This window comes from Scyliorhinus torazame, chromosome 20 (genome assembly GCF_047496885.1).
Source record: "Scyliorhinus torazame isolate Kashiwa2021f chromosome 20, sScyTor2.1, whole genome shotgun sequence".
NCBI classification, from domain to species: domain Eukaryota; kingdom Metazoa; phylum Chordata; class Chondrichthyes; order Carcharhiniformes; family Scyliorhinidae; genus Scyliorhinus; species Scyliorhinus torazame.
The window spans coordinates 9,220,192-9,456,972 of NC_092726.1; the positions used below are offsets into that span (position 1 = coordinate 9,220,192).

General features: G+C 47.4%; 1 protein-coding gene and 1 long non-coding RNA gene across 7 annotated transcripts; one reads left to right on the forward strand and one right to left on the reverse strand.

The window, feature by feature from the left end:
* Nucleotides 1-49,487: 49,487 nt before the first annotated feature.
* On the reverse strand, nt 49,488-59,607 carry LOC140396858 (pituitary homeobox 3-like). Of its 6 annotated transcripts, XM_072485646.1 has the most exons (5): nt 59,194-59,607; nt 58,261-58,346; nt 57,472-57,592; nt 51,281-51,489; nt 49,488-50,515 (listed from the first exon to the last, which is right to left on the reverse strand). In XM_072485646.1, the coding sequence occupies exons 3-5, from the start codon at nt 57,575-57,577 to the stop codon at nt 49,979-49,981; spliced, it is 852 nt and encodes a 283-aa protein (XP_072341747.1). In that variant the 5' UTR covers nt 57,578-57,592; nt 58,261-58,346; nt 59,194-59,607; the 3' UTR covers nt 49,488-49,978. The 6 variants fall into 6 exon arrangements, with proteins under 6 accessions (XP_072341747.1, XP_072341746.1, XP_072341745.1 ...); XM_072485645.1 differs by lacking the exon at nt 58,261-58,346 and having other exon boundaries at nt 59,194-59,606; XM_072485644.1 differs by lacking the exons at nt 58,261-58,346; nt 59,194-59,607 and adding an exon at nt 58,416-58,701.
* LOC140396860 (uncharacterized) lies at nt 51,363-179,146 on the forward strand. The gene is made up of 3 exons (XR_011936644.1): nt 51,363-51,520; nt 104,660-104,819; nt 178,962-179,146. It is a non-coding gene; the product is annotated as an uncharacterized lncRNA (long non-coding RNA).
* Nucleotides 179,147-236,781: the final 57,635 nt, after the last annotated feature.

Here is a 236,781-nt window from a genome sequence, read left to right on the forward strand (position 1 = left end):
CAGGTAGCATCCTGGTAAATCTCCTCTGTACCCTCTCCGAAGCATTCACATCCTCCCTGTAATGAGCGACCAGAACTGGATACAATATTCCAAGTGTGGTCGAACTAGAGTTTTATAAAGCTGCAGCAAAACCTCGCGGCTCTTAAACTCAATCCCCCTGTTAATGAAAGCCAACACACCATATGCCTTCTTAACATCCCTATCAATCTGGGTGGCAACTTTGAGGGATGTACGTGGACCCCAAGATCCCTCTGTTCCTCCACACTTCCAGGAATCCTGCCTTTAACCCGGTATTCAGCATTCAAATTTCACCTTCCAAAATTAATCACTTCACATTTATCAAGGTTTAAATCTATCTGCCACTTCTCAGCCCAGCTCCGCATCCTGTCAATGTCTAGTTGTAACCTGCAACAACTCTCAACACTATCTACAACTCCCCCAACCTTCGTGTCATCGGCAAACTTATTAACCCACCCTTCCACTCCCTCATCCAAGTCATTTATAAAAGCCACAAAGAGCAGAGGTCCCAGAACAGATCCTTGCCGTACACCACTGGTCACCGACCTCCAGGCGGAATACTTTCCATCCACTACCACTCGCTGTCTTTCGGCCTGCCAATTCTGTATTCAGAAAGCCAAATTTCCCTGTATCCCATGCCCCTAACTTTCTGAATGAGCCTACCATGAGGAACCTTATCAAATGCCTTACTGAAATCCATATACAACACATCCACTGCCCGACCTTCATCAATGTGTCTCGTCACATCCTCAAAGAATTCAATGAGGCTTGTGAGGCATGACCTGCCCTCACAAAGCCATGTTGGCTATCTTTAATCATACTATGTTTTTCTAAATAATCATAAATCCTATCTCTCAGAATCCATTCCAATATTTTGCTCACCACGGACGTAAGACTGATGGGTCTGTAATTCCCAGGGATTTCCTATTCCCTTTCTTGAACAGGGGAACAACATTCGCCTCCCTCCAATCATCTGGTACTACTCCAGTGGAGAGTGAGGATGCAAAGATCATCGCCAACGACGCAACAATCTCCTCCCTCGTTAGGCCCAGGGGACTTATCTTTCCTGATGCTTTTCAAAATTTCCAGCACATCCTCCTTTTTAAAAAAAAATATTTTATTGAAAATTTTTGGTCAACCATCACAGTACATTGTGTATCCTTTACACAATAATATAACAGTATAAATAACAATGACCTGTTTTATAAACAAAGAATAAATAATATATAACAAAAACGAAAACGAAAACTAAATGGCAACTGCCTTGTCTCAGATAAACACTCCAAAAATATGATTCAACAGTCCAATATACAATTATTTATAGCAACGACCTATACATATTATACATATATATTAACAACCCTGAGAGTCCTTCTGGTTCCTCCCCCCCCCTCCCCCTCCCCCCCCCCCCCCCCCCCCGCCCCCCTCCCTGGGCTGCTGCTGCTACCTTCTTCTTTTCCATTCCCTCTATCTTTCTGTAAGGTATTCGACGAACGGTTGCCACCGCCTGGTGAACCCTTGAGCCGATCCCCTTAGGACGAACTTAATCCGTTCCAGCTTTATAAACCCTGCCATGTCATTTATCCAGGTCTCCACCCCCGGGGGCTTGGCTTCCTTCCACATCAACAGTATACTGCGCCGGGCTACTAGGGACGCAAAGGCCAAAACATCGGCCTCTCTTGCCTCCTGTACTCCCGGCTCTTGTGCAACCCCAAATATAGCCAACCCCCAGCTTGGTTCGACTTGGACCCCCACTACTTTCGAAAGCACCTTTGTCACCCCCATCCAGAACCCCTGTAGTGCCGGACATGACCAGAACATGTGGGTGTGATTCGCTGGGCTTCTCGAGCATCTCGCACACCTATCCTCTACCCCAAAAAATTTACTGAGCCGTGCTCCAGTCATATGTGCCCTGTGTAACACATTAAATTGAATCAGGCTTAGCCTGGCACACGAGGACGATGAGTTTACCCTACTTAGGGCATCCGCCCACAGCCCCTCCTCAATCTCCTCCCCCAGCTCTTCTTCCCATTTCCCTTTCAGCTCATCTATCATAATCTCCCCCTCGTCCCTCATTTCCCTATATATATCTGACACCTTACCGTCCCCCACCCATGTCTTTGAGATCACTCTGTCCTGCACCTCATGTGTCGGGAGCTGCGGGAATTCCCTCACCTGTTGCCTCGCAAAAGCCCTCAGTTGCATATACCGGAATGCATTCCCTTGGGGCATCCCATATTTCTCGGTCAGCGCGCCCAGACTTGCGAACTTCCCATCCACAAACAGATCTTTCAGTTGCGTTACTCCTGCTCTTTGCCATATTCCAAATCCCCCATCCATTCTCCCCGGGGCAAACCTATGGTTATTTCTTATCGGGGACCCCACCAAGGCTCCCGTCTTTCCCCTATGCCGTCTCCACTGTCCCCAAATTTTCAAAGTCGCCACCACCACCGGGCTTGTGGTGTATTTCTTCAGTGAGAACGGCAATGGGGCCGTTACCATAGCTTGTAGGCTAGTCCCCCGACAGGACGCTCTCTCCAATCTCTTCCACGCCGCTCCCTCCTCTTCTCCCATCCACTTACTCACCATTGAGATATTGGCGGCCCAGTAGTACTCACTTAGGCTCGGTAATGCCAGCCCCCCCTATCCCTACTACGCTGTAAGAATCCCTTCCTCACTCTCGGGGTCTTCCCGGCCCACACAAAACTCATGATACTCTTTTCGATCCTTTTGAAGAAAGCCTTCGTGATCACCACCGGGAGGCACTGAAACACAAAGAGGAATCTCGGGAGGACTACCATTTTAACCGCCTGCACCCTCCCTGCCAGTGACAGGGATACCATGTCCCATCTCTTGAAGTCCTCCTCCATTTGTTCCACCAATCGCGTTAAATTTAACCTATGCAATGTACCCCAATTCTTGGCTATCTGGATCCCCAAGTAACGAAAGTCCCTTGTTAGCTTCCTCAGCGGAAAGTCCTCTATTTCTCTGCTCTGCTCCCCTGGATGCACCACAAACAACTCACTTTTCCCCATGTTCAGTTTATATCCTGAGAATTCTCCAAACTCCCGAAGTGTCCGCATTATCTCTGGTATCCCCTCCGCCGGGTCCGCTACATATAACAACAAATCATCCGCATATAGAGATACCCGGTGTTCTTCTCCTCCTCTAAGTACTCCCCTCCACTTCTTGGAACCCCTCAATGCTATTGCCAGGGGCTCAAATCGCCAGTGCAAACAATAACGGGGACAGAGGGCATCCCTGCCTTGTCCCTCTATGGAGCCGAAAGTATGCAGATCCCCGTCCATTCGTGACCACACTCGCCACTGGGGCCCTATACAACAGCTGCACCCATCCAACATACTCATCTCCAAAACCAAATCTCCTCAGCACCTCCCACAGATAATCCCACTCCACTCTATCAAATGCTTTCTCGGCATCCATCGCCACCATTATCTCCGCTTCCCCCTCTGGTGGGGGCATCATCATTACCCCTAGCAGCCTCCGTATATTCGTATTCAGCTGTCTCCCCTTCACAAACCAAGTTTGGTCCTCATGGACCACCCTCGGGACACAGTCCTCTATCCTCATTACCTTGGCCAGAATCTTAGCGTCTACATTTAGGAGGGAAATAGGTCTATAGGACCCGCATTGCAGCCGGTGCTTTTCCTTCTTTAGGAGAAGCGATATCGTTGCCTCAGACATAGTCGGGGGCAGCTGTCCCCTTTCCTTTGCCTCATTAAAGGTCCTCATCAGTAGCGGGGCCAGCAAGTCCACATATTTCCTGTAATATTCAACTGGGAATCCATCCGGTCCTGGAGCCTTCCCTGCCTGCATGCTCCTAATTCCTTTCACTACTTCCTCTATTTCAATCTGTGCTCCCAGTCCCACCCTTTCCTGCTCCTCCACCTTGGGAAATTCCAGCCAGTCCAGAAAGCCCATCATTCTCTCCCTCCCATCCGGGGGTTGAGCTTCGTATAATTTTTTATAAAATGCCTTGAACACTCTATTCACTCTCTCCACTCCCCGCTCCATCTCTCCTTCCTCATCCCTCACTCCCCCTATTTCCCTCACTGCTCCCCTTTTCCTCAATTGGTGGGCCAGCAACCTGCTCGCCTTCTCTCCATATTTGTACTGTACACCCTGTGCCTTCCTCCACTGTGCCTCTGCAGTACCCATTGTCAGCAAGTCAAATTCTACGTGTAGCCTTTGCCTTTCCCTGTACAGTCCCTCCTCCGGTGCCTCCGCATATTGCCTGTCCACCCTCAGAAGTTCTTGCAGCAACCGCTCCCGTTCCCTACTCTCCTGCTTTCCTTTATGTGCCCTTATTGATATCAGCTCCCCTCTAACCACTGCCTTCAGCGCCTCCCAGACCACTCCCACCTGGACCTCCCCATTATCATTGAGTTCCAAGTACCTTTCAATGCACCCCCTCACCCTTAGACACACCCACTCATCTGCCCTTAGTCCCATGTCCATTCTCACATCCTCCTTCTTGATATCAACCTGTTCGAGTCTCTTAACCTGGTTCACACTGTTCACATGAGCAACAAGGTCCCTCTCTCTAGTGAATACTGAAGCAAAATATTAATTTCGGGACTTCCCTACTTCCTCAGACTCTAGGCACAAGTTCCCTCCACTATCCCTGATCGGCCCTACTCTCACTCTGATCATGCTCTTATTTCTCACATAAGTGTAGAACGCCTTGGGGTTTTCACTAATCCTTCCCGCCAGGGCTTTTTTATGCCCCTTTCTCGGTCTCCTCAGTCCATTTTTGATTTCCTTCCTGGCTACCTTGTAACCCTCGAGAACCGTGCCAGATCCTTGCTTCCTCAACCTTACTTAAGCTTCCTCCTTCCTCTTGACGAGAAGCTCCACGTCTCTTGTCATCCAAGGCTCCTTCCACTTACCATTCCTTCCTCTTCTCAGTGGCACAAAACTATCCAGCCCTCGCAGCAAGTGCTCCTTAAACAACCCCCACATTACGGTTGTGCATTTCCCCAAGAACAATTGTTCCCACTTTATGCTCCTCAGCTCCTGTTTAATGGCAGTATAATTTCCCCTCCCCCAATTAATTACCTTCCCATACTGTCTGTTCCTATCCCTCTCCATGACTCTGGTAAAGGTCAAGGAGTTGTGGTCACTGTCACTGAAATGCTTTCCCTCCGAGACATCTGACACCTGGCCTGGTTCGTTGCCGAGCACCAAGTCCAATATGGCCTCCCCTCTAGTCGGCCTATCTACATTTTGAGTCAGGAACCCTTCCTGTACACACCTGACAAAATCTGCTTCATCCAAAGGGGGTTCCAGTCAATATTAGGGAAGTTGAAGTCAACCATGACAACAACTCTGTTACTTCTGCACCTTTCCGAGATCTGCCGCCCAATCTGTTCCTCTAACTGTCTGCTACTATTGGGGGGTCTATAGAAACTCCCAGTAAAGTGACTGCTCCTGTCTTGTTTCTGACTTCCACCCATACTGACTCGGTAGACAAACCCTCCTCAACTACTTCCTTTTCTGCAGCTGTGATGCACTCCCTAATTAACAGTGCCACTCCCCCCCTCTTTTACCTCCCTCCCTGTTCTTCTGAAAACATCTAAACCCCGGAACATCAAACAACCATTCCTGCCCCTGTGAAATCCATATCTCCGTAATGGCCACAACATCATAGTTCCAAGTACTGATCCATGCTCTTAAGTTCATCTCCCTTATTCGTGACACTCCTTGCATTGAAACAGATGCACTTTAACTGAGTGAAACTTTGCCCTATCCACTGTCTGTCCTTCCTCACAGACTTGCTGCATACTATTTCTGCCTGTTCAACAGCTACCCTATCCTCTGATCCATAGCTCTGATTCCCACCCCCCTGCCAAACTAGTTTAAACCCTCCCAAAGAGCTCCAGCAAACCTCCCACCCAGGATATTGGTGCCCCTCCAGTTTAGGTGCAATCCGTCCTTCAATGTACAGGTCCCATCTTCCCCAGAAGATATCCCAATGATCCACATACCTGAAGCCTTCCCTCCTGCACCAGCCCTGTAGCCACGTGTTCAGCTGCACTCGCTCTCTGTTCAGTGCCTCACTTGCACGTAGCACCGGTAGCAATTCTGAGATAACTACTTGGCTTGTCCTGCTCTTTACCTTCCAACCTAACTCCATCAAATCACTTTTTAGATCCTCATCCCTTTTCTTAGCTATTTTGTTGGTGCCTATGTGCACCACAACTTCTGGTTGCTCCCCCTCCCCCTTAAGAATCCTGTAGACTCGATCCAAGACATCCCTGGCCCTGGAACCCGGGAGGCAACACCTTCTGGACCTTCTGGGAGTCTCGTTCGCGACCACAGAATCTCCTATCCATTCCCCTAACCATTGAGTCTCCTATCACTATTGCTTTGCTATTCTATTGGGGCAGCACGGTAGCATTGTGGATAGCACAATTGCTTCACAGCTCCAGGGTCCCAGGTTCGATTCCGGCTTGGGTCACTGTCTGTGCGGAGTCTGCACATCCTCTCCGTGTGTGCGTGAGTTTCTTCCGGGTGCTCTGGTTTCCTCCCACAATCCAAAGATGTGCAGGTTAGGTGGATTGGCCATGATAAATTGCCCTTAGTGTCCAAAATTGCCCTTAGTGTTGGGTGGGGTTACTGGGTTATAGGGATTGGGTGGAGGTGTTGACTTGGGTATGGTGCTCTTACCAAGAGCCGGTGCAGACTCGATGGGCCGAATGGCCTCCTTCTGCACTGTAAATTCTATGATAATTCTCCCCCTTCCCTTCTGAGCCACAGAGCCAGGTTCAGTGCCAGAGACCTGGCCGCTAGGGCCTTCCCCCGGTTGGTCATCCCCCCCCAACAGCATCCAAAATGGTATACTTGTTTTGAAGGGGAACGGCCACGAGGGATCCCTGCACTGTCTGCCCCTTCATTTCCCTTCCCCTGACTGAAACCCAGCTACTCTGTTCCTACCTTGGGTGTGGCTATCTCCCTGTAACTCTTCTCTATCACCCCCTCTGCCTCCTGGATGATCTGAAGTTCATCCAGCTCCAGTTCCCTAACGCGGTCTCTGAGGAGCTGGGGTTAGGTGCACTCCCCGCAGGTGTAGTCAGCAGGGACACCGGTGGTAACCCTCACCACCCACATCCTACAGGGGGAGCATGCAACTGCCCTAGCCTCCATCCCATCTGATCTTACAGAATGTAGCTGCGCTGTGAACCAACTGGAACTCCGCCCTCCGACTCTACTCCCAGTCAGCTGCACTCTCTGTAAACCCCTGGCTTCCTTCACGCTCTTTGAGGAAGTGTAGGAAATGAAATGAAAGAAGCACCTTGCTCCCTCCTCACCTAACTCCCTCAGTCACCAAACTCTCACTGTGGCACTTAAATGCACCCAAATTCAGCACTCCGTGCAAACAGTCAGCCCAAGGCAGCTCAACACCATCTTCTGAAGGAAAACTAGGGGTGGGCAATAAATACTGGCCGAGCCAGCAACTCCCACACCCCACAAATAAATTTTAAAAAACTTTTCATAACCTCAATGTGGTAGCACAGCCCCTTTAAGGGGATGGGCCTGGCAGCCCATGTGACCAGCTCGGGGTCAATCGCACAAGAGCATGCGAACCTTGGCCAATTGTGAGTTAGCGAGGGTCCCTGGGCAATGTGCAACCTGGAGCCAGAGAGCGAAGACCCATCCTTTTGTGTTCCATGCCTGCATATATACTTGCCTTTGCCGTTCGTTCGTAAACTACTTCATTATTACTGGAAGCTCCAAAGTGTTGTCTTCAACTCCCAAATTGGCGATGAGGTACAAAGTTTGATTGCAGCCTGCAGTACTTTGTGATTCGAGGAGGCAAGGAAGTAATATTTGCAAAAAAAAGACCAATGAGTGTCGAGAGCCATCAGATGTCTATTATTGGTAAACTCGGCCTGTTAGACCAAGGGGCTGAAGATTGGAGCCAGTACATCGAGCAGCTCCGCTATTTTTTCAATGCTGGCCCCAAACCGAGATTTGATGAGGAACCTCGCGTCCCAGGAGGACGCAACTCAAAGACGTTTGACCAGTTATCAATTTGGTCAAGGAACATTTTAACCCCAGACCCTTGATCATCCTCCAGTGGTACAAATTCAGTTCCACTGTCAGGGACCCTGAAGAGGTCCATCACAGCCTTCAGAGCCAGGCTTCACCAGCTCGCTGAACATTGCAAGTTTCGGACTGCACTTTGCGACATCTGTGCGATCACTTAGTTTGTGGAATCCATGATATCAACATCCAAAAGAAACTCCTGGCTGAATCCATTTCATCAGAAAAAAAAGCTGGGGAAGCAGTGGCATAGTGGTATTGTCACTAGTCCCACCCTGGGACAGGGTTCAAATCCCGCCACAGCAGACGGTGGAAAGTGAAGGCAATAAATATCTGGAATTAAAAGTCTTAATGGTGACCATAAAACCATTGTCGATTGTCGTAAAAACACATCAGGTTCAATGATGTCCTTCAGGAAGGAAATCTGCCATCCTCACCTCGTCTGGCCTACGTGTGACTCCAGATCCACAGCAATACCTGAGCAAGTATCAGTTGTATCAAATCACATCAAAGTCAAGAAAAGGAAAGAAACTGGACGGACCTCCCGGCATTGGCCTCAGCACTGGAAACGACAACGGCAAACCCAGCCCTGTCCGGCCTCGGCACCGGAAACGACATCGGCAAACCCAGCCCTGTCCGGCCTCGGCACCGGAAACAACATCGGCAAACCCAGCCCTGTCCGGCCTCGGCACCGGAAACAACATAGGCAAACCCAGCCCTGTCCGGCTTCGGCACCGGAAACGACAACGGCAAACTCAGCCCTGTCCGGCCTCGGCACCGGAAACGACATCGGCAAACCCAGCCCTGTCCGGCCTCGGCACCGGAAACAACATCGGCAAACCCAGCCCTGTCCGGCCTCGGCACCGGAAACAACATAGGCAAACCCAGCCCTGTCCGGCTTCGGCACCGGAAACGACAACGGCAAACCCAGCCCTGTCCGGCTTCGGCACCGGAAACGACAACGGCAAACCCAGCCCTGTCCGGCCTCGGCACCGGAAACGACATCGGCAAACCCAGCCCTGTCCGGCCTCGGCACCGGAAACGACATCGGCAAACCCAGCCCTGTCCGGCCTCGGCACCGGAAACGACATCGGCAAACCCAGCCCTGTCCAGCCTCGGCACTGGAAACGACAACGGCAAACCCAGCCCTGTCCGGCCTCGGCACCGGTAACGACATCGGCAAACCCAGCCCTGTCCGGCCTCGGCACCGGAAACGACATCGGCAAACCCAGCCCTGTCCGGCCTCGGCACCGGAAACGACATCGGCAAACCCAGCCCTGTCCAGCCTCGGCACCGGAAACTACATCGGCTAACCCAGCCCTGTCCGGCCTCGGCACCGGAAACAACATCGGCAAACCCAGCCCTGTCCGGCCTCGGCACTGGAAACAACATCGGCAAACCCAGCCCTGTCCGGCCTCGGCACCGGAAACGACATCGGCAAACCCAGCCCTGTCCAGCCTTGGCACCGGAAACAACATCAGCAAACCCAGCCCTGTCCAGCCTTGGCACCAGAAACGACATCAGCAAACCCAGCCCTGTCTGGCCTCGGCACCGGAAACGACAATGGCAAACTCAGCCCTGTCTGGCCTCGGCACCGGAAACAACATCAGCAAACCCAGCCCTGTCCAGCCTTGGCACCAGAAACGACATCGGCAAACCCAGCCCTGTCTGGCCTCAGCACCGGAAACAACATCAGCAAACCCAGCCCTGTCTGGCCTCGGCACCGGAAACGACATCGGCAAACCCAGCCCTGTCCGGCCTCGGCACCGGAAACGACAATGGCAAACTCAGCCCTGTCCGGCCTCGGCACCGGAAACGACAACGGCAAACCCAGCCCTGTCCGGCTTCGGCACCGGAAACGACAATGGCAAACTCAGCCCTGTCCGGCCTCGGCACCGGAAACAACATAGGCAAACCCAGCCCTGTCTGGCCTCAGCACCGGAAACTACATTGCCAAACCCAGCCCTGTCTGGCCTCGGCACCGGAAACTACATCAGCAAACCCAGCCCTGTCCGGCCTCGGCACCGGAAACGACATCGGCAAACCCAGCCCTGTCTGGCCTCAGCACCGGAAACTACATTGCCAAACCCAGCCCTGTCTGGCCTCGGCACCGGAAACTACATCAGCAAACCCAGCCCTGTCCGGCCTCGGCACCGGAAACGACAACGGCAAACCCAGCCCTGTCCGGCTTCGGCACCGGAAACGACAACGGCAAACTCAGACCTGTCCGGCCTCGGCACCGGAAACAACATAGGCAAACCCAGCCCTGTCCGGCCTCAGCACCGGAAACTACATCGGCAAACCCAGCCCTGTCTGGCCTCGGCACCGGAAACGACATCGGCAAACCCAGCCCTGTCCGGCCTCAGCACCGGAAACGACATCGGCAAACCCAGCCCTGTCCGGCCTCGGCACCGGAAACTACATCGGCAAACCCAGCCCTGTCTGGCCTCAGCACCGGAAACTACATCGGCAAACCCAGCCCTGTCCGGCCTCGGCACCGGAAACGACATCAGCAAACCCAGCCCTGTCCGGCCTCGGCACCGGAAACGACAACGGCAAACCCAGCCCTGTCCGGCCTCGGCACCGGAAACGACATCGGCAAACCCAGCCCTGTCCGGCCTCGGCACCGGAAACGACATCGGCAAACCCAGCCCTGTCCGGCTTCGGCACCGGAAACGACAACGGCAAACTCAGCCCTGTCCAGCCTCGGCACCAGAAACGACAACGGCAAACCCAGCCCTGTCCGGCCTCAGCACCGGAAACTACATCGGCAAACCCAGCCCTGTCTGGCCTCGGCACCGGAAACGACATCGGCAAACTCAGCCCTGTCTGGCCTCGGCACCGGAAACGACAATGGCAAACTCAGCCCTGTCTGGCCTCGGCACCGGAAACGACATAGGCAAACTCAGCCCTGTCTGGCCTCGGCACCGGAAACGACAATGGCAAACCCAGCCCTGTCCAGCCTCGGCACCGGAAACGACAACGGCAAACTCAGCCCTGTCCAGCCTCGGCACCGGAAACGACATCGGCAAACCCAGCCCTGTCCGGCCTCGGCACCGGAAACAACATAGGCAAACCCAGTCCTGTCCAGCCTCGGCACCGGAAACGACAACGGCAAACTCAGCCCTGTCCGGCCTCGGCACCAGAAACGACATAGGCAAACCCAGCCCTGTCTGGCCTCAGCACCGGAAACTACATCGGCAAACCCAGCCCTGTCCAGCCTCGGCACCGGAAACGACATCGGCAAACCCAGCCCTGTCCGGCCTCGGCACCGGAAACGACATCGGCAAACCCAGCCCTGTCCGGCCTCGGCACCGGAAACGACATCGGCAAACCCAGCCCTGTCCGGCCTCGGCACCGGAAACGACATCGGCAAACCCAGCCCTGTCCGGCCTCGGCACCGGAAACGACATCGGCAAACCCAGCCCTGTCCGGCCTCGGCACCGGAAACAACATCGGCAAACCCAGCCCTGTCCAGCCTCGGCACCGGAAACGACAACGGCAAACCCAGCCCTGTCCGGCCTCGGCACCGGAAACGACATCGGCAAACCCAGCCCTGTCCGGCCTCTGCACCGGAAACGACATTGGCAAACCCAGCCCTGTCCGGCCTCGGCACCGGAAACGACATTGGCAAACCCAGTCCTGTCCACCCTGCAAAGTCCTCCTCATTAACATCTGAGAGCTTGTGCTAAACTTGGGAGAGCTGTCTCACAGACTAGTCAAGTAGCACCCTGACATAGTCATACTCACGGAATCATACATTACAGATGAAGTCTCAGACACCACAAATCACCACCCCTGGATGCGTCCTGTCCCATCGGCAGGACAGACCCTGTAGAAGTAGTATACAGTCGTGGGAGTTGCCCTGGGTGTCCTCAACATTGACTCCGGATCCCATAAAGTCATTCACTCTTTCCACCACCGATGCACAATGACAACCGTGTATACCATGTGCAAGATGCACTGCAAAAACTCACCAAGGCTCCTTCGACAGCACCTTCCAAGCCCACGACCATTACCATCCCGAAGGATAAGAGCAGCACATACCTGGGAACGCCATCACCTGGAATTTCCCCTCCAAGTCACTCACCATCCTGACTTGGAAATATATCAATCGGTCGGTCAAAATTCTGGAAACTCCCCCTCTAATAGCCCTGTGGGTGTACCTACATAGACTGCATTGATTCAGGAAAGCAGCTCACCACCTTGTCGAGGGCAATTAGTGATGGGCAATAAATGCTGGTCTCGCCTGCGAAGCCCACATCCCGTAAAAATGAATTTCAAAAGTAGACTGTCTCTGAACAAGGCCCACGCAATTCTTTCTCGTCTCTTTTCATCCTGTCATCTTATAAGTACGTTGGGGAATGTGGTCTAAATTTCTGTCTGGAGTTGAGCACTTCTCAATGATTTCCACAACCATGACACAGCTGAAAAAAATGTTTTAGTAATACGGAAACACCATTGAGAGTGAATGTCCACCTTCCGGATGAGCTGCTTCTTTGTTCCCAATTATAGATTGAGGGTGGGATTCTCTGTCCTGCCGCACCCGTTTTCTCATACGGTGTCCCCCCCGCTGTCAGCGGGATCCTCCGTCTGCCAGCCAGCCAATGGGGTTTCCCCATTGTGGGCACCCCCATGCCGCCGGGAAATCCATGGGTGCGAGTGCGCTGCCGGCCAAGTGGAGAATCCCGCCGATGGAGAATCCAGCCCCGAATCTTTCAGATTGCACAGATCTGTGAGAAAGTTGACTCAGCGCGGAAGTAATCAACTCACATGAACCAATAATTAAACGTGAGAATAAAGGATGTGGCTCAATGTTTTTAATGAGTATTTGGGAACTAAATCTTGCAGTCTGTCGCAGGTTAGCATCGTGAGTCGCAAGATTGGGAAGCAAGGGCCAAGGAAGCAAATGCCCGCTTGCAACCTGGGTAAAAAAAAAACTAGTGAGTTATGAAGAAGCCAAGGAAACACAAGCAGGATGCACAATGTTCTGGTGAAGATGAGAGACGATATTTCCTTGCTGCAGCCAAGTGTGGCCCGTCACCCTAATCTGGGGCAAAATATCAGTGGAACGTCAATGTGACGCAGGGGGACGAATTTTCCACGTCCTCACGCTGGCGGGGTCATCCGGTCCCACCGGAGTCAATGGATTTTGGACGCCTTGCTGCATTTTCCGGCCCCGCCCCTGCTATAACGATACCCGAGAATTCTACCCGGGAATTCAGTTCTCAAACCATTAAGGACCGAGTAAGCTGGAGCATTTTGTTTGAGTTTTGGGGTCAGCCAAATGGGCTGCAGCAGCTTCCTTAAGTTCTGGGTGTTCCTGTCTTTTTTTAGAAAATATTTTATTGAAGCATTTGTAATTTTCACAGTTTAACACATTAACATCTCAAACAATAGCACGGGCTGACACACGTAAAGAAAACAAAAAGGTGTGTTCCTGTCTTACAGACTGATGCCCTGGGAGCCCCATGTCAGCTCGTCAGCACGCCCAGGGTGACATCCGCCTGGGTACAACCATGCCATGCCATGAAACCCGTACTCCGAAGAATTCTTCCAGAAAAGAGCACACGAGCACAAGTGAAATGATTTCAGTTAAAGGCTGTTTCCCATGTCAAAGATTTAGAAAGCAAGATTAAAAATAGACAATACGTAAAAGCAACCATAACTTGAGCAGCGTTTAGCGCAACTCAGGCTTAAATCTTGTGTGATTTCAATCATCTTATTGCCGAAAAGATTTAAAAATATTTATCCTTTATTGTGCAGCCTGTGTTAATGTGATTTTTGTGGAAGAACCATGAACATATTAGTGATACAGAGGGGGCGACCTCGGGCCAGAATGCTGCCAACACAACTCACGCTATTTTGGGAGAATTCCGGGAGAGGACCGAAGCGGGATTTGCGCCAGGCACCAAACAGTGTCCTTTGGAAAGGATACCCCGATCTCTGGAGGTGCGAGTCCTGCCGGCATCTTAAAAGCCTTGCGCACCTCATTCAGAGTGCAGCTCACCCCAACCTCCAGAAAAATGTCAACGTGTGTGGGGATTGCAATCTGGATCGCACCAAACCATCCGGCGGGAATAATTGCACCTCTTTTTCCCTTCGGAGACCACACATGGAAATGTTTTTGGTGCATTGCGCCCAGAAAGTAAATAGGAGTCATCTTCTAAATTACAAACAAATTATTAAAATAGTTCAGTGTAGAATTTGCAGATTACAAGTTTATTTGTTTTATGCTTCCCAAGACATTTGGGTTTATAAATCTGCTGAGTTATGTCCAGATTGTATTCAATGCATGCAAACATCATCATACCGCATCAGAATATTGAGTTGACGCAATTTGTACTGCTCAACACATTTCAAATCACCACCTCTGTGTGTCACCTTGCAAGACACGAGAAACATTTTGCAATCTCAGCACTGCAGAAGTAACATTTTATTTTTAGTCGAGTGTCGGAGGCAAAAACCTTGGAACCATATTGAAAAAACTAAAATAATGATTGGTGATGTGATGGGGAAGGAACTGCAGATTCTTTCTGGGTTCTTTATTTTAGAACAGTGGAGTGGAATTCTTCACTGGTATCCCGCTCTTCACCACCATGTCTTCCAACCCCACCACTGTTCAGGACATTGTCAGACTGCTCATCTGACATCCAGTGCTCGATGAGCAAATATTCCCACACCAAAATGCCTCAAAGACCAAAGCCTTTGTCTTCAATTCCCACTTCAAACTCCAGGCCCTTAGCACTGATTCTAGTCGAACCCCAAAACACTCTCAAATTGTCTGGCCACTCAACATTGTTGTCATGCAGGCTGAGATGAACCTCTCAGCCCATCTTCGTGCCATGGCTGGGACTACCTACTTCCAACCTTCACACTGTATTCCTACTTCAACCCTGTCTCAACTCATCCACTGAAGGAACAAGGTCAATGTACTGATCTCTGGTTTGTGTGGGCGGGGAAGACCCCGCGGGTCTGGAGCGTGGGGTGGGGAGGGCTGGCATTGCCGAACATGATGAACTATTACTGGACTGCGAACATTGCCACGGTTAGGAAATGGGTAGTGGGGGAGGGGTCGGCATGGGGGCAGATGGAGGCAGCTTTGTGTAGGGGAACGAGCTTAAGGGCATTGTTGACAGTGCCTCTGCCGTTCTCACCGGCCAGACACTCAGTGAGCCCAGTGGTTGTGCTAACCTTAAGCACAGTGGAGGCAGCACTTGGGATTGGAGTTGGGACTGATCTGTGACAATTATAGATTTGCGCCGGGGGACTGGATGAGAGGTTTCGGGGGTGGCGGCAGGCAGGGACTGAGCGATTTGACGATCTGTTTATAGGGGGCAGATTCACAAAGCTGGAGGAAGAATTCGAGTTGCCCGGGGGAACGGCTTTAGGTACCTGTAGATCGGGATTTTGTGAGGAGAGAGCTGCCCCTGGGGTTGCAGGATAAGGTAGTCAAAGGAGATGGGGTGGGAGAAGGTGTCCGAGGTCTACAAGGAGTTGATGGACTGGGAGGGGCCCTGGTGGGCAATATAAAGCATAAGTGGGATGAGGTGCTGGGAGGGGAGGTCGAGGCCGGGACGTGGGCTGAGGCCCTGTGGAGAGTGAATGCGTTCTCGTCGTGTGCGAGGCTAAAGTCATTCATAGAGCACAGATGATGGTAACAGGGATGAGTAAGTTTTTTGAGGGGGTAGAGGATAGGTGTGGGAGGCCCGCGAATCAGGTTCACATGATTTGGGCATGTCCAAAGCTGAAGGGGTTCTGGCAGGGGTTTGCGGACGTAATTATCGAGGTGCTGAAGGTGAAGGTGGCCCCGAGCCCAGAGACGGATCTCGCTCGGACGGAGGGACTCGGAGCCGCCAAAAGTGGAGTTGTGGGTGAGCGACCTGGTGGAATTCCTGAGGCTGGAGAAGGTCAAGTTCATCCGGAGGGGGTCTGTTGATGAGTTCACTCGGAGGTGGAAGCCATTTATTAATTCTTTAAGAAGGATTGAGGGATCAGCAAAGGCGCGGGGTGGGATGTGATGTAGGGGGGGCATTGGTTGTATACAATGTTGGATCATTTTTCTTCTGCTTTTGTTTGTGAAATGAATAAAATATTTTTCAAAAAGGCAGCCAATCTTGCAGCTGCCAGGACCCTAAACTCTAGAATTCGCTCTCTACACCTCTCTCTTCCTTTACGATGCTCTTTAAAACCGACCACCTGTACAAACCTTTTGCTCATCTATCTTGATATCACCATTTGTATTTCATCACATTCCTGTAAAGCTCCTATGGACATTTACTCGTTTGAAGGTGCAGTATAAAAGGTAAGTTTTTGTGAATTTGTTTGTGATTTAATTGAGAATTTACTTATCTTGGTGGAGGAATAAATGCTCACAATGCTGTTTGGGAGGGAGTCCCAGGATTCTGACCCAGCGCAGTGAAGGGACAGCAAGATACTTCCAAGTCAGGATGGTGTGGCTTGGAGGGGAACTTGAAAGTCGTGGTGTTCCCATGCATCTGCTGCCCTTGCCCTTCGAAATGATAGCATGATGTTTGAAGGTGTTGCAAAAGGAGCCTTGGAGTGTTCTGCAGTGCCACTTGTAGATGGTACATACTAGTGCCACTGTGTGCTGGTGGTGGAGTGAGTGAATGTAGATGGGGTGCCAGTCAAGAGGGCTGTGCTTTACTGGATGCTGTTGACTTCCTGTTGTTGGAGCTGCACTCATCCAGACCAGGGGTAGTATTCCATCATAGTTCTCACTTACATCTGGTGGACAGGCTTTGGGGAGTCAGATGCGCAGAAGAAAGAGGATGAAGATAGTGGACCTAAATTCCCACAATCTGAAGCTCAGTTCAGGACAAGGGTTCCTCGGTACACATTGTAGAATTCCCAGCCTCTGATCTGCTCTTTGTAGTCACAACATTTATATGGCTGGTCCAGTTCAGCTTCTGATCAGTGGTAACCCCCAGGATGTTGATGGTGGGCAAATCAGCAGTGGTGATTCCAATGAATGTCATGGGGAGATGATGGGATTTTATTTTGTTGAAGACAGTCACTCATCCCAAGGACTTGTGTGACACGAATGGAACTTGCCAGTTGTTAGTCCAAGCCTCGATGTTGTGTAGGTAATGGTCATAGGAGGATGAGCATCAGCTGTGAAATTACAAAAGCACAAAAATATATATATTATATGCATTTTTTTCTTTCTAACATTGTGGCTGGCTATGCAAGAATGCCATCCTGATGGTTGAAAGATAAAGGACTGCTGAACGTGCATATATTTGCAATTAATGCAAAAGACATAAATCATGCTTGGGACTCATGACTAACTTGAACTAAAGAAAATCTCCCCATCTCCCCATGACACTCATTGGCTTTACCACAGCTGATTATCCCACAATTAACATTGTAGGGGGTTACCACTGACCAGCTACTCACCTTGGGCTTCCGAGTTATTCCCCTGGAGAGGGGAAGGAAATTATAGATGCGGCCAATCCATAGTTAGGCTGAAGTGCATCTTGCGACCCATGAACATGAACTTTGTTGTAGTTTGAGGAAGGATTTATTGGACGTTTAGATCTAAAAGATCCTTGGGGTGAAAACGAGAATGGGGATGGACAAAGATCAAATGTACCAAAACAATGTTTATGGCAAAGTGGAAATGGAAGGAAGCAATTATATGGATATAGTTTTCTTACCAGCTGCTCAAGGTGCCCTAAAGCAATGTCACAAAACTCTGAGCTAGTGCGTCATCAATTCCAGTCCCACTTGACCCCACGCTGCAACACAGGTGAAATTAGATTTTATTTAAAATCCCAAGGTCCTGGGTTGAGCCCAATAAGCGACAGTCAACAGGTTTGTAGCTTTAAAACACAAGTAAACTTTTATTATATACAGTATTATAATTAAACGGGCAAAGAATGTAACTGACTATCTCCCACCCCTTTCCAATCCCCCCCCCCCCCCCCCCCCGCTTTTTAACCTCGCCCCACTCTTTACATTCACAGACAAACAACAGGTGGTGGAAAAGGAAATAAAGTATTAATGAAAATAAGATGATAAGGATCCTTGATGCACTGCGATGACTTCCAGTCAATGTCTTTCTGAAGTTCAGGCTTTTGATTTGATACCTCTTCATTCTAGGCTTGAGGTGGTTTTCTGTGGCACGGTTATTTACCTTCCGTTGTGACCCAAGGTAAGGACTCCACACGTAGCCAGACAGACAGGATACAACTAGGTTTATTCTATTACTCCTCAACACAATACTCTCTCACTCTCCACTCACCTTCAGGGTCCTCTTCCCTGTCCTGCTCCCACGCTACGGTTTATATCATGTGGGGGATCCTCCAATTGGGAGGAAGCTCCGCTCTCTAATCACCGAGGGAATTTGAGGCCACTGAATCTGTGTCCACTGCCCTTTCGGGCAAGGCATCCCAAATCCTAACCACCTGGCTGCAGAAAAGGATTTTCATGCTGCCTATGGCTACTCACGGCTCAAGTTAAATTTGTGTCCTCTGGTTATTGGCCCTTTCGCCACTGAAAATACTCATCTATTTTCCCTCAACCCTTTGGTATTTTGAACGCGTCCTTCAAATTTCTTCTTCATCTCTACTCTGAGGAGAATAATCATTATGCTTCATTTGGCCTCTGGTTTTAGCTGCCGAACAAATTTAGTAAGCAGCAAGGGAATAAATATACAGCAGAAACAAGATTGATTGAGCAGAGCAAGCACTTGTAACAGAAAATAATGAGCTTAGAACCACTGTGCTAAACTGATTTAATTCATTTTCTATTTTCTTTCATCGGTCAGCCAGGAGAGATATCTGCAAAGTTCCAGATAGTTTCCATGAATAATAGGCCGATAAATTCCTTCATTTGACCGATGGGAGTTTAAACGTTTCTTAAACTCAAAACACCTATTTGAACACATTCTCCAAACGATGTACATTTGAATTAATTTGCTTGCCTTCTCCCTTGGGTCACTGGCCAACAACAGCTTGACGAACAACTGCATCAGTTAAAACTGGATGAGAGTTTCTCCTGAGTAGGGCTGGTTTTTTAAACCCCTTTGGATAATGGAAGTTTTAACGGTACCAAAGCAACCTAAATCACAGACATAAACACTTTAGACATCAAAACATATTCTGCCTTGAGGTTGATCCCTCCTGCTGTTGTTAACGGGCCATGTGTTCCAGCCATTAATTTGTTGCGCAAATATGTTCACGCTGTCAGGATTTAGACGGAATCGGGGCAGAAACCACAGTAATTGTGTGTCAAGAGGTGCTGTAGGTATCGTGATTTTATTATGATCCTGGAACAGACCCTAGCAGTTGCTGGAATCCTGGGCAGAAACCCCAATATTTTATTTTAGTTTTGTAAGACTGTGAGGGAAGGATACTTTGCTCCAGGACTGATTCCACGCACAAACAGGGATATGGTATGTTAAAACAAACTTTATTATTAACATAAGACTAAAATATCTTTAACATCACACAAGAATATAACTTACAATTACCCATTTAAAAAATGCTGAACAATAACATGAAACACTAACTCCAAACTGCTACCTTTATCTCCACTGAACAAACCCATCTCAGATCACAATCCACTTTTCAATACAGTTAGAAGACTTGGGAATACTTGCTGTAAAAAGATGTCTTGGAGAAACCACTTTGAGAAAGAGAGATCCTTCAGGATCCAGCCTGAAGAATCTTGCCCGTCTCAAAATACTGTCTAAACTGTCAGCCTTTCCAGAAACTGCTGTTCTATTCACAGGCAAAATTTGTTTAACTAAACTGCTTTGAGAAAAGCTGCTTGTCTGTCCACAGTCAAAGCTTTAATATGACTGGCTGCTCAGAGACAGATCTTTAACTGAGCTGTATTGAGAGCACAGTTTCTTATCTCTTCCAATCCCAATCCAAAACTAAACTGCAAGTCCAGAAACTGCTTCAGCCCATGGCTCCTCCCGCTAGCTACACCATCTGACTCAGCTGAACACAATATCTCTAATTATCTACTCCCCAGGAAACCCACTTAATATAAACAAAAGTCCATGAAACAAACTTTTACAATGCTTTAGTTGCACCTCTGTCTCCAAAAGGTCTACTATCTTTTAAACTAGGATTTTTAAAAACATGACTGCAGCAGTCACACAATAACCCAGGCTTTTGAACCCTTACTGCACCAATTACATATGCAACAATACATCTGCAATTTCTACATTCTTCAGAAGTTCCTCTGATTAATCAATGCAAATAGGCTCAAACAAAGTCCTCTGAGGAACTAGAGGTAATTTCTTGGGTGTGTCGATCAAAGTCACTAAGTTGTTGAGAAGAAATAACTTCAATCATTGTTGCAACAAAACCATCATTTTATCCTTGTTCATCCCACAAAGCTGTAATTATGGCCGATTCCTACTTGCTGCGCTAAATTTAACCATTCATGGATGAACATACAAGTCACTCAAACGCAAGTCAAATCAAACTCCTCGTTAAGTGGTGCAAAACAAGTCAAGCTGCCTTTTTACACATTTCTTATGTCTCCAAATGAACATTTGGAAATGGAATTTAATGTTTAAGCCCAATTTATCTTCAAATATCTCTTTTTTTTTTTAAATCTGGCTGTGGGAAACTGCTGTTATTCTCCCAACTATGACCAGTAATTAACACAGTTTGCAATACAGTCAGAGTAATGCCTAGACTTGAAAGTCATGCATGCCATTTCAAAGCTGCGAACAAGTCCTGCAGTGTATTCTGGAGTCTGTTGAGAAGGCAGGACCAACAATAACAAGAATGGTTCCGAACAGACTTCTGGTTGCGGCGATGCATTGCTAAGCCGCACGTTTCGGCACCTCCCGTTTCAACTGACTTTTGGGCTCCTATCGGGAGCTCCAACGGGAACTTTTTTCGGCCAAACCCACTGTGAGGTGACAAAGGAAGGAGTCCCCCCGGCGGTGCATGGAAAGGAGCGGCAGTAGTGGCCAGATTGCGGAGGATCCTTTGGAGCAGAGAAGAGAAGGGAGAAGCAAGATGGCGGCCGAGGGAGCCCAGATGGTATGGGGCCCGGAACAGCAGGAGTTCCTCCGACGATGTGTGGAGGAGCTCAAGAAAGAGGTGCTGGCGCCGATGTTACTGGCAATCGAGGGACTAAAGGAAACACAAAAGGTCCAGGCGATGGAGCTCCGTGGAGTGAAGGCAAAGGCAGCCGAGAACGAAGATGAGATACAGGGCCTGGTGGTAACAACGGAGACGCACGAGGCACTACATAAGAGGTGCATCGAAAGGCTGGAAGCCCTGGAGAACAGCTCGAGGAGGAAGAACTTAAGGATTTTAAGTCTCCCCAAAGGAACAGAGGGAGCTGATGCTGGGGCGTATGTGAGTACGATACTCCATACTCTAATGGGAGCGGAGGCCCCAACGGGCCCCCTGGAAGTGGAGGGAGCGTACCGGGTCCTGATGAGAAGACCAAAGGCAGGGGAAACACCAAAAGCAATGGTGGTGAAGTTCCACCGCTACAGGGACAGAGAGATGGTCCTGAGCTGGGCTAAGAAGACACGGAGTAGCAAATGGGAGAACGCGGTGATACGCGTGTATCAAGATTGGAGTGCGGAGGTGGCGAGAAGGAGGGCGATTTTCAACCGGGCCAAGGCAGTGCTCCATAGGAAGAAAGTTAAATTTGGGATGCTGCAGCCGGCGAGACTGTGGGTCACGCATCAGGGCAAACACCAATACTTCGAGACGGCGGAGGAGGCATGGACATTTATTCAGGATGAGAAATTGGACTACACTTGAGAAATTGATGTCCGGAGGGAGGTAACGAGGTGGTGGCACAGAAATGTAAAGTGGGGAGAGCTACTGTATAATAATGTTGGAAGGGAAATTTTTCTCCCCCCGATGGGGGGGGGACATGAAGAAATGCGGGCGCCGGTGGAAAAGGGGACAGGGAAGGGGAATGAGGGAACTGCGCCATTAGGGGAGGGGCCGAGAGGAAAGCGCGGGTATTTTCCCGCGCTATGGAAATTATAGCGGGAAAACGGGCGCAGGAAGGAAGGGAGCCTCACACGCAGGGAGGTCAAAGAATGAACGGGGGAAGCCGAGGTCAGCCAGAGTTAGACGACTTCCGGAAGCAATATGGGGGGAGCAATCAAGCTAGAGGGGGATCTAGCGGGGGGGGGGGGGGGGATTAATGGGGTTGCTGCTGCTGAGGGTAAGGGGGAGCTGATACGAGACGAGGTGGTCGGGACGGGAGGGCGCCGTCTGGGGGACAGACGGTTGCATGAGACCTGGGTGAGGAGATGGCTTAAAAAAGGGGATGGCTAGTCGACGAGGGGGGGCGGGTAAATGGCCCCCCAATTCGGCTGATCACGTGGAATGTGAGAGGTTTAAATAGGGCGATTAAGAGGGCAAGGGTGTTTGCGCACTTAGGTGGACGTAGTTATGCTCCAGGAGACGCACCTGAAGTTGGCGGATCAGGTGAGACGAAGGAAAGGATGGGTGGGACAGGTATTCCACTCAGGGTTGGACGCGAAAAACAGAGGGGTGGCAATACTGGTGGGGAAACGTGTATCGTTCGAAGCTAAGACCACAGTGGTGGATAGTGGGGGCAAATATGTGATGGTGAGTGGCAGATTGCAGGGTGAGGCGGTTGTGCTGGTGAATGTATATGCCCCGAACTGGGATGATGCGGGATTCATGAAGCGAATGCTGGGAAGTATCCCGGACCTGGAAGTGGGAAACTTGTTAATGGGGGGGGACCCAGTGCTGGACCCAGGGCTGGACCGGTCCAGATCCAGGACCGGGAGAAGGCCGGCAGTGGCCAAGGTGCTTAAGGGATTTATGGAACAAATGGGGGGAGCAGATCCGTGGAGATTCGCCAGACCGATGGGTAAAGAGTTTTCCTTCTTCTCCACATTCATAAGGTATACTCCCGGATAGACTTTTTTGTTTTGGGAAGGGCACTGATCCGGAAGGTGGCAGGAACGGAGTACTTGGCTATAGCCGTGTCAGATCACGCCCCGCATTGGGTGGATTAGGAGAGGAAGGGGAGCAGCGCCCACTCTGGCGATTAGACATGGGATTACTGGCGGACGAGGGGGTATGCGGAAGGGTGAGGGGATGTGTCGAAAGATACCTGGAGGTCAACGACGATGGGGAGGTCCAGGTGGGGGTAGTATGGGAAGCGCTGAAGGCGGTGGTTAGAGGAGAGCTGATTTCCATCAGAGCCCACAAGGGGAAACAAGAGGGTAAAGAAAGAGAGAGATTAGTGGGGGAAATTTTGAGGGTGGAGAAGAAGTATGCGGAGGCCCCAGACGAAGGGCTATACAGGGAAAGACGAAGATTACAGACGGAGTTTGACCTGCTGACCACGGGAAAGGCAGAGACACAGTGGAGGAAGGCACAGGGGATACAGTATGAATATGGGGGAAAGGTGAGCCGGCTGCTGGCCCAACAACTTCGGAAGAGGGGGGCGGCGAGAGAGATCGGAGGAGTTAGGGACAAAACGGGAAAGATGGAGCAGAGAGTAGGGAAAGTAAACGAGGTGTTAAAGACATTTTATGAGAGGCTGTACAAGTACCAACCCCCGGAGGGGAAAGAAGGAATGATACACTTTTTGGATCAGCTGGAGTTCCCGAGGGTGGAGGGGCAGGCGGTGGCAGATCTGGGCGCGCAGATTGAGGTGGATGAGGTGATCAAAGGAATAGGGAACATGCAAGCAGGGAAGGCCCCGGGACCAGACGGGTTCCCGGTGGAATTTTATAGGAAGTATATGGACCTGCTGGCCCCGCTCTTGGCGAGAACCTTTAATGAGGCTAAGGACCGACAATGTCGGAGGCGACGATATCGCTAATTCTGAAACGAGACAAAGACCCGCTGCAGTGCGGGTCATACAGGCCCATCTCCCTCCTAAACGTTGACGCCAAACTGCTGGCCAAAGTGATGGCGACAAGGATAGAGGATTGTGTCCCAGGGGTGGTACATGACGACCAGACAGGGTTTGTAAAGGGGAGACAATTGAATGCCAATGTACGAAGGCTGCTGGGGGTGATGATGATGCCCCCGCCGGAGGGGGAGGCAGAGATAGTGGTGGCGATGGATGCAGAGAAGGCATTCGACAGGGTGGAGTGGGACTATCTGTGGTAGGTGCTGAAGAGATTTGGGTTCGGGGAGGGGTTCATTAGATGGGTTAGACTCTTGTATGGGGCCCCGGTGGCAAGCGTCGTTACAAACAGGCAAAGATCGGGATACTTCCGATTACATAGGGGTACAAGACAGGGGTGCCCCCTGTCGCCGTTACTGTTCGTGTTGGCAATTGAACCATTGGCCATAGCGCTGAGGGACTCTAAGAGGTGGAGGGGGGTGCTTAGAGGGGGAGAGGAACATCGAGTGTCACTATATGCAGATGATTTACTGCTATATGTGGCGGACCCGGTAGAGGGGATGCTAGAGGTAATGCAGATACTCAGGGAGTTTGGAGAGTTTTCGGGATACAAATTAAATATGGGAAAGAGTGAGCTTTTTGTGATGCACCCCGGGAAACAAGGCAGGGGGATAGATGCTCTGCCGCTGAGGAGAGTGGCAAGGAACTTTCGATACCTGGGGATTCAGGTGGCCAGGAACTGGGGAACCCTACATAAACTTAACCTGACGCGACTGGTAGAGCAGATGGAGGAGGACTTTAAGAGGTGGGATATGGTGCCCCTGTCATTGGCGGGCAGAGTACAGGCGGTTAAAATGGTGGTCCTCCCGAGGTTTCTTTTCGTGTTTCAGTGCCTCCCCATCCTGATTACAAAGGCCTTTTTCAAAAAAATAGACAGGAGTATTATGGGCTTTGTGTGGGCGGGAAAGAACCTGAGAGTAAAGAGGGGGTTCCTGCAGCGCAGTAGGAACTGAGGGGGATTGGCACTGCCGAGTCTGAGTGACTACTATTGGGCCGCTAATGTGTCGATGGTCTGTAAGTGGATGAGGGAGGAAGAGGGAACAGCGTGGAAGAGGCTGGAGATGGCGTCCTGTAAGGGAACGAGTCTAAAAGCGCTGGTGACGGCGCCGCTACCGTTCTCCCCGAAAAGGTACACCACAAACTCAGTGGTGGTGGCGACCTTGAAGATCTGGGGGCAGTGGAGACGACACAGGGGAATGACGGGTGCCTCGGTGTGGTCCCCGATAAGGAATAACCACAGGTTCGTCCCGGGGAGGATAGATGGGGGATTTCAATGTTGGCAGCGAGCAGGGATTAGGAAGCTGAAGGACCTGTTTTTGGACGGGATGTTTGCGAGTCTGGGAGCATTGGAAGAAAAATATAAGTTGCCACCAGGGAATGCTTTCCGATACATGCAAGTGAGGGCATTTACGAGGCAACAGGTGAGGGAATTTCCGCAGCTCCCGATGCAAGGGATCCAGATTATAGAGTGATTTCGGGGGCATGGGTAAAGTGTCCGAAATATACAGGGAGATGAGAGACGAGGGGGAGGCGATGGTAGAGGAGCTGAAGGGAAAATGGGAAGAGGAGCTGGAGGAAGAGATCGAGGAGGAGCTGTGGGCAGATGTCCTAAGTAGGGTAAATTCTTCGTCCTCGTGTGCCAGGCTTAGCCTGATTCAATTTAAGGTTCTACACAGAGCGCATATGACGTTAGCAAGTCTGAGCAGGTTTTTTGGGGTGGAGGATAGATGTGGAAGGTGTTCAGGAAGCTCGGCGAACCACACTCATGTTCTGGTCGTGTCCGACACTGCACGAGTTCTGGGAGGGTGTGGCAAGAGTGATTTCAAAGGTGGTGGGGGTCCGGGTCAAACCAGGCTGGGGGTTAGCTATATTTGGGGTTGCAGAAGAACCGGGAGTGCAGGAGGCGAAAGAGGCCGACGTCTTGGCCTTTGCGCCCCGAGTAGCCCGGCGAAGGATTCTACTTCTGTGGAAGGAAGCGAAGCCCCCGGGCGTGGAGGCCTGGATAAATGACATGGCAGGGTTCATAAGACTGGAACGAATAAAATATGCGTCAAGAGGATCGGCTCAGGGGTTCACCAGGCGGTGGCAACCGTTCCTTGACTATCTCGCGGAACGATAATGGAAAAACAGAAAGGACAGCAGCAGCAACCCGGGGGGGGTGGGGGGGGGGGGGGGGGAGTATTATCCCGTGTTTTTGTTTTTTTGCCAGTTGTTGATATTTGCTTTTTGCTTATCTCTTTCTTCATTTGTTGTTAGTTTAATATATTATTTAAATAACGTTTAATGCATATTCCTTTATTAAGTTGTAAAAACGGAAAATTTCTGTTTGAAAAATTTCCATAAAATATACTTTTAAAAAAAGAATGGTTCCGAACAGGACTTAGAAGGTGCTTAAGACAAGACCCATTTTGGATACAGTTAAGCCATGAGCACCCAGCGTCCCTGGTTGCCAACCCTCCAGCCCTGCAGTCTCCAGAAATTAAAGATAAATCTCCAGGATACTGCTCTGTGCAACCCTGGTGAAACATCAACATGAAAAAAAAAATGTTGTTGGTCATTTCCTTTGAAATTTCATTTTCCTTGATGTAAAAAGGTATTGCAAATGGGTGGAAAGGGCTGTTAGGCTGACAGCCTATATTATCCAAGTGGTTACGGATTCCTTCTTGCTTTCCAATTGGCGTAAGAAGGTGGTGCGTGACAAGGATGGCTGTGTTGGCCGACTCATGGCTGGAGCAACGGGGGGGCTCCAGAAAGATGTATTCACCATTCAAAATATCCCAAGAGGTATTCCATATGTTGTGGGGTCTTCATGAATAGGCAGTGATGATATTAAGAGTAATGACTTGGGATGTACATGTAGTAAAAATTACATGGCAGCAATCCCATCAAGAGTTTCAATGAAAGCAAAATACTCCGGGTGCCGGAAATTGGACATAAAAACAGAAACGTTTGGGTAAACTCAGCAGGTCTGGCAGCATCTGGGGGGGGGGGGGGGGGGGGCGGCACATCACATGGTGAAACCTCCAGGAATACATTTAATCATAGTTAGCGACCCGACACTTAGCAGATAACTTCAGAGAGCCACCTTTGCAGCAAGGACTCCCCATTTCCTCTTTAAGTCGCTCAACAATTTCTCAGCAGAAAGTCCAATGATGCAGAAGTGATGGGAACAATTTTGTTCAACAAGTGCTTCATACAAAGTTGCTCCTATTTCGTTATATGTTTTTGATTGATTAAAAAGTCCGCTTCTACAAGGGCCAGACGTACTCGACATGTTCAGTCTGTTTCTCTCTAGGCACCCCCCCCCCCCCCCCCCCCCCCCCAGATGCTGCCAGACCTGCTGAGTTTACCCAAACGTTTCTGTTTTTATGTCCAATTTCCGGCACCCGGAGTATTTTGCTTTCATTGAAACTCTTGATGGGATTGCTGCCATGTAATTTTTACTACATGTACATCCCAAGTCATTACTCTTAATATCATCACTGCCTATTCATGAAGACCCCACAACATATGGAATACCTCTTGGGATATTTTGAATGGTGAATACATCTTTCTTCAGCAAACGTTCATCCCCACTTCCACTCAATGGAGTACAATTTCTTTGCATTTTCACCTATTTCGCTTTTCATGCCATGCCATTTAGCACACGCTGCTCCCATTATTTGTGATCTGCTGAACGACACTGCCGCAAACACGACACACCCTCCTCCAGAAGGAGCTCGCTGGAATTGCTTTGTCGCACATTCAGCAAATTAAATTTGTGCGGGTATGTCAGGAGGAATTTTACATTTCAACAAGAGAACTCCAGAAAGGAATCAATTTCATCCACCGCTTGGGAGTGATTCATTACAATTTAGATTAGAGTGTAATTTCAAGGTTCAAACTAATCCCATCAATTTTGACCCAAAAGCATTTGTGGGTGCAGAGGACAATTCCGCCAGCAGGGGGCTCTCACCGATAGCATTTTGCTTCAATTTGCCATGACCGAATCTTCACCCTCTTGCATTATATAGAAAAACAGAGCACAGAAACAGGCCATTTGATCCAATCTCTGCCCTATTAGCGAGTCTCCTTCTACCTTGCTTTGCCTCAACCCTTATGTCTTTCTCCCTCATTACTTCCCTGCCTTTCCCTTCCCTTTTGTGCTGTTGCCGGTTCCTGGATTTGTTCTTGACTGGACACCCTCAAAATTGGAAAGATCATCTCTGCATTGACCCTGTCGCATCCCTTCATAACATTATCAAGTCCCAATACCGCCATTTTCTGGTGTCCTTTTCCAATTCCATCATTTATCATTGGTGGCTGTGCCATCAGTCATCTCAGCCACACACTAACAGTGCATCCTCAAACCTCGTGTTCCCCTTTCCTCATTTTTGTGTCATGACGAAGACTGCCCATTTCCAACTCCACAACGGAGCCTGACTTCATCCTCGATTCAGTCTACTTGCTGCTAGAGTGCTCATTCATGCCTGTTATATCTAGCCTTGACTATTCCAATGGCTGGTATCCCCTGTTCTGCCCCACCTGAACTTAATAATAATAATCTTTATTGTCACAAGAGGGCTTATATTAACACCGCAATGAAGTCACCGTGAAAATCCCCGAGTCACCACACTTCGGTGCCTGCTTGGGTACACGGAGGGAGAATTCAGAATGTCCAATTCACCTAACAAGCACGTCTTTTGGGACTTGTGGGAGGAAACTGGAGCACCCGGAGGAAACCCACGCAGACACGGGGAGAACGTGCAGACTCCGCACAGACAGTGACCCAAGCTGAGAATCGAACCTGGGACCCTGGAGCTGTGAAGCAACAGTGCTAACCACTGTGCTACTGTGTCCAGAACTCTGCTGCTCCCGTCTTAACCCACAGCAGATCCCATTCATTATCACCCCTTGGCTTGCTGATCTACCTTCACTCCTGGTTGAATTTAAATTCTCTTTCTTGGCTGGAATTCTCCATTTCATTGTCCAAGTCCAGTGGCACTATTCCCACTCTCTGGAAGGTGTGAACCCATGTCCATTTCTGCGTTTGGAGCCTCATTAATTGCATGAGTGTGTATCTCTCCAAATCACATGGTGGGTCTGGAGCGGATTCGTTCCCCCCTCCTCCAGATGGGGGGTTTGATATTCCCAGCCCTATTTAAACACCAGTGTAACACAACTTCAGTCACCCTCTGCAGCCCACCTGTCGCCAGGAGACCGATCAACATGGCATCCAACCACAAGAAAAAGACCACCTCTCTCAATAAGGCAACACCCTGTTTCAGCCACCACTCGACACCTTGATTCCAGGTGTCGAGGCATGTCGCCTAAATGTGTAGGCTCCAGGAAGCAGCCGGATGTCACCTCTCCGGCCTGGGAGACCATTGCCCTGGAGGTCAGCACAGCTGGCAACCGCGCCAGAGGCACAGCACAGTGCAGGAAGCGGACGAATGATCTCATCCACTCGGCAAGGGCAGGTCATCTTTCAACTCCCATCAATATCGAACCCTCTTCATGGCATCATGTTGTCAAACGGCTATTCATAGAATCATAGAAGGAGGCAATTCGGCCCATCGAATCCACACCAACCCTCTGAAAGAACACTCTACCCAAGCCCAATAACCCCTTCACCTAATACTTGGTTCAGGAGGTAATCAGCAATGGCCACCTGCTGTAAATGAATTTTTAAAAAAAGAGTACACCTCCCACCTCTTCCTTCCTTCATGATATTGGAGCACTCATACTGTCCCTCCGCAACACCCTTGGCTTCCTACATCTCCTCATCTTCATCTTCCGATAAGCTCTCTTACTCCAGTTCACCCATGGAAAGGGCTCACTTCTTTGCAAAGCCAGATTGTGAAGGGCACAGCACACTGCGGCCATACAGGAAACCCTCATGCGTGTGCATTGCAGAGAGTCATCTGACAGTCCAGGCATTTCAAGTGTATCTTGGAAATCATATGGTCTGCTGTATGAGGGAGCCTGTGGAGCTGTCAGCAGCATTGTACCTCTCCTCAGCATGAGTTGGAGGATGACGTAACATGAGCATCAGCTCGTGATAAGGCAGCCCATATCATCCAACAACCATCACTGCAGACGTTCTGGCCCCTCAAAAGTCCCAAGCACCTGGACGCAACTCAGGATATTGGAGTCATGGCAACTTCTAGGGTATCATGCACACACGTACAGGATGTGCAATTGTCAAACACGATTTGCCCATTGATGGAATCGTAATCGTAGCCTTGCAGGTTATAAACATGATAAACACTGCTGCCTCACAGCGCCAGGGACCCGGGTTCAATTCCAGCCTTGGGTGACTGTGTGGGGTTTGTATGTTCTCTCCGTGCCTGTGTGGGTTTCCCCTAGGTGCTCCTGTTTCCTCCCCCAGTCCAAAGATGTTACAGGTCAGATGGATTGGCCATGCTAAATTGTCCCTTAGTGTCCAAAAGGTAAGATGGGGTTACGGGGATGAGGTGTGGGTATGGGCCTAGATGGGGTGTTCTTTCAGGGGCTAGGTGCAGATTCGCTGGGCCAAATGGCCTCCTTCTGCGCTGTAGGGATTCTCTGATTCTATGATTAGGGGTTGCTGCCAGGGAGTCCTACAGCCACAGGGGTGCAGTTTATTGAACTCTTGGAAAACTTGAGATGGCAGCGAAGCCGGTGAATTTTTGAGCCTAGCTATCCTCGTCCAGAGCAAACCTGGGATAATGATGGGCCTTCCTATAAAGGGCACCTCCTTTGCGTAGCGATGTGTTGTGGAGTGAGACATGCTCCTGTTGATCCCTGGAAAGACTCAAAGGCAATTAACTTGAGTGCTGTCGTCACTTTCAAAAGCCACTGGCAGGGAGAAGCCTCCAACCCCATGTGGCATCAGGTCTTCATGAAGAATGTGGCATATGTGACGTTTGAGGTCTCTGGACAATGCAGGCTGCCCGGCACTGTCTCTCACCCATTTGCAAGTCTGTGATTTTTTTTGTTGATAAACTTTTGGTGTGTCGAGTTGCCTCTGCTGCCTGGGTCTCTCTTCTTCACCCTCCTGTTCACGTTCAGGCTTCCCTTGGCCATTTCCACTGGGCTGTGCCTCCTGCTGGAGCTGCATGCGCCAACACCTCTCCCTCCATTGAATGAGGACTATAACAAACGCAGCGTTGAGCCCTGGATCCATTAGTCCTTTTGCCTTCTCTCTAAAATTTTACATCAAAGACACCAATGGTTGAAGGGTGCAGAAAGAGAAATCCTGACTGAGAGACCTATGTGAGATTTGGGTGCCTTGATTGCATTGTGCCTGTTGCAGCCTTACCCCTGAGATACGAGCATACACATAGAGGTGAGCAACATTCCGTTCCATTCCAAAGAAGGTGTGTCACCTGAAGCCCTATGCAGGGAGTGGGGAAAGGTGTGAATGAAATGATTAAAGCAAAGTAGCTCTGCACTCCATTCTTTGAAGCGGCATACAAATGACCTTTCCGTTCCTCATGCTCAATGAACAGAATCCATTTGGCCAAAGATGAATGGCATTCATTCTTAACCCGTGCCTGCCCTTAATTGATGGGATGGCAGATATGATGCACCTGTGCCCCTTCACTACTGCCTTTAGTCTCCAAGACTGCATTCTTACCTTACACTCTGTCACTGTTGAGACTTTGATGTGAGGCTATTTTGATGTGTATCCCTTTAACAGCACTGAATGAAATGATTAACTATCAGTTGCTTAATGGGCAACGCGGTCTCTCATCATTGTAAATGACCTGGATCTTGTCCACTGTTGTGGCACCAACAAGAGGTATGCATCCCAACAAGGAGCTCCTTGATAAGTATTTTAATGTCCTTGATAAGTATGCACCTGTCAGGCAGGGAGGAAGTGGTCGAGCAAGGGAACCGTGGTTTACTAAAGCAGTCAAAACACTTGTCAAGAGGAAGAAGGAGGCTTATGTAAAGATGAGACAGGAAGGTTCAGTTAGGGCGCTCGAGAGTTACAAGTTAGCTAGGAAGGACCTAAAGAGAGAGCTAAGAAGAGCCAGGAGGGGACATGAGAAGTCTTTGGCAGGTAGGATCAAGGATAACCCTAAAGCTTTCTATAGATATGTCAGGAATAAAAGAATGACTAGGGAAAGAGTAGGGCCAGTCAAGGACAGCAGTGGGAAGTTGTGCGTGGAGTCCGAGGAGATAGGAGAGGTGCTAAATGAATATTTTTCGTCAGTATTCACACAGGAAAAAGACAATGTTGTCGAGGAGAATACTGAGATTCAGGCTACTAGACTAGAAGGGCTTGAGGTTCATGAGGAGGAGGTGTTAGCAATTCTAGAAAGTGTGAAAATAGATAAGTCCCCTGGGCCGGATGGGATTTATCCTAGGATTCTCTGGGAAGCTAGGGAGGAGATTGCTGAGCCTTTGGCTTTGATCTTTAAGTCATCTTTGTCTACAGGAATAGTGCCAGAAGACTGGAGGATAGCAAATGTTGTCCCCTTGTTCAAGAAGGGGAGTAGAGACAACACCGGTAACTATAGACCAGTGAGCCTTACTTCTGTTGTGGGCAAAATCTTGGAAAGGTTTATATAAGATAGGATGTATAATCATCTGGAAAGGATTAATTTGATTAGAGATAGTCAAAACGGTTTTGTGAAGGGTAGGTCGTGCCTCACAAACCTTATTGAGTTATTTGAGAAGGTGACCAAACAGGTGGATGAGGGTAAAGCAGTTGATGTGTATATGGATTTCAGTAAAGCATTTGATAAGGTTCCCCATGGTAGGCTACTGCAGAAAATACGGAGGCATGGGATTCAGGGTGATTTAGCAGTTTGGATCAGAAATTGGCTAGCTGGAAGAAGACAAAGGGTGGTGGTTGATGGGAAATGTTCAGACTGGAGTCCAGTTACTAATGGTGTACCACAAGGATCTGTTTTGGGGCCACTGCTGTTTGTCATTTTTATAAATGACCTGGAGGAGGGTGTAGAAGGATGGGTGAGTAAATGTGCAGATGACACTAAAGTCGGTGGAGTTGTGGACAGTGCAGAAGGATGTTATAAGTTACAGAGGGACATAGATAAGCTGCAGCGCTGGGCTGAGAGTTGGCAAATGGAGTTTAATGCAGAAAAGTGTGAGGTGATTCATTTTGGAAGGAATAAAAGGAAGACAGAGTACTGGGCTAATGGTAAGATTCTTGGCAGTGTGGATGAGCAGAGCGATCTCGGTGTCCATGAACATAGATCCCTGAAAGTTGCCACCCAGGTTGATAGAGTTGTTAAGAAGGTGTACGGTGTGTTAGCTTTTACTGGTAGAGGGATTGAGTTTCGGAGCCATGAGGTCATGTTGCAGCTGTACAAAACTCTGGTGCGGCCGCATTTGGGAGTATTGCGTGCAGTTCTGGTCACCGCATTATAGGAAGGATGTGGAAGCATTGGAAAGGGTGCAGAAGAGGTTTACCAGAATGTTGCCTGGTGTGGAGGGAAGATCTTATGAGGGAAGGCTGAGGGACTTGAGGCTGTTTTTGTTAGAGAGAAGAAGGTTAAGAGGTGACTTAATTGAGGCATACAAGATGATCAGAGGATTAGGTAGGGTGGACAGTGAGAGCCTTTTTCCTCGGATGATGATGTCCAGCACGAGGGGACATAGCTTTAAATTGAGGGGAGATAGATATGGGACAGATGTCAGAGGTAGGTTCTTTACTCAGAGACTAGTAAGGGTGTGGAATGCCCTGCCTGCAACAGCAGTGGACTCGCTAACACGAAGGGCATTCAAATGGTCATTAGATAGACATATGGACGATACGGGAATAGTGTAGATGGGCTTTAGAGTGGTCGCCGCAACATCGAGGGCCAAAGGGCCTGTACTGCGCTGTAATGTTCTACCTATCTATCCATAGCCCAGCTGACCATCCTCCCTCACTCCTTGTAGCCCTCCAAGACAGGACTGATCTTACATTTGTTTTTGCATGACGCATTTTTCTGGGACCTCAAGATGGTGCAGCTGCATCTGCACTTCAAGACAGAGTTCAACCCTCCCTCCTTCACTGTCCACATGCCTCCAATTTACCTGGAGTCTCACAATGTGCAGGTAGTGCTATCTCCAGTTACTCTCAAGCCTTCCCCACCGATACTGAATTCCATCATTATGTTCTGGACATTCTGACCCTCCTCTCCAAGCCCATCACCTGCAAAGTGCCCATGCCCACATGGTTCGGACACCCCGTCCACCACCACCATCACCATGAGAGCTATCTCTCAATGTTAACTAATCCTTCAAAAAAAATTCCAGCATCATGCGCAAGGATGAGCTTGATTCAGTTCAAGGTGGTACACAGGGTACATATGACCCGGGTGAAGATGAGTGGGTTCTCCCAGGGGGTGGCCAATGAGTGCGAAAAGTGTGGGCAAGGACCAGCAAATCATGCGCACATGTTCTGGGCTTGCGAGAAGCTGGAGAGATACTGGGAGGTGGCGTTTGGGTCGTTATCTAAGATTGTGGGGTGGAAGTCAGGCCGGAGATTTGAAATATGTCAAAGTTTGGCTCTTGTGTGAATTTGAAAGGAATACGGGTTTGATGGTGTTCTTGTGCATCTGCTGCCTTCGTACTTTGAGGAAGTGTAACTCAGGAGTTTGGGAGGTGTTTCTGACAAAGCCTAGACAATGTGCATTCTATAGTCAGCACACTCTGTCACCATTGCATGCCAATGAAGGAGAGACAAAATGTTTCAGGTGCTGGACGGTGTGTCAGTCGTGTAGAGTGTTTTGCCTTGGATACCTTTGCGTTTCTGGCAACTGCAGCCAGCCAGATGCAGCATATTCCATTTTGCTCCTAAGTTACACTGAGTAGTAGGGAAAAGCTTTGGGAAGGAAGGAGGTAAATCAACCCCCCCAAAATACCCAATGTCTAACCTCCTCCAGTAGTTTTAGCATTTATGCGGCTGGTCCAGTTGGGCTCAAATGTTCATGATGCCAGGCATGACAAAGATAATGGGGCAAGAAGTTCCACCCGTGACTTTTGCGGCAGCGGAGGTTCTTCTGGTCCCGCCAGGGTCAAAGGGATTTCCCGTTACTTGCACCTTCCACCTCCAGGGAACCCATGGCAGGAGGTTGCCGTCAGTGGGACCAGAAAATCCCACTGGTGGGAACGGACAGAAAATCCTGCTGATCATCTTAGAATGTTGACTGGAGGTGTTCCAACCCTTTCTTCTTGGAAATGGTCCACGTGCCACAAATATTACTTTCCACCCAGAGCACAAACCTGCAAGTTGCCCAGACTTTGGTGCATGTGAGCATGGACTGCTTCATTATTTGAGTAATTGCGAATGTTGGAGGCAAGGTTCGTGCTGAAAATAATTTGCCCTGAGAAACTACACTGAGGAAAACCAGCATCAATATCCTCGCGCTGAAAAGACCTTCCTTTGTGCCAGGTGTGACTCGAGCCATTGGAGAGTTTTCTCCCTGAACCCATCAATCTAGTTTTACTTGTGCTCCCTTGATGCCACTCTTGGTCAAATGCTGCATGGATGTGCAGCATTTGATTAAATGTTCATGATGCCAGGCATGACAAAGGTAATGGGGTAAGATGTTCCACCCGTGTCTTTTGCGGTCAAATGCTGCATGGATGGCAAACTCAGTCATTCTGACCTCATATCTGGACCAAAGTTATCATGAGGTCGGAAGCCCGGTGCAATCCAAACTATTTATTGTTGAGCTAGGTTATACTTTTCTGATACTTGACCAAATTTGATTTATCCTGATTTTTATAGACGGGGAGTAGCGAGGCAATTTTCCACATTGTCACGTAGATGTCAATTTTGTGGATGTACAGAACAGTTTGGTATCGATCTTTCGCACCACGCTGGTATGTTTTCGGGGTCCGTAACGTTTGATGGACCCGGTGTTTTGAAACATTTTTGATTTCATGTGCAGTGAATTGAATTGGCATCTTCACGAGTGGGACCTTCAGGGGGCGGCTAAAAAGATAATCAAACCTAGCTGAATTTTCAAGGGCTTCATGTGCTGTGCTCCATCCTTGTCAGCATGATCATGACTCCCCTTCCTTCTGTTAGATGCTTCATTATCTATCACCCTTTCATGACTGTGGAAAGGAGTGCAGAGCTTTGGGTTAATCTGTCAGTTGTGAGACTGCTCAGTTCTCTCTGACACTGCGACTTCTGACATAAGGTCTATTTTTCCACGGCTGTGGCCAAACTGTTGAGTATTTCTACCTTTTATATTCTTATATCTGCTTATTCTGTTTAATTTGGTGTTGCACTTCAGCAGGTTGGCACTTCAGTTTTTAAGTGTGTCTGGTCCTGCTCCCGGCTTTATTTTCTGCACTCCTTTTTAAATCGGATTTGCTCATCCACCAGGATGGTGTTGGGAGAGTGAGCGACAGAACAGGCTACACGTTTGAGGATAGTGATGTTGGTGCTGATGTCTGTTGGAATTTGCCTTGAAAGGAGAGCAGCATGCCATCACTTGAAGGGGAGTGTGTCATCAGATCCAGCATCAGCCTCACTTCAGACCCATAACTCTATTGTCCTCAAGCTTTCTATCCTCGTAAAGATGTTCGCAGGTGCCTAGAATGAATAAATTAACCCACAACCAGTTTGCACAATCCTTTATGAATGATTTCTGTCTTTATATCACGTGCCATGGCAATGCACCATTTTTACTTGCTAGTGGGCAGCACGGTAGCACAAGTGATTAGCACTGTGGCTTCACAGCGCCAGGGTCCCAGGTTCGATTCCCCGCTGGGTCACTGTCTGTGCGGAGTTTGCACGTTCTCCCCGTGTCCGCGTGGGTTTCCTCCGGGTGCTCCGGTTTCCTCCCACAGTCCAAAGACGTGCAGGTTAGGTGGATTGGCCATGCTAAATTACCCGTAGTGTCCATAAGGGTTGGGAGGGGTTATTGGGTGGAAGTGAGGGATTAATGTGGGTCGGTGCAGACTCGATGGGCCGAATGGCCTCCTTCTGCACTGTATGTTCTATGTAATCTATGTAATCTATGTAGATCCTCTCGTAATCTATCTCATTTAGCAAGTTAGTTAGTGATACATAAAATGGCTGACCATGGATAGAAGATGGTACTTGGTGTCCATGAGGACTGTGTGGTGGTCTGCAACAGGTTGCGACATCTTTCAGGACTTGGTGGGTGTATGTGACTAATTTGTCTAAGTTACAAGAATTGAAGAACCTCATCCGAAGTTTGTTTGGTACCTTCAACACTTGTTCCAAGTGGAGGAATTTTGACCTATCAACTGATGGAGACTGGCAGATAAAACTATGATTTATCTTAGTTTGGAATTTGGAGTCAACGTGCAGAACTCGCAAAGCCTCTCCCAATTGACTGGACAGCATTATATTACTGCGCCACCCATTTTGCCTGGGTCAGTTCTGTCAGTATGATAGGATAGACATACCATGAGATGGTGATGGGATATTAGCTGATTGATGTGATTCGTTTTGTTTGACCTTGTCAGACTACTGAGTCAACCGGGAAAATTTCCAAACTGGCCACATTCACACACTCCAAGAGTGGAGGACTTTGCAGGGTCCACCACTCTGCTCCTTATCATGCCATGATGTGATGCCGTAAACTCAAGCTGAGGCCAATTCAGGGCAAAAAAATTGTTTTTGACTTTTTCAGACAACGAAGTCAATCTCCAGTAATGCACTGTAACAACTAAACAGCAACTTGCCCCAGAGAACTAAAAATGTCCTTTCTTTACACAGACGTTTGTCAAATTCTCTTATAATCACTCTCGTTAATAGTTTTCAGATAATTTGGGGGCTGAGGTGATGTTACAGCACCATGATGTGAACTCATGTTCAGGGCTCTCTGCTGCCATGTATAATTATGTGACTTGTATGACACCTCTTGTAACAGGCAGCACCTGGTCACACATTGCAAACAAAGCTGCAACGGGAAAGAAGTGGTGAAACCTTGGATTTATTGTAAATTTAACTTTGTTAAAAAAACTCTTTCACACTTACAAAACAACGATATACTGCAGTAATTTTAGGGCATTAAAGGAACCCAAGATATATTCGTTTTTTTTAAAACTTATTTTATTACAAACATGTATCAAAGCAGGTTACAGCAAATAAACAGCCCGGGAAACATACTTCCCAACAATCAACTATAGTCTGTAGAGATTTTTCCCCTTTTTGACCCCCCGCCCCCCCCTCTCCACACATCAACCCCCCCCACCCTCCCGGCGGTAAATAGCTCCTCAAACACGGTCGCAAACATCCCCCATCTTTTCTCAAACTCCCCCGCTGAGCCCCTTAACTCATACTTTATCTTCTCTAACCGCAGGAAGTCGTACAGGTCACCCAACCAAGCTGCTACCCCCCGGTGACGATGCCGACCGCCTCGCCAGCAAAATTTGCCGCCGTGCAATCAGAGAGGCGAATCAGCCAGGACATCGGCCTTCCTCCTCTCCATGAGCTCCGTCTTCTCTGAAACCCCAAATATCGCCACCAAAGGGTCCTTATCTTACCATATTTTTTCAAAGTTTCAGTTCCGGTGTGAAAACCGGTGAGAATCGCACCGATGCTGAAGGCAGGAAAACACACCAAATATTTGACCTCTTCAACAATTGCTTTCCCCCATGATTCACGTCACGTTCATGGTGTTTGTCTTCTGATTCGCTTGCCCCAGGAAAACCTAATCTCTGGAACTAGTGGGGCGCTCCTTTTATACTTCTCCCCAGCACTCCCCCTGCACGTGTTCCAAGTCCAGTCGGGGGATGGCTGCCGGAAAGACAGCACCAAGGTTTTCAGAAGGAGCCCTCACCAAACTCCTGCATGTGTGTGGAGCACATCCTCTACCCGCGATTGCGCAGTCGTCCATCAAGCAAGGTCACCATCCCAGCCTGGGAGGCAGTGGCCATGATAGTGAGTGCCAGCTCACTCCATAAGAAGATGGGGCAACAGTGCTGGAAGAAAATGTGCAGACAGGGTAAGTCTGCCTCCTAATGTCTTTCAGTGCACCCCTTCACACGCTCTTCACACCTCCATTGTGATCTATCACCCAACCACCTCACGGTCTCCCAACATTTGTCATGCCGTCCTCCCTACCCACCCGTCTCTGCCCCACTCCCCATAGTCCACTCTCCATAGTCTGCCCTGTAGATAATCTGCTCCTCACATCCTTGCTCCTGGTCATACCCCACATATGCCAGCCTTTATCACCATCTGACCCGGCATGACTCTCCTCATCTGTCTCACTGCAAGACAAACAGCTGAAGATCCACAGCAGGGAGAGGAAGGAATGTCCCAGGGCTCCGGCACTTACGAGAAATGGCAAAGCCTAGGACTCTGATGAGCCCCCAGCTGATGACGTGCTCTTGGGTCCAGTCATCCCAGAGTTGCTGTCACTATAAAGGCAGAGTTGCGAGCATCAAGTAGGGGTGGCAGAAACATAGGAATTAGGAGCAGAAGTAGGCAATTCAGCCCATCCAGCCTGCCCCGCCATTCAATCAGATCATGACTGATCTCTTTCAAATCCACCTCCCTGCCTGTTCCCCATATTCCTTTAACCCATTTTTAAAATCAGAAATGTATCTTATCTCCTTCTTGAAACCATTTAATGAATCAGATTCCAACGTAAGATGGGGCAGCGAGTTCCACACATTCACCACCCTCTGCGAGAAGTAGTTCCTCCTCATCTCAGTTCCAAATCTACCGCCTCTCAACCTGTATCTGTGACCTCTCACTCTAGATTTCCATGATCTACATTTACTTTATTAATCCATTTTAGTATTTTATATACCTCGATCAGATCCCCTCTCATCCTTCAACTCCAGTGATTAAACCCAAACTGTTTAATCTCTCCTCTCACATCAAGCCTTTCATCCCTGGAATCAATCTGGTGAACCTTCTCTGAACTGCCTCCAATACCACCACATCCTTCCTCAAATAAGGAGATCAAAACTGGACACAACACTCCAGATGTGGTCTCACCAACACCCGATACAATTGCAGCAACACTTCTCTACTTTTACAGTCTTTTCGCAATAAATGCGAACATTCCATTCGCCTTTTTAATTACATGCTGTATCTGTATATGGACTTCCTACGATTCGTGAACAAAGATGCCCATATCTGCTCAGACACATTTTTAATCTGCTTTCCATTTAGATAATAACTTTTTCCGGCCAAAATGGATAATCTCACACTTATCTGCATTAAACTCCATCTGCCAAATTTTGGCCCAATCCCCTCGCCTATCTATATCTTTCTGTAAAATCTTTATCTTCTCTTCACTGCCTGCTTTCCCGCCTATTTTAGAGTCATCCGCAATTTCTGCTATATTACACTTTGTCCCTGCTTGCAGATCATTTATATGGATTGTAAACATATTCAGATTGAGATCTGAAGACTGACCACCACGGTATCCTACTAGTTCCAGTTCGCCAGCTACAGAAGGACCCATTTATCCTGACCCTATGCTTTCTGTCAGTCAGCCCATCCTCAATCTAATGTAGTACTCTACCCACAATCCCCTGCAATCTCACCTTCTGGATCAGTGATTTATGTGGCACCTTGTCAAACGCCATCTGGTTGTTTAGATATACCACATCCACAGGTTCCCCATTATCCATGTTGTTGGTTACATCCTCAAAGAACTCAAGTCAGTTTGTCAAGCATGATTTATTCTTCATAAGACCATGCTGACAATGGTGGATTGAGCTTTGTCTTTCCAAATGTTCAGTCATCTCCTCCTTAATGATTAATTCCAGCAACTTCCCCACCACAGAGGTCAAGCTGATCTGTTAGACAGAGGCAAAATATTTGTTTGGTGCCTCCGCCATCTCTGTGCTCCCTATTATTATGTCACCAGTACCATCCTCCCTATTATTATGTCACCAGTACCATCCTCTAAAGGGCAACATTTACTTTAGCTATTCTCTTCCTCTTTATATATTTTTAGAAGTTTTGGGTATCAGTGTTTTATGTTTTCTGCTAGTTTACTGTTGAAGTTCATCTTCGCTCTTCTGATTTTATTTTTGTCGCCTTTTGCTGAACCTTATATTTCTCCCAACCCTCCAGCTTACCACTAGTTTGCAGTATGGTATGCCCTAGTTTTTGCCTTTATGTCTTCCTTGTTTAGCCATGGAATGTTTTTCTCCCTTTTGCAATTCCTCTTCCTCTCAGGAATATACTTTAATTGAGAGTTTTTTTAATACATCCCTGAACATCGGCCATTGTTCCTCAACTGTCCTACCCTCAATTATTTCCGCCCAGTCTACTTGAGCCAAATCTTTCCTCATGCCTGTGTAATTAACTCTTCCCAATGCGAAAACTCTAGTTTGGCACTCTGTCTTCTCTCGCTCAATCTGAATTTGAAATTCTGGCATGCTGTGATCACTCCTTCCAAGTGGATCCTGAATGACAAAACTATTTATCTCCCCTTCTTTGTTACATAATACTAAATCTGAAATAGCCTGTTTGGTCTGCACTTTCTCCCCGTGTCCGTGTGGGTTTCCTCCGAGTGCTCCCAATTCGTCCCACAAATCCCGAAAGACGTGCTGTTAGGTAATTTGGACATTCTGAATTCTCCCTCCGTGTACCCAAACAGGCGCCGGAATGTGGCGACGAGGGGCTTTTTACAGTAACTTCATTGCAGTGTAAATGTAAGCCGACTTGTGACAATAATAATGATTATTATTATTCCCTGGTTGGCTCCACAACATATTGCTCAAAGAAACAATCCCCCATCCACTCTATGAAATCTCCCTTGAGGCTACCCTTTCCAATTTGTTTAGTCCAGTCAATATGCATATTAAAATCACCCACATTGTGCCCTTCTCACAAGCCCTCATTGTTTCTTGGTTTATACAATGCCCCACTTTCAAAGTGTTGCTCGGGGGCCTGTAAATTACTCTTACCAAAGATTTTTTTCCCTTGTTTTTTATTTCCACCCAGATCATAGAATCCCGACAGTACATAAGTAGGCCATATAGCCCATCGAGTCTGCACTGACCTTCTGACAGAGCACTTCACTCAAGCCCACTTCCCCGCCCTATCCCAGTAACTCCTGAACCTAACCTGCACATCCCTGGACACGAATGAGTAATTTATCATGGGTGCATAGATGATTGAAGGTGGCAAGTCAGGTGGAGAGAGCAGTTAATAAAGATTATGGTTTATTAAAAGGGCATAGAGTACTAGAGCAAGGAGGTTATGCTGTACTTATACAAGACACTAATTAATCCTCAGCTGGAATATTGTGCACAGTTCTGGACACAACACTATAGCAAGGATGTGAAGGCAATGCAGAGGGTGCAGAAGACGTTTGCAAGAATCCAGGGATGAGAAACTTCAGTTATGAGGCCAGATTGGAGAGGTTGAGAATGTTCTGCTTGGAGAGAAGAAGGCTAAGAGGAGATTTGATAGTGATATTCAAGATCATGAAGGGACTGGACAGAGTAAATGGGATGAAATAGTTACCACTCGTAAAAGATTCAGGAATGAGAGAGGGCACAGATTTAAAGTGATTTGCAAAATAAGCAAATATGATGTGAGAAAAAACCTACTTACTCAATGAATGATCCAGATCTGGAATGCGCTGCCTGGACGTATGGTGTAGGTTGGTTCCATTGAGGCATTCAAGAAGGCATTAGATAATTAATTGAACAGAAACAATGTGCAGAAGCATGGGGAAAAGGCAGGGGAATAGCACTCAGCCATGATGCTCGCTTGGAGAGTCAGAGCAAACATGATGGGCCAAATGACCTCCTTCTGTGTAACAATGTTGTGATTCCGTCTTGTATAATTCAATGAAGGTTAAAAGAACCAAGACTTCCCTCCAACTAACATGCTTATTTTTCAGAAACATGCCTTACTTAGGACAAAGTGGCAGCCATTTTTCCTCATAAACCCACCAGTATCGGTGAGATAATAACCATTTGTTCCCAGTGGTAATGGACAACTTGCAAAGCTCCCTGCACTTCAAACAGGAATGATACCTTGAATGTTCCCCTGAACTGGCAGATGAACAAACAAAGAACAAAGAAAAGTACAGCCAAGCCTGGGCCATGCTGCCCGTCTAAACTAAAATCTTCTCCACTTCCGGGGTCCGTATCCCTCTATTCCCATCCTATTCATGGATTTGTCAAGATACTCCTTAAACATCACCATCGTCCCTGCTTCCACCTCCTCCTCCAGCAGCGAGTTCCAGGCCCCACTACCCTCTGTGTAAAAAAACTTGCCTCGCACATCTCCGCTAAACCTTGCCCCTCGCACCTTAAACCTATGCCCCCTAGTAATTGACCCCTCTACCCTGGGGAAAAGCCTCTGACGATCCACTCTGTCTATGCCTCTCATAATTTTGTAGACCTCTATCAGGTCGCCCCTCAACCTCCGTTGTTCCAGTGAGAACAAACCGAGTTTATTCAACCTCTCCTCATAGCTAATGCCCTCCATACCAGGCAACATCTTGGTAAATCTCTTCTGCACCCTCTCTAAAGCCTCCACATCCTTCTGGTAGTGTGGCGACCAGAATTGAACACTATACTCCAAGTGTGGCCTAACTAAGGTTCTATACAGCTGCAACATGACTTACCAATTTTTATACTCAATGCCGCGGCCAATGAAGGCAAGCATGCCGTATGCCTTCTTGACTACCTTCTCCACCTGTGTTGCCCCTTTCAGTGACCTGTGGACCCGTACACCTAGATCTCTCTGACTGTCAATACTCTTGAGGGTTCTACCATTCACTGTATATTCCCTACCAGCATTTATCAAATGCCGCCACTCTGGAAGGTACCCATGTCGGTTCAAAAGATTTCAGTATGTTATGGGATGACTGTGGTCTTTGGGAGTGGAGTCCAACGCCCCCAAAGCAAGTGCGAAGGCTGCTAGTGGTTGAGGTGGGTTGGATGAAAGGTCTGCCTCTGTATCCTCGTTTTGTGTCCAAGATTTAGAGAAAACAATACAGGCACTACGTGACTAAGATGTTTGAGTTATGATGAATGGCCACCTACGATGATTATGAATTGATACTGTTTGGACTTTACGCCGATTTCAACTTTATGATGCCACACCAATGAACAGTTGATCTTTACCAACTATTACATTCCTTCATGTTCCGTTTTTCACAACCTCAGGAACGGCAAATTGCTTCCCAGGTACAGTATAGAAATGCCTTTGAGAGTGTAGGCAAAATTATATCATTGGGAAATAAGTGAAGCAAGATCCCACCAATCTTTGAGGCAAAACGGAGGCAAAATATTAATTTACCATCTCTGCCATTTCTGTGTTCCCCGCTATTCTCTCCCCAATCTCATCTGCCAAAGGACCAACATTCACTTTAGTTACTCTCTTCCCTTTTTATATAAAATTCTAATATGCTATGATCACTCTTCCCTGGAGGATCCTTAACTATGAGGTCATTAATTACTCCTGCATTGAATAGTACCAAATCCAGATTAGCCTGCTTGCTGATTGGAGCAATATGTTTCGAATCCAATCTCTAAAACATTCAATGAACTATAGGGGCAGCACGGTAGCACAGTGGTTAGCACGGTTGCTTCACAGCACAGGGTCCCAGGTTCGATTCCCGGGTTGGGTCACTTGTCTGTGCAGAGTCTGCACTTTCTCCCCGTGTTTGCATGGGTTTCCTCCGGGTGCTCCGGTTTCCTCCCACAATCCAAAGATGTGCAGGTTAGCTGGATTGGCCATGATAAATTGCCCTTAAGTGTCCAATAAGGTTAAGTGGAGTTGCGGGGACAGGGTGGAGGTGTGGGGCTTAAGTGGGGTGCTCTTTCCAAGGGCAGGTTCAGACTCGATGGGCCAAATGGCCTCCTTCTGCATTGTAAATTCTATGTATATGTCCTTGGCGGCTCCCCTTACCAATTTGATGAATCCAGTCGACATGCATATTAAAATCGCCCCATGAGTAGTGTACCTTTCTTACAAGCCACCAACATTTCCTGGTTTCAGTTGTGCCCCACTGTGCAACTACTGTTTGGGGACCTCCAGATTACGCAGGGATTCCTTTCCTTTGCTATTTCTGTGCGATCATAACCTGAAATTTGAAAAACAAATTCTGATCAATCCTCGCGCACACAGTGCCACTGTGTGTTTTGGACGCGCCCTCTAACTGGAAGAAGCAAAACTTGCACCGACTTGTGACTTGCAGTTGAAAAACTATTTGCGTTAAAGTCTTGTGGAAAATCCTGATTTGTCAGCAGTAACCATGGAATGCATTTCTGATTGGAAATTACCCTTTGTGTTTTCTATTGACAACACTTGTTTCTTGAGCGAAGCCAAACTTTTTTTTTTTAAACGCGGAGGTACTCACCGTTGTGTGAAAGTCTTGGAGACATTGAACGTGATGAGTTGGCCCGTTATGATTATGCATGTCAGCGCCATTAGCAGACAACATAATTCACCTTTCATCGACAGAGAACAAACCTATTTACCCTTCTTGTCTCAACTCAATTATCATCACGGGGAATAGATTCCAATTTGCCGCCGGTTTTCGGAATAAAAGATGGACTCACTTCGGGAGGGAGGGATTTTAGAAGTGATCTTTGGCGGTATTTAAAATGCAGCATGGAACAGAAGTGATTCCCCCCTCCCCCGCCGTTTCTCCTCAAAGTCTCAACGCGGGTTGAGGGGACGCAAAGTGGGACGGGGCGAGTTCGGGACTGGTGTTCCGGAAGCTTTTCTTAACTTGAAGTTTGTGTCACTTCAAGTTATCTTTTGGGTCAGACGGTGAAACGCGGCTGTGTGCAGAGTGACCAGTGGCTTATCGGTTTTGACAGATCAATGGGAGGCCCTCGTGTGTACATCTTATTTTCTTCCTTCCCTCCCATTTATATCGTTTGCCCCACAGGGTATTTTATGCCTCTTGTATGCCAGGATACATTGCATTTCTCTGCCTGCCGGTAGGCATGGAGCCCAATTCGCAGCCGCCAACACCCGCCATATTGTGTGGTTTCAAATGGCCGTTTGCCTCTGCCCTCTTGCTTTACCCAACATTTCTCCTTCAGTTCATTAAATGCCAGCAGGGAGTATTTTTCAGGCCGTGCTGTATTCCGTGCTGTGCCCCTTGCACCGTATTTGCCCCATTTTGCAGCCAAGTCATGACTCCACTCTGGAGTCGCATCTTCACATTTTGCATCACTGTGGGGGTGGGTGGCTGGAGGTGGCAATGGAGCCGCATTTCTGTCCCTCGGACAACCGATTGTGCAGTCGGGTGAAGACCCAACTCTGGCAGTCAACAACAGTCTGCATTTCAGACCGTTCCCTGTCAGCGGGGGAGTAGAATGGCAAACAGCAACGGTCGAGGACTGAGGCCTGGGTGGGTGATGAAATGTCACTGTGGGAAGCGGGAGAGTCAGGGGCGCTCAGTAAGAGACATCTTGGCGATCCCGGCCATGCTGAGTGCTGCAAGGTGGAATATAACCACAGGAGTATGTGCGGCCTTTAAAAGCGGACATGACTGGCATCAATCCTATCAGAAATAGAACACACAGTGCAGAAGGGGGCCATTCGGCCCATCGAGTCTGCACCGACCCACTTAAGCCCTCACTTCCACCCTATCCCCATTAACCCCTCCTAACCTTTTTGGACACTAAAGGGCAATTGATCACGGCCAATCCACCTAACCTGCACGTCTTTGGACTGTGGGAGGAAACCGGAGCACCCGGAGGAAACCCACGCAGACACGGGGAGAACGTGCAGACTCCGCACAGACAGTGGCCCAAGCCGGGAATCGAACCTGGGACCCCGGCGCTGTGAAGCCACAGTGCTATCCACTTGTGCTGCCTCTTCTGAGGCCATCACCTTTCCCAATGAAATGAATGATTGGAGATCGTTTGTCATCTGCCCTATGTTTAAAAGAGCCGCGATCTTCACCAATGGTCCTTTGCTCCTCTTTTGCAGGCGAGCTTGGGAGAGGGGAACGGATAGACCGTGCGTCACAACCACCTCGAAGGGAGCCCACAGGCCCGCGCTGCTGCGGTGAAGGTGAGTGATTCGGCGCGGCTGATTCATCTATCAGCCCTCCATCCCAACTCATCACACCTACTCGCTGAAAGTCCTTCTGCACTCACTCCGAGTGCCAATTTTAATTGAAACCCATCAGACTAAATCAAATAAACGGAGGGACACATGAGAGAGGGGCAACCCCTTAAAGGGAGCAGTGCCTCAAAGGGAAAATGAAATCACCAACTAAACTTTAAAACATCAAACTGGAAATGTGATCCGGAGGGTCCATAAAGCTCCCCGGTCCCCGCTTCTCTGGCTGGCTGAAGTCCCTTCAGCCCGGGGTTCGGCGGGAGGAATTTCAGCCTCATTCCGTGATGTTTAATCAGGGTTAAGTTACTTGTGAGAATGGTCTGGGCGCAAGAGAGAAGGGAACTCGCCTAAGTGTTTGACGCAGTCTGTCTCCGAGGACCCTTTGGATTTTGGACAATGGGATTTGGCGCGCAGGCTTCTAATTGGGGTCTCGATATTTGTGCTCAGGATTAAAGCAGGGATCGGAAACAAAAAATACTCGGCCTGCAGGAAATCTGAAGTCAAAACAGGTTGGCAATCCAAACGTCCAACGTCTGCGGAGAGAATTGGGAGAATTTTAACCTCCGGTGTCTCGACTGCGTTTGAAGTGCTGGCGCAGACAGGATGGGCCGAACGGTTCAGCTTGGCGGGCTGCGGGCTCTCTCTCTCACACACACACCCTGGCTGACCCTAGGAGTGGCGGTGCTTTTTGTGTGGGTGGTTGAGGAGGGAGCTGGAGCTGTCTCCAAATGAGCGAGACGAGTTCCATTCCCAGCTCCAGGAGACGGTCTGTGCCGGGTGCGAATGGAAGGTTCCCCGCAAGATTCATTCAGAGGAATTGGCCGATTATCAGTTCAATGGAAACCCGACCGGCGCCTGATCAACACTCGCCCTGAAATTGAAAATAGATGTGACTCCCTCCCTGGATTCGGCAGCAAACCCGTTGTACAGACCTGATCGTTAATGAGTATCTTCCAGCAGAACAGACTAACTATCTGCCCCCAACTTAATGCTCAATGTCCTTGGGAAAGAGGGACTAAATCAAATAAACGGAGGGACAAATGAGAGAGGGGCAACCCATTAAAGGGAACAGTGCCTCAAAAGGAAAATGAAATCACCAACTAAACTTTAAAACATCAAACTGGAAATGTGAGAGAGGGAACGACAATTTACATTTCAGCGTCCGTCTCCTTTCAACGAGCAAATCGTCCCACTGATATTTTCAAAAACGATATCAGTTAGCAAATAACATTGACAGTAACGGAAGGAAAAGGGGGCAGTGAGGAACGAGGCGCTCTCTCCGTCTGCAACACCGAGTTTTATTTCAGTCGGTGCCTCTTCTCCTGCCGCCTGGGAAATGCGTGCGTGTGAGAGAGAGGGAAGGGAGAGGGAAGAGAGATGGAGAGAGGGAGTGTGGCATTGATCAGGTCGGGCAGCGGTCACTCACACCACCTTGCCTTCAACACGGAGCCCCAGAGCGGGTCTTCCCAGGAGGGGGGAAAAAAAACTCTGCGTTTCGAACGAAATCTCCACCGGATGGAAATCAAAGATCCCGGGCGACGAACGTCGGGAATTCCCGCGATTGCATTTAATCGAATATTCAAGCGGCCGGACGCCCTGGTTTCCAGAGCCGCGGCTCGGAACGAATTGGTAGGTGTCTCGCAGCCAATGTATTCATGCAATAATTCCCGACAGACCGGGGCAGGGTGGGGCTGAAATAAACACTTCTCCACATTTCTATCTGTTACACAATCCCGTCAGAATTTCGGTCAGTGTATAAACCTTTTATATAAAAAAGAGAAAACATGAACACGCTTGCTATCTCAGCCAATCCCTCACATCCCGGGATTATTTCAGTGGAAATATCTTGACGCGAGCCCGCCCTCAAAATGTTTCTGTTTTGTTGTGGGGGTTTTTTTTTGAGGGGGACAAGCTGGAAATACTAAAAACAAAACCCCTGTGCCGGGTTGGGGTGGAACAGGAATGCGAATCAATCGTTGCAAATAGCTGACCAAGACTTCCTCAATTCCACGCTGAAATCAGGCGGAGGAGGTGGTCCACCTCGCCCCGAAGGGATTTTAAATTCTCCCCAATCCCCCGTAAAAAAACAAAGTGGAATTAACCTGCTAAAAAATAAATAAAAGAGTCCGTTTCATTTTCGCTCTGTCCTCTTTATAGGGAAATAATCAAATTCTACAAGATTATGAATATTTTAAAATATATTCCAGGCTGTCAATACTGAAAAGATTTTATCCTAAAATGTTACCTCCGTTTCCCCATCAGTCAGGATTCTCATAGAGAGAGAAACCCCTTCACTGCCATCCACATCCTGCGCTAAAAGGCACCGCCGATCTGAGATCGAGAAGCGGGCACAGGCACCCCCCCCCCCCCCCCCCCCAATCAAGGTGATCACCTCGGCGGAGAGGATCTCTTATTGCCTCGGTGCCAATTCTTAAATTAAAAATACTTGTTGGGGAGAAGGGGTGAGCAAGTGTGGGGGGGGGGGGGGGGGGTCGCGCCTCCCACCCGACGGGATTCACCCCCCCCCCCCCCACCCCTGCTGTGGCTGAAATCAAATCCCATTCATTTCCAGTTCTCTTTGTGAAATTGGACGGGGGGGGTGGGGGCGGGGGGACCGACAATTCCCCGGGTGTTGTTCAAACGTTGGAAATGTGTGTCCTTTAAAAGCGTGTTTGGTTGGGATTCCTAACCACTGCCCCCCCCCCCCCCCCCCCGTTTCCTGTCCACGACTATTCCTGCACGGGCCAAGGTGCACAGGGACTGGTTGTACCGGATAATGTGAGGGTAATGACGCTGTGGCTCCAGAGGTACAATTTACAACCAGTAGCTGACATATTAACAACTTAGAGACTGGTGAGGGGCGGGGGGGGGGGGGGTGGGTAGAGCCCTGTGGTGGTTTGTTGTGTGTGTTGGGGAGGACAACCCCCCCCTTCCCACCTCTCCAAACAGTTGGGCTGAAATGAGACGTACACAATACCAAGTCCATCTTTACACCGGCCGATCCACCGCGTATTGACAGGGGCTGAGGTTGGAGGCTGGGCTCTGCATGCCGGGCCCGTAGCTGAAGGTAGACGAGTGGTGCTTGGCCCGGAGCCGCAGGCTGGCCAGGCTGCTGTTGCAGTTGTCCCGGTAGACGTAGGGGCTGGGGCCGCTTCCGTACGGGCACGGGGCGGCGGCCACCGCCGAGTTCAGCGCGGGGCCGCCCAGATTATTGAGACTGGAGCCGCCGGGCAAGGCGGAGGCGGGCACCATAGTCATGGAAGGCAGCGAGCTGGGCGTGGAGAACATGCCCGGCGACGATAGAGTGTTGACGTTCATGGAATTGAAGAAAGAGAAGCCCTTGGCCGAGATGGGGTTGGTGGCGAGTCCTTTGGCGGCCCAGTTATTGTAGGTATAGCCGGGGTACGCGTCCTCGTAGGGCTGCACAAGCCCATTGAAGGGAGCAGCGAAACCCCCCTTGCAGATCTCAGCTTGCTGATGGCGCTCCCGCTTCCTCCACTTCGCTCGGCGATTCTTGAACCACACCTGAACAGACCCAAAAGCAAAACAGGTTAATTCCCATCTTTAATTCTCAAGCGCGCGTGGGGCGGATTTTAATATATATATATATGAATGAAATGAAATGAAAATCACTTATTGTCACGAGTAGACTTCAATGAAGTTACTGTGAAAAGCCCCTAGTCGCCACATTACAGCGCCTGTTCGGGGAGGTACGGGAATTAAACCGTGCTGCTGGCCTGCCTTGGTCTGATTTCAAAGCCAGTGATTTAGCCCAGGGAGCTAAACCAGCCCCTGATATACATCTATCCATATGAAGATATATCCATCCATATCTTAGATATCACTTCCAGCCTATTCGGGAATCAGACCAAATTGTTTGTAGCCGGGCAAAGGCTTTCCTGTCGACGGTTCTGCATCTAATAGTTTTCAGTTCGGCTAACATTACAATGTTAATGTAAGCCTACTTGTGACAGTATTAAAGATTGTTATTATCTAACCTAACCTGTGACACAGCAACACACTTCACAAAAACATTGATTGATTCCTCCAACCCAAACCTATAATCATCGAACAAAATGCTCGGGATCCCCCCTCCCCGTTTCAACCTCTTTTCCCCAACCTGCCCTGTCAACCTTGGGTGATCTGTGCAGCTGCTTTTGGAGAGTTTCGGATTGCATCCTTTATTTTAACCTCCCCGCCTTTGGAGACCGGTTAACGTGTCAGCAAATGGTTCAGCCACGACATTTCAACCCGGGATTATTATGGTGTTTGCAGGGGGGCAGCACTCACCCTGATCCTGGCCTCGGTCAGGTTGGTCCACACGGCGATCTCCTCTCGCGTGGACATGTCCGGGTAGCGGTTCCTCTGGAAAGTGGCCTCCAGCTCCTGCAGCTGCTGGCTGGTGAAGTGAGTCCGCTGCCGGCGCTGCTTCTTTTTGGCCGAGCTGTCTTCGGAGCCCGAGTCGTCGGACTTGCAGCGGCGAAGCTGCTCGCCCTCTCCTGCCGGGGTTGGGGAGCAACACAAGGCCAGGTGAGGAATTTACCCTTCTCTCTGTGTCTCCACCCCCCCCCCCCGCCCCCCGCAAACAGACACACACCGCGCCCCATCCCCGAGACCACCTCAACGGCGAGGAGTCTGACTCACTGCTCACCGTTCCTCCCAATCTGACAGAAGCTTGCATTGTAAATGTCACAGCCCTGCACTATTCCACACTCTCCAGCGCACATTAATTGGTTGAGCGCCAAAGCCAGTGTTTAAAACTTGCACTTTGCGGGTCAAATGATCACTCAGATTATCCAGAATAAGGTAACCCGACATTTCCCAATATCCACACCCACCTTCTGATCAAACTTTAGGGGTTAAATTGCAGGAAAGTGTTTGGTGTTTTTCTTTACAATTTCGGCCGGCCTCCCGGCCTATTTTTTGGGGGGAGGGAAACATCAATTTTAGCCGAAATCTTTTGTGGGTAAACGCAAGGCCGTCCTGGTTGGTGGCGTTGCCTCCCCCCCCCCCCCCCACTCCACCCGTCCCCCGCCCGGGTTCATTTCCCCTGGGAGAAAGCATACTATTTCGTTCTATTTTTCTGCTGCACACATTTCCAAATCGTACCCAATAAACAGGAGGGCCGGGGGCAGGCCCGCTCCTGTCGCAACTCGGTTCACCCGCACCGATTTAAAATAAATATAGCTAAAAACTTGGGGATGTTTCAAAAGCGAATTCTTGCTGATTAAAAAAAAATAAGAGAGAGAGAGAGCAGGCTGTATCGCTTCCCGGGGCGAGAGATGAGGCGATTTGACTCAATCCATTTGTTTAACTTCTTTTGCAGTTTATGAAAAGCAGTCAATGTGAGTTTGACGGTGTTACCGTCTCCCTGTGAACGGGCGGCTGGCTGCGGCCCTCTGCCCGTGTGGGACGTGGGGGGGGGGTTGCGAATGGAGTCCTATCTGACTTGGTCACCTGGCCTCTTTAGAAAGCACAACCCGCGTTTGGTTAAAACAAAATTAATTAAACGTTATTGAAGTTAATCGTTGTGTTGGAAATGTCGAGGTGATTTGGGGCTGATTTTTTTTTCACTGCTGTATTTTGTCAGAGGACATGGCTCGATCATTGGGTGGCCAGCCCTGAACGAGAACTGGAACTGTTCCCCAGATTCATTCTGGACTGAGTTAGTAGCTTGAAGCCAAAACCGAGGACATCACGGTCAGAGATTATCACTGTGGCCGTATGTTATGACCAGAGTTGTATATGTATGTATATATAAAAATGTATATTACACATATATATATTATATAGTGAAATTAATTCCAAATCAACGCAGTCTAGTTGAGGAACCGCAGGTTCCCGGACGAACCTCTTCAGAGTTCTTTCCAAGTTGTGTCAACTCGGTGAACGGTACAGTTAATTCGTTGGGATTTCGATGCGCGTAATTAATATTCTTCTCTTCATGTTGGGCTTCAAAACCAAAACGAAGCAAGTCCAAATCGCCGACCTGTTCCCCGCGCCCCGTTCCGCAATGACTTTCCACAGGTCGGGTCAATTTAAAACACACATTTCCAAATCGATCAATGAGTCCGAATGGAAACTGGGAGCGGGAAGCGCCGCTCCTCTGCCACGCCGAGCGTCTCGGTGGCGCGGTCTATTGGCGACAGGAGAATTTGGCGTTGACAATAACTTGGGCGCAACTCTGGCGCCGCTGCCTCTTACCTCCACTCTCACTGTTGGGCGTCCCGGCTAAATGTCTGATGCCGAAAGCACTGTTATTCCCGGATGCGGTTTGCAGCGGTTTCAGGGAACTCGCTGCCATGCTGCAATCCCTGGTTTCCAATCAGAAAACAGTCCCCAGGTGGCCCATGCAGATTTGGAAGAGTTTCTCTTCCCCGAGGCCCCGGGTCGGTGACGCAGCACCTCCCCCCCCCCCCCCCCCCCAATCTCCTCTATGGATCCCGGCGGCTAATTCCAAAGCTCAGACTCTCTCCTGGTCGATTCGAGGGGCCGGCTGTTCCCTTTTGCTGTCCATTTGGACAGACAGTAGTAGCTTCGGAATGAAGCGCGTTGGTTAAAGGGGGCGGGAGTAGGAGGGGGTGGTGGTGTAGGAGGAGGCAGGGAACCCAGAGGAGGAAATCCCGCCCGTGGGCCGTGCGGATTGGTCACTCAGGGCATGCTGCTCACATCATCCGGGGGCGCAACCTTGCGTTGGCCCCATAATCCGCCCATCGCCATTTATTCGGGACACCGAGGTGCCAAGGGGGCGCGGATGAAGGAGCAGCTATGGGAGCGCCTCCAGGGAGGCTGAATGTCCCCAAAACTCGCATCTAGCGAGTTTCTGGCACACACACTAAAAACACATACACCTGAATTCTCCCCCTTTGCCTGCAACTCTGCAATGTATCTCTGCTGTGGATTCACTCGCAGCCTGGCCTCTCCCGCAGACACATTCTGCAAAGAGATAGGCACAAACTCTCCATCCAAAGTCCAAATAAACTCACTTGGGACAATCATAGATTATCCTAGAATTTACAGTGCAGAAAGAGGCCATTCGGCCCATCGAGTCCGCACCGGCTCTTGGAAAGAGCACCCTACCCAAGGTCAACACCTCCACCCAATCCCCATAACCCAGTAACCCCACTCAACACTAAGGGCAATTTATCATGGCCAATCCACCTAACCTGCACATCTTTGGACTGTGGGAGGAAACCGGAGCACCCGGAGGAAACCCACGCAGACACGGGGAGAACGTGCAGACTCCGCACAGACAGTGACCCAAGCCGGAATCGAACCTGGGACCCTGGAGCTGTGAATCAATTGTGCTAACCACTGTGCTGCCGTGCTGGTGGTTGGCAGACGCCGAACCATGCCGCCCATTCCACCCACCCAAAGGATACCTAGGGAGGGGAGGGGGGGTCTCTCCCGGCGCGGTTGTCAACAGTGGACAGCTGCTGGAACATTTATTCTCGGGAGGGAGGCGGAGAGTGGCTGGCAACGCTGATGTCCATGCTCCTGAGCCCTTTGCAATGAGTGAAGAATACAACATGTTCCTGTGGAGCCCCCCAGCTTAAAGAGACGGCTGTGCAGAAGCCATTTCTTGGCGGTGCCGTCAGGTTCCTCAAGCGAGGAAGCCCTCCCTCGCTGGTCCAGGTTAAAGGGCGCGGTGGCTGGGAGAGGGGTGCAAACAGGGGAAGGGAAGATCAGGCGAGCCTCCTTCCGTGTCAGGCGCTGCAGCGATGGTGTCCTTTACTGGAGAGACCATTCCTGAACGAAGCAGAGGCGGGCATCCCACGCTACCCGAGTTTTGTGCGTGACACTGTGCGCTCCGCGTGCCCTGACCTCCCCCAGGGACGTTGTGCCTCCCTCCGGCTGTGCAGCCAAATCGTGCCAAGGTGGCCACCGAGGGGGCGGGGGGACGAGAAGCAGCTGACAGGGGAGCGACAGAAAGATGGCTGCATGCCGGGCTAGTAGGAGGAGGCTGCAATGTGCCACATTTCGGTGAGGCAATCACTAAAGGGTGGGACCGAGAAAGGAAACATTCAGCTGTCAGCCCTTCCCGTTCCTCCCTGAAATACCGCTCCTGGTGTGTGTGGCCAAGTGGACCACATTGAAGCACACGGGGTGGGGGGGGGGGGGGGAGGCCAGACCAGGAACGAGCCCCATTCCCTTTCCCCGCAGCCCCGGATCGACAACCAATCGTTACATTTTTTTGATCACTACTTGTTTAATCTGCTTCCTTCCGGCCGGTGTATTCATTCCAAAAGTCCAACACAAGTTGTGAACGCAGAAATCTCCTCTCCCTCCTCAAGACTAGTGTCGATGACCTTGCATTTGTGTCCTTCAGTTTCCCACCATCCCCTCGGTGGAAACCATTTCACCTTCTTTACTCCCGCCAGGATCACTCTGTCGGTGCTGGGGCGGGATGAATCCCAGCTTCTCTGCCAGCATTCCCAAATAATCCCCTGGAAAACGCGCGATGTGCACTGTGCTGGTCAGCGGAGAGAGATGGATAAGTCTCCCATTCCGGAGCGGGAGGCCACATTTCATTCCAGGGCGGCGCGGACTCTGAGCAGACTGGGCGGGAGGGTCCTCCTCGAATGCGGTCTTGCCATAAACACACGCACACATAGTCTCTCTGGGAGATGTCGCTTGTCTAAACGATGAATTCCAGAGCTGAATGGAGTCACTGCTCCCAGTCCCTCCCGCGGGGCAGATACCCCCATCCGGGCGCCTTTTGCAATTCTTCCCCGTGCTATGGTCAACTTGCATGGTGCATCTTTAGCGGCGGGCGTCTGAACATATCGCACTCCATGTGAGAGCAGGGATGTGGAGGAAATGATCTGCCCGCCCTTCCGAGTGGAGAGCCGCCTGGCTTCTCGCCTTCTCGCTTCGCATCGCTGAGCTGCACTTTTCCACCCTTGGGCACCGCACCCACCCCCGACCAAAAGTCGAGTGGCGTCTGAGCGCAGGGCCGGTTTAATCGCCGGACGCTCATTAAAACCAACCGGCCAGCGAGCCGCAAACTTGCAGGCCAACAGGGCGCACCATGCCGGGGGGAGGGAGGTGTGATATCAGAGGGTGAGGAGATATCAGCTCAGGAACAAGGCAGACTGCAGCGATCCCGGCTGATAACGCTGTGGAGCCGGCCTCCCCCCCACCCTCAGTCTGGCAATAGGACATTTGTGAGTGGGAACTTTGCCCCCTCTTTCTTCCACCCCCTGCTTTCCTCCTGCCCCTTCTCCCCCTCCCGCCAGTAACGGGGAGGGAGGGGGTGTTTAGCAGCCAAGGTCCCTGTTCGACATTTGCAATCCTTATTCTGATCGAACCCACTGATTTCTTTGTGCAGTGTCTGACAGAGAGTAAATCACCAATGGTGTAGAAACCTTGTATTTATGAATAATTTTCAGATGCAATTGGGGGGGGGGGTTAATTTATTGAAAAGCTGCAGAGAGAAAATATAAATAATGATTGGGGAGGATAGTCGGAAACTGGAAACTAAAGGGTCTCATTTGCCAAACTAGCTGAGAATTTGAACGAAGAAAAGGGATTATTTCATTCGATTAATTTGACTCGAAAGCGTCCAGCCCTTAAATATTCAATAAAGTATACAATCGGGCGCTTTATTGCAAAATAAAGACTTGGCTTCAGGGCAAACCCTCAATTCATCTCTTGCTCGCTCTCCCCGCCAAAAACAAAAACAAATTAAAATTCAGCGACTGGCGTTTTATCTGGCGCCGCAGAGCGGGTCGGGGTTTGATTTATTGCAGGCTTGGTGGGGGTGGTAAATAAATAAAATCAGCAGCCAGTAAATCGAGTCAGGTAAGCCGGTAACCCAACGCTGCTCCCCCCCCCCCTCCCCCGCCGACCGCAATCGCGACAGCTTTTAACGCCGTGCCTGCCATAAATAAACTATTCATCTGCAAGTCTCGTCAAAATTAATACGAGGTGTCAGTCCCCCGCACTGAGAAGATTTATGAGGGGGCAGTGGTGGTGGTGGTGGTGGTGGGGGGGGGGGGGGGGGTAGAGTTTGCCCAAAGTACCTCGCACTTTTTGACAGTGGTCTCAATATTAGGGCAGCTCTCGCTGTCTCCCTGCCCCTCGCTTCTCCTCTGTCCCACCCAATGCACAATTATTCTTTCCTGGATTATTTCACAGACATTGCAGCGCGAAAACAGGTCCACAAAACACATCTAATTTACAGGGGGGGGGGGGGGGGTCAGATATCGGTTAGCAACCCGGCCTCGTGTATCCCGAACTCTCACAGACTCGTTCAGCTTTCACACCGTTCATTCCCAAGGCAGCGGGCTCGGCAATAGATTGGAAATAACTCTGTCCCTGCCTCTGGGGTCGAGCGGGGCTGGGTGTTTTATTTGTGTTGCTGCTTGTACGAACCGGGGGATTTGACTTTGGGGTGGAGTAGGGGGCCAGGCTGTGTGTGTGTGTGGGGGGGGGGGGGGCGACAGAATTTCCTAGGCCAGTTTGCACTGCTTCCTTACCGCTTCTGCGACGGTTGTCCGGCCCCGTGATTGCTCCCAAAGTGGCCAGCATCCGCTTTGGGCATTCCGAGTCGGTGGCTTCGGCAGTGCCAAACGCAAATTCCATCCGGAGAACTTAATCCTGCAAAACAGAGCAGAGCGCTGTTAAAAAGAAAAAAAACCAGCCAGCGGCCCATGCAACCCGCTTCTTCGCAGTCACGTCTTTGGGTACGTCTTTTTTTCAGGGGAAGGGGGGGGGGGGGCAATATTTTGGCCCAGCTCTTTCACGAATACCAGTACATGGTTCTGAAATTCTCGCACCGTTTTATATCTTGTCCCGGTGCCAAGTGGGGGGTGATTGCAATCAAGAACAGGCTAGAGCTGAATTTACCAGTCATCTTCAGATCGAAGGGTTCCTCTGCCTGGAAATGCGGGGATGATGGGGGGGGGGGGGGGGGTGAGGATGGGGGTATGAAAATAGCTGCTCTGCCCACCAGTCCTAATCTCGGGAACAACTCGCATATCTTCAGGAGAACTGTCCACAGCACCTGTTGGGATTTACCTCCCCAACTTCTACAGAGGCACCAGAGAAAGCATTCTTTCTGGTTGTATCGCAGCTTGGCATGGAGCCTGCTCTGCCCAAGACCGCAGGAAACTACAAAACGTCGTGAATGTAGCCCAGTCCATCCCCTCCATGGACACGGTCTACAATCCCCGCTGCCTGGGAAAGGCAGCCAGCATAATTAAGGACCTTCTTCGTCTCAAGAACAGCTTCTTCCCTGCTGCCATCAGACTTTTGAGTGGACCTACCTGGTATTAAGTTATTCTTTTCTCTACACTACATTACATTCTGCAGTCTCTCCTTCCTTCCCTCTGACTGGTATGCATCGTTTGATCTACATGCAAGAAACAACACTTTTCACTGTATACCAATACATGTGACAATAATATATCAAATGAAATACCTGACTGGTTGTCAGTCGGAGGAATAAGGATTAATCCTCCCTGCTCCGGTGTACATTCCAGAGCAAGCCCATGTCTGCAGTATTGCAGGTAGCGAGCTGCGGTCTCCCTCTCCCCCCTCGGCCAGAGCTGAACCCCAGTGTTGGCACCTGTCTCCACTTGCTGACTCTTCGACAAATCATTCGGTGTGAATTTTATCCGCTCCGACTAAATGCTCATATCCCACCGTTGCTGCTGGTTTGATTTGCCGCTTTTACAACCGCGTTGAGAGGAGGGAGGGTGTTTCCCCACCCCCCACCCCCTCTTGAAAATCAGACCGCGGCGAAGAGTTACCGGAGAGAGGGAGAGGAGAGAAGAACAGCACCCTCCTCCTGCTCTGGCCAACTTTCGGGGGAAAGTTTTAAACCCTATTTTTGTTGCCCCCTCCCCTCGAGTTCAGCGACGTGGAGGGCACCGAGTGGATGGGCAGCAGATCCCCAGGTGGCTTCAGCGGACACCCCCAGGTGACTGGGCGAAATCACCCTGTCCACGGGGAGAAGAGTCAGGTCGGTTTTTTTTCCAGCTTTGCCCACACTTGTCCCTCCACCGAAATGCCAATGGTGAGGGCAATATCAACACTTCTCTCTCTCCCCGTGCCCACTTCAGGCAGACCCCCCCCCCCCCCCCCCTCCTCCTCCCAGCCGGGAATCATCGCCTTCAGCAGAGGAGAGTCGGAGAAAAACAAATGCAGACAAATAATAATTTTGGATTATTATAATAGATTCTGCCGTTCGCACTCACCCTCTCGAAAGCGTTCGCGTTACATAAATGCCAGCACAGAGAATCTGTTTCACCTGCATCAACTCTTAAGAGCAGAACTGTACCATCTGAACTTTTTTTGGTTTTAAACACACGGATTTGTAAATTATGTGAGATTCCAAAGAAAAGCGCCCTTTTCAAAGGCGGTGTATCAATTATTTTAAAAAGTCACATTTGTGATCGGGATGACTTCTGACGCAGGCTGGATTTTTTTTTTTTACAATGCCAAGACCCCCTTTCTGTTTAGCAGATGATTGGACTCGTTAGCAAACAGAAAAGGTGGAGACCCGAACGGGGAGGGGACTGAAAGACACCATTTGCATGGCGCATACACGAATTAATTTCTGGGATTTAACTTGATTAAGATGTCTGTCAGTTTGCAATTCAGAAAACTCATTATGGGACTCGGAGCCAAGAGGCTAGTGCGAGGGCAGATGGAATTACTGTTCAGTGTTTGCAGATGATAATTTGCGCTTTCAGACCCGGATTTGCATATATTGCATCTGTCAAGTGCCTTTCTCCCTCATTTAAAAATAACTTTGAACTGGCACCGTGATTCCTAATATGGGGGTCGAGGATATATTACCGGCCTCCTTTCATTTTCAAGCCACGTTGGGTGCACAAAAGAGACGAGGAGCATTAATATTAATCGGGCTGATGAAGTTGTCCCATGTCAGCACCTCGGGATTGGTGTGCCAACAGCTACCGTAACCTTTTCGCTAACGGGCCCTTGAGTACTAATATTCCAAATTATCGGGACTTTGCACTTTCCCGAAATAGAAGGGGAAAATGAGAGATTCAAACTTGACCCGAACCAGGACCGACGAATCTTTGGCGGGGTTCCCCCCTCCCCCCCCAGTCTCTGTGGATGACACTGAAAATGTGACACGTTCTGTTTGTCCAACTACACCTGACCCCTCTATCCGTCTTCTCTCTTATTCTCTAAATAAAATCGTGAAAGCCGAGAGAGGGGGAGCGATCCGGCAGAAACAGTCGCTGACATCCCCTTAATTTGGGAACAGAGGGAAACAGGGGGGGGGGGGGGGGGCAGTGTTACACTTCCCACTGGTGGGGAATCTCTTGTTGACCAAACGAAGGCAGGTTTCTGACCACCCAATTGCACTTTCCGTTGCAGTGTTATTTTCCGCTCGAACTATACCAAACCGAACTCTGCAGGCGAACTAACTAACTCTGAGCTGGGTGTGCGTCCTGAGCAGACGGGGGGAGCTTGCACGCCGTAGCCAGTCAGGTTAACGAAATATAGTCTCAAAGGCGAACAATCTGGAAAACAAAACAAAGAGCAATTTACAAGCGGGTCGTCGGAGAGGAGAGGACGGATTTAAGAGGTCAACCCAGTGTTGGAATATTCTGCACGGAGGCTGCACCCGCCCTTTCCCCAGTCGAATCCCACACGGGCTGGAAACTACTGCAATCATCTCAGTCCCAATTTTCTCTCTCCCCCCCCCCCCCCCCCCCCCCCTCTCTCCTCCCATCACCAGGGATAATTTCTTAACGAGAAACCCAGTTAAAACGAAATTACCCTCCACTCTCCCCCGCCTTTGCGCTGTGGTCAACACAATCTCCCCTTCCTCTTTTTGTTATTAATCCTGGTCTGAAAGCATTTATTTCAACCCTGGCGAAGGCCCCCAGAGGTGGAGCAGAGAAGAACTTCAGATCGACACGACCCTGGTGCAAATTCAGGTCCCAAGGGGTTGAGATTTCGTTGCACATAATCATATACTGAAGGAATTTATCCCCCAACCTTCCGATCTATGCAGACCCCGGTCTGGTTGTGGAGCTGAAAATACTCATCGGGTCAGACAGCTACCGTGAGGGGGAGACGTTTCAGACACCAAAGACCTTTCAGCAACAGAGCTGACCCTCTCCTGTTGCAGCGGCCATGAACATTAACTCCAGTCCTGGAGAACCGGACACACCCTGAACGTCCCAGCCACCTGTCCTGCGCCTCAGCAGTGCTTTTCAGACAGGAAAGTTGGGCGCTTGCTGTATCAGTGAAATATCGGCGTTAAAAGAAAAATAAACTGAACAGCAACGCTGCAAGTTTCTCATGTGTCAGGTTTCGTAATCTTTTTGCAAGAAACGCTGATACCAGCGTGGGTGTGGGGAATGTGCGCAGCAATTCACCGTCTGGTTTATGTTGAGACTCCTTTTTCACGAGTTAATTCCCGAGACAATGATGCACCGAATGCAATAAGGTGCACTATTGCACCTTGTTAGCTCGGCGAGGGAACAGTGTGATCGATATTTGACATCGTGTGGACTTTCGAATCGATTGCACCCGAGTGATGGTTTAGTTTTGGTGTTGGTGGCTTTCTCCTGGTCTTCCTTCTCCCCTCACCTGGCCACCGCCCTCCAGTCCCAGCCCCCCCCCCCCGCCCCCCCACTCGCCACCCGACGCCATCCGAAGGCCAAGATTGATCTCGAATGTCAGGTGCAACCTGCCGACCTTGGCCAAACGGTTTGATTTCACAGTGCTTTCCGCTTGCACTCGGTTCACCTGCCCTCCGAGAACCACTTCCAATCTGCACAGTGGGGGGTCTTGGCTGAGAATATTTGATGAGAACCGAGAGGGAGACCCACCCCTGGAAGAAGCCTGGTCTTATAAATGTGGCGCGGACTCAGCACCAACTGGTCCAACACTCGAGATGCCCAGTGCATGAACGCTCTCCCCCTGCTTCGACACTTGATTCTTATTAGGCCTTCCGGCTAGCGTTCGTAATCATTCAAATCCGATTAAACATGTCGTTCACATTCACCTCTTTTCCACTTCTGCGCCAAGACTATTCTTGATTTGGAGATGCCGGCGTTGGGACTGGGGTGGGCACAGTAAGAAGTCTTACAACAATACCAGGTTAAAGTCCAACAGGTTTATTTGGAATCACCAGCTTTTGGAGCGTAGCTCCTTCATTACGTGACTCTTTTTCACCTCCAAGAGGAATGGAAGAAAGTAACGCCAGACCGAAAATGTGCCTCGCGGCGGAGTCGCACCTGGAAGCTCAGACAAGCTGCGGGAAGAGCGAGTTAAACTTTGGAGAAAAAAAAACCCACAAGAAACATATCTGTGCAAGGGATATTTTTCAGGGGAATACACAGGACACAGAGTATCGATTGCATTTAACATGATTGGAACTTAAGAGATATGTGCCAGACAATGTCAACTGTCTTGCTTTGACAGAGTCATCAGACTCGACATGTTAGCTCTTTTCTCTCCCTATAGATGCTGCCAGACCTGCTGAGATTTTCCAGCATTTTCTCTTTTGTTTCAGATTCCAGCATCCGCAGTAATTTGCTTTTCTCCAAAGTCAACTGTCCATTGCATGGGTGTGACTGGATGGAGGATGGAGTAGTGCCTCAACAGCGAAGAACCCCCAGAGTTTAGAAACCTCGTCATAATGTCACTATCGAGTGCAGGGACACCATGTTGGGCATGGGGTTGCTTCAAGGCACAAGTGGCAGGACAGCTGTAAAGGCGCTGTGACCCTCTCAGACACTGGGGTTATGAGACCCTTTTGCCGGACACCGCTCCCCATCTGAAAGAAACAACGCCTTCTGCCTCCCCCGCCGCCAATTTATGCACAGCAAGCTCGCACAAACAGCAGGGTGATAAGGACCCGATACGCTGTTTGTGTGATCTTAGCTAGCTAAACATGAATATTGGCCAGGAAACTGGGGAGAATTCCTCTGCTCTTCTTCAAAGTCGTACCATGGAATCTTATACACCCACCTGAGAGAGCAGACAGGATCTTGGTTTAACGTCCAATCTGAAAGATGGCACCTCCAATGGTGCAGAACTCACTCAGTACTACATGAGACAGTGTCAGCCTCGATTATTCTGTGCTCAAATCTCTGGAGTAGCAGCTTTCTGGTTTGTATCAAATGCCGTACGCAGCCATGGATGAGATTCCAGACCAGAACCTTTAGATGTTTTTCCAGTGTTTTCAAAACCCTTGCTCCTGCTTCATTTCTGCTGTGGCTGTTAGATAATAATTAAAATAACATCAATTGTCCCGGAGATGATGAATTGCAAAGGCCTTCACATTTATTTAGCTGCCCTGCACATCTGTCCAGTTTTTCCATATTAATTTCTGGGTAAATTTCCATTCTAAACATAAACATAATATGTAGAAACTTGTCACAGTGAAATTGGTTCCAACACTGGTTGAATTGTAACTGTGGGATTGGAAGCTTGCACCTCAGGAAGGATCTATATGCCTTGCAAGGTAGATTCAGTAAAATTATACTGAGGCTTAAGGGGTCAAATTGGCAGGACTGGTTGCATACTCGGCCTATATTGCCTTGATTATAGAATATTGAGGTGTTTGAGATTATTACATTTGTTGATAGGGTAGATGGTGAAAAAAATCATGTGATAGGGAAGTCCAAAAAAAGGGGAATTATGTTAAAATTGGAGCTAGACTATCCAGGAAGATGTTAACAATGGATGAAAAAATCTGAAACTCTCTCCCATACAAAGCTTTTGAGGCTTGCTGAATGAAAGGATCAACATTTTTGTTAGGCAATGGCATCCAGGGTATGGCATCAAGGTGGACAATTGGACTTCATGTACAGATCAACCACAATTAATTGAACAGGCCTGTTCGCCTCTTGGGAGTTATAGTCCTAGTATAAATATGGCACAGGAATTTAAAGTTGAGCTGGAGATAGAGGGAACGGCGTAGTGTGTGAAATTAAGATTTGGGGAAAATTATTCTGTTTCGGGGAATAATGCACTTGGATTTTAATCCCTATGGATATTACCAAAGATGATTGATTCTCATTCCATTGATCCTGGTTCACATTCCAGAATGGAGGGCTACAGGAATAACATTCTTGCTCACTGCCCTTGTTTCCTTCTTGGTTTCCACTCAGCTCATTTGCTCACACTCTAAAGTCTGCTTACATTTTCACTTCCCACCTTGTGCTATTAATTCTATCCTCTTATTGTCCAGTGCTCACTGTAATCAGTGGTTCTGTAGAGTACAAATAATCTTGCCAAGTAGAGCAGTATTTACCAATATCCACTACCTGGCTTTATTACTTTTTAAATTAGCTGCAGTCGCCAAGATGATGGGATATCATGAAAGTTCCTCTGGTCACATTTTGCAGCTTGGCGTGTTCCTGTGTTTGCTTTATCTGTTGAAAATGGTTGGTGGAGAACAATTGGATGGAAGATGAGGCAAATCAAGAGGTGAGATAACAGGAAGAGAGACCTGGAAGTGATGGTGTATGGGGTGTATGCTCACACATCTTTGAAGTTAAGAAACATGTTGACGGCTTGGATTTTAATGCCACACGCAGTGGCAAGATGATAGAATATCATTAGTTCCTCGGGTCATAATATGCTACATCAGAAATGGGATGAATTTTTCCTGCGTTTGCTATTTCTAATTAAAAGGCTGTCATTGTCAAAACTTTCAGAATCACATGTGGGATGATGCGACGTGTAGTTGGATTTTCTGTCCAGATCTTGGTTTCATCGAATTTACATTGCAACTGTGAATGTCCATAAACCAGCCCATGAGAATTCCTACCCCAAAGCTAGGTAACAGTTAGTGGGAAGAAAAAGAATCCAAGACTATTGTGGTTGCAAACAATAGGAGGAAAGTCAAGGCAAATTAAGAGGTGTAAAAGCAATAGGAGAAACCTGGGCGTTTATGTACACCAATCTTAGATGACACGACAAGTTGAGCATGCTGCCAAAGGAAATCACATGAAATTCTTGGAGGACAAAAGCAAGGATGTTATGCTGAATCTTAATGAAATACTGGTTTGCTCTCAGCTGCAGTATTGCGTTCAATACTGGGCCACTGTGCTTTCAGAAGGATCTTCGAAAGAGTGCAGAGGAGATTTACAGATTTACTATTGCAAGAGGGAATTCAGTTATTTAGGGAGAATGGAGAAGCTGGGGTTGCTTTAGAGTGGGGGAGATTAATAGGAGATTCTCAAGCACAAGTGAATAATGCTGAGAAATTGGTGTGAGAGGACAGCGATTTAAGGTGATGGGCAAAAGAACCAGAGGCGGCATAGCAAACCTTCCTCATGCAACAGTCTGTTGTGATCTGGAATTCACCACTTGGAAGGGTGATGGAAACACGTTTAGTGGTAACATTCAAGAGGGAAATGGATAATTATCCGAAGGGAAGAATCTTCAGAGCTGTGGGGAAAGAGCAGGGGGATTAATTCAATAGCAGTGCAGGAGGCAGCATGGACACAATTGGTTAAATATTGTTGTAGGGAAGCATGTGATTATTTTCTTGGAAGGGAACTAATGTCATCCAGCTCAGCTAATGTTACACCAGACATTTTTGTCTCAAGATTTTCATTCTCTTCTGCTTGATAAGAATATCATAATATGTAGTGTTGGTCTCCTTCTTGTTGACACATTAACTGCATTAATGTTCATTTTTATTTCAATAAATGCATTTAAAAATGCATTGAAGTTAAATATATATATAGAAATAAAACAATAGGATTAACAATATGATTTATTATTTAGGAATTATGGATTACATTTAGGTTGGATGAATGAAAGTAATGAAATATTGAGATCACAAATGCAGGGTTAAGAAGTTAGCTTCCCCCGCTAAGATTTTAAATGCACCAGTTCAGGACAGTGCAAACCTATTTTAATTGTAATGCACGCAGACAGTCAAATAGCCCACTTTTTTTTTTTTAAATGTGCTTTCCCCAAAGGCATTAAACTGCTTTGGTGTCCAACAAATCAAGTCAGTAAGAAAAACAAAAGTTTATTTCTGTCGTGCCTTTCGCAGCCTTGAGACATTCCAAAACACTTCACAGCCAATGAATTACTTTTGAAGTGCAGTCACCGTGGCACTGTGGAAAATATGAGAGCCAAAATTGCGCACAGCAAACTCCCATCGATACCAATGTGATTATGACCTGATAATCTGTTTTTGTGATATTGACCAGGGGATAAATATTGGAAAGGACAAAGAGGATAACTCCACTGCTCCTCCACAAAATAGTGGGATAAATGGGATATTTTGAGCGGATTCTCTGCCCCGCCACATTTCTGCCCCAACCCGCTGGCGGGATTCTCCGTTACGCCGACCGGTCAATGGGGTTTACCATTGTGGGGCAGCCCCACACTGTCGGGAAACCCCCGGGCGCCGGAAAAACAGAGAATCACACCAGCGGAGAATCCCGCCCAGATTGGCCAGGATAAATTGCCCTTAGTGTTGGGTGGGGCTACTGGGTTATGGGGATAGGGTGGAGGTGTTGACCTTGGGTAGGGTGCTCTTTCCAAGAGCTGGTGCAGACTCGATGGGCCGAATGGCCTCCTTCTGCACTGTAAATTCTATGAATGTCCACCAGAGTGGTCAGGCAGGGCTTCAATTGAAGAACTTATCTGAAAGATGGCACTACTGACTGTGCAGCACTCCTTCAGTACAGCTCTTGAGTGCCAGTCTCGATTTTTGTGCTCAAGTCTCTGCAATGGGGCTAGAACTTTCAACCATTTGACTCAGAAGTGTTCTATTCCTGATACTCAGATGGGGAAGCAGACTACTCTTTATACTCTTCATAGCTTTTCATTTACAAATGATGTGGAGATGCCGGCGTTGGATTGGGGTGAGCACAGTAAGAAGTCTTACAACACCAGGTTAAAGTCCAACAGGTTTGTTTCGATGTCACTAGCTTTCGGAGCACTGCTCCTTCCTTAGGTGGTGTTGTAAGACTTCTTATTTTATTTTCCAAGCCACACATCATATATCATGCACCTCAAGATCCAACAACCAGAGCCTTAGCCTGGTCCAATATGAGCAGTGCTAAATCTCTCATTAATGCCATTACTTGAATACAAATAAACACATTGTTACTAGGAGGCCTTTTGGTGCAGTGGAAGCTCCCCTACCACTGGACCAGAAGCTCTGGGTTCAACCCCAATGCCAGGACTCGTTGGCCACAGAATGAGTGTTCAACTGGTTCAACAGGCTGATAATCAGCTGGGAATTCCTTCCACCACTCCTCTCCCCCTCACCCCCTCCCCACCCCTTTCCCAAAAGGGTAAAAAAAAGTATATGGGTGTGAAGATATGCTAACAACCTAATTAATAGACAATTAGCAAGAGATTGGACTGCTATCTACTGAACCACAGATTACCAGATTGAGAATTAAAAACATGAATACCCAGACTGAACAGCAAAATATGCCGCGCAATGTTCACATTTCCTCTTTGAGCAACTTGTAAATTGAATACAGAAACAAGACAGAAATCACCGGTGAATCCTCAGCTGAACATTATGTACAATTCCAGGCACTTTGGGGAGGATGTCGAAGCCCTGGAGAGGGGACAGAGGAGGTTTATCGGAGGATATCAGGAATAAAAGACTCCAATTCTGTGCCGAGATCAGTTAAACTGCGATTGTTAGAGGAGCAAAAGTTAAGAGGATACCTGATGGAGGTATTCAAAATTAGCATTATGCAAGTTGGGAGAAAATGGTTCCTTTGGCAAGCAGGTTGATAACCAGAGGCCACAACCTAAAAATAATTGACAAATGAACTGGAGGGGAAATTATAAGACACTGAGGATCATCAAAGTCTGGAACAGTACCTGAAAGGGTGGTGGAAGCATGTTCTTCCAGATCGAAAAGCAAATGGGCATGTACGAGAAAGCATCTAATTTGCAGGGTTATAGAGAAAATACTGCGGTGTGGTATAAATTGGTTAGCTCTTCAAAAGAGCTAGTAGCAGGCACTTCAATCTGAATGGGCTTTATGCGCTGTAAGATTATATGATTCTGTGATACTCCTGTAAACTGATGACAACCAGCTTTGGCCTGAGATTGATGCAAACTGTGGTTTGAAGTTATCCCAATTAAATTAATTTGAATGGTATGTGATCACCTCGAGAAGGGCGTCTTACATCTTTAGGATTAGCACCACATGTACGCAAGTTTCATTTTCAATCCTCTTTACAGAAAGTTTGAAGTGAGAGAAGTCATTAAACCCATTATTCCCACTCCATCCAGAGCCCAATAGACTTGCTCCAGCTGCTCATCACTTTTCCCCTTGTTCTGTCAACTGTTCATTGCTTGCCCCTTACGAACACTGGACTTCTTTCCTGAACAGTATGTCAAGCACCTCTGCTAATATCAGGACTGCACTGTATTGCACTCGTTTTGTACACAGCACACCTTGATCTAGTTTCCTTTTAGGAGTGTCAATTGACCACAAATTAATTACATCTTTTAGGAGATTGTCCCACCCACTCGCCTGTAGGCAGAAGGTTAATTACCCTGCTCCTGTCAGTATTTTAAAAGTGTGAGTTTCAGTTGAACTTGAGTGGAGTTCTTCAGCAGCATAATAAAGCATGCAGAGTGTAAAATTTAGAATTTCCATCTGTCAGCCCTGAGGTCACTGTTTGAGCTCTCAACTTATGGATTTGGAGCGGACGGATTCATAAATATCAAAAGTTGAGGAAAAAGAATGTTGCATTAATTGTAGTCCCAATGTGGTTCACGGCAAAATATCATCTTTTGGAGCCTCTCAAATAAGATACACCGTGATCATTTTCTTGTGATCACTTGTTTCACCGTCAACAAAATATAATTGTTAACTTGAAGGGGAGGGTACAGAAACAGTTTTGCACCCATTTTATGAATGTTTCCCCAGCTCTTTCATTTGATTTTGAGCTGTAATTTTAAACGTGGTGCCACTTTCTTCGTAATCAGCATTAACCACGGCCAACCCATTGTTGCACCCGTCAACTTTTGAACAGTTTCTTCTCTCGTATCACTCCAAATACGGACATCAGTAGATGAATATCCAATACTCAGGCCCACAGTATTGTATTTCAAAGCACCTTTATTTGCCGTCAACAATAAAGCTTCTAATGGTCGCTCTTCAGTTTTTAATAACTGAAAGATTATTAGTTTCTGACCTGGCTTTAGAGATCGGAGGGATAAAACCCAACTTGCTAATTACAATCGGGTAACATGCAGGCTGGAGAATATGACAGACAGCAAACATGCTGGCTGGAATATATTAGTTGTGGGACAACACAAAAGCTGGCCCGTGTTTAACACAGAATCGCACACCTTCGGATATGTTATTCGTAGAGGTGACATACAAGGTGTTGGACTGCATGGAAGGTGCCGTATAGACGGTGTTATGCATGGAATAACATTCTTGATGGAGGGTGACAAATAAGGTATGGTGGCGGCATGGTGGCGCAGTGGTTAGCACTGCTGCCTCAGCGCTGAGGACCCGGGTTTGATCCTGGTCCCGGGTGTGTGGAGTTTGCGCATTCTCCCCATGTTTGCGTGGGTCTCACCTCCAGAACCCAAAGATGTGCAGGGTAGGTGAATTGGCCACGCTAAATTGCCCCTTAATTGGAAAGAAAAGAATTGGGTACTCTAAATTTTAAAAAAATCAAGGTATGGAGTGTGTTATTCATACAGACACACTGGGTGGAGTATTTCACACTGTAGCCATCTGGGTGCCGAGGAACTCGCAGAGACTGGTGGGTAAAATGGACAAGCCAAGAATCAGGCAGGCTCAGAGCCTGAAATGCATATTTGTCAGCAAAAGTCCAGACGGTATCGAAACCCCGTCCCAATAGCATGTTAATCAGGCCGATTAGCATTTGATGGCCCATCTTCCCCAAAACAAAGGACTGGTACTCAAGCAACCGGGACAGTCCCAGACATTTCAGTGCCACTCCCTGTTCAAGGGAAACGCAAACAACGGGGTCAGTGACTGCTTGGGACACGCCCAGCTATCCAGATCCCCGCCCACTTATTGGTTAAGGAATCGAACGGAGTGATCAAGGATCACCCAATTAGTAAGGTCCAAATCGAAGGACCGCCCAAAAGAGCGCGAAAAACCCCTGAGTATAAGAAGAAGAGTTCGTCATATGTTTGCTCACTTTTGGCCTTGGTACCCTGGTCACGGTCATCGCCAATTGCAGCAACACCAGAAATGAGTTTGAGTTCAACGCCCGCTACCAGACGGATGAGCCCAGCTGAGCAGCAATTACTCCTTCGAACCCGAGAGATCCAGAATTGAACAGCGGCCACTGTTCTCTGACCTAAGCCGGGTGCCCGAAGTTAAGTACAGGTTGTCTTAGCTGATAGGTGTAGTTAACTAATAGTGTTTATGTTGCAATACTAATTGTGTGCAAATAAAGTACCCTTGACCTTGAACTAACTAACTAGTGTTTGGTTCTTTGATCGATAGCCGGTTGAAACTTGTGGTGGTATCATTCAATACCTGGCGACTCGAAGCATTCGGACATAGACAATATAGAAAGAAGGCAAATTCACTGATTGCCCTAATCGGAACAGAGCCACAGAAATGATCAAGTAGAAAAAGAATCGGCAACAACACAATATAACAGTCTCATTACTGTGCTGTCCCCTGTATCCTGGACCTCCAAAAAGCGAGACACAGACTTATGACAAGGCAGCAAAACTTTGATGGATTAAGCTAACACCATAAATTGTAAGTCAGAAACTCATTTTCATGGATGCCGTAATCTCTCAGAATTGTGTCCTTTATTCCAACTTTGGCAAGATGTAGCATTCATGAGGCTGGATGTTAAAATCGGATTTGAAACTGATCCTGTTGTTCTACATTTAAGCTGTATTGATACCCAATTGTCGCATTTTTCAGAGAATGCAGTGCGTCCATGAGGGTGGGGTGAGGGGCCTCATAATGCAGCATCGGCTGCATTTGTGTTCTAATGCACATCCACTTTCTTTGCTCGGAAGGCTTTGCTGCTCCAATTCTCCATGCATTTTTGGGCCTGCAATTACTCAATTCTGGTTGTGAGATGTTAAACAAATTCAGATGAGAGGTTGTGTTTTTCAAAAACAAATAGCCTAAACAAGCCCTATTAAAATTATACATTGGAATAACGTTGAAGCAAAAGAGTGCACTCTGATACTGACAAGCATGAGGGAATACGACAAAACAATGGAGCTCCAATGCAATACAGCAGTGTCAGGCGTGTTGTTTTGGATGAGCCATTAAACCGAGACCTCGTGTGGATGCAGAAGATCCTTCGGATTATATTCAAGAAGAGCAGGGGTGTTCTCCCCAATATCCCAGGCAATATTTGTCCCTTAGTCCATTTCACTAAAACCAATTTATTTGATTGGATTGGATTTTGTTTATTGTCATGTGTACCGAGGTACAGTGAAAAGTATGTTTCTGCGAGCAGCTCAACAGATCATTGAGTACATGAAAATAAAAGAAAATAAAAGAAAAGATTGTGTTATAACCCTCAGGGCGGTCACAAGATAAGGACAGTTAGATTCCTCTGAATACGAGTTCCCCCTCGTCGAGTTCCCCCGGTCACGAGGGAGTGGATTTCACCCTTAACTGAGAACTCAGCTTTTTTGTATAGGTCGGAGAGGAGGCCCTTCGGGGAGTGGAGAGTGTAATATTGTGAATACCTGGCTGATCCATGTGTGCTGGCTTTAGCGGATTCCACAGATTGTTACCACACTGCTGTTTGTGGCTGCCATGTTTTCCACATCACTACAGTGACTATGCTTCAAGTGCGTTGGGACACTTTGATGTGATGAAAGGCTCCAGAGAAACACACTCTTTCTGTCAGAGCAGAAGAGATCATTTAGCTGATTTGAAAGAGGTACTTAAATGAAGAAAGGATGTAATGGATTCGATAATGACAGACTATTTCTAATGGTTGAGGGGCCAGAATGCGAGGACATCGATACAAACTTAAACATAAAGGAGGTAGGACAGAATCAGGGGGTTTTATTTACCTACACAGGATTGTGAGACGATGGACTGCAATAAAGGGATTGCTGATGAAAGCAACTATTGAATATTGAAGAATAGGTGAGATAATTGGTTGGAAGAAAGGTGTACAAAAAGAAAGTAGACAAATAAGATTAGGACTGCACCTGACATGAAGGATAAAGACCAATGTAGAATTGTTAAGATCAGCAGCCTGTTTCTATGTTGCAATTCCTATGGGAAGATTCCTGGTATCCACTTGGCAACTGTGAGATTATTGAAATCAGGAGGTCACCCTGTTCAGGCCCACACTTATCCCTATGTGATGTGCTATGCAGCAGTATTTCTGAAAGAGAAGGTTTGTGAGATTTACTTCAAGCCATTGTGTTGGGTCTTCGACCACTGAGGAGAATAGCAACCTAAACCATTAGGCCTGCAAGAGCACATGTTGGAGGGATTTAAATATTTGTCAAGTGCAAGGAGTGGAAAATGGGATAAAACACTCCAGGTGTTGACTGCAGAATCTCAAACAGAAATGATTCATCAAAGCATGAGACACCAAATTAAGAAACTGAAGGAAGTAAGGGTATCAAAGGAAGAGCTTTGACAGATCTTGCAGCATTCTTTCCTAAATTTGACACACTGACGCGGTTCTGCCACATGCTGTGTTACTCATCGATAAAAGTGACTGGATTGCACTGTTCAGAATACACAGTATGAAAGTACGGCACCGCAGGGAAGTACATGATGTGCTTCCAAGCCCTGTTTTAAGTTAGTTGATCTTACAGGTGCGGTGGCATGGGTTCTGCAATTAATCTCATTATCCTTGAGCCAACAGTCACAGTGATCCCTGCCAGAAGATTTCTACAAATTCATTTTTGCTTGTGGTAATCGCTTGCAAGACTGACATTCCAGGAAAATATGAACAAGGGTGCTGTCATTTGAGCCTGTTTGCCATTCTCGGAGATCGTAGCTAATTTGTGATCTGACTTCATATCACCGCCTTTATTTTGTATCCTTTCATACATTGGCTTACAAAAATCTATCAATATCTACTGCCCTTTTTGTGGATTTTTCTAACTTTTCTTAATTTCATTCCTGAAAAGTTTGGCTCTAATCTTTTGACTATGGACTCCCCAGCAAGCAGAAATAGTTTCCAATCTACCTTATCAGTTCCCCTTAATATCTCAAAAACATTGATCAAACAGAACCCTTAACCTTTCAAATTCCAGGAAATATAAGGAAATTTATTGAATCCTTCCCTGTAATCCAGAGATCGTTGACTCTATTGCCCATCCCCACTTGCCCTGTGAAGATGGTGGTGGGCTGCCTTCCTGAACAGCTTTTGCAGTCTTTGACCCGACAACGCTTGCTTGGTCATTTGAGAGATCAATTGAGAGTCAACTGCATTCATATGGGGCTCGAGTCGCATTTGGCCAGACTGGGTAAGGATTGAAGGTTTTGTTTCCTTCAGAATATTGGTGAACCAGATGGGATGTAATGGCAACCTGACAGCTCCATGGGCACCTTTTCTCAAACTGTCATGGTGGGAATTTGAAGAAGGCACTTTCTCTGGATTGTCAAACCAAGCCTCTTGTCCACTAATTTACCCACTCTACCATGCCCCCTGTGCTTATGGATGTCAAGAAAGCATCAGATCAGGCTCCGCTGTGATGCTGATGGCAATGGAGTTATCTGGATGAGATATCAGAGCCTGGCTGGTAGGCACGTAACCATACTGCAGCATAAGAAGCAGGATCTCTGGAACAAGGGAGAATAATGTGCAATATCTAAATCACAATGCATGTCAATAATAACTGAGCTTACTTTGTTATACAGTGCACTTCATTGTATTACTGTTCTTGTTTTAAAAAATGTTTGGTATTCCTTACTTTATTAGGGAGAGACAAGAACGGAATTTTATTTTCATCACATTGGCCCAAATAAGCTAAATAATAGCGATCAAAATGAAATGCAAACTCAGAGAATTATAGGGCAGGAGGAGTCCACAGGAATAGGCAGAGTTTGAACATGAGGATGTGAATTTTTAATTGAAATGTGAACCAAGGTAGGTCTGCAAGCATCGGGGGTGATGGATGAATGGGATTGATGGATAAATGAGATTCGTTGTAAGTTGAGATGTAGGTAGCAGTTTTCGACTAACCTTGGTGGAGAGAGTCTGGAAAATGGGAGGCTGACCAAGAGAGTTTTGGAACCTCAAAAATAGAGGTAACAAAGACCATGGGTGAGAGTTTCAGCAGCCCATGGACTCTGACAGTCAGGGACAGGGGCACATACGCAACATGGGCAGGATGAAGAGGACATGGGCTCAAATACGTCACACAGAATCAAACAAGCTGCTGAGTTCAGGTCGTAAAGGCAGCAAAGAAGGAAAAGTGTCAAGTTTTTGGACGGGGACTGAAGGAAATGGACTTTGTCTCTGCAATTTTTAATTGGAGGACATTTCAACTCACCCACGAATGGGTGCCATACCAGTCATTTGAGAAAAAACAAAGGCAATGGAGGGATCAAGAAAGCTGGCAGGGGGGGAAATCAAGCTTTGGATTTAGGTCGGTAGGCCCCAGGAGGAAGCAACCATGAGGAACTTCATGCAGCTTTGAAGTGCTGGGAAATTATCTGACAGAATTGTAAACTGCAATTTATCTCAATTTCAACTGAGCTAGAACATGTAAGAGAATGTAAGGAAACATGTGTGGGCGAGCATATTTGGAAATTGGGAAAGACACAAGAGTCAACTTCAGATGAGTAATGACCACAGGAAGTAAAGAAGAGACAAGAGGAGTTGCAACAGAAATAGGTTGAAGAACAAGGCTAAGTGAAGTTTAAATAAATACATTTTGGATGGCCTCAAATAAAGAATAACAAATCATCTGCATGAAGTTCAATACAGAAGTTCAATCTAGGGGGGATCTGCGGATCCTGACTTCTGCTTTGCTGTGATGTCACTCGAATCCCTGGATTGAATTACTGCCTTGTATTCCACTGGCAGCTGTCTATTATCCAATACAGTGTTTTTCAAACTTTTTTGCCCGGGACACATTTTTATCAACAAGCTGTCCTTTGGGACCCACGGCTGCCCTCCTTCGGGACCCATGCCGCCTGAACTTCGCAACCCATGCCAGCCAAACCTCTGGACCCACCATTTTTACTTATCTTTAATGAGATTACTGACCCTGCTTGGTCCTCACAATCTCACTTGCTTTGTCATTCAATGTTACATTTATGTTGAGGACTTCAGCTGACGTTTAAAGTTCTTGCTGTGTCTGTTGAACAGAATCAAGAGGTTTGCCCTTGAACTCGCCATGCTTACTTTTGAAATGTCTTTGAAATTTTGAGGTTTCAATCTTTCATTTTCCAGTACTTCCCTCCAGACAACACACACAAACTTTGCACCCTGATTTTCAATGGCACAATTAATGAACTCACACCTCAAGAAATCATCGTTATACTGCTTTGTTCCTGTTTTCAGCTTCTTCTACATGGGTTGTTCACCAGAGGCCCTGGAGCTCACACCAGCATTGTTGGCAGGTCCAAAATGGAGGAATCTCTCTCTCTCTCTCTGCCGCTGCTTCTGGAGAGAAGACTCCATCCATCGAATTTTCAAAAAGAAATCTGCCCCTGGGTCAGCATGTTGACTTGAGCATGGGGCAGTCTGCCTCGCTGGTCTCCGGGCCTGCGCACTGCTGAGGGGGGACGCATGCGCGGGATGGCCGGCATTCTGAACGCCAGTCGCGGCCACCATTTTTAAAAGCCGTTCGCTGCCAGCGGGCACTTCTTCCCGCGATCGGAAACGCCACGACCGATGACCCCGCGACTCTCCCGCCAGCAGCCCGTGACCCACCCACGACACTGACTTTGAAAATGACTGATCTAATGTGAACTGAATTCTGAGAGATTTACTGTTTTGGAGAGAAGGTTTGGACTTCCTGATGTTTGCCAAGCCTAAACTTGAAAAGTTTGATTTGAATGTCTGCTGCTGTTATCCATCTTATTCATTGCAAGAAGGAAGAAAAAAATGTCAGAAACAATCAGTCAAATTCTCTTCGACTTAGCCAGATCCATTAATGTCACTTTCTTAACAGGTTATGTGACAGTCATTGTTTTATTTCCAACAAAATAAGAAATTGTACATTTATAGAAAACGTACCTCCAAATGAGCAGTAGAATCATTGAATCTCTGCAGTGCAGAAGGAGGCCATTCGGCCCATTGAGTCTGCACCCACACTCTGAAAGAGCACCCTATCGAGGCCGATTCCCCCACCTTTTCCCATAACCCCACCTAACTTGTACATGCCTGGACACTAAGAGGCAATTTTAAAAAAAATCACGGCCAATCCATCTCATATCTTTGGACTGTGGGAGGAAACTGGAGCATTCGGGAGGAAACCCACACAGACGGGGGGGAGAAAGTGCAAACTCCAGACAGACAGTTACGTAAGGTTGGAATTGAATCCGGGTCCCTGGAGCTGTGAGGCAGCAGTGCTTACCACTGTGCCGCTCCTGTAATGTACACAATTATATACTGCATTTATTTTGCTGTTCAAAACTTGGTTTCTAATCCTTTTAAAATGAATCGATAATAATAAGCAAAAATCACATGACCTCCAACCTAATGCCCATTACAGCTTTTTTTTAATAAAGCTTGATTTTGTGGAGTGCATGATTTTCTAGATCAACTCTGTAAACCGCATACTGCACTGCCAGGTGCAAACGGAGACTCAATTAAGTGCTGAAACAAATTGAAACTTTTAATACTATGCAGTGAAATGAGCAGCTAACATGGGAACCAGTGTTCACCAGATACTCCACTCCTGTTGTTGCTGTAAAACAAGCCAGTAACTTGTACTGTCAACACATTCTGGACTCCTTCCAAACAGTGTAACAGTATCTAATGGAGACAGGCAGTGGGATTAGTGAGTTTATGGAATAAGTGTAGGAATGTGGATGAATGTATGGAAACAGTTCATTCTTTGTGAATAGATATTTTGCTTTTCCTCCATCAATCCCGGCCATATATGTTCCCCCTTCCACTTGAATGTACTCTTCTTTCTTGGGTAAAGCTCCATCGTAATGGGTATCTTTCTGTGCTTCATGCAAATAGCCAGTCTTTAAATTTAAGCATATACAATGAGTGTTGTGAGGGGATGGGATTGCCCGGACACAATTTGCATCTGTACATGCATTAGCTAATAGTTAGCCACCTAAAATGGGAAACATGGCTGGTATTTCCCCGTACATAGGCTCTGGTTTCCCATGTCAACACGTCAGTTCTAACACTTGAGATGAGTGATCCACAGGTAATCAGATTTTTTTCCCCCTCCATCTTCTTGGTTATATCTAAGATGTAATCATGCGATCTTCCCAATGGGCATTTGTCATTGTCACTTGCCCTGACTATCAGGGAGCCAGAAAAGTGAATCACAGGGGTGGCAGTGTGTTAGAGCAAAGGAATACCTCAACTCTTGGATTGGATTTGTTGACGCACAATGAAAAGAATTATTCTGCCTACAGTCCAGACAGATTATCCCATAAATGAAAAAAAAAACACAGGGTATACATAAATACATAATGTAACTACATAGGCAATGGGTGAAGCATATAGGAGTGTATACATAAATACATAATGTAACTACATAGGCAATGGGTGAAGCATATAGGAGTGTAGTACTACCGAGTAGAGAAGAAGATGTGTGAAGAGATCAGTTCAGTACATAAGAGGGTCATTCAGGAGTCTGGTAACACTGGGGAATAAGTTGTTTTTGAGTCTGTTCGTGCGTGTTCTCAGACTTTTGTATCTCCTGCCCGATGCAGGAGGTTGGAAGAGTGAGTAACCCGGGTGAGAGAGGTCTTTGATTATGCTGCTCGCTTTCCCAAGGCAGTGGGAGGTGTAGACAGAGCCAGTGTTTGTGAGGCGGGTTTGTATGATGGACGGAGCTGTGTTCACGACTCTGTAGTTTATTACCGTCTTGGGCCAAGCAGTGAGCTGGACGGATAGGTTGCTTTTTCTGGTGCATCTGTAAAAATTGGTAAGAGTCAATGTAGACATGCCAAATTTCTTTTGTTTCCTGAGAAAGTATAGGCTCTGTTGTGCTTTCTTGATCGTAGCATCGATTTGGGTGGACCAGGACAGATTGTTGGTGATGTGCACACCTAGGAATTTGAAGCTGTCAACCATCTCCTCTCGTCCCCATTGACGCAGACAGGGGTGTGTGTGATACTTTGCTTCCTGAAGTCAATAACCAGCTCTTTAGTTTTGCTGGCGTTGAGGGAGAGATTGTGGTCATTACACCATGCCACTAGGTTCTCTATCTCCCTCCCCAACGATGTGCCTCATCGTTGTTCGCGATTCGACCCACTACAGTTGTGTCATCAGCAAACTTGTAGGTGTAGTTGGAGCCACATTTTGCCACGCAGTCATGTGTGTATAGGGAGTATAATATGGAGTGAAGTACGCAGCCTTGCGGGCCACGATATTGAGGACTATTGTGGAGGAAGTGTTGTTTTTTATCCTTACTGACTGTGGTCTATGGGTCAGGCAGTTGAGGATCCAGTTGCAGAGGGAGCAGCCAAGTCCTAGGTTTTGGAGCTTTGATAGGAGCTTGGCTGAGATCATAGAGCTGAAGGCGGAACTGTAGTCAGTGACTAGGAGTCTGACATAGGTGTCCTTGTTGTCGATGCTCCAGAGATGACTGTAGGACCATGGTGATGGTGTCTACTGTGGACTGATTGTGGCGGTATGCAAATTGCAGTGGATCAAGGCATTCTGGAAGTGTGGTGTTGATGTGTCTCATGACCAACCTCTCGAGCACCATAGACGTCAAAGCCACCAGACGGCAGATGTTGAGTCACATTGCCTGGTTCTTCTTTGGCACCAGTATGATGGTGGTCTTCTTGAAGCAGGTGGGAATCTCGCAACGGAGAAGGGAGAGGTTGAAGATGTCCGCGAACACATCCACCAGTTGTTCCGCGCAAGATCTGTGGGCACAGCCAGGGACCCCATCAGGACCCGTTGCTTTCCGAGAGCTCACTTTCAAGAAAGCCGATCTGACTTTGAAAGCGGTGATGGCAATAATGCTTGAAGGAAGTGTTGATTGCAATTCACCCAGTTCAAAGCAACAAGAGACGTGAACTCGCCTCATTATGAATAAAATACCATTTACTTGGATCTTCATGCAACTTAATTGGAAATTTGAAAAGTTAATGTGGATTCTCTGAGCCTAACACAAGAGCTATTTCGTCAGAAAATGACCTCTTAGGTTTTCTGGAGTAAAGCTGCTAATTTTGCAATTTCACTTTCGAAAAAAAATGTTGACGTATCTAAGCATGAGCTGACAAGAGATTCTTCGACAAGACACATGAATCTTGAAACTTCGCCACTCAAAAGGACAAGGGCAGCGGGCACATATGATATACCTCACCTTCAAGTTCCCTCCCGGGTTACATAGAAATATATCACCTTCTTTCATCGTCACTGGGTCAAAGTGCTCAAAATCCTTTGCTGACAATACTGTGGGAGCACCTTCTACACGCATACTGCTACAATTTAAGGAGCAAGCTCATCACCATGCTCCAAGGAATGGGCCTTGACAAAAATTCATCCCATGAATGATTAATTTTTTTAAAAATCACACACACAAGCATTTGTTTCTTCAGTTTCGAAAGTGGAATAATCAAATTATTTGGGAAATCACACAAAAATGCGCACTTACTATCAAAATGTCAAAAGTATGAAAAATACCAAGAAAGACTAACATTTCCTGTTGTTTTTTGACCTTGATATTTTGGCTTTGCCCCAAAGGCCAGAGCCTTACGAGCACCTGTCTTTCCACATAATCGTCCCTCAATGTTTAACTCCGATTTCAAGAAACATTTATATCCATTGCCCCCAGTGTACAAAGTGCCTGGAGACATTTTCTTGGTTAGAATTGCAAGTGGTTGTTGTTGATTAATTTGACATTTTTCAGCTTTGCTTGGCTCTGCTACATACGCATGATGTTTCGCTCCAAAATTGGAACTATTTTTAACTAGTCTGTCCCTTTAAAGTTTTTCTGAGACACTGCCTGGAGAGATGTGCTTTAAACATGAAAATCGTGAGGTGGATTAGAATCTTAATTGAGGAGGAAAGTTTTGGCGGATTGGCCACCAGTTGAAAATCTCGGATTTCAGGCTGTTGGCTGAGGTTACAGCACGATGGCACAGTGGTTAGCATTGCTGCCTCACAGTGCCAGGGACCCAGGTTAAATTTCAGCCCCGGGTGACTGTCTGTGTGTAGTTTGCACATTTTTCCTATGACTGCATGGGTTTCCTTCAGTTGCTCAGGTTTCGTCCCACAGTCCAAAGATGTGCAGGTTAGGTGGTTTGGCCATGATTAATTGTCTCTTACTATCCAGAGATTTATAGGTAAGGTTAAGGGCAGCATGGTGGCGCAGTGGTTAGCACTGCTGCCTCACGGCACCGAGGTCCCAGGTTCGATCTCAGCTCCGGGTCACTGTCCGTGTGGAGTTTGCACATTCTCCCAGTGTTTGCGTGGGGTTTCGCCCCCACAGCCCAAAGAAAATGTGCAGGGCAGGTGGATTGGCCATTCTAAATTGCCCCTCAATTGGAAAAAAATGAATTGGGTACTCTAAATTTATGAAAACAAAGGTAAGATTAAGAGGTTATTAGGATAGGGTGGGGAAGTGGGCTTGGGTGGAGTGCTCTTTTAGAGGGTCAGTGTAGATTCGATGAGATGAACAGCCTCCTTTTGCACTGTAGTGATTCTAGGACTATTATTAAGGACTAAGAAACCGTAAGAAAATGAACAGCTTTCTCTTTAGGGATCCTGGCTGTAACAAGAACAACAATCTATATTCATAGAGAGCCGGAGCTATCAGGCCAGATAACTAGCATCTTGGGCAAAGAGATAGATTTTAAGGAGTGTCTTAAAAGAGGAAAGTGAGGTAGTGAGACGGACAGGTAAGGGGAGGGAATTCCACAGCTCAGGATCCAAGCAGCTGAAGGCACAGCCATCAATGACGGAGTGATTAACATCAAGAATGTTCAAGAGGCCAGCATTAGATGAGCACGGACATCCCAGAGAGGAGATGACAGTGATAGGAAGAGGTGAGGCCGTGGAGAGATTTGAAAACGAGAATGAGAATTTTGAAGAAGTGACAATGTTGCTTGACCGGGAGCTCATATGAGGGACAGATAATTGAAAATATATTTTGAAGGAGAATTAATAATTTTGACGACACAACATTGGGCTTATTCAAGTGAGGACTGCAGGTTATCAAGAAATGTTTTGCCGAGGGCATTATATATCACACTGTTTTGTCCAATGTTATTTCGTCCTCACCCGATGGCACTGCTGGAAACAATGGTGACAGGGTTAGACAGGAGAGATTCAAAAACAAGAATTTTAATGTTGAGGTGATGTCGGACAAGGGATCATATAATTTACAGAATCATAGAATTTATAGTGCAGAAGGAGGCCATTCAGCCCACCGAGTCTGCACCGGCCCTTGGAAAGAGCACCCGACTTAAGCCCCACACCTCCACACTCTCCTATTTATCCCCGTAACCCCACTTAACCTTTTATTTGGACACCAAAAGCAATTTATCATGGCCAATCAACCTAACCTGCACATCCTTGGACTGTGGGAGGAAACTGGAACTCCCAGAAGAAACCCATGCACACACGGGGAGATCATGCAGACTCCACACAGACAGTGACCCAAACGGGAATCGAACCTGGGACCCTGGAGCTGCGAAGCAACTGTGCGGTGCCCGGATCAGTGTCAGGGTGGTGAATGAATGAGACTGGGTGCAAGTTAAATTGTGGGTCGTGGAGGTTTGGAGGAACACAAATTATGGTCGGGCAGAAGATGGATGATCGTACAGGAAAATACTGAAATTGTTAAGTCCAAAGGCATGGGCAAAGATTTTAGCAGCAAATGTTCTGAGGCAGGCTCAGGGTCAGGCAATTTTATTGAGGGAAAAGTACTGTCCCGAATGAGATAAACTAACTCGGCACAGATTGAAAATGGAAACTGGGATTCTGAAGGTTTTAATGATAGGCCTAAAATATTAGGCAGCCTACAGCTATTAGCCCTGGCACCATTCATGCGTACAGCATGTGCAATTTCTGTAAGTTTTGTACCTGTCTTGCGAAGTGCAAACAAGAAAACGAAATCATTATTTTAACTATTTCAACTTTGACCAGTTTGCTTGTACCAGAAGTAATTTAAACGGAACAGCGATGAATCAATGCAGCTGCTGTGCAGTCATCTGGTGGTATCCAGCATGGATTGCCAGACCCAAGAACATGATTTGCAGTGAAGATAATCTGCAAAGCATTAACTAACAGGAGGGTGTCGCACACAATGGGTTCAGGCCAAAACCCTGATAATTGATTGAAAGCAAAAACATCTGTCCACAAAAATCTTAAAATTGGAATATGTGCCAGTAGGCTGATTCAAGCATGTGGAACAGTTCCAACAACAAAACCTGCAATTATATAGTGCCCACGACTGTGTCCACCATCCCAAGTCGCTTAACATAAGTATTATTTGACATTGAGCTGTGAAAGAGGATATTTGGGCAAAAGGCTTGGTGAAAGAGTTGATCTTAAGGACCATCTTGGGAGGAGGAGAGCTAAATCGAGGCACAGAAATTATGTAGGCGATTCTGGAGTTTAAGATCCAGCCATCCAACAGCACAGCTGCCCACTGTGGAGCGATGAAAATCAGGGACCGAGGACAAATGAATCCCAAATGTTGTGATGTAATTGAGCATCTGTTGCCAAGACTAAAGAATTTCCAAGGCTGCTTACTTATTTACATTGCACACATCTTATCAAAATGGAGAGTTTTTGTGCAACATCATTGGTTTCAAGTGTATTCATGCAAAGTTCCACCTCAGACAAATGAAATAGACTGATGATGCATTGCGAGGGAACCAATTCACCAAACCAATTACTTTATTCTTTAAAAAATCATGAAGTTGTTGGACCAACCTGGAACCCGACACACGAGCAATCTGATGATCTGATGAGAAGTGGCTGAAGATGGACTTATCACCCGAGGAGAATTTGTGTGGCCATGAGCCTCAGAAGGATTTAGTGTCACCAAACCACAATCTGCATGATGGAAAATTGCAAACCTATTTCCGAAAATTGCAAATCCCTTCTCTGAGCAGTGGAGTACGTTATTTTGTTGACGATGCTTCTCCTCGTCATTGGAGTGAATACTTCAGTACTGATATCTTCACTGCATGTACACCGAGAACAGCACTTTTTGTGCTGAGCCAGTGCTTCAGATTGAAGATCCCTCGTCCAAGAAAACAAGATTTCTCCTGTTTTGTGTGTGTGTGGTGGCCCATGATTTGTAATATCTGTTTTGCTTCACAAACATAAATAAGGAAAGCCACGCATTTCTGTACTGGTCCCACCAAACATTAACCCCAGCAGTGGCCACAGGAGCTGTTTTTACTTCGCCCAAGGGCTCAGGGCTTCTCATCATGGCATTTGCACAGCCCCAACATCATGGCAGTTGGAATAGGGAAAATCCAAGAATTCGATCTGGAACACTGCATGGCTTTAACAGCTGAATTCTGAGACCAATGGATGTCTTCACTCTTATGTTCCGATGCAGTGAAAATCAAATGGTGGACCGGATCACTGCAGTATGAAGATTAGAAAGTCACAAGGAGGAGGAAAAAAAACCTCAAGACTTGTCAATCCGTGGGTGATCCAAAATGCAATATAGCCTGGGTACGATTCTCCGATGCCGCGCCGTTTGGGAGAATCGTCATTTTTTCACACGACGCCGGTCCGACGCCCTCCCGCGAAGCACCCAAGCGGTGAGATCGGCACTATCTAGTTCTGCACGGCACAGTCCGGTGAATCGCCCGAGACACCCAAAAGGGCGATTCTCCGCCACCCCCACTATTCTCAGGCCCGGATGGGCCGAGCGGCGTGCCCAAAACGACGGCTTCCCGCCGGCAGCGACCAGGTGACATATCTGGTGACATAACTATTTTGCCACCATCTTCCCAAATCAAATTAATCAAATTAATATAAAGGAATATAAAGGAATTGCCTTACGGCGCCGAGGTCCCAGGTTCAATCCCGGCTCTGGGTCACTGTCCGTGTGGAGTTTGCACAGCCTCCCCGTGTCTGTGTGGGTTTCGCCCCACAACCCAAAGATGTGCAGGGTAGGTGAATTGGCCACGCTAAATTGCCCCTTAATTGAAAAAATGAATTGGATACTCGATTTAAATAAATAAATAAATGAAAATAAAGGAATACTATTAAAGCAAATGTATTTTGGGATCCAATGGTTGCCTTACGAGGAAAGTTTGTACAGGTTGGGCCGACACACTTTGGAGTTTAGAGGAATGTGAGGTGATCTTATTGAAACATGAACAATTCTGACAGCTCAGTTGCTGGGAGAATTTCTCCTCTTATGGGAGAATCCAGAACTAGGAGCACAGTTAAATAAACAACCTCATATTTAAGTGGAGATGAGGAGGCATTTCTTCATGATTGAACCCAAAGCAGGAATTCTATTCCCTCTCTCTTTGCTATTTATAGTGGAATTGTAAATGTGAGCAGAAATACATCTATTTACAGTTTGGTTATGCATCGAGAACAGAGGGATCTTCTCCTGCAATGTAAAAATTATTTTTTTGCCACATTTATAATCTGAGGTCTCCAATTATTGTACAATGGAAGTCGGATGTCTCAGAAAGCCAACAGGCTGCCCACAAACAAAGCAAGTTGGTCATTTTTCAAATAAGTTGCAGCCAGACTGTGAAGGGCAGGAAGCAAGAAGTTATAAAATCTCATTACTTAAATGGTTTGCCTTTGTAAGTCCAAGCAAAAAAAAAAAGCGGTTCTCTCAGCTGCTGTGGTCAGTCATCGTGAAGCAGCTGTTTATGGTTTTCTGTACAGCCTCAGTGGAAAGCAAAGGCATATAACTTACACCTGTTGGCAAACTACACCAATATCTGCTGAAGCACTTACGGTAGTGTACCTTTCAGATGGAAGAGAGGTTGGGGGGTGGGGGGGGGGGGGGGGAGGGGGAGGGGGGAGGTGGAGGTTGGTTAGGGGGGTAGTGAGGTGGGGCATGACACTTAGCTTGCTGATTAATATATTTGTCATCATCCCAAGTGAGTGTTACACACGCGACAGTGAGTTCCTGTTCTTAGGGTTGATGCTCTGACGATACACAGACACAGCATGGGTGCTGTCAATTTGTATTTTTATTTTTTAAAAATATTTTTATTCTCCTCCTTTTTCACATTTTCTCCCTTTTCACATTTTCTCCCAAATTTACACCCACCAACAATAAAAAATAATCAGTGACAAAAATGTCAATACTCATATCAGTAACAACAATCCCATCCTTCCACCAAACTCCAAACATTAGCCCGCATGTTCACACAATCAAATGACAAAAAGGAATTCGGGATCACCCATAGCCGCCATTAATACACACAGCCCCCCTACCCCAACCCTCCCACCCACATGCCCCAACTAATGTTCGATGTTATCCAGTTCTTGAAAGTGCATAATGAATAATGCCCATGAATTGGAGAACCCCTCCATCCTTCCCTTCAGTTCAAGCTTAACCTTCTCAAGAGTCAAGTATTCCAACAGGTTCCCCCCACCATGCCAGGGCACAGGGTGGAGAGGTTGCTCTCCAACCTATCAGGATCCGCCTTCGGGCGTTGCTCCTTCAAAGAATCGGCTCATCCTCACCCTCGTGAGGTGTTTTCTGTATACCATCTTCAGCTATTTCAGCCCCAACCTCGCACACAAGGTAGAGGCATTCACTCTCCATAGCACCTCACACCAGAACCCTTCCTCCATATCCTCTCCCAACTCTTCCTCCCACTTTGCTTTAATCTCTTCCAGTGGTGCCAAAATAGCTCTGTAAACCGCTGGCACTACCCCCTTCTCCAGTCCCCCTGTCGTCAGCACCTCCGCCAGCAATGTGGAGGCCGGCTCCACCGGGAAGCTCTGTATCTCCTTTCTGACAAAATCTCGAACCTGCATGTACCTCAACACTTCTCCCTGCACCAGTCCATACTTCGCTTCCAGCTCCTTCAGCTCCTTCAATCCTGTATTCAGAAGTGATATGGGCCTATACGACCCATACTCCGTCGGATCCTTATCTTTTTTTAGCAACAGGGAAATCGATGCCTGTCCCATGTCCCCCTTCCCTATCACCTCTTCAAACATCCCCACCATCAGGGGTGCAAACTTATCCTTGAATTTTTTTATAATATTCCACCGGAGACCCACCCAGCCCTGCCACCTTCCCTGACTGCATCCTCCCAATCGCATCCTTTATCTCCTGCTCCACTATCGCTCCTTCTAATGGTGCCCTGTCCCCCTCCCCTAACCTCATGTACTCCAACCCATCTAGAAATTCCTGCATCTCACGGTCTCCCCCAGGTGGTTCTGACCTGTACAACCTCCCATAAAATTATGGGTGCTGTCAATAGAGCTGAATTTTGGAAATGATTCCTTGCATCCTGTGTCTCTGTTCTTCCCAAAGTGTGTAGAGCTCCTCTGACTTCTGAGGGTGCACCCAGTCCTCATTGGATATTCCCAAGGCCACTGTCCCACATCTCAGGAAAACCAGAGCACTAGGAGTCTCGGAGAAGGTACCAGCTATGTTGTTTTGACAGACGAGGAACATCACCTCCCATAGGAGTACAAAGCTTTCTGACCTACCTTGCAGGTTGTGACCCTTCAGAATACACACATTCTATTAAGTTGGAAGGATGGATGATATGTTGTCAGGCCTTTTTATTTTATAACATACTACTGAACCTGCAAATAAAGCATCAATATTGCTGTACGAAAGGGCCTGACTGCAAGCACACCGAGAAGAGGAACGAGTAATATGCATTCTAATATCTCATGTAAAATATGGTAGGGACCTTGGGTCTGACACATGACATACTTGGAGCCTATAGCTGATTATGCAGATGTTAATTTAGAAAAACAAGGTGGCTACCATTTCCTTCACCATCTCGACCTCTCAAAATTCTTGGCTTCTCAGTGGACAATGCCACAGGAGGCAAGATCACAACTGTCAGCTGCCAGGGGACATTTTACTGTGCCAAAAGGTGTTGTTGAACAGGGTTTCTGTCTCTGAAATTGCTTCAGGTCCATTCCGAGCCCTCAAAGCCTTGTTAACTCTTTCCTTCTTCAATTGCTTCCCGACAAATTGTTTTAAGTTTTATTGTCAATGACAAATATTAAGTCCGTCACACTGTAAAATTCATACATTCTGATGGGGTGATTGAAGTTAAGCAAGTTAACAGCCTGTAATTTTTGTTGGTTGTGTCATGTGAGTGTATCTTTACGAAATGGGTGTGTATATAAATATCTGTAGTGAGAGTACCTTTAAGAAATGGTTATTTATGACTGCAGTGATGTCAGAGGGTGGGTGGAGCTGGGCTGTCTGTCAGCTTTTTACTTTTGTTTTAGGCTGTTTGCTGCAGGCTGTGTTTTAGTTTCGTTTTCCGAGCTGGATAGCTGCAGTCACAGCCAGAAGGGGTATTAGTCTCTCTGTCTGTAATCTAAAAACTGTAAATCGATCCTTTGGTGATTTAAAACTAATAACTGCTGTCAGTAGTGACTTTAACCTAATGTGCTTCTGTTAAAACGTTTTAAAAAAAAAGTCTTCTGGATGTTAAAATGACAGCTTACGGATTACTTAGTGTTGTATGCTTTGGGGGTTGTATTTGAATTAATGGTTGCAAAGATTTAAACTTGTTTGTTTTAAAAAGGTTAACTTGAGTTAATAGAATAAACATTGTTTTGCTTTAAAAATTACTTTTTCCATTTGTACTGTACCACACCTGTAGAGTGGGCCGTGTGCTCCCCATACCACAATCTATTAAAAGTTGTGGGTCAGATGAACTCCATGATACACTTTAGGGTTCTCTAAACCCTGGCCCATAACAGTTGTAGCTGAGTTACAACAAACAGGTGCAATTGAGAGTCTATGTAAAATAATAGTTTTCCCAGACAGCCTGAAATCTGATTCAAATTTGCTTTCAAAGCAATTTGAAATAACACTGACTCATCACAATGCTACCCCAGACCAAAAATAGATTTCAATTCCAATTCAGTGCATATTTACTTACAGCATTATTTTGTTTGAGATTTCCTTCCTTTCATATCCACTAGGTGGAAAATCTAGCCCATTTTGTTTTAATGTGATTGATTGTTATTGACAACAAACTGTGTGACTTTGGCCAATCCTATACCTTACAGTGAAGTTCAACTGGGCTCTATTGTAATGAGCTGTCATTGGGATGGCTTTCCGTCAACCCGAGGAAACAATGTGCGTTCATTCATAAATTGCCTTGCAGTAACTTCAGGGTGCATTGTTTGAAGAAGTACGTGACTGTCCCCAAATGAAAGGAGCCTTTTCCTTTTCACCGCATGACAATAAAACAAACTGAGATCATAAACAAAATGATTTTACACTGCTTTTTTGTTTAAACAAACACCAAAACAACTTCTATTTATGCAGTCCCTTTCATGGATTAAAGCATAAAGTATGACAGTGAGGCACATAACCAGCCATCAGGTCAGATGAACCTTTGTCAAGAGATGGTGTAGGTATCCTAAAGAAGAAAGAAAGAAAACTCGAGAGGCGTCGGGAGGGAATTCCAAACAAAACAAAGAAAAGTACAGCACAGAAACAGGCCCTTCGGTCCTCCAAGCCTGTGCCGACTATGCTGCCCGTCTCAACTAAAATCTTCTACACTTCCAGGGTCCCTATCCTTCTATTCCCATCCTATTCATGTATTTGTCAATAGGCCCCTTGTACGTCACTCATCCCTGCTTCCACCACCTCCTCCGGCAGCGCGTTCCAGGCACCCACTACCCTCTGTGTAAAAAAATTGCCTCTAAACCTTGCCCCTCGCACCTTCAACCTATGCCCCATAGTATTTGACCCCTCTACCTTGGGAAAAAGCCTTTGACTATCCACTCGGTCTATGCCCCTCATAATTTTTTAGAACTCTATCAGGTCGCCCCTCAACCTCCGTCGTTCCAGTGCGAACAAACCAAGTTGATTCAACCTCTCCTCATAGCTAATGCCCTCCAGACCAGGCAACATCCTGGTAAATCTCTTCTGCACCCTCTCTAAAGCCTCCACATCCTTCTGTTAGTGTGGCGACCAGATTTGAACACTATACTCTCAAGTGTGGCCTAACTAAGCTTCCATACAGCTGCAACAGCAAAACTTCAGACCCAAGTAGTTGAAGGTGCAGCGCCAATGACGGCATGACTAAAATCAGGGATGTTCCAGAGGCCAGAATGACAGGAGCAGATTCCTCAAAGAGTTGTGGAGGTGAATGAGATTGCAGAAATCGGGGGAGTCAAGGCCATGGAGGGAATTGACACAAACATGGGGATTTTGAAATCAAGATGCTACTGGACCGGGATGTGGTCAGTGAGCACAGGCGTGATACATCAATGAGTTTTTTTTGTGAGTTTTGTTATGAGTTCAGATGCAGGCACCAGAATTTTGGATAACCTCAGGTTTGCAGAGTGTTTTATGTTGGAGACCAGCCGGGATACTTGGTAGCTCAAAATGCCTCGCACACAATTAATTATTTCTTGTGAGGTGCAGTCAATGTTGTCTAAGTAAATTAATATCGATAGTTGAATGCTGTGTGAAGTATGATGGTTCTTGACCCCTGAGGTGACATATCAAAGGAGGAGACTGGTCATGGATGAATTAAAGAGGATAAAAGTTTAAATAAGATAGATATTTTCAAGTCTTTCTTTGTTACAGCTTGTCTCAGAATATAGTTTGGGTGGACATCATGATGGTTTAGCTCAGTGGGCTACACAGCTGGTTTGTGATGCAGAACAAGGCCAGCAGCACGGGTTCAATTCCTGTACCAGCTGAGAGTTCTGAATTCTCTGTGTACCCGAACGGGCACCGGAATGTGGCGACTAGGGGGTTTCCACAGTAACTTCATTGCAGTGTTAATGTAAAACTACTTGTGACAATAAAGGCTATTTATTTACGATGGCATCAAATGTACGTATTCTTTGGGTTTGATAGGTGTGATAACCCTCAAGAGGACCAGAATACGAGTTCCCGTGGTTAGCGGGCAGAGGCCTGCCCAGCTGGGGCTCAGGAGTGGGACCTTTAAATGTAGCTCCTAGACCCAGACCAGCAGTTCCCGATAGTCCTGGGCTGGGACATTTGTTTTGTGTACCGTGGTCGCGGCTTTATTTACAATTTAAAATAAACCAATTTGGCCTCTCACTCTGCGCCTCCTGGAATTATTACAACAGACATATCACTTCCTCACTGCTTGCTCCTTCCTCACTACTTGCTCCGTTTTGTTGCAACTCTTCCAGTCAATGCATTGAAAATGGATTCCCGAATAGGTCCATGAGAAAAATTGTAAATAAGTTTTATCAACGGCTTTGTGAGAAATATTGAAAATAAAGACTCCCATTTATGGATTCATAATGTTGCTGCATATAGTGACAAGCTAAAATCTTGCTCCCTCAGTTTGTTGTGTAGACATTTGCCGTTCAAGGGAAAACAAAACAAAATTATGCCCACTTCTTATCATTTAAACCAAGAATGGTTCAAATATTTAAGTACCTAGTCGTGTCAAATATAGACTGTGTTCCTGACTGTGTGCACAAATAGTTCATTAATCTTTTGTGCAAGTTTCCATATGCATCATTCTAACTATGTCGGTATGTTTAAACGTGACCTTTCCTGAGCTCAATCAAATCTCTGTTGAGCTTTCTCCACCATGATATTAATACATTGAAACAAAGTTCTTTAGAGGCAGACTCATCTTGTATACATACACAATTTGTCAAAAGTGAACTTAGTGTCACATGATCCATCATCCCACCCAGAAATAGGCAGAGGAAGATTCAGGCAGAACACCTTATGATTCATTGATGATTATTCTCTCTTGTGGTTTATGTAGCATGTGGGCAAACAATGAAGCTCACGGGCGCAATTCGTGACTCGTGTTGAATAAGGGGCCTGAATGGGGAACGCGCGGCCGAGGCCATACTTAGCTCCCGTTTTGTACAGTGAGGAGCTCATTCACCAGAACTCCCTTCCTCCCACCCTGGTAGCGAGAGACACTATTTTTAAATGGCGTCCAATCTCCGAGGCAGTCAAAAGAATCCCTGACACCTCCCCGCCCCCCCGCCTCCCCAGCCCGAACACAACCTCGGACGGTCCCCAGCAGCCCCCCTGCCTCCCTACACCCACACCAGGCAACTCCAGCCTAACCCAAGTTTGCGCAAAAATGCCAGCTTGGCACCTTGGCAGTGCCTGGCTGTCACCCAGGTGACACTGCACTGATGCCAGGCTGGCACTGCCAGGGTATCCAGGTGGCATTAGCAGTGCCAGGGCATCACCCTGCCCAAAGAGCATGCAGCTGGGGGCCTCCGATTCCTTGGAGACCTCCACAAGTGACCTTCCATCTGGTCCCTGAGGCAAATGGATTGAATCCCAAAGCCTCAGGAACCTCGGAAATCAGCACATTAGAGTAAGGCTTACAGCAGATTTGCCGAAAAGTGATCCTGCCCGTTGTGGGTGGGATTCACCTGGCGACATCCCGCGAGATTGCGCTGAATCTCACGAGGCGTTGCGAGCCGGGTAGATCCCGGGAGCGTGGTCTTCCGGCTTTCAACGGCCACGCTGTGCTTTGCTTTCTGGAGCAGCGTGGCCGGAGGATTGCGCCATAAGTGTCAATTTGGGCGAGTGAGGCTGGGTCGGTCTCATCTCACGAGTTCAGCTCTTTTGTCCATGTTTCAACGAAGGTTGCAATGAAGTCAGGAGCTGACTGGCCCTGATGGAATCCAAATTGAGCATCAGTGAGCAAGTTACTGCTGTGCAAATGCAGTTTGATAGGACATTGGTGACATCTTACAGCATTTTGCTGATGATTGACTGTTGACTAATGTGCAGTAAGTAACTGGCCAATTTGGATTTGTCCTCCTTTTTGTGAACAGGACAAATAGGATGTGAGCCGTTTCCAGAGTTCTGGAATAACTTCACTGGGGGTGTGGTTAGTTCTGGTGCACAGCCTTTAGTAATATTGCCAGAATATTGTCAACCTCTGTGGCCTTTGCAGTATCCAATGCCTTCAGCTGAAGGCTGGCATCTGTACTGCTGAGGACCTCAGCAGGAAGTAAGGTGGATCATCTACTTGGCACTTCTGACTGAAGATGGCTGCAAATATTTCACCCTTTGTTTTGCAATGATGTGCTGAGTTCCCCCATCATTGAGGGGCAATGCCTCCTCAATGGAGTCTCCTCCCCTAGTTAGTTGTTACATTCACATTTACTTGGAGGAACTTGTCACCAATTCAGATTGGAGTCTAAGGAGTGAATGAAGATGATTGTTGCACTGATGCAAAGTGCAATAATAGAAGCATGGTGTATGGTTAAGGGCCCAAGGTCATTGCAGATTTAGATATCGAACCAGGTAAGACCTATTTCTGATTCACTTGCTTCTCATGGCAACATCATCTGAAAACACAGCATCATAAGTACTTTGATGATACCCAAGCTCCATTTCACCACCAGGTCTCCTCCATTTCCAGCATCAGCAAACGTTGAAGGAGCATCGCTTCCCACCAATTAAATATCAGGAGACCAAAACCATTGTCTTCAGTCCCCAACACAAACTCTGATGTGAGATACCTGACTGCAACCCTCTCCCTAGCTGCTGCCTGAGACTGTTCCCGCTCTTAATGTCCATGATGCTAAGCTTCCAACCACATTTCCTTGCCGTCATAAACTATTGCCTACTTCTCGATCCAAGTATTGCATGTCTTTTCCTTCTCCTCCTCCTCCAGTTCAAATGCTGTTGAAATGCTAATTTTATGCCTTCATTATGTTCAGTCTCATTGGACTGGATTTTACTGGGTGGGATGGGGAACAGCGAGAGAGATGGTCTGGTTGCAGGATAGCAGAAGGAAAGTTGGCAACCACGCACTTGAAATAAATCTGCCCTGCAGCCATAACACGGTGGGCAGGCTAACCAAGGTGCAGTTGAACGTCTCCTGTTCAGTGGAGGAGATCTCTACTTGAGAGTGCTGGCAGCTCCAGCAGTACCGGAAGGCTAGATTTCATTTGTGGGTGCTGCCGGGACTACAAGCAGGCCCTGGAGGAAGAGAAGGAGATGTTGGAGCCAGCTAAGTCGGTCAGTTTTGGAATGGGGAGGGGTGGGGCAGCCTGAGGGAAGGAGGTTAGGGGGATGGGGGTCTGGTTTTGGAGGTTCGACAGGCAGGAACAAAAGGATTGAACATTTTTGAAACGGGTTCCCCTGAATGGCAGCCTGCAAATAATATACCCCTTCTTCCTCCTTGTTTTCTGCCTTATAAATACTTGAGGTTGAAAAAAAAATAATCATGCCCACTAATCCTGGCCTGCCCACGCCAGCTGTACAGGCGCCTGAATGTGGCAACTGGGGGCTTCATTTGTAACTTCATTTGAAGCCTACTTGTGACAATAAGCGATTTTCATTTCATTTCATTGCGGCATGGGCTGCGTATTATCCGGACAGGCTGTCAATTCAAGCACCCACCCAGTGTTATGGGGCAGCTCGGAGTGGGCAGGAAGGTGAGGGGCTTGCCATGTTTTTTTAATCTCAGACTCCCCCCCCCCCCCCCCCACCCCCAACCATGTTAACTTCACTCAGGTACTGCTCATTTTCTTTGCTCAGCTGTGAAAAATGCCTCTGTGGCTGTGATCGGAGTCTGCCCGTGTGACCTGCATCACTGAAAACAAATTGCTGGGGGCAAACTGATATCGGAACATTTGATTCAAGAAACTCCAGTTCCAGTTATTCGGAATGGTCTCTGAGCCAGGTGCACTCATACACGGACAGTCAACTGGAAAAATACCATACAAGTTGGATGAGAGGGCAAAAGGTATGAGGAGAATGCTGAATAAGAAGGCCACATGCTGTGGGATAGGGTGCACTGGAAGATCAAAAAGGGTAAATTATGTGCTGCTTCTGTTTTTTCGATATGTCACAGCAGGACTGTAGCTCACCATAATGAGGTGTGAAAGTGATGACAGGAACACGCCTGCTGGGCTGATTAAAATAAACTCGTTAAAGATCTCCTCCTGGAAATTAGGATAGGAAAAATTCAAACCTGACATCAGAGTCCTTTTAAGAGGAGAGAGATTGACACTAAGCAGGCCATGCATGCTTTGGGCATGTGTCATGTTGTTGTCACATTGCTGCAGTTTCTTCCTTGGTGGCAATTAATACAGCTGCATGTAGCCTTGTTCATAATTTGTCATTAGCCTGCGCTAAGCAGGGCAATTCTCATTGAGTGAAAGATCCCCCTGTTCACCTTCAAGAGATTGAATTTGTAATCAGATTGAAAAACGCACCTCCCTGAAAAGCAGAAAATGTTGGAAATCAAAAGGGCAAATTCGATAAATACACACAGTAGGTGGATCAGGATGGACGAAGAAAAAAAAATTGCATTTATTGAGGATATTTGACAGAGTCAAGTTGCCCCAAAGCACTTTGCAGGCAATGAAGTACTCTTCAAATAGCGCAACTGTTGTAATGTAGGAAACTGTTACGATCCTGTAGAGCTGGTTAACTATTTTTCCGAGGAGATTCATTTCTCAAACGATCTATCAGAAATATCTGGTGGACAGAATTTCTCTTAAGTCTTTTACTGTCACAAATAAATCTAAATTAGAACAAAGAAAAAATCCAAGTTTCTTAGACTTCATACACCGCTTCGGGCATACATGTAACACCAAAGGACAGTTCACAGTGGCACAGTGGTTAGCACTGATGCCTCGCAGCACCAGGGACTCTGGTTCGATTCTGATGCCACGGGTGACTGTGTGGAGTTTGCACATGGATTGGCCATGTTAAATTACCCTTTACTGCACAGCTTAGGTGGGGATACGGGGATGAGGTGGGGGGGGGGGGGATTAGGCCTGGGTGTGGTGCTCTTTCAGAGGATCGATGCAAACTTGATGGGCCGAATGGTCTCCTTCTGCGCTATAGATTCTGTGGATGGATGGATTCTCCCGCCAACTGGATCATTCTGCCGCACACCTTCCAGTGTCTGTTGCTAACTCCTCCCCCTCTGAAAAACGATCATCACCAGCAGAGCATACCTTGACTGGAAGGGAACATTCGCGCGACAATCGCCCGGCAGGAATGTTCCCTTACAGTCGGGGGCCACTTCAGCAGTCAAGGGCATTCAGCCACTGATCTTCGGGTGAGCGTTCCCCCAGGCGGCCTTCAGGACGCGTGACAACGCAGAATCGCCGAGCAGAAACTTATAGCCAAGTCCCGCACACATGAGTACGGCCTCAACCGGGACCTTGGATTCATGTTGCGTTACATTCACCCCCCACCATCTGGCCTGGGCTTGCAAAATCCTACCAACTGTCCTGGATTGAGACAATGCACACCTCTTTAACCTGGGATTGTCCCTCTCTCCAGTTGCTCCATTTGGACCTGTAAAGACTTAATTACCTGCAAAGACTCGCATTCAAAGTATCGTCTTGCATCTTCGACTTTGTCTATATACATGTTTCTGGAACCTACCTCTTCATTCATCTGAGGAAGGAGCAGTGCTCCGAAAGCTAGTGATTTGAAACAAACCTGTTGGACTTTAACCTGGTGTTGTAAGACGTCAAACTGTGCTCACCCCTTTAATGATTCAGTTGCGTCCAGGTGAAATGCTCTCCTCCGGCTTCCTTTGTCAGATTCTGACTGAGCCACGTTTACAGCACTTTTGTTTCAATTGATGGATGTTCTGTTGAGTTGGACTTGTTTCAGATGATTGGTCCTGTTCCAGTGCACATGCCAATATTTTATTTTTAAAATGCAGTCCAAGTACTTTTGTATGAAGTATGTTGGAACCAGGTCATTCATAAACTAAGTCTGCTTGCTTTGTGCATTGTGACACAGAAGCACACCTCGTCCTCAACACTTCAACAAGACCAAGACGTAACAAGCTGACCTGAAATGTTGTGCACAGTGAGGGTCTGAGGAGGACCATGTTATGTCTGTCTGATGGTCAAGTCAATACATGAAACTAAGTCAGTGACTTAGTGTTAGAGATTGGAAAAGTTCCAACTGGGCTGTGCCAAGGTCAATTAAGGCAGTGATTATTGAGCGTGACAAGTTCTCTTCAACCCTTGTGCCAAAAATGGAAAAATCAATTTGAATTCATGTTCCTTATATCATCTAGTGACTGTCTTGGGAATCAAATGTGAACAGTCACAAGGACAGGATCAAGATTGGCAGTGATTCCTTTGCCAACTCTGGTTTAACATGAAAGGTTATAACTGCCCAACGGGAACGAATGAACTGCGACACTTACAAGTAAAAGGCTTCCTCCGCAAGGAGACGACATCATACCCATGGACACCGAGATACTTAACGTTGGTAGAACTGTTGGAAGCGGGCAATAGAGGCAGGGGGAACTGTGGGGACCTGTATGGTGACCATTTGAGGAGACATGCTTCTTGCTGATTTGATTTATTATCACATGTATTAGTATACAGTGAAAAGTATTTGTTTCTTGCATGCTGTACAAACAATACATACCGTACATAGAGAAGGAAGGAGAGACTGCAGAATATAATGTTACAGTTATAGCAAGGTGTAGAGAAAAGATCAACTTAATACGAGGTAGATCCATTCAAAAGTCTGATGGCAGTAGGGAAGAAGCTGTTCTTGAGACGAAGAAGGTATGTCCGGGGTGCATGGGGTCCTTAATTATGCTGGCTGCCTTTCTGAGGCAGCAGGAATTATAGATAGAGTCAATGGATGGGAGACTGGTTTGCGTGATGGACTGGGCTACATTCACAACCTTTTGTAGTTTCCTGTGGTCTTGGACAGAGCAGGCTCCATACCAAGCTGTGATACTACCAGAAAGAATGCTTTCTATAGTGCATCTGTGGAAGTTGGTGAGGGTCATAGCTGACATGCCAAATTTCCTTAGTCTTCTGAGAAAGTAGAGTCGTTGGTGGGCTTTCTTAACTATAGTGACGGCATGGGGGGACCAGGACAGGCTGTTGGTGATCTGTACACCTAAAAAAACTTGAAGCTCTCGACCCTTTCTACTTCATTCCAATTGATGTAGACAGGGGCATGTTCTCCACTACGCTTCCTGAAGTCGACGACAATCTCCTTTGTTTTGTTGACATTGAGGGAGAAATTATTGTCGTCGCACCAGAGAGGGTATGCTGGGCACAGCTTGCAAGAAGTCGCCTCGCTCCGGCGCCATCTTAAGGCATCTTGCTGGATGAGACACGGGAAAAATGGAAGGAACAATTAGGGACAGAAATAGGGTGGGTCTCTGGAGCGAAGCACTGAACAGGGTCAACTCTACCTCCATATATGCAAGGCAAATCCTAATGCAACTGAAAGTGGTGCACAGAGCGCATCTAACTCGAACCCGAATGAGCAGGTTCTTCTCAGAGGTGGAGGACAAATGTGAACGGAGCGAGGCGACTTCTTGCAAGCTGTGCCCAGCATACCCTCTCTGGTGCAACGACAATAATCTCTCCCTCAATGTCAACAAAACAAAGGAGATTGTCATCGACTTCAGGAAGCCAGGGAGGTTCGGCCAACCACACCCACATGTTCTAGGCAAGCCCCAGACTTGTCGGGTTCTGGATAGCCTTCTTTGAAGCAATGTCCAAGGTTGCGGGGGTGAGGGTGGAGCCAAGCCTGAAAGTGACAGTCTTCGGGGGATTCATGGGGATGGGGGCCGACGCTCTTGCCTCCCTAATCGCCCGCCAAAGAATCCTGCTCGGCTGGCAATCAGCAGCACCACCCAAAGCTGCAGGCTGGCTAGCCCACCTGTCAGAATTTCTTCAGCTGGAGAAAATCCAATTCACCAGCCGTGGGTTGGAAGAGGGCTCCCACAAGGAATGGAATCCAATCACCACCTTGTTCCAGGACCCATTTGTACCCAATAGAGTGAGGACGGGAGGGTGAGGGTGGGGCGGAGTGGACTCCGCAGGGGGGAGTCACAAAAACAACAAAGGAGAGAGGGAGGGAAGAGAGAAGGGGAAGGGTGTCGGAAACAGCCGGGGCAGACAACGGTGGGTGGCACAAGTAAGGCCACAGAGAATGGACCCGACAGCAGGGTCAAATAAGGTCCCAGGTCAGAATGGGCGAAAGTACACGCCAAAATAACACCACTACCCCACTCCCGTCCCCCCGTCCCATCCCCTCCCCTCCCCAACCCAACCCCAACCCCCTCCCCCAGACGGAAACCCAACCCCAACCCCCGCCCCCAGACGGAAACATGGAAAGAAAATCAACAAATGAACCAAGCCATTGCACATGCAAAGGGGGGGGGGGGGGGGATTGGGATAGAGGTGAGATACCCGACATGTAACGCTTGCTTCCCCCTTCAGTCCTACTTGATGGTGCTGACACACGTAAATAACTGAAACCCTGAAAATGTGCAAAATAGAAGGCAAAGCCAACAGAATACTGAAGCAGTTGCGGGGGGGGGGGGGTGGGGGAAGAGGAGAGCTGTTCCTACTGTGATATGTTCATGTAGGGTGCTTTTGTACACTTTGTAAAAATAGTTAAAATCTCAATAAAAATATTTTAAAAAATCAATTTATTTAAATGCGCCCGTAATTCTTCAGCTGGGTTGCTCACCGCAGTGTCCAGCGGATTCATTCCTGGAGACTCCAACACAGCAGTCCCAGCTGTGATTAAGACCATAAGATGAAGGAGCAGAAGTAGGTCACTCGGCCCATCGAATCTGCTCTGCCATTTAATGAGATCATGGTTGATCTGATGTAATCCTCAATTCCACATTACCGCCTTAATAACCCCAGATTCCTTTACTGATTAAAATCTCAGCCTTGAACAAACTTAATGACAGAGATCTTTTGTTGACTTCAACACTGAAGTGTGTGTCGAATTTGAGGAGCACCGTCTTGTACTTGGTTTTGTTCTCATCGTCCGCAAATGTCAGGAAGTTAAAGATGTGGAGAGAAGAAGGGCTATCTTCCTGGTGTCCGATGCATTCTCCCTGTCCATGGCCTCAAGGAAGAGCTGGAAGCGCTGTTTAAATATCTTCCAATTTACCCCGAGATTGCCAGCGATGCGGAGCGGCGGCGGCGGGTTGATGTTCTCCATGCTGTAGGATGCCGGAATGCTGAGAAGTTGCAGGTAGGTCTCACAAGTGCTAGATTGCGGCCACTCCTTGCACCATGTCATGTTGGGTGTTCCGGTTTACAAACAAGCCAACAATGCTGGAAGTGGTGTAAGGCTATTTTATTAACTGTTCAACTATGCTAACATACTGTAAACATGGGTATAAGCAATATCAGCTTAACGGTGGACCCTTTCCCATCACTAGCTATGGTGAGGGACTCAGCACATGGTGAATGTCTGTGATGCAGGCTGTGAGCTCTATGCTCTGAGCTGGCTGCTGCTAGAATGAGCGGGAACTCTCCTGTCCCCTGTCTTTATAGTGCTTGTGCTCTCACTGGTGATTGGCTGTGGTATTATGTATGCTGGTTGGTCCTACTGCATGTCCATCAGTGTGTGTATGTGATTGCACCATAATGTAGTGATGTATATTATGACACGAGCCTCTCCTGATCCACTATTCTCTGAGAAAATAAACTCCTCCACACCTCCTTCTTAATTGGGCGACCCCATACTCTTTGATTTAGGGCAGCACGGTAGCATAGTGGATAGCACAATTGCTTCACAGCTCCAGGGTCCCTGGTTCGATTCCCGGCTTAGGTCGCTGTCTGTGCGGAGTCTGCACATTCTCCCCCTGCGTGTGTGGGTTTCCTCAGGGTGCTCCGGTTTCCTCCCACAGTCCAAAGATGTGCATGGATTGGCCATGCTAAATTGCCCTTAGTGTCCAAAATTGCCTTTAGTGACGGGTGGGGTTACTGGGTTATGGTGATAGGGTAGAGGTGTGGGCTTGGGTAGGATGCTCTTTCCAAGAGCCGGTGCAGACTCGATGGGGCAAATGGCCTCCGTCTGCACTGTAAATTCTATGATTCTATGATTATGCCCTCTGGTTCTAGACTCTCGCACAAGAGGAAACACCCTGATGTGATTCTGCTGACACTCAATTGTTTCAGCTCAGATACGAAGGATGGCCTCAAAAGGAATGCAGACGAGGGTACCCCCTTCAGCCGCAACACTGTACCCCAGCGATGCAGCTTTTCCAATTTATTGAGCGTCATCTCATGTCTGTCTGGGTTCACTGTAAATTTTGCGGTGATGGCTCCAGAGAAATAGGATGAAATTCCTTTGAAATGCTCGCATTTGACAGTAACACAATAGCCATCAGAAGGTTAAGTCAAAATGAAAACAGTGCAGTTTTTCCAGTTAACTGGACTTTGTCTGTGAGAAAGGCAAGTATGTGCAGTTCAGCATACTGCCGTCAGTGACATTTGATTGTTGAAGTGATAACCTTGTGACCTGTCAAAAGTGAAAATAAACAGTCGGCTGGAGACGAAACTGAGATGACAAAGAAATGTGTTTCTTTGAGGATATTTTCCCTCTAATATTACTTTCTTCATCACAGTGTCTGCAGCCTGTGATGTCCAGTGATTGCGCGTGGGGCTCCAACGGGATTGGGTTAGGATACCTGCACTTTCAGACACTACATACTCTGGGACTGGCGGTATTGTTGCTGAACAGGGCACAAGTAGACTGGGTTTGGAGGAATGAAGATTGTGCGCAGAAAAGATTACCTGGGCCACGAATAGATTTGAAGGTGCAGACAACAATCTCACAGTTAATGATAATTTACGACTGGGATTTGGAAAACATACGTGAGGGTGACTTGGCCATCTTGTGGTTGACAATATATAAGTTACGAGATTTGGATAATTTGTAGTTGATGGTAAGAACTACTGAGAAACCAAGCCATTTATAATAAAGACTTTGTAAAAGCTTCCTCAGCAGAAGCAAGAGGTAAGGAATGAGGCATTGATTGCGAGAAGTCCAAAGTGAACGTCATCATAGCAGTATTTCCTGAATTACCTCCACTTTCTTCCTATTTTTGTGCAATATGCATTGTGGACATGCACAGAAAGGGCAAGGAATGGCGCTAGGTGGCAACAATTGTGCAATTCACCCGGGCCGCCCCCAATGGAGAGTTCAGGATCTCGCTCCAAACTGGCGAGAATATCATTCAGCCTAATTTGCAAGTAGAATGCAGCGGCCGCCCAGGAATTACCCACCTCCCCAGCGGGAAGACACACGGGCGTTGTTTTAGTACTCCTTTTCAAAAACTTGAAGCTTGCGCAATAGCTACTGAGGGGAAGTGAGGAGGTCAGTGCCCTGAGGAAACCTCTCGGGGGGGATTGAGCTTAGTTGGGAGGGTGGGCTGAAGTGTTCCAGGTCAGGGGTCACGCGTTTGTGAAGCTTTCTAGCCATATTTAAAAATTGACCCATAACCAGGGCAACATTACCTGCAGCTGGCTGTCCTACCAAGCTCTTCCAGGACAGTGCCATGCTGAAGCTCTTCTCCTGAAAGTCAATTTTCACCCCCTTTGACTGTGAGCAGCCTCGAGCCTCACAACTGAAGGCTATTTCAAATGAGGAATTAGCCTTGTAGCTGTGAGTGCTCTTCATGCTCCTCAACTCTCAAGTGTGTCCTCGAAGGCACAGGTGCCATGTCTCAGAGGATGATTGGTGCACTGCATGTCCAGCAACCTTTGATGCCTGAACAGCGTGCCTGTACTGTAGGAGCATCAGCACTATAGTGGCAGCTGACAACAATCAAACACTAAAGAGGATCTTCCCACTGTCAAAGGCTAAGTGTCTGGATGAGCAGAGGGCAGCGGAGCATGACCTCCCTAATATTATGAAAGCTCCACAACGCCCCCGCCCCCCCATTTCCTTCTCCTTCTCCCCAAATCTCCCTTCCCCCACTTCACCCCTTCCCCATTTCCCTCCCACCTCAATACACCCCTCCCCGACCGTACTGTTCCCCCCCCTCCAAGGGGCCCCGTGCAATATCACTCAGGTTGATGGGCCTTTGTTGGCACTGTCAACGGGTCACTATACAAGGCAGAAAAGTGATGATCATGTGCCGTGTGGAAAGCTGCAGTGCTCCTCAGTTTCTGCGGAAGTTTCACTCCTGCCTTTCTGTTGACAGCGCGTTTACCACATACTCTTGTTATGGGCAAGGGTTTAGAGAACCCCAAAGTGTATCATGGTGAACACCTGACCTACAACTTTTAATAGATTGTGGTATGGGGAGCATGCGGCCCACTCTACAGGTGTGGTGCAGCAGAAATGGAAAAGTAATTTTTAAAGCAAAACAATGTTTATTCTATGAACTCAAGTTAACCTTTTTAAAAACATACAATGAACATCTTAGCAACCATCAATTCAAATACAACCCCCAAAGAATACAACACGAAGTAATCCTTAATAGCTTCCCAAACAACATCCAAAAGACAGAAGAAACACCTTTCAACAGAAGCACATCAGGTTTACACTTACTACTGAAAACATTTCTAATTCTGAATTCACCAAATGATCAAGAGGTGGTCTTTTCAGGGCAGAGAGATCAACAGTACACCTGCTCTGTCTGGCTTCAGCTCCAACACTGAAAACAAAACGAAAACACACCCTTCAGCAAACAGCCTAAAACGAAAGTAAAAAGCTGACAGATAGCCCAGCTCCACCCACACTCTGACATCACTGATACACACCCATTTTTTAAGGTACATTGCTTAAAACACCCATTTCTTAAAAGTACTCTCACATGACACTCTGAATGGGGTCTGCATCGGGGGCTTTTGACCTTAGACCACTTGTGCCCGGGAGTTGGGGAGCGCAAGGGTGTGGGCAGGCTTAATTCCTCAACATTCTGGCTCAGGTGAGGGTGCCAGCACTTGCAAAATAGAAGCACAATTTGGGGTGCTATCCTAAGGCTTTTCCTGGGATAACACCACAAACAGACATGCCTCAAGTTGGCAAGTTTTTAGGTTGGATAAACAATGCAGTTTGTGTGAAATCCAATGGATTAATCAAGTTCCCAGGACAGCAATTTTTAAAAAAATCTAGTGACAGATGGAATGTTTGTCAGTCAGTGCACTTTCATGAGTGGACGATTCTAACTTCACATTAGTCATATCCACAAAGGTTTAGTTCATGCAAGAAGCCAGAAGGAGGCCTCTCAAAGCATTGAAAAAACAAACGAGCTCTCTCAACCACCAGCAAAAGGTGTGTGGCAAACATGGAATGTCATTGAAACATAAGCTGGAGTGACATTGATGCAGGGTGCAGTGACTGGAAGCTCAGGCGTTTTTGAAGAGGTAACAGAGAGGGATGCAATTGCTGTGGTGTGCATTGACTTCAAAAAGACATTTGATAACAGTGCCGCACAAAAGACTTGTAAATAATCGAATGAAAGGGACAGTAGCAACATGGGTACAAAATTGACTGAGTGACAGGAAACAGAGTAGCGGTTAATGGATGCTACTCGAGCTGGAGGTAAGTTTGTAGTGGAGTTCCCCAGGGGTAAAAGTTGGCACTCTTGCCATTCCTGATCTTTATTAATGATGCAGACCTAGGTGTACAGGGCACAATTTCAAAGTTTACAGATTATATAAAAATTTGGAAACATCATAAACTGCGAGTAGAATAATGCAGAACTTGAAAGAACATGGACAAGTTGGTAGAATGGGCAGATAGGTGACAGATGACGTTCAACGCAGAGAAATGAGAAGTAATCCATTTTGGTATGAAGGCATGGATCCTCACCATAAAAAAATGGGGACAACTCTAAAGGGGGTGAAGATCCAGAGGAACCTGGATGTGCATGTACTTAAGTCATTAAAGGTGGTAGGACAGGTTGAGAGCGCAGTTAATAAGGCAAACAGTGTCCTAGGTTTAGGGCCATAGAGTACAAGGAGATTACGTTGGATTTGTACAAGTCACTCATTCGGCCTCAGCTGGAGTATTGCATCCGGTCCTGTGCGCGCACTGCAGGAAAGATGTTAAGGCATCGGGGAGAGAGCAGAAGATTCAAGAAGATGGTTCCCAGGACAAGGAACTTCAGCTGCGAAGATAATCTGTATAAATTGAGACTGCTTTCCTTGAAGAAAAGAAGACTGAGACGAGATTTGTTAGAAGTATTCAAGAAGGGGTCTGGACAGAGTCGATCGAGAGAACTTGTTCCCACTAGTGAAAGGATCGAGAAGGAGAGGGCACATGTTTAAACTAATTTGCAAAAGAAGCAAATGTGATGTGAGAAAAGTAACTTCGCTCTGCAGTGAGTGGTTGAGGTTTCGAATGCACAGCCAGAGTGCGGTGGAGGCAGAGTAAATCAAAACAATCCAATGGAAATTAGTTATCTGACAATGAAGAATGTTCTGGGCTAGGGGAGAAGGAGGAAGAATGGCACTGAGTGAATTGCTCAGATGTGAGAGCCGGTGCAGGCAGGGTGGGCTTAAAGGCCCCATTCTGTGCTGCAACAATTCAATTATGCTGTGCTCCTCAGTATGCAGAAAGGGTCGATTTATCAAAAAAGGGATGCAGTTCAATTGTCTATTTATTTTTTTAAATTCTTGATATAATTTTTAAGAAGTTGTTGATTCAGATGCTGGCCCCTGAGGAAGACATAACTGTGCAGTGACATGTCTACATCATTTCCAGGTACAGGAGCAAAAGACATACCTTCCAGTCCAGTAAAACAACATGAATGAGGTTCAGCGAAATAAAAGATAAATGAACATGAGAAACACGTCCACAAAATTTACTGCATATCAATCAACTGATGACCGTCATGAAAAGCAGCTCAGAAATCTTCAGAAAGGTGAGACCATGTTGTTTGTGCTATAAAATCCATGTAAATCTGATCTATAATTGCTTACAGAGAAAAATCAGAGTACGACACAAGCTTAGCGAAGCAATAAACAGCCACTGCAGGAATGTGGCACTCTGCAAAGTTTGCCTCATGTTTCTCCGTGACCTCCCATCTTATTTATAGCCATCATGACAAGTGTTTCAGTGATTCAGGTTCACTGCACATGTGTGCCAATCAATCATTTGAACTAAATTTATATTTCTTTTGCCTGCTACCAGTGATACTCTGCACTGCAGGGAATTTCTAACCTTGACGATCGTGAGATATCATTCCTATTAATCCATCCTTAAGACTGTAGCTTATCATGTTGTCATTGGGAGACTCTGAAGTAATCCACCCACCTATCCCATTAATTCTTAACACACTTCATGGATTAATGAGCAACCATTTTGTTGTCCCAATGGTCTGAAACTGGTCCTTCTCTTTCCCTTTAAGAATGCATCTGTAAGCAGAGTACACCATGTAGCTAAAGTCAATCCAAGCAAAATTGTGCTGAAGGGTTCAAATGGAAGGGCGTGGCTGAAAAGGGACATCAGGAGGGAAAATGGCAGCCACAGAGTTATAGAACATTACAGCGCAGTACAGGCCCTTTGGCCCTCGATGTTGCGCCGACCTGTGAAACCACTCTAAACCCCATCTACACTATTCCCTTATCGTCCAAAGTCTATCCAATGACCATTTGAATGCCCTTAGTGTTGGCGAGTCCACTACTGTTGCAGGCAGGGCATTCCACGCTCTGAGTAAAGAACCTACCTCTGACATCTGTCCTATATCTATCTCCCCTCAATTTAAAGCTATGTCCCCTCGTGCTAGACATCACCATCCGAGTTAAAAGGCTCTCACTGTCCACCCTACCTGATCCTCTGATCATCTTGTATGCCTCAATTAAGTCACCTCTTAACCTTAGTAGTCAAGAAGGCATACGGCATGCTTGCCTTCATTGGCCGGGGCATTGAGTATAAGAATTGGCAAGTCATGTTGCAGCTGTATAGAACCTTAGTTAGGCCACACTTGGAGTATAGTGTTCAATTCTGGTCGCCACACTACCAGAAGGATGTGGAGGCTTTAGAGAGGGTGCAGAAGAGATTTACCAGAATGTTGCCTGGTATGGAGGGCATAAGCTATGAGGAGCGATTGAATAAACTCGGTTTGTTCTCACTGGAACGAAGGAGGTTGAGGGGCGACCTGATAGAGGTATACAAAATTATGAGGGGCATAGACAGAGTGGATAGTCAGAGGCTTTTCCCCAGGGTAGAGGGGTCAATTACTAGGGGGCATAGGTTTAAGGTGAGAGGGGCAAAGTTTAGAGTAGATGTACGAGGCAAGTTTTTTACGCAGAGGGTAGTGGGTGCCTGGAACTCACTACCGGAGGAGGTAGTGGAAGCAGGGACGATAGGGACATTTAAGGGGCATCTTGACAAATATATGAATAGGATGGGAATAGAAGGATACGGACCCAGGAAGTGTAGAAGATTGTAGTTTAGTCGGGCAGTATGGTCGGCACGGGCTTGGAGGGCCGAAGGGCCTGTTCCTGTGCTGTACATTTCTTTGTTCTTTGTTCTTTGTTCTTTGTTCTTCTCTCTAACGAAAACAGCCTCAAGTCCCTCAGCCTTTCCTCATAAGATCTTCCCTCCACACCAGGCAACATTCTGGTAAATCTCCTCTGCACCCTTTCCAATGCTTCCACATCCTTCCTATAATGCGGCGACCAGAATTGCACGCAATACTCCAAATGCAGCCGCACCAGAGTTTTGTACAGCTGCAACATGACCTCATGGCTCCGAAACTCAATCCCTCTTCCAATAAAAGCTAACACACCGTACGCCTTCTTAACAACCCTCTCAACCTGGGTGGCAACTTTCAGGGATCTATGTACATGGACACCGAGATCTCTGCTCATCCACACTGCCAAGAATCTTACCATTAGCCCAGTACTCTGTCTTCCTGTTATTCCTTCCAAAATGAATCACCTCACACTTTTCTGCATTAAACTCCATTTGCCACCTCTCAGCCCAGCGCTGCAGCTTATCTATGTCCCTCTGTAACTTGTAACATCCTTCCGCACTGTCCACAACTCCACCGACTTTAGTGTCATCTGCAAGTTTACTCACCCATCCTTCTACGCCCTCCTCCAGGTCATTTATAAAAATGACCAACAGCAGTGGCCCCAAAACAGATCCTTGTGGTACACCACTAGTAACTGGACTCCAGTCTGAACATTTCCCATCAACCACCACCTTTTGTCTTCTTCCAGCTAGCCAATTTCTGATCCAAATTGCAAAATCACCCTGAATTCCATGCCTCCGTATTTTCTGCAGTAGCCTACCGTGGGGAACATTATCAAACGCTTTACTGAAATCCATATACACCACATCAACTGCTTTACCCTCATCCACCTGTTTGGTCACCTTCTCAAAGAACTCAATAAGGTTTGTGAGGCACGACCTACCCTTCACAAAACCATTTTGACTATCTCTAATCAAATTATTCCTTTCCAGATGATTATACATCCTATCTTTTATATTTTGCCCACAACAGAAGTAAGGCTCACTGGTCTATAGTTACCGGGGTTGCCTCTACTCCCCTTCTTGAACAAGAGGACAACGTTTGCTATCCTCCAGTCTTCTGGCACTATTCCTGTAGACACTCCCCTTCTTGAACAAGAGGACAACGTTTGCTATCCTCCAGTCTTCTGGCACTATTCCTGTAGACAAAGATGACTTAAAGATCAAAGCCAAAGGCTCAGCAATCTCCTCCCTAGCTTCCCAGAGAATCCTAGGATAAATCCCATCCGGCCCAGGGGACTTAGCAATTCTGGAAAGTGTGAAAATAGATAACACCTAGAATCATAGAATATACAGTGCAGAAGGAGGCCATTTGGCCCATCGAGTCTGCGCCGGCTCTTGGAAAGAGCACCCAACACTAAGGGCAATTTTGAACACTAAGGGCAATTTATCATGGCCAATCCACCTAACCTGCACATCTTTGGACTGTGGGAGGAAACCGGAGCACCCGGAGGAAACCCACGCACACACGGGGAGGTTTGCAGACTCCGCGCAGACAGCGACCCAAGCCGGAATCGAACCTGGGACCCTGGAGCTGTGAAGCAATTGTGCTATTCACAATGCTACCGTGCTGCCCCTCCTCCTTATGAACCTCAAGCCCTTCTCGTCTAGTAGCCTGAATCTCAGTATTCTCCTCGACAACGTTGTCTTTTTCCTGTGTGAATACTGACGAAAAATATTAATTTAGCACCTCTCCTATGTCCTTGGACTCCACGCACAACTTCCCACTACTGTCCTTGACTGGCCCTACTATTACCCTAGTCATTCTTTTATTCCTGACATATCTATAGAAAGCTTTAGGGTTATCCTTGATCCTACATTCAAAGACTTCTCGTGTCCCCTCCTGGCTCTTCTTAGCTCTCTCTTTAGGTCCTTCATAGCTAACTTGTAACTCTCGAGCGCCCTAACTGAACCTTCATGTCTCATCTTTACATAAGGCTCCTTTTTCCTCTTGACAAGTGTTTCGACTGCTTTAGTAAACCACGGTTCCCTCGCTTGACCACTTCCTCCCTGCCTGACAGGTACTTACTTATCAAGGACACGCAGTAGCTGTTCCTTGAACAAGCTCCACATTTCCATTGTGCCCATTCCCTGCAGCTTTCCTCTCCATCCGATGCACCCTAAGTCTTGCCTCATCACATCATAATTGCCTTTCCCCCAGATATAACTCTTGCCCTGCGGTACATACCTATCCCTTTCCATCACTAAAGTAAACGTAATCGAATTGTGGTCACTATCACCAAAGTGCTCACCTACCTCCAAATCTAACACCTGTCCTGATTCATTACCCAGTACCAAATCCAATATGGCCTCGCCTCTCGTTGGCCTATCTACATACTGTGTCAGGAAACCCTCCTGCACACATTGGACAAAAACGGACCCATCTAAAGTACTCGAACTATAGCGTTTCCAGTCAATATTTGGAAAGTTAATGTCCCCCATGACAACTAAATTACCTGGAAAGGCTGTTGAATCACAGTATAAAATGAGTGGAAGTGGCAGCTCAATTAATTCGGAAAGTGAGAAAATAAATAGATGGGGGGCGTCATTCTCCGACCCCCCGCCGGGTCGGAGAATGGCCGTTGGCCGCCGTGAATCCCGCCCCCGCCCCCTCCGAAGTCTCCGAAGGGAGAAAAGTCGGCGGGGCGTTAATGGCGCCGCTGCCGCGGAGAATGTCATGGGTCTGCACAAGGCAGCCGATTTTCGGCCTGCCGATATTCTCCCTTCCGGATGGGCCGAAGTCCCGTCGACGTGATGACCGTTCACGTTGACGTGAATCAAACCTCCTTTTCATCGGCGTGACCCGGTGCTCCAGGCTCACGCCGACCAGCGAGGAGGTGAGTGACGGCCTGGGAGGTTGGCTCTGGGCAGGAAATGGCGTGGCCGCAGACTGATTGCGTGAGGAGAGGTGTGTCTCGGCTTGTGTGTGTGTGTGTGCGGCGGGGGTGGGGGGTTGGTTAGAGTAGGCTGGGCTCCGGGGGAGTGCCGGGAGGGGGTCCGTGCTGGGGTGGAGGTTGGGGGGGGGGGTCCGTGCTGGGGTGGAGGTTGGGGGTTGGGTCCGTGCCGGGGTGGAGGTTGGGGGGGGGGGTCCGTGCTGGGGTGGACGTTGGGGGTTGGGGAGGGGGTCCGTGCCGGGATGGAGGTTGGGGGGGGTCCGTGCTGGGGTGGAGGTTGGGGGTTGGGGAGGGGGTCCGTGCCGGGGTGGAGGTTGGGGGGGTCCGTGCTGGGGTGGAGGTTGGGGGTTGGGGAGGGGGTCCGTGCCGGGGTGGAGGTTGGGGGGAGTCCGTGCTGGAGTGGAGTTGGGGGTTGGGGAGGGGGTCCGTGCTGGGGTGGAGGTTGGGGAGGGGGTCCGTGCTGGGGTGGAGGTTGGGGAGGGGGTCCGTGCCGGGGTGGAGGTTGGGAGGGGTTCCGTGCTGGGGTGGAGGTTGGGGGTTGGGGGGGGGGTCCGTGCCGGGGTGGAGGTTGGGGGTTGGGGGGGGTCCGTGCTGGGGTGGAGGTTGGGGAGGGGGTCCGTGCTGGGGTGGAGGTTGGGGGTTGGGGAGGGGGTCCGTGCCGGGGTGGAGGTTGGGGAGGGGGGTCCGTGCTGGGGTGGAGGTTGGGGGTTGGGGGGGGGGGTCCGTGCCGGGGTGGAGGTTGGGGGTTGGGGGGGATCCGTGCTGGGGTGGAGGTTGGGGAGGGGGTCCGTGCCGGGGTGGAGGTTGGGGGTTGGGGGGGGTCCGTGCTGGGGTGGAGGTTGGGGAGGGGGTCCGTGCTGGTGTGGAGGTTGGGGGTTGGGGAGGGGGTCCGTGCTGGGGTGGAGGTTGGGGGTTGGGGGGGGGTCCGTGCCGGGGTGGAGGTTGGGGGGGGTCTGTGCTGGGGTGGAGGTTGGGGAGGGAGTCCGTGCCGGGGTGGGTGATGGGAGGGCAAATGAGTTGGTCCACCTGGCCAGGTGTCAGCCTCCAACAGTTGGACCCATGCGGTCCATGCCACCTGGCTGGGGGGAGGAGGGGATATGGGCAATGATGACATGTCGTCGTTCCCCTCCCCCCACCAGGCCGTCATGTTTTCAGACCATCCAGCGATGTTGGCTGCCGTGGTGGCAGCCGCTCATGTCTATGTTGCCCTGGATGAGGAGGAGGAGGAGATGGAGCGTGCCAGAGAGGCGGCGCAGTCTGCCGCAGAGGGGCAGGCGGCAGCCGCCAAGGCTGGAGGGACACCTGACCGACAGGACGAGGAGGGGGAGGAGGACGTCGCGGCCCCACGGCAACGGAGGCACCCGAGGGCGCCCCGTGTGTACCGGCCCCGGCAGTCATACCAGGACCTCACGGACCGGGAATGCAGGAGGAGACTCCGGATGAGCCGGGAAACCGTGGCACACATCTGCCACCTGCTGGCACACCTGTCACCGCGTGGCACTGGCGGGGGACACCCTCTCCCCGTGTCCGTCAAGGTTACGGTGGCCCTGAACTTTTATGCAACGGGGTCATTCCAGGCACCGAGTGGGGACCTGTCCGGCATATCGCAGACATCGGTGCATCGGTGCATTCGGGCAGTGACAGATGCCCTTTATGCCATGGCGCACCGCTACATCCGCTTCCCCGTGGACCGGGCCAGCCAAGATGCCCGGGCCGTGGGCTTCTCTGCCGTTGCCGGGTTCCCCATGGTCCAGGGCGCGATCGATGGGATGCACGTCGCCATGCGGCCACCTGCAGAGAACAGGGCCGTGTTCACTAATAGGAAGGGGACCTATTCGATGAACGTACAGGTGGTCTGCGACCACCGCATGATGATCCTGCACGTCTGCGCCCGTCACCCAGGCAGTGTACACGACTCATTCGTGTTGTCGCGGTCATCCATCCCCGGCATGTACGAGGGACGCCATCCCCGGCTGAGGGGCTGGTTGCTGGGCGACAGGGGCTACCCATTGCGATCGTGGCTGATGACGCCTATACGTAGGCCACGCAATGAGGCGGAGAACAGCTACAATGATGCCCATGTAGCGACAAGGGGAGTGATCGAGAGGTGCTTTGGCGTGCTGAAGATGCGTTTCAGGTGCCTGGACCTCTCTGGGGGCGCCCTCCAGTATCGGTCAGATAGGGTCGGCCGCATCATTGTGGTGTGCTGCGTCCTGCACAACATAGCCCAGCAGAGGGGCGATGTTCCGCAGGCAGAGGAGGGCGGAGTGGAGGAGCAGCAGGAAGAGGCCCAGTCCTCCCCAGATGAGGGGGATGGGGGCAATGGTCAGGGCAGACGGGGTAGACACAGGCGGGTGGCTGTCCACCGTTACCGGCTGGCCCAGCGGGCATGGGACAGACTGATAGACGCCCGCTTCACTGACTAGATGGGCGTGGGAATCGGGTAGTATGGCCACAGACCGCACACCATGGCAACGGCCGACCACCCACACCCCCCACCCATCCACCCACCCAGCACCCTCACCCCTCTCCCCAACCCCACACACCCCACCCGCATGCACACCACCCCCCCCCCCCCAATTGCCGATCCACCGGCGGCACAACGGGCCGGGCTCACCCAGTTGCGGGTGGACGCGTGTCTATCGCAGGCCATGGAGGATGATGACAACCCGCCTCCGATGAGCTCCTGGCTCTACATCGTTGGACTATGTCTGACCCATGGCCACAGTACCACCATCCACCCGGACCATCCCTGCTTGCGGCTGTGACACTGCAGCGCACGGTCCCGTCCTCTGCCCGGGGATGTTGATGGCGGCCCAGGGGGAAGGGGGCAGACTCACCTGGGGCTGAGGTAAGACCACCCGTCACACACACACTTGCGCTCAACGTACATGACACGCCCGCACACTTTGGACAGAGCACAAAGGCAGCTTCGGTAGGTGTAACATTGACTTTAATAACCAAAGGAGTTCATGCACGTGCCCTAGCCCCTAAAGCTCATCTGTGCCCTGCACCCATGCCAACTTACTCAGTGTCTAATTGTTTGGCCTTACGGGCCCTTTGACTACATCTACGTGGTTCCCCAGACGGTACAGCAGAACTGGAGGTGGACTCCTGTGATTCCTGCCCTCTGACACTGGATCCCTTTGGCGGCCTTTTCCTGGGGCGTCCTGGCCTAGATGGGTCAGGCTGCGGCCCGGGCGACTGGGATGGCGAGCTGCCAGCCTGTCCTGCCCGTTGCCCACCCGATGCACCTGGGACGGAAGGGGGGGAGTCCGAGGTGTCGCGGTGTACCGGGACCTCCCCTACAGAGGGAGCCGGGACGGACCACACCACCTCCTCCTCCCTCGGGGTGCCCGATGGCCCCCAGGCCTCTACATGGGTGGGGGATGCGAACGGACTGGCCATCCGACGCGCCCCCGACATCTGGCGCTGCCAGTCCTGGAGGCCCGTGCTGGTATCGACAGGGGTCTGCAGGTTTGCAGCCATGGAGCCCAGGGGGTTGTCAAACCCTGTCTGTGACAGTGCGACGCCGGCTCGCACATGGCCACTGGCGCCGATGCCCTCAGCGATGGCCTGCTGAGACTGGGCCATGGCCTGCAGAGACTGGGCTATGGCCTGCTGAGACTGGGCCATGGCCTGCAGAGACTGGGCCATGGCCTGCAGAGACTGGGCTATGGCCTGCTGAGACTGGGCCATGGCCTGCAGAGACTGGGCCATGGCCTTCAGAGACTGGGCTATGGCCTGCTGAGACTGGGCCATGGCCTGCTGAGACTGGGCTATGGCGTTGAGCGCCTCTGCCATCTGGCGCTGGCACTGGCTCATGGCCTCCTGTGAGAGGGCAGCCATTTCCTGGGCCACAGACGCCGCCTGCACGGAAGGCCCCAGGCCTCGCAAACCGTTCCCCATGTCTGACACCGTTGCACCCATTGCCTCCACCGCGGACGCCACCCGTGCGGTGTCAGCCTGGGTGGCACGCATGACCGGGACCACTCCCAGCTCCTGGACGCGGGTGGACTCCTCCACCTGCGACCGCAGCCGCCGCAAGCCACCCGTCACCCTATTCGCTCGTCTCCGTGTCGGTGGTTGCATCGGATCTATGTGTGGGTGTGGTAACTGCAGGAACCCGGGATCCATCTGGGCGGCAGATGTTCGCTTGGCCTGGGCTGCCCTCCGACCGCCCGGTCCCTCTGCTGCTCCTACCTCCACCTGCTGTACCGGAACGGCTGTGTTGTGCGCACCAGTGAGTGTACCAGACGCCTCATCACTAAAGTGCCCAACCGTGGTGAGTGTTTCTACGATGGTGGAGGGTGTTGGTGACAGCAGTGGCGTTGTGTCGTGCTCTTCGTCCCACTCTGACTCCATGGCACTTTGGGGTGGGGGTTCGTCTCCACCCATCCACTCTGAGTCATTGTCCGGTATTTCGTCTTCCCGGGTAGGGGTGTCCTGGGTAGTGCTGTCCCGGGTAGTGCTGTCCCAGGTAGTGCTGTCCCGGGTAGTGCTGTCCCGGGTAGGGGTGTCCTGGGTAGTGGTGTCCCGGGTAGGGGTGTCCTGGGTAGTGGTGTCCCGGGTAGGAGTGTCCTGGATAGTGGTGTCCTGGGTAGTGATGTCCTGGCTCGGATGTGACGGGGGCCTGTGGCTGCCCCCCTCATCGCTGGGTGGTCGATCCCGCACGTGACGGGGGTGTCGTCTCCCTGTTGCTCCAGGTCTCTCCGTCTCCCGTGGTGTGCGAGGGGCATCCTGCGGGCGTCGCATGCTGGAGGGTCCGGGTCTCTCCGTCTCCTGTGGTCTCCGAGGGGCATCCTGCGGGCGTCGCATGCTGGAGGGTGCGGGTCTCTCCGTCTCCCGTGGTCTCCGAGGGGCATCCTGCGGGCGGTGTGCATCTGCGGGGATGGGTGCCTGGACGTTTGGTCCTGCGATACACAATGAAGCATGCATGGTTAGACATCAGGCAGTGATCAGGTGATACGGGGGAGGGGGATATAGGGGAGGGGGGATATTGGGGAGCGGGGGATATGGGGGGAGGGGGGATATGGGGGATATGGGGGAGGGGGGATATGGGGGAGGGGGGGGATATGGGGGAGGGGGGGATATGGGGGAGGGGGGATATGGGGGAGGGGGGATATGGGGGATATGGGGGAGGGGGGATTTGGGGGATATGGGGAGGGGGGATATGGGGGAGGGGGGATATGGGGGAGGGGGGATATGGGGGATGGGGGATATGGGGGAGGGGGGATATGGGGGAGGCTCACCCTGCCTGCTCTGACGAAGTCGTTCACCTTCTTGTGGCACTGGGTGCCTGTCCCTGGTGTCAGGGCCACAGCGGTGACGGCCTCTGCCACTTCCCTCCACAGACGCCGGCTGTGGCATGGGGCAACTCTGCGGCCGTGCCCGGGATACAGGGCGTCCCTCCTCTGCTCCAACGCGTCCAGGAGCGCCTCCACATCGCGTGACTCGAACCTCGGGGCTGAGCGACGGCCAGCCATCCAGTCGGGTGTTGCGGTCGGGTGTTCCGGTCGGGTGGGGGGGAGCTGCGCGGCCTTATGAGCCGTCACGCCGTGCAGCGCGTATGACGCTGCACGGCGTGAACCACTGCGCAAGCGCGGATCCCGTCACGTCGCTGCTAGCCCATTTCGGGCCGGAGACTATCGGCTCATTTTTATGACGAGACGCAAGTGGGATTTGCGCCGTTTTTTGCGCCGATCGGCGGACTTTCCGCCGATAACGGAGAATTTCGCCCGGGGTTTGTGTGTCAAACATATACGGGAGTGTTTGGCCCCGATTGCCTTTTACATGTTCATAAATGTTACAATGTTCTTCTGAGACAAGCAGAACTCGCAACCTCAGGATGTTCCAAAATAAAAACAAACTATTCCAGCATCTTACTGGAAACTCTCAGCCGCTTTGGCAGCATCTGTAAAGAGAGAAAGAGTTAATGGACTTGAGTCTCCATTTGGGAGACTATGGCTGGGATTCTCCGACCCGGCGCCGGGTCGGAGAATCCCCGCGTCCCGCCGCCGGCTTCCCCATTCTCCAGCGCCGATTCTCGGGCGCCCGCGGGATTCCAGGCGCGCCAGTCAGGGGCCGTTGTCAGCAGCCCCTCCGGCGATTCTCTAGGCCCCAATGGGCCGGGTGCCGCCAGCGTGGGTTACTCAGGTCCCACACGGCCTGGCCCGCAATCGGGGCGTACTGATCGGCTGGCAGGCTGGTTGCGTGGGGACCTACTTCACTCCATGCCAGGCTCAACCATATTGCCCGGGGGCAGGCGCAGAAATACACCAACCGTTCTGCACATGCGTGAACTCGCACCGGCCAGTCCACGCCAGCTCGAGCTGCGGGTACTACTCTGGCACCAACCTCGCCACCTAGGAAGGGGAGAATTCCCCAGGAACCGTTGACGCCAGAGTGGTTGCCGCAGGTTTTCACACCGGGGTGGGGACGTAGCCCCATTATTAGATAATCCCACCCTCTGGGCTTGATTCTCTGTTTCAGTGACTAAGTGCCAGCTGAAACAGAGGTTTCCCAAGCATTTTACAACTCCAAAATCAGCACCAAACCCTCACCAATCCTGCGACCGGTGAGGAGCTAGCAGCAGCGCCAGGTCATGGCTCCAGTGTCAAAAACAGCCAAACAATGGCCAGGTCCATTGCCGCACATACGCATGCCGACGACATGCAACAGTCATGATGTACAACATGGCACCTGCCGTGCACAGACTCGACCTGCCAAATACGGCCCCACCGGTCACCCACTGGCCACCCCCCACCCTAAAGGCAAACCCCATAGCCAGCAGCGCACCTCCTAGCCAGGTATGGCAACACTGGCCACAGTCACCACGCAGGGTTCCCGACCGTTCAGACCATGTCAACCACTCAGCCCATTGGGGGCGAAGCATCACAGGAAGGCCTACCAATGACATTTCGAAGGTATGCAGTGCACGACGCGATGACACCATTTCAGAGGGGGCAGAGACTCAAAAAAAGGCGTCAAATCACCACTGCCCCCAATTTATGCATTGCAAGGGATTCTCCACCTGATCGCCGATTACAATATCAGCGTCAGGCAGCAGCGAACCCCATCCTATATTCTTCCTGGAACTGAATCACGTGGAATTTGCAATCCCACAGGCAGCACTGTTCAGAGCAAATTCAGGTAACGCAAATGAGCCAACGCTCTGCCAACATGAAACGCATATGATTCCCTGCCCTGCTGGCATCTGATTCACTGGGGCCAGGATTTGTACTAACGAGCCTGACAAGCTGGAGCTGCTTATAAGCTCTCCACCCAGCTTTTGTGAGGGCCACAAAGAATCCAGCACACATTTGTAGAGTGAAGAAGAAAATAACTTGATTTACAAAATGTATATATTCACACAGCAGCAGGCCCACACCACTGCATCTTACTCTCTAAGCAGTACCACACTGGCCAGCTCTATTTATACAGGTGCAACTGCTAATAATTTCCCCGCCCCCCCTCATTGGGGCAGCTCATAATCCCCAAGAGGATCGTCCCCAGCCAATAGGATTCAGGCAGGTTATAACATCAGCACACACTCTCATTATAGCCAATAAGATGATAGTGGAAAGATCTGCACCTAATCAGAGTCTGATTAGTTGATTGGCCCAAAACCTGAGGTGGTCTGAATGCTTGATGTTGTCGAGGAGAGGAGGGACACCTTCTTCCCTAGGGTAGTGAGGAGACTGAAACTGCCCTCCTGAACAGCGCCTGAGAGACACTGACACTGCTGCTAGCTTGACAAGGAGGACCAGCCCTGTTTCCCCCAGTGGGGTGGCAAATGGTGTGGTGGACACAGTCACTGGGTGCTGCCAGTTGCCTCACAATTTCAAATGGCACTGTTACAGGCTGAATTGTGATATAGATGTATATTAACTGCAGTGATTCATCAAAGGGCTCTGTCCTGAAACCATTACATTAACCAGCATGTTTTAATTGTTGGGAAGAATTAGAGTGTTTTGTTCCTTTGGAGAAAGTACCATAATGAACTCAAAACTGCAGAAAATATGCTGGAAAACCTCCTTTCATAGAATTATCATAGAATTTACAGTGCAGAAGGAGGCCATTCGGCCCATCGAGTCTGCACCGGCTCTTGGAAAGAGCACCCTACCCAAGGTCAACACCTCCACCCTATCCCCATAACCAGGTAACCCCACCCAACACTAAGGGCAATTTTGGACAGTAAGGGCAATTTATCATGGCCAATCCACCTAACCTGCACATCTTTGGACTGTGGGAGGAAACCGGAGCACCCGGAGGAAACCCACGCAGACACGGGGAGGATGTGCAGACTCCGCACAGACAGTGACCCAAGCCGGGAATCGAACCTGGAACCCTGGAGCTGTGAAGCAATTGTACTATCCACAATGCTACCGTGCTGCCCGTTTTATTTGGTCTGTGACTTCAGTGTCAGGAGATATTTAGTTTTGAAAAAATTGCTCTGCTGCTGAAAGATAAAAAAGTCGGAGCACCTGCTCTCCTCCACTGAAGGGCAGAAGTCATTAAATGACAAAAGGGATGATGGTGCAAGGGAAAATGGATGACAGAAGGACTGGTCACCCAGAGGATGTGTAAATAGCCATGGCTGAATAGAAGACAGTAAAGGACCATGGAAAATCTGGCAAACAGGAGAGAGGTCTCCCTTGGTCCGAGGATTGGGCTGAGCGTAGACCCCACTGCTGTGAACCACCCAGCCAGCTGTGTACCACTCGGGAATACCGTCGCCCAAGCACCAACTTACAGCTTCCCCATTTCCGGGAGCCCTATTGTCTGCTGACCAAGCGTGTGAACAGTGGTTAAGGTCTCGGGTTGTTCCGGTTGGTGTTGAGGCCGGGAAGCAGTAAACTAATGATCCGAACGATATGGTACTTTTGGAGCATCCTTGCACCCACGTCTTTCTTCCACCTGGTACCAATTATTTAGAAACTGCAACCTCAAATAGCTGCTCTGCGAATCCCACTTCGGTGCATGTTTTGGCAGCTGGTTGGCATCGATCCTGATAATATGACCATACTTTTGTTACAACTTCATCTTAATCTTGGCACAGATGTTGAAGTGGTCATGGGGCTTGGAATTTTGCTTTGACATTTGTGCTTGCTTTGCCAACAAGGAACCTCAGCTTTGTTACTCTCTGGCACATCGCTCACGATTCATTTTTTCATTTCATTTCATTTTCATTTCATTCATTCATTTTCATTTTCATTTTTCATTTTCATGGCCCACGATTCACAATCTCTTCTGCTTATCACTTGCCAAGGATCAGAAGAGACAGTGATGCCATTTTTGTGTCCTTTTGGTTGACCTTCGGTCAATGTTTTTGACAGTCACCTCTGAAATCATTTGCCTGCTCTAACTTTGGCTGGCGTTGTCATTGGCCTCAGTAAAATCGTGAAGAACTCCTGTTGTCTGGGAATGCGATGCCAAACTGACGTCGTCCAGAATTCCTTTGGTCACAAAGACCAGACTTCATCGCTGATGCTGAAGCATTCTGATTCAACTTGTCATAACATGGGCTATCAGACCACATGTTTGCTCAGTTTTTCAAAGGATGCGTATATTTTTCACATCCAGCGACTCCTCTTGTAATGTGAAGAACGTTTAATATCAAAACTTAGCCAGAGCTTGAGAGTACTTGGCCAATTATAGCTGTTTGGTGCTACAGTCCCCCTGATTTAGTGCACGGGTTTGTCTGCCAAATCAATCAGCTTTGGCATTCCGAGAATAAAGCTAGATATATGGGAGATGGCATATTTCATGAGTGAACCTATCTTTCCTCTCGTCTTCAGACAAATGAGTGTTTCTAATTTTTGTTTGGGAATGCTGAAAATTGTGTTGCAGCTGTGCCTCCATCCATACTTTGAATTTCTCCCTCCTCATCATCTTTTCTGAATGGATTTTTCAGCAGCAGATCATCATTCTGTGGTCCTCGGTGAGTAGAACCTTCAGTGTCTTTTCTGTTTGTGATGTTCAATTTTTCTGATGCTCCAGTCGAAATCTAACCTTTCCCGTCCTTCAATTAGCATTCTTCTCCTCACCCCCACCCCATCCCACCCTCTCTGTTCATGATATCCATGGGGAAAAAACACAACATTTGTTGTGAGCTTGGATTTTTTCCTCCCTGTCACTGATTTTGCATTTGTTTTGCAACACCAGAGGTCACTTCCATCCCTTCATTCGAATGCCGGCTGTCTCAGAAATGTGACACTTTACTGATTGTATTTTTTGTTTTCCTTTTCTGAACCAATGATGAGGACATTTTAAAATAGAAATTTAGGTTACCCAATTATTTTTTCCCAATTAAGGGGCAATTTAGCGTGGCCAGTCCACCTAACTTGCACATTTGGATTGTGGGGGTGACATCCACGCAGACACGGCGAGAATGGGCAAACTCCACATAGACAGTGACCCGGGGTCGAACCCGGGTCCTCAGCGTCATGAGGCAGCAGTGCTAACCACTACACTACCGTGCTGCCCTGACGATGAGAACATGCTGCTGCCGTAATGTTCCATTCAGGTGCCACTCAATTTAAATTAGTTTTAAGCAGCAGCAGCCCAACTATTCCAGACTCTTTTCCAGACTGTATTTGCCAGGTTTGGAACTGTACATGAATCGTAACTTGGAACAACTTGGGCGGAACTTTGGGCCATTGACTTCGGCGGGACTGGAAAATCCCATCGGCAGGAGCGGCCATAAAATTCTATTCTTGGTGTTTGACCTTGCTGAATTCTTAAATGCTTCTTGGTTTATTGCTGATAACTTGTCATGACTATTCGCTGTAAGGAGCTGAAAGTCTAGCTTTGAGATGTACAATAGTGTTCAGCAAGGATCTATGACACTGAAAATTGATGACTTGATGCCTGTTTACTTTTGAAGGTCAAAGTTGTGGCATCACTGGCAAGCTCAGCATTTATTTCCCGTCCTAATTGCCTTTGAGAAGGTGTTGGTGAGATTTCAAAATGGCTACTCGAGTCATGTGACCTTCTTTCACCACAATGATTTTTAAAGGGAAGAAATATTTCCTATCTTCGCTTCTGAGAGGTCCGATCATGATTATCAGACCGTTTTGCCGAGGCGTACCCATTATCCCACATCAGACCAGAGGAGCTAAGTTGACACCTACTTGTCCTAGACCACCAAAGCAATGCAAATAGTTTCTCTCTGAGGGAGAGGTGATTTGAGGGGGGTGGGGGGGGGGGGGGGGGGGGGGGGAAGGTAACACAAGCCAAAACCCGATAACCTGATTCTATCCTCATTGGATAGCAAATGTCTCATCGTGAATGTCGAGGCCAAATGTAACAGCCGAGTGCTGCTTCGGCTGAAACCAACGGACTCAGATCAGACCAGGAATTTAATCTTGAATCCCCACAGCCTGCAAATCCCAGTCTTTGTTCTACCAGTGAAAACCATGGAACTGGTCAAAAGTGCCCGAGAAGTCAAAGATTGTATCTGTGTTTTGTGAAAACTTCTGCCAAATTATAGAAGCTTTGAAGTTAAGGTGCAACTTCTGCAGAGAGATTAGAAAATTCTGCCTTTTATTTAATTCCATACACAAAAAGGCATTGATTCATCATTTATTCTCTTAATTCGGATATTTGCAATCATAATTTAATCCACTGTAAGATCTGAGACATTTGAAATCACCTGCTTCTAGAGTGTTTCTTATCAAAAACATCCTTCAGAGCTGCTTCTAAGTAATCTAATCAATACGACTGTCATTAAGGGCTGAGCATATTTCTGTTTGATAAGGGATCGCACAAAGCTCCCAACTCCTTTCCCAATCAGTTGAGCTTTACTCGAGCAACAGCTATTGTAAAAAAGATTCAGCAAACATCAGACTGTCCACCAGTCCTCAGGGCGGCACGATGGTGCAGTGGTTATCCTGGCTCCAGGTCACTGTCTGTGTGTACATTCTCCCCGTGTCTGCATGGATCACAGCCCCACAACCCAAAGATGTGCAGGCTGGGAGGATTGGCCACGCTAAATTGCCTCTTAATTGGAAAAGAATAGTTCGGTACTCTAAATTTATTAAAAAAAGAATCTACCAGTCCTGTAAACTCATTAAGGGCGCGATCCAATGGCCATGCAGTGCCAGGAAAGCAGCTCGCCCCACCGCAGCGTGGCCGATGAAAGCCGGGATCTACCCGGCTCACCACGCCTCGTGAGAGCCAACATAATCTCGCGAGACAAATCCGCCCATTGTGGGCAGGATCACTTTTTGGAAAATCTGCACATTAGAGGGAGACAGTTATTCTCAATCTAATGTGTAGATTCCCGAGCTACCTGAAGTTTTGGGATTCATCCCCTTCGCCTCAGAAACCTCGGGTGAGTGCCGTTAGCACTGACCTCCACAAACGGAGACCAGACCCATGCCATCTGGCACTGCCAAGGTTCCAGCCTGGCACTACCAGATGGCATGGGCACTTCCAGGGTCCCTTGTTAGCACTGCCAAGCAGTGCACATGTGCGATCAGGCCGGGGTGCCTGGCGTAAGTGTTGGGGGAGGGGCAGAGACCCTGACCCCTCCCATTGTGCGTTCGGGCTGGGGGTTGAGTTCAGGATCATTTCGGGGGCCTCGCAGATTGGGACGGCATTTACAAATGCCGTTACGATCTCTCGTTACACGGGTATTCTGGGCAGAGCTCCGCACTGTACAAAATGGGGTTATGTTTAGCCTCAGCTGCCCGCTCCCCATTCAGGCCCCTTATACAACACGAGTCACGTTGAATAGCCGTGTGTTTCTCGGCATTGTAATATTAAACCAGGGCTGGTTTAGCACAGTGGGCTAAACAGCTGGCTTATAAAGCAGAACAAGGCCAGCAGCGCGTGTTCGATTCCTGTACCGGCCTCCCCGAACAGGCGCCGGAATGTGCCGACTTGTGGCTTTACACAGTAACTTCATTTGAAGCCTACTTGTGACAATAAATGGTTTCCATTTTTCATTAGTAATAATCTTTATTGTCACAAGCAGACTTACATTAACACTGCAATGAAGTTACTGTGAAAAGCCCCTAGTCGCCACATTCCGGCACCTGTTCGGGTACACTGTGAGAATTCAGATTGTCCAAATTGCCTAATAGCACGTCTTTTGGGACTTGTGGGCGGAAACCGGAGCACCCGGAGGAAACCCACGCAGACATGGGAAGAACGTGCAGACTCCGCACAGATAGTGACCCAAGCCAGGAATCAAACCTGTGACCCTGGTGCTGTGAAACCATAGTGCTAACTACTATGCTACTTTGCTGCCCACATTGTGAGCACCGGGAAACACTCAGCTATACGCGCTCACTAGAGGTCTTTGTTTCCTTTTGGGAGAATCGCGTCCTAAGTCAGATCTTGAAATTTCAGCTTCTACTCCTCAGTCGATGCAGTATTGATACAAAAGACTGAAGACTGAAAGCTGATATCGACTACAGTTGTTCCAATGTGGCTCCCTTACATTGTCTGCCCTGGCTCAGCTGGGAGCATTTACACCCAGAAGTCAGGAGATTGTTGCTGCAGAGACCCATTCCAGAGCTTGAGCACAAAAACCTAAGCTAACACTGCAGGGGAATACAGAGTGAATTCCATACTGCAGGAGATGCTAACTTTTGGATGAGAAGTTAAACCAAGGCACCGTCTGTTTTCTCTGTTGGATGTTAAATATCCCATGGCATTATTTTGAAGAAGAGGAGTTGCCCCACTGTCCTGGCCAATAGTTATTAATCGACACCACCAGAAAAGGTAGATTATCTATCTGGTCAATGTCACTTTGCTATGAGTGGGAGCTTGCTGTGCACAAAATCAATGCTGCGCGTCTGACATGACAACAGTGACTCAACCTCAAAATTACTTCACTGGCTCTGAAGCAATTTGTGATAAACTGAGGTGTTGAAAGGCGTCATAGGAATGTAAGTCTTGAACATTTTGACAGAGTGGATGCAGAGAAAATATTTCCTCATGTGGCTAAGTGCACAACCAAAATCACCAATATTAAATAATCACCAGGAAATCCAGTAAGCAATTCTGAAGAAACACCTTCACCCAAAGAGTGATGCGAATGCGAGACCCGCTACCCCAGGGCGTGACTGAAGCAAATAGGCTGAAGGCTGAAGCATTTTTAAGGGGGAGATACAGCAATGAGTGAGGGAAATTCCTAGGTGTGCACATCACCAACAATCTGTCCTGGTCCACCCGCGTCGACACTAACCAAGGAAGTAAAACAGCGCCTATACTTTCTCAGGAAACTAAGGAAATTCAGCAAGTCCACATTGACCCTTACCAACTTTTACAGGTGCACCACAGAAAGCATCCTATCTGGCTGCACCGCAGCCATGGTCTGGCAACTGCTCGGCCCAAGACCGTAAGAAACTGCAGAGTCGTGAACACCGCCCAGTCCATCACAAAAACCCGCCTCCCATCCATTCATTCTGTCTGCACCTCCTGCTGCCTTGGGAAAGCGGGCAGCATCATCAAAGACCCCTCCCACCTGACTTATTCACTCTTCCAACTTCTTCCATCAGGTAGGAGATACAAAATACTGAGAACACGCACTGACAGATTCAAAAACAGCTTCTACTGTTATCAGACTCCTAAATGACCCTCTTATGGACTGATCTGATCTCTTCACACATCTTCTCTGCTGAGTAGAACTGCACTCTTGTATGCGTACCCGATGCCTGTGTCCATGTATTTAAATCATATATTTTGTGTTTGCCCTATGTGTTTTCCTTTCGAGTACGGAATGATCTGTCTGAACTGTACGCAGAACAATACTTTTCACTGTACCTCTGTACACGTGACAATAGACAAATCCAATTCAATCCAATCCAAAATGTTTCTTCTCCTTTCACATCCCCAAATAGAACATGGTGTCCCTCAATGAAAAGTGTAAAAAAACAAAGTATGAGGGCACATTTCAATACTTTGAATCAGGTGCAAAGCATGATGGTTGTATTTATTCTCTGCCCTTGGTGTTCCCTGTCAATTTTTAATATGTTGCACAAATTTAACACATCTCGATTGCATCTAACATTTCTTGAGCAAAGGAGAAAATTGGAAGTAATTCTAAATTTTCTTCAACTTTTGGATTGAGTTCTGGAGGAGGCAAAGCAGTGTGTGGAGCCAACGTTTGACTCCTTCATTATATCTTCTGTGACTGTGGGCCTGAATCTAATTAAATCACTGTTAATGTAATGCATTTTTCCCAAGGCTGGGAAGACATTAACATGGTTAACATTTTAACGCAGCTGTTGGCTGTTGTCTTTACTGCTATAATGTAAACGGTGGCCTGTTAAGCATGGATTTATTGAATCGGTAACCTCCATTGCAGCAGTGGCTTCAGGAGCTGTTCCTGACCAAAAGAAAAACTGTGTGTGTTGGAAATTTGAAATAGATGCACAAAGTGTATTGAAATGTGCCCTCATACTTTGTTTTTTACATTTTTCATTGAGGGACACCATGTTCTATTTGGGGATGTGAAAGTAGAAGAAACATTTTGGATTGGATTGGATTTGTCTATTGTCACGTGTACTGAGGTACAATGAAAAGAATCAGCCATAATCAGAAGGAGAGAAGGTCAGAATAACATTTCAGGTGGAGACCCTTTGTCAGAATGAATGTCCCAAGTGAAGCATTGACCTGTTTCCCTCTTTCAGAGCTGGTGGACCTCCTGGTGTTCATCTGTTTTTAGTTAATGCTTCTAAATAGATGAAAGAGATGTAAGCAAGAACCAGATGAGTAAATGATGTGTTGCCAGACATCAGACACATTACAAATAGTCCGTGGAAGAAGAAAATCTGTGCAGCAAAGTTGATTAAACGTACCAAAGCTGCAATTGTGCGTTTATTGATCAGCAATCTGTGCGCTCGTTGTGAGGCTAATTAAGTGAGTTACAGAGGAACCATCACCCTCTTTTGCATTTTCTCATTTGTTGGTAAACATGCTGTAAGTTTAAATATTTGCCCTCCTATTGCAGTGCTGTTGGCAAATCGTGGGCTACATTTTAGGGGGTGCAACAGTTGGGTTTAGGGGCAGGCTGCTCGAATCACCTGCCCCCCCCCCCCCCCCCCCCCCACCCCAGAAGAAAAGTCGTCCAGATGCTGATGCAACAAGAATAAGCATGTCCCACAACTGTAACGCGCCAGGGGCGGGCTAAATTAGCTGAGCATGGGACTTCTACCCCTCAGTGGGAGAAGGTTGTGCCCTCAGGAGCTGCCAGCCTATCCAGTAACCCCGTCCAGTGCTTGGTATTGGGTGTTGCTGCAGGAAGGGGGACAAGACAGACCATGGCTACCCCAGAAAGACAAGTCATGGGGTTCTAGGGCAGGGAAGCATCCGTAAATCCAGGGAGCGGGGAGGAAGGTAGAGGGTAATGTTTTATTGGGCAAGTGGAATGGAGGGAAGGAAGGGTGCACATTGTACATTGGCCCCCCCCTTGGAATGAGGTTCCTTGTCATATTTTTCTTCTGGGCCATAATATTTTGATTGACTATTCCTGCCTGCCCATACCAGTTGAATTTGGCATGGGCAGAATATTTCTCACGTCAGTAGACTTGTTAACAAGCCAAATTGTTCTTTAATTATTTATTTACATACGATGGGTGGGCTACCGGTTTTTGGCATCCACCCGCCTCGTGTGTAATGGGAGTCAGCTCAGGGATAAGCAGGAAGGTGATGAACTTGCCAATCAACCTATTTTGCAAATTAATGGTTTCCCAATGATGATGCTGCTGTTATTTCAAGGCTATTCATGTCACAGCGCATCATGAAAATGTAATTGCCTAAACATGATCAAAATTGCGACATGTAATGAAAGCATTCTTGTGCTATTCACAGGTATTATTGCGGTGACATCTATTTCACATAAAGTGGTAGCAATCGATGATGAATAATGGCTCTGTTGCTTTGCAGTGATATAGCTCAGAGGGCTAGACAGCTGGTTTGTAATGCAGAACAAGGCCAGCAGCGCGGGTTCAATTCCCGCACCGGCTTACCTGAACAGGCGCCACAATGTGGCGACTGGGGGCTATTCACAATAACTTCATACTTGTGACAATAAAAGATTATTATTAATGGCAGAGCAATGCGAGGCCACTAACCTTGGGCTGCTGTCCTCTGCCTATTTCCTTCTCCAGTGCACTTTCTGTATGATGCCAGCTGGGGAGAAGAGGCTCATTTTCCGCATATCTGCGCAGTGCAATGACATCATTATGGGTCTCTGTTTCACTTCAGGCATTTTCATTGGGCAACTGTGAGCCAATTGACATTATAACATGGGACATATTAAAGCTGACCCACCTGTTTAGACAGCCAGGGGTACAGTTGGTGGATCTGCAGGGAGCAGATCACAAGATGGGTGAGAAAGTTTTTCACACTCACCGATAAAGGTCAGGCTTTTTCCATTTTGGAGCAAGGCTGATGATTGTACTTGATATGAGCATTCACTCCTCAGTCCCGTGCTCATCTATTTATTTTAAATTGATTACTGCCTTTGCTGAAATCGGCAGAGTGGAAAGAATTTGAATTAACTATCATTGTCTCTCAGTTGCTCCCAAAAAGCTTCACAATCAATGATTGGCTCATGACTGTGTTACGTATTAATTCATCACAGTTGGCAACATATTTTTGTGTATTTTATTTTAATTCATTAGTTAATTTATAAATTAGTTATATTTTGCAATTTACAGGAAGTGTTTCTTCATATGTCATTTCACAGAATTGTTACAGTACGGAAGGGGCCGTTCAACCCATTGAGTCTGTACCAGCTCTCTGAATTAGCAATTCACTTTGTGAATTCTCCTGCCTTCTCCCCATAACTGTTCACATTCTTCTTTTTCAGATCATTCTAATTCCCTTTTGAATGCTTCTCAGGCAGTGCATTCCAGACCTTAACCACTCACTGCAGGGAAAAAGAAATTCTGGTACAATCCCACCTGATGTCAATCATAGAATCATTGAAAAGTTACAGCACAGAAGGAGGCCATACAGCCCATCTTGTCCATGCCAGCCCCAGGACACCCAGGTGTCCTTTCTAATCCCACCTTCTTGCTCCTGGTCCAAAGCTCTGTAGTTTAGAGCACATAAGGTGCAGGTACTTTTTAAACGAGTTTTGGGTCTGTGCCTCCAACACCAACTTGGGCAGTGAATTCAAGACCACCACTGCCCTCTGCGTAAAAAAGTTCTTCTGGATAAATACGAGACAAGTCCGATCCCAGAGTGAAACCTGAGTTGATGGATCCTAATTTTGTTTATTTTTAAACTGTGGTGGATGGTTCCTGAATAAACTTACAGGAATTGGTTGATGAACTTTTAACACAGAGAATAAACCATTTATTAAACAAGCAAATTAACTATATTGGACCACACAAAAAGGTTGTCAAGATCTCAATACAAACACAAGAAAATGATACAAATATTTATTAATCCTTTAGTTCAACTATATGGACACATACAAATTTGGAAAGATAAAACAATTTAAAATATCTTTTTAATTGTCTGGTATTCAAGGTGAGTATGCCGCACTTGTGAGTTAACAGGTGAACTGTGCTCAAACAGATTACACTCCAAAGTGCAGATGCGACTCAAGCAGGTTCCATGGATTCCTCAACCCACCAGACCTTCATCACGGCAAGCCAATTAGTCTCACTAAAATTCTGTCATTCCCATAAGGGTTTTCAATTTCCGTTGTTTGAAGAACTTGTCTTGGAAGTCCGTACAAAAGTTGCTCCACTCGGATGGCTTCAACAAGGATTCACCTCCAGGGTTTTAATCTCACCTTCTGAGATTCCATTCCTCGGGATCTTCGCATACACTCAAGCTTCACCTTCCAAGCACCATTTCAGATCTTAGATTGTGCCAAGCAGAATACCACTACTCCAAAGGAGTACCTTAGCCCCTACCTCCCACAGCACAGAGTCACTGGACTTCGGCTACCCACTCAAATCTTCTGGGCTTCTCTCAACACACTTTGCTTCGGATATGCTTCCTGATGCTCTGCCTTTAATTTGGAGCCCATTTATCTCCTTCTTCTTGTAACTTTGCTGATTAGGATCCTGTTTCTGCTCCCTATCTTTGACCTTTCCTGGACTTCCTTCTTGGTGTGGTACCTCCTCCCTAACCCCCTTCCCATGTCCTGCTCCATAGGCACACTCTCTAGAATGGCGCTCCAGTTCATATCGCACTGTTTCATTTCTTTTCTGCATGAAAACGTTTAAAAGACTCAAACTGCGCATATGTGGCCCATTTCTTGGCCGGTTTATGTGCAGAAAGCCCAGGGCTCACCGGGAACTGGAGTCCTGACCTCGACTCTAGATTTGTTTCATCACATTTCTCATATTTTTTTGTTTCTTTTGCCAATTACTTTAAATCTTTGACCTCCCCGTTCTTGATCCTTTCATGAGTGGGGAATAGTTTTCCCCTATCTACTCTGTCAAGCCCCTCATGATGTTGAGTACCTTTATCAAATCGCCTCTCAGCCTTCTATTCTCCAAGGAAAACAGTTCTAACTGAAGTTCTTCATTCCTTCCTAAAGTGCGTTACCCAGAACTGGACACAGTACTCCAGCTCAGGTCAAACTAGTGTCTTGTACAAGTTCAATATAACCTCCTTGCTCTTATACTCTCTGCCCCTATTAATGAAGTCTCGGATACTGTATGCTTTATTTGCTGCACTCAAACTGTCCTGCCACCTTCCATGACTTATACACATATACACCCATGTCTATCTGCTTCTATACGTCCTGTAGAGCTGTACCCTTTATTTTATATTGTTTTTCCATGTTCTTCCGGCCAAAACAGATCACTTTGCGTTCAAACAATCGGATGGGGCATTGTGAAAGTAAGGCACCTAGGCAATAAACCCCTTTTCATGGATAATTCAAAATATTTTTCAGAAAATTCATCTGTAACTGTCCATTGTTTGTTAAAATGAGACCAGCTGCATGTTTAGTTAGAAAAGGTGAATACTTTCAATCTTTAAATAGCATTGCCGTACGTCCTCAGAGGAACAGTTGACAGTGGCTGATGGTGGCGAGTAACTGAGAAACATGTATACATGTTCAGAATGAACATTCTGTCAGGGACATGCGTTCCAGTCTCCTTCTCATGCCCTATCCTGGTGATTAAATTCTTTGCTGGAGTGGGTATGATCAAATGACTGGGATTCCTCTGCCAGTGGGTAAGGTGATCTTTGCTGAAACCATTTGTTTTGAATTATTGTTGGCTATCTCAGCACTCTGTTACTGTCTGTTTACACAGAAACTGGATCTGTTTTGAGAAAAATGGGAGTTAATTGGCCAGAAACATGTGGTTCTGATGAGTCCTTCTCATTTGGTTTACGCACAACACTGCAGGATGGCTACTTAATCTGGTGATTGGCAGCTGTCAGACCACAGCTGAAGTAGACGGACCCTAAATTTGCCAATCTCAAGAGAGAAGGCAGGCCGCTTCTCCCCATAGAAGCATACAAACAGATTAAACATTTTGCCTCTTTTATGTGACAGATTTTTTTTGCTTCATTGTGAAGACAAAGCGCAGAGTCCTTGGTGCAGGACATGATCAAATTTGAAAGAATACACGACAAATACAAGTTAAATGCTGGAAGTGTTCACCTGACGGCACATTTGTGTTCTGAAGGTTTGGGGGAAAGGATAAACTGAGGGAGCTGAGGAGTCCGACAGTTTGGAAGTACTGGGAGAGAATGAGTTCTTGCAGAAAACAGAGCCGTGTTTCATGATTCTAACACAGTCTGGATTGCCAAAGTTTGCAAAGGGTTCAGGAAATGATTTGCTGAATGCAGTGTTTGTTGAATGGACAAACGAGATCACGGAAATCAAACAGTCAAGTTGTGCAGGTTTCCTTAATTATAGTTTATACACACGTATTGAGTTGACAAAATACTGTACAATGGCAAAGAAGAGCTCCTACAACAATTTGGCCTGTTGAAGTTGGTGTGTCACTGCCATTCAGACTTGAAAGTCCCAGGTTCAATCTGCTGTTTGTGATTTCAGCTGAGGGGGCAGTTTAAGACATTAGAATTGGACTCAGGGCCACTGGAAAGAAACGATGAATCTGGGAAAAGAGAACCTCACCTGTGTTTTGATTGAGTTTTAGTTTGCTATCCGTGATCCCTCCTGGAAAGTGTGATCTCTGAAGAGGACTGAGCCGAGTGTAATTTAGTGATCTACAGCCTCACATTTCGACTTTTAGTAAAATCTGAGCAAATGTGTACAATTTTAAACCCCAGGGGTTGCAACCTCACTCTACTCTGAGGAATTGGTCTGTCGGTTTCTCCTCTCACATTCATTGATCTTCATCCTGCTGGTCTCAAGCTGCTGTTTGTACCTGACAACACAGTCGAACCCTAGGTGTGCAATGCGGCTTTATTCCAGGAAAAGAAAAGGAAAGGAAAGACTAGCATCTACCCAGTACCTTTCACAACATCAGACATCCCAAAGCACTTTACAGTCAAGCCAGAACCATTGATGTCCAGTCACTGTTATGATGTTGTTATGGGCCAGGGTTTAGAAAGCTCCAAAGTGTATCATGGAGTTCACCTGACCCACAACTTTGAATAGATTGTGGTTATGGGGAAACACATGGGCCTACTCTGCAGGTGTGATGCACCAGAAATCTACAGTACTTTTAAATTAAAATATTGTTTATTTATGAAACCAGTTAACACTGTATAAACCCACAGTAAACATCTTCACAACTATCAACACCAATAAATCCCCCAAAGAATACAGTACTCTCTAAGTAACTCTTAATCTTTCCTTGCAACATCCATAAGACAAAAAGAACTCTCTTTACAGAAACACATCAGGTTTAAATTCTCTACTGAGAGCAGTTATCACTCTGAATTCACCAAATGATCTTGAGATGGTCTTTAGGTGGCAGAGAGATCAAAATTATACCTTCTTTGGCTGGCTGCAGCTCCAACACTAAAATGAAACTAAAAAACACCTCAGCTTTTCCTCAAAGCAAAACTAAAAAGCAGAGCCAGGGCTCAGCTCCTCCCACACTCTGCCATCACTGCAGCCACCTGAGCAGACAAACAAATAGCAAGCTTCCATGAACAGCAATGTAATAATAACCGGATAATGTTTTTGGTTAGTGATGTTGATTGAGGGGTAAATATTTATTGAGATCAGCAACGAGATCCTGGAAAATGTGGATCATTTCCTGTAACTTGAGAGCCTCCCCTTGATGAAGTCAGCCATAGATCATGAAATTCATCATATCCCCCAATGTGCAAGCTCAGCCTTCAACTGACAGAGGACAGCATTTGAGGACACGAATCTTAAACCTGAGACTAAGGTCATCACTTACCGAGCAGCAGTGATCCCCAGTCCCCAATATGCTTTGGTGCCTTTGACAACCTGCATCAAGCATCACAAAGCACTGGAAAGGTACCCTTGCAAAATCCTCCAAATCTGGTGGCAAGAAAGGTGGTCCAACAGCAGTTTGTGCCCCAAACCAACGTGCCCAACTTGCTAATCATTCAAAACCAACTCCCTTGGGCAGGGCATGTAATTTGTATGCCTGACACCAGGTTCCCAAAGCAACTACTCCACTTGGAACTTGACCGCGACAGTAGACTTCCGGGAGCACAGCAGAAACTCTTTTGGGATGTCTTCAAAGCAACCCTGAAGAGGTCAAACGTCCCTGCTGACACATGGCGGTTCCTGGCCTGTGACACACCAAAATGGAGAAGAACCATTCAGGACAACACTGAGTGCATCAAGAGGCATCATCAGGGTTGTGCAGTGGCAAAGCCAAGGAATCAGAGGAAGTGGGAAAAGATTAAAACAACCCATCTGTTCAACCCTTCAAGCACCCACATGTGGCAGAGACATGCATTGGACTTAACAGCCATCTCAGAATCTATTAAACTTGAGTGAAAACAGTAATCCTTGATTCCAAGGGACTGCCTGAGACATAAAAGTATTGGCTAGGCTACCAGAATAACTCGCCTGCACTTCAAAATAGTGGCCATTTTATCTTTTACCTGGTGGAGCAGGCAGGGCATCAAGTTAGATGTTTTATTCAAAGGTTGGCACCTCCAACAGTGGAACTCCATCAATACTGCCCTGGAATAACAACTCAAGTCCTCAGTATTGCGTTCAAGTCTGAGTGACATTTGCAGCATAGAGACCAATCCTGGAATACAGTGTCCATTGGAGATATAGCTCGCAGAGACAAGGGACATTAAGTACACAACATTGCATTACTGAGTTGTTGGGGAGAGGGGGAATTTATTTGGGAGCCTGGAGAGTAGCATCTTTGTGACAATGTGGTGGAAGAATATCTCTATTAACCATTGGATTTGTGGGTGGGTTGCACCTTTCAACTGAGATGAGGGATGTGGGAGGGATTTGGAGAGGCCACGTGAAGGGAGTAAAGAAATTTTAATTTTTGGATCTGATAGTCTGGTTAAATGTGGATAAATTGATTTTTTTCCAGTTCTCATTTTCCTATTGTGACTGTTTTAAAAAAAATGTTTCGAACCAACTAGAGTCTGGCATTTTTCCTTCCATATGAAGGCTTGAAAGCTGCCCATTGTCCAAACTCACCTCAAGTTCCTTTTCCTCATCAGCCCTGTGCTCACAAACCTACACTGATTCACAGTTACCATGCCTCAATTTCAAAATTCACAATTGTTTGAAATGACTTCATGGTCTTACCTCTTTCCTATCTGTAATCTCCTCCAGCATCTCAACCATCACACCTCTTTGCTTCTCTAATTCGGACCTCTTGAGCATCCTCCGTCTTAATCATTCCTCTACTGGCAGCCATGGTTCAGATGCCAGGGCTTTGACCTCGGGAATTCTTTTCTGAACTCCCTCCACCTCTCTCTCCTGAAATCTGCCTCTTGGAACAAAAATTTTGCCCTCGTGGCTTTTTAAATCGCACTGTGTCAATTCTTTCTTCACAACATTCCTGAGAAGCACCTTGGGGTTGTTTCATGACATTAAAGATGCTGTGTAGGGCACGATGCTGCCATAAAATGACCAATTTTGGGTGGGTGTGGCGGATGTTTCCCACCAGAGTTTTGGGTGAGATCCAGACCGGGATTTACCCACAATTAATCATTTTTTGGGCCTCGGGGAGTTTCTCCGCGATCTAGCCCACACTGAGACATTTTTTCAGCAGTGGGGCGCTGAACTCTCTGAGGAGACCATCTCCTCAGAGCTCGGGGTGCCATTTTGAATGGGTGCCCGATCTCAAATGAGCTTGACCCCCCATCCATGTTTAGTGGCACCCCCAGCAGATATGGGCATTTCCCCCGGTGACTCCCAGGCACCCTGAGAATACGGCCTCAACTACGCCGTGCATATTTAAAGGGCCGAATAGCTCATTTAAATGTGATTATGAAGCTCAAGGTCTGCTCCATGGATCGGTGACCCGCACAAGGTTTTGTGCCCAGCGTGAAGCCTCTCCAACGTTGCCCCGCACACTCGGATCAGCCTCAGACACAAAGCGGGGGAAAAAAACGTGCCAATAAATACCAGTTTTTGTCAACAGGTTGTAGAAATGCAGCTAGGAAAAGAGAAATCTTTCATTGAAAACAAAAACATTTTACCAAGACATTCAGTTTCTGAAGGAAGGCAGAGGTATGGGATACAGTGATAAAAAGCAAGTATCTGACTGTTTTTGTAGTTAATTACAGCATTAAAGGGAGAGAGGCCATGTGTTTATTTGGAAGGAATGTGCAGGAGACAAACACAAAATCACCCTGACACTTGAGTGGAAGACACGATGGTGGGTGAATCAACAAAATTAGCCTCAAGCCAAACAACTTCTTTCTTAGGAAATTGAGATTCAGTGACCCAATCAATTGCTTCTGAAAGGAAATTTGTTAATGTGATGAAATAAGAGCAAATGATTGAAGATAATGGTCAGTCTGGGGCAGTTGTTTAGTTTGCTTTGTGGCTCTTCATCTGCCACGTCGGAATGTTTTCTGATCGATCAATTGTTGGCCTTCCTGAGCGTGTTCTGTGTGTGGGAAAGTAATCCAGTTCCATGCCAAGCAAATCCCTCTTTTTCAGAGATAGCTTTCAGATGAGATTTGAAATCAAGGCCCACCCGCTTGCTCCAGTGGTTTAGGCAATGTTGATCATCATCCGTAGTAACCCTGACCAACATAACTTCCTCAATAAGGATTGCCCAAAGCAGATTGGCCACTCGACTCATTGATTTTTGTGGGATCTTACCGCGTTCAAAATGATAACCATAATTGCTGATGTAACAGCAATCACTGCACTTGGAAAGTAATTGAATGCAAAGTGCTTTTCTCTTTCGGATGTGTTCAGCTCGATACAAGGGCAATTATTTGTTTTGGATGCAGTTCTAATATGCAATATTGTTTATTGTCCCTTGGTAGAGGTTTCATTGAATGGGAAGGACGCTTAAAAATTCTCTTTACTGTACTTTGGATCCCTAAAGTGGACTCATTTTTCTAAAAAAAAAAGTCATAATTTTATAACAGGCACCAACAGGTTGAAAAATTATTGGTACATCAAGATGCTCCCCAGTGTAGGCATGGTAAGATTGTATGTGAATTGAAAACGTTAAGACTTGTGAAAATGTGAAATACGGGAACTCAAGGGGACGGAATCAGTTGAGATGTTTAAAAAGGTGACATTTGGAAAATAGAGGGATTGAAGAAGAAATGGCGAAAGGGCAGCGAACTGGGATGAAGAAAATAGGAAAATAGACTGAGTGGCTTATCCTTCTGGGAGCTCAGGTCAGGCCCCACGAAAGACAGGAATTCGTGGCCTCAAAATAATCTATGGGAAATGCTCTGCGGGTTGTGATTGCAAAGGCAGAAAGGCAGAATTCAAGTGAAACAAAGTGAATTGAATATGACAGTGAAAGATTACACGCAGCTCCCTTCATCCAGGTTTTATTTATTTTATTGCGGTATCATACATCAAATGTTCAATTATTTCTTGCTCTACTCTACTGTTGAGTAGATCCCTGACAACCGGATGATTCTCTCTCCGGAAACCTCAGTGGCCTGCCTTGGATCAATTCGCTGACCATATCTGTTCACTAATCTTCTGAATGGACTTGCTTAACATTGTGTGACACATTTTCTCAGGATATGAAGTATGCTTCCCCAGAAATCATATCTGATCTCCTGATATCGTTGCTTAGTACAAGACCAGATTAGCTGACACTGACTCTATGCTTAAGGCTAACTATACCCTCGACTGGCATGGCAAGAAGGCAGAAGACCTCTGTGAGCATGGTCTCGGATTTGCAGTCAGCAACAGGCTGATGCAGTCACTCTTGGCACGAGTAGCAACGTCTGAACACCTCATCTCTCTGTGCTGGTCATCTGGTGGAGGCCCAATTAAGCACCAATCTTGAATGCTGGTGTTTTCTCCAAAGATGAACTCTTTGACTTTGAACCTGACATTCTGGATGGAGCACATTCCATGTGGCGAGAGATTATATATCTGAGGTGATTTCAATGAACGTGTTGATGTGTTGGGCCAGACAGAATCTCATGGCCAACACACCTTGGCCACCACGCGGTGGGCAATTCACGAAGGACCATGGCTCCTTGAGCTTTGTGACCCGAGCAAACTCCGCAGCACCAACATTTTCTTCCAAGGAAGATACCGGAGGTATCATGGCATCATCCAAGACCTTGACTATCACCACATGATCTTCCTGTATTCTCCATACCAGCACCTACTGCAGTGCAGTTTGGAACCCTGACTACTGTTCTGCAAGTGCAGCACTGAAACTTTCACAGCTCCAGACAAGATGGCCTGCCAAGCATTAACACCCCGGTACAAGAAATGTTGCGGCGTATCAGCAGTTTCATTGGAAGTTGAGTGGTTGCCACCCAATAAAAGTGCACCAGGAAATGCCAATGTTCATACTGATTTGCAAGTCACAGTATCACAGAATAATACAGCACAGAAGAGGCCCTTCGGCCCATCGAGTCTGCACTAACGCATGAAAAACACCTGACCTGCCTCCCTAATCCCATTTGCCAGCACTTGACCCATAGCCTTGAATGTTATGACATGTCAAATGTTCATCAGATACTTTTTAAAGAATGTGAGGTAACCTGCCTCTACCATCCTCCCAGGCCGTGCATTCCAGAGCGTAACCACCCTCTGGGTAAAAAGGTTTTTCCTCACATCGTCCCTAAACCTCCTGCCCCTGACCTTGAACGTGTGCCCCGTCGTAACTGACCCTTCAACTAAGGGCAACAGCTGCTCCCTATCCGCCCAATGCTCCTCATAATCTTGTACACCTCGATCAGGTCACCCATCATTGGTTGCATGTTTGCATATCATGACATCTCCCCCTTTATTTTTTTTATTTTTTAGATGCATATACATGTGAATGTCTGTCTAATGTGACTGACTGAGAAATACAGAACAGAACAAACAAAACAAATGCTCATAAGCCCAATCTCTGAGGCTTGCGTCTGATCCTCGTCGACCGCCGGAGAGGTGGTGGAGGGGATGACGGTGTCTTGACAGGTGAATGGGAGGCAGGACTGGTGGCCTCGTGGTTCGAGGTGTCTGGAGGTGGCAATTTGACATGTGGAAATGGACGGGAAAGTGGTTGTGGGCAAGCAACGTTTCGCAGTGCCCTTTGATTCCTTCGCACAATGGAGCCATCATGACATAGGATCTGGGCACGGCCTGTCGAACAACGACAGCCGGAGCAGACCACCCACCATCCAGTATCTTTATCCTGACTGTGTCTGCCAGGGATAGCATGTCCAGATCAGTGGCATGTGCGTCATAGCCCTGCTTCTGGCTGTCGTGATTGGATTGGATTTGTTTATTGTCACGTGTACCGAGGTACAGTGAAAAGTATTTTTCTGCGAGCAGCTCAACAGATCATTAAGTACGTGAGAAGCTGCTGCATCTTCTGCAGCACCGGGAGGTGATCAAGGTTGGGCAGGTGTATGGCTGGAAGCGTCGTCTGCAGGTCCCTGTTCATCAGCAGTTGAGCTGGCGACATGCCAGTGGACAAGGGAGTCGCCCAGTATGCAAGTAGTGCAAGGTGTATGTCGGAAGCGGAGTCCGAGGCCTTGCGGATGAGCTGCTTAACGATGTGCACCCCTTTTTCGACTTTGCCATTGAACTGCGGATAGTGGAGGTGACATGCCTGAAATTGTAGCTCTTGGCAAACATGGACCATTCTCGACTGTGGAAGCACGGGCCATTGTCGCTCATGACAGTGTTCGGGATGCCATGCCGTGAGAATGTCTCTTAACATGCTTTGATGACGGTCCGTGATGTGAGATCTGGCAGCTGCAGCACCTCAGGATGGTTCGAAAAGTAATCGATGATTAAGATATAGTCGCGACCATTGGTCAATGCCAACCTTGGACCACGGAGCGGTCTCTAGGGCATGTGGTTGGAGCGTTTCCTTGCTCTGCGCTGGTTGGAACCTCTGATAGGTTTCGCAGTTCAGGACCATGTCCGTGATGTTCTGGTTGATGCCAGGCCAGTAGACAGCTTGCCGGGCCCTGCGTCTGCACTTTTCTACGCCTAGGTGTCCCTCATGAATCTGCCGCAGCACCATGCTCTGGAGACGTAGCGGGATGACTATCCTGTCCAGCTTGAGCGGGATGATGTCGATCAGCGTCAGGTCATCCTTGACATTGTAGAATTGAAGGCATTGCCCTTTTTGCCAGCCATTGCTGAGGTTGTGGATGACTCGCTGCAACAGGGGGTCTTTGGCCGTCTCTTCTTGGATGAGAACAATCTTCTCACCTGTTGCCGGGATAGTGCTTGCACACAGTTGTACCTGCAAGTCAATGGGTGGTTCACTGGGTGAGTTGACGGGCAGGACAATGCATCGGCGATGATGAGCTTGCTAGGTGTGTACACCAAATTGAAATCATTCCTCTGGAGTTTGAGCAGAATTCTCTGCAAACGAGACATCATGTCGCTCAGGTCCTTTTGCATGATGTGGACCAGAGGCCTCTGATCGCCTCAACAGTAAATGTTGGCAAGCCGGAGACCTAATCATGAAATTTGAGGATGCCGGTGAGAAGACCTAAACACTCCTTCTCAATCTGCGCATATCTGGTCTCAGTGGGTGTCATTGCCCGTGACTCGCTACTGGTACCCAGGATGACGTGTCGTCTCTTTGAAGCAACACCGCCCCAATGCCATCCTGACTCGCATCTGTGGATATCTTGGTCTCTCGGTCTGGGTCAAAGAATGCAAGGACGGGTGCAGTGGTGAGCTTGGCTTTCAGCTCCAGCCACTCTGTTCGGTGCTCCGCCTTCCACTCAAAGGCGGTTGATTTTTTTCACCAGGTTGCGTAGGGCCATGGTGTGTGTGGCCAAATTCGGGATGAACTTGCCAAGGAAATTGACCATTCCCAGGAAGCGCAGTGCTGCCTTCTTATCCTCAGGGACTTCCATTGCCTCGATGGCTTTAATTTTGTCTGTGTCCGGGCGCACACCGTGTCGCGAAATCTGATCGCCCAGGAACTTCAGCGTGGATGTCCCAAAACAGCACTTGGACCTGTTCAGCTTGAGACCATGTTCATGTATGCGTCGGAATACTTTCTTGAGTCGCGACACATGTTCCTCTAGGGTTGTGGACCAGATTATGATATCGTCAATGTAGACACGAACCCCTTCTATTCCATCCATCATCTGTTCCAGATGGAAAATCTCTGATGCCGAGATGATGCCAAATGTCATTCGGTTGCAGAAGAATCTGCCAAAAGGCGTGTTGAAGGTGCAGAGCCTTCTGCTAGATTCTTCAAGTTGGATTTGCTAAAATCCTTGGGATGCGTCCAATTTTGTGAAGAAGCGCACGTGTGCCATCTCACTCTTGATTTCTTCCCTCTTCGGGATGGGGTAATGTTCCCGCATAATGTTTTTGTTTGGATCCTTGGGGTCAATGCAGATGCAGAAGCCGAAGGCTTCTTTAAGCACACCATCGAGCTGACCCAGTCAGTTGGTTCAGTGACCTTGGAGATGATGCCTTTTTGTTGTAGACTCGTGAGCTCTGCCTTCAGGCGCTCTCTCAGTGAAGCAGGGACACGTCGTGGTGCATGGACCACTGGCTTGGCATCAGGCCGCAGTAGAATCTTGTACTCGTACGGCAGGGTGCCCATCCCACTAAATACATCTGGGTACTGGGTGAGGATGTCGTCAATGCTGGCTTGAAGATCCGAATGGGACAGCGTTGTGGTGTAGACCGTTTGAATGAGGTTCAGTTGCTTGCAGGAGTGTGCACCTTGCAGTGATGCCCTATCTGGTTTAACAATCTCGAAGCGTAAGCTTGCTTGTGTGTGTCGGCTGGACACCTGCAGGTGGCAGGACCCCAGTGCCTTGATTGCGTTTCCATTGTAGTCCAGGAGTTTACAGGCAGCTGGAAGGATTGTGGGGGGCTCCTTGATTCTCTTGAAGTCCACCTGCGAAATCACGTTGGCGGAGGCACCTGTGTCCAGTTTGAACTGGATGGGACAGTGATTGACCTTCATCACTGCATGCCATTCGTCCTCGGAATCCACGGCCAGGTTTGATTGGATTCGCGATGTGTCCAGTGTGGCGTATTCGCACTTCGTAATAATGCCCACTTGGTAAGTTTGTCCAGGTATTCATCATCTGGATCTGTCGCACTGCCTGGATCAGAGTCATGCATTCGGTGTTGCACAGTTCTGATGCGACGCTGTTGGAATTGCGAGCGCTGGCTCCTGACTGGTGGTGCAGATCTGCACAGGGCTGCATAGTGGTTTGGTTTCCCATAGTTTAAACAGTGTTTGCCTCTTGCAGGGCAGTTGTTTTAAAAATGGGCGGTGCTGCAGTTCGCACGCGTCATGACGCCGGAGGCGCTGCATCCGGGAGAGGGCCTGAACACACTCCACCTCTTGGGAGGCTTGTTTTTCACTTTCTGCCGTTTTGTACTGTGAACAGCGATTTTTGGAGTTCTCATGCACAGTACACGTTTCAATCGCGACTGGCTGGGTCATGTGCTTGATTTTCAACAATTGCTCTCGCAGAGGATCAGAGTGGACACCAAAAACGATTTGGTCTCTGATCATAGAGTCAGTGATATCACCGAAGGTGCAGGATTGCACTAGCATAGGTTATCATAGAATTTACAGTGCAGAAGGAGGCCATTCGGCCCATCGAGTCTGCACCAGCTCTTGGAAAGAGCACCCTACCCAAGGTCAACACCGCCACCCTATCCCCATAACCCAGTAACCCCACCCAACACTAAGGGCAATTTTGGACACGAAGGGCAATTTATCATGGCCAATCCACCTAACCTGCACATCTTTGGACTGTGGGAGGAAACCGGAGCACCCGGAGGAAACCCACGCACACACGGGGAGGGTGTGCAGACTCCGCACAGACAGTGACCCAAGCCGGAATCGAACCTGGGACCCTGGAGCTGTGAAGCAATTGTGCTATCCACAAGGCTACCGTGCTGCCCGTCTAAGGTTAGTTACATAGGAGTTGAAGGATTCGTCTTTACCTTGCATCCTCTGCTTGAAGATGTAGCGCGCGAAGATTTCATTGGTGTCCACCTTGCAGTGGCTGTCAAATTTGTCCAGGATGGTTTGGTACTTCATTTTGTCCTGCCCTTCGGAGAAGTGAAAGGAGTTGAAGATCTCTATCGCATGGTCACCTGCAGTGGTAAATAGAAGAGCTATCTTCCAAGCATCGGTCACACCATTGAGGTCGGATTCTTCCACAAAGAGTTGAAATTTCTGCTTGAATGATCGCCAGTTGGCACTAAGATTGCCGATGGTCCTGAGCTGATGAGGAGCCTGAATCTTGTCCATTGTGCCTGTATTCAGTAGCTGGTTGTCATGGATCTTGCTGAGTTGAACTAAATAAATTGAACAGTAAATCCTGGTATCATGTTGTGTGATGCTGCTTCATATAACACAGGCTGCTACTTGATGCAGTCTTAACTAAAGGATGCTCCAGATTCTGAAATAAGTTCAACGTGTTTATTGAACTATTAACACCGTTCTCAAATGAGTTCGACTCTCTGCTCATCTAACTGTTGTAACTCAGTCTAACTGTACCAGCTTGCTCTAAGCCACGTGCTGGGGTGTGATGCTGCTGATCAACCCTGTCTAACTCTAGATGTCTGTCTGTGGAAAGAGGCAGGGTGTGAGTGCCTCATCCCTTTTCTAGTGTTTATGTTATGCCCCCTTGTGGTGATGCCACCTCTGAGTGTCCTGACTGCCCATTGGTTGTGTCCTATTCTTAGTGTTCATTGGTTGCATGTTTGCATATCATGACAGTTGTGACACAATTTCAGCCCATTGACCTGAGATGTTAATTGTTTTTCTCAGTGCAGATGCAACCTAATGAGTATTTTCAATATTTGCTCTTTGTGTTTCAGGTTTGCAGCTTCCACAGTATTTAGCTTTTGTATTCAATATTCTCTGTCTATATTTATCCTTAAAGCTCTCCGTTAAACCAGTTAATGAACCAGTATACTTCCCCAGCCATTAAATCCCATTACTCACAAGCAGCTCCGTTGAGCAGATTTTCATTTAATTATTGTCCTATTTCCTCTTTTTTCTCCTGCCAATCTAACAATACTTCACTTGAAGATTTATCTTGGTCGACTTGTAATTCACGGAGCAGTCATTTATCAGCTCGAGAGGGAAGCAGAGAGGAGATGATTGATGAAGTTAAAGTCCTCAGATTAAGTGTGCAGTAGTATTTCCCATGACATAGCTCAAAGTAAGTTAAACAAGTAGTGGATTTCACACTGCAAAGTTTGAAGAAAACTGGTCACCTGACCTTGCAATAAAATACACTTCATTCAGTGTTTTTAAAAAAAGTATATTTATTAAAGTTTTACATCTTTTTAAAAGTATTTTCGTTCTTCTGGATCTGTCCTCTGGGTCGTTCAGTTCAGCTGTTGATGATCTGTTTCTTAGATCACAGAAGCAAGGTCAGATTCCTATCATTATGGTCAGACAGTGCAGTCTCCATGCCCTTGATTGTAGCTTCATGAGCTTTGACGGTCTATTGGTGGACTTGATCCTCAATTGATCTTTTGAAGTCCGAAGACAAGCTTTGTCGATATTTTTCGAGCTCGATTGGCAAAATCCTTGGTGAGAGCTTCGGCCATTAGTGGAGTGGTTGGAGAAGAAGCTCCTCCGCCATCTTACCTCCAGTTGATCCCTGAGAGGCTTCAGAGTTTGTCGATGGTATTCGGGCCAATCCCTTCCGGCTTTGCCTAACTTGGGGCATCTCAGGTTTCCTGTGGGAGCCACCTCCTGCGTGTCTTCCCCTCGCATCGTGCCATCGGAAGTCTTGTTCATTCAGTGATAAAGTAAAACCGAGGAAACACAAGAGAGGGATAAAAGGTGAGCTGAATTCTAAGCAGGCCTTACTTTGAGCTCATGTCCATACCTTGCCCAAGTGCAGGCCAGTTCCCTCATGAGGAAGGGAGAAAGAAAAAAATTATCTCTGGACCTGAGGCCCATTTGACACAGATTCTCTTTTTTGAGTAACATTTATAGTTAACTGAAGTCAACTGTTCAGCAATCCTCCAGGCTAATTAAGGTTTCTGAGCTGAATTTTAATTCCAGGCTTGATTTTGGTTGGGGGTGGGGGGGGGGGGATTTTAGTGGCTCCCCCAATTCCTTCCTGCTAACCCCAAGATGGATTGACCATGCTAAATTGCCCTGAGTGCCCAAAGGGGTTGGGCGGGGTTGCTGGGTTACGGGTATGGGGTTGAGGTGTGGGCTTAAGTGGGGTGCTCTTTCCAAGGGCCGGTGCAGACTCGATGGGCCGAATGGCCTCCTTCTACACTGTAAATTCTATGTTCTATGTTCCAAAACTAGACACTACCAAGCCCCCCCACCCCCACCTTAAGGTATCTGATCCCTCTATGCCTGAAAGCCCTTGACTCAGTTGAGTTCAGTCCCCATACTGTTGTCTTTGTGGGTCTGCTTGCAATCCCAGCAGCGTCCACTAATGGTGCTGCTGGGACTTCAAGAGCTGCCGGACAATCTTATTGGCTGAGCGATGGAAGACCACACTGACCTTGTTCAGCTGCTCATATGCAGTCTTTTTAAAGTGGGCCAGATTGTGACTGAATTTTATAAAGTGGGGAGGGAGGAGTGGGGTAGTCGAACAATATGCGCTCCTCCTCTTAGAAACTGACTGACCTTAAAAAAGGCTGCCCCGCAGTGATACTCGCTCTCCTGCTCACCTCCCCCTCCCCCCCCTGCCAAACTCCCTGTAAAATTCACCACATGGAGTTGGTGGGGAAGTGGCTAGTGTTGCTGTTTACTGGCCTGTACAGGAAATAGCCTGGAAAGAAATTGTCTCCAGAACTCTATATTCAAAAAAATGATTGTGAAAAATGATATGAAATATTGGAGATAATTCTCTTGCTGTGTTGTGCCCTATGCAAATCCCGCCATGTCCAGAAAGGGCGAGAACCTGATTGGAGATCAATCGCATTCCTTTTGATCTCAAATTTAAATCAAATGCAGCAGGCACCTGGTGTCATAATATACACCAGTATATCATGGTGCAGACACACACTGATGGACACACAGTGGGATCAATCAACATACACAACACCACAGCCAATCACCAGTGAGAGCACACACACTATAAAGACAGGGGACATCAGAGTTCCCGCTCATTCGAGTAGCAGCTAGCTAGGAACACAGAGCTCACAGCCTGAAACACAGACATTCACCATGTGCTGAGTGCATCAACTGGTTAGGACAAGGCAAAGGTCTTTAGTTAAAGCTAGTATCGTATTTACCCACAGTTCAAGTATGTTTAAATAGTTAACCTTTTAATAAAATAGTGTTGCACTACTTCAAGTGTTGGTGACCTGTATGTGATCCAGAACACCCAACACATCAAGAGAGAAAGAGAGAGAGAGAGAGAGATCATCACCTGGTATGAGGAAGTCACCTGGGCATGAATCACGACTGGTTCTTAAAAGCGGGGACCAGGTGCCATGGACTCCGTGGGGAGCAAGGAGGTGAGTACCCTTCTCCACTTATCTCCAGGGAGCACATGGCAACAGCAGCCACTGGCCAGATACCTTCAAGAGAGCTGAGGGTTGTGACTATGTGGAGAGCTATTTACAAGTGCCTGCGCAGACACACAATGGTCTTCTGCATGGATGATTGAAAGCCTGGACGAATGTTCAGGTATTGCCCTTAATAACACACAAAATTATTGTTGTTCTTTAAGATTTGTGTTGTTTTGAGAATGGTGAGACTTTGAGGACTTCTAATGTGCCAGGTGCTGCTTTGAGCTGCTCTCTCACACGCGTTAATATACAGTGAATTAGTACTCATAAGCCTATGTGCAGCAAGCAGGCAGTAAGGTGTTGAAAATATTAAATTAGCTGTGAAATTATGCTTTACGTTTTCATAAGTTTCCCTTATCAGCAGACAGAGTGACTGATGGCCTGGGGAAAGCACAAAATAGAACTGACTGTAGCAAGGTCCTTCATGAAGTAGAAATGATTCCAGGTTATTGTCATATTTTGCATGCAAGCTGGTTATTGAGGAAGCTTTATCTTTCTGCCTTCAGCAGGCCCTGATAGCATATTCCTTGTAGTCAGTTTCAGCATGAAAGTCAAAAACTTTCATGCTCATCTTTCACCCTTTCATCTCGGCGGTGGAGAAATTTGAGCGCGAAGACCACTTTAGTCATGGTGAGCATTGCAGAGAGTTTTCTCAAGGTGAAATCAAGTGGGCGTATGGCAACTAGCTCCGTCAAGTGCAATCCTTAAGTATCTGTTACGATCCCTGTGGGGGAACCGTGAGCCAAAATAACAAAACTTACCAAATGATCTCAAAGAAGAAGTTACTAACAGGATCCCACTCCACTTCAACATGAATCAGAACCAACTTAAATTAAACCTGAATTAACAGGCACATGAAATAAATTCCACTTTCCGTCGTCAATATGACAAAGTCTTATGCACCCACAAGCTCTTGTATCACTCCTGATTAGATGTGGCATGATGTAGCTGCACAGAGTGACAATATGCTGTTCTTCATTCGTGCTGAGTTAACCGACTTTCCAACATCTTTCACCATTGGGTTTCATGGGCATGATAATCAACAGCAGGGCGCACTTCTACCAATCCTCTCTCCCTTGGGTCAAAACAGTCCTGATGATGTTGCCTTCTCAGAGTGTATAAATCAAACACACACAGCTTTTTGCACTCTGGGTATCTCTCAATAACTAATATCAAGTTAACAAAGCCCACTCTTGTTGCTTTATTTGGTCTGAATCCTGATTGGTTATCATCTACGTTTGTTTCTGTGGATTGGTCATTTTATTCCAAAATGATCATTGGAATAATTTTCATCATATGATTCATGAGGACTATTGTTCCATGCTCTGAACACTCCAAGGCTTTTTGGTGTCTTTGGAGGTTAATGAACACTTACTGTATGAGACCCTTGGGTAGAAATCGTGTTTTTGGATATTGTGTTGCAGAGGTCTGTCAGTATGCCAATGTTTTTTTTTAGAAAATATTTTATTGAGGCAATTATAATTTTAACAATTTTAAACATCAAATTTCAACAAAAATAAAAACACAACAATATAACCAACGACAACCCCCCCCCCCCCCCCCAGTATCCCAAAGTTAACATCAGGGATTTCAGGCATTCTTTTGGTATCTCATTGATTCCAGGTACCTTCTTTGCTTTCAACTTTTTGATTTGCTGCACTGACTTTTGCCTCTCATGTCTCTTCCCTCCAATGGTGCCAATCATTTCACCATCTTACAAATCTCTGATATACTACACCCATTGTTTCTCTACACTTTTTCAAAGAGAAGTTATCCTTCTTTGTTCCTTATGCAGACACTATCTATAGTTATTCTTTTCTTTCCATCTGTCAGTACCTTAACTTCCTTGTTCAATTCCCTCATGTTTTGTCTTTTCTACAGTTCTTCTATTTTCTTGCGGTCTTCATACTACCTATCCTTGGCTTTTCTTACCTGCTTTTCTATTTCATCATATTTTTATTTTTTGTTTTCATTGAGTCTACTTTTCTCCATCATATCCAGTATTCCCGGGAAAGGGAGGTGAAGGAGAAAATGTATGACATGTATAATGCACTGGATGCAGTTGACTACTGTGGAAAATGTAAGTACAGCCCGGGACAAACAGAGGTGGAGATCCATGGCAGTCAACCTTGGAGAAGATGACTTTTGTGAGGGCCACAAAGAGTCCAACACAAGTTTGTGAGCCAAACAAAACTTTATTTGCACTAATATTTGCACAGCAGCAGTACTTTGCTACTGGTCTTCTCTCTAGCCGGTACCTAACTGGCCGGCTCCATTTATACAACAGAAAAGGTTGACGATTGCCCTGCTCCCTTATTGAGGAAGCTCATATTCCCCAAGATCCATGGGGTAACCAATTGTCCCTACACAATAGGATCTGTGCAGTTAAAATATTGACACGAATAACCAAATGAGTGATGATGTCACTTTCCAGAGTGACTTTTCAACCAGCCAGTCAGGACCACCCAGTTTACAGTTTGGCAACATCTGGGAAAACACCAAGCAGCATCTCTGAGCGATTCACAGAGCCTTTCAGGTTTTAGACCTTTTTAACCAGTTCACGCAGTACCTCCAAGAGCTCTTGTTTCCTTTTCTGCCAAACAGAAAAAAACGGACCTATTCCTGCAAGTGATTTGCTTCTCCTCTTCCCAAGAATTCTCTGTATTCCTCTTTCTGTCTCTGCTTCCTCTTCGTGTCTGTACCTGGCTGCTGATAACTTTCACCCTAGCTCCTCTGCTTGTCGCCTCCCTTGTTTCTGTCAGCCACAGTGCTTCTTCCTACTTCCTCCCTGTTGGTACTGCTTTCAGATCAAGGGTCACCAAGTCACAAGGACCGGTATTTCTTATTATCCACGATAATTACAATTCGCCCCTTCACAATTGATGCAAACTCTTGCAAGTCATTTCCAAACATTCTTAAAAAGAATAAGATTCCACAGACTTTTGAAAAAAATTGCAATCTTTCCTTCCTGTACTGCTTCCAGGTTGTGGGTCAAAGGTTGCCACAGGATCCTTGAAACATTGAGAGCAATTGGAAGTAATGCCCAGTGACTGCAAACTATGTTCCCTTGCAAATCATTAAAGTTAGTGATCAAGAAATGAAGTTTTGCACCTTGATCGCTTCTCTCAAAAACATCTCAAGTGCTTCCTAGATAAGGCACTTTGAACTGTCATCAGCAACAAACCATTTATGTAAACATCCTTAATATACCAGGATGTCTGATGGGCATTATAAAGCCAAGTATGACACCGAGCAGACCAGGAGACATTAGGGCAAAAGGTTGGTCAAAGAGGTACATTTTAAGGGGTGCCTCAAATGAGAAAATACAGCTGGAGAGACAGAGAGGTGGGGAGATTTAGGGAGAGGCTGGTGCCTGAAAGTATGGCTGCCAATAGTGGAGTGATTAATATCAAGGATGGGTAAGAAGCCAGAATTATGGCAGCACAGAAGCCGTGGAGGCTTGCAAGGCTGGAGAAGGTGACAGAGATAGGGAGGAGTGAGACCACCGAGGGATTTGAAAAGAAGGATAAGAATTTTAAAATCGAGGATATCAGTCAATGAGCTCAAGAACTTGATGGGATCTATTCATGGTTATATGAACCATGTCATCATATGGATACTGCAAAGGTGTGGGCCCTGAAACATTCTGGCTAAAGTATTGAAGACGTATGCTCTACAACCAGCTACACACCTAGCCAAGCTGCTCCAGTAGAGCTATAACACAGACATCTACCCGGCAATGCGGAAAATTTCCCAGCATGTCCTGTGCACAAAAAACAGGACAAATCCAACCTGCCAAATCCCGTCAATTAGTCTACTCTCTGTCATCAGCAAAGTGATGGAAGGCATCATCGCTGGTACTATAAAGCGGTACTTACTGAGCAATAGCCGACTCACTGATACTGAGTCTTGGTTCCACCTGGGCCACTCAGCTCCTGACCTCATTATAGCCCTGGTCCAAACGCGGAGCAAAGAACTAAACCCAAGAATTGGTATCAATGGGAATTAAGGTGGAAAACTCTCCTCTGCTTGGGGTCATACCTGGCACAAATGAAGATGGTTGTGATAATTGGAGGTCAATCATTTCTGTCTTTGGACATGACTACAGGAATTCCTCAGGATAATGTCTTAGGTCCAATCACCTTTAGCTGCTTCATCAGTGACCTTCCTCAATCATCAGGTCAGAAGTGGGGATGATTACACAATATTCAGCACCATTTGCAGCTTTTCAGATATTGAAGCAGTCCATGCCCATCTGCAGCAGGGCTTGGACAACATTCAAACTTGTGCTGATAAGTAGCAAGTAACACTCATGCCACACAAGTTCCAGGCAATGACTATCTCCACCAAAAGAGAATCTAACGTTCAATTACATTACCATCGTTGAATCTCTCACTATCAACACCCTGGGTGTTCCACTGACCAAAAACTAAACTGGACCAGCATTATAAATACTTTAGCTACAAGACAGGTGAAAAACTGGGAATTCTACAACAAGTAACTCATCTCCTGGCCACCCATAACTATTGGGGCGAAGAAATTATCGTGAGGAATTCCTGTAGTCATCTCCAAGGACAGAGATGATTGACCTCCAATAATCATAACCTCCCAAAGCCTGTCCACCACTGACAAGGCATAACTCAGGAGTATGGCGGAATATGCCCCACGTTCAAGGAGCTGGACACCATCCAGGTCAAAGAAGCCCTCTTGATTGGCACTTTATCTACCACCAATGCACAGTGGAGGCAGCTAGTGTACCATCTAAAAGGTGGACTGCAGCAACTCACCAAGTCTCTTTCGACAGCACCTTCCAAATCCATGACCTCTACCATCTCGATAGACAAGAGGAGTAGATGCATTGGAACAACAGCATCTGCATATTCCCTACACCACATGGACTAATGTCGGCCGCTACCACCTTCTCAAGAACAATTAACGAAAGGCAATAAATGCTGCCCTAGCCAGCAATGCTCAGGTTCTGTGAATGAATCAATAAAAAATGTTATTTCTGAACATAGCAGCCATTTGCACACAGAAAGCTCCCACAAACGGCAATAAGGCGAATTACCAAGTTATCTATATCTCTCGCTATTGTTTGAGGGAAGAATGTTGGCCAGGATATCGGGAAATTTTTCTGCTCTTCGGAGAGTGCCTCGTGATCCTTAAATTCCATGTGATTATCATAACCCCCAAGGAAAACCATTATCGATTGCCCATGGGGCTCGTGGAGTATGGGCTTCCCAGGTAGGGGGTGGAGGCCCACACAGTTGGGGCTCGTTAAACCGAGCATAAAGGCCGGCCTGAGGAAGGGCTGGCATGTTGGTGGTCCCAATGGGAATTCTGGTTGTAGGTAGTTCCTGCCATTGGAAGCTGATAGTTAAAAGTAAAATCAATCTTTTCCTTCCTACCGCTGTTTTCCTTGGTCATGAACATTCCACTTAATTATCATTCCCCCCATCTTTCTATTTTCTACCTTAATTATTTCTGTCCTGAAGGATTTGTATTGTGGGATGGCTCCATGGATGCTGCAAACCCTCTTGTAGCTCATCCAGTTGGCTATTTTCTCTGTTGGAGCATTGCAACATTTTGTGCAAACCTCAGCTGAGCTTCACCATGGTAGTGGTGCGGACCTTGGTCAATTTATTTTAATTCACACATTGGCTGATGGAAAACCAGCATGAACGAAGTAGATCTTAAGGATCAATCAGAGTATGTGAAAACTGTGCTGCTGAATTCTTCTTCCATGCCTTTAGTACCTCTAATTTGAACTATTTCAAAGGTCTTCTGACCTGCCTCCCATGTTCTATTCTTCATAAACCTGACCTGCATCAAAAGATCTGTTGCCCATATCTTAATCTGCATCGGACCTCTTATCCCTTTCAGCCAGGAACCCTATGCTTGCTGGCCGACCTTGGTTCCTGGCCCAGCAATGCCATGGTTTTAAATTTCTTATCCTTGTTTTTAAATCTCTCCTTGTCCTTGATCCTCCTTTTTTTTTCAACAACCTATCGCGGTCCCAAAATCTTTGCGTCTCCTTAATTTTAATCACTCCACCATTTGGCAACAGGGTCCAGGCCTTTATATCTGTAGTTCCCTCCATAAACCTCTCTGCCTCTCTACCTTTCTTTTCTCTTTGAAGACACGACTTAAAATCAACCTCTTTGGCTAAGCTAGTGTCCTCACGTGACTGGGTGTCAAATATTGTTTGATAACGCTTCTGTAAAGCGGTTTGGAGCAGATCACTGCATGTCAGAAGTTATAAAAATCCAAGTTAACGTTGATTGTGATGTTTCCCGAAGGCTGAAATTGCATTTTCTTCCTGGAAATGGTGTCTATTTTCGGAACCATGAAATACAGTTCTCACCTTCTTTGAACTGCTCTCCTGACAGGTGATGCCTCATGGAACATTTTACTCGTGCTGCTGTTTTCACAGCTCTAGGTTATTGTGGGTGAGCCGTGTCAGATTCTGTAGATTTTGCTGTCCTCCCTTTAATCTTTTGATGTACTTTCAATTATTTGTATGGTGATCTGCATTGCATGGTAATACAGTGGAACCGCGGAGATAATTAATTTTTTTCTCCCTCTTTCTTTTGTAATTGTCACTATCTCTGGGAAGTTTTTGATGGGGAAGGGAGGGAATAGCGGCTGAGCAGAGCAAGATTTTTTCTAAAATTCCAGCATTGTGTCTGAGTAACACCCCAATATATTTTGATCAATATTGTGTCTGTAACACCACAATGTGTTCTGTTCAAGGTTTTCATGCGCTTCAAAACGAATGATGAAAGACTGCCCTCAACCTTTTCCATTTGAACATTAAAACAGTGCTCAGGGTTTAATTCTTGGTGTACATGAGGTTTAGTGCATTGGTTAATGTGTTTATGTTAAATTCTCATGTAAATAATCACTATATTAAAGTAGTACACTCGTGAATCAGCGTAAGGACATTAACTAGCTGACTGAATTGCAGAGAGGAATTTAAACCTCAAAGTATTGATGAAAACAACCAAGATGACAGAACGCTTCGTATAATCATGGGACAGGCATTTGACCTAACTGATACTGAAGATTTTATGTTTGCAGAAATATTAATCCCATATCTTTATTTCTGACCATTTTGCGAAACTTGCGTGCGCTAATTTTCTCATTCTGACTCAGCGTCTTATTGTCAATCAAACTGGCATTTTGTCCTGGGAACTGAACACCTTGACTGTTTGATACTCATCGTTCTTTTCAGTCATTTGAACCTGGGTTCACCTGAAGTTCAACACCTTCTACAAAGGGTTTCTGAGCTCACTGCTTTTCAGGTCACAGGCCACACAGGAGACTGTCCTGTCAGGTGAGAGTGACCTGTCTCATGTCCTTGCCAGTGGGGCAATTCCTGCTTTTGTGTTTCCTGATAGACTGAGACTCAAAACACAAGCACAGAAACAATTATTTCATCCTTATTATCTCTGTCAGTTATCCTGAATGTAGAAATGCAGAAACCAATGGCTGCTCACAGTGTCTACAGTTTCTTCTGATTTGAGAACATAGAAACAAGAGCAGGACCCTCAATTCTGTTCCTAGATCGGAAAGGATCTTTATTAAACAGACTCAGTGGCGGGACAAATGGTCCCAAAACCCTTTTTAGATGTGCAATATTGACATTTGGGGAAGTTTGCCTGACAGCTGCTAACACCTCTCATGGTTTGATTGCTGTGTGGTTTCCAAAGATCGAGAATGATTTCTCGCAGCTGCTGATATATTTAATTTGGAGGTAAATCCTTTGTCTCTGAGCCATACAAACTGAGAAGGTGCCATGTTTCGTCCCTGGGTTTCAGTACATCAGCGCACCTCTGCCACTTAGCCAGTGAAGGTGTCACAAAGGTCTGGGTCAGGGGAGGAAACAATTGACCACAATTACCATTGCACTCCGGTGACCCTTTCTGGCAATTTCACAAAGAGGATTGGGCCTCACAGTGGTGTTCTCCAATATACTGCGCCTGAGTACACGCTTAACCTCAGACAATTGTGTGGAATACATTTTGCTGAACATTGTTGTTAGAGAAGGACAGCGAGACATGCGGGTTTGATTGAATGACTATTTGATATTGCAGACTCCCAATTAAATTGCATGGTACAGCATGATAGGACTGTCGGTCATATCATGGAGCCCTGCTCTTGTCCCCTCCAGTCAGTTATTTTCATTTGTACAACATGAGAAATCTGCAAGGACAGAAATACGTAGGAGCCATTCGTTGTGGCCCACTGCACTCTCTAACTGGAACATCTCGGCAAGCATTGAGGAGCATGTGAACTGGCACTGCAGGAAAGAGCATTCATGGTGATGGGGTGCAGGTCTGCACTTGCAACATCACCTCATCGAGATCAATGGGATGTCTCCAGCAATAATGAAAGGAAAATGGAAAGTGTAGCACAATGGTGATGTTACTGAATTAATAATCTTTGACAAATTATCAGATACATGGGTTCACCGTAGCAGCGGTGAAATTTAATTTCAGTTGATTAAATAAATCTAGATTAAAAAGTTAGCATAAGTTGAAAAAAAACTTGCTTATGACATTTTCTGTCTTCGTTCACGGGATGTGGGCATCGCAGGCTCAGCCAGCATTTATTGCCCATCCCTAATTGCCCTTGATGAGATGGTGATGATCTGCCTTCTTGAATCATTGCAGACCATGGGGTGCAGGGACACCCATAGTGCCGTTCAGGAGGAAGTTCCAGGACTTTGACACAGCGACAGTGAAGCAACGGCTGATATATTTGCAAATCAGGATGGAATGTGGATTGGAGGGTAACTTGCAGGTGGTGGTGTTCCCATGCATCTACTAATTTTTGTCCTTCTGGATGGTAGACGTTGAGGGTTTAGAGTTGCTGTCTAAGGAGCCCAGGCAAGTTTCTGCAGTGCATCTTGTGGATGGTACACACTGCTGTCTTCCCCATTGCACATTTTATGCCAGATGCCATTAATTAGCCAGTCAGCATGAAATCATGCTGACCTGGCCAGAAGCATGTTTTGCATCCAGTCCCAGGCGCCGTTGAGTGCACATGCTTGACGAAGGAAATTTGAAATGAAATGAAATGAAATGAAAATCGCTTATTGTCACAAATAGGCTTCAAATGAAGTTACTGTGAAAAGCCCCTAGTCACCACAGTCCGGCTCCTGTTCGGGGAGGCTGGTACAGGAATTGAACCGTGCTGCTGTCTGCCTTGGTCTGCTTCAAAAGCCAGCGATTTAGTCCTGTGCTAAACTGTGTTAAATTTCAGGCCTACACGGTAGCATTGTGGGGCAGCACGGTAGCATTGTGAATAGCACAATTGCTTCACAGCTCCAGGGTCCCAGGTTCGATTCCGGCTTGGGTCGCTGTCTGTGCGGAGTCTGCACATCCTCCCCGTGTGTGCGTGGGTTTCCTCCGGGTGCTCCGGTTTCCTCCCACAATCCAAAAGATGTGCAGGTTAGGTGGATTGGCCATGATAAATTGCCCTTCGTGTCCAAAATTGCCCTTAGTGTTGGGTGGGGTTGCTGGGTTATGGGGACATGGTGGAGGTGTTGACCTTGGGTAGGGTGCTCTTTCCAAGAGCCGGTGCGGACTCGATGGGCCAAATGGCCTCCTTCTGCACTTTAAATTCTATGATTCTATGATTCCATAAAAAGTATATAGAGGCACTGGGAAATCGACAAAAATTATTTCATGGAATGATATTGGAACTAAAAGGTTCTATCTGTCAGGAAAAATTGACCGGGCTTGGGCTTTATTCTCTGGAAAAGAGAAGACTAAGGGTTAATCTGTCAAAGGTCTTGAAGGTGATTGGGTAGAAGTATAAAAGATGTTTCCACTGGGTGGAGATCAGGGGCGGAATTCTCCGCGAACCGGTGGGGCGCCGAGGAGTGTCGTGAACCACTCCGGCGTCGGGCGGCCCAGAAGGTGCGGAATCCTCCGCACCTTCAGGGGCTAGGCTGGCGGCGGAGTGTTTGGCGGCGCGCCAGGTGATGCAGAAGGGATTGGCGCCATGCCAACTGGCACCGAAGAGCCTCTGCTGGCCAGTGCGAGTTGGCGCATGCGCAGGGGCGCCAGCGTGTGCTGGTATCGTCCCAGCGCAGGCGTGGGGGGGTTCTTCTCCGCACCGGCCATGGCGGAGGTTGACAGCGGCTGGTGCGGAGGGAAAGAGTGCCCCCACGGCACAGGCCCACCCGTGGATTGGTGGGCCCCGATCGCGGGCCAGGCCACCGTGGGGGCACCCCCTGGCGGCAGATCCCCCCGCGCCCTCCAGAGGACTCTACAGGCCGCCCGTGGAGCCACGTCCCGCCGGTAAGGACTTGTTGTGATTTACACCGGCGGGACCCCCAAAAACGTGGTGCCACTCGGCCCATCGCGGGCCGGAGAATCGCCGGGGGGGGGGCCACTGCCAACAGCCGCCGCGATTCCCGCCCCCGCCAAAACCCCGGCGTCGGAGAATTCGGCAGCTGGCGGGGGCGGGATTCACGCCGCTCCCCAGGCAATTCTCCGACCCAGCTGGGGGGGGCTCAGAGAACCCCGCCCCAGAACTCTGGGCCATGAAGATATGGAAGTCATTCCTAAATCCAATAGCGAATACCCAGAAGGCGGTGAAAATGTGGAATTGACAACCAAGTAACTGAAGTGGTTGAGTGAATAGATAGCAAGATGGCAGATAGTGAATAATGAGGGGAAGTGTAAAATTATTCAATTTGGTTGTGAGAAGAGAAAAGAAGAATCTTTTTAACAGGCATGAAACTTGGGAATGTTGATATCCAGAGTCACTTGGCTCTGACAAGGAAGACAGCAAGCTTGCATGCAGGTACAGCAAGCATTGCGGAAGGAAAGTTGCATGTTGACCTTTATTGCAAGGGAATTGGAGGACAAGAATAAGGAATTCTTGCTACAGTTTGACAGGTTGACTTTATTGATCCCTGGGTGAGGGGGCTGCCCTCTGAGGAGAGATTGAGTAAATAAGTCGTATATTCTCTGGAGCTCAGAAGAACAAGAGGCAATCTCATTGAAGCATACAATATTCTCAAGGGGTTTAGACCGGGTGGAGAAACAAGGTTGTTTCGCCTGGTTGTGATGAAGGAACGAGCATTTACGATTGAGATGTGAAAAAATTTCTTCACGCAAAGGGTTATGAATCTTTGGAATTCCCCACCCCAGAGGGTTGCAGGTGTTCCATCATTGAATACATTTAAGGTTGAGATGGACAAGATTTGTGGTCTCTCTGAGAACTGAGGAACAATGGAGAGCATGGGGGTGGGGGTAGAGCGTTGGTGGCATGGTATGTGGTGGAGGGGGCGAGGATTGTGGGTAATATACGTCTGAGGCTGGATAAAGGAATATGCCATTTCCACGAGGTTAGATGAAATGGGGTGGGAGGAGGCTCATGTGGAGCATAAACACTTGTGAAGCAGGGACCCATTGGGCCAATAGCCTCTTTCTACGCTGTAACCGCTACATAACTACCTAGGGTCGGAAGTGCACCCGGGTCTGGGGGTAGAGACGTTGTTCCATCAGATCACCCCTCTCATTTAATAAGAATTTTTGGTCACTGCAAAGAGTTTATGTACTTGCTCATGCTGTAGCTAAGCAATAAATAAATAAATAACTTTGTTGAGTACTGTTACTGTTGCTGCTTCAGAGTTTGCAGAAACATAATCTGTCACTGAAATGGACACCAGAGAGTCAGTACTGTGGATCCAGATTCCGGGTGGGCTGTCAAATGTCAAGCCACATTAAAAGCTAATATTTTTGCAAGATTCCACAGTCTATATTTGCATAAGTTATTTGAAATATCCAAGGGATTATTGGAGTCTCAGTGTGTTCTTTATGTTGTGCTGTCACATACACTCCATTATATTTTGTGATATCAAAACAGTTTAAACCAGGGTGTTCATCTGGAATCCTTTGCTCTGGAAAGATTCATGGCCTTGGGCTACAGAAAGCCTTGTCAGGCCTACTTATCTTCTTGAGAGAGCGGGCCATTGTTCTGAGGGCTCCGAGAGCACAATGTAATGTCAATTACATCTGCAGTCAAATGCTTGCCTGTTCATACCTGTGCAGCTGGGAGGTCTGCACATTTTCATTCAAGTGACCCTCCAGTTAAATGAGGGGGGGGGGGGGAAATTGGATGCTAAATCTCAAATGGAGAAGCAATCTTGCAAGAATTTGCCATGAAGAAAATGTCTTACTCCAAATATGGTCAGCCATGTTGGATTAGTGTAACGAAAGACTAAACTCGGCAGTTTTTCTCTTTCTTTAGACCTAAGTACAGAGCTGTTATTTTCTCTTTGTTCTGGGTAGTGTTGCTCTTGCTGTGTTCCAAACAGGTCATCCCACACACACAGTTCCAGCAAAATAAATCACAATCCAAATTACAATTGACCTTCCATCACTGTTGGCCATGACACCAATAACAATCACATTTTAAACAATACCTTACACTTTTTGATGAAGACACTTGGTTATTTGAGACAGTCAAATACATACAAACCAGCAGAATAAAACTATCTACTGCACTGGAAGTTATGTTAGATCTCGCAAGGCCGGTAAATATCACGAGAGGCCTCGGCGCGAGTCTACAAATCATTGGTCAGACCACATTTGGAGTATTGTGTTCAGTTCTGGGCACCTTATTTAAGGAAGGATGTTGAAGCCCGAGAGAGAGTGCAGAGGAGATTTACCAGAATGACACCAGGAATGAGGAATTTTAGATACAAGGAAGGATAAGAGAAATTGGGCTTGTTCTCCTTAGAGCAGAGAAGATAAAGAGGTGACTTTTTTGAGATGTTCAAAATTATGAACAATTTTGACAGGGTAAAGAAGAATATTCCACTGGTTGGCAAGCGTTGGACTCGGGGGTCACAATTTCACGATGGTCAGCAAGAGAGCTGGGAGTGAAATGAGGAGAGTTGTTGGGATTTGGAATGCGGTGCCTGGGATAGTGGTGGAGACAGATCCAGAGGGCGGTTTCAAAAGAGACCTGGATATATATGTGAAAGTGATGAATTTAGAGGGCTACGGGGATAGGGCTGGTGAATGGGACGAGCTACATAGCTCTTTCGGGAGCCAATACAGACAAATGGCCTCCTTCTGTGTTGTAAAATTATTTGACTCTATATTAGATCCTGACCGGTGTTGACAAATTTATCTTGAAAGGATTTTTCCTCTTGTGGGTGAGTCCAGAACTAGGGGTATTGTTTTCAAATTAGGGGTCGTCCTTCTCGGACAGAAATGAGGAGAATTTTATTCTCTCAGAGGGTTGTGTGACTTTGGAACACTCTGACACAGAAGGTGATGGAGGTGGGATCATTAAATATCTTTAGGACAAAGGTAGATTGATTCTTGTGAGGCAGGAGAATCAAAGATTATTGGGGTAGGTGGGAATGGGGAAGTTGAAACACAAACAGGGAAGCAATGATCTTATTGAATGGCAGCGCAGGCTCCCATTTTGTATGTTCCTATTACTCCTAATGTGCTTCAAGATGATGAACTGGATTCTCCAGTTCCCCGGCCACATGTTTCTCAGTGGCGCACCACTTGCTGGTGGCGGTGCCGCTTGTCAATGGGATTTCCATTGAAGCCACTCCATGCCGCCGGGAAACCGCGGGCTGGAGTGCTTTGGCGGTGGGAAAAGTCAATTGTAACGGCCAGAGAATTCCGGCCAATGATAACACTTTGCATTTCAATGTTGATCTGCCCATCTCCTTGCAGGTCTGATATTCCCCTTCCTCCCTTTCGTACCTCTTCATCCTTGCCACGTTGCAACCCCACTCCTACTCTCCCACTTCCATTTCGACAGAGAAGTGACTTTCACACATCAAATAAAACCACTCATCCAATCTGGCAACAGTCTCCTCCGATATTTTGCCACACATAACTACAACTTCGGGATAACCCATTGTGCCTGCAACGTTAATTCATAAATTCAGTTGCTGACAAACTTGAAAAGGCACAAAAAAATGTTCTTTATTGGTCGGCCGTTTGAATGAACCAAATCAATCATGCAAACATTTTTATGTTGGAGGTGATACTCAGGGAATTGTCTTTACAACATTTTACAGATACCTCAATATTAATATCTCGTGCATACCTAAAAAACAAACCTTTCAATTAAGACACTTCACAGGCAACTGTAAAATTGATATCACAACGTTAAGCCCAACATTATGGCCTGTTGTTTGTGGAGGCTGTTGTAGCCAAATTGCTTGCCATATTTACTTGAAAACAATGACTGCACCTTTATGGGCATTCATTCTGAGGTTGTGAAAGGTGTGATATACAGACAGGTTTTTCTGTCTGAGGTAGTGTGGCCCCTTTAAGGGGCAATACTTTGCGAGCCACAATGCGGAGCCTATGGGGACAGAGTACGCAAACCTAAGCCTATCGGGTGCCAAGGTACAGACCCGGGTAGTGGGCTATCATCAGAATAAGCCTGAGAGTCGAAGAACTAGTGTACTGTATTAGAGTTGTGTTGTCCTGTAATATAAAGTTTTTCCTTTGTTTCTAAATCACCATTGCGATTTAACTCTGCTTCGTTGTGTTACCTTGCGGCACAATATTGGCGACGAGAATAAAACAGTCCAATCAGAAGTAAAGTTGGCGACTTTTGGAAGGAGGGGAACAGTGGCCTCTCGGTGTGGTGCAGAAACGTAAAGAATCAACCACAGTCGAATACCTCAGCAACTATTCGGAAAGATCGATCCATTTGATCCGGAGGTTGAAAGCTTAGGCTAATACGTGGAAAGGCTTCGATACCTTTTCGCTGCCAATGAAATCAAAGCAGAAGACGAGCAAAAAATTATATTGCTCAAAGTTTGCGGCCCACAAGCATACAACCTCGTGAGAAGGACAACATCTCCGGAGGCTCCGGACACCAAGTCCTCTGCTCAATTAGTGAGAGACCACCCTCCATTATTATGCAGTGCTATATATTCCATTCAGCCATTAGGGGTCCTGGAGAAACAGTATCTGCTTTTGTCGCCAGGCCCCAACAGATGTCGGAACATTGTGAATTTGGTCTGTCTCTCAGTGATATGTTCCTTGTCTGCTTGGTCTGTATTATCAATAACTTGAATATTCAGAAGAGTTTGCTAGTAGTGTAGCCACCTAAAATGGCTGATTTATTCCCGATTTATTTGGCCAAAACCCGATATAAAATGGCTAACCGAAAAGGCTGATGGGAAAAGCAGCCAATAGGGTACAAACGGACAGCTGCAGACAGAACAGCGTATTCAGCTCTGGGGAAGTCGGCCCAAATCGATACCTGCGACCATTAGCAGCACATCAACACAGACATCTGCAGTTTAATCGGCTATCCCCGGGAACAATTGCAACATATTAGCAATTGAATGCCGGGCCAGACCTCTCGGCGCCAGCAGTGGCCGAAACAAAGACAGGTGAACGACCACCCCCCCGATCGAGGAATCGCCCCATTTTTGGAGCATATCGAACCCAGTGATTGGGAACAGGTCCAATCACTTGGGACTCAGGGTCAAGGTCCGCCCCGAGAGGCGGGAAGCCCCTGGCCCCTATAAAAATGGGGGCCAAGTTCAGATCGCCCCTTCTCTCCTGCTCGCAACCTTCGCAAGAACATCGACCAGAAACCGTAAGTTTGACTCCAGCGATCGCTACCCGATAGAGACTCCTAGCCATCGACCCGTATCAGCTTTTGAATCCCGCAGGCCAGACCCAATTCGATAAGCCATTCATTTCCCTGACCTGGTGGGCCATCCCCAAAAGTTAAGTATTGGCCAGTAGCGGTAGGTAGTGATATAGAAAGTAGGATTATTGTGTAAGTATTTATTGCTGTACATAATAAATGACCGTTGATTTCAATCTTACTAAGCGGTGTGCTGTCTTATTAATCATAACTCGAGCTTGAACCACGTGGCGGTATCAGGAAGATACCTGGCGACTCGTGAGCAAAGGTGACATAATCAGAGCTAATAAACTAAGGCTAAAAAGAGCTAATAAGAGCAACAGTAGGAACCAGAATATCCTTTGTCAAAGCGGTTGAGTTGGCTAAAGCGACTGAAAGCACTTAACAAAGTGCTTTTGGTCAATCAGTTATGGTGGGAAATGGCGGCTGCTCAAAGTACCCAGAGTGAGGGAGCAGCAGAGCCTGGGAAAAGGAAGAGTGACCGTCAGTCACAGGGTTTAGAGGCTTCTGGGGAAGACCATCCCCAAGAAAGGTGTAAATGTAAGAAATTAATTTGTTTCAGATGTAATAGAAAAGACCACATGCTAGCCAGACAGACTACGCCTAGTTCCAAAAAATCGTCGGCGACTCCAGTGAAGAAGCTTGAGGAAGACCCAGAAGAGAAGTCTATAAGCTCAATATGGTGAAGTTAAGTAAAACACCCACCATTGAAATTGTCCTTGTTGTTAACAGTCATCCTTTAAATATGGAGTCTATACAGATGCTGCTGTCACCATGGTAGGAGAGCAAACATTTAAGTATCTAGGAAGAGCTGCAACCCTTTAATCTCAACCGCACATCAGCCATTTTAGCCATCCATACTCCGGATCAAATGGATCGATCTTTCCGAATAGTGGCAGAGGTATTCGACTGTGGTTGATTCTTTACATTTCTGCACCACACCGAGAGGCCACTCTTCCCCTCCTTCTAAAAGTCGCCAACTTTACTTCTAATGGACACAATGTCAACACCAGTCCTCCAAGACTAAGGATCACTGGGCAAGATCCGTAAATTTGCCTTCCCCTGATGTGGACTCTGATGCTTCAAGTATGGAGAAACCTGTTGCAGCAAGAGTCCGAAAGCCGCCCGATAGCCTCACCTAATGAACTGTGGCCATTGGCTCCCTTACTATTAATTCTGTTTAACTGGACATCTTGGATATAAGTTTTTTTTTTGGCTTTGTAAGGGACCTTAAGGGACGATCCTTTGCATGCCACGTGGCCCACCCAGAGGGCGGAGCACACAAACCTGAGCCTATCAGGTGCCAGGGCACGGATCCGAGTAGTGGGGTATCATCTGAGAGTCAAGGGAACTAGTTGTGTGTTGGGTTGTGTTGATGTGTAATATAAAATTCTTCCTTTGTCAATAAATCACCGTTGTGATTTAACTCTGCATCGTCATATCACCTCGCTCCACAGCACTTTTTGTCCTTAGCGAAGAGCATGGAGGTGATTTGCAGATGATTGGGAACTATACCTGAAATAGCACCTCCCTTTTGTGTCCCGACAGTTCAGTACCATCCTTGCAGAGCATTCACCCACTGAATTGTTTCTTTGATTACCCAGGTATACAACACGCAGCTTCTTCTTCTTCTGCAAATTCTGAAGTTTCTTTTTAAGTACAGGATCTGTTGATATTAGACCTTGATCGTCAGGGATGGTACTCGAAGACGTTTGGCACCACCTCGGCAACTGAATAATAATTTTTACAAGGCGTGTTGCTTTTATTCAGCAAGAGTGGATCATCGCAAAGACATGTGAATTCATTATTGGAGTTAAGAGATTAACAATTGATTAGTTTGTACTTCTGAGGCGATTGCTTTTGAAGAAGAAGTGACTGCAGACACATTCTAAAGCTTGTGTTTTCCGTCTCCGTGACCACCCACAGAGCAGAAATGAAGCCGAACCAATCCAAGCCATTTAACAGCTGGGCTGGAAACACAAAGAAAGCACATAATTAGGCATTATATTTTGGTTACTGCAACCTTTGGGTAGAAACTGGGTACCTCCCTCCCACCCACCTCTATCGAACCAGCTTTGCAAAACATTAACTTTTTCCGAATACGTGTTTCAAACTTTTCCCTTTCCTACTTGGACACTCGGTGGATGCAGCACGTCCTTCAGAATTGATAAAGCTGGAGTAAGTTAATTTGTCTCCATCCAGCTAAACCCCTTTTCTTCACTCACCTCCACCACCTGGCCGCTGACCTCTTAAGTATCTGCGCCCGTTTAAATTTCACCGAGAGCGTAATTTTCCACTCCCTCTACATCCCTGTGCATCATCGTATGACCCTACCCTGCACATCTTTGGGCTGTGGGGGTGAAACCCACGCAAACACAGGGAGAATGCACAAACTCCACACCAGAACCGGGATCGAACCTGAGACCTCGGCGCTGTGAGGCAGCAGTGCTAACCACTGCTCCACCGTACTGCCCTCGGTATGAATAAGTATGGAAATGTGCACAAACGTCCATGCAATCAGGTCGCTCCAGTTCTGGCTGGGCTTTGAATCATGCAGCACAGGAAGAAATCATTCAGCATACTCCGCTTGTGCCAGCTACCCAACCAATCCTCTTTCCCCACAATCCTGAACATTATGGGCGGGATTCTCCGGTCCGCCAGCTGCGTTTTCCTGGGTGGCATGCCCTTGCCAGCAGCGGGATTCTCCGTTCCGGTCACCTGCCAATGGGATTTCCCATTGTGGCCACCCCACATTGCCGGGAAACCTGCGGGCATGGGTGCACAGCCGACGCAACAGAGAATCCCGCCCATATAAATGCATATAATTCCCTTTTGAAGGTTATTTCATCTGTTTCCATCACTCATTCAGTCAGCACATTTCAGATCACAATTCACTGCATCAAAAGGGTCTCCTCGTTCCCTCCCATGGTTCTCTCGCCAATGACCTCAAATCGTTGTCCGCTGGTGACACCCTCCTGTCACTGGAAACAATTCCTCTTCATCCAGCCTAGGTATTGGAATGGTTTCCGGCAGGTGCTGATATTGCCAGCCATGTCAACCCAGTTACTCAGTGAGTGATGATACTTGCAGCAAACGTGGTGGCATAATTGTAGAATTCAATCTGCAATAGTTCGAGAACCTAAGCTTTTACATGTGACAAAACTGCACTGTCCAGCGTTGTCAATTATGCTGGAATAATAATGTTGTAACAGAGGTTGAACGAGAAATTCTTCACACTGGTTGGGGAGTCCAGCATGAGGAATAGTATAAAAATTAGAGCCAGATCTTTTCGGGATGAAATTAGGAAACGCTGGAGCAAATGGTGGGAGAGATTCCTCAAATGACAACCAAACAGATAACTTGAAAATTTTAAATTTGAGACTGATAGATCTTTGTTCCCCAAAGATATTAAGGATAATATGGAGTTCGGCTGAAGAATAGACGAAACCTCATTGATTGATAGAAAGAACTCAAGGGGCTAAATGGCCTCCTCCTAATTCAATGTTCCTACACCTAATACTGCTCCACATAATATGGACCAGTTCAGTAGCTTTTGTTCTGGTTTTCACTTGATGGTACATGGGTCGTTAAGTGACTGCAGCGACAGAGATTTTCAGATTGTCTTTTCTTTGCAGTGTGTGGAGTCCTAATCCTAGCACAATCTTGATGGCAGCATAAGATTTCATGGCAAACTGGTTATGCTTTAATCAGGATGCCATTGTAATTAAGTCCATTCTGACCTGCTCTCGCATCCACTAATCCAGCAATTGGGCAAAGGGCTTAAATTTGCTGCCAGTATCCAGTTACTTCTGTCTTAGTTCATGTTATTTCCCTTATTAAGTGGACTGTCTTGCATTTACCTCAGTAAATTGGGCTACTTTGTCTCTGGGCATTGGAGGTGGTGTTTGTGAAGCTTGCCTCAGTGTTCAGCTGCAATTACCTGTCGTAGCAAGGTGTTCGGTTTCCTATTATCCATTAATAACCTCCAATGTGAGCCGTGACTGCAATTTACCTCCATTTACCTGCCTTAGTGCATTCACTAATGAAGGGCTGAGACCCGTTTTTATCATTTTCCTATGGCTGAGTGCTCGCCGATTTTGTCTCACTTTGCAAATTTTTGTGCTGTGAACGCGCTTATCGCTTCTTGAGCTGAGACTCACTTCCTGCACAGGTTAAAAGCAAAATGGGAAGTCCAGCTATCGCCTCTCAGCAAAAGAACACATTGACAGCAGAAGCGGCAGCAATAACACCAATTTGCAGCAGTAAAATAAAACATTTGAGAGCATCTGGCAAAGCTGAAAGGTTTGGATGTGAGCTGGACATACAGTAAAAGGGGCATGGGGGCGGGGTGGTGGTGTAGAGGGTGATGAAATGAAGCAGTGGTAAGCTTGTTCAAAGATGGGGTTGTGAGGTGAGTTTGGAAGGTAGAGCCGAAGCAAATGTGATTTGGGGACAGGCTTCGCAATTCCATGAAACAAATGTCTTCATCGGTGGAGTTGGTAAACAACCTGAACCAACGAGTTAATTCAGCAACTGGGGCATGTATAACATGGACTCAGGGGATCATTGGAATTTACAAGACCAATTGTTGCAAAATATGTGGCCTGGATGGGTTTAAAAATGAGGAAAAGAACCTTGAAGTCCATGTCAGAGCCCACTGAGATAGAAAGCAGACTATCTTTTTTTGTCTTTTTCGCTCAAGTTGCAGAAGATATGAATTTGAGCTGGTTGCCCAGTAACTCACCAATACGTCTCCTGCTCTTCCTATGTGAGCCGGTATAGTGAGTTTCAGCAGGCCGTTTGACAGTGGAGAGATCATACTGGAGCCTCCTCATGTCCTCATTCACCAAACAGCAGACAGTGATCAGGAATTGCAACCTTTCTATTTTGGAGGACAGAAAGATTAACAAGACATACCATAGAAACTAGGAGCAGGAACAGGCCATTTAGTCTTTTGTGCCTGCTCCGCCATTCAATATGATTATGAGTGATTATCTCAGTGCCATATATCTGCTTTCTCCTCATACCCCTTGATGGCATTAAAATCTGAAAAAATTATCGATCTCTTTCTTGAATACATTCAGTGACTTGGCCTTCATAGCCTTCAGTGATAGAGAATTTCTCAGGTTCACTACCCTTTGAGTGAAGAAATCTTTCTTCATCTCAGTGCTAACTGTATCTTGACACTGTATCACCTGGTTCTAGATTCCCCAACCAGGGAATACATCCTCCCTGCATCTAATCTGTCCAGCCCTGTTAAACTCTTTTTCCAGGGACCCACTTTTGCTAACCGACGGATCCTCAGGACCCATGCCGCCTGACCTTCGCAACTCACGTCATGTCCGCTCACCTGTAATGAGAAAGGGGAGCCTGCTTGGTCTTCACAATCTCACTCCAATCAGGTTTACAGGAAGAGAGGGCAATGCACATATCAGGTGCAGATTTCAGCCGGTTCCTTTGTGCCATCTTATTTTTGTGAGAACAGAAAATCCAAGCTCGCACATGTAGGTCGTGTGAAGGGCAACAGCAACAAAATGTTTGTTTTACTCAGCACTGGATACTCCTGGGAGATGCTGCTCCAGAATTCTGACAGCCTCTTGGGCTTTTGTGGTGTGTTTTTAATGTGCTGTCACAAGTCAGGTGCAGCAGCGCAGTCTTTTCATTGGAATCATAGAATTATAGAATTTACAGTGCAGAGGGAGGCCATTCAGTCCATCAAATCTGCACCTTGGAAAGAGCACACTGCTTAAGCCCACGCCTCCACCCTATCCCCATAAACCCAGTAACCCCACCTAACCTTTTGAACACTAAGGGGCAATTTTAGATGGCCAATCCACCTCACCGGCACATCTTTGGACTGTGGGAGGAAACCGGAGCACCCAGAGGAAACCCTCGCAGACACGGAGAGAAAGTGCAAGCTCCACACAGACAGTCACCCAAGGCGGGACTTGAACCCGGGTCCTTGGCGCTGTGAGACAGCAGTGCTACTGTGCCTCCCAAACTTGGAGTCAGCTGTAAGTTAGGAACTGACTCTGGGTCTGAACCTCAAAAGGAATTTCTCACCCACCACTTCTCTTTCAAAATCTGAAACTTCTATTCTCATTTGCCACTACGTCCCTGCATATAACACACATGGGCTTTGATTCCTTATTTGCAATGGCACAATTGACAAAACCATACCTCAAAACATTATCTTTACACTGCTTTGTTCCTGAGTTAAGTTTCTTCTTTGTAGGCTGTTAACCAGAGGCCCTCAGATCTCTGTACAGAGCTAACACTAGCACTACTCTGTCCTCTCTTGAACTCTCCTGAACAGCAGATTCAGATGTGAGATCCTAGCTGGTAGGTACTCTGCCTATTTGCATCCATGGCCGTCTCTTTCTTATAACAAAACAATTCATCTTCACAGTCCTCTGGCCAGCAGCTAGAAAATGGAAGGAACTCTCGTCTGTGATTTGCCACCAAAAGCAGATACATACAGAGCACTTGGCGTTAAGTTTACGTGCAGAACATGTGAAGTGCTCCCTGCTGCCACTTATGGCCGGAAGACTGCACACAGCCTTACCAGCCTCTCCGAACAGGCGCCGGAATGTGGCAACTCGGGGCTTTTCACAGTAACTTCATTTGAAGCCTACTTATGACAATAAGTGATTTTCATTTCATTTCATTTCACACAGCCTCATTTTGTGCTCACTGAAAAGCGGCAGTGGCTGACTTTCGCGATAAAAATGCTGGTAGCAGCCGTTGGGCACTTGTCCTGCGATCGTGGGAACACCATGACCGATCACCTCGTGATACTCCCGACACCTGTCCGTGACCTGCACTTTGAAAACCCCTGGCCCAATCTCTGTTGCACTCCTTCGATGGCTAGTATATGCTTTCTTAGGTGGGGAGACCAGAACTGCACGTAATACTCCAGGTGTGGTCTCAGAAATGCCCTGTATAACTGTGGTGAGACATCTTGAATTCTGAACTCAAATCCTCTTGCAATGAAGGCCAACATACCATTTGCCTTCCTAACTGCTTGCTGCAAGTGTTCCCCACTTCCATTGACTGGCGTACAAGGATACCCAGATCCCTTTGTGCATCCGCACTTCCCAATGTATCACTATTTAAATAATACTCGTCCTTCCCATTTTTCACACCAAAAAGTGTGAAAAACACAATTTGCCAATTGGTTGTAAATGCAATTTATCTGAAATACCTTTGAAAACTTTGTATCCATTCCCATTTCCTTGTCACAAAATGTTACTTTCTACTGTCACAGGTTTGTGACACATGTTGCTAACTTTGGTTGGTTCTTAATTCGTTGCTCGTTGTAGCTTTACTTAATTTGCTCTGTTTCTGTAACCTTTGCTCTAAAGTCGTAAGGTATCTTTATGATACCGCCACGAGGTTCAAGTTCAAGTACTGATCAATAACTCGACACACCAATTAGTAAGATTCAAAGCAAAACACATTTATTATACACAGTCAATCACTACTCATGCATAAAACTCTACTTACTAGACTATCTCTAACACTAAAAGGCCTATACTTAGCTTCGGAACTGGCCCACCAGGTCAGGGGAACAAACGGCCTTTTGTTCGATTCTGAGTCTGCAGGATTCAAAAGCTGGTATGGACTGGTAGCTAGGAGCGCCTATCTCGTAGCGTGCATTGACTGGAGACTTACTTGGTTGGTGCGGCAGCGAGGCAGGTCACTGTCAAGGGTTGGTTCGAGCTGCTGAGTGACCCTGCCAAGAAGGACAAATTGAATTTGGGGACTCTACTTTATGGTCCCCAGGGGCTTCGCGCCATTCGGGGCGGACCCCGTATCTGGTTCCAAGTGATTGGACTACGTTCCGATCACTTGGATCGATTTCTCCAATCCTGGAGCCGTTCCCTGATCGCTGGGTGGTCCCTGAGTGTCCGTTGGCCTCCCTTTGTCTTGGCTCCTGCTGGCGCCAAGGAGTCTGGCTTGGCTTTATTCACCTTACATGTTTCAATTGTTCCCAGGGATCGCTCATTAATATGCAGATGGATGTGAGTTTCAGTGCTGTCTGGGTTTCTGCAAGTTCTAATACACAGGAGACTTTGTACCTGCTAGTTTTTCCTGGCTTGGCTGAATTTCCCTGCATTCTTTGCAGACCTACATTTTAAGTCGGGAAGTGGCCAACCCAGGTGGCTATATACATTTGTATCAGCTTTCACATGGACACATTTTCATGCCTGCCCAAACTTGTTACACTGTACCCCCACCCCTTACTCTCAGTGGCAGCAAGGTTGTACCTCAATTTGACATCTCCCAACCCCTTAACCGACAATCTGTTCCAAGTCTCTGCTTTCCAAATTGGATCAGTGTTGCCCATTTAACTGTAACTTGATTCCTGGATGAGAGAGGATTGACCCATCAGGAGATATTGAGTACAATGGGACTGTAGTTAAGAATGAAATGAGTAGTCATCTCATTGGAAGTGCATGAAATTCTTAGAAGGGTCGAAAGGAAAGATGCTTGAGAGGCTGTTTCCCCTGGCTGCAGAGTCAAGAAAAAGTGATCATCATCTCCGGATAAGAAGTCGGACAGAGAGAACTGAAATGAGGAGAAATATTATCACTGAGGGTAGTGTATCTTTGGCATTCTCTATCCAGGGTGCTATGGTTGCTCAGTTGTTGAGTATAAACAAGACTGTAGACTTCGCCACTAAGGGAATCAAGATGAATGGCAGAGTAGCACAATACTCCTCATCCTAGTTCTCCTTTTTAAAAAAAATGTAGATACCAATATCAGACATTTTATATTAAAATAAGGAAAGAAATGTATGATTTTAAAATAAGGATTGAATTAAATTTGAGCAGTCTTGTGTACATTTTATAGCTTGTAATATAGCTTGTAATGGGGTTGAACAACAATATATCTTATGCATTGCACCTGGAAGAGGTGTTCCTCCCAGTCCCTCCCTTATCAAGTTCCCTCAGGGTCTTATATCAACCAGATCACCTCTCATTCTTTTAAACTGCCATGCATATAGGTTCAACCTAAGCCAATTGGTTTATAGTCAAAGTCGAACGTCGGTTTGACTGAATGGCTTAAACATTCAGATGGAAAACAGCATAGAGTATGGATTGGTAACGGCTTGTGTTGTTTCTCTTCCCCACTCTGCGGTTTCCATTTATTTTATGATTAATGTTCTCACAATTTGAGAAAAACACACACCTTCCTGTGAAAGATGTTGGTCACACTGTCTAAAATAGTCCGAGAAGTTGCAAAATCAGATGGTCATCTATGCTCGTTCAAGAGATCCATTTTTTCATCTGACCAGTTGCCAAAAACTGTCCTTATCAACTGTTGCCTGTTACCTCCACGAACATAGCGAGGTTAGTTTGTCTCTATGCAGAAACCATGACCTTGATTAGGAGATCACGTTTCTTTGAAAAACTTGTGCCCTGTAGCATTTTCAAATTTTCATGCTTGTTTTCAAATTTCCCTGTGGTCCTGTCCATCCCAACCACTGGAACCCCTCAAGCCCTTCAAGCCAATTAAATCTCTTAAGGTCTTCCAATTAAGCTCTGTTGTGCATCCCCAATTTTTCATTGCTTCAGTATTGATGATTCTGCCTTCAGCTGCCCCAAACTCTGGAAACTCCTCCCCAATTAAGGCTCCCCTCTCCAGCAATTCCTGCTCCTTGAAGTTCCTTAAAATCAACCTCTAACCAAATGTTTGGTTGCCTGTCCTGATGGCTCATTGTTGAATTTAGTCCGCTTATGTCCCTGTGCATGAGTACCTTGAAAGGCACTGTCCAAATTAATGCTGTTGATTTTTACCACAGTGGAGATAGATTACAGGAAGATATTTAGGTGCAACGCCTGGTATATTTGGGTGGGTTGAATGCACGGTGGATTTGGAAATGTTTCAGACTGGAATTTGATCTGTGAGCTGCAATTGTAAACTTGATTTGGAAAGGCAACATTCAGGGATTCAGGCAAACTATACACAAGGATTCTTGAGAGTAATTTGGGTGTATTATGTCCACATTCAATAAGTGGATTAAACACCTATTTGGGTGGATTATATTCAGATTCAGATGATTATCCACTGGGACTCGGGTGAATTCCACATCGGGTGTTCAAGTGGATTATATTTGCATACAAAATAATTGTGCACTGGGATTCTGATGGATGATGTTTGGGTTCAGCTGAATTGCGAGTTTGGATGGATTCTACTGAGGGATTCCGATGGATTGTGTTTAAATTCAGGTGAATTATGCACAGAGATGTGGCTTATTATTATACTCGGATTCTGATGGGAGATATTCACACGGTAAATTGATGCTTGTAGACGATGTGCTGGACCACGTTGAAGGCAGGATGCACAAAGGCAGGAGAGAGGTCAGCACCATCACCCATCTCCATAGTTGATTGTTCAAGTCAACAGCAACAGTATGTGAGTTAACAGCAGATCAGGGGCTTATTTTCTTTACCTCAGAAAGGTGCAGAGAAACATTGCTGGTTTACCTGGGTGAAAGCACAGCCCAGGTTTGTTGCTGAGGCAGACAGGACAGATAAATCTCCATCTCTGGCTAGCTCACTGATTTCATCCTCAACAGCATCTAGATTGCTGCGATCTGGCGTCAGAACCATTGCTCTTGGGAGGGGTGCTCTGGGAGGATAAATGAGCCTGGGTTCTTCGCCCTGCCGCAAGGTGTGCTCGCCTGGACATCGATAAGAGGATGATCAAGTTGAGCAGTCAACCTTCCACAGGCTGAATAATATGCCTCCCGGTTTTCCCACGTGAAGAATGGACACGTGGATGAGGGAGCGAGACGAGAGGCTAATAACATCCCTGGGATCAGACCCTTGCAAGAACACGTGCTTGAAGGAATGGGAAAATAGTGGACAATGAAAATACGAAAAAAACATCAAAGGAAGAAATTGAGAAAAGGGAAATGATAGATTCAGAACATTCACAATTCTGAAAAATAGGATGAAATGTGAAGGCCAGCATTGTACCTTCAGTGAGATGTGAAGGAAGAAGGGCAACATTTTTGCTTTAGCCAGTGAAACTGATCTATTTTATTTGAGTGAGACATCATGCTGAAGGAACTAAGGAGCTGTGCTGTGTTCCACCCTGAATTAATGAGGGATAATTAGGTTTTGCAGCTCTTATTAAATTCAAGGAGGAGGGAGATTCCATTGAGCCAGCCTGTGTGTGACTTTCCAGTGCTTTCAGACTGCATCCAGCTGCTTTAATAACTTTGCCCTAATCCTCAGTAAACAAATGTTTGAGGGAGGTCCACTTGTTAACGTCTCTGGGTAATATTGCTCACTGCAAATGACACCTGCGTTATATGGTTTTTGTTTAACACGGTTACTGAGGGACATTGCTATTTGCTTTGGCAGACAGCACACAGCTGCTCTTATATACTGGGGAATGGAGCCAGCAACTACTGAAGAATTCATCCGTGGAGGGTTGAATGGGCCAAAAAAGTACGCACTTTTCTTTCCCCACCCCCTGCTGCCCGTCCACAATTTCAGGCAGTAGTTTTAGAAAACTGATATTCAGTTTAAGGCACAATAACAAATAATTTGTTCCAGCTTCTCAATTTCAAGTTTTCTTTGCATTTGGCGAGAAGCTGGGAGTGCAAAACATATTAATCGACTTGCATTAAAAAATATGGCACTCAGTCGGTTCCCAGCAGCTGCTGGGATTTAAATTGCAATAAGATTCGTCAAGCAAATGGCAACGTTTGTGAGTGTGAATAACATCTGCAGTTTATGCTCATCTTCCACAGAGGAACCAGAAATATTTTGAACATTGATTTCCTCTAAATCAGGAATTGTGACGTCCTGAACAGCGGTTTCAGCCCTTTGCGGAGATCATGTGATAATTTTATTCCTGGTGTGAGTGTGTCACGTGCTCTGGGGGCAATATCTTGAAAACTGCGTCTTTAGTTTTATTTTCTTCCTGTTGTCTTACCTTATTTCTGTTGCGGTACTGCAATTTCACAAGAATGGCATCGGTGTCCTTTGGGTAGTAATGCTGCCTGTAAGAAGTTGGGACGCAAATCTATCAGTTTTTGCTGAGTTTCCCTGGGAATATTCCACAACTGAATGAGGTCCTCCCATATAAATGCACTTTGGGAAGGATGTGGGAATTCTGTGGTGTTATATTCAGGGACTTGCAAGCATTCCATGTTACGGTCATCTGCTAGTTCAACTCTGTCAAATTATTTTCTTTTTAAAAAACTCAACGCCTTTTAAAGGCTTATTATCTGATCCCATCGCCTCGTGCTGGGACAAGGAATACACTGTGCGTGGGTAGCACAGAAACCAACTGTGATTTCCCGAGGCCAGTTCATTCAAACGATAATCATGCAATAAACTGGTGAGAGGCATACTATTCCATGGGAAATGGAACAGATATATTCCTCCTCATCCCTGAGTCCTGAACACATATTTCCTGCATTGAATATTCCATATAAATGCAGGGAGATTGTCTTTTGTCTGGTAGTTTAATAAAGACTTTACCCCAATGGACTAACATTTCCGGACAATCAGATCAGCAAATTAGTTACTAACATTACAAAGTGCAATTTGAGACTCCTTGTTTTCCAAGGGATTCTTGGGATTGAACTGTTGTTCTCCTTCAATATGTTGAATTTTGGGGTTGAGCTTATGTCACAAGAACAATCAAATCCCACTAACAATAGCAAGAACTTTAATTTATACAGCAGTTCTAACTTAGTAAAATGCATTGCTGAGAAAAGGGAGCTGCTGTACAAGCCCTTGATTTTACATTCATCAGGTCAGACATAATGATGCCAAATTTAAAAATTGGCAACAAATTATACTGAGTGAGAAAAGAGCACTGATTTGTTGGCAAATTGATTCTGATTGGTCTAGATGTTGCCATGGAGAATGCATCAGGGAGATATTGTCCCTAACTTCCTTGTTATATTCAAAAAGGCGCAATGCCTGGCCATGTTCCTTTTGCCTGCAGAGAACAGGTCCCCGCATATGAATATAGATGTTCAGAATTACACCTATTAAGTCAAGTTTGCCACATGGCTTACTTAAACTTGGATATGGTAAGGAGGATTTGAAAGGCAGGATGAGAATTTTAAAATTGAGGCATTGCTAAACAAGGAGCCGGTGAAGGTTAGTGAACAGACCTGCTGCATGTTGAGGTAGGAGGCAGCAGACATTTGGGCACGCTCACGTATTTTTTGATGTGGAAGAAAGGAGGCTGGCCACAAGAACCTTGGAACAATAGTTAAGTCCGGAGGTAAACACGGGCATGGGATTCAGAAGCGCATGAGCTGAGGTGGGAGTGGGGTTTGGCAATGTTACGGAGGTGGAAATAGGAAGTCTCGATGATGGCACAGATATTGAGCCGGAAGCTCATCCAGGCATCAAATAATAAATTTGCAAACCAAGGGCCATATTTTACCAGGGTTGTGGGGGCAGCAGGGGGGCAAGTGGGGTGTGGGAGGGTAGTGGGGTGTGGGTGGGCTGCTCCCAGCTCCCCAGTAAGAAAATCAGCTGACAGTCAACACTGGGACAAAGCCCATCCTACAGCAATAACACTCTCAGGGCAGGCTAAGCAAAGCAAGAGTGGAACTTGCACCCCTCAGGATATCCTGCCCTTGAGATTGGCCAGCAGCTCTAGTAGTACCGGCAGCGCCTTAGCTCAGTCGTGGGCACTGCTGGGACTGCAAGGCGGAGCAGGTAGAAGATGGATGGCTGCCGGAAACAGATTGGTTCCAGGGTTTTAAGGTGGGGAGGGAACCGAGAGCCCAGAGAGGGGAGAGATTGGGTGGGTATACAATAAACTCTGCTCTGCTACTGAAGGAAGGGGTGGCAAAGACACTGATATCCAGCATTTATGTCAATGGTCATATCCCACAGGATGCACTGTGGTCTTTGATTTTGACTTGAGAACTTGTTTAAAGTGAGACTTGTTATTCTCTGTGACAGAAACCACGAGCCTTGTGTATCTTGAGTGAGTCACACCAAACTTTAAAGTTTCCCTGCGTTCTCAGAGAAGTTGGAGAGCATCGTGAAAGCATTGCATATGCTGCCCTCTGCTGTTGTCAGAACAAAGGTTCACCCGACAATTCTCTTGTGATCTGTGGCAAAATCATGGATTGATTCCACATTTTCCTTTCTAGTTCGTTTCACAAAGATATGGGAACTATCAGTGTTACATGAGCATTGTGACATTTTAACTGCAATCTTCATTGAAACATTTTCGCTGGCAGTTATGCCAGAGAGTCGTGAGGTAAAGGCCTGATTTTGCAGCCTCTCTAAATTATGACAGCTCTCAATCTTGTGTGCTGATAATAATCAGGTGCCTATTTCCAGGGAGAACCTGACCATGAGCTGATTCTGGGCAGCATGCATCCACTCTGGAAAGTGGACAGGATTGACTTCGACGGTGAAATGTGAGCAAAGCCCAACCCAGACTTTGCTTCCTATCTGTGTGAAGTGAGATGTCCAAGATGAGGCCAGCAAGCAGAGAAATTGAAAGAAGGCATGGTCAGAATATTCAATTGCCATTTATCTTGAAGGACATTTTTAAAGGCTGCATGCCTTTCCAAGTTGGAAAGCAAGAATTGAGGAGCTGACATTTGAAAATAGAAGTACACGGGGAGGCATTCTGCAGTCTTGCGAATTACTGAAATACTTCAATTGAGGCTCACTGACAAGTGCAGACATAACGTAGAAAGTTCTTGGAAAATTCATGACCACTCTACGCCTCATGAGTAGCTGGCTGCTGCAGTGATGTGAATTAATTGAAAATATATTCATTTTAAATAGGAACAGCAATGCTGCACAGAAAGTACTCCTGTTCTAGTCAGTTTTTTTTGTCAGTTTCTTAAGCCCTCAATTGGGTTATCATTGCTGTCAAACAGAAGTTTGTTCTGGAGATGGTAAATGATGCAATTGGATGACCTTCCGAATATCCTAAACAGCAAACCCAAGGTACAACAATGAGGATTGCGAAGAGTTGACAATGAATGTTCTAATGATGTACAAGATTAATGAGTAATTTTATTTTCCATTGCTGTTATAATGGAGGACAAATTCCTGGAATTATACACAGAAATATTTGATTTTCAAAAAGATCTGTGTTTTATTTGTTTAAAAATGGACAGACAGCAAAAATTAGCTGAGAATGTACAGCTAGCCACTGACAGAAACAGTTGCATGGGGTTTCTCGAAGGACCAATGTAACACTTCCCGGTGGCCCAAGACAAGATAATTCGAAAATAATCCAAGGACTGATTGCCATCTCTGGTAAAGACAAAGGAACACGATGGCTATTTCATTCAAAGACTCTGGGTATAATTGCCTGGACCGACGAGTGGACTTCAGTTTAAATACACAAAGACGAGGGTTAAAAGATAGCCGAGAGAGCGGCCCAGTGTCTGTCTGTGGTCTGTGTGTGTGTGTGTGTGCTGTGAGAAAAGCAGCTGGAAGTTTGTCATACTGAAGGTGATACAGTAACCGAGGCAGAGCCCCTGCAAAACAGTCAACTTTTGCAGGGACATCTGAAACTCTCCCTCTGATTGTGAAAGTCGGCCAGCCAACGGAAGGATCGCAGCCGGAAAAATAACTTAAATCTCTTTACTGAACTACAGAACACTTGAACCGAAAGATCAGCTACCCGAATCAACCTGTATCAGACGCAACATGTCATCATTTACACCTCGCAACTCAAAAACTTTGTATTTACTTACTACTGGATTCAATTCTTACTTTTAACCTGTATGAATGTAGTTGCATGTGTTTTACAATTTCTCCTTACCTTTAGAGTTGTTAATAAACTTACTCTTCCTGAACCCAAGAAAGCCTGGTTAACTTGGCTCCTTTTAAAACAAAACAATTAGATCTGGAAAAGGTTTCCAAGGGAAAGGGAACCTTGTTAGATCAAACCTTTGTTATTTCCAGCAGAGGGTGGGTTGAATAAAGTCACAGAGACAGTCATTCCTCCTCACCCGGGTTTGTAACAATTTGGAGGTATCCCAGTCGGATGGAAACAAATCGAGGGGTCTTGCCCGGATCAAGGATTTTTCAGGAACCTTGGGCCGCCTGATTTCTCCGGCGCCGGGGATTTGGCGGGGGCGGGAATCGCGGCGTGCCGGTCGGCGGCGGCTGGCAGCGGCCCCCCCCCGGCGATTCTCCGGCCCGCGATGAGCCGAGTGGCTGCCCGTTTTCGGCTGGTCCTGCCTGCGTAAATTAGAGTAGGTACTTACTGGCGGGACCTGGCTGCGTGGGCGGCATCCGGGGTCCTCGGGGGGGCGCAGGGGAATCTTGCCCCGAGAGGTGCCCCCACGGTGGCCTGGCCCGCGATCGGGGCCCACCGATCCGCGGGCGGGCCTGTGCCGTGGGGGCACTCTATTCCTCCGCGTCGGCTGCTGTGGTCCTCCGCGATGGCTGACAGGGAGATGGTCCCCCCCTGCGCATGCGCTGGGATGACGCCAGCACACGTTGGCGCTCCCACGCATGCGCCAACTCGCGCCGGCTGGCAGAGGCCCTTCGTCACTGGTTGGCGTGGCGCCAAGTCCCTTCCATGCCGGCCGACTGGGCGCAAACCACTCCGGCGCCGGCCTAGCCCCTGAAGGTGAGGAGGATTCCGCACCTTTGGAGCGGCCTGACGCCGGAGTGGTTCATGCCACTCCTTTGTGCCGGAGTTTCCCGCCCCGCCGGTTCGCGGAGAATCCCGCCACTGACCTGGGGCTGGTTGTGAAACCATTTATAGTTTTCTTCCTCCCTCCTGAGGCTATAAATAAGTTAAATGTTGAGGCTATTGGTGAGAGATAGACACCATTATGGATATTTTGAATGGGCAAAAGAACAGTTTGTGAGGGTTGATGTAAATTGTTTGACACGTTGCACATTCATTTGTAAGCTTTCTTAAGGTAGGTTTGTGTTCGGCTCGATATTTTTCTGACAATAAGTCAGGTGAGCGGAATTCTCCCCCAACATTTCCAAGTGTAGTCTCTGGCAGGAAATGAGGAGCGATGGATGGGTGGATCTGCGTGATCCAGTTCGCAATCCACCCACACTTAGAAATTTCTTTGGAGCTGGGGTGATTCACGCTGTGAGACCGGAAGAAGCAGTAAAGCTGGATCCTCAGAGATCTCAGAATAATGCTGGCACCCCCCCTAGAATCGCTGACAAGGCCTCACCCCTAAATCGTTGGCTAATTCGCTAAATGCCGCCCAATGTCTCTGAATATCTACTTCCCAGGGAACCAGCACTTCCGGTGTGCCCGGGTTCCAGGTTGGCACTGCCAGGGATGGGGCCCTACCAGGTGGAGGGAGGTTGAGGGGGTGTTCCTGGGGGCTCCCCAAGGTTGGGGAGGGAGGCGGAGTCAAAAATGGGCAGGGGGGCAGGAGGGGGGGAGGGGGTGGGGGAGGGGGGGGGGTGGGGGAGAAGGTCGGGGCAGTCTTAACCAGCATTAAATTTTCAATAAATTGATGAAGAAAGAGCATGAATTAGCAGCTCTGCTTAGTTTGTGCAAAAGGTCTTAACGGGTTAACGGGAAATTAAAGTACTTCCTAAGTTCAGCCCAAGCGCATATATTTTTATTTTAGTCCGGCATTCGAAAGGAAAGGGTTAATACCTACAATAGATAAATATCAAGCATTCATATGTGAACTTTACCAATCATAAATTATGCCCTGCAATGTTTTGGAATTTGCTTCCTTGATAGCTTTCGAGTGAAGTTTCCATTGTGCAGTATGGACAAACAGGCTGTCCAAAATTGGGTTGTTTTTGGTTTTTAATGATTTATTTCGTTGCGAAGCTGGAACTTGCCACCTCTCACTCTGCTTTCCCAAAGTGTCAGAAGCTGTTTCCATTGCAGGTCTTTTGTCTGCCCGGCTGTGAGATTCTCTGTCACCTTATTATCCCTAAAATCAAAAATAAAGCTTTGCTTTGACTTCACTAACAATGGAAGCATATCAGGAAATATTAACAGGCCCTGCTCTCGGTACAGAGGATTAGTCTGTTAAGGAACACAACTCAGATGTCCAGGCCACAGAGTTCCGAGCATTCCTTCTGATATTGTCCCCAGGTTCTCTCATGCTTGCCAATTCCCTTTGATAAAAAGTTAACTTTGTTTCCTTCTCAAATTAATTATTAGCATCAGTTCCCTGAGCGAGACTGAGCTAAGATGTCAGGAATGTAGCTCGCTAAAACAGAAATGCAACAATACTGAATTCTTTTTTATTTAGCATAACAGATGGAGAAACCACCCATGCAAAGGATTCACTTTTGGTAGAATATAAATCATGCTTCAAAGTTCCCTTCTACGGTCCTCATGTATGACCTAAAGCATCTACAGGTCTAAAATCGACCTACATAAATGAGGAGATCGACATTTTGTGTAATTCTTTCACTTGCATGATAAAGTTTTGCCCCCATTCTAAATCAGCAAATACACTTAACTGCCGTGAATAATCCCACAGGATGTCCACTAACGCATTCAACCTTATTTTTAGTTCCTATCAGCAGAGTGATCCCAGGCATGAGCTTGGCCATTTGAATACAAACCAGATCAAGGAATCACACACACTGTGCACTCCACCTCTTGCATTAATTCCTTAATGGTGAACAGTCAGTGTTGTGCTTGACACCCGACTGTGTGGATGACTACTGGGGAGGAGAAAGGTGAAATATTTCAGTGTAGGTCATTTCTATGCCTGCACCAACCCTTTCCTCAACGCCCCCCCCCCCCCGCCCCACACCCGACCCTTGGTCCAAAATCTTTCTCTCTCCTCCCCCACCGTCAATTCCTTTCAAAATCTTAAATCCCTCAATCAAATCACCTCTTAATCTTTCATATTCCAGGGAATACAAGCTGTCATCTCTCCTCATAATGCACCACTTGGAGCCCTGGCAACAATCTCTTGAATTTGTGCTGCATTCATTCATTCCAGGGGCAGTGGATTCTTTCCTCGGTGCGGCGGCAGAACTAGAAGCAGTACTTCAGATGTGATCTTCCCCGGACTTCGTGTAGCTGGACTAAGACTTTCTCCTCTTTATATTCTAGCCCTCTGTTCATGAAGTCTAATGTACGTCAATGGAAATAAAATGAAGACCGACATTTATCATAGCCCCGTGAGAACAGTCAATTCTTGAAGAGTGTTTTTGGTGTGTGGGCAATGAAGGGAGACGAGTATTTCTGCAGTTAGTTTTACTCCTGCAACACAGGAAAACCTGAAAGGTGGGGGCAGTGGGATTTTAAAACTTTTTTTCAATGTTTTGAGTTTGGCTTTCTAACATTCTGGCCTTTTTTGTGAAAATCGAAAACCACTGATCCACAATTTTCTCAAATCAATTTATACCATTATCGGTGGAATACAAGAGCTCCAGACAGCCATTAGTTTGGCAGGATAAAACCGCAGGCTGCATAATCTGTGCACCGCTTCACACACTCCAAGCTGCTGAAAGAGTTAAATGTAACATCCTTGACTGCACAGCTCCTGGGAAACCTAAAGACACACAAACCAACATGGGCAGTCCTTGTTTGAGTGCCTGATGAGGATTTGTCAATAAACAACTGATGCAACAATCAGCATTCCGACTGAGCCTCCTGCTCTGAGCAGATTAAGTGAAACTACAGCATGAAAGTCTATAGAAAAAGGCCGATCTCTCTTGTGGGCAGGTCAGGCTATTGGTTTACTACTTCACAGTTAATAACTTTGGCCTTTCCTTTTTGGAGTGTAATTCTTCCGAGATTGAAAAGGTTGCTACTGCTGCCCCGTGTTGCACATTGGGGGTTTGTCGGTCACTTAGTGACAATACTATAGAGCAGCTGAAATAAAGAAGGAAAGGAGGCTGGGCACCAGTTAAAACATGCAAGTACTTCAAGCAATTTGGAAGACAGATAGATTATTTGCCGCTATTTCAAGGGTGTTGGAGTATGGTAGCAAGGAAGTCTCGTTGCAAGCACAGAGGGCTTTAATGAGACCATTCGTGGAATATTGTGCACATTTGTGGTCTCCTTAGCAAAGGAAGGATATACTTGCCTTGGACAGAGTACAAAGAAGGTTAATTAGAGTGATTCTTGGGATAGGAGGATTGTCATATGAGGAGACATTGAACGGAATAAGTATATTCCCTGGAGTTTAAATAAATGAGGCGCACTCGTTGAAAAGTCAAATTCTTCAGGGGGCTGGAGAGGGTAGATGTTGTTTTCCCTGACTACAGAATCTAGAACTAGGGGACATAGCCTCACGATAAGGGGTTCAACAATTTAGGACTGAGATGAAGAGAAATTTCTTCACTCAAAAGGTTGTGAATCTTTGGAATTCTCTACACTCGAGCGCTTTGGATGTTCAGACAATGAGTATGATCAAATCTAAGATCAATAGAATTTTGAACACTGAGGGAATGAAGAAACGTGGCAACCGGGTGGAAAGTAGAGCTGATGTCAAAGTTCACCAAGATCTTACTGAATGACGAGAAAACTCGAGGGGGCCAGATAGCTGACTCCTGATCCTATTATGTTTTTCAAACAGTGAAGTGGTCATCAGAGCAGTGGGAGACTTTAATTTGTTGACCATATATTTGAGTTCATAATAAAATCTACGATCCAAATAAAAGGCAAGCCATTGGTCAGCCTGTTTCCCTTGAGGTACCGCAGACACCTGGGAATCAGTTACACAGAACATTTAATTCAAGCGTGCAAATGAGTTCAGGAAAGAAACATGCATTTGTGAGTGCACAGTTATACTGTCACTTCTGCATTGTGATTGTCCCAGAAGCCTCGTCCTGATTCTGAAGTGGAGTGCTGTGTACTTTTCTTCCTGGAGAATACTATCTGCCATCGCTCTGCCTTGGTGTCACACAGATTAACTCCAAGCAGTTTCAGAAAGTTCAGAGGGCCTGTTGGATTTCTTTTTTTAAAATAAATTTTAGAGAACCCAATTGATTTTTTCCCCAATTAACGGGCAATTTAGCATGGCCAATCCACCTAGCCTGCACATCTTTGGGTTGTGGGGGCAAAACCCACGCAAACACGGGTAGAATGTGCAAACTCCACACGGAGAGTGACGCAGAGCCGGGATCGAACCTGGGACCTCGGCGCCGTGAGGCATCAGGGCTAACCCACTGCGCCACCGTGCTGCCCCCCTGTTGGATATCTTGGGTAATTTATAAAGTTATTTTTTCCTATGTTTTCAGGGCAAAGGCACTCGCAGTACCTATAAAATTAATTGGAATGAATCTTGGTGCTCTTAAAGGCTCCCAGAGTTCCACAAATCTTGGTTGTATGAACAAAAGCCTGTTGGATGCATCGATATTGCTTCAAACATGATACTGAAGATAGATAGCACATAATAACTCTACTTGAAATGCCACCTGAATTCCTTTTACTGCATTAAAGGCACCAAATATATCCGCATTGTTGTTTGCTGTTATTGACCTTCTAAAATCTATTGCAGCACTAACACAATTCCAGCTATTTGTGCTTTTCAAAACTAGTTTCATGACGGGTCAATATGTTTTGGCATTGACCACACTGAATGAGAGGATGAATTTTCTGATTCTAACCAGAGCAGTGATGGGCAACCTCGGCTAATGAGTGGACCCCCTTCCTCTCAGTGGGCTGCAAAATTAAAATCGGGCATGTCCATCAACTTCAAGTGGTAAAAGCACCTCACTTCACATGCCCCTGCTTTACAAGTGTATCACTTCAGTCATACCGGTGGGAAAAAAGCTACTTGGATGGAAACCGGCAAAATGTGACAACTCAATACCTGCGCAACAGTCAACCAGATGTCTCTTGGGTTGCACTCAGAACCCTGATGGGCCACAGGTTGTCCCGACAGTGAACCAGAGTGCATTGCCGTGTACTGCAATGTACAACATATTATTCTACTACCCATGTGATTATCAGGTCCTGAGACTGGAACCCACATATTTGATATACGATCAAAACGATTCACCTCGCTCTCATTGCCCCCAAATTTCCAGGCCTTCCCGCCAGCAGGATCTTCCAATCCTGCTGATGACAGACCCCCTGCCTGCGGTGCATTCCCCAGCGGCGGAAGGTGCAGGACGCACAAAACCCCAAAGACATTGGCAGTGCTTTCCTGCCTTTAACCAATGGCATTCTGCATCCTCCACCGGTAAATACACTGCAAGGGGGGACTGGAAAACCTGCCCACCAGGACAGTTCACAAGAAATTGCCAACAGTAAAGGGAAACAACAATTTATGCTGCATGGGAAGAGAGTGCTGACCCGTTGGCAAGTGGTCTCTGATTGATGAAGGCATTGATAAATTGTTGTTCCCCTGTACTGTTGTCCTGATGAGAGCAAGATGAACAGCTTTGATAGCATGTCCCTTTTTTCAATCATACTCAAGTTCTGTCTTACCAAACAACCATTTATAGGAAATCCAGACTCTCTCGGTATTCTGTCCCAATTTAAAATAATTGCACCTGGAGTGTCAATGTGCGGCGAGAGTCAACATGTGCCTTGCGATTGTTGGTGCAAATTGCCAAGTATTAATTTCATTCATTCATGGAATCTGAATGTCATCGGGCCAACATTTATGACCAATCTTTAATTGACCTTGGGAAGGTGCTGGCTTGCCATCTTCTTGAACACCAAACTATTTCAGAGAGCAGTGAAGAACCAGCCAAGTTGCTGTTCGTCCAGAGTGACGAATAGGCTGGTGTGGATAAAAACTGCAGACATCTTCCCAAAGAGACATCAGTGCACCACAGAGGTTTTTACGTCAGTTTTAACAGTTTTTTACTGTTATTGTTACCGATACCAGTTTTTTAATCCCAGATTTATTTCATAAACTAAATTCAAACTCCTCAGCTGCTATGTTGGGATTTTAACTCATGCCTCTTTGGCGTTAGTCAGGCCTCTGGTTTACTAATCCTGGAACACAATCACTGTGTTACCCTATCTTGCGTTGGTGCCTATTGCTGAGCATCTTCAGTTTTACTGAAATAAAGGACAATTCATAAATAGTCATGTTGTATCAAAATAAAATTTGGTCTTGGAAAGAGAAAGGTGGATGAATCATTGAGAGCTTTCCTGCGGGGTCTCGTCATCACCAAGAATTGGCCAACAGGGTAGGAAACGATGGGAATTTTTTAGAGAGGGAAGAATGCCAAAACCTTTCGTTGCTGTTGTCACAAATTTAGATGCATCGAACTTCTTGCTCGGCTCACTCGAATGGGATGAAGATAGAAAAAAAGTCAAGATGAGCAAAGAACCATCTTCAAAACATTCCCAGTGAAACTCAATACAGGAGGAGCCTTTGCCGGAGTGTTTGAAGCAACCACCCTCGTGACAGTGCTCCATTTCTCCTAAGCTCCTCAAGCTTTGCTGACTCAGTCACAACCCACAGTTGAAGGACCCAGGCTGCTCAGGTGACCTCCGTCTGGTCTGAGATTAACTGGAATGAGAAACAAGAGTCATAAAGGCCCTTTACTATTCCCTTCACTGTGTGAATGCTGAGCACATCAAATTGCCTGTAATCACATGAAAGAGGGCTTGGTTGCTTTTTTTCAAAGCGAAGGCCAGCAAAGATGTTTTTTTTGGTCTTTTGAATCGGCAAGCAGTTAAACATGGATCTTAAGTTGCTGATGCTTACTGCAAGAGATTAGCGAAGACTGGGGAAATATGTGCTGAGACTCGAAGAGAGTGAGATTTGCACTTCTTGAAAGCAAACTTTGCTTGAAAGCAGAAACCGTTGTGAAGGCACAAACTGAACAATTTGTTTGTGGCAGAAGATTCTTTTTTAAAAAGCTACCCTGCCTGTATCGTCTTGTGTCTCAACTGTAAGTGGTGAGAACAGCGGGGGATTAGAACCTGGAATGCACTTCCTGACAAAGTGGTGGAGGCAGATTCAGTTGTGGTTTTCAAAAGTGAAAATGTTTGCGGGCGACAGGGAAAAGGCAGTGGGGTGGAACTGGGTGGTTTGGATTTGCGCAGCACCGGTACGGACATGATGAACCGAATGAGCTCCTGCTGTGCTGTAACCTCTGTATGAATCATAGAATTTCACAGAATCATGGAATTTACAGTGCAGAAGGAGGCTATTTGGCCCATTGAGTCTGCACCGGCCTTTGGAAAGAGCACCCTACCTAAGCCCACACCTCCCCATAACCCAGTAACCCCACCCCACCTTTTGGGGGTGACACGAAGGATAATTTAGCATGGCCAATCCACCTAACCTGCATCTTTGGACTGTGGAAGGAAACCGGAGCACCCGGGGGAAACCCACACAGACACAGGGAGAACGTGCAGACTCCGCACAGACAGTGACCCAAGCCGGGAATCGAACCTGGGACCCTGGAACTGTTAAGCAACTGTGCTAACCACTGTGCTACCATGCTGCCCTTTTTTCTCTCTCATCAAGAGAAAGTTGCCACTGCTTTTGTGAATGTGACTTCCTCCCTCTACCCAGCCTCCCTCGCCCGGCTTTCACGCCATGTCTTTGGGGAGACCATGCCCAGCCCTGCCCTGCCCTGCCCAGCTCGCTTGATTCCAAGTCTGTGCCCAATTCTATTTCTTGTCTACCTACATATTGTAGGCCAGAGGTTCCCCAAATCGGCACAATTTATCATCAAGTGGGGAGGGGAAAGAGGACTGGCTGTGAAGGATCGCCACTGATGCATTGTCTCAGAGCTAGAAGAGGTACATTTTATGCTGATCACAATATCGTTTTTTTGAAGTGTTAAAAGTTGCACTGTTGCTGATTTTCTCCTTGGTGCAATTGCTCTGTTTTATTACCTTTGCTCTCGAGTTGCCAGGTATCTTTATGATACCGCCACGAGGTTCAAGTCCGAGTAATGATCAATAACCCAATACGCCGATTAGTAAGATTCAAATCAAAGCACATTTATTATACACAGTAATCGCTACACATGCACAAATTCTACGTCTAAGCTACTTCTACAACTAACAGGCCTATACTTAACTTCGGACTGGCCCACCAGGTCAGGGGAACAAATGGCCTTTCGTTCGGGTTCTGAGTCTGCGGGATTCAAAGTTGATACGGATTGGTAGCTAGGAGCGCCTATCTCGTAGCGAGCGTTGAATTAAGACTTACGTTGTTCGGGAGTCACTGCACCGGTCACGGTCAATGTTGGTTCGTGTTGCTGGGTGACCCGGGCAGGACGCAGAGGTGAAGAGAGAAGAGAGAGATTTGAACATGGGGCTCAACTCTTATAGTCCCCAGGGGCTTCCCGCCTTTCGGGGCAGACCCTGTACCTGGTCCCAAGTGATTGGACTTTGTCCCAATCGCTTGGTTCAATTTTCTCCAATGCTGGAGCGGTTCCCTGATCGATGGGCGGTCTTGAGGTGCACGTTCACCTCCTTTGTGTTGGCTCCTGCTGGCGCCGAGGAGTCTGACTTGCTTTGTGTTTCCAAAATGTTACTTATTGTTCCCGGGATTGCTCATCAGTATGCAGATGGCTGCTACTTTGTTATGCTGATGGTCGCTGGTATCGATGTTGTCTGGCCTTTGCAGAGGTAAATACACAGCAAACCTGCAGCTACTGGTTTCTGTCTATGTTGGCTGACTTTCCCATCAGCCTTTGCCGTTTGCCATTTTAAATCGGGAGTTGGCCAATTTAGGTGGCTACACTCCCTCCTTGTGATCCTAACGTGAAGCGTGAAGGATCACATAACTACGTTGCTTTCCATTCCCTGACCTGGGGAGCACTTCTTTCATGGCCTCTACACTGACCATAACTATGCAAAAAATTTTTTAACTGACAATTCTAAGGGGCGCTATGTCAAACAGGGACATGCATTACAAAACAAAAAAATGGGTACCTCTAACTATTCTTAATACAATACACTCACATTTCTTCACTCTAACTTCCTCAACCATACAAACAAAATCATAGCAGTTTATACAAATGTTTCCTGGCTTGGCAGTCAAGATCAGGATCGTACAATTGCTCATGAACATTCTTTACATTTCTTTATTTACAATAAAACCGCAAATGAATGCTCTTTATTATAGATCGTGGGGGTCGGGGGTCTGGTCGTATCCAAAAATAGGGTATCTGATCCAATATATCGGGGTGCAAACACGGTCGGCTCTCCTTCACCATTTTCTTAGACGCATAGTCTGCACGATGCAGCAGAGTATTGCCAATACCAGAAAGGAATCTATTCAATAGGACAGGGAGTACCAGGTTATAAACCTGGCACACCAAGATGGTGTGGTGTCGCTGGTGACTGGGCTCTGGGTACTGCGGGGAAGTGAAACATTAACGGCTGGGGGGGCTTGAGGTCATGGGGTTCGCGTTCACGCGCAACCAAATGTCCATTATTACGATGAACCATCCGAAGGAAGTCCTCATGGCTGTTCATCTTTCACTTCTCCTCTCTTCTCTTCTCTTCTCCGGTCCTGGAGCTTCTGGAGTTCTGTGGAAACAAGCATAGTGTCTGTAACTATCTTGGTTTAACATCTCGTACGATAGTCTGTCTGTCCTTTAGTGCCAATTACTCCCTTTATAATTGGTCACTATGTGTGACTCCCTCATTTTTCTTCTCCAAAAACGTAATTTTAGGACAAGACATACTTTCAAATAATGAACCAGTGCGAGCTGTCTCGCAGACTGTGCGATCTACCATCCAAATGTTTCAGGATGTAAATAGCATGTGGTTGGCAACCTAAGGGTTACCTGAAACAAACCAAAATTTTTTGAACTAAAATTTCCAAAATGAGGTGCGTATGGGCCGTGAAGGGTAAGAGTTGGATGGAGTATTCGGGTAGGACGGCTACCAATGCCCTGTCTCCACTACCCGAGCGTAGCTGACCAGAGGTGGGTTCCCAGGCAGGGCGGGTCCCAAGCCGTTTCTCCACTGCCTGAGCAACCGACAAGAACGGACAAGAAATGTAGTCATCGTGGGGGGCTGCCGTATTGGTTCCTTCCTTGAACCAGAAGAGCAGTTACGAACGGGGGTCTGTGGTCTCTGTCGACAGACGAGTTCCGCTGAACTGGTGTCTGGGACCTTTACAAGTCTCTGCAGACAAACTAGTTCCTCTGAACTAGTGTCTGGCCTTTAGCGAGTCTCTGTGGGCAAGTCCTCAGAGGTTTCTGCTGAAAGGGCGTGGGGCCGAGGAATTTTTTTTTTGGTCTACAAACAACATTTAACAAACTTACAAACAACATAAAACATGCTGCAGGTTCCATCAGAAAGGACACCACTTCTCCCAAGCGGTTCCTTTTAAAACATCATCTGGACACCTCAGTTATCGGTTGCGAACATGGTCGCAAAGGGGTTCTCGCTTTGGGAGTCAGACTCAAGGTCGTCATCTTCTCCCGGGTGCCAAACTCTTGAATGTATTAAGGTTGATAGGGCTGCATGGTGTGACTTGGGGGTCGCTCTCGTCATTTCGGACGAGTCTGAACGAGTTGTCTCTATGCCGATAGTTGGTGTCTAGTTGTGTGGGGATGGAATCAGGGTCGGCATGGTAGTTCGGTGGCCGGTGGTGGGGTTTGTTTAGGAAAGTGATCATGAAGGGATCACTTGGATTGTGGTCAGATTCGCTGGGTGTGGATCCTGTTGCATGGGGATAGTAGGGAGGCGTGCTGTGGCTATCGTCCGAGTCACAGTCGCTGTCTCTGCTGCTGCAGTCTGTGGGCGTTCCGGGGCGGAGTGTATATTTTGGGGGTGGAGTCGAGGTTGAGTCCGTGGCTGAGCTGGACATGTTAGGGGATGGTAGGGTTACGTTGGCTGTGGGCGGGGTGTGGTGTGCTGCGTCGAGCATGACGTGGTGTGAGTGGTTAGACTGTGTTCCATATGCCTTCAGCTGGTTGATATGGAACCACACAGTCTTACCGTTGGGATACTTTATCTTGTATACAGAAGAGCTTACTTTGTCCGCAATGGAGTACGGACCCGAGTACTTTGGTGACAGGAATGTGCTGGGGTTGTATACGGAGAGCTTGACTTGCTGTCCTATTCTGTACTCAGTCGCATGCACTGTCATGTCGAAACAAGCCTTGCTCTGTTTCTTTTGTGTGCCCAATTTCACTGCGGCTGCTGGCTGAGCCGTTTTAACATTATTCACTAACTGCTCCACGGCTTTCTCGTGTGTGAGGGCCGTCACTTTGGGGCTGGTCAAGTCTAAACCTAATAAAAATTCTGTGCCTTTCATGGGGCGTCCGGTCATGAGGGTGTGTGGGGTGTAACCTGTGGAAGTTGAAATTGTATTACGCAAAAATATCAGCGCAGAAGGGAGGACTGAGTCCCAAGGGGTGTTGTTTTGCTGGACCATTTTTCTGAGGGTGGATTTTAGGGTCCGATTCATGCGCTCCACGATACCACTCGACTGTGGGTGGTATGCTATGTGGAATTTTTGGGTGATGCCAAATATCGTGAGGACGTCCTGCATGACACGTCCCGTAAAATGGGAATCTTGGTCGGATTCAATGCTGCGGGGGAGTCCCCATCTTGTAAAGATGTGGTGGGTCAAAATCTTGGCTGTGGTTTTTGCAGTGTTTGTGCGGGCTGGGAATGCTTCCACCCATTTCGTAAACGTGTCTATCACCACGAGTACATATTTATAGCCATTCCTTCAAGGGGGCAACGGTCCTATAAAATCAATCTGGAGGTTAGTCCAGGGGCCATTAACGGGTCGGGTGTGACTAAGCTCAACCTTTTTGGCATATCGGTCCGGATTATTCTGGGCGCAGATAAGACAATTCTCGATGTAGTGATTTACATCATCCTTTAAATTCGGCCACCAACAAAGCTGCTTGAGGTGGGCTGTAGTGGGATTGATTCCCTTATGTCCATGACCGTCATGGAACAAACAAATCAGTTGATTCCTGCCCTGTTCAGGAACCACATAAAGGATGTCTTTTAACACCACACCGTCATGTGTGGTCAGAGCATTTTTAAACCTCTGAGAGGGAGCTGGATATTTTCCTTTTACAATCTCCCTGAGATTGCTGTCCTGCTTCTGGGCCTCCACTTTAGGGGCTGGTTTAGCTCACTGGGCTAAATCGCTGGCTTTTAAAGCAGACCAAGGCAGGCCAGCAGCACGGTTCAATTCCTGTACCAGCCTCCCCAAACAGGCGCCGGAATGTGGCGACTAGGGACTTTTCACAGTAACTTCATTGAAGCCTACTCGTGACAATAAGCGATTTTCATTTTCATTTTCATTTCACTAGATCCTCGATCTTTGTCTGCGAGACCTGAACTGCATTCACTGGTGCGCTTTTGGGGGGTTTCCAAAAGTATCCGTGCCTGGAACCTGCTTTAGCCAGTGCGTCGGCTTTTACATTTCCAGGGGGGGAGGAACGATGGTGACTTCGAACTTTGACTATCCCAAAAGTCCTGTTCTGTGCTCTCTCTAAGATGTGACGGAGCAATGGGGCTGAGGGGAGGGGTTTTCCGTCTGCGGAAACAAATCCTCTTGCTTTCCACAGGGGCAGGAATTCCGTGAGGCTGTTGCAGACATAGAGGCTATCCGAGTATATGTCTGCTGGTCTGGGGAAGGAATCTGGGTGTTCCACTATATATGCGATGGCCGATAGCTCTGCTGCCTGCGCGCCGAAGTGTCCTGGAAGTTTTATTGATATTTCCTCGAGGGCGCGTCCCTGCGCGTCCTCGACATAAATACCGCAACCTGTTATGCGCTCCCCATCCAATTCTGTGGAAGATCCATCCACATATATCTTAATGGGCTCACACGTGTCTGTGTGCTGGGGGCTCTGGGTTGAACTACCTATCTTTCTGGGGGGTGTTTTAGCAATGAAGGGGCCTGTGTTGTGGTGTGGAGAGATAATTTCACATTCATGGGGGGTTCCGGGGTACTGTAAGTTGTCAGCTAAAAAGGTGTGCGTCTTTGTCCATTTAATAGTGATGTCCCGTCCCTGCAAAAGAAGGGTCCATCTAGCAGCTCTAATCTGGCTTACTGTACCGTCCTTGAGTCATCCGTCCAGTAAAAGTTGGGTGGGGGTGTGTTCGGTGAGAATTGTGATGGGGTTCAGTCCGGTAATATACAAAAAATACTGGACTGCCCAAAATACTGCGAGCAGGTGCCTCTCACAGGCTGAAAATCCCTGCTCCACAGCATCTAAAGCTCTGGAGGCGTAACTGGTCGTGCCGTTCCTGGAGGAGCACGGCCGAAAGGGTGCGGTCTGTGGTTGCTACCTCTGTGGCGTAAGGGGAAAGCGGGTCTGGAACTTGTAGTGCGGGGGCTGCTATGAGTGATTGCTTCAACGCATCCACAGCATCCGTATGCTGCGGAAGCCATTCCCAGGGGGCTCCTTTCTTTAGGAGGTCTGAGAGGGGTGCTGCCTTGCTGGCGAAACCGTCAATGTGGTTTCGGCAGTAGCCAACCAGTCCTAAAAACGACCGGAGGGCTGAAACGTTCTGGGGAGGGGGCAATTTAGCAATCGAGTCAATCCTTTTATGCTCGATCTCACGTTTACCATGTGTGATAATTGTTCCCAAATATATCACCCTATCTTCCAAAATCTGGGCCTTTTTGGGGTTGACTTTACAACCAATTGACTGTAAGAGTTACAGGAGTTCGGACAGAAGCTCAAGGTGCTCTTCCTTGGTGTCTGTCTGCAGTAGTAGGTCGTCTACATTCTGAACCAGGCATTCGGGGCGAGAGAATTTGGCTAAACCATTTACCAGCTGTCGGTGGAAAATGGAGGGGGAGTTGTGGAATCCCTGTGGCAGGCATGTGCACGTGTATTGCTGATTTTTAAAGGTGAAGCCAAATTTGTACTGGCACGCCTTTGCCAATTGAATGGACCAGAATTCATTACTGACATCCAAAACCGTAAGGAATCGGGAATTGAGTCCCTGCTTGAGCATGGTCTCGGGACTTGTTACAACGAGGGGGGCTGCTGCGGGGGTGATTTTGTTGAGCTCCCGGTAATCGATGGTCAGTCGCCATAATCCATCAGGCTTTCTCACTGGCTAAATCGGGGCATTATTAGATTATTAGTGGAGGCTACTGATCTAAGTACACCCTGCTCTAATAAACTTTCTATTACCTTTGAGATTTACCTCTGCCTCTTGGGAAAATCCATACTGTTTTTGGGGTCTAGGGTCAGGTCCTGTTATCTGTACAGAGCCTGTCATCCGTCCACAGTCGTGCTTGTGGGTCGCGAATGCTGCCCTGTTCTTTTGCAGAACTGCCTTCACCTGCTTGTCCGTACTAAGCGTGGTCGGGTTGAACCAAAATTCGCCTACTGCGCTAATTTTGTTCGCGTATTCTCCTATGTTGAGCGTTGCGGGGCCTCTTGCAGATTTTGCCATTTTCCAGACACACTGGTTGACTGGATCAAATGAAAGATTGTGGGAATTCATGAAATCGATTCCCAGAATGTATCTGCTGTGTGGGGCAGGTCAACTAAAACTACGGGGTGCTTGGTGGTAATGGTACCGATTTGAATGGGTACAGGGGCTGTGATGTGTCCCTGCTGTGAGTGGCCTGTAAAGCCGCTGAGGGTGATAGTGGCTGTAGTGAGTCACGTGTCTTTTTGAAACAGGGTGGAGGAATTTATCGTGGTGCGGGACCCTCCTGTGTCCCAGAGAAATTCGAAGGGCTGTCCCCGAATTTTCGCTGCAACTACCGGTCATCCGGACCTATCCCAAAGGGTGTCGCAGACCCAACTGGCGGAGCCGGTACACCGTCAGTCCGTTCCGGTCAGGTCCGTCTGATCTGAACGGGCGCTAATGCTATGAATGGGCTCTGTCTTCTTCTTACTCAGAGTGCCCGTCTGCTGGGCTCTCTGTGGCTTTCTAGGGGCATTGCACTCTCTTGCGAAGTGTCCCAACTGTCCGCAGTTGTAACACTCCTGTGACTTGGGTGGGGGGCTGTTCTTTCCTTCATTCACCCATGCGGGGTTCTGTTGTGTGGTAACTGCCTGTATATCTGCGGCGGCCTGCTTTTCCTCGGGTTTGCTTTGTATAGATTGCTCCCAAGCGCGGGACACTTCTCGTTATGGGCCTCCTCTGAGGGATCATAACCCGCGCAAGCTTTCTGTTCTGTTTCTGTGGCATGGGAGATAAGGGTGCAGGTCCATTTGGCCATGTTGTCTGGGGACAAATGGGCACGGTCTAAGTTTCCAAAGACTGCTGCAAAGTGGATCCACAGGCATCCAGTGAACGCTGTGGGGTGCTCGGATTTCTTTTGCCTGCATTTGTTGAGGCCATCTACGGGGTCACCCCGGTTATACCCGATCGCATCCAGGATCGCGGTATGCATTTCTGCAAGGGTGCCTCCTCCTACGTTCTGTAGGTCGGGAAGGGCTGCTGCTACTGAAGGGTCTAAACTTAAAACTGTGAGCTTTACATGCTCTCGCTCATCCAGGCCGTATATGGTCGCCTGATGCTTTACGGTGGCAAAGAAATGGTGGGGTCTGAGGTGGGGAGGAACGGTGTGATCTTATCGCACGCGTCCCTTAATTGGGTCACTGTTAAGGGGTGGAGTATAGAAATTCCGCATCGTCCGATGTAGCTGTGCGGTGGGTGGTGACTGGGTTCATTGGAGCCTGAACTATCTGCTCTGTGGGGGGTTGTGGCGCTTTTCTCTTCTGGGGCTTTCCCTGCGCACATGTTCCCTGAACATATCTCTGCGCTGTTTCATTTAATTCTTCCCAATCAGGGCCATCTTCCTGATCTAATTTCGCTCCAAAGGTTTCCTGGAATCCTTTCTGAACTGAAAGCAGCGATTGCAGCTCTGCAATCTGCATCCGACACTTTACGTGATCTAATGTGCTTTGTCTTTGTTCTGTGGTGGCAGCATGGAGTGCTCTTAAGGCTGCCTTTAGATCGCTGCACTGTCTCTGCAATGCTTCTACCTGCTTTTCTGTTTCTTCACGTACCAGGACTGCACGTTGCGTGTCCTGATAGGCCTTTTCATATTGAGACTGGAAGCTGCTTAAGTGCGCCAGACAAGACTGGTGTGCCCTTTTGGCATCCTCCACCTCTCCATCTTTTGCTGCCAATTTCCTTCTCAATTCTAAATTCTCCTTTTCTACCTCGCTTACATCAACCTTACTCATTCGATGTATGACCTCTACTTCTTTCCGGAGCATCCGAACGACCTCGTCTGTGCCTCGCAATTGTGCCAAGCAGGACACGATTGCCATCGGCTTGCGAGCTTTCCCTAAGCTCTTTTTGTTGATCTGGGTCAGGTTCTCCCACCAAGTATGTCCTATACTCCCGGGACCCGATTCCTTGTTGTCACAGAATTCATTCCAAAGGGGCCATCCTTTCCCTTTGAGATATTTCCTGATCTCTTCCTCCCAAATGGGACATTGTCCCACTCTACTGCTGCTGGTCGCTGCGACCGCAAATTCTTCTGGGTTCATGAGGCGTTGCATTGCCTGCATTGCCATCTTTCCTATCCGAATGCTGCTCTTCAAATTTGGGACAGGGGTATTAATGCGGTGCTGTAAATACGGGTACGGCTTTCGCTACTTTCCTATATACAAACTTCCGACAGTTTTGTCGCAACAAAAATCGATCAGTTTTACCTTATCACCCTGTTAGTTACGCATGCATACACACATTTCCGAATTATGAGTATTGATCAGAACTGCTTGAACGCTTGTGGTTTTCTGTTCCCAATTGGATCTCTAATTCAAATTCTGGGTTCTCCCGGAGTGGTTTTCCACTTCTAGATCGGGTCCCGTCAGATGTCGCCAAATAATGTTGCTGATTTTCTCCTTGGTTCAATTGCTCTGTTTTATTACCTTTGCTCTCGAGTTGCCAGGTATCTTTATGATACCGCCATGAGGTTCAAGTCCGAGTAATGATCAATAACCCAATACACCGGGCTTCCGGGTGCGGCGATGACCAGCTGAGTCGCACGTTTCGGCAGCTCCCTGTGAAACGGACTTTTGGGCTCTTGATAGGAGCCCCAACGGCAATTTTGACGGCTAAAAACACTGTGCGGTAAACCAGAAGGGAATCCCCCCTGGATACGGATGGAAAAAGGAGGAGAGAGTGGCCAGATTGCAGTGGATCCTTTAGAACAGCGGCAAGGAAGGCAAGCAAAAACCAAGATGGCGTCGGAAGGTGGCAGTTTAACATGGGGCCCTGAACAACAAGAGTTCTTGAAATGCTGTGTGGAAGAGATCAAAAAGGAAATGAAGAAAGAGCTGTTGGCCCCGATACTACAGGCGATCGAAGGGCTAAAGGAGGAACAAAAGACCCAGGAGCGGGAGCTTCGGGTCGTGAAGGCAAAGGCAGCTGAGAATGAGGACGATATACAGGGCCTGGTGGTGAAGACGGAGACGCAGGAGGCACATCAGAAACGATGTGTGGAAAGGTTGGAGGCACTGGAAAACAACGCAAGGAGGAACAACCTGAGGATTCTTGGTCTTCCTGAAGGTGTGGAGGGAGCGGACGTCGGGGCATATGTGAGCACGATGCTGCACTCGTTAATGGGAGCGGAGGCCCCGGCGGGTCCGTTGGAGGTGGAGGGAGCATACCGAGTGATGGCGCGAGGACCGAGAGCAGGAGAAATTCCCAGAGCCATAGTGGTGGGATTCCTCCATTTTAAGGATAGAGAAATGGTCCTTAGATGGGCGAAGAAAACTCGGAGCAGTAAATGGGAGAACGCGGTGATCCGCGTTTATCAAGACTGGAGTGCGGAGGTGGCGAGAAGGAGGGTGAGCTTTAATCGGGCCAAGGCGGTGCTTCATAAAAAGAAGATAAAATTTGGAATGCTGCAACCGGCAAGACTGTGGGTCACATATCGAGGGAGGCACCACTACTTTGAGACGGCGGATGAAGCGTGGACTTTTATTGTGGAAGAAAAACTGGAATGAGCAGGTTATTAAAAAGAACGTTCGAACAAAGTGGTGGGGCGAATGTGGGGGGCAAAGAGGGGTTTTATGGACTAATCCTGCGATGTGGTAACTTTTCTCTCTCCCACAGGTGGTGATGGGGGGAGGAGGGGAGGTGGAGGAGATGGGGCGTTGGCCATTGGGGGCGGGGCCAAGGGAAAAGCGTGGGCTTGGTTCCCGCGCTATGATAATCATGGCGGGAATAGAGAAGCAGGAAGGAGGGGGCGTCGCACGGTGCGAGCCGAGGTCACGGGGGGAAGCCGAGGTCAGCCAGAGTTTGCTGACTTCTGGGAGCAACATGGGGGGAGTAATTACGCTAGCGGGGGATCTAGCGGGGGGGGGGGGTGGGAGGGGGGAATTACTGGGTTGCTGCTGCTGGGGAGAGGGGGGAGCTGGTATGGGAGAGGATGGGCGGGGGGGCACCGCCTGGGGGAGATACAGCTGCGTGGGAACCGGGTGAGGAGCTGGAAAAAGGTGATGGCTAATCGACAAGGGGGGGAGGTAGGAAGCCCCCCAACTCGGCTGATCACGTGGAACGTGAGAGGGCTGAACGGGCCGATAAAGAGGGCACGGGTACTCGCACACCTTAAGAAACTTAAGGCAGATGTGGTTATGTTACAGGAAACGCACCTGAAACTGATAGACCAGGTTAGGCTACGCAAAGGATGGGTGGGGCAGGTGTTCCATTCGGGGCTAGATGCGAAAAACAGGGGGGTGGCTATATTAGTGGGAAAGCGGGTAATGTTCGAGGCAAAGACTATAGTGGCGGATAACGGGGGCAGATACGTGATGGTGAGTGGCAAACTACAGGGGGAGACGGTGGTTTTGGTAAACGTATATGCCCCGAACTGGGATGATGCCAATTTTATGAGGCGGATGCTAGGACGCATTCCGGACCTAGAGATGGGAAAGCTGATAATGGGGGGAGATTTTAATACGGTGTTGGAACCAGGGCTGGATAGGTCGAAGTCCAGGACTGGAAGGAGGCCGGCAGCAGCCAAGGTACTTAAAGATTTTATGGAGCAGATGGGAGGTGTAGACCCGTGGAGATTTAGCAGACCTAGGAGTAAGGAGTTCTCGTTTTTCTCCTATGTCTATAAAGTCTACTCGCGAATAGACTTTTTTGTGCTGGGTAGGGCATTGATCCCGAAGGTGAGGGGAACGGAGTATACGGCTATAGCCATTTCGGATCACGCTCCACACTGGGTGGACTTGGAGATAGGGGAGGAAACAGGAGGGCGCCCACCCTGGAGAATGGACATGGGACTAATGGCAGATGAGGGGGTGTGTCTAAGGGTGAGGGGGTGCATTGAAAAGTACTTGGAACTCAATGATAATGGGGAGGTCCAGGTGGGAGTGGTCTGGGAGGCGTTGAAGGCGGTGGTTAGAGGGGAGCTGATATCAATAAGGGCACATAAAGGGAAGCAGGAGAGTAAGGAACGGGAGCGGTTGCTGCAAAAATTTTTGAGGGTGGACAGACAATATGCGGAAGCACCGGAGGAGGGACTGTACAGGGAAAGGCAAAGGCTACATGTAGAATTTGACTTGCTGACTACAGGCACTGCAGAGGCACAATGGAGGAAGGCACAGGGTGTACAGTACGAATATGGGGAGAAGGCGAGCAGGTTGCTGGCACACCAATTGAGGAAAAGGGGAGCAGCGAGGGAAATAGGGGGAGTGAGGGATGAGGAAGGAGAGATGGAGCGGGGAGCGGAGAGAGTGAATGGAGTGTTCAAGACATTTTATAAAAAATTATATGAAGCTCAACCCCCGGATGGGAGGGAGAGAATGATGGGCTTCTTGGATCGGCTGGAATTTCCCAAGGTGGAAGAGCAGGAAAGGGTGGGACTGGGAGCACAGATCGAGGTAGAAGAAGTGGTGAAAGGAATTAGGAGCATGCAGGCGGGAAAGGCCCCGGGACCGGATGGATTCCCAGTCGAATTCTATAGAAAATCTGTGGACTTGCTCGCCCCGGTACTGACGAGGACCTTTAATGAGGCAAAGGAAAGGGGACAACTGCCCCCGACTATGTCTGAAGCAACAATATCGCTTCTCTTAAAGAAGGAAAAGGACCCGCTACAATGCGGGTCCTATAGACCTATTTCCCTCCTAAATGTAGATGCCAAGGTCCTGGCCAAGGTAATGGCAATGAGAATAGAGGAATGTGTCCCGGGGGTGGTCCACGAGGACCAAACTGGGTTTGTGAAGGGGAGACAGCTGAACACGAATATACGGAGGTTGTTAGGGGTAATGATGATGGCCCCACCAGAGGGAGAAACGGAGATGGTAGTGGCGATGGATGCCGAGAAAGCATTTGATAGAGTGGAGTGGGATTATTTGTGGGAGGTGTTGAGGAGATTTGGTTTTGGAGAGGGGTATGTTAGATGGGTGCAGCTGTTGTATAGGGCCCCAGTGGCGAGCGTGGTCACGAATGGACGGGGTTCTGCATATTTTCGGCTCCATAGAGGGACAAGGCAGGGATGCCCTCTGTCCCCATTATTGTTTGCACTGGCGATTGAGCCCCTGGCAATAGCGTTGAGGGGTTCCAAGAAGTGGAGGGGAGTACTTAGGGGAGGAGAAGAGCACCGGGTATCTTTGTATGCGGACGATTTGCTACTATACGTGGCGGACCCGGCGGAGGGGATGCCAGAAATAATGCGGATACTTGGGGAGTTTGGGGATTTTTCAGGGTATAAATTGAACATGGGGAAAAGTGAGTTGTTTGTGGTGCGTCCAGGGGAGCAGAGTAGAGAAATAGAGGACCTACCGTTGAGGAAGGTAACAAGGGACTTTCGTTACCTGGGGATCCAGATAGCTAAGAATTGGGGCACATTGCATAGGTTAAATTTAACGCGGTTGGTGGAACAGATGGAGGAGGATTTCAAGAGATGGGATATGGTATCCCTGTCAATGGCAGGGAGGGTGCAGGCGGTTAAGATGGTGGTCCTCCCGAGATTCCTCTTTGTGTTTCAGTGCCTCCCGGTGGTGATCACGAAGGCTTTTTTAAAAAGGATTGAAAAGAGCATCATGGGTTTTGTGTGGGCCGGGAAGACCCCGAGAGTGAGGAAGGGATTCTTACAGCGTAGCAGGGATAGGGGGGGGCTGGCACTACCGAGCCTAAGTGAGTATTATTGGGCCGCTAATATTTCAATGGTGAGTAAGTGGATGGGAGAGGAGGAGGGAGCGGCGTGGAAGAGATTAGAGAGGGCGTCCTGTAGGGGGACTAGCCTACAGGCTATGGTGACAGCCCCATTGCCGTTCTCACCGAGGAACTACACCACAAGCCCGGTGGTGGTGGCTACACTGAAGATTTGGGGACAGTGGAGACGGCATAGGGGAAAGACTGGAGCCTTGGGGGGGTCCCCGATAAGAAACAACCATAGGTTTGCCCCGGGGGGAATGGATGGGGGATATGGAATGTGGCAAAGAGCAGGAATAACGCAACTGAAAGATCTGTTTGTGGATGGGAAGTTCGCGAGTCTGGGAGCGCTGACCGAGAAATATGGGTTGCCCCAAGGGAATGCATTCAGGTATATGCAACTGAGGGCTTTTGCGAGGCAACAGGTGAGGGAATTCCCGCAGCTCCCGACACAAGAGGTGCAGGACAGAGTGATCTCAAAGACATGGGTGGGGGATGGTAAGGTGTCAGATATATATAGGGAAATGAGGGACGAAGGGGTGACTATGGTAGATGAACTAAAAGGGAAATGGGAAGAAGAGCTGGGGGAGGAGATCGAGGAGGGGCTGTGGGCAGATGCCCTAAGCAGGGTAAACTCGTCGTCCTCGTGTGCCAGGCTAAGCCTGATTCAGTTTAAGGTATTACACAGGGCACATATGACTGGAGCACGGCTCAGTAAATTTTTTGGGGTGGAGGATAGGTGTGCGAGGTGCTCGAGAAGCCCAGCGAATCATACCCATATGTTTTGGTCATGCCTGGCACTACAGGGGTTTTGGATGGGGGTGACAAAGGTGCTTTCAAAAGTAGTAGGAGTCCGGGTCGAACCAAGCTGCGGGTTGGCTATATTTGGGGTTGCACAAGAGCCGGGAGTGCAGGAGGCGAGAGAGGCCGATGTTTTGGCCTTTGCGTCCCTAGTAGCCCGGCGCAGGATATTGCTAATGTGGAAAGATGCCAAGCCCCCGGGGGTGGAGACCTGGATAAATGACATGGTGGGGTTTATAAAGCTAGAGCGGATTAAGTTCGTCCTAAGGGGGTCGGCTCAAGGGTTCACCAGGCGGTGGCAACCGTTCGTCGAATACCTCGCAGAAAGATAGACGGAATGGGAAAAAGAAGGCAGCAGCAGCAGCCCAGGATCGGGGGGGGGGGGAGGGGGGGGAGGGGTGGGGGGGGGGGGGGGGGAGGAACCAGAAGGACTCTCAGGGTTGTTAATATATACTGTATAGTATGTATAGGTCATTGCTACAGATAATTATATATTGGACTGTTAAATTATATTTTTGGAGAGTGTTACTTGTGACAAGGCAGTTGCCAATTAGGGCTAGTTTTCATTTTTTGTTATTTATTATTTATTCATTTTTTGTTTATAAAATAGGTCATTGTTATTTGTGTTGTTATAATATTATGTAAAGGATGCACAATGTACTGTGTTGGTTGACCAAAAATTTTCAATAAAATATTTAATTAAAAAAAAATAACCCAATACACCGATTAGTAAGATTCAAATCAAAGCACATTTATTATACACAGTAATCGCTACTCATGCACAAATTCTACGTCTAAGCTACTTCTACAACTAACAGGCCTATACTTAATTTTGGACTGGCCCACCAGGTCAGGGGAACAAATGGCCTTTCGTTCGGGTTCTGAGTCTGCGGGATTCGAAGTTGGTACGGATTGGTAGCTAGGAGCGCCTATCTCGTAGCGAGCGTTGAATTAAGACTTACGTTGTTCGGGAGTCACTGCACCGGTCACGGTCAATGTTGGTTTGTGTTGCTGGGTGACCCGGGCAGGACGCAGAGGTGAAAAGAGAAGAGGGCGATTTGAACTTGGGGCTCAACTCTCATAGTCCCCAGGGGATTCCCACCTTTCGGGGCGGACCCTTTACCTGGTCCCAAGTGATTGGACTTTGTCCCAATCGCTTGGTTCGATTTTCTCCAATACTGGAGCGGTTCCCTGATCGATGGGCGGTCTTGAGGTGCACGTTCACCTCCTTTGTGTTGGCTCCTGCTGGCGCCGAGGAGTCTGGCTTTGCTTTGTGTGTCCAAAATGTTACTTATTGTTCCCTGGGATTGCTCATCAGTATGCAGATGGCTGCTACTTTGTTATGCTGATGGCCGCTGGTATCGATGTTGTCTGGCCTTTGCAGAGGTCAATACACAGCAAACCTGCAGCTACTGGTTTCTGTCTATGTTGGCTGATTTTCCCATCAGCCTTTGCAGTTCGCTATTTTAAATCGGGAGTTGGTCAATTTAGGTAGCTGCAGCACCAATCCTGGTGCATAATAATCAGTTAATATTCACTTTGTCTCAATGTGTCTGTGGCAAGTGGGTTTTTCTTCAGTTGCTTATGTCAAAACAAATAAATAAGCTGCATGAATGTGGAAATCAATGTGCTTTTGAAACTCTCTGAAATAATTCTGAGATTGCAACAGTTGTGAGCTTGCAAACAGGCTAGCTTGACTACTCACTGAGGTAAGGGTGAGTCATCAAGTGTTCATTTATATTCACGTTTATTCAGTAGCATCCTCCTGGCTTGCTATTTAAGTTACTTTCTTTCTTAAGCAATACATTACATGAGCCGAGGAAATAAAAACCTCTTGGCTCTTTACAAAAATATTCTTTCTCAGAAAGAGGAAGAGTGCATGTGCCTTGAACCTCTTCCTTAGTGTCTGCTGATGCTTTATTGTAAGCCATTTTCTTGGCAGTTTTCGTTGGTGGTGGTTTGTTATTGCCTTCCACTCTCAGGAATAGGATGGGGAGGCAGATCCAAAGTCCACCTCAGCCGGAATGGGAATCAAACCCGCGTTGCGGGTGTTATTCTGGACCAGATGCTGTCTATTTGGCCAAATGAATTAACTGGCATCAGCTTGGTAACAACAATAATCTTTACTATTGTCACAAGTAGGCTTACATTAACACTGCAATGAATCTACTCAGCAAAAGATAATGTTTGTGAACCTTTGATTTGGGATGTAGTCAGGCCTTCTTCTTTTGAGCTGTTGGACCTTTGGGGCTCTGCCAATTATTTCAGGACGTTACCTTTGCAATGTTTGCATGTATGGTGTGTTTAAAAGGGAAAAGGAATAAGAACAACAGCCCCATCCAATTCATGCTATGAGATTTGGTGGAATTGTGAACACCAGTGACCCGATCCCAAACTTGCAATCAGAATCACATAATTGTTACAGCTCAGAAGGAGGCCCTTTTGCCCACCGTGTCTGCACCAGCTCTCCAAACAAGCATCATGACTTTCCCCAATGAACCTGCACATTGTTTCTATTCAAGTCACTATCTCATGCCCTTTTGAGTGCCTCAATTGAACCTGACCCACCACACTTGCAGATAGTGCATTCCAGTCCCGAACCACTCGTTGTGGGAAAATGCCTTTTCGCAATGTCCTGAAGCAGGCAAATAATTTGGAAGAAAAAACCTTCCAAGTTCTGCAGCAATTGTATCTGTACCTGTCCCCTGGCGGTGGAATATTATGTCAGCCAATTTTGTAAAATCAAACACTTACATTGAGAGAACAATTATATTTCTTCCCCGCCTCCCTTCAAATCGTGTGACTTCATGGGAACTAATGATCCCTAAATACCTGACTCAAGTTTCCATTCTTCAGGGAAAACTGTTTGGGCTGAACTTTTGCCCCAGAGTGAGAATCAGGTGCTGGCACTGTTTCCAGGTCCCAAGGGGAGAATTTTGACTGGAGCACCGCCTTAAATGGCATGAAGACAGATTCCCTGTCCAATTATTAGAGGTGGGCATGCTCTCAGAGGCCTTCCAGCTTCACAGGAACCCAGGCTGCAGTACATGGTAAGTAAACAGGAGCACAATCCAGCAAGTAGGTGCCCTTGCAGCCAGCCCATTTTGAAAAACATTTATTTTAAAAATATGAAAAGCAGCCCGGACACCAATTTAGGGAGCAGGGAGGGAGGGCAGCCTCTCTAAAGAGAGGCCTTTTGCTATACTTCCATTAGAGATTTTGGCAATCCATATCTGCTCGCTGTCACATTGGGAAACTGCAGGCCAAGTGGAAAATCCATTGCTCAGAAAGTAAACAAATGAGGCTCTGACAGACCTGGGACCTCCACTCCCACAGCTGCCCATTTATTTCACCTCAGGGCATCTTACCTTGTTGACGATTCCTATCACATGTTGCCAATGGTCGCATTGCAATAGCTGTACACTGTCTACAGAGCTGTTCCCCTGCTTAGTGATTCGCTGCCTGGACATTACCAGTTCCTTTATTTCAAAAAAGACTTGCCCAGAAATGCTAGCCCACACAATAATTTGCCCGATAGCAACACAGGCGGACCAGAAGAAGTAGGAGCCTCTTGAACCAACAGAAACCCTTCTTAACAGGGGACATATGGTTGTACAGGGGTTATCTGCAGTTCAAGGGTAGGAGTTATTTTGTGCAGTATGTAACATGATTCCAAATCCATTGTCCTCGATCCTAAAAGTGAACCTTGACCTGGAGTGGACCGTGCTTGTCTTAAAGTCACAGAACTCATTGAAACCACAACTCCAAACTGACTGGTGTCTCCACCCACTTTGTGCAGAGTTGTAAGTAAGTCTGTTATTAGCTGGGCTATCACCTGTAAATCAATACTATCTAATTGAAGAAATACATACAGGCAGTCAGACTTACGGCACAATTGGTTCTTGTTAGTCGAAACCTTTTCAGTCGGAACCAATTATCCCATAGGAGCAATGGTAGAACTGAGGGATTGGTTCCTGAGCCAAGGCCGAAAATCGCTCGTGGGGCATCCAGCGGTGTTAAATGCTGTCAGCTCATGTCCTGTCAAGTAGCTGCGGCGAGTGTTGATGCCTGCTCGAGTTCCTCGGTTAGTTCCTGGGGATGTAATGAAACCATCGATCACTGTCGGTTGCCTGTTTGACATCGAACTTCTTCAAGTCTGAGTGTATATTAAATACAACGTAAGTGTATAAATGCATTGAAAGCACAATGGTTGTTCCAAAAATAATTAACAGAATTAAACACGCATTTCCAACCTAATAAAGATGGTTTGGCTTGTCCGACCAAACAGCTGGGGCACCCAGAATTTCAATGCACATTTATGAATGTGCTGACGTAGCGTTGTAAAGTCAAAACCAACATTGTGACGTTGAAATGGGGTGTCAATTTATAAACGTCGTAAGTGCCGTACATGGTAATCTGAAAATCTGATATAGCAGAACTTGATGAATTAGATGCAATTGAATTATGAACCTCGTGTTCACATCCACATTCTGCTCAGTTCTTTCAACATTTAACAAAATCTTGGGCGCGATTTAATGGGAAAAGTTCAAAGTGTCATACCGGGCATGACTTCCTGGGTGTTTCCCAATGGCTGACCTGGCAAGACTGCGGCCCGTTTTTACCAGCACTTAGTGCTGGAAATGAGACCTCATGAGCTTCATACTGGTACGGACTGGCCCCAGCTGATTCACCAGACATGTGCCCGTTAACAAGGGGGAGCTGCTTTTGAAAACTCACTTTCTTTTTTTTGAAATAATTTTAATTAAAGGTTTTCATAAAATATCAATAACAAAATGAGAAAGAAAAAATAACCCAACCGGGTTAAGTCCAAAACACAATCTAAAAAAGCAACCCCCCAAACCCCTCCCCCCTGTACCTAAATAATAAATTAACATGAACACCCCGACTTAAGACAACAGGTGTATACACCCCCTCAGACCCTTCCAGTGTAAATAACATAAAAATAAAATAAACCTCCCCCCCCACCCCCCGAGCTGCTGCTGCCATTGACCAATGTCTATCGTTCTGCCAGAATGTCTAAGAACGGTTGCCACCGCCTAAAGAACCCTTGTACCAACTCTCTCAAGGCGAATTTCACCCTCTCCAATTTAATGAACCCTGCCATATCGCTGATCCAGGATTCCAGAAAACTCACTTTCAGTCAGTGCACAAGCATGGCACCACCCAGACCTGCTCCACGCTTCAGGGATGCTGACCTGGCCAAGTTTCTAGACATTGTGGAGGCGACATGAGACACGATTGGAGGAGTCCCAAAGACTAGGGGCACAGGAGATGGCGGCGGCAATGCATGCCATCGAGGGCAACACTACGGGCACCTTCCAGGAGGAGGGCCTGCTGGAGACCGACCGGGTGCCTGCCACCAGGGAGATGACGGAGGTCTCCACCTCACCGAATCCCCTCTTCCTGACATTGGTGCGTCTAAAGGCAGAACAGGGTGGCACGGCGATGCCAGTAACACCAGCAAGTCGGCCGGGACCCTCCGGCTCCAGGCCCTCCCAAAGACGTCCTCCAAGAGCATCAAAGGCCGCAGGGTGTGAGAAGCAGTAGGCTGCCCTCCACCTCTGATGTGCATTCTGGGGACACACGTAGACATAGCGGCAGAGCATGGAAGAGTCAGAGATTGAGGATCACTGAGTGGGTATTGGGGGGCACTGGGGGTGGGGGCTTTATCTTTAGCTAGGGGCAATGAAGTTTCAAATGTTCACCCTGCAAATCCAACATCTGATACATGTGCAGCCTCTGTCACGTTATTCTGCACAGCGGGCCTGCCTGCACCTCCACCTTCTGGTGCCCTCCGCTCCCACAACCCCCTGCCCCCTGGGCACAGTGATCAAGAGCCCCCAATGCAGACCCCTTTCAGGTGATGGGTGTGAGTGCACTGTCAGCAGAAAGACAGGAGTCAGACTTGGGCATAAATTGAGGAGCATCAGAACGAATTATCATCACTCTCATTGCTTTGTATATTGACCCGCTGACAGGGCTGACACAGGTCCTTCACCCTAGAGTCATGTTATCCAGACGCTGGGAGGGTGGAACAGGGTAGTCGGTTGTGGAGGGGTGGGGGGGCGTGTTTGATGTGGGTGGGTTGGGGAATGGGGGAAAAGGGAGGGAAATGGATAGGAAGGAGGGGATTGGGGGTGGTCAGTGGGGGAGGGGGTGATTGTGGGGGATAGAGGGTGGAGGTGTGGGAGGGTCAGGGAATTAGGTGGGGTGGGAAGAGAGAAATGGGTGGGAAGTAGGGGAACAGGGGTGGGGGTGGTCAATAGGCAGGAGGTGAATGGGAGAGTTGGGGGCCAGAGGAGGCAAGCTGACTGACAAGGCCTATGAGAAGCAGGCATGCCTGTTCACCATCCTGCGTACGCTCCCTTGGGTCGTCCCCAGGTTCGTCCTCCAGCCCCTCAGATGAAGCCGCATATCCCACCTCCTCCTCATCCAGCATGTCACCCCACTACTGTGCCAGGTTGTGGAGGGCACAGCAGATTACCACAAAGTGGGAGACTCTCTGCTGGGTGCACTTAAGTAAACCACCAGAGCTGTCCAGGCATCAGAACCCCATTTTGAGAAGTCCGATGCACCTCTCAATGACAGAATGAGTGGCAACATTGGCCTTGTTATATAGGGTATCTGCATTGGTCTCCAGCCTCGACACTGGCATCATCAGCTGGGACCTCAGTGGGTACCCCAAGAGCCAACCCATCATCCTGGGGTGGTCCTTGAAGACACTGGGGAATCTCCGAGTGTCCCAGGATCCAGGTGTCATTCATGCTCTCTGGGAAGTGTGCACACAAGTGCAAGATCTTGAGATGGTGATCACACACGAGTTGAGCATTCGACGAGTGAAACCCCTTCCTGTTAATGCAAGGCGCTCCCTGTTGCCCCGTGCGCGCAAGGCGACATGCGTGCTTTCTATCACCCCCTGGACCTGGGGCACCCCGGTGAAGACAGAGCATCCTGCTGTATCTTGATGGGCTTGGTCCAACTCAAAGTTGAGACAAGTCAGCTTATCGGGCATACAGGGCATTCATGGCCCCCACAGATGCACTTGTGGGTTGTAGCTTGAGAAATGCCACATGGTTCGACAGCACAATCCATTGTGCTATTATTAAGGAATTGGAGAAGGAGAGTGACCGACAATCAGTTAGGGATTTGTTGAAAATATTTAGGAAAATAATGAGCTGGAATACTCGTGTCATGGTGTCATGGCGAAAGTCTAAACCTCAATTAAACATTGTCTGATCAATAATCTCAATGTTGTTTGTGGGACTGTACTGAAAACGAATTGGCTCAGAAGATCAAACCTCCAAAGTATTTGATTGCCTGTGAGATATTTTGTGATGTGTTGAGACCATGAAAGGCACTATCGAGCATACATATCCAAAAGAGGTTACCAGACCTTGCTTCTTTGCTCCTCTGTCTCTCCAGTTAGACCTCCCACTGTGAAACCATCTGAAGCACAACTTCATTAACACTTGTAATTTGTGATGCAATGCAATATCTCTGAGCATTACAGCATTACACGCTGGCTATCTTTTGTATTCAAAGTACTACAGGATGCGACTGCTTTGAAAGGATACTTGCATTTTGGGGAAAAAAATGTCTGCCAGGCCTTTTATTTTGGGAAAGGGATCCTTCTCATCATTGCAACGATATTAGGTGCTCGTGAAAAGATTGTGAGTTTTGATGCTAATTAATTCATCTTGTTAAATATCTGTAAAAAAAGAGAAAGGATTGAATCCTGTTGCATGATCCTGATATCAGTCATTGTTGTTTCAAATATCTGCCTTTTTCATCTACCCGATGAAGGAATCTTGATAAATGTGTTCAATGATTCAATATCAATGCAACACAATCTGATGCCAAACACCGAAAATGTGCAGGTCATTTTTTTCAAGGAATGTCGTTTCCCTTTAAGTGATTGTTGAAAAACATTGGTGACTGCCGTTTGCTCACATATTGCATACCCTCCGAGGTCATGGCGTAATCTAATTTGGTTCGAATGAAATACTTTCCACATTGCTGCACATGGGAAAAGCTGCTCCACCTATTTGCGTTTCAGAAGCAAATTGTTTTGCTAGCCCAGTCAATTATGGGTCATGGCACAATTTTTTCACATTCTCATATCACCTTGGTTTAAACAAATGTTATGATAGGGCCAGTTCTTCTGGAGTTCACAGTTAACTAATATAAGGACCATCCTTGTGCGGTAATTTGAGATGTGTTTCCCATTTGTCGCACGTCATATGATATTTTTCCAGTTAAGCACAATGTTAAGCAAATTTTGTTAAGAATAGAATGAAAGGTGGAATTGCATATTGATCTGAAAGAGTATGGACAATTAGGATTTTGGGTGTAAATCCCTCTATCAACACCCAAATCGTTACCCTTTGCTCTTTCAGACTCAAACTAACATGAACATTTCCTGTTTCAGGTATTCTGTGATGACAATATATTTCTTTTAGTTTCTATAAAGTTCAGTAGGGTATGAATTGCCTGATCGTAGGTATAACAGCGCCATGCCTGCTTCTGTGAAGGCTCCCTGCTGGTCAGCATCTCCATTGAAATGTTAAATGAGCTTTTTGTGACATTCACCGTGTTGCTACACATAGAAACCTGAGTAATTTGTCTCCCATTACTGAATTGAGTTTGGTATCTGGTACTGCAGTGTGATAGATTGGCAAGAGATTTAATGAGCTGGAATGAAGTCAAAGGGCAATGATTATCATGAGAAGATTGACTCTTGATATCTGTTCAGTTTCCAAAGAGGATTTTGTTTATCTGAGATACTCAAGAGCAGGAACATAAATTTGAAGTTAAATATGCCATTTTTAACCAATTGATACAAAATAATTCTGATCCAACAAAAGATTTGGAGTCGAAAAAATAATTCTGACTCTTTAGAATGCAGGCTGTGGATATAACATTATAACACAATCATGATATTGTTTCCGGCATTGCTTTTAAGGAGGCATTTAACCACTGACATTAAATATGTTGATGCCTCTGTTTAAACAAAGAGGTTTTGTACAAACATGATCAGCATCCTAAAACTAGCATTTTCACGGTCTCATTCGAAGACTTGAAGAGAATTTATCTTTGTTTTTAAAATCCACAATTGTTCTGAAGCTGGATGTCTGCTTTCCTTAACTCTTGTTTTGAAGTGCATGCAGTTTTCTTCTTGACTGGTGATACCGCAAAGTAGTTTGGTCTGGTTTCCGAACCAATTAAAGAAAAGCAGAGGTAGATAATCAGAGACAATGCAGGGGAACACAAGGCTCCACATAACCGGAAAAGAGCATTACAGGCCATCAAAGTCCAGAAAATATCAATAGACCTCTCTATGCCCTTCAGCAGCATTTCTAAATCCATAGGATTTGTGAGATAGAGTTATGTTACATTATATACTTACCCCCTGGTATGATGTGGGAAACACTGACAAGGCAGCAATTATTGCCCAGCCCCAGTTTTCCTGATGACATGACAGTAGTGTGGGATGGAGTCACATGCAAGCCAAAAAGGAAAGCAGACAGTAGATACCTCCAATTGGGACATCAATGACCGACATTATCTTTTGTGCAAGCTTTCATGCTCGCAACTTGCCAAGGCAGGATTTGAACTCATGACCTGCATGTAGTTCATCCAGTTATTAAGCTACCCTCTCCTGTGAATAGAGTATAAATAGACTTGTAATGCAATATAATTTATGAGATGCCTGATCAATTCAGTGGTATCACCTTTATTTCCATTTTGCACCAACATTATTGCACTCAATGAGAACTTCACATGAAAATTAAATGACATAGTTACACATATTTTTATTTGCAACATGGTAATTGGCTGAGAATCAGGGTCGCCACGGTAGGTAGATTACTCTGTTGCCAGTATTTTGTTGAACAATATTATGTTGAGAAAGGTTTGTACTGCACCCAAATGTAACCCAGATTACCATATTTCTCTTTGAAGAATTAACTGACCATGACTATGCCTTGGCTGTTAATTATTAAATGCTTGACTGCTTTCCTGTTTGGACTTCCAATGATTCTCTTCATCCAATTTTTAAAAAAAAAGGAAAGGTGAGACAAGGAAAACAAACAGACATGATAAGAAACCACAGCCGGCATTTTCCGCTGAAAATTATTTTAATGTGCAAAGACAAAAATCTCTTAGTGATTCAGTCCTGGGTTTTATTGCCTATCCATTGGCTCCTGGGATTTTGATGTTGTCCTAACCTCTCCATCAATTTCCTCTCTTGCGACACTACTGTTTGTAAGTCATTTCATTTCTACTTATTTCATTCTGCTCGAATTTTCAAAAAGTAACAAAAAAGCACGAATGGCTCCTGGCATTTATTACTCACATGCAAAATGCCAGGAGCCATACATGCTTTTTTGTTACTTTTTGAAAATACTGACAACACCTTGAAACCCCTTGAAATGCTGTATTCTGAGGCAATGAGAAGTCTTCTGAAATGAAATGAAAATCGCTTATTGTCACAAGTAGGCTTCAAATGAAGTTACTGTGAAAAGCCCCTAGTCGCCACATTCCGGCGCTTGTTCGGGGAGGCTGGTACGGGAATTGAACCCGCGCTGCTGGCCTGCCTTGGTCTGCTTCAAAAGCCAGCTCTTTAGCCCTGTGCTAAACCAGCCCCGCTGATTGCTGTGGTGTGGCACTGTGGCTGCATTGGAAACATTTCTAACCTTGGATACTTCCAGAGAAATTGTCAACGTGTTCTCTTAGATCTCAACTGGAGATAATGGACAGACCGAAGTTCATGAGCACATTCACAATATCATCACAGAGACCAGGGGAACTCGAGATAAGTGAGGAACGTCTCTATCTTTGCCTTTTCTACCATTTATTAAGAAGAGATGTAACCCAGAGCAGTGCGCAACAATGCGGTGGACCCATACAAGCAGAATATTAAGCTGATATTTTACATAATTTGAGGAAAGCATTTACTTAATTTCTCTATCCCCCTGTGCGAAATACCACAATGTTTTGGTCTCTGTTAATGACAGTCTCAGATTGGCTGCCCAATGGATCTAATATGAACAGCAGAGATGGTGGGGGAGCGAAATGTCTCTGGACTGGTGATCCACCTAGGGGCTGGTTTAGCACCGGGCTAAATTGCTGGCTTTGAAAGCAGACCAAGGCAGGCCAGCAGCACGGTTCAATTCCCGTGCCAGCCTCCCCAAACAAGCGCCGGAATGTGGCGACTAGGAGCTTTTCACAGTAACTTAATTTGAAACCTACTTGTGACAATCAGCGAGTCCCCAGGTAGCACTGTGGTGAAGTGGGATTGAATCCGACCATGGCAGTTGGTGAAATTCAAATTAATGAGAGCTGTTCCCAGTAATAGTGATCATAAAACTATCATTGATTGTTGTAAAAACCCATCTGGTTCATTATCTGCCATCCTTACCTGGTCTGACCTACATGGGACTCCGGACCACAGCAATGTGGTTGACTCTTCATTGACCTCTGAAATGGCTAAACAAGCCACACAGTTCAAGGGAAATTTGGGGTGGACAATAAATGTTGAGCTATTACGCTGTGGTTGGCCTTTTACAGCAACAATAATCAGGAGTTTTGTCTGCAACTTTTTATTTTGCAGGAAAGTATCTGTTCGCGAAGGAAAGCAGTCAATTTCATTGAGAGGAGAAGGACTGTTTGAAGGTGAGTGTTTAACAGAGTCTTTTCTCATTGCATTTAAAGAAAGAAAGACTTGTCTTTATTTACAGCACCTTTCTCAACCTCAGGAAGTCCAAAGTGTTTTAAAGCCAATGAGGTCCTTGTAAAGCATAGTCACTCTTCCACGGCGGTGGTGATTTGGGGTGAGCAGCATCAGACTGACACCCCTCCGACACTGTCCCCCTGTTCACCTTTCCCCCCAGTGTCATTCTCTATCATGGACTTTGGAGAAGCAGAACCAATGAATCCTGCAGCTTGCGAGACTCTTGCTAAAGGAGAACCTGCTCCGCTGACATCTGAAGATTTTAGAAGCATAAAACGCTTTTGAACATCTCTGCAGTCCAAGTTTTTCTGACCCCCAAAAAATAACGGTTTCCGATGATCATTTACCAAGGCAAATAAACATTCTGGGCGCGATTCTCCGATGCCGCGCCGTTTGGGAGAATCGCCGGGGGCACCATTTTTTCACGCGACGCTGGTCCGACGCCCTCCCGCGATGCACCCAAGCGGCGAGATCGGCACTATCTAGTTCTGCGCGGCACAGTCCGGTGAATCGCCCGAGACACCCAAAATGGCGATTCTCCGCCACCCCCGCTTTTCTCAGGCCTGGATGGGCCGAGCGGCCTGCCCAAAACAACGGCTTTCCGCCAGCCCCATCCACACCTGGTTGCTGCCGGCGGGAACAGCGCGGGAACACTGAGGGGGGGGGGGTGGGGCGGCCTGTGGGGGGGGCGAGGTTTTTTTTTCCACCGGGGTAGAACTCAAAAGGGGCCTGGCCCGCGATCGGTGCCCACCGTTAGGCGGGCCGGCCTCTCTGAAGGAGGACCTCCTTTCCTCCGCGCCCCACAAGATCCATCCGACACCGTCTTCAGGGGCGGCCTCGGGGAGGACGGCAACCACGCATGCACGGGTTGGCGCCGGCCATCCCGCGCATGCTCAGGTGACGCCAGTTAGGCGGCGGATGACGCGGCACCGCTTTTACGTGGCGCCAATGCCCGGCGCCCGCTGACGACGCTGCTTTAGCGACACGCACCCCGAGTTTCTCGCGGCCCCGATCCGAGCACATTTTCGAGCCCTGAATCGGTCGAGATCGGGGCCGTTTCGCGCCGACGTGAACCTCGACGGCGTTCACAACGGCGTGGGCACTTAGTCGCGGGAGCGGAGAATCACGCTCTTTGTTTCAGAGATGTTCTTTTATTTTTTTTTAAACCAATTGCCATTCACTGAGGAGTTCCCATCCAGTTTCTGGAGACCAACTAGTGCAGTGCAGCAATGCTGTTTTCCAGTATCTGTTTTATTTTATGGAAATTTCCTGAAAGCTATTTGTCCAGTCCTATGGACTGACATATGGCGGAGAATTGAGGCAACTGGCATAAGGGGCGAGGCACTCCCAAAAATTAAATGCTGGTCTGCGTGGAATAAATCGTGAGCCTTTAGTGTTGCAAAGCATCAAAGTCTTCCAGGGTCATTTCAATTTTGCCTTTCAAAAATGTTTATCAAAAGAGGGAAATGATTTTTATCAAACTTGGAACGACATTAAGATTATCTCCGAGGCTAATCTCGGGGGAGGAGGAAAGGGATTTACTTGCAAATCTTCTTAAGAGGGTTTCACTGTGTTTCTGGCCAAAACCAGCTTTAATATGAGCCCTAATTTTCATTTGGTAAACTATTTAAATGCTTTTTTTTTCAACGTTCACTCATACAGATGCTCATGGGCCAGACTGGAGTTGAAACCTATCATTCTGGAATCAATTACACTGAACAGGGTCAGATGGGTATTGCTTACCCTTAGGCTACAAGTTCAATTCATAATGGATTAATTTTCAATATTAAATTATATGATCAAAAGATAAAAGAGACTTAAATAATGAGCCAGCTTCCATTTTCATATCTTTTTTCCAACAAGGTCAGTTTACTTTGGTTAATAATAATTAAATTGAGCGATTTGGCTGTGCTGGCGATTGAAGCCAAATGTAAGACCATATAAGATGAGAGGTGAAATGAAGTGCCACAGTCCCGCCACTGAAACCCTTTTTTTCCCCCCTGCCTGTTGCTATTATGATTTATTTCCTGTCCAAAATAAAACCCAACAAGATGATTGAAAGTAAGTCAGGCTCACATATAGATCTCACTTGTCACATCTTGCAGAAGTCTCTCGGGGGCCCTCACATGCAATAAGTGACTGTGCCCAATACATGGGCAAAGACAACAGCTACTTTCTACATAGCAAGATCCCAGAAAACTGCCAGGAGGTGTTAAGGATAAGACAATGTCAGTTTCGGGCAGTGGTTAGCCTGCATCTCAAGATTGTTCTTCTTTAAGAAGCTGAACAGGAGGTTTAATGCCAACCTGAACCACAGGCATAGCATCGTATTCTCAGCACCGAAGACAATGCAACGTTTCTTTGCTTATTGCTCTGCAGCATCATTGCCAACTCTGCACCTCAGAGCTGGTTTGGGGATTCAGTCCACAACCTACTATCTCAGAGACAAAACCCCATCATCAGAACTAATCTGTCATTGATGCTCGATGGAGAAATTTTGTGTTTCAGTGCATAATGTGTGAGAAATCTACAATTAATTTGCATTAATCGAAAAATAATTGTACTTATCAAGCATTGTGGTGACTGCCCACTCTTTGGGTCAACCTTATCTTGATAGAGTTTTTCGAAGAGGTCACAAAGATGATTGATGCAGGTAGGGCAGTGGATGTTGTCTATATGGACTTCAGTAAGGCCTTTGACAAGGTTCCTCATGGTAGACTGGTACAAAAGGTGAAGTCACACGGGATCAGGGGTGAGCTGGCAAGGTGGATACAGAACTGGCTAGGTCATAGAAGACAGAGAGTAGCAATGGAAGGGTGCTTTTCTAATTGGAGGGCTGTGACTAGTGGTGTTCCGCAGGGATGCTGGGACCTTTGCTGTATAGTATATATAAATGATTTGGAGGAAAATGTAACTGGTCTGATTATTAAGTTTGCAGACGACACAAAGGTTGGTGGAATTGCAGATAGCGATGAGGACTGTCAGAGGATACAGCAGGATTTAGATCATTTGGAGACTTGGGCGGAGAGATGGCAGATGGAGTTTAATCCGGACAAATGTGAGGTAATGCATTTTGCAAGGTCTAATGCAGGTAGGGCATACACAGTGAATGGTAGAACCCTCAAGAGTATTGAAAGTCAGAGAGATCTAGGTGTACAGGTCCACAGGTCACTGAAAGGGGCAACACAGGTGGAGAAGGTAGTCAAGAAGGCATACGGCATGCTTACCTTCATTGGCCGGGGCATTGGGTTTTAGAATTGGCAAGTCATGTTGCAGCTGTATAGAACCTTAGTTCGGCCACACTTGGAGTATAGTGTTCAATTCTGGTCGCCACACTACCAGAAGGATGTGGAGGCTTTAGAGAGGGTGCAGAAGAGATTTACTAGGATGTTGCCTGGTATGGAGGGCATTAGCTATGAGGAGCGGTTGAATAAACTCGGTTTGTTCGCACTGGAACAACGGAGGTTGAGGGGCGACCTGATAGAGGTTTACAAAATTATGAGGGGCATAGACAGAGTGGATAGTCAGAGGCTTTTCCCCAGGGTATTTCATAGAATTTACAGTGCAGAAGGAGGCCATTCGGCCCATCGAGTCTGCACCGGCTCTTGGAAAGTGCACCCTATCCAAGGTCCACACCTCCACCCTATCCCCATAACCCAGTAACCCCACCCAACACTAAGGGCAATTTTGGACACGAAGGGCAATTTTGGACACTAAGGGCAATTTTATCATGGCCAATCCACCTAACCTGCACATCTTTGGACTGTGGGAGGAAACCGGAGCACCCGGAGGAAACCCACGCACACACGGGGAGGATGTGCAAACTCTGCACAGACAGTGACCCAAGGGTAGAGGGGTCAATTACTAGGGGGCAAAGGTTTAAGGTGCGAGAAGCTAGGTTTAGAGTAGATGTTCGAGGCAAGTTTTTTACACAGAGGGTAGTGGGTGCCTGGATCTCGCTGCCGGAGGAGGTGGTGGAAGCAGGGATGATAGTGACATTTAAGGGGCATCTTGACAAATACATGAATAGGATGGGAATAGGGGGATACGGACCCCGGAAGTGTAGAAGATTGTAGTTTAGTCGGGCAGCATGGTCGGCACGGGCTTGGAGGGCTGAAGGGCCTGTTCCTGTACTGTACTTTTCTTTGTTCTTTGTTCTTTGTTCTATCTCTATCTCAGAATCAGAGTGGAATTTTCCGGCCTTTTGTCAGTGTGTCTCAGGCGGGAAAAGCAGTGTGTAGTCCACCAACTGCGTTGCCAGCATTTCCTGCCGAATTTTTTTAAAAGCTTGGGGGGAAAGAAGTGCTGGAGGTAGGTCCCGCACCATCATGCTGGCAGGAGGATGGTTCTGAAGGAGCCCATCACCCCGGCAACGGTGGCGTTGCAGAGATCCGAGAACCGTTTTTAAAGGGCACCACACCACGATATATTAGAACGAAAAGTTAAACCAAAGATTCCCCAAGTGCCAACGGGCACTGCCAGGTCATGTCTCTCCCCCCCCACTGTCCCCGACCCCCTTGAGCTGCAGTTACCTGTATGCCCCTGGTGGGTTCTCTTTGCCATGGAGACGTTGGTCCAGACCTGTTGTGTCATGTTGATGAGGAGAGAAATCTAATATGGAGGGGATGATACATTGGGGAAGTTTGTTCGTGATATTAAAATGTATTTAAATGAAGTTCCCATCATTGTGTGGCAGCAACCCCACAACATAACTGGCAGGGGTCGGGGCGATTGCATCGCGAGATCTCGCCAGCGCGGAACTCATTTTTGGTCTCTGATGAGATTTTGCACCCCAGTCGCCATTTAAGCCCTTGGTAAATAGGGACTCAAAATCCGCCCCATAAAGTCATTGTGACACAGTTGAAGGCCATTCTACCCATTCCTGCTGACTGTCTGCAGCAAAATGCCCTTTCCCTGTCTGCCAGCTGTAGCCCTTTTCATGTTGATCAGTGTGATGACCCTAGTTGGAGTTAAAACTGGACGGGAAGATCCCAAAATGGAACCCTGGCTCAAAAGACTGCAACTTTAACTTTTTTGAAATAAAACGTGGAGTAATGCATGCTCAGCTCATCAGGCCGTGTCAGAATAGTATAAACATTGTGGCTGCTCTGAGAAGGGCAGACCTTCCCTTAAAAGCAAAGCAGTCACTACGTCGTCTAAGATATAGCTGAGTTACCTGGACGCCCCCAACCTTTTATTCAGTTGATGGATGAAATCATGAAAAGTGCTGGGTGAACCTGTTCCCATTTGGATGGGACGAAAGAAGAGAGACCTGTCCCCTATATCATACCGCCGCACGCGAATAATGCACCCAGGTATTTATGTACGGATAACAATATCATGTTCTATGCTTTGTAACAAACAAGGGCCTTGATAGTATGCTGTGTGGATTTCAGTTGTCGAATCAGCGACAACCCAGAAAAGGTCCCCTTTCCATTATTTTAACAGAGATATTAATCTATTTGAAATTGGCTGCCGCCTCCATTAAAGTGGACAGAAGATGAACGGGTTAAGAGTTTGAAGGCTAATATTTACACTTTATTGTGAGGCCTTACTGCTTAACACACATGTGGCGGAACTTATGGCTCCATTGCAGTGGGCAGGGTTGCTCAAATGTAGCGAGCCATTCAAACATCCATTGGCTTCGGCGGGTCTGGAAGATCTTGTAGGTGGGAGGGACTGTAAAATTCCACTCCTGACATTTAATCAGCAGTGTGGCTGTTTAATCATTTACAGTTGCAAAACATTGTTTTCCCCTGCACACGCATGGGGCACTTAGTTGCACAGATAGAAACACTATGAAAGAAATTTCCAAACTTCCCTTCCTTATATTTTGGGGATATTATTTCTGTTCCCCCACAATACAAAGATTGTCACCAGTATCCACACTGCCTCTTAACACACGGTCGTGTGTTTCAAAAAATATATATTTTAAATTAAAGTTTTACATTTTTATGCTGTACATTCTTTAAAGATAGATGAGACAATTACAATTTACAAGTTATTTTTTGATATTATAATAATAACCTTTATTGTCGCAAGTAGGCTTACATGAACACTGCAATGAAGTTACTGTGAAAAGCCTCTAGTCGCCACACTCTGGCGCCTGTTCGGGTACACAGAGGGAGAATTCAGAATGTCTACATTACCTTATAACATGTCTTTCGGGACTTGTGGGAGGAAACCGGAGCACCCGGAGGAGACCCACACAGACACTGGGAGAATGTGCAGACTCCGCACAGACAGTGACCCAAGCCAGGATTAGAACCTCGGACCCTGGCACTGTGAAGCCATAATGCTAACCACTATTGCTGTATTTGGTTCCTTCACCCATCCCCTTACCCTCTCATCCTTGGCTGCCCAGTGGTAATATTTCTAGTTCAGGAGGGCCAGGCCTCCCCATGCTTCTTCTCCTTTGTAGTACTGTTTTGGGGATTCTTGAATTTTTCCCTCCCCACACAAACTTCATAATCATTTTGTCTATTGCTTGGAAAAAGGCCTTGGGGATGTAGATCGGTATGGATCTGAACAGCGAGGAACCTTCGCAGTCTGTTCATCTTGATCGTCTGCACCCTCCCCGCCAGGGAAAGCGGGAGTACATCCCATCTCAATAAGTCCTTTTGTACTTCCTCCACCAACTGGTCAAGTTCAACTTGTGGATCCAGGTCCCGTCATGGACTATCTGGATCCCCTGGTAGCAGAATTTGCTCCAGGCTATTTTAAATGGTAGACCATCCAGCTCTGCCCCATCTTCTCTTGGGTTAACCAACAATACTTTGCTCTTCCCCAGGTTGAGTTTGTAGCCCGAGAAGACTCCAAACTCTCCCAGGAGCTTTGTGATTACTTTCATTCTGTTTTGCGGGTCCGAGATGCAGAGGGGCAGGTCATCCACATAGAGTGAGACTCTGTACTCTCTGCTTCCTCTTGTCATGTGAGAGTACCTTTAAGAAATGGGTGTTTAAGAAAGGTACCTTTAAGAAATGTTTGGCTGCTCATGTTACTGCAGTGATGTCAGAGTGCGGGTGGAGCTGAGCTCTAGCTCTGCTTTTTTGTTTCACTTTGAGAAAAGCTTGGGTGTGTCTGTCTTTTTGGTTTCGTTTTTCTGTGTTGCAGCTGAAGTCAGCCAAAGCAGCTGTATTGTTGAGCTCTCTGCCATGAAGGACTATCTCTTAATCATTTGGTGAATTCAGAATTAGAAATGTTTTCAGTATTGAATGTAAACTCTGATGTGCTTCTGTTTAAAGGTTTGTTAAGTCTTCTGGGTGTGAAAAGGACAGCATACAGACTACTTAGTGTTGTATTCTTTGGGGGTTGTATTTGAATTCAGGGTTGCTAAGATATTCACTGTTTGTTTTAAAAAGGTTAACTTGAGTTCATAGAATAAACATTGTTTTGTTTTAAATAATACTGGTCCATTTCTGCTGTCCCACACCTGTAGAGTGGGCCGTGTGCTCCCCATACCACAATCTAGTAAAGTTTGTGGGTCAGGTGAACTCCACGATACACTTTGGGGTTCTCTAAACCCTGACCCATAACACTCTTCAAATTGCCTTCTAGCCTCTCGCGTCTCGGAGGGCAATGGTCAACGGTTCAATTGGCAGGGCGAACAAGAGTGGGGACTGCGGGCTCCCCTGCCTTGTGCCTCTGTGCAGTTGGAAGTATTCAGAGATGGTGGTGTTGGTCTGAACGCTAGCCTTGGGGGAGTTATACAGGAGTTTCACCCATGAGGTGAACCCTGTCCCTAGCCCAAACCGCTCCATTACCTCAATGAGGTAGTTCCACGCGACTCTGTTTAAGGCCATCTCTGCAGTCTCTAGTGTTCTCTCCCGGGATGGGGCCAGTATCACATTCAGCTGCCATCTGATGTTCGGAGTTCGCTGTCTACCCTTAACAAAGTCCGTATGATCCTCTGCGACCACCTCTGGTAAGCAGTTCTTCAGTCACTTGGCCAGGTCTTTTGCGTGTAATCTTGTGTCCACATTGAGCAGCAAAATGGGTCTGCATGATTTGCATTTCATTGGGTCTTTGTCTTTTTTGAGTATCAACTCTCTGGTGGGAGACCTGTGTTAGCGTTGGAGGCCGGGTGCCCTCACTAGTGAGTCTGCATACATCTCCCGAAGGTGCGAGGTGAGTGCCAGTGCAAATCTTTTGGAAAAGTCTGCCAGGAAACCATCGGGTCCCGGTGCCTTCCACGCCTGCATGGAGTTGATGCTTTCCGTGACCTCTCCCAGTCCTATTGGTACTTCCAATAGGACTGGGAGTACCTATCGTGTGTCAAGCTCCAGTATGGAGTCGGTCAGTTGTTGCCTAGCCGCCCGCTCTTCCCTATCTCTACGAGCCTTGTAGGCAATAATTTCTCCCCTAATCACAGCCTTCAGTGCCACTCAGAATGTGGAAATTGAGACTTTCCCGTTTTAGTTGTTTGTAACATACTCGGCTACGGACTGTGATGTTTTTCTGGCAGAGGATATTTTCAGCCAGGAGGGTTGTGTCCAACCTCCATGTGGGGCATTGGGCAAGGCCTGTCTCCAACCTCACATCCGTGTACTGTGGAGCATGGTCGGAGATTATAATCACGGAGTATTCCGCTCTCACTATTTCTGGAAGCACCGATTTCCCCACTACAAAGAATTCAATGCGGGTGTAGACCTTGTGTCCTGCTGAGAAGAAAGAAAATTCCTTCTCACCTGGGTACATGAACCGCCATGGGTCCACTGCCCCCATCTGCTCCATAAACATTCCCAGTTCCCTAGCCACGCCTGTCGTTTTCTCCGTTCTGGGGTTTGATCTTTCTGTCAGTGGGTTCTGTACATAGTTAAAGTTCCCTGTTATCTGTCTGGTGTAAGATAAAAAACTTTGAGTTCTTTCTTCAGACTTGAGAGATTGGCTGGACACAGCAGTTGATTTAGAACCTCTTAATTTGGAATAATACCCCGCTGACTCTTATTGTCTTAATGGTTTCCACAACATGATGTGGCGGAAGATCATCAGGTTAGTCAGAGTCGAGGCCCTTGACCTACTTACTAGAAATGTGCAGTGCAATGAAGTGATGGGCAGAAATTAACTGGAGTTGGTGTGCACAAAACATTCTCATAATGCAGTGTTGCAGTACACTGAAAACAGGAGATAAATCTTTTCAGTCTCACATTGTGTCCGTACCCATACTCCGTCCATCACAAAGAGTGCCTACTCCCACCTCCATGGCATCGCCCGTCTTTGTCCTGTTGAACTTTTGAGCATTTGGCATCATCAGACTCAACTGTTCCAAAGTTCTTCTGGCAGGCCTCACAATTTCCACCCTCAAAGCTTCAGCTTTTTCCAAAGCTCAGCTGCCTGGATCTATCCCTATCTTATTCCAGTCCTGCTCACTCAATCCTGTCGTGTTGGGTGATCTGGTCGACAAACAGGTCAACACGGCTGGAGATGGTGTAACTCTATTTTATTAACAACTCAACTGTAATAACATGTTGTAAACTTGGGTACGTGCATTACCAGCTTATCTGTGGACCCTGTCCTATCACTATCTGGGTGAGGCACTCAGCACATGGTGAATGTCTGAGAGGCAGGCTGTGAGCTCGTGCTCTGAGCTGGCTGCTGCTAGAAGGGGCGGGAACTCTGGTGTCCCCTGTCTTTATAGTGTGTGTGCTCTCACTGGTGATTGGCTGCGATGTTGTGTATGCTGGTTGCTCCTACTGTGTGTCCATCAGTGTGTCAGTGTGTGTGTGTGTGATTTCACCATGATATGCTGATGTATATCATGACATCCCCCATTTTCGCAAAGAATATGTGCCTTCATGGGAATAAATAAAGTGTAGTGAGTGTGTCTGATAATGTGTGTGCATTATTTCCATCAATATGTACATGTGGCTATACTATATACACGGGAAGGTGCCAGGTGCAGAGGAAAACTATGTTACACCAAGAACAAAACAAATGCTATTGACAAACGATGAAAAACTCGTAAACAGTACGGCAGAACAAGTCAGTGAGTCCAATAGTGCAAGGTTTATAAATCAAGTCTTTGGGGTGGGCGACAAATTTGAGTTGACCGCCTCAAGGGTGGTTCAGGATCCACCGGCTGAGGAATGGGCCGGGCCACGGTCGAGTGAGGAGGAGGAAGGGTATCCGGAAGCTCAACAAATTCCATGGCAGGGGCAACAGGAGGGCGTGGCACCGGTGCAGAATTTCGTAGCGAGCGTGGAACCAGACGAAGGGCACGCCGATTGCAGCGGCGAATGGAGCCATATTCAACGAATATGGCAAACGAACCAGAAACGAGCGGGGAGTCACCTGTCTAAGAACCTCAGCGGTTGCCGACCATCCGGAAGATGTATGCAGACATGATCTCCAGGCACCAGGGCAGGAAGATCAGTTGCCCGAGCATCATGAGCCGCCTTGTGTTGCTCACGCTCTTGTTGCATCCGCCGAAGTACTGGAGCATGGTCGAGGTCTGAGACGTGAATGGACGGCACATTGGTCCTGAGGGTGCGACCCATAAGCAGTTGGGCCGGCAATAGGCCCGTGGACAGTGGGGCTGAGCGATAGGCCAGCAAGGCGAGGCAGAAGTCAGATCCTGCATCAGCAGCCTTGCAGAGGAGCCTTTTTACAATGTGGACACCCTTTTCTGCTTTGCCATTTGACTGAGGGTGCAGGGGACTGGACGTCACGTGTGCAAAGTTGTATGCACTAGCAAAGGAAGACCCTCATGAAGCAGGGGCCATTGTCTGACATCACGGTGAGCAGAATGCCGTGGCGAGCAACGGTCTCCTTACAGGCCCAGATAACAGCCGATGACGTGGTGTCGTGCAGGCGTATGACCTCAGGATTGCTGGAAAAGTAGTCGATGATGATGTAGTCCCTGCCGAGCGCATGGAACAGGTCCACGACCACCTTCGACCAGGGGGGCGTGACCAACTCATGGGGCTGAAGGGTCTCATGTGGTTGTGCCGGCTGGAACCGCCGACAGGTGGGGCAATTGAGCACAGTGTTGGCAATGTCCTCATTTATTCCCGGCCAGTATACAGCCTCTCGGGCCCTCCGCGGCACTTCTCAACGCCGAGATGGCCTTCGTGCAGCTGTTCTAAGACAAGCCGGTGCATGCTGTGTGGGATCACAATGCAGTTCAGCTTCAGGAGGACACCATCCATGACTGCCAAGTTGTCCCGAATGTTGTAAAACTGTGGGCATTGTCCCTTGAGCCATCTGTCCGTCATGTGGCGCATCACACGTTGCAGAAGGGGGTCATCCGCAGTCTCACGGCGAATGTGGGCAAGGCGTTCATCAGTGGCCGGCAGATTGGCAGAAGTGAAGGCGACATGTGCGTCGACTTGGCAAAAACGAACCCCTCTGGGTTGGACGGAGTGTCGACTGCCCTGGATAGAGCGTCTGCTATGATCAGGTCCTTACTCGGGGTGTATACAAGTTGGAAGTTGTACCTCCGGAGTTTGAGCAGAATGTGCTGGAGGCGAGGGGTCATGTCATTAAGGTCCTTTTGGATGATGCCAACCAGCGGGCGATGGTCGGTCTCCACAGTGAACTGGGGAAGGCCATACACATAGTCGTGGAACTTGTCAACGCCAGTCAACAGGCCTAGGCACTCCTTCTCAATTTGCGCATAGCGCTGCTCTATGGGGGTCATGGCACGTGACGCATAGGCGACAGGGGCCCACGATGAGGCGTCATCTCGTTGCAGGAGGACCGCCCCAATGCCGGATTGGCTGGCGTCAGTCTAGATCTTCGTCTCCCTTGCAGGATCGAAGGACTCCAGTACCGGGGCGGTGTAAGCTTGATCTTGAGCTCCTCCCATTCATGCTGGTGGGTGGGAAGCCACTGGAATTCGGTTGTCTTCCTGACAAGGTGCCGGAGAGCTGTGGTGTGGGAAGCGAGGTTAGGGATGAATGTTCCCAGGAAGTTGACCATTCCTAGAAAGCGTAGCACCGTCTTCTTGTCTGTTGGCTCCTGCATAGCCGTGGTGGCTGCCATCTTGTCGGCATCTGGCCACACCCAACCGGGAGATGTGGTCCCCAAGAACTTGAGCTTGGTTTGGCCAAAAGAACATTTGGCTCTGTTAAGGCGCAGGCCCTGGTCCCGTATCCGTTGAAAGACGCGTTGGAGGCGACTGATGTGCTCCTGCGGTGTGGTAGACCAAATAATGATATCATCCACAGAGACGCGCATGCCTTCAATGCCTCCATCATCTGTTCCATGATGTGATGGAAAACTTCAGAGGCTGATATGATTCCAAATGGCATCCTATTGTAGCAGTATCTGCCAAATGGAGTGTTGAAGGTGCACAGCTTCCTGCTGGACTGATCCAATTGAATCTGCCAGAAGCCCTTTGAGGCATCAAGCTTGGTGAATATTTTTGCCCGAGCCATCTCGCACGTGATCTCCTCACGTTTGGGTATAGGGTAATGTTCCCTCATTATATTGCGATTTAAGTCTTTCGGGTCAATACAGATCCGGAGCTCGCAGGAAGGCTTCTTGACGCATACCATGGAGCTGACCCATGCAGTTGGCTCCGTCACCCGGGAAAGCACACCTTGGTCCTGAAGGTCCTGCAGCTGCTGCTTGAGGCGGTCCTTGAGGGGTGCTGGGACTCTGCGAGGTGCATGATCTACCGGGGTGGCATCCTGTTTGAGCAGGATTTTGTCTGTGTAAGGCAGTGTACCCATGCCCTCAAAAGCATCCTGGTTGTGAGAGAGGATTGAGTTTAGTTGCGCCCTGAATTCCGCATTTTGGAAGTCAGACGTGCCTTCTGGAGAGAGAGAGTGTACTTGCTGAATGAGGTGGAGGAGTTTGCACGCCTGTGCGCCTAGCAGAGAGTCCTTTGAAGAGCCCACGATCTCGAAGGGTAGGATGGCTTTACGCGAGTTGTGCGTCACTTCGAGTTGGCACGACACTGTGGCGGGGATGACGTTGCCATTATAGTCGACCAGTTGACAGATGGATGGAAGAATTACTGGTTTGACCCTCAGGGTTTGAAATGCTGACCATGCGAGGAGATTTGCGGAAGCACCAGTGTCCAGGTGGAATGTGATCTGGGATCGGTTGACCGTCAGGGTGGCACACCACTCGTCATCCGGATCAATGCTGTGCACTGACAGCGGCTGGTGCCTTCGACTCGGGGACAGCTTGTTATTGTTGATGACAGCAATGCGGAAAGGCTCCCTGTCCTCAGTGTCACTGGTCTGTATGATGTCAGGATCGGACGCGGTGAACGTGGGTAGAATTGCCCGAACATTTCTGCGAGGCTGGTTAAACTGTTGCGAGTTGGCAGGCTGAGGTGCTCGACAGCAGGCAGCACAGTGGCCAAGCCTGCCACAGCGTAGGCCGGACATTGCCGCTTTAAATGGGCGGAGCCACAGTTGCCGCACATCATCACATCAGTGCGTCCGTTGCGCCACCGCGCATGCGCGGTGCGGTCTTGCGTAATGCGCGCCTGCGCATTGCGTTCCTCCGCGTCAATGTCCCCTCTTTTGGCGCGTACAAGCGCGGGAGGCCTCGGAAAGCGCGCGAAATGGCCGCCCTCCTCCGGGTCGCGGGCCGGGAGGTACTCGATCGTCTGGACCCGCTCCGCTTCGTGGGGCCCCTGCCGTGCCATTTCAGCCGCCTGGATGTGTGAATACCGGCTGGTGGCGTTCTCATGCAGGATGCAGGTCTCGATGGCCTTCGCTCGGGTGAGTTGCTTGATTTTAAGGAGCTGCTGGCGCAGGGTGTCCGACATTACCCCAAAAACTATCTGGTCGCATATCATGGAGTTAGAGGTGGGCCCATAGCCGCAGGACTGCGCGAGAATGCGGAGGTGCGTTAAATAAGACTGGAAAGGCTTGTCCTTACCCTACAGGCGCTGCTGGAACAGGTTGTTCTCCATGCTGCACGATGGCGGATTGCTGATAAGTTGCAGGTAGGTCTCACAGGGGCTAGTAAGCTTCCACTCCTGGAACCATGTCGTGTTGGGTGTTCTGGTCTACAAACAGGTCAACACGGCTGGAGATGGTGTAACTCTATTTTATTAACAACTCAACTGTAATAACATATTGTAAACTTGGGTACGTGCATTACCAGCTTATCTGTGGACCCTGTCCTATCACTATCTAGGTGAGGCACTCAGCACATGGCGAATGTCTGAGAGGCAGACTGTGAGCTCTGTGCTCTGAGCTGGCTGCTGCTAGAATGCATGAGAACTCTGGTGTCCCCTGTCTTTATAGTGCGTGTGCTCTCACTGGTGATTGGCTGCGATGTTGTGTATGCTGGTTGGTCCTACTGTATGTCCATCAGTGTGTCAGTGTGTGTGTGATTGCACCATGATATGCTGATGTATATCATGACAATTCCTGTTGCCCTCCTTGAGCTCGATTGGTTCTTAGTCTCCCAGCACCTCCAATTTTAAATTCACAACACGTTTCAGTCCCTTCAAAGCTTTTACTCTCCCTATCTCCAAGTTCCTACAGCCCTGCAACCTCCTTTTACAGAACTCTGAGTACTTCAACTCTGGTTTCATGCAACTCTCCCTCAATGTCTCCACATTGGCAGCTGTAACTTCAATCACCTGGGCCCATCCTCTGGAATTGCTTTTCTAAATCCTCTATTTGTCCACACACAAGTGGGAGTGTTCCTTGGGAGTGAAAATTCAGCATGCCTCAAAGAGATAAGTTTGGAAAATTCTCAACTCTGTAAACATGCTTGGGAGGAAGTGCCCTGAACATTCTAATTTTAGTTCTGGGGTGTTGGGGATGTGAACCGGAATTGGGCCTGCCACCCTCGGAAATGCGAAGGCAGGCAAAAGAGCTGCCAGGTACATCGGACGGCTGGTTAAAAGGCCCATTTTGATGCTCTGGGATTTAGTCTCAGCCTTAAATAAGACAATAAAACCAAAGAGAGCCTTCCCACCCTCATTCTTCACATTGAATTACCATCTCCCGTCACACAATCCCCCTGTCCTATCCATGCCAACTCATGCCACCTCATGCCCTCTCCCCCAGTGCTAAGGCTGTGCAGGGGGCTGTCCCGGGGATGTGATTGGCAAAGGGAGGTGTGACAAGGGAGGGTGTTCCGTGCGTCGGGGTGTTCCCTGCTCTGTAGTGGTCGTGTAGGGGTTCTATTTTTAATTGTGTGTTCCGGGTGCCCTCCAATTTTTTGTGATGTCGTAGGACCCGCTTCTTCATCTTTTTTTAGAACCAAGCCATGAGGAGGAAGCCCTTAGGGCGGGCGGACTTCGCACTGTTTTTCCTGCCCGCTCTGTCACTCTGCAAAGAAAAGAGAAAATTCTGCCTGAGACATCAAAATGCTTCACACCCTTCTCCTCCAGAACTGAGTGCAATTCAGTCTGTTGGCCACAGTGAGTCTCAAACAGCACAAGTAAAACTGCCCCAGTTCGGCACCAATGTTACCATTTCATTGGAAGGGTTGATGTGGGAAGCAGACAAATGCCATAATGATGTGTTTGAGGTGAGCTTGGGTCTGAGGCTTACAGTACAGGGAAATGCTGAGGAATTTTCAGTGACACTAGAATAGACATTGGCAATGCTCAGCAGTCTCCCTCAATGAATGCAGGTCAATTTTTTTTTTTCAATTCCAATTAAGAGACAATTTATGTGACCAATCCAGTTATCTTGCATATCTTTGGGTTGTGGGGATGAGACCCACGCAGACATGGGGAGAATGTGCAAACTCCAAACGGACAGTAACCACTGCACCTCCGCGCCGTCCGAATGCAGATCAATTGATGGGTTTTGACACCATTTGTTGAACGATGGACCCCACTATGCAACGCAACTTTGCTGGGTTTTTTTGGCCTCGGCCGGGAACGCCCCACCAAAGCTGCACTTGTATAATTTCCAGGTCTCCACGTCTTTACAGGAAGAATACACGTGGATCGGGGTGCCATTGTTAAAGGTCGCCCCAATCTTTCGACACCCCTCAGCTACCCCAGTGCAGCCTCTGGACCCTCCCTCTTATGGGCAAGGCACCCCGGTCTCGGCCCTTGGCACTGTCAGGCTGTCTGAGTGGTGGTGCCAAGCTGGAAGTGCCAAGGTGCCCAAGCGCCAATGGGAGTGCATGGTACCACCCTGGCCAGATAGAGCCCAAACACACAGGGGTCTTTAAAAGCCTGGGAGACCCTTCCAGGTGATGTTACACCTGTTTCATGTTCGTGTGGACAAGTACTAAACGGCGATCTGGCGAGGTCTCCCAGTCAAGGCCACAAGGCCCCGGGTGGAGGGAGAGTCCAGCGCAGACATATTTAAATGAACCTAATGGCTCACTTTAATATGCCCATCTGGATCTCGCCAAGCGAAGGCAAGGTCCAGATCGCGATATCTCGTGAGATTCCGTTGAATCTCGTGAGACATTTAAAGCGTTGCGAATCTCGTGAGAGACCTCTCGCGAGATTCAATGGCTTTGTCGTGTCACCAAGTCAGATGTGATGAGGCTGATAATTCGTGCCCATCGAGTGTAGTTGAAAGCCACAACCCTTTGACAGCAATTATTATTATTATTATTAATTCATATTGGACAGTGGTACCAGCTGTGTTATCATACCATGTAGACGTATGGCAAATAGCTCTGTCATGGTACTTCCCGAGTCTGGAATAGGCAGACAGTTTTGTGCTGAAACCTTGTCTCTTGTTCAAATGCTTCTCATCGGGGAATTGTCCAAAGAGGTGATCCCAGTGATTGCAGCAGCTTGTAAGCTCCCGAAATCAATCAGGAGGAATCGCAGCCACTTGTAAATTTCAGGCTGCAGATCAGAGGAATCTATCTCCTTAATTACTTCTTTGAAAAAAATTCTTTGTGTCTGTGATATTTGGAGTGTGATGGAATTGCAAGAGATGCAAGACTTTTATATATGTTTAGTCGATAGATTTATGGGGCATTCCATTCCACTATCTATGCGTTGTGTGCGCCACTTCAGAATACTCTGCCTAATATTTGTTCTATTTCGACAACAGGGCTGATAAAATTGTGCTTTGAGTTGCACACAGTTGGTATTGAGGAACTACAGCGAGTCACATCGCTAGCCCCAGCACTATCTGACGTTCGATTATCATTGCAGATTTTTTTCTCCGAGCAGCAGAGTCCAGCACCAGCTATAAACTGGTCTGACTGGCGAATAACACAGAGGAACATTGTGAAATCAAGTGCCCATTGTTGAGGAGCCATCTGTTGGTTATTAACTGTATTAAAGATAGGAGAGTTAAAGAATAATTCAAGATTCAGCAGAGCTTTTTCAAGGTTGTGAATGCAACTGGCAAGAGCTGCCCGTTTCGCTGTCAGGAGGGAACATTTTTAATTTGCCCGCGGCTCAGCGTTCGATTTTGGGAGGGCGGTCCTCTGACACAGCTTTCCCGCTTTTCCATTCAGAGCATGGAGCCAACTCTGTTGGGACAGCGGGCTCCACTGGGCACCGAAACTGCCGGCTTGCATTCAGTTTCTCTGAAATTGGACATGTCTTCCTGACTCTGCAATGCTGAGCTTGTTAACTCCGTGGAGCGCCTTCCGATGGAGGGCGACCTACAATGGCATAGGCTACTGCACCCCTCCAAAGTATAAGCAGGCGAGTGGGGCAGCAGCCTGAAGGAATTGCTTCCCATTTCCCAACCACTTCCCCTCTTTTCCACCCCAGGGCTTGATGGCCAAGGAGGTGTGTTCATAACATGGCCAAACAGTGTCAACCTGCAAATCCTTCCAAACATGCCAATGGCTAGCGGGAAGAGCAGGGGAGACGTCTGCTAAGCCACGCTTGATGTGGAGTGGCACCCATCAAGCCACTGGCGACAGATTAGCGACCTATTCTGGAAATTATTATCTGTGAAGGTAAAATAATAGTTATAAAAACAGAATTATTTGCAGGATGTTTCTGTTTCTGTGCCGGTCAAATGTTTTATATTCAAATTGTTGCTTTGGCTGAAGTGAAGGTCTTAAAATGCAGAAGTTTCTCAGTAGTTGTGATGGTTCCTGGAGTTGATCTTCCCACAGATTGTTTTCACCGGCAGGTTTGAAAATGGAACAGGTTAGAGGAGAGAGAGAGGCTTAGTTTGTCTTTCAGGATATTGTTGGTAGTTACTTTGCTGTTTAACTGGCTGCGGTGGTCGATGCTTTTGCCTGCCTGTCAGAACCACCCCTCTCTCTCTCTCTCTAATGGAATTCTGTCTGTGACTCTGAAAAAGACACTGAAAATCAGTTTGCATTTTATGCTATTCCTTTAGTAGGAAGCAAAGATGGCTGATCGATCATGTACCTCACAACAGTGTTATGGTCCTAAATAAGAGATTGTGGTAATTTAATCAGCAGTCTGATCTCTGATGTCTTCTGTCATCTGTGTTTTTCGCTGAGGTGGCCAAAGCCTTATATTTGACCGGGAAAATTAGCATGTTTTACAATGAAAGCATTGATGGAGTTTTGTTTATCAACTGGCCGAAACCATGGTGAGTCAACATCACAAAAGGGCATCTTTAGCCTCTTGAGAAATAAGATGGTTTAATCCACAAAACTGTTTGGTGGCTCTGAGGAGCCATCCTAGATTCTGGTTTTATTTATTTTTAAAATGCAGCCGATAAAAATATCTTTAAAGGTTTATAATGCCGTCATGGCGGTGCTGAGTCATGATAAAATATTTAATATCTCTGGATTCATCTGCATTCAAGATAGCGGGAGTTCTATTAGTGACATAGTAAATAAAGGTTCTCAGTTGGTATTTGCAGTTAAACCCTGGTTGTAAGAAAGTCTGATCTTCGCACACAATTTTGGTCCTGAATTAAACTTGCCTGGAACTGAGAAATTGTAGGATTAGCGCACAAGCATTGATTAGGCATAATTCTATTGGAGCAGTTAATGTTGGGTCCAAGAAACCACCCTCAATGAAGCTGCGGCTTTCTCTTACTGGCCCATGGCAACACGTTGCAGCATGGCTCAGGAACTGCATCTCAGATGTGGCACTGGAGGTCCTTGTGGCGGAGGATCCAGGTCGGAGTGATGTCCGTTACCTGCAGTCGGAAAGAATCCACCGCGACCTGCAGCAGTTGGTGCTGCTCCCCCTGATCTCATCCCTTCCTCCCATTCTTACTGCTGACCAAAGAGGAGGACCCTGAGCTCGATGACAATGAAACAAGCATCCCTGGTGACTCTTAAATGATAGAGGAGGACAAGCATTTGCTCTTGTTGGGTGCAGTCCTCAGAGAATTTCTTGAACAATTTCTGTCGGAAAGTTGCTGAAGTCTTGATGAGGTGGCCCAGGTTGCCTCCCAATGTGATCCAGAAGCTGCCTCAGATTTCCAGCAGGAGGTGATCCCTGAAAAGAGATGGATACTTACGGAGCGTTTGAACCCCTCTGCAATAACTTGTTTGCTTCCACGTAGCTGGTCACTGTTAGAAGTGGAAACAGTTCACTTACGAGCCACCAAAGTGCCCTGGAGTCCCTTTCATAACCATCGATTCAATGAATGGCAACCAATCGCTGCACGATCCTCCAGGAGGCCATTACTGGTGCCAGCTTTAATTCCTTTACCAAGATTTTGTATTGCATCGAATCCGGGCTGAACTGGCATTGCAACCCAATCTTGCCACCTTGGAGGCTCCTTAGTGCCTGAAATAGGCAAGGAAAATCTTCCCCGTGCTTTCTAAAAGTTCTGTTGGAGATTACTATTGCCACCATTTCAATCGGGGAACAGCATTACCTGGGCACTGTGCAAGATAAAAAAAATCTTGTTGGTTCACTTGTGAAAACAGTTCTTGAGTCAGCTCTGTCTTCAAAACAACAAAGTAGATTTATATCACACCCTTAATGTAGTAACTTGTTGCCATTGCTGATGCAGCTTTGAACATGATTTAAGAATCAGTATTTCGATGGTATTATTTGCATGAATTAAATAACCATCAGTGTCTTGTTGCACACAAGTCAAACAGTCTAGTTTTCCGCCATTCCACCGGTTTTCCACTGCCTGAATGAGGCACCCTCTGGATTCCAGGTTTTTTTTTGCAGCCTGCTGGTTTGGGGATCACATTCCATTATTCTGCCGACCACCCCTCAACTGGCCTTGCAACTGCTCGTTTTGGACTTCTGCGCTGTCAAACTGTGACGGAACATCTTGTCCTCTGATGCCAACATTCGCAGACAGGTTACGCCATTAGCGTTGTGGTGATCCTGGAGCCCCTGGTGTTTGGAGCACCAAGTGTGAATAACAGGCTCCTCTTCAGATTATACTGCCTCTTTAAATGCTCTGCTTTTCACTTTGCCTGACAGAGCAGGAAGCAGCAACGTGATGCACATTGCCACCAACTGGGCGTGCGGACTCATTACGCCTGAGAGACTGGTAAAGGACTGCACAGATTCCATACAGCTTATGAATTGGATTCAATTTGAATTTGAATTGGTTTTTGGAGCAGGCAAGGAGCTGGGTTAGGGGTTCGCCCCTGACCACACTCTGAGCCCTGGCTTTGTAACTCAGGAAAGTAATAAATCCTGCAAATTAAAATCCTTGCAGCAAAGATCTTTTTTTGCGTGCAATTTAGAAGTATTTTCACAACAACGGTCTGAAAGTAACTTAAACCTGAGTGCACAGTTTGGTGAAAGGCGAATCAGTTGTGCAGGGCATTTGTTAAATGGAGTTTATTTCCCTCCACGTCAATGTATTTAAACCATCAGCAGCAGAATTACTTGGTGAGAATCTGCTAATTTTGTACGAATGGGGCAAGCCAGTTAAATATTAAATTCAAGAATCAGTTCCCCACACGCAGAGCATGGAGGATATGAAATACCTCATAATTCATGCCTCATATGATCAGAGGTGCAAAATCGCATCCACAAAAGGCAGTAGCGGGCAAATTGTGTCCAAGACCGAAATCCGCGTCTCTGCGGGGGGAAGAGGGAGAAACAGAGCGTCTCACCAAAATGAGGATTCCCAAGACCATCCAATGTCACCAGGTTACATGGTCACCCTGAGTTGTACTGTTGCCCTACCCTCAACAAGCCCGTGCCCCCCACCACGGCACTTTCGAGATGATGTAGTCGCACTGCATCACTATCCCCATTCGTGACTGGCACCTGGCCTGTGATGCAGGTAGTCTCTGTCCTCACCATCTGTCCCTGCCAACAGAGGTACGGGTGCCTGTCGCAACTGTTCTACTGTGGGTCTGTTATAGGCCAGGGTTTAGAGAACCCCAGAATGTATCATGGAGTTCACCTGACCCATAACTTTTAATAGATTGTGGTATGGGGCGAGCACACGGCCCACTCTACAGGTATGGTACAGCAGAAATGGAAAAGTATTTTTTAAAGCAAAACAATGTTTATTCTATGAACTCAAGTTAACCTTTTTAAAACATACAGTGAACATCTTAGCAACCATCAATTCAAATACAATGCCCAAAGAATACAACACGATGTAATCCTTAAGCTGTCCTTTTAACATCCATAAGACTTAAAAAAGAAATTTTAACAGAAGCACATCAGGTTATAGTCACCACTGAGAGCAGTTATTCGTTTTATATCACTCAAGGATCTATGTATTATAGAGAGAAAGCCTAATACCCCTTCTGTCTGTGACTGCAGCTATCCAGCTCTGAAAACGAAACTAAAACACACCCTGCAGCAAACAGCCTAAAACGAAAGTAAAAGCTGACAGACAGCCCAGCTCCACCCACTCTCTGACATCACTACAGTAATAAACACCCATTTCTTAAAGGTACTCTCACTACAGATATTTATATGCACACCCATTTATAAACATCCATTTCTTAAAGGTACTCTCACATGGCAGGGTCTCCTCACTGGGTGAGCATCGTGCTATCCCGTCAGGAGGGTGGGAACTGGTTGTTGCGGTGGGGCCACTCGTATTGTCCTGTCATTCGTCTCCATGCTCAGAATGTGTGATCAGGTGCTGTGGATGGGTGCAAGCGGTGTGATGTGGAGCCTGGACTTTTCATATTGGTTGTGATAGGGAGCTGGTCAAATTGCCTGGCCAGGAGTGGATTGGATGAGATCAGGGGCGTGGCAGGACTTGGAGACATCTCGCGACTCTCAGGGTGGGCTAGCTGATAGTGTCACTGGTGAGGTTTTCACTCTGAGAGGGGCTGTGTGCCAGGGAGGGTTCCAGCAGCACCAGCTCATGTGTCCTTTGCTTCAAGTAAGCTCAGCAAATCCTCTGCTTTGGGGCCCTACTTCTGAGGAGTGCTCTGAGGAGTGCCAACACCTAGTGGGTCGGCGACTGAGCATATCTAAGCCCATCCCCTTGATGAGACTGCTAGAACATAAGAACATAAGAACTAGGAGCAGGAGTAGGCCATATGGCCCCTCGAGCCTGCTCCGCCAATCAATAAGATCATGGTTGATCTTTTTATGGACTCAGCTCCACTTACCCGGCCACTCACCATAATCCTTTATTCATTTACTGTTCAAAAATCTGTCTATTTTTGCCTTAAAACCATTCAACAATGCAACCTCAATTGCTTCACTGGGCAGGGAATTCCACAGATTTACAACCCTTTGGGTGAAGAAGTTCCTCCTCAACTCAGTCCAAAACCTGCTGCCCCTTATTTCAGGCTATGCAGCCTGGTTCTATCACCCACCAGTGGAAACAACCTTCCTGATTCTATCTTATCTATTCCCTCCATAATTTTATATATTTCTGTAAGATCCTCTCTCATTCTCCAAATTCCAATGAGTATAGTCCCAGTCTACTTAGTCTCTCCTCAGAAACCAATTCACTCAACTCCAGAATCAATCTAGTGAATTTCCTCTGCATCCTCTCCAGTGCCAGCACCTCCTTTCTCAAATAAGGATACCAAAACTGTACACAGTACTCCAGGTGTGGCCTCACCAACACTCTATACAGCTGCAACATAACGCCCCTGTATCTCTCTCCATCTCTCTCGCAATGAAGGACAAAATTCCATTTGCCTTCCTAATTACCTGCTACGCCTGCAAAGCAGCTTTTTGCGATTCATGCACAAGGACACCCAGGTCCCTCTGCACAGCAGCATGCTGCCATTTTCTACCATTTAAATAATAGTCCATTTTGCTGTTTTCCTACCAAAATGGACGACCTCACATATACCAACATTGTACTCCATCTGCCAGACCCTTGCCCACTCACTTAAACTATCTATATCCCTCTGCAGACTTTCAGTTTCCTCTGCCAACTTCGACACATTTACACTTGATCCCCAATTCAATCAGCTATGTAAATTGTAAACAATTGTGGTCCCAACACTGATTCCTGAGGCACATCACAAGCCACTGATTGCCAACCAGAAAAACACCCATTATCCCCACTATTTGCTTTCTGTTAGTTCACCAATCCTCCCTCTATCCATGCTGATACATTACCCGTAACGCTGTGCACCTTTATCTCATGCGACAGCCTTTTATGTGGCACCTTGTCGAATGCCTTCTGGAAATCTAGATCTACCACATCCACCAGTTACCCATTGTCCACCGTGCTCATTATGTTCTCAAAGAATTACAGTAAATTAGTTAAACGTGATCTGCCTTTCATGAACCCATGCTGTGTCTGCCCAGTGGGACAATTTCTATCCAGATGTCTCGCTATTTCTTCCTTGATGATAGATTCAAGAATTTTCCCTCCTACAGAAGTTAAGCTAACCTTCCGATAGTTACCCGCCTTTTGTCTACCCCCAAGGGTATGAGGTTTTCCAGCGGGGTAGTGTTGCTCTTTTTAATTAGTGGAATACTATCCCACCAGCGTCACCAATAATGTTGCCAATTGGCACCAATAATGTTGCCAAATTAACTAGATATGGCAGTTATTAATAATAATATTGCTTTTCAGAGTTGGCAGGTATCAAATGATACCACCACAAGGCTTTACCGGATATCGATCAAAGGACCAAATAACCAGTTAGTTAGTTCAAGTTCAAAGATAGTTTATTTACACACAAGGATTACTTCGACATGCAACATAAAACACGACAAGTTAAACTACACTTAACAACTACAATAACCTATGCTTAACTTCAGGGCAACCGGCTCTTTGCAGATGAACAAGGCCTTTGTTCGGATCTTGTATGGCTGGGTAGAAGAAGTGGCTTTGTTTCTGCTGGGCTCATCCGTCTGGTAGCGATCGTTGGTCTTGAACTTGTCTTCTGGTTGTAATGCTACACTTGGTTTTAGGAGTAGGCCGGGGACAAGAGAGACCGAGCACATGGCCGTGTCTCTTTTTATCCCTCTGGGGTTTTGCGCTCTTTGGGCGGTCCTTAGCTTTGGACCCAATAATTCGACAGGATTCGATCACTGCCTTCGATTTTGGCCAATAAAGGGACGGGTGCCTTGATGGCTGGGCGTGTCCTGAGCGGTCATTGACCTTGGCTGTTTGGGCTTTCTGAGCCAAGGGAGTGGCGCCGGTTAGTCTGCATCTGTATCGGTTACCTGAGTACAGTCCTTTTGTTCTGGGGAAATGGGCCATTTGAATGCAAACGAGCGGGGGTTTTGATTGCATCTAGCGATCTGGGTTGCAAATACACACACAAGCTCTGAGTGTGTCTGAGTCCTGGCTTGGCCATAACTCCCATGGTCCTTTGCAGGTGGCCATCTGAGATGGCTACAGTAGGCTGGGTTGAGATCCACATGTCGAGATGCCCTCAGAGCATATGTGGGATATGTCAGCATTCAGGAGACTGCAGTCTTAACAGCCAGCCGCCTGTAAATTGCAGCTATGGAGTGGGGTTAAACTCCCGAGCGGGGCACCCCGAGTACACGCACCTGCCACCAAGTTGTTTCCTGCCACCTCCTGAGGTCCAGGTAAAACCGACCAGCAAAACTGAAAAGTTGGAAAAGTTTTCTGATCTCCTTGCTCCCCCTCAACAGCCATGGCACCTGGGTCCTGCTTGTAAATACTTGTACGAATTCACGCCTGTGTGGCTCCCGGCTGAGAGGGCTGGAGCAATGCTGATGAGAGGAGCATCTGGCTTAAAGTCTATCTCCATGTAAATCGCGGTTTTGCATGCTCCCATCGGCGCGGGACATGTAGATCACTGCCGCCAGTGGTGGGGGACCGGAATACGTGAATGGGCTGGCGCTCGATTCTCCGCCGGAAATGAAAGCCCGCTACCACCAGCGGGAAATCCACTCCCATAATGTTTTTGCCTCAACTGCTTTCCCTGGTAGAGAATTCCACAGATTCCACCCCTCTCTGGGTGAAGAAACTTCTCCTCTTCTCAATCCATATCCTTAGACTGTGACTCTTGGTTCTGTACTCCACTGTCATGGAGAAAATCCTACCTGTATCTGCTCTGTCCAGAGTTGTCAGAATTTTATAGGTTTCTGTGAGATATCCCTCTCTTGCCTCCTTTAAGATGCTCCTTAAAATTTACCGCTTGTGCAGAGCTACAGGTCATCCACCCAAATCACGTCAAATTTGCTTGAAAAAAATGATCTTTCTAAATGTCACAAGTAGGCTTACATTAACACTGCAATGAAGTTACTGTGAAAATTCCCCAGTCCCCACACTCCGGCGCATGTTCGGGTACACTGAGGGAGAATTCAGAATGTCCAATTCACCTAACAAGCTCGTCTTTCGGGACTTGTGGGAGGAAACCGGAGCACCCGGAGGAAACCCACGCAGACATGGGGAGAACGTGCAGACTCCTCACAGACAGTGACCCAAGCCAGGAATTGAACCTGGGTCCCTGGTGCTGTGAAGCAACAGTGCTAACCACTGTGCTGCCGTGCCGTCCCTTAAATCACTCTGTGAAGTTCCCTGCAACATTTAACTACATGAAAACTACATGGGCAGCACGGTAGCATTGTGGATAGCACAATTGCTTCACAACTCCAGGGTCCCAGATTCGATTCCGGCTTGGGTCACTGTCTGTGCGGAGTCTGCACATCCTCCCCGTGTCTGCGTGGGTTTCCTCCGGGTGTTCCGGTTTCCTCCCACAGTCCAAAGATGTGCAGGTTAGGTGGATTGGCCATGTTTCATTGCCCTTAGTGTCCAAAATTGCCCTTAGTGTTGGGTGGGGTTACTGGGTTCTGGGGATAGGGTGGAGGTGTTGACCTTGGGTAGGGTGCTCTTTCCAAGAGCTGGTGCACTCGATGGGCCGAATGGCCTCCTTCTGCACTGTAAATTCTATAAATGAAAGAGGCTATATAATCGCAAGTCATTGTTGTAATGAGAGTATAACACACTCATGCAAGAAGCTTATTGGGCTGAAGAACCTACTCTTATTCCTCCATCGACTGAGGGTCGTCCAAATAAAGGACATCATTCTGCATCAGCTGGAAGGAGAGTGTATT

What these genes read in the sequence shown, in the direction of transcription:
- LOC140396858 (XM_072485646.1), bottom strand. Translation starts at nt 57,577, where the DNA reads ATGGAATTTGCGTTTGGCACTGCCGAAGCCACCGACTCGGAATGCCCA. An exon ending in GGACAACCGTCGCAGAAGCG is followed by an intron (nt 51,490 to 57,471) that starts GTAAGGAAGCAG and finishes CAACCCCGGCAG; the next exon opens with GAGAGGGCGAGCAGCTTCGC. An exon ending in TGACCGAGGCCAGGATCAGG is followed by an intron (nt 50,516 to 51,280) that starts GTGAGTGCTGCC and finishes GGGTCTGTTCAG; the next exon opens with GTGTGGTTCAAGAATCGCCG.